The sequence below is a fragment of the Aotus nancymaae genome, unplaced genomic scaffold (assembly GCF_030222135.1).
Source record: "Aotus nancymaae isolate 86718 unplaced genomic scaffold, 86718_ANA_hifiasm-v0.15.2.pri h1tg000108l, whole genome shotgun sequence".
Lineage (NCBI taxonomy): Eukaryota > Metazoa > Chordata > Mammalia > Primates > Aotidae > Aotus > Aotus nancymaae.
The window spans coordinates 13,093,425-13,378,379 of record NW_026988523.1 but is presented as its reverse complement, the minus strand read 5'-3'; the positions used below and the strand labels follow the sequence as shown (position 1 = coordinate 13,378,379).

Genomic DNA, 284,955 nt, shown 5'->3' with positions numbered 1-284,955 from the left:
GCTACTTTTTTCTTTACTCATCCATAGAAAGCATTTGTATGTCAACAAGGACTTTGTTCCTTGTCTGTTTTCACTCAAGCTTACTCCTCCCTGAAAATAGTTGTTTGATGCAATTGGAAAAATCACCAGGTTGGTGTGAGACATTCACAGCAACAAAACTATGTTGGTAGAACAAAGCTTCCTGACTGCCAAGTGTCCACAGAAAAACAGAGGAATAAAAGAACCCAGCATTCACAGTTAGGATCACTTAAAAATAGATTCTCCATTCTCCTCCTTTCTTCCAAATATACACAAATCTTTGACCACAGTGAATCTAATTTATACACAGAATTCACTTCTACATAAACAATAATTAACAGTTGAGTGCTTATTTTGTATGAGGTATTCTTTAAGAGCATTAACTTATTTTTGCAACCCTGTTAGATCCGATTATCCCCATTTTACATTTGAAAAAAACTGAGGCACAGAGAGATGAAGTAACTTGTCCAGGGTCCCACAGCTAAGTGGCAGAGCCAAGAGAGAAAAATCCAAGCCAGCTGGGTGCGGTGGCTCACACCTGTAATCCCAGCACTTTGGGAGGCTGAGGCAGGAGGACTGCTTGAGGCTAGGAGTTCCAGATGAACCTAGCCAACACAGCTCACTTTGTATTTACTTTTTATAACAGAATAAAGGAAGACTTCAGGTAGCGTGGCTCCAGGGCCCATGCTCTACCACACAATACTGCTTCTACAACAATTCTGCAACAACAAAAAAGAGAATGATCTTTTCTAATTCCTACAGAGCTTTATCTTCCTATCAAGTATGCCAAGTTATATCTTTAAAAAGACACATGGTCTCAGGTTCATCTTAATGTGAAACTAAGGATCAACTTTAGTCTCATCCAAAACACATCAGCTCTCTTAAACACACCACGTTACCCCCTTTCAAACATAAAATACACTGAGATCGCTGTTCAAGCATCATACTTTATAGCAACAGGAAATGTTTGCAGAATTAAGGCCCTGGACACCTTCTTCAGTTTAAGCAGTCAGCACTTGATGGATCTTTCATAGCTTTAACAGAATTTAAGTAGCTACTTTCTCAAAGAAAAAGTCAATTTAACAAGACCCTACTTTGAGAATGTTAGTTCTGTAAATACATTATGCTGTTGACGGAGCATAAAGTAGAAAGTTCCTTATGCTTAAGGAACCGCTAATAGACTTGCAGAAGTATCAAGGCACCAGGCACTGGCCTATTCAGCTAAGACAGAAGTTCATATAATTCGGAGTTAAGGCCAAGGCACCATTCATGTTTCTTATGCTCGAAGGCTATGACCTTTAAAGCTTTGTCTCTTTCTTCAATCTCTCCCATCTTTGAAACACCCTATGTACTCATAAATTGTTAGAAACCAGTACCATAAAAAGTCCTGGCAACTGTACCGTATTTTAATAAACATTCCCTAATTGGTTTGCTTCTGAAATAGATTGCTGAATACCTTTCAAACACTGAATATGAAGAGACAAAAAGCTCTCTAATGGCAGTGATTTTAGTAAAATCAATGAATGATTTCGCTGTCATCACGTTTCTACCATGACCCAAACACTGATGTTACCTTTTGAGTAACAAAAACAAATCAGGAAGTTTTGCTAAATGAGAATTAAATTTGCCCAGCCCTCCCTTCCTTATCTAGTTTGATGCAATTTCCCTTTCACCTATACATTTCCTTCTAGATATGAGAAAAATTGAACATTTACATCCTGACACCCGTTGAGATGCAGAGGTGGACCTGACAATTTGGACAAGTCAGTCTCTTTCAGCTTCCTATGTCAGTTCCAACGGGCTTTTAAGGTATACTACTATCTTTTTTTCAATAACAAAGCGAAAAGATGATCCATTTAACAGGAAACTAAAAGTTTTGCTGAAAAACATTTTTGTGGATGAGCAGGGCTTCAAAAGTTGGTGCTTAAATTACTTAATAAAATGGACACCCACGTATTGGGTGACAGTCAAATTGGCCTAAACTGACCTTACAAAAGGCAGTTGTAGCGGCAGGTTTCAAGAACCTGGCAGGTCGCTGATATCAGTATCTAATAGCAGTCCTCTGATCTAGGAGAAAAAATTAAACGTGTCTCTCTTGATACTTAGTCGAGTCAGTAAACAATGTCCTCAGTCTGCGAATGACTGATACCAAGAACCACACCTTCAATTTTCTAGCACAGGCCCTGGTTTCCCTCCTCCCACTTCCCTCCCAACCCAGGCAGGTTATTACAGACAAGGAGGCAGTTACGTTGCTTCAAAATATTTAATACGTGTTAGACACGTAGAAGTTACATTTTTATACAAAAATCAATACAACGAAGGAGAAAATACTGTACAAAAACCTTATCAGCTCCCCCAACCTTTATACAACAAAGACTGGAGTCACCTTATCTACAAAACCATAAGGTCTTTTCACTTAGGGCTTCTGTCTGTAAACTTTCATTAAACACTTTTTAAAAGCACTGTGTAGTAGTTCTGACCTAGAGCTTTTAAAAATGTATCTTTTCTCTACAAACTCCGTATTTCCAAGCTTGAACTCTTCTGTGAAGTTCGTCAAGCTTTTTCTCCCCTGCGGTGAAGCGAAGGGCCGTTAATATTCCCCTTTCCTAGAGTAATCACAGGACATATGCGTTTCCTCATTGGGAAAGAAAAGTGGGGAGGGAGGGAAGGAATCCAAGTCGGTGCTCGTGGCTCAAATCCCTCTCTTAGGAAATCCTGTGCGGAAACGCCACTCCTGGCCCTGAAGCGGGTCTAGCTTTCCGGTGAGAGGTGGGTGTAAAGTCCCTCCCTCTCCGGAGAACGAATGGGGAACTCCCCGGCCCAAACCTTTTAGCCGCTTCCTTCTCCACGCTGTAGGCAGAGGAAAGTCCCTGTCTGCCCCCAGTCTCGTAAGCCCCGGGGAAGGAGTGGTGCATTCCAGAAGGACAAAATAGTCTCAATGCCACAAGACAAACTTACACACACTGACATACACAAACACAAAAGTTAACGATCGTCCTCTTCCAATGAGCCTCAAGCTCCCTGGTCTCCAGATAAGCCTCCAGAGTCCCGGGCCGGCAGGGCCCCCGCGCCCGGGGGCAGTTTGCGATGCCCGGCGGCGACCAGTCTGCCCAACGCGCTCAGCGCCTGCGGTCTCTGGGCGTCCTCGCAGCCGGGAGGGTCCCGGCTCTCACTTCGGGGACGCCCGCTGCTCAACCTCCTCCCCGCACGGAGGCAGGGGCTCAGAAGGCCACGATGGCTGTGCTCCAGGGATTCATGTCTCTCAGCACCGGCTTATCGCAGCAGATCTGCCCGGGCTCGGCGGCTTCCGGACCGCTCTCCCCTCCCTCCTCTTCCTCCCGGCCGCCCCCGGGGCTTTTCCGTAGGAGTCCCGAGAAGCTGGAACCGAAGATGCTGATGAGGTTAGCCACGTTCCCGGTCTCCATCTCCTCCGCGTCCTCGTCCTCTCCCCCGCTCGGCGGCTGCTCCAGGTTCCGGCGGGGCTTCTTGAGCGGGGTCGAGCTGGGCGCCGGGCAGCTCGCCGGGCCGCCGCCCACCCCCGCCGCGCCGCGCTTCCTGGGGCACACGGCGGGCGGCGCGGGAGGCTCGTCCTCGGCGGGTCGCGGCGCACAGCAGCAGGCAGAACGGGGGGTCGCGGCCGGTGTACCTGGCGGGTCCTTCCCACCTAGGGGGCAGCCGCAGGGGCGGCGAGCGGCACGAGACCCCAAGGGGAAGACAGCCCAGCCACCGGCGGGACCCTCGGCTTCTCCGGCCGCCGCCTGGCAAGGCCCCTCCACGCGGCTCCAGGCAGCTTCCGCCGCGTCCGCCTCTCCGCCCTGAGGAACATCCCCGACTCCGGTCACCGTGGCCGCCGGCACCGCGTCCCCTACCCGCGGCGCCTCTGAGACCGCGGAGAGCTCCGACTGTGGCTCGGTCTCCGGCCAGGAAGCACGGGCGGCGGGCGGGGGCGGCTCTCCCCAGCCGGCGGGTGGCCCGGCCGCCAGCTCCCCGGGCTGCTGCGGCGGCGGCGGCGCCAGGGTCCCCGCGGGACCCGCCAGGTAGAGGCCGGGGCACGGGTCACTCAGGTAGACTTGGCGGGCGCTGCGCAGCACCAGCGAGACCAGGAGGTTCTTATGCAGCTTGATGCCGCCGCGCTGGACCCGCGAGTTGTAGATTTTGCCCAGGGAGATGCTGACGATACGGTGAGCCTCCAGCTTGAACTCCATCCTGCCTCCCCTGCACACGGCCGCCGGCGCCGGGGTGACGGGGTGTCACGTTCGGAAGTTGGGAGGGAACGGGAAACACAAACAAGTCCGCCCCTGGACACACCCTCGATCGCCTAAGACTCCGAAGAGAAACGACTCCGGTGACGCGCGCGCTGCCCCGCTGACCTCTCCACTCCAGACAAACGCCCAGCTTCGGGTCCGGTCGCTGAACAGGGCAGCCCAGCCGCCCCGCGCCTTATATAGGCTCTGCGACCGCCAATCACGAAGGGCCGCCAGCTGTTCCGGGGCTGGCCGGCGCGCCCTCGTGCGCCGCGCACGACCAATCGGAGCCCGAGGAGGGGCGCCAGGGCCCGTTCGAACGTTAGTCCCGCGGAGCAGGCTCTTAAAGGGGGCGACGGCGTGCGGCCGCCGACCAGGGGCGGGGGAGGGCGGGTCGGGGGCTGTGCTAGTGGGCGCTACTGTTTGGAGTTACGGACTCTGGCTTGTGTGATGGCTTGCCAGAAACAAAGCGAACAAAATCTTCGAACTTTCATCCGAGCGTGGTGGTGGACTCTGCTCTGCCGTAAAGTCCTGATCCTTCCTTGATCGACTCCGCCCTCACCAGCCACGCAACGGTTTCCAGGCCAGCCACACCTGTAAGCCATCCCCCTCGACCCTAAGATAGAGACGGTGGCTATACGCGGCGTAGGACACTTATGGATAACAAACAGCATTACTGCAAGGTATTTGGCAGTTATTATTTTTGGATGAGCCGCTCCCCCTGATAGAGTCACATACACTCTTAGCAGCTGTCAGTTCTAACCCTAAAGAAAAGGGGAATTCTAAAAGTTTTTGGCTAGTTTTTTGGCTTATCAAGGAATTGTGTCTAGATACAAAGTTATTGGTTGTCGTCTAAAGCTGGCATTTTTCACTTTGTTCTCCAGATTCTGGAACAAAGCCAGTTATCAAACAGGTTAGGTGGAAGATGTTACAGGTTCTCCACAATGATTTTTTTTTTTTTTTTTCCATTACAAGGACTGACCAGTCTACCCTTGGAAAAATCGAGCAAGTTCTGAAAATACAAAGAGAGAAGTCCTGTGTTCCCATGATGTCATAATTTCATTTTGTGTCAAGGTAAAAATATAAGGCAAGGGAGTTCCAGAATTTTCTGGTCTGTCAAGAACTTAGTCCATCTACTGGTCCTTATAAGTGTATTAGGGCAGGATTGCCACAGGGTTGCTCAGAGTCCTGGACTGGAAGCATGGAGTCAGTTCCAGTTAGTTCCAGCAAACTCCACCACAGACCTGCCTGAGGACCTCAGGCCGCTTCAGTGTCTCCACTGCTGAAAGGGGGAAGTCACATACACATCTGCTTTATTATACAGAAGATAAATGACAACTCTCAGCCACAATCTGAATGAGATAACTAAGCACTGCTTTCTTGGAGTCCATGTGGAACCCTGGGCCTGATCCTGCCCCAGGGGTTGACCAAGCAATGAATTTATTTAGGAAAAATACCAGTGAAGGGTGGGCTTGATCATGACCAATTCATAATCTCCAGGGGATGTGATGTGCCCACAATTGATGGTAACTGAGGCAGTAGGCTCTGAGACCCCAGAGTTCCTTCCCTCTAGGAATTTTCAGCTCACTTAGAGAAAGAGATAAAATAATGTCACAAATAATTACAAAACCAAGTAGCATATATTGAGTAAAAATGCAAGAATTTTTCTCTTCTCTTTTTCTCTTTGCAAGTTATTGGCCACTATGAAGCAATGATTAAGAGCATAGACTGTGGAGGCAATCTTCCTGGGTTGGAATCCCAGCTTTGCCTTTCACTTGCTGTATGACTTCTGGAAAATTATTTCACTTCACCGTGCTGCCGTCTTTTTTATTAAAAAATAAAGATAATCAGCTGTGCCTAGTGGCTCACGCCTGTAATCCCAGCACTTTGGAAGGCTGAGGTGGGCAAATCACTTGAGGTCAGGAGTTTAAGACCAGCCTGGCCAATATGGTGAAACCCCGTCTCTGCTAAAAAAAAAAAAAAAAGTACAAAAATTAGCCGGGTGTGGTGGCAGGTGACCATAATTCCAGCTACTCAGGAGGCTGAGGCAGGAGAATTGCTTGAACCTGGGAGACGGAGGTTGCAGTGAGCCAAGATTGCACCACTGCACTTCTGCCTGGTGACAGAGCAAGACTGTCTAAAAAAAATAAATAAAATAAAAATAAAGATAATGATAATGCCTACCTCTTAGAGTTTTTGTGAGGATAGAACAAGGTAGCACATGCAAAGCTCAGAGCTCATAGAACAGCACCTGGCATATCGTAAGCTATCAATGTATGCTAGTTCTCAGAACGCACAGCTCCACGTACTGCCTCTGGGTGGGAGAAGAAAGGAATAAAGATGGGAGAAAGTTTCACCAAAAATGTTGTATCTGAAGAGGGTGCTGAAAGCCTCTGAGGTAGGATCCACAAGTTCCAAGCAGCAGGAGCAACAGAGTCCAGTGGAGGGAACATCTTATTTTGCAGGTGTTCTGGGCACCTGCCCAAAAGCAAGTGGGAAAGGCTAGAAACAGAGTCCGGGGCTGCATGATAGTGGGTGTAGGTGCCTCAGTGAGGAGACAGGACCACAGGGACCTCACTAAAGGTTGTTCACTAAGGGAACCACAGAATAGATTCCAGAACAGTTGGTGCATAGATGAGCACATATAAAGCTCTTGTGGGAATTTAGGCAAAGGGTTGTAAAGACTTGAACTAGTTGGAGGCAACAAGAATAAAGAAACTGGCAGGGCGGGGTGGCTCACACCTGTAATCCCAGCACTTTGGGAGGCCGAGGCAGGCAGATCACGAGGTCAGGCGTTCAAGACCAGCCTGGCCAGCATGGTGAAACCCTGTCTCTACTAAAAATACAAAAAATTAGGCGGGCATGGTGGCACGCACCAGTAGTCCCAGCTACTCGGGAGGCTGAAGCAGGAGAATTGCTAGAAACCAGCAGGTAGAGGATGCAGTGGGCCAAGATTGTGTCATTGCACTCCAGCCTGGCGAGACAGCGAGACTCCATCTCAAAAAAGAAAAGAAAAGAATGAAAAAACTGAGAGACAAATGAACTTTAGTGATGATCTGGGATGCCCCCACTCACCCACCCGGTCAGGTTATTGCTCGCGCCAGTCTCTTGCCTCCCATGAAGACTTTCTGACGTGCCTAGGCTGAGCTGTTCCATCATCCACCACTGTGCTCAGCACACTCCATCACTGTCCTCGTCACTTTCTCCTGTCATGCCCAGTGTCCCTCCCAGACTATGCCCTTGTTGAAGGCAGGAGCCCAGCTCATATTTGTAGTCAGGATATGGTGAAAATACATAAAAACTGGTGCAGCACAGGCACTAGCTATCAGAACAGGGTCCTGGAGGCCCTTACAATCCTAGGGGTTTGGAGGGCTTCTGCAAGAGGGGTTGCATGGCCAGTAAGGGCGCTACTCACAGGCCCAGGGGCAGAAGTTCTATCAACTGACATGGAAACATTTCAATATTTTAACAACTGGGGTGGCTGTACCAGTGCATACTGAGTGATTGTGCACTTGGATTAATAAATTCCTAATAATGATAATGTTTACCAAGCTCTGTGCTAGACATAGTACATGGATTATTTAGCAAATGTATAAGGTTCTGAAAGTATATATCATTATCTTCATTTACATTTAACCTGTTTAAAGCTCAAGTGTGGGGTCATGGGGCTAGGTTGCCTGGCTCCACTTTTCACTTGCTGTGTGACCTTTGGAAAGTCATCTCACCTCTAGGTGAAATGGGAAACCCGTATTCTAGTTTGTTTACATAGGCAAGTTATTTAACCTCTTTGTGCCACAATCTCCTGTGAAAAATGGGAATAATAAAAATAACTAAATTGCTTAGTACAGTTCCTAGCACCATATAAGCACTTATAAATCTTAGTTATTGTTGTTCTGGTTACTGTTATTATTCCAGTACCTAGCAGAGTACTGAACACATAGTAGGTACATTCTTAGTACTTGAACTTTTAATGCTTCTCCTGCTGTACCACATACTAGGTGCTTAATAAATATCTGATGACTTGAAGTTGCACATTATCACTATCATTATCAGGATTTTCTTTGATCCTGAGCCAACGAAATGGAAGCTTTAGAACTCATGTCTGGAGGGCCTGAGCTCTTATGATCAGGAAACTTCACCTCCACCTACCAAAAAAAGTGGGAAGACAGCATATTCTTCTAAGCTTTAGCAAGCAGGTAACTGAGTTAGAATTTGCCATCATCAATCTTTGAGATTTTGTTAGTTGAAAAAAGAAGTTAGCACGATCGGAAACATGAGGGTTACCAAAGAAAGAGGAAGCAACTGCTCCAGAGGAAAGGCCAGAGCACCTCCCACAGGGCTGTTCTGTCTTTTCACCCCTCTGCTGGGCACAGGCAGATTAGTACAAGGAGTGTTAGGCTCTGCTGTTCCCACAGCTGTCTGAGGCCACTCAGGCGCTATCTGGGCTCAGGCCTATGGATTCCTTTTAGCACTGGGCTGCTCTGCTCACTGCTGTTGACACTATTTACCCCTTGTTTGCATCACTAATTGAAGACTAAGTATTATTATCATATGATTAAAGAGCTTATCTTGCCTTAAATTGAATCTAGTCTGAATAAGAACAATGCAGGCCAGGCTCAAGTGGCTCACACCTATAATCCCAGCGCTTTGGGAGGTAGAGGTGGGCGGATGGATCACGAGGTCAAGAGATGGAGACCATCCTGGCCAACATGGTGAAACCCCGTTTCTACTAATTAGCTGGACATGGTGGTGTGTGCCTGCAATTGAGAGAGAGAGAGAGAGAGAGAGAGAGAGAGAGAGAGAGAGAGAGGAGGGAGAGGAGAGAGAGAGGAGAGAGAGAGAGAGAAAGGAAGGAAGGAAAGAAGGAAGGAGAAAAGAAAGAAAGAAAAGAAAGAGAAAGAAAAGAACAATGCAAACCCGCTATAAATTATGCACACAGTAGCTATGTGAGAAGTAACAATTAGTAAGAAGGGAGTAGGTGAAAGAAAAATAAGTTATCTGCACTGTCTCTACCTTTCAATATTAGGACATTTTCAATTGGTGGGGTTTAGGGAGCAGTGTCAAATTATTAGCACTTTTTGTAAGTGATACTTCTTTTTTTCTTCCGATAGCAGACAAATGCATGGTTTTTTTTTTTGTTTTTTTTTTTGAGATAGACTCTCACTCTGCTGCCCAGTCTGCAGTGCAGTGGTGCAGTCTTGGCTTACTGCAACTTCTGCCTCTCAGCCTCCCAAGTAGCTGGGATAACAGGTGTGTGCCACCACGCCTGGCTAATTTTTTTGGATTTTTAGTAGAGATGGGGTAACACCATGTTGGCCAGGCCGGTCTTGAACTCCTGACCTCAAGTGATCTGCCCTTCCTCAGCCTCCCAAAATGCTGGGATTACAGGCATGAGCCATTACACTGGCCACTAGAGAACCTTAAATTGTTTTTGTGATCAATTTTTTCAAATCCTGCCTCCTTTCAGACTCCTAAGGCAAACAAATTCTTCATTAAGGGTAGAGCAGTCAAACTCATTAAAATGAGCCTAGGATGCTATCAAGCTGCAGAATGAGAAAACACCACCATATAAAACCCTAGACCTGTGTGTTCACTACGTTGGCTACTAGCCACATGTGGCTGTTGAGCACATGAAGTGAGGAACACTGAGGAACTGCAATTTACGTTTTATGTAATTTTAATCCATTTAAATTTAAAAACTGAAGCAGAATACATATGTTTCCTGAAACCCAACCTTATTGTGTCGTGTTTTTGAATTTTGAAAATCCAGCATCTCGATTGATATGTACTGTAACTGTAAAATATACAGCAGGTTTCAAAGACATAGGATGAAAAAGAGAATATAAAATATCTCATTTGTGTCTTTATAATGGCTATATGTAGAAATTACATAATTTTGGACATATTGGGTTAATATAAAATATATTAACATTAATTTAACCTGTTTCTAAAATTTTACATATGTGGCTGGAGTTATATTTCTATTGGACAAGCCTGCCCTGGGGACAATAAGGGGAGAGGGAGGTGTAGACATATAAATATGCATGAGCATATTGTGGGCAATTAACAAATGTCCTTGATTGGAAAGAGGGAAAGGACAGAAAAGATAAATTTTAAAAGAAGTGAAACATAAAGCACTTAGATAGTTGTAGAGTTAAGGAGAAAATCAAAGAAAAATGCAAACAACAGAACTAATTGGCCAGAAGAAAGTTCTTTCTAAACAGACAGCCACAAAGTTAGAGGAGCACAGCTCTTATTTGAATGCTATGACATAGAAATTATCGCAATATTAGTTTTTAATTCAAAATATAAACATGAAAACTTAAATTTCAGAGGAGTATTTACTTGGATAACATGAGTCCCCTGGGTTGTTAGGGTGCATTTACTCCTTTCAATTCTAATGTCTTTCTAGAAGTTGCAGGACCATTTGTTTTTAATGTGCCATTTTCCTGCACAAAAACCCTCAATGGCTTCCCATGACCTTTATGGCAAAAATCCAATTCTCTGGCATGGTCTCCAGAGTACTGCACAATACATTGTCAAAGACAAACAACCAAGAATGGTGAACAGAGCTGCGGCTCATTGGGTGTCCTGGCAGCTCTTACCAGCTGTGCGTGGGCAAATTTGAAGGTGGTCCTTTTCTCATAAAACTGGGGGTTGGACTAAATCAGTGGTCCTCAAGCTGAGGCTGTACATTAGAATCACCTGGGGAGCTTTTATACCTCCAGACACCCAGGCCTCAACCAGATCACTTAAATCAGAGTCTCTGGGGTGAAACCTAGCACTGGAATTTTAAAAAGCTCCGTGGGTAATTATGACGTATATCCACACATTTGAGAACCAGTGTCCTGGCTGATTGATTTCAAATCAATTTAGATCCAAAATTCTATGAGTCTATGAATCTAGGCAAATCTTTCCAACCTTTCTACTATCCTGAACAACGTAAATGTCCTCTCTCTCAGCTAGACAGATCTAATCAAAAGTATATGTGTCAGCTGGGAGCGGTGGCGCACACCTGTAATCCTAGCACTTTGGGAGGCTGAGGCAGGTGGATCACCTGAGGTCAGGAGTTCTAGACCAGCCTGACTAACATGGTGAAAGCCCCTCTCTACTAAAAATACAAAAATTAGCTGGGTATGGTGGCACATTCCTGTAAGTCCAGCTACTCCTGAGGTGAATCGCTTGAACCTGAGAGGCAGAGGTTGCAGTGAGCCAAGATGGTGCCATTGCACTCTAGCCTGGGCAACAAGAGCGACACTCTGTCTCAAAAAAAAAAAAAGTATATATCTCATCTAGTTTCTTAACAAGAAATCATCTTCCTTCCCACCCAAATTCTGCACATCACTTCCTCCAGGAAGTCTTCTGTGCCCACTGATGCTTATTGTGTGCTCACTCACACACACTCTCATAATCCAACAGTTGTTTTTTACTGAAAACCACAGTCCCACTCACTATTTTGTGATATCCCTTATATATTTCTACATATATTGTTTACTCATATTATTTAACTTATGTGGATATAGTTCTCATTTCCCAATAGCATTATAAAGTGCTGTCTACCACTTGGGAGGCCAAGGTGGACAGATCACCTGAGGTCAGGAGTTTGAGACCGGCCTGGCCAACATGGTGAAACTCCATCTCTACTAAAAATACAAAAATTAGCCCGGTGTGGTGACACATGCCCGTAATCCCAGCTACTTGGGGGCTGAGGCACAAGAATTGCTTGAACCCGGGAGGTGGAGGTTGCAGTGAATCAAGATCGTATCACTGCACTCCAGCCTACTCTGTTCTGATTAAACATTTATTGTGGATTACTGATGCACTGAAAACCTTGCAGGGTATAAGCAGCTCATTTGGGGACCACCTATATATTTCTTTCAATCAATAAGAAAGTCTTGCCCTTCTTCCCCCTCCTATTCTAATTGCAGTAGCTAATGGAACATATTCTAATTCATCAGTCAAGTTCACTTTAGATCAACACAGCTGATCTAAATTCTAACGTGAATGTTCATTTAGTTCAAAAATCCTAAATCACTCACCCATCGTATGCTCATTTTGACTAAGCAAATTCTGAGTATTTATACAAACACATCCTCCAGTGCAAAAGAAAGTTTCAGATCTGCTGTCTAACCAGGAGCTAGTGTGTGGCGGATTAGACTTATGTTTAGAAGGCAGTCTGGGCTCTTTTGAGGAAAAATGTAAAATAGGCATTCCCACATATCCTTTCCTTTATCATTACCACTTACAGTTCTCAGAGTCCAACTCCTCTGTTAATAAGAGATCATTCCTTTTGGAGTTCCCTGAAAATGCTGAAAGATCAATTGTATTTTTTTAAAAATGTGACTGGGCATAGTGGCTCATGCCTGTAATCCCAGCACTTTGGGAGGCTAAGGTGGGTGGATCACTTGAGGTCAGGAGTTCCAGACCAGCCTAACTAACATGGTGAAACCCCATCTTTACTAAAAACACAAAATTAGCTGGGCATGGTGGCACATGCCTGTAATCCCAACTACTTGGCGAGGCTGAGGCAGGAGAATCCCTTGAACCTGGGAGGCAGAGGTTGCAGTGAACCAAGATCACACCACTGCATGCCAACTTGGGCAACAAGGGCAAAATTCTGTCTCCAAAAAAAAAAAAAGTAGTCAAGTAGGATTAACCATTAGTCATTGGTCTAGAAAGAAAACTGAAAACCAAGTAGTTATAAAATGATTGGTGGTGTTGCCTTTTTTTTTTTTGAGACAGAGTCTCACTCTGTCACCCAGGCTGGAGTGCAGTGGTGTGATCTTGGCTCACTGCAAACTCCACCTTCTGCGTTCAAGTGATTCTCCTGCCTCAGCCTCCAAAGTAGCTGGGACTACAGGCATGTGCCACCATGCCCAGCTAATATTTGTATTTTTAGTAGAGACGGGGTTTCACCATGTTGGCCAGGATGGTTTCCATCTCTTGACCTTGGCCCCTCAAAGTGCTGGGATTACAGGCATGAGCCACCGTGCCAGGCTTTTTTTTTTTTTCTTTAGACAGAGACTTGCTCTGTCGCCCAGGCTGAAATGCAGTGGTGTGATCTCCGCTCACTGCAACCTTTGCCTCCCAGGTTCAAGCAGTTCTCCTTCCTCAGCCTCCTGAGTAGCTGGGATTATGAGAGCACGCCACCACGCCCAGCTAATTTTTGTATTTTGTATTTTGTATGTTTCACCATGTTGGTCAGGCTGCTCTGGAACTCCTGACCTCATGATCCATCCATCTTGACCTCCCAAAGTGCTGGGATTATAGGTGTGAGCCACCCTGCCCGGATGGTGTTACCCTTTAAGAAGCATAAGATTTTGGCCTGTGTGGTGGCTCAGGCCTGTAATCCCAGCACTTTGGGAGGCCAAGGCAGGCAGATCACTTGAGCCCGGGAGTTTGAGATTAGCCTGGTCAACATGGTGAAACCCTGTCTCTACTAAAAATACAAAAATTAGCTGGGCATGGTGACGCATGCCTGTAATCCAGTTACTTCAGAGGTGGAATCATAAGAATTGATTGAACCCAGGAGGCAGAGGTTGTAATGAGCTCAGATCACGCCAGTACATTCCAGCCTGGGCGACCAAGCAAGACCCTTCTCAAAAAAGAAAAAAAGGAGCATCAAATTTAAGATTTGGGTTCCCAGTCTTTGCTCCCTCCCACTCATTTACTTCAGGGGCTGACCTAACTCTTGGAAAGTCTCAGAATCACATGGGGGCCTCTGAGGTCAGAGTCCTGAGTAGCTTTTTCTCAGTCTGGGACTTTTTCTGTTTGATTTTGAACTTGTCTGTGCTGTGATGGAGTGAGTGTGTGTCACGGCGAATGCTCCCATTGGTATGCCTGGCTAGAATTGTTTTCATGTGAGTCAGGGGGTGTTTTCGGGGCTTGGGGATCTGCTTAGTCAGTTTGGCTGCTGTGGATTTGGTCAGAGTGGACGGCGAAACCCCTGGTGTTTTGTTTCTGTTAGGAAGGGGCTTTTTTGGTTTGGTTGTTTTTGAGCTTATACATGATTTTTAAACTACTTTGATTGGTTCTTGGGCCAATATTATGTTTGTTTATGTCTTTCCATTGGGTAAAAGAATGAAGCTTGTTTTTTTTAAATTAGTTTGGGTGCCTGTGCCTGAGAAGGACAAGGAGTCCTCTCTGCCCCTCCCTTCTCACAGATGCAAGAGTGAAATAGAATGAAAGCAAGGGCACTGCGCTGCTTTCCCCCGCCCACCCCCGTGGAAGGGTTTGACAAACAATTAACAACCCTCCCAACTCAGCTGCTGTTTCCCAAAATAGCAGCTCCTCTGCTGCCACGGTAAACGGAGGCCTTCAGGGGAGGAAGACACAAAGGTGCCCTCTTTCTGAAACCTGAATGTCTGTGAGATCTTGAAGGCACAGGGGGAAGCCCAGGGGATTAAATTAGCAGGCAGCCCGGGCTCCACCTGTAAGGGAAATAGATAATGGGCTTTAAAGACAGGAAACAGCTTGTGCTCTAAAATAATAATTTTCAAAAGCAACACATGATGGAGCCTGAGAGAGTTTTCTTTCCCCCCACTTCGTAATTTTGAAACGAAGTTGTCCCTTAAGATGTGGCTCAGAGAATGAGTCAGGTCTTCGGTATTCCTGCAATTCTGCTCCGCCTCGCCCCCATATTTGGAAGGACTGTTACAGCCAGCCCTTCTATAAGCCTGATTCTCAGTTACAGAAATTGCCAGGTCTTGAAGAGATCTGATTAGGACCAAGGCTGCTGCACCCGCCTCTCCTTCATTCTCTGGTTCGTCCTTCCTCCTTGTTTCCTTCTCTCCTTTTTCTGCTCTCCTTGCCTGCCATTTTTACCTCTTCCTCTTCATTGTCTGCGAAAGACTCCCTCTCACACTGCCCCGTGTCAACTTGTGCTGCCAGCCCAGGCTCTGTGGGTCCTGAAACGTCTCCTGTCATGAGAGATGTGGATGGGAAGGCAAAGCACACGATGAGCGGAACGAGGGGAACGGATCGGCAGCTCGCCTCTGAGAAGGTCCAGAGCCTGAGGTGAGGGAGGACTGTGGAGAAAGGGAAGGACCAAACTGTGCCCTCAAAGGCTCAACAGATTATACATATCAAGTTGGAATCTAGATTCTGCTGTTTCTAAATTTCATTGCAAATATACCTATAGGGAATTAAAGCAACTATCAAAAAAAAGGAAAGAAAAGAAAAAAAGAAAGAAAGAGACCTGTTTTATGAATGAATCTACATCAGCCTCAGCTGCTTGAAACTACGATCTTGATTCCTTAGCATTGTGTGCATACCTCTACTCTAGCAATGACATTCTAGTTCCTACGTGAACCATACAACGGTGTCTTGATCGTACAGCTGTGTCCCTCTGGACTGGGACTTCCCTGGGGGCAGAGGGCAGGCCTTGCCCTGTGTGTATCTTCAGTGCCTAGCATAGTACTTGGTCCAGTGGAAGCACTGATGGAGAAAGGGCTCTTTAAAGTGTTGGGGTGAGCGGATGGATGAATGGATGGAGGGACAGCTAGTGGAGGAAGACATTTGGAATACTCATAATTCATCTCCTTTTCACCCAATAGCCAACAAAGGAAGTATAAAATCGGCAAGCTGTCTTCTGACAGGTAGGCAAAATAGAGAAATCCCGTTAACTTTGATGTTCCCTCCAGACTTGCTCCCCACATATCCTCTTCAGCACTTAGTGCAATAGACGGCAAGCACAGGGTTACACGCAGCGCATGTTTGTTGAACTAATGATTTAGAGGAGAAAACCAGCTATTGTCCCTGGAGAAGGAGGTTTCCAGGAAAGGGGATGGAGGAACTCTGTAGAGTGATGCACATATAAAACATTTCACGACATTGTCTTCCCCAGTCTCGACTCTGAAACATCTTAGAGAAGAAAAAAAACCTCATGAAGAGATAGCTATTTTTGGAGACCTTAGAAGGGCTCTTAAAATAAGGAGAGAGGAGTGAAAATATGTATGTGGTGTGATATTTCCAAAAGATCCTCTTTTAAAAGTGTCTGTGGCTGACTCAACTGTTTAATGTTTGGATCCAGAGATGCTTACATTCTTTTTACTTTGGCAAGATCTCTGCATGGTACAGGGATATTAATTAGGGAGGAAGGTCAGCACCAGAACAGTTGGCAAAATAGAAGCCCAGCGAGCATGGCTTCTGCTCTGACCCAGACTGGGGTGGGGGAAACGCTGTGTGAATCCATGAAGGAATGAGGTAATGCTAAGAAAATACAGGATTGTGCAGGTATATAACCAACATTTAGTATAATGACACAAGAACTCAATCTGGGATGTGTCACTCAGGTAGCTTTCAGGTTATTCATTTATCCAACCTGTCCGCTACACAAGTCAAGCCCAAGGGGAAAAAAAGGTATATAGAAGCTGAGATTTACATAAGCCAGGAGCTGTACCAAGTTCTGAATGCAGAAATTTGCCTGGGAGGTATTAGAAAGGACAGTTAATTGGTTGGCTTCTGAATGTGTTAATCCCGAGCAAAGCTGTGTTTGTACCTCATTAGCACATTAATTCTATGGACTATTCTCTGCAGTTCTGTATCACTTAATATCCTGAGCATTTCTGGAAGGTTTTGTTTTGTTTTTTACAAGATCAGGTTGTATTGCAAACTAAGAGTCTTGGCTCAAAAGCCCTTGTTTAGGAACATTTTAGATTAGGAGAAGATAAGGTTGTAAATTTGTGTCTGAATACTGAGCTTGGTTCCTTCGTTTCTGTTCAGAAAACCTGTGGCTGGTCTGGGAATTGTCATGGTTCCTCATCTCTCCTGGAAGCACACAATGAGTGGTGACCAGCGTTCCAACCCTGCCAGCTGTGCCGGAAATGGCATCCAGGGCCGCTGAAGGATGCCATGTCCTCACCTCCACACACCCATACCTTCTCTCTCCAAGGAGAAGGGGGTGCTCACAGTTCTCTTGTCTTTTTTCTTTTCTTTTTTTTTTTTTTGAGACAGTGTCTCACTTTGTTGCTCAGGTTGGCGTGCAGTGGTGCAATCATAGCTCACTGCAGCCTTGATCTCCCCAGCTTAAGCGATCCTCCTGCCTCAGCCTCCTGGGTAGCTGGGACACAGGAACGTGCTACCATACCTGGCTAATTAAAAAAAGAAGAGTAGGGGGAGGCCAGGCACAATGGTTCATGGCTGTAATCCCAGCACTTTGGGAGGCCAAGCCGGGCAGATTATGAGGTCAGGAGTTCAAGACCAGCCTGGCCAACATGGTGAAACCCTGTCTCTACTAAAAATACAAAAGTTTGCTGGGCATCGTGGTGGGCACCTGTAATCCCAGCTACTCAGGAGGCTGAGGCAGGAGAATCGCTCAAATCCGGGAGGCGGAGGTTGCAGTGAGCAGAGATGGCACCATTGCATTCCAGACTGGGCGACAAAGCGAGACTCTATCTCAAAAAAAAAAAGTGAAAATGATTCCTACCTTGAACCAGTTTTAATCTAATGAGCAAGAAAGACATGCAGACAGAAAATGGTAGAAAATGTTGCATGTGTAAAAAATAAGTGATATGGCTTGGATTTGTGTCCCTGACCAAATCTTACGTTGAATTGTGATCCCCAGTGTTGGAGGAGTGGCCTGGTGGGAGGCGACTGGATCATGGGGGAGGATTTTCCCCTTACTGTTCTCATGATAGTGAGTTCTCACACTCACAAGATCTGACTGTTTAATACGAGCGCAGTGGCGAATGCCTGTAATCCTAGCACTTCAGAAAGTTGAGGCAGGCAGATTGCTTGAAGTCAGGAGTTCAAGACCAGCCTGGCCACCATGGTGAAACCCCATCTCTACCAAAAATATAAAAATTAGCTGGCTGTGGCGGCACATGCCTGTAGTCCCAGCTACTCAGGAGGCTGAGGCATGAGAATCCCTCCAACCTGGGACACAGAGGTTGCAGTGAGCCGAAATGGCACCACTGCACTCCAGCCTGGCAACAGAGTGAGACTCCGTCTCAAAAAAAAAAAAAAAAGTCTGATGAGAATGTATGATTTGTAGGGGATGACTCCCCAGGCTCCTTAGATAGGAATTTGGGCAAAAAAAAAAAAAATCGTAGTTTAGTACTCGATAGGTTTGAGTGGATGGCACCTCATAGTTCTGGTCAGGCATTGATGGAGTGAGCCTTCTATGTGCAGACAGGACAGTGCCCTGGGAAGAGCACGCGCTCTCGGGTCCGAATCATGCCTCTGCCACTTATTAACTATGTGGCCTTGTCAAGAAATGCAATTTATCTGAACTTTAACAAAATAATAATAATAATACCTGCTGGCAAAGTCGTTATGAGCAATAGAAATAATACATGTGAAGTACCTATCCAGTGCACAGTAACCATTCAACACACGGCCAGAGATTAGTGTTGTAATCAAACTGGGTTTACGACCAAGGCACACTGAGTGGCCTGATGGGTTTATCCTGCTGCACGGCAAGCCGCTCATGCGTGGGCTGTGCTCAGTGTGGCTGTGATTATATGGGGCATGGGAAGTAGTCCCTGGAGAATACGTAGAGGAAGACATCCCAGATGCCATTTCCTGTGCAATATGCTTACACACACACACCTCTCCTTTAGTCCCCACGTTGACACTGGAAGGCAGGTATTGACTAGACCCAGTTTTTATAAAACTGAGGCTCAGAGAAGTTAAACAACTTAAGATCACCCTGATACTAAGGGAAGGACACAGAATTCACATTATGTCCTTAAAGGGTTTATAGTCCAGCCAGGGAGATAAGATGTGCAGAAACAGATAAATACCAACACAGAATAGCTAAGTGTCAGTTGAGTGGCAGAGCTGAAAAGCACTTAGGAGTTTAGTAAGGGAATTATTTTCCTGAGGATAGGCTATCAGGAAGACAAAAGGAAGCTAGAGGATTAGAAGTTCCTCTCTCTCACTGAACATCTCTAAGCTCCTTGCTGTCGCCATCGCAACTGCCTATGGGTCCCCTTAGCCCAGCCCAGCAGCTTCAGGGAAGGAGGCAGTACTGAGCCCCTCATCCTCCCCATCTCCTTTGTTTAATGGCTTATTTATATGCAGGACCTTGAAAGTTTTATTCAACCTGTGTCTTCAACATTACTATGAAAACTCATTGCAGAGTTGTCTTTCTTTTTCTTCTTTTTTTTGAGATGGAGTCTCACTCTGTCACCCAGGCTGGAGTGCAGTGGCGGAATCTCAGCTCACTGCAACCTCCGCCTTCCGGGTTCAAGCAATTCTGCCTCAGCCTCCCGAATAGCTGGGATTACAGGTGTGTGCTACCATGCCCGGCTAATTTTTGTATTTTTGGTAAAGACAGGGTTTCACCATATTGGCCAGGTTGGTCTTGAACTTCTATTTTTTTTTTTTTTTTTTTGTGGTGGAGTCCTGCTCTGTCGCCCAGGCTGGAGTATAGTGGTGCAATCTCAGCTTGCTACAACCTCTGCCTCCCAGGTGCAAGCGATTCTCCTGCCTCAACCTCCTGAGTAGCTGGGATTATAGGCACCCGCCACCATGCCCAGCTAATTTTTTTGTATTTTTAGTAGAGATGCAGTTTCACCATGTTGGCCAGGCTGGTCTCAAACTCCTGACCTCAGGTGATCCACCTGCCTTGGCCTCCCAAAGAGCTGAGATTACAGGTGTGAGCCACCACACCCCTGGCCAGAGTTGTATTTCTTCTGTTAGCAGAAAACCCAGGGACTGTTTTATAGAAATACATTCTAGATTACATTCTCTAAAATTATGTTCTGTGATGTGAGCTTGATTTGTCTATAAGCATATGTCTGGGCCATTTTTGTACTTGCTAATTTTCAGAACATCACTGGGCTCTGTTGCCTACAGAGTCTGGCTTGTAGGAGATATTACAGCAGTTCATTTCCTCAATATGCATACGTACTGAGTGCCTACTACGTGCCAGGCTCTAGAGTCTCAGGCCTCATGGCGCGTACATTTCATGAAGGCTGATTAACTAATGACGGCCATATGAATTTGACTTAATTATTAACATTTGTGGCAGATTCTTAATAAGAAATTGGGGTAAACAAACTCTGTGGCTTGAATGAAAATATGGTGTATGCAGTGCCACAAAGAGAAACTAATAATTCCTTGTGGCAGAGGGCAATCTTGGAAAATTTCATCATTAGGCCTAGAAACACGTCATCTTCTAAACTAATTTCAAGTCTGTGAAGCTACAGTAGTTTACAGATCTTTGAAATTTGATCTCAATTTCAGTTGCAAAGACCTAAATTGGACGAGAACAGCTTGTCTTTCTTCTTCAGGAATCCTCAGGGACCAGTGACCATTCAGTCTTTTAACAGTAAGGTGGAGGGCAGCCCATGTGCTCAGCCTTGGTGGGTTACATCTGGTTTGGCAACTTCCTGTTGTGTGTAACGCATAGACTGCATTCGTAGCTGTTTTGTAATAAGCAGTGTGTGTGTGTTGGGTATTTTAAAGTGTGTGAGAAGATTGTGTTTCAATGGATGGATGCCAAATGTTTGACTTTTTCCTATTCCTGCCCTTCAGATTCCCCCAGAATTGTCACCTTCTAGAGCATGGGTCTTCCCAGTGCGTTCCGGGAATTCTCTGTTCATGCCACCGTCGTGTTGCTCAGAAAACAACAGAGCTTTCAGTCAGTTCAGGTAACCTTAGAATCTGCGCTGATGCCTCGGAAAGGAAGAAAGGCAGCACGGCTCCAGCTTGGGCGGCAGTCTTTTCTCCCTCGGTCTCACCTCCTTTCCCATTTTGGTGGCTTCCCATTTCATCCCGTAGCCTCCGCTCAGAGGCTGTTTTCTCCCAGGTCGTTCCCACTCTCTGGCCCGTTTGTGTCCTCAGAGGTCTGGCCGCTGCCACTGCACCTGCCCCAGACCCGGTGTCACCTCGCCAGGGCTTCAGCCAGCCTGGCCTTCCAGCTGCCACCCAGCAGCTCAGCTCAGCGACTCAGAACCTTCTGGCCCAGACCTTCACACCCAACTCCTGTCCAGGGGCAAATGCAGAAGCCTCTGCTGGTGCAGCCAACACAGAGTAGGGGGAAGGAGGAAGGGGGACCCTTACCAGCTCAGGGCATTGGTAAGAGTGGGTGGAATTCGCATGTTAAGAACGTTCATTAACCAAATACCCAAATGGAGACAGAAAATTCGGACTAGTTACATTTCTGGAAGATTTTAGATATTTGGGCCCCCAAGATGGCTGAGAACTCATTTCTCAGCACCTCTTCTCATAGCTTTCAAGGAAAACAGTGCCTCCTGTAAGAACCTCTGAATTCTGAATTAGGTATGTGTTAGGTGGGGTGGGAGTATTGATGGAATGTTTCAGATCACTAATCTCACAGACATCGCAATGACAAGGTAAAGTTTATTAGATAAATAACTTTTTTTTTTTGAGATGGAGTCTTGCTCTGTCACCCAGGCTGGAGTGCAGTGGCGTGATCTCAGCTCACTGCAACCTCCACCTCCCGGGTTCAAGTGATTCTCCTGCCTCAGCCTCCTGAGTAGCTGGGATTACAGGCACATGCCACCATGCCCAGCCAATTTGTTTTTAGAATTTATTTTTAGTAGAGACGGGGTTTCACCGTGTTAGCCAGTATGGTCTCGATCTCCTGATCTTGTGGTCTGCCCGCCTCAGCCTCCCAAAGTGCTGGGATTACAGGCATGAGCCACCTCACCCGGCCTAGATAAAGAATGTGAATGCAGCTGAAACCTTTGAAGAATTCAGACCAGTCCTTGGAGCATTCATCCTGAGCACCTGGAATGTTACATAATCCTGAGTGGGATATTTCCCCTCTGTGACTTCAGCTGTAAGATGACACTGTTCTTTTGCACAAGTACATGAAGACTAGCTAATTAAAATACTGTACGAGTTCATTCAAGAGGTATTTACTGAGTTGCTACTATGTACAAGGCATCATGCAAACAGACTGTGCGACATTACATAAAATTTTAAAAATAGATTTCCATAAATAAACACTATGATAGGATTATGTAACATCTTTCAGGGAATTTTAACCATTTGGATATACTACACAGCGGTTCTGGTTCTACCAGTCTCAATGAATTGTCCTGGTTTTTTTCACCATCACTCTTCCCTTTCAATTCAATTCATTCATTCTGGTGTGCAGCCCTTTTCTATGTTTTCTATTTGTATGACCAGAGAGCCGCCATGTCAGCTTGTGCTCTACACAAGGATAGATAACCCACTGAGAAATAAACACGGCCAAAATCCACTCTGTGTTCTGCTGGCCAAGCCGGGTGACCTGGCCTGGGCTGGCGACCTCCCAGAGGAAGGTTCATTTTTCCAGTTTGCACATGTGCTATATGTGGGTTAGCTGAGGCCTGCTCACATCTTTGGTTGGTTCACAAACCAGAAACAGAACAAATGGCCAGAGATTAGTGTTATAATCACACTAGATTTACAACCAAGGCACGCTGAGTGGCACGATGGGTTTATCCTGCTGCACGGCAAGCTGCTCATGCGTGGGCTGTGCTCAGTGTTGTTTTTACTCAGCCATGCCGGCCGTGGGGAAGCAGGAGGGGAGCTGGCTGGAGAAGGCGGCCTCAGTGAGAGCCTTGGTGCATTCCCCTGGAGCCACAGTTTGGGGCTTCTCCCTTAGCAGGGGTCCTCACAGTCTGTTTTCAGAAATCTTATATCTAGGGAACCCCAAATCTTACATGCAGACCCCAGAGTTTTGAACTCATAGTTAACTACTAAAAGGCATCAGCCTCTCCCCTCTGGTTGAACTTGACCTTCTTACTAAGAACCAGCCAGGCAGACATCAGAAGCCTCAGGCTCCAGAGGAGAAGCTGGTGGGCGAATAGATCAGGAGCAATGGCTTTCACCATCAGGGATGAAAGCTGAAGGCCAAGAACGCTTGCTTGTCCTGTGGTGCAGGGGTTGGGATGGAGGTGTGAGTCTTATAAATGGAAGAGAACTAAGTGTTGCGATTTAAAGAAAGAACATCTGACCCCGCCCCCGCGTGCCCCCAAACCCTCCAAAATTCCACAGATTCCCTTGTCTTAACTCCTGTCACAGAAGTAAGCTAAGGTAGTCAGTCTCACTGTAATTGCGGTAAATTCAATGATCCTGGTTTTCTAACTGCTAGATAATCCACTGGAGCCATAGGAGCTTTGGTGGATTGAGGAAGCCCACAAAGGCTGGGTAGGGGTGTGTTAGGGGTTGAATTGTTTACCCCAGAAAAAATTCATGTTGCAGTCATAACCCCCAGTACCGCAGAATGTGGCCTTCTTTGGAAACAGGGTTGTTGCTGATGTAATTTGGGGAGGTGAGGTCTCCCTGCAGTAGGGTGGACTCCTAATCCAGTATGACTGATAGTCTCATGAAGAAAAAATTTGGACACAAAGCCATGCATGCAGGGAGAACACCAAATGAAGACTAGAGTGATGCAGCCAGAAGGCGAGGAACAACCAGAAGCTAGGAGGGAAGACTGCAACAGATCCCTCCCCAGTCCCTTTAGAGGGAGCATGGCTCTGCCACACTTCATTTTGCACATCTGGCCTCCAGAACTGTGAGACAATAAATTTCGATTGTTCCAAGCCACCCAGTTTTTGTGGTCCTTTTTTTTTTTTTTTTTTTTTTTTTTTGAGACAGAGTCTCATTCTGTCACCCAGGCTGGAGTGCAATGGAGCGATTTTGGCTCACTGCAACCTCCGCCTCCTGGGTTCAAGTGATTCTTCTGCAGTAGCCTCCAGAGTAGCTGGGATTACAGGTGTATGCCACCACATCCGGCTAATTTTTGTATTTTTAGTACAGATGGTGTTGTATTAGAGTGAGTAAAGAAAATTAACATTAAGATAAAAGTAGGCCAGATTGTAGGGTTTTTATTGTTGGTGGTCATGGAGGACTTATGTTTTTTTGGGGGTGGCCTGGGGAGTTTGTTACTATATTTTATGTAGTTTGGGTTATTTTGGGGTTATGTGTCCCGGTGTCTGGCCACCCCACCCCAAATGGTGGCTATTTTAGTTTATAGAGGGTATGAAGTTTCCTGGGGTTAATTTAACTTTGTACTGATTAGAAAACTTTGTTCTGAAATTTGTTGTCATGTACTGGAGGGGGTGCAGAGCCGGGAGTTTGATGATCCTATTTGTGCTGGTTTTTTTGGGGCCTTTTGGTGATTACCTGGGTTTTTTTGTTTTTATCATGTAGTCAATTTTGGTAAGTTTTGAATTTAAAGTTTGTTTGTTTTAGTATTGGTTTTAGTAATGTTTTTGTAGCTAAGTTTTGTAAAGAGGAGACGGCTAGGTTGATGGGCCTGTTTTTGGTTTGGGCCAGGGGAGCAGGTGGAAGTGGCCAGGGGAATGTGTATGGTTTTCCGGTGCTGTGTCACATAGGGCGGTAGTAAGTTTTGTAAAGATTTAATGCCGCTTGGGCGTGGTCCTTTTTTAGATATATTTTGGCATTTAGAGGCCTAGGGAACGTTGGGAAATGGCAGAATAGGTGAACCAAGAGGTTTACTGGGTGTGAATTTTGAATTCACTATGTTCTTAAGAGAGTGTAAAGCTTTTGTTAATCAGTCTTTATTACACCATGGCAGCCGACTTTTGAACGGTCAGGATGGTGTTAATATGCTGACCTGTGGTGAGCACTAGGGCAATGCCCATAATAGCACTGAATCTTTTTTTTTGACAAAAAAGACAATTACTTTTTTTTTTTTTACCTTAAATGGGCGAAGAGGGCTGGTAGTTTTTTATTTAAGGTTTGATTCCTTATGACAGAGAAAAAACTACACCTAAGTTGTTGGGGGCAGAATTTTCTCTTGGACATGAAAAAGAGAAAGAATGAGGCCTTAATGATAGAATAAGAAGAAGAAAAGGAAAGAGAACAGAGTTATTTTTAGGGGTGTAAACGTAATTAGAGGAGTTTTTTGAAGTTAACGGTTATTTAGCCAATGGAGAATATTATTTACTTTAAGAGTAATAGGTCTAAACCACTGTATATTAGCTAGTAACTGCTTTAGGAAACTAGAGACTTACAATAAAGACAGAACTACATGAGAGATAGATGGACACAGGGTGGGTGTCCCCCGAGGGAGACTAGTTTGATGCTTGGCCACGTTCCCGGAGGGATGTTTTAGAGTGTTTTGGCTAAGGTGTACTCATATAAACCCCGGGCCTGGTTACTGAAAGGGTGAATCACCGTTATGTCTTATGATGTCCCCATGGAACCATGGGTGAAGGCCCTCACAAGCCCCGTAGCCTGCTGGCCGTGGGACTATACATACACACTTTAACTTTCACACTTACACAAAGGTTATGGAACACAACTGAAAACTGAATTACCCGAGCCTCCAGTGACTTTTTATGGTAGGCTTGTCTATTTAGAGATTAACGACCACGTTTGGTCTCCTGACCTAGGCTTTTGATGGACCAGTCCCCCGATTTCCAGATCTGACTGACTTCCGGAGGTTCCTGAGATCCTGATGAATTTTTGGTGAATGTTGGCTGAGTAGTCGCCCTTCCGCCATGGGCCAAAACTTTGGGGCCCTGGAACGTTTTAGGGGGTGCCTCCCCTAGAGATTCCCGAGGCTGAAGCAGCCGCCCAGGTGAGACTCTGAGAGAGCTTTTGTCTGGTGATGGATGAAAAATCTCGCTCGGGCCTCCAAATGTTGTATTAGAGCGAGCAAAGAAAATTAACATCAAGATAAAAGTATGCCAAACTGCAGGGTTTTTATTGCCGGTGGCCACGGAGGACTTATGTCTCTCCAACCCGTGGCCCCACACTTAGTGGGAGCAAGGTATTTAAGCTGCAAAAGTACATCCTTGTTCCGGGAGTGTGGGGGCTATGCAAGCAAGCAGATTGTACAGAAGCCAAGGTCAGCGGTTTGTTGCAAGGGGCAATAGTGGAAAATTTTTTAACTTTACAAAATAACATTTTTGAGAATTACAATAACAGTTCTGAGAACTACATGATTTAGTGTTTTTATTCTAAGATGATGGTGCCTAAATCACTATAAGATGGCGGTACTTAGGCCCTGTCTTAACTCCTATCTCAGTGGGACTTCACCATATTGGCCAGGCTGGTCTTGAACTCCTGACTTTGTGATCCGCCCACCTCGGCCTCCCAAAGTCCTGGGATTACAGGAATGAACCACCATGCCTGGCCTTTGTGTTACTTTTAAATGACTGTCCTTGGAAACCAGTACAAAGTGGGATAGGGAGATGATAGAGAGCATGGCATTGTGGCATGTTGCATCTTTCCCAAAACAGCCACAACGATATCTCCCATCTACATGCTCTTCTTACAGTGTAACTCTGACAATCTTCCTGTTGAGTGTTGGAGTCTATATATCCTCTTTTTGAACCTGAGCAGGATTTTATGACTTCCTTGACCAATGAGAATATCATAAAAATGATACCTTGTGACTTCCTAAGTTACATTATAAAAATGCTATGCACTTTGGCTGTGATCTCTTGGGATACTCACTCTCAGGGAAGCTAGCTGCCATGTAAGCAGTGACTGCCCTGAGGCCACCATGTTGTGAGGAAGCCCAGCTAACCCATACAGAGAGATCACATGGAAAGTTTCTGAGACTACATGGAGGGGATGTAGGAGATGCCTGGCCACCACCCCTGGCTGCCCCATTTCTGTTGCAGCCACTACTTGCCTCCAACTCCATGAGAAGCCAGAACTGCCTACCCAAGCCCTACCCGAATTCCTGACCCATAGAAACTATGAAAGAAAACAAAATGGATATTGTTTTAAATCAATAGGTTTGGGGTTTTGTTACACAGTCTGTGGGGTTTGGGGCAACAAAACCCATAACACTCTTGTATGTTGTGGGTGTGGTCAGGAGCTTCAAGCACTGGACTCGAGTCTATGGGAGACAGAGGAGAACACGGCTCTTAGGGGAAGGAGAACTGGAAAAGAAGGATCTGCTATCATCGATCTGGTGTTGGAAAGTAGATGGCTCCATTTTGCTCTGAAAGGAAAGAGGTTTTTAGTCAGATTACAAGAATGTTTCCTCACAGCTTAAAAATAAAGTATGCAGTGTTCAGCAAAATCTGAGAAACAGGCATTGACAGTTTTAGCCTGCTTTGTCAACATTCTCTTAGTACTTGACAAACTTTAGCTCAAATTTGTAAACTCCATAAGATAAAAAGCAGGAATTCACAAACTCACAGTCTGTATAATTCTTGAAAGAGGGATGGCATTGTAAAAAAAAAAAAAAATTGTCTGTTTCACTAGCTATCATTTATTGAATTAGGATTCGCGCTGTACTTTATTTATAAAGAAAACATTAACGACCTATTAACCCTCTGAGTTGCTTTTCCAATAAAGTGGTTGGTTTTACTTTGATCTAATGACATGCTTTTGTACAGTTATCAACTGAATTGGGGTTGAGGTCTATGTTTTATGAAACATGTTTTAGGAAAACCAAGCTTCTGGTCCGCTTTGAGTCTAAAGCATGATTCAGGTCTCCTCAGTACTATCCTCTGATCAATCTGAGCAACTAGTGAAGCCAGAGGCAGGGCTCTATTGTAAGCTCTATGACAACAGGCATCATGTCTGTCTTCTTCATTGTTATATCCCAGCAACCAGTACAGTGCCTGGAGCACAGCAGGTTCTTCATGTACACTTAGTGAATGAATTTTATATATCTCCTACTTCTCCTCCCCTTTTCCTTACTCTAAGTCCCATTCTCTGAAGGTATCTACTCACACATTTCATGTTTTGAAAAATGAACTTAGAAGCAAAAGCACTTTCATTTGCTTGGGATGAAAGAATGGTGGTCAAAATGGAAAAACTGACGGAAGTCTTGAAACAAAGGACATTGTCTCAGAAGTCAACAGTAATTAATAATAAAAAGATGCTTTGGAAAAAGACAAATCAAGATCCCCATATCTTCTCTGACCCAACTTCTAGGGGGACAGTTTCCCTGGACAGATGTTGTACTATTTTGTTGATGTCAGGCATCACCTATGAAAGGAGACTGCTCCCCGACAAGCATCATCCATGCTATGTGTCCCCTACATGGTCAGAGGGTTGTCCCAGGTCCTTCTGTGATCCCACTGTGAGAGCCAAGCCATTTTTGAATGGAGCTCGAAGCAGCAGGTGCAGAAAATAAAACTCTGGAGAGACACAGCAGAGTCTGAAGCCCCCTGGACCCCTTCCATGTGCCTCTCACCTCGGGGCCTTCTCCTCCAGACTAGAACACCAACTCCAGCCAGCACAATGACGAGGACAATGGACCCAGAGACAGCTTTTATCATGAGAGGGATAGTTTCTGATTCTGAAAGCAAGCAAATGAGGAGAAATACACAAGTCCCCTTTCCCTTCTGTACTAACTTTCCGGGACTTTTGTCCCTGTGATCTTTAGGAAACCCAACACCATTTTCCTTATCGTCGCTTCTCACTCATCAATCTGACTACTAATGGAATATGTGCTTGTGTTTTCTTGTGTTTAACTTTTTTTTTTTTTGAGACAGGGTCTCACTCTGTCATCCAGGCAGAAGTGCAGTGGCGCCATTACAGCTCACTGTAGCCTCGAACTCCTGGGCTCAAGCAATCCACCACCTTAGCCTCCTGAGTAGCTGGGACTATAGGCACATCCAATCATGCCCAGCTAATTTTTGTATTTTTTGTAAAGAGATCTCAGTATGTTTCCCAGGCTCGTCTTGAAATCCTGGGCTCAAGGAGTCTACCCACCTCAGCCTCCCTAGTGCTGACATTACAGGCATGAGCCACTGCACTTGGCTTATGTTTAATTTTTTTTTTTTTTTAGATGGGAGTCTCACTCCCGTCATGCAGGCTGGTATGCAGTGGCACAATCTCTCCTCACTGCAACTTCCACCTCCCAGGTTCAAGTGATTCTCCTTCTTCCCAAGTAGCTGGAGCTAAGCTACCACGTCTGGCTAATTTTTTTTTGTATTTTTAGTAGAGACGGGGTTTCACCATATTGGACAGGCTGGTCTCAAACTCCTAACCTCAGATGATCTGCCCACCTCAGCCTCCCAAAGTGCTAGCATTACAGGTGTGAGCCACCACGGCCCAGCCTTTTTTTGCGGGGGATGGAGTCTCACTCTGTTGCCCAGGCTGTAGTACAGTGACATGATCCTGGCTCACTGCAATCTCTGCCTCCCAGGTTCAAGCAGTTCTTGTGCCTCAGCCTCCTGAGTAGCTGGGATTACAGGCATGCACCACCATGCCCAGCTAATTTTTTTGTATTTTAGTAGAGTCGGGGTTTCACCATGTTGGCCAGGATGGTCTCAAATTGCTGACCTCAAGTGATCCACCTGCCTCGGCCTCCCAAAGTTCTGGGATTATGGGCATGAGCCACCGTGCCTGGCCATGTTTAATTTTTAAATCTTTCATTTATAGTGTAGTAAATAGCAATAGATATAACCCACATCGACAAAAGCTCTTTGGGGGTCCTCAATAATTTTTTAATAGTATTAAGGAGTCCTGGTTCCAAAAAGGGTGAGAATGGCTTATTTAAAAGCCCCATTCTAAGGCACACTGGGTGAGGTAGTGATCTATCCTCCCCTCCCTGGCAGGGAGCATGGCTTCCTGTTCACCCCTCTCTCCAGGCTCTCTCCCCAGACACCCACGATCCCCGTCCTTACCCTGAGGGACCTGAAGAACCATGTGGACACCACAGTGCTCCACATGACAGGAGTAAAGGTCGCTGCTCTGAGGATCAAGCTCAACTGACGCCCACCTTTGATAGGTTCCATCCCCACTGGGAAGAATGTCTCCATAATCCATTTCTTGGACAATTTCTTCCCCGTTTTTCATCCATGTCATGTAAATTTCTGGGGGGTAAAAGCCATGAGCTTTGCAGAAGAGAGTTGTAACCCCTGGAAAAGTTTCTTTGCGATTTACTCTGATCAGTGGGGGCTCTAGGAAGAAGAAGCTAAAGTTAAAGACTTTATGTACTGGGCATGTAATATTAGAACCTGGCAACTGGCTTTCACAATTTTTCTTTATTGCAGAAAACTTCTAAAGCTAAGAATGGCCCAGAACTCAGGTTCATCAACAACAGACTTATTTATGCACACTTCCCACAATGGCAATGCTCTAGGTAGTGAAGAATGCAGAGTTCGGCCATGCTCCATCCTCTAAGGGAAGAAAGCCATCCAGCTTTGAATGTTTAAAAAGTGTGCTGGGTTGTTTACTATTAATCTTTGAAATACCTTTATGTGTCAAGGAAAACTGACCCACAAAACGTATAAGTGACTGTTCCCTATAAGTAAGTCAGCAAGGGATTGGAGATTAGAACTCTTTGTTTTCAGTGCACGTAAATAACACAGCCATCCCTTCTCAGTTTTGACTGTGAATTGCCTTGTGTACTCAGGCTGGCATTTTGATGACTACCATCAGGCACAAACATATGCAATAGATCATGACATGATTGTGCTTTCAAAGAAATTGATATCATAAAAGGGCTCCAACAGTGACACCAAAGAGGTATCCATGTATGACTCTGCTTCCTTGTGACGCCTCTGTTAATTTTCCATTCAGTCCTGTCCTTAATGTTTCTTGCTGAAACTGGGTCATGCGGCCATACCGAGACCAAACGCACTGTCTGGAGGGACTGCTTCCCGCTCATCTCTGACTTGCGTCCTGACCCCCACCTTATCACTGGCCAGCCCAATACGGAGAAGAGCCTTCACTCCAACAATGCTTTCCTTGTCTCTTTACCGAGACATGACATTCGGAAGTAGAAAAAGGCTTTCCAACATTAAAAGTAAAATAAATGCTACTAGGAGAGATTGTGCTTTTTGACAGGACCTGTAAGAAATTAATTTAAGATTCTTTTTTTTTTTTTTTTTGAGACAGAGTTTTGCTCTTGTTGCCCAGGCTGGAGTGCAATGGCACGATCTTGACTCACTGCAACCTCCGCCTCCTGGGTTCAAGTGATTCTCCTGCCTCAGCCTCCCAAGTAGCTGAGATTACAGGCATGCGCCACTGCGCCTGGCTAATTTTGTATTTTTAGTAGAGACAGGGTTTCACCATGTTGGTCAGGCTGGTCTCAAACTTTCAACCTCAGGTGATTCACCCGGCTCAGCCTCTCATAGTGCTGGGATTACAGGCTGAGCCACCATGCCTGACCCTGAGATCCTTTCATAGGAGAGTGTGTGTGTGTGTGTGTGTGTGTGTGTTTTAGGAGTGTGTTTTGACCAAAAGGTTGAGAATCCATTAGGACACTGAAGGTAGATAGAGGCCTGTAGAGAGGAATAGATAGACTCAAGTCAGACTTCCTATACTCTTTCCACACACATTGTATCTAGGAGTTTCCTGTAGCATGATACAGACATGATTCATTTTGAATAATAAGATCATACCTGAAAAGTTCTGTATGAACTAAAAGTTGATCAACTGAATCATATCTTTAAGGTACAGAGGAGCTCTTTGCTGAAAGGAATCTTATCATTAATACTTTTTTTTTTAAATAGGGTCTCACGGGGCGCAGTGGCTCACGCCTGTATTCCTAGCACTTTGGGAGGCCAAAGCAGACGAATCACGAGGTCAGGAGTTCAAGACCAGCCCAACCAACATGGTGAGACCCTGTCTCTACTAAAAATTAAAAAAAAAAAAAATTAGCCGGGCTTGGTAGTGCATGCCACTCAGGAGGCTGAGGCAGGATAACTGCTTGAACACGGGAGGCAGAGGTTGCAGCGAGCCAAGATCATGCCACTGCACTCCAGCTTGGCGACAGAGTGAGACTCTGTCTCAATAAATAAATAAATAAATAAATAGGCTCTCGCTCTGTCACCCAGGCTGATCATGATCATGGCTCACTGCAGCCTTGACCTTCCAGGCTCAAGAGATCCTCTCCCCTCAGCCTCCTGACTACAGGCATGTACCACCATGCTCAGCTAATTTTTTTTTAAATATAGACAGCGTCTCAGTCTCACAATGTTACCCAGGCCAGTCTTAAACTCCTGGCCTCAGGTAATCCTCCTGCCTCAGCCTCCCAAAGTGCTAAGATTACAGGCGTGAGCCACAGTGCCCAGCCTCATTAATCCTTTAGTAAAGCAGAGACCCCCCACTCTGTTTATCCTGGTAAATCCAGATTTTCACTCCTGCTGGTGGTATGTGAGCCCTTCATTAACTAAACAATTTGTAAGAATTGTTCCACCTCCTAAAGAATTTCCAAGCTTATCATTGAAGGAATGGAAGAATTTGCCTCAATGGATCCCCAAAAACAAGGTGCCCCACCTCTCTGTGTGCACATGTGGGCGTATACACACAGGCACACAAACACATGCACACACACACCAGGCCACTCAGAACAAGAACCCTCCTATGAACTCAGCCTTCCTGAAAAAACCATTTTTTAAAAGCACAGTGCTTTTCCTATTATGTCCAACCACCTCTGTTAAACATTTTCTTATTCTTTTTCTACTTTTTCTTCTTACTAAATTTTTTTTTCTGAGATTGAGTCTCACTCTGTCGCTAGGCTGGAATGCAGTGGCGTGATCTCCACTCTGTCAAGACAAGGGGGACTGCTAAATCTTGTCAAGATGTCGCTCAAAAGTAAGGAGGGAAAGTTTTCGGGGGACTCTAGCCATGAGATCACAGTAGGCCAAATAAATAGATGGCTTTAGGATAGGGTGGATGTAACCTAGATTGGAGGAGTTATGTACAGAAACAGTTGTTCAGGCAGTGCGGGAGTGAGGCCTTCTCTCTCTCTTTACCTGTTCTTTGTAGGGTGTCTTTCCCATACTCCAGGAATCTCTTTAGCCAGGCAATACATTCTTCTTCCAGCCAATTCTTTTGATATTGCAACTCATGCTGATTGGCCTCCCATGCCCGCTTGATGGTGTGAGCCACATTATCTACAGCCAGCCAGGACAGGGTGTCTTTATCGAAGATCATGAAATCCTGTCCGTCATATGCATACTGGAGAAATCCTGTGGTGCTGCCATCCTCCATCAGCTCACAGCCAATCATTCTCTGGTAAGTGTGAGACCCTGAAACACACATGCAAACCTAAAGGGGTTCACACAGGGACAGAGGTGGGCTCTCAGGTGCTGGGACGGAGCATGGCTGGAAGCATCCTCTGGTCTACAGACCTATAGTGGCATCAGAGTCCCCAGGAGGTCCCTCTTATGGAAGCCCACCTGACAGCAGGTATCTGTGAAGTACCTACTGCCTGTCAAAGGAGCATGGTAATTCCTGCCTCGGGGAGTTGTCCTGTAATGGGAATGATTGATAAACTTTGTGGCTATTCTGAGTGCAGTGGAGGAGGGAGAGAGATGCAGGAGCCAGAAATACCCCTGGGTAAGTTAATGTCGTTATGCACAAGCAAGCGAGTCACTAGGCCTGGCTACCAGGAAGTGAGACACGGAATGGGCAAATTTAGAATGGGAAAGGAGATGCATGTCAGAAGCCTGAGTGGAAATGGGATGCGGATACGGATACAGGGATGGGGAAGAGTGGGTGTGGCAAATGACAGAGCGCTCCTGGGGGAGACAGGGACAGTCCAGAAGATGCACAGGCAGATGGGAGGTCCAGAACTCCACCAACCCGATTCCCAGGCTTTGCCAAAAGCCACAGCAGGTGCAAGTCAGCATCGTGCATTGGAGGTCAGCCCGGGGGCCTCTGCGGGGCGGGGCAGAAGCGTCCATCTCTGCCGCATGCACACCTGAGTGATTGTAGTGCCTCTGCAGGCGATTCAGTTCCACCTTGAATGCCTGCTGCCAGCCCCTCAGCAGCTGAGTGTACCTCTCCCAGTGATCAGGCGCGAGGTTCTCTGCCATCCATGGGGCCCGCGGCTCCTTCTGCCGAGTGATGCTGTCGTATGTGGTGATAGGGTGTGAGTCCACATACCCAACCGAAATAAATTCAGGGACCCCATGGCCGGGATCTGAAACGCTCAGGCGAAAATATCTCAGAGAGTGCGTCCCTGGGAAGGAGGCAAAGAAGGAAGACATGTAGGGTCTCAGACGACGCAGATCCTTCAGCTGCATCCACTGAGCCCCACACGAGTGCTCCCTGCTCAGCTGCACCCGGGCCTCCAGGTCCCAGCTGCTGTTTTCTCTTACAGAACCACAGAACCGAAGAACCAAGGGCCTGGACAGGACTGTAGAGCTCCAGCCCAGCGACTTGGAGCCTTCTTGTTCAGGTTTGCAAATGCAGGGTGGAATTTTACAGGTAATCTCAACTCGTAGACAAACATAGAGTGCTGCTGTGGTTGGAGGGGGAAGAGGGAAGATCACTCATTGGGGACACTGGGGGAGCTGTCCCTGCGGGAGCCCTCGACAACTCTGAAGGCTTGAAAACCCTGATAACGCAGCCCTCTTCTTTTACCAAAGAAGCCTCTGGTGAAGAAATGAGGACCCCTCACTCTACCTCTCTGTGTGCACATGTGGGTGTATACACACAGGCACACAAACACATGCACACACACACTAGGTCACTCAGAACAAGAACCCTCCTATGAACTCAGGCTTCCGGAAAAAACAGTTTTTTAAAAGCACAGTGCTGTTCCTATTATGTCCAACCACCTTTGTTAAACATTTTCTTATTCTTTTTCTACTTTTTCTTCTTACTAAATTTTTTCTTCTGAGATGGAGTCTCCCTCTGTCGCTAGGCTGGAGTGCAGTGGGCTGATCTCAGCTCACTGCAACCTCCGCCTCCTGGGTTCAAGGGATTCTCCTGCCTCAGCCTCCTGAGTAGCTAGGACTACAGGCATGTGCCACCATGCCCAGCTAATTTTTGTATTTTTAGTAGAGCCAGGGTTTCACCATGTTGGCCAGGATGGTCTTGATCTCTTGACCTCATGATCTGCCCACCTCGCCCTCCCAAAGTGCTGGGATTATAGGCGTAAGTCACTGCGCCCAGCACTAAATATTGTTATAAGGATTGTAATAAGGGTTAAAAGTAAACCAAAATGAAACAAAACTGGCCCTCTCTGCTGCTCCCACACCAAACTTCTCTCACTTGTCCATGAAGCTTAGGGCCTGATGGAAACAGACAAAGTGGTTTCAAAAGGTAGCATGATGGGTGGTGTTATGGGATCCAAGCTGGTGTGGGCCCTCAGGAGAGACTTCCAGAGAAGGTGATGTCCTAGGGAGATATCAGTGACAGGCAGGAGGAGCAGAGTGGAGACCACATGTGTAAGCCGGAAGCATGACAAGGCAGGGCATGTGTGGGAACCAGATGACTGGGGATGGCTAGAGCACAGCGTCAAGCATCACAGGGAGAGGTGATGCCTGGGAGGCGGAGCCCAGGCTGAGAAGGCCATGCACCCCATGCCATGCCCAAAAGCTGGCAAATAGAAGGCATGCAGCTGCGATGGCTTTACTCGCCTATTCTGCCTGCCAGTGTCTGAACGTCCATGTCCAAGCCTTTTGTCCTATTATCTCCTGCCGTTCTGACCCATCTACATCTTTCCCAGTCCTCAAAGCCCATCTCCAAAATCATTCCCAGGACCATCCTGATATTTCATGGCCGGGTCGAGGTGACAGATGGAGGCCCACATACCAGAGATCCAGATATTTAAAAGGAATAAATCAACCTAACAAACTGTGAAATATGTTCTATCCCCCCACCTTGAGAGATGAATAGCCCTTTGTGTGGCTTCAAAGGCCAAGTTCAAATTAAAAGATCTCACACTGTGTGAAGTTCCGGGCCTGAATGTGGTGGCACAGAGAAAGCTGGTGTCTCCCTCCAGTCCCCGGCCCTCAGTCTGAGACTCCTCTTTTTCTTCCCGTTTCTTGCTCCATCCAGCACTGCCAAGGGCCTCCCACAATTAAACACCTCTATTTTTAAATTCAGGCTCCAGCCACAAACTGCCTCTTGTCCAAGCTTGTCCTGGGCTTAAGTGATCCTCCCATCTCTTGGCCACCCCTCGGGCCTAGCAGGGCCCACAAGGGCAGCCAGTCCACCCTTAGAAGGATGGGTCAAAGTGAGAGTTTGCTGTGTAAACCTCAGCAGCTTTGAGTCAGCTGGGTGGGGAACTCCAGGTTCCTGGGTGCCCGGAGTCTGCCCTGGAGTGGAGAAGCCCAGACACAGGGTGACCACCTCCCCTCAGCCTCACACACTCCCCGCTCTGTGGGGAGGGATGTGGGTAGTAGAGGGCCAGAGTGGGGCTCTCTGAATGTGGGGCCACATCCGGGGGCTTCTCCTGCCTGTGTCTAAGAGCTGAACTACACACCACCTCCCCACAGTCTTTCCAGATTGTCCAACCCACTGCTGCTGTCACCTTTCGGAACTCCCCTACACTCTGATTTTCTGACATGGTCCTTGCCACCACAGAGTACCTTGCAAGGGTGAATATCACTTAATGATATTCATTCCTTCCTTCTCATTTATAAGCATACAGTTAAGAAGAAAGATCAGACAAAAAAAATCACAAACTAGTTGGGTTAGCTTCTGTGCAAGCAAGTTTGTTTATATTTTTCTTTTCTCTAAAACTGCTTATGAAAGAACTCATAATGTGCAGATTACCTTTTAGAATTGACCACCCCAAGGCCAAGGTACCTTGCCTACTAGGGGAGACAGCAGGCCCTGAGAGGTGTCTCTCACAGCACAGTCCACCTGATTGTACTAGTTATTTGTGTGTGTGTGGTGTGTGTGTGTGTGTGTGTGTGTGAGAGAGAGAGACAGTGTTTTGCTCTGTTGCCCAAGCTGGAGTGCAGCGGCATGATCATAGCTCACTGTAGCCTTGAATTCCTGGGCTTAAGTGATCCTCCCACCTCAGCCTCCTGAGTAGCTGGGACTACAAGCTCATGCCACCACTTCCAGCTAACTTTTTTTTTATTTTAAATAGAGACAGGGTCTTGCTATGTTGCCCAGGCGGGTCTCAAACTCCTGGTCTAAGTTATCCTCCCACTTTGGCCTCCCAGAGCGCTGGGATTAGAGATGTGCACCACCACGCCCAGCAATTGATTGCACCTGTTCTGTAAAATCATTGTAAGCACTTCTTTCTCCTTGCTCCTGGAGCTGGGCTATAGGAGTTTGGCAGGGTTCAGAGTATGTGCCTGGCCCCATGGGCTCCTCCCTTACAGGCATTACCCTACATGTCGGCTGCAATACTGGACAGGGTGGAGGCTGGGCTCCTACAGGCTGGGGCAGCAGAAGGTCCCAATGCCCCTCTGCATTGCTTTGACCTTTTACTTCCCCCTTCCCTTCCTGTGGTGGGTGGGGGCTTGGGTTGGGAGGGAAGACAGTGGAAGCCTCTGGGGTGGTCACGAGAGCCTCTTCATAGAAGTGTTGGATCTTATGAAAACAAGAGCCAGAGACTGCATCAGAGCATGAGTTCTGTCATAAAACCGAGAGCTACCAGATTCTGCCTTCTCTTTCCCCTGGCTTACTACCTTCTACCTGCTTCTCAATCTTAAGGCACTTAAAAACGGGGACTTAACTTTTTTCCTTTGTATTTCCTGCAAAGCCTAGCACAGCGAGCTTGGCACATGGTAGGAGCTTGGTAAATATTTAGTGAATTAAATTGTTGGCGAAACACTTTATTTCTGTGGTTTGGAATAATAAAATATGCTGAAATGAATATGAATCTATGTAACCTGGATCTTATATATATATATATATATATATTTTTTTTTTTTTGAGACAGAGTCTCACTCTGTCACCCAGGTTGGAGTACAGTGGCATGATCTCAGGTCACTGCAATCTTTGCCTCCCAGGTTCAAGCAATTCTCCCTGCCCGAGCCTCCCAAGTAGATGGGATTACAGGCATCCATTACCACACTCAGCTGATTTTTGTATTTGGCTTAATATAGATGAGTTTTCACTACATTGGCCAGGCTGGTCTTGAACTCCTGACCTCAGTTTATCCACCCACCTTGGCCTCCCAAAGTGCTGGGATTACAGGCGTGAGCCACTGCGCTTGGCCTAAAAAATACTTTTGATTCAAGGGACGACTGGTGAATGGACAGTAGAGCTGCAATCTGGGGTCTGCAAAAGGGTGTGTGTGTGTGTGTGTGTGTGCAAACAGCAAACAGCTCTTAGGCCAGGTGCAATGGCTACTTGAAAGTTCTAAATTATGTTCCCTTTAACCTGTACTTTAACGTGTCGGGACATTCTTACAAAAGCCTGTGAAAATCACTGGACTGTAAAATAATTGATAAAGTGTTTTCACATATTAATCCATGGGGGCAATTCTTATCTATTTCCAATTCCTGTCTACTATGTACAAGGAATTGGAGGCCATGTTAGGAAGAGAAATTGCAAAATCAAATCTGCATTTTGATTTTGAAATAGTTCTATTTTTTCACATCTGGAAAGTTTTGTGGCTACTCTGGAGATATGCAACTATCTAAAGAAGGAGGCAAAAGGAGGAACAAGTTGTGAATATTAGTTCTCCCACTTTCTTAACATTCATTTGTATATCCAATGCCTCTTCTGTGCCAGCCACTCTTCTAGCCCTTAAGCTTGTACCAGACCAAATAGATAAAAATGTCTGCCCTCATGGATTCTACACTCTAGTCAGGGGAAGGGGAGAAGATAGACTATGAAATATAATTTTTTAAAAGTACAGTGGAGAAAAATAAAACTGCAAAGAGGAATGGGCAACACTATTTAAAATAGGAAGGCCTATTAAGGAAGGCCTCCCAGAAAGGTGAATTCTGAGCAAGTGTCTGCAAGGAGCTGGGGAGGCCGGCAGATGTCTGGGGTCAGCAGTCTGGGCAGGAAGGGCCATGCAAAGGTGCCCAGGAAAGAACATGCCTGGCACATTCCAGGAGCAGCAGAGAGGCTTGTGGCTGCAGCTGAGGGAGTGAGGGGAAAAGAAAGAGGTAGGAATCACTTCCATAGTTATTCATGGGGAAAAAAACCTCACGGAGAGCAGATTCCAGGCAGAGAATGCGGAGAGGAGAAAAAAGAAGGAAGAAAACAAGATGCTGTGTTGTTAAGCTGGGTTGGTGTAGAACAGCCCCTGGAATCTGGGTTTTCTATTTTTATGATCTCTGGGGTCTACATTCCTGGTAGATGCCAACAAGCAAAAAAACAAAAAACAAACAAACAAAAAGCAACAACAACAACAAAAAACCAGTATCAACAACTTGGGACATTAGTGCCCAATAGGAGGATTTATTCCAGGTAAGTATCACAAGCATCATCTCCAAGCATAATATTTACAACTCATGTAACTTTGCTTTCTTATAAAAATAAAACTTTCATAAGAATTTGCATTATCTGAAGTTTAAAGAGGTAGATAGAAATATGGTCTGTTGACAGTACTGTCCAAGTAAATATTGTGGTTTTTTTTTTTTTTTAAATCTCAATCTCATTCTGATTCCTGGTTTTGAAACGGTTATTCTCCACCAGCCAGGCTTGACTTCAAAGTCCAGGCCCCTAAAGGCTGGACTCTCTCTGCCAGTCACACCCATCCACCCCTGCTTCAGCCCAGCATGACTCTGCTCCAGGACATCTCATCCCTCTCCTTTTCATTTGCCATGGACCCAGTTACCCATCTGGTGCCTCCACAGGAATAAGTCATGTTTGCTCCTTAGCTGGGCTTTTAAAATGTTACCTCCGCTGTGGTGGCAAGTTGATTGACACATGTTCAGTCAATAACTCACAACGGATAAGATGAGGAAAAGTCCAGGTACTCTCTCTCTCTTAGTACATTAAACCTTGTGATAATTTATATCTTACCAGGATTTGTTGTAGAGATGATCAGATTTTGAATCTTTTGAAAAGACCAATATCTGACCATTTTTGACCTACAAAAATGACAATTTCATACCATTTCATCTAATCTTCCATTTCTCTTTTCTTGCCCTAATAATTTTGAAATTAAGTCTCTCTCCCTTTCCATGAACAGGTCATCAGCATCAACTCACTTATTAAGCTGAAATATACAATTTAGAATTTGGTCTTCTGTCTAAGTCAGCCAAGCTGCTTCTCAAAGAGCATTTCCTGCCCCATCTCATCAGCTTCTGACAGTGCTGGAGAGCCTGAACAACACAACCAAACAGCTCTTAGGCCAGGTACAATGGCTACTTGAAAGTTCTAAATTATGTTCCCTTTAACCTGTACTTTAACGTGTCGGGACATTCTTACAAAAGCCTGTGAAAATCACTGGATTGTAAAATAATTGATAAAGTGTTTTCACATATTAATCCATGGGGGCAATTCTTATCTATTTCCAATTCCTGTCTACTATGTACAAGGAATTGGAGGCCATGTTAGGAAGAGAAGAACAATCAGATACCAGCTTTCTTCCAGGAACTTACAGTATTATTGGGGAGCTAAAGCACATAACAACAAATAGGTGCAATGCCACCACACACGGCAACAAGCAGCGAGTGCCCCAGAAGAGTACCAACGGAGTGCTCCAGCCACTCGGAGAAGACAGACTGGCCCCATGAGAAGGGATCCGCTGGGAAATGTTCCAAGGAGAAGGTGGCGGATCAGATGGGCCTTCAATGAGGCATAAAGCAGCATCTTAATCATAGTCATCACAACTGCATTTATTTATTGAGCACCTACCTTGTGTTAGGTACCATTCTAAGCCCTTGATAAACACGGGTTTCACTTATTCGTCTAACAAACTTTTGAGGTAGGTCTTACAATTCCATTCCACAGATAGAAAATAGGTGCAGAGATATTAATTGCCCAAGATCATCTTCAGAATCCACAAGTGCAGAAACCAGGAATCACACTGTGATCTCTCTATGGGAAGCCCCTCTACCTTAGACTACCCAACCCTCCCTAGTGTAAGGGAAGTTTCCCAGGCCACGAAGTCTCAGGCTTCTAGCCCCTGGATTATCATTGCTCTCTCCCGCCCCCTTGTGTCAAGGATGACTCACTGCCTCTGAGTTCCCAGTCCCTGGGACCGCAGGCTCCAGATCTTCCTACATACAGGTGGCAGTGAGTCCTGATTGGATAACCAGCTCAACACAGTCCGATTATTTGTTGGCTCTCTCAAGTAGCGTAATGCCTTAATAAGGTCAAAATGATTATGATTCCTTGGAACGACTCTTTGGAATTTCGAGCATCGTGGGAATGAGGGGGAGAAGTAGGTGGCAATATTTTTAGTTAAGGGCGCCATCGTGTTCCTGGATGGTTCTATGTGCAGCAAGAACCGTTAGTCCCCTGTCCTAATGACTTGTCTAACTACAGGAACTTACTGAAAGCACAAAAGTGCTGAATGTGACAAGTTTGGCTTGTGAGCTACTTTTCTGAGGCTACCCTTTTGAAGGTTGCCAATGTCTCGCTTCATATAGGTTTATTCTTTTCTGAATGTCCAGTAAGCACAGTCCTAGCTGCTGGAAACACAGCAATGAACACACGAAAGTCCCAGGCCTCTCAGCTAATTTCTAGCCAGGAGATTGGCAGTAAATACACATATATAATACAAGGTCAGGTGGAGATAAAGCTTATGAAGAAAAGTAAAGCAGAGAAAAGACAGTGGAGAGGAGAAGGCCTGATCTTTCAAATAGAGGGACCAGAGCAGGTTGCATTTGAGCAGAGATGTGAATGGAGTAAGGAAGTGAGCCCTGTAGGACCATGTGGAGTTTTGGAAAATGAATGAATGAGCTCTGTTGTCTTTTTTTGTTGTTCACTCTTGGTGCTCAGGCTGGAGTGCAATGGCACAATCTCAGCTCACCACCTCCTCCACCTCCTCCCCTTCCTGGGTTCAAGCAATTCTCCTGCCTCAGCCTCTTGAATAGATGGGACTACAGACATGAACCACAATGCCTGGCTAATTTTATATTTTTAGTAGAGACAGGGTTTCTCCATGTTGGCCAGGCTGGTCTCAAACTCCAGACCTCAGGTGATCTACCCGCCTTGGCCTCCCAAAGCACTGGGATTACAGGCGTGAGCCATCGCACCTGGCCAAAAAAATGAATGAATGAGCTCTGGTGTCTTTTTTCCTTCAGTACACTCCCTATACAATGATAACTGTATGTCTCATGTTTCCTAGAAGAATCCCAATTTTATAAATTTTATTCTTTTAAAATGATCTTTTGAAGTTATAGCAAAATGTGACAATATGTATACTCTTGATAGATTTTCCCCAATAAATTAAAATTCAGACATCAGAAAAAACATACTTTGTCATTTGTGTTAATTTGAGCTCCCTAAACTAAGTGTTCAAAGAGTCATGTGTTTGATCTTTAACTTAGGCTACTTCCCTGTAGTTCTCAGCAATACTGTGGGGTAAGAAGATTGAGGTCAAGTGAGAATAGACAGCTATTTCAACTAGTCAAAAGAAAAATCTACAAATTAGTTGAATTTCTCAAATTTAGATAGATTCAACACCAATTAAGAGGAGGGCCTTGGCCGGGTGTGGCCTCCTTTGGGAGGCCAAGGCAGGAGGATCACGAGGTTGGAAGTTCAAGACCAGCCTGGCCAACATGGCAAAACCCTATTTCTACTAAAAATACAAAAATTAGCTGGGCATGGTGGCAGGCGCCTGTAATCGCAGCTACTGGGGAGGCTGAGGCAGGAGAATCACTTGAACCCGGGAGGCAGAGGTTGCAGTGAGCTGAGATTGTGCCATTGCACTCCAGTCTGGGCAACAAGAGCAAGACTCCACCTCAAGAAAAAAATGAAGAAGAAGAAGAAGGCCTTAGGGGAGTGAAACATTGTCTTGGAGAAATTTCTATGGCATGTACCTTGGCAACAGCTCCATGGAAACAGACTGAAGTCTAATAAAGTCTTTAGAAAACGCCCATATTTTCTCATGTTAACTCTTTGAACTCAAGGTCACTTCTAAGCAGATAATATGCACGTATGTTTTTTAACACTAGCCCAGTTGGCAGCTTAGGGAGCCTATCTATCATCAGGCCTCATCTGTGAAGGACTCCACCATTCATGAAGTAGATTGATATAGCAGATTGAGACAGCCATAAAAGTATGAGTGATATCAAGAGACTGACCTTGATTATGTCAAGATGAAGCACACAAACCACATATGCCTATGCATGAGAAATCTCATGCTGGCCCCCAGTCTGATGACACCTACCCATATCACCAATTCACAGTTTCACACAGACTGAGATGAAGAACAAGATGAGTTGTAAAAGCATGAAACACCTTTTTAACACAAATCCTGCAACTACAATAAGCCACAGTTTTGCATTTGTAATCATTATTACTGCCCGAGCTCTATATGGCTCCCAGTCAAATAACTGGGATTTCTTAGGGACATTACCTCCGAACATAAATTCACCCAGGAATTATTTACTAGTGCCTGTTGGGCACTAGGTAGTGCCAGAGAAATAAGAAAAAATGAAGACGTCTCTTTCTGTCTTTAAGGAGTGCCTCAAAGGGAAGATTTTTGTAAATGGAAAATTATAGAACTGTGAACAGGAGCTATGGGAGCACAAAGGAAGGAGGAATCAACTGCAGGCTATGGAGTCAATGAAAGCAACACACTGGAAGTGACATTGGAGTTACGTTGACATTTCCTGGAGTAATGACCCACAACACTGCAGAATCTCCTCTCTGTGTCTCCCCATCTATTAATGGTATATAGCAGCCATTCAGGGCTAGTACTAGGCATAAATATCAAGTACACCAAGTATTTTTTCATAATCTCATATCCTTTCCCTGCCAATGTCCCTCAAAGCCCAGGAATGTTCAGTTAGGGTCCTAGCAGGAAACAGCCTTCAGCCCAGATGGTCACTTGAGGAGACCTTAATGAGGACTCCTTGCAGAGATATGGTCAAGGTTAAGGCAACAAAGAAAAATGATGGGCACTGGCAGGCTAACAACTATGGGAAGCCATTATCACCCCTAGGGCTTAAGAGATAACAATAGCAAATAGTGTTACTGAAGCCCAATGGGAGCTAGAACCATGAAGAAGGGGTTATTCAGGAAAGACAACCTCACAGAAGCACACAGCTACTGCCAGAGACATTATAGAAAGACGGGAAGGCGCAAGAAAGACATTTCCCAGCCTCTCTTTCCTCCCTGCTCTCTGACCTCTCTCCCTTCAGTGTCTCCCATTGTGTGAACCCAAGCAGAAATCAGCTTGCAACAGAGTCTAGGTGATGCAGTCTAGCAGTCAGCCTCAAGGACACAAAACAGAACAGAGAAGGATGCAGTCTGAGGAGTCAAAAGAAGAACAACCAGCACCAAGTGACCTTCCCTTGCCTTTGTAACTTACTTGTTTTATTTCCTATCCCCCCAGTTATCAAAGTGACGAGTCTTGACACCCAGAGGCACAGTGACATTGTGAAACAGCCCTGGACAGAGGGCCAGAAGACCTGCAGTCTCCTTCAGGCTGCTCCTTATGTGAGCCTGGTCACTCTCTAGGCCTAGAGAAAAATCCAGGGCTCATCTTTAAATGGGGATATTTCCCTCACCTACCACAGTCAGTGAGATTGTCAAGGGGATAATATGTTTAAGGAATATTATTCCATATTATTGGAGAGTTCTTTGAGAATCACATGCAGGTAATATATGTTTTTTACTTCCAAAAATATCACACTTTACCTCCCTCCTCTGTTCCTCTTTCATCTTCTGCCTCTCACCCTCACCCCCAATCTTTCCCATAGACGATGAGACTTTCTGGATTAAATTTTCATGGAAGCAGAGACTATGTCTATTTGTTCACTGCCATATCCCCCAAAGTGCCTGGCACATAGTAGCCCATCAATCAATATTTGAACAATTAATACATGGATGATTTTTAAATTTTTATTTGTATAAATGTATGATGTAAACTGTAATTTTGTTATATGCATAGATTGTGTAGTGGTCAAGTTGGTGCTTTAAAGTATCTACCATCCAAGTAACATGCATTGTACCCATTAAGTAATTTCTCATCATCCACCCCTCTCACCCTTCTCAGTCTCCATTGTCACTCATTCCACTCTCCACTTGCATGGATGATTTGAAAGAGCTCCTTCCTCTCATATCTGTCAGTAATACCTACGGTGGCGGCCAAGCCTACATTCTAGACACACTACCAGTCCTCAGCCCAGAGAGCAGGTGCCTAGAGCAGAGAAGCCTGGCGGTTCTAGCCCATGGGCCCTTCCACCTATTAGAGACAACAGAAGGCATTTGCTTCCCCAGTGACATGAGCTCCTAAAACAATGAAAAACTCTTCCTTCTACTTGATTAATACTTCTCACAGCCAGTAAACAAGCCCAGAGCCATGGTTTTATCTTTCCTGGATCTTTTGTTACAGGTAGGGCTTGTGTTGAGTAGAGAAAACTAAATAAACCTGATGGATCTGCTCCACTGTTAGTGTCTGAAACTCTGACGACATCCTCATGAGACTCTGGAGGTTACAGAAGAGGAGAAACAAAAGTAAAAGAAAAAATATGAGCAGAAAAGAAGGGGGACCATACTCAGAGGGAAAGTGAGGAAGTTCCGGAGTCTAGTTTCTAGAATGGCTCCTGCTGCCTCAGAAGGTGGTGACATCAAAGTCCTACAAATATGAACTGGAAAACTGTTCAGGTAGTCCATTGCTCCTGGAGTCTTGATGTAATACATACACTTTTTTGCCCCTAGCTTCTATATTTTCCACCACAAGTTTTAGGAAGAAAAGCTGTTCCTTCTAGGCTGCCTTGACTTTGGAGTTAGGGGAGAAGAGAATGTGGGGTACTCACTGGCATCGCTCTGCTTCGCCATTAATACAATGATGAGAGGTAACAGGAACACCATCAGTTCCCCTGTAGTCCTTCTCTTTCTGTGTTCTTTTAACCAAAAACTGACAGGTCCCTTCCGTGAATCCCTTGGGTGATTTAGCAACTGAGTGACACACAGGGCCTTCTTCCAATAAGCACAGGGGAAAATATGCAGTGTCATCAGTTGCTAGGTTAAAAAAAAGACGAAGGCTCTGAGCACTCTTGGTAACTTTTAACCCTTTGCTGGTTTCAGACACTGTTTACTTCTTTTGGTGTATCTGTCTTCACCTTCTTCCCAACTTTTAAATATTTAAGGAGCACAGTCATGTTCAAGACACAGAGAAACAATGATTAATCATATCTGGTCAACCAGGGAGCTCAAGTTGCTGACTCTGTTCCCTGGAGCTTAGATTTTTGCTTAAGGGTCAATAAGAGTCACACAGTTCCCAGGGCTTAGAACTCCCTGCTCTGGCTCCCTGTGATGCTGTAGTCTCTGCTTCTGAGATAGCAGGTGTCACTTAGATTTTCCTGTAATCTACAGCTTAGGTCTGTCTTCCCTGCTATTCTAGCACCCAGCACAATAAGCTCAAAATGTTTATTGAATAAAGGAAGGCAAGAGAAAGGCCTAAGAGAAGATTCTGAGGAGCAGCCACTCAGCTTGCTCAATCAGCAATCCCCAGGATCAAGCTGTGCCTACACTGTCATCAGGAGCACATGACAAGCTGGAAAACAGCAGCTTAAGCTTGTCCAGGGAGCTGGGGAACAGGTCCAGACAGGAAAGAGGAAGTAGGCATGAAGCAGAGAGGTAAATGGAGGCAGGGCCATGAGGCGGTCAGGCTTGAGCTGGGTTCAGGGACCTGGGTTTGCCTCCCCACTACTTGACCATGGTAGAATCCCAAATTGCTTGGGATTTGACCATGGGTTTGCCTCCCCACTGTTTGACGATGCAAATCCCAAAGGCTTGATTTCTTCAATTTTAAAAGCAAATCCTATCATATACTTCACAGAGTTGTTGAAGGATCAGAAGAAGTTCTGATTAAGATGCACTTAGTAGGTAGTAGAACCTTACCTACTGGTTTCCTTGCATGGTAGGCTGAGAACTGTCTGCCCCAAAGATGTCCACATCCGACTCCCCAGAACCTGTGGATATGTTACCTTAAATGGCAAAAACAAAACAAAACCCTTGCCGGGCGCAGTGGCTCACGCCTGTAATCCCAGCACTTTGGAAGGCCCAGGTGAGTGGATCAGCTGAGGTCCAGAGTTCGAGAATAGCCTTGCCAACTTGGTGAAACTCTGTCTCTACTAAAAATACAAAAATTAGCCGGGTGTGGTGGCACGCACCTGTAGTCTCAGCTATTTGGGAGGCTGAGGCAGGAGAATTGCCTGAACCTGGAGGTTGCAGTAAGCTGAGATTGCACCACTGCACTCCAACCTAGGCAATAGACTCCACCTCAAAAAAAACAAAAGAAAACCCTTGGCAGATATGATTAAATTAAGGATCTTGAGACAAAGAGGTCATCCTGGATTATCTGCTGGGCCCAGTGTAATCAGAGGGGCTTTACTAGAGGGAGGCAAAAGGGTCAGAGGTGAGGAGATGTGACAGTGGAACAAAGGTCAGAGTGATGCCATTGCTGAAAGAAGGGCATGAGCCAAGGAACGCAGACAGCCTCTAGAACTAGAAAAGAGAAGGATAGATTCTCCCTAGAGCCTCCAGAAGGAACCTAACACTTTGATTTTAGCAGATAAGACATATTTTTGGACTTCTGTCCTCCAGCACTTTGAGAGAATAAATTTGTGTTGTTTGAGGCCACTAAGTTGCTGGTAATTTGTTATAGCAGCTGGAAACTAATAGGTCTACCATTACCCAGAATAAAATAAGAAGCCAAATAACGAAATTAACATTTGGCAATCTCTCAGCAGCCGCCGGCACCTTCTCTTCTCAGATCTTCGTATTTCTCTCTTCCTTTCCTTTCTGTTCCCTTTCTTTGTTTTTCCTTTTGTTATTCATTTAACAAATACAGGCACCTGGGTGCCTCTTTTGGAAAACTCCCCCAATATTCCCAGATGTCTCTCAGCACTGGAATTCCATGGCCATGTATTTGTTCCTTTGAATTTTTGTTAATATCTTGTTCCAAAAATGCATTCCATACCATAACCTGCTGTACTACCAGTAAAAAGTAGGTATGCCTACAATGTCTTTCTTTTTTTTTTTTTTGAGATGGAGTCTTGCTCTATCGCCCAGGCTGGAGTGCAGTGGCACCATCTCAGCTCACCACAACCTCCATCTCCCAGGTTCAAGCTATTCTCCTGCCTCGGCCTCCCGAGTAACTGGGATTACAGGCATGTGCCACCACACCTGGCTAATTTTTGTCTTTTTAATAGAGATGGGGTTTCACCATGTTGGCCAGGCTGGTCTCGAACTCCTGACCTCACGTGGTCTACCCGCCTCGGCCTCCCAAAGTGCTGGGATTACACCCAAAGTGCTGGGATTACAGACGTGAGGCACTACGCCCAGCTGTCATTACATACATTTAAACAACATTTCTAATGACCATCAAATGGATGTTCCAGAAATTCTCCATCACTCCTTAGTGCTAAATATGTAAATTGACTGGAATTCTTCCTTGTTTATTTTAAATAAGTGTGTTGACAATGGTAGAGGTGTTGGTAACAACCAAGAAGAGGAAATAAATCATGACCAGTGTGTTTTTATATGTATATGGATACTTTCCGTGGTTGTAGGTAGGAAACATAGACAGCCATAGCCAGATCAGTGGAACTTAAGCGAATGTTTCCTGGAATGACCAGGAACATGTACGTGCATATCGGGGTTTCTAAAAGGTGGGATAATGATGAAGAGTATGATACCTTACATCTATGCAACACTTCGCCCTTTCTTTTCTTTCTTTTTCTGGAGTGCAATGGCGAGATCTCGGCTCGCAGCAACCTCTACCTCTCAGGTTCAAGCAATTGTCCTGCCTCAGCCTCCTGAGTAGCTGGGTTTACAGGCATGCACCACCACACCTGGCTAATTTTGTATTTTTAGCAGAGACAGAGTTTCTCCTTGTTGGTCAGGCTGGTCTCAAACTCCCGACCTCAGGTGATCTGCCCACCTGAGCCTTCTAACGTGCTGGAATTACAGGCAGGAGCCACCATGCCTGGGCTTCTCCCTTTCTTTACCTTGTTTCAAGAAAGATTTAGGATGAACTCAACAAAGACAAAACAACCCAATCAAAAATGGGTTGAATAGACATTTCTCCCCACCCCAAAAAGATGATATACAAATGGCCAATAAGCACATAAAAAGGTGCTTAACAGCCAGGCCTGGTGGCTCATGCCTGTAATCCTTGCACTTTGGGAGGTCGTGGCAGGTGGATCATGAGGTCAGGAGTTCAAGACCAGCCTGACCAACATGGTGAAACCCCATCTCTACCAAAAATACAAAAATTAGGCATGGTGGTGTGTGCCTGTAGTCCCAGCTACTTGGGAGGCTGAGGCAGGAGATTTGCTTGAACCTGGGAGGCGGAGGTTGCAGTGAGCCAAGATCACACCACTGTATTCCAGCCTGGGCAACAGGGTGACTCCATCTCAAAAAAAAAAAAAAAAAAAAGGTGCTTAACATCATGAATTATTAAAAAAATGTGAATCTGAATCAAAATCATAATGAGATACCACTTCACACCCATTAGTACAACTACTGTAAGGGGGAAAAACAGACAATAACAAGTGTTGGCGAAGATGTGAAGAGACTGGAACACTTACGCCTTTTAGTAGGAATGTAAAATGGTGCAGTCACTATGAAAAACAATGTGACTGTTCTTCAAAAAAATGTAAAATAGAATTACCATATTATACAGCAGTTCCACTTCTGAATATATATCCAAAATAACTGAAAGCAGAGTCTCAGAGATATTTGTACACCTGTGTTCATAGCAGTATTCATTATAGCCAAAAGGTGAAAGAAAGCCAAGTGTCCACTGATGGATGAATGGACAAGCACAATGTGGTATATATACAATGGAATATTAGTCAGGCTTACTAAGGAAGGAAATTCTGCAATATGCAGAATGAATGAATGAACCTTGAAGATATCATGCTAACTGAAAGAAGCAAATCATAAAAAGATCCTGTACAATTTCACTTATATGAAGTACCTAGAGTAGTCAAATTTATAGAGACATACAGTAGAATGGCGGTTGCCAGAGATTGTTTGGGGAGAATGAGGAGTTGTTTAATGGGTATAAAGTTTTAGTTCTGCAAGATGAAAAGAGTTCTGGACATTAATTGCACAAGGCAAATATATTTAACACTACTAAATTGTACACTTAAACATGGTTAAGATGGTAAATTTTATGTTATGTGTATTTTACCACAATTAAATTATTTGTTTTTTGAGATGGAGTCTCACTCTGTCACCAGGCTGGAATGCAGTGGCACGATCTTGGCTCACTGCAACCTCTGCCTCCTGGGTTCAAGCGATTCTTCTGCCTTAGCCTCCTGAGTAGCTGGGACTACAGGTGTGTGCCACCACGCCCAGCTAATTTTTGTATTTTTAGTAGAGATGGGGGTTCACCATATTGGTCAGGATGGTCTCCATCTCTTGACCTTGTGATCTGCCCACCTTGGCCTCCCAAAGTGCTGGGATTACAGGCGTGAGCCACTGCTCCTGGCCTCACAATTAAAATTTTAAAAATAAAATTATTCCCATATATGATTCAGTTGTTCCTTACAACAACCTGGTGAGGGAGCAGGCTGAGTGTCATCATTTCATTTTAGAGTAGGGAAGATCCCCTTGCAGAGGTGTCATGGCATTCCCACAGCTTCTAGGGACAGTGGGTAGCTACCCACTGCAGTCCCTCTCAGGTCTATCCTGGCATTCCCAGCAATGAGATATGGTTTGCTCCTTTCTGATCCTCGGCTCATTTGGCTGCCTGTGCCTTATTCTCTGCGTTGCCATCTCTTTATTTCTGCAGAAGATGTACTGCAGGACCCAGTGTGCTCCCTTCCTCATGCACTGTCCTAACTTTGGAGACTCACTCAGGAACCAGAGGTTCTCCTGGCTGCCTGCTTGTAACTCTAGAGAAAGCTCAGAGTTGGCATGTCAACCTCCCCTAGAAAAATGAACAGAAGTTAAGAGTTTTGGTTTGAGAAGTTGTGACAAATGATACTCTCATGTAACACACATTCCATCAAGATACAGAGAATTTCTAATACCACAGAAAGTTTCCCTTCCCAGTCAAACTCTCTCCCGCAAGACAACCACTGTTTTGATTTTTCACTCCCTGAGAAATTTTAATTTTTCCTTTGGATGAGGGGGTGGGAAAGGGATAGGGGTATGGAAGAGATGGCTTTTTGCTGAGTATTCTTCCTAAGCTATTGTTTATGCCAGGACGTGGGTCCTATTAAATGAAAAAAAAAAAAAAAAAGAAGAAGAAAGAAATAACTTCCTTTGTTTCTCCTTGCATTTTAGCCACAGCTTCCCTTTCCTTGGGGGCAGTGGAGGCGAAGGTCTAGTTTGAGAAAGGGTGAAGGAGGGTGACGCACTAAAGAAAGGAACACCTACACACACACACACACACACACACACACACACGTTTTATATCTCAACACTCCACTATCTGCATTGTTGGTGCTTTTTCTAAACCCCCAATTATGGGAATTTCCCAAGTCTCTGTCCTCTAACCTCTATCACTACTTATAAGACTGTGACCTCTCTTTCCAATTAAGAAATTCATGGAATACATAATAAGAGGCCATGCCAGGCACTTAGGTGGTAATAACATTACTGTAGTATCCTGTCCCTCCAGGAGTTTATAGTTTGGTGGGGACAACGACATGCTAACAGCTAATTTACCTTCGTCCTAAATCAAATCCTCCTCTGTGTTCTCTTTCTTGATGACTGGAACTAAAACTACCCATGTGTAACTCCAGAATCCCAAAAGCCTTCCTCTTCTTTCATTAATTCCCCCATACCCTGAACCAATCAGTCACCAAGTCTACTAATTTTGCCTCTAAAGTGTGTCTCAAATGCATCACTCTTCTTCAACTTAGTTGTCAGGAGCCCAGCTCAGGATACCCTCACCCCACCTCTGGACCATGACCTCTCAGCCACTGAAGCATCTGTCTCAAAGGCCAATCTGACCCTGTCAATTCCCTCAGTCCCTATGGGGAACTGTCCATAGGAAGTGTCCACTATTCAGAACATCACAAACAAGGGCCCCGATAATCTGACCTTCCCCACTTCCAGGCTTAGCTCCTGCTGGCCCTATCCTGTTCCTTCCACTCCAGTAACTCCCTTTCTCCTGGCTGCTTCTAGTCATTGCTCAGGAATCCCCCACCCCAGCCGTGAAAACACACAAATATGCCACTTTCTCGTCGCTGTGTTTCTATGGCAACCTGTGCCCTTCTCTCACCGTGCATCTCTCCCACCAGCCTGACTCTCCCACCAGTCTGACAGTTCCTTGAAGGCAAGAACCAAGCCTTGTTCATGCCTGTGTCTTCAGTGCTTAGCACACAGTAGGAGCACAACATGTGTCAGGCACTGTTCTAAGCACTTTTCACACATCATCTCATGACACTCTATGAGGAAGCTGTTATTATGGTGTCTATTTCACAGTTGAGGATAGTGAGAGATTAAGTAGCTTGCCTGAGATGTAGCTGTCAGGAAGTAGCAGAACTGAGATTTAAACTTAAGCAATTGGGGTCCAAGTATGGCTCTTCAACACCTGCCCACCTGCCCTTCAATTTACACATGCTTGTTGAATGAATGAACGATGACCCGTTTTCACCTTCCTAAGTAAATTAATCAGTTCCCTCCCAATAGCTTCCTTTCCCTGCATCTGCCTTCCACCATTCGCTCTTTCAGGAATTTTGGATTTTACCTCTCTCTCCTCTCCCCTACCGAAACCCATTTAGCCTCTCATCATGTCTAGGTGTTTAATCTTATTTTCCTCTTGAAACATCTGTCAGATTCACTCCTTCCTCTCTGTTCTCAATTGCTGTCATCCTGGTCTGGCCCTCATCCCTTCAGGCCAGATGACCTTAGCAGCGTCCTACTGGTTTTCCTAACTTCAGCAACTCAGTCCTTTGGGATCTTAAGGTTTACATGCATTTTTTTTTTTTTTTTTTTTTTGAGAAGGAGTCTCACTCTGTTGCCCAGGTTGGAGTGCAGTGGCATGATCTCGACTCACTGCAACCTCTGCCTCCCAGATTCCAACAATTCTCCTGCCTCAGCCTCCCAAGTAGCTGGGATTACAGGCACATGCCACCACGCCCAGCTAATTTTTTGTATTTTTAGTAGAGATGGGTTTCACTGTGTTAGCCAGGATGGTTTCAATCTCCTGACCTCGTGATCCGCCTGCCTTGGCCTCTCAAAGCACTGGGATTACAAGCGTGGGCCACTGCACCCAGCTACATGCATTTTTATTTAACTATCACAACAATCCATGAACTAGCTATTATTATTTATGTTTCATAGATAAGGAACTGAATGATAGAGCCAAGGTTTGTGTTTCTCCAAGGACTGTGCCATCTCCAGAGACTGGTGACTTTGGGCAAGTCACCTAACCTCCCAGAGTCTCAGATTTCTCATTCATAAAATGAGGATGATAGCAGTAATTACAGCATTGTAAGAGCAACTGAGATAACATTTAACACCCTGCCTGACACACACACAGTAAGTGCCCAATGATTTCCAGCAATCAAAGTCCACAATCCCCATCCACAAACTCCACAGCATATCTAGCACGAGTTGGTTAATTGTTCTGGTCAAAATGTTTTCTGGAATTGTTCTTGAACCACAGTGAGACGAAGTTGTCATACCTGGCCACTTCTTTATTCCTTGAAGGTGCTCTCTCCTGGGAAACACCATATGCTGTATGAAAAATTACTTTACATGGTTAGTTGCAGAATATACAGCAACAGAAGGTACACCCCATCTGGTGGAAAGTGCACAGAATCTGCAGTTCTGCCCTGTCCAAGCTGTGTGACTACAGGAAGTCTTGAAGCCTCTCTGAACTTATTTTCTCATCTACAAAATGAGGAAAATGGATGGGTGTGGTAATCCCACCACTTTGGAAGGCAGAGGCAGGAGGATCATGTGAGCTCAGGAGTTCGAGGCCAGCCTAGGCAATATACTGAGGGCCACATCTCTAAAAAAAATTTAAAAATTGGCCAGGTGTGGTGGCACTCACCTGTAGTCCCAGCTACTCAGAAGGCTGAGGTTAGAGGATCACTTTAGCTCAGGAGGTCGAGGCTGCAGTGAGCTGTGATTTTGCCACTGCAATCCAGCCTGGGTGATAGAGAGTCTGCCCCCCAAAAAAATACCTTCCCCCAAAGTATACTGAAATGATGCATATACAACCTTTAGCACACTGTCCAACACATAGTAAGACCTAAAGGATCTGTGTAACATCATAATCAGATAGTATGCTTCACTGTAAGTCTAAGACCAGATAGAGATATAAATTGCATACTGTCAAAATCAACTATTAAAAGTAGAGGAAAGGTAAGAGGATTTTGCAAATCAGGTGCAACTACAGCTCATCCTGAAAAGCCGACTGCCTACCTCTTAGGGAAGAAGCCGCTCCTCACCCTCAAATGTGAGGGGAGGGCGGTAGAAGGCCTCCCACCTCCATGGCCTCAGGGCTCCGCCTCCAGGGCCGTGTGACGCATACCCAGGTCCCACCCACGAGGAGGCGGAGTAGGCCCCCGTCACGTGATGGGGGTGCGGAAGTCGTGCTTCAGGCGACGTTTGTGATTGGTCGCGGCCGAGGTTCTCGGGGGTGGGGTCAGGCCCTCCGACGCCCCGGGAGGAGCCGGGACGCGAGGCTGCTGCGGGGGCCGGCGCTAGAGTCCAGTATTCGGCCGGTGGTGCTGAGCGAGTGCTGGGCCCGCGGCGGTCCCGTGCACCTGGCCTGCGCAGGTGCCCGCGGCTCGGCGTTCCCCAGGCTAAGACTCGGGCAGCTGCGGGAACAGGCGGGGTGGGCGGAGGGAGGCCGGGAGGCACGGGTGCCCTGTGCGCGGAGGAGGTGGAGGCGGCCGGGGCCGGGACGCCATGTCCATGGAGGACCCCTTCTTTGTAGTGAAAGGGTGAGTGTCGGCCGAGGGTTCCACCGGAAGAAAACGTGGCGGCGCCGCCTGCCCGCACCTCCCCGGTCTTGTCGCAGTAGGGGCGGGGGGAGACAAGTTGAAGCTGGGGAGGGGACGGTGGAGACAGCTTAGCCTCGAGGGCCGTGACCAAGCGTCCAGAGACGTCCCCTCCATCCCTACCTGGACCGTAAGACCGCTGTCCCCAGCCAAGCTCCTGGTGGTAGTGGGGCCTTTTTGGCCTTTGCGCTGGTGTTCAACTTATTTGGGGGTCACTACTAAACAGGGCTCAGCAGCTCTGCAGGTGGTGAAAGAGACACGAGGGTCCTGGCCCACAGTGGCTCTCTAGCTGAGCATGGGACCTTGCTTCGAAGGAGCGAAAACAGCATCTGGGCAGGAAAAGGGAAATGGCCCTCCTGAGCTTTGTAGTTCGCCTTGACGGGAGTGAGCTCCATTGTCCATTGAGTTTGGAGCGCTGGCCCGCAGACTGGCTAGACCACAACAAGCCCAGAGGCGTCTGAGCACGTTTGCAGGGAGGGAGGCGGGAGCGGGGGCCAATCTGTGAGGCTGGGGAGAAGGGCACCGGAAGACAATTCAATGGGGGAGTTTTTACTGAGTAAAGTGAGGAGAGGAAAGCAGTCGTTCATACTCAGTGATGATTTGGAAGGAAAACAATGAAACGAGCCAAACCAAACTTTCCTCAGCTTTCTATTAGCAACCGGAATTTTCTCACAGTGCTAAAGGAAATGAGTGTTGCTTGTTAACTCCTTGATTTCATCCAGGCTGTTTGACAGGTTTCTCTCATTTCTTCTGCCTTTCAGAATAGAACTGCCTTCTGTTCCCTTCTAAGCTGCCCTAACTCCGTCTTTGATTGCTCGATTGTTTCTTTGGAGATAGAAACTTCAATTGCACTTTGTAATATCCACTTTGTAGCCATTAAACAAATGCAAGATCAATTCTGATGTAACTTTTAGTTTCTTATTAGAAACTTGTCAATTTTCTGTTTTAAATGTCAAACATGAAAAATCTGAAAACTGCAAAGTTCCCAGATCAGTACAGAGCATTCAGCTAGTTGCTGCTGTCTTCCTATTTCTGCAGTAGTACAAGCTGGCTATTGTTACATTCAAGTGTTCTAGAAAATTTAAATGGTACTTTAGGTGAAATACTTTATCGATGCAGTAAAATACACTTATACTACTTTTTTTGGGTAACATTCTTGGAGAGTATGTGTGTGTGTGTGTGTGTGTATATATATATATATATTTTTTCCACTTATAGTACTACTAAACATTTCCCTGAAAAGGTTTTTCTTCACCTGACTAATTTAGACGGGAAAATGCTGAGTTGTAGATTTACTGGTAATACGTGGCTCCCTACCTGGAAAATGTGATATTTATTATGAGGATTGAGTTGGGGGTTAATTTTTAAAATAGATGTGTGTTTTTCCTTTGAATGAAAGTTGTTGTTGCTGTTTTGAGACGGAGTTTTGCTCAGGCTGGAGTGCAATGGCACGATATCGGCTCACTGCAACCTCCGCCTCCCGGGTTCAAGCGATTCTCCAGCCTCAGCCTCCCTCACAGCCCCCACCCAACCCCAGTAGCGGGATTACAGGCATGCACCACCACGCCCGGCTAATTTTATATTTTTACTAGAGACGGAGTTTCTCCATGTTGGTCAGGTTGGTCTAAAACTCCTGTCCTCAGGTGATCCGCCAGCCTCGGCCTCCCAAAGTGCTGCGATTACTAATAAGCGTGAGCCACTGCGCCCGGCCCTGAATGAAAGTTCTTAATGCTTAGGTTGGCAAAGATTATCTGTGGCAGTGGAGATCAGAGATGATCAGAAATTTGTCAAAAACCGAAATTGTTCTGCCATCTTGGCATTTTTTTCTTGATAATATCCAATACAGTCTACTAATGCTTGCTCGCTGATTAAATATCACTACTTTATAGGAACATTGGCTTGGAGTTTTGATTGATTTTTACATCATTTTAGCTCCTGTCTTTAAGGTTCCTGAAGGAAAAGAAATTCTCAGGACCTTCTGCTGTGGAAAGGTAAAGTCACCTGTGAAGGTGTCTCCACATTTTTGGGGAGTCATGCACCTGTGTTTATTAAAAGTATCAAAAATGCATTGCACAGTATGGAAAAATTAAAGGTGCCTAAATTATGGCCCATAGCCTAGGAGCTTCTAGTCCAATCTGAGAAATTATCCCAAAATTAAGTAGAAATAACAGATGGCAAATGATTGAGTGTTGAAGTGAATGCTACAGATGATAAGTGCCCCAGGAGTTCAGTGAAAGGCAATTCCTTGGGAATTGTTAGGATTAGAAAAGCTTTTGGAGGCAGTAGTATATCTTGAATTAGGTTTTGTAGATAGGCAGAATTTAGATAATCAGGCCTGTCTCTCTTATCTGGATGCTTATCAAAGAGTCTTTTAGTTGGTCTTCCTGCTTCTGGTCTTACTTCCTCTTTCGGCTGTCCTTGGATCTATTGAATCAGTGCCGTCCAATAGAGGTATAATGCCAGTCACTTTACATTTTCTAGTAGCCACAGTCAAGTAAAAAGGAACAGATAAAATTAATTTCAATATAATCGCTAATACATTCAAAATATTCAACATGTGATTAATGTAAAGATTGATGAAATAATCTAAGGCTTCTAAATCTAATGCATATTTTACACTTACTGCACATTTGAATTTGGACATTAAATTTTCATCAGAAATAATTGATCTGTATTTAAAGTTCATTAAACTTACAGTTGAAAAATGAATTCACATACTTTTTTTTTTTTTGAGACAGTTTTATTCTGTTGCCCAAACTGGAGTGCAGTGGTGCAATCTCCGCTCACTGCAACCTGTCTCCCCGGTTCAAGCAATTCTTATGCCTCAGCCTCCTGAGTAGCTGGAACTGCAGGTGTGCGCCACCTCGCCTGACTAATTTTTGTATTTTTAGTAGAGATGGGGTTTTGCCATGATAGCCAGCCTGATCTTGAACTCCTGGCCTCAAGTGATCTGTTGCCTCAGCCTCCCAAAGTTCTGGAATTACAGGTATGAGCCACCGTGTCAGGACAATTCACATACTCTTAATTGTTCCAAACATACATGAAGGTTTTTTGGTAACTGAATTGCATATCAGTTATCAAGTTTACATTAATTAATTTCTGTCACACTAGCAACACTTCCAGTTGTATGTGGCTTCTGTATTGGACAGCGTAATGTAATCTTTCTAGAGCCCCCGGCAGGTGTACCGTACTTAATATTATTTAGTGACTGATGCTGGCCTGCAGAATAAAGTGCCAGCACTTCCTGACCTCCCTGATCTAGCCTCTACCCTCTCTTAGCCTTAGTGCTCCAGCAGTGCCAGACTCAATACAGTGACTGTGACTGCTATACTAGATGCTCTTACTCTACATGCACTCACTGCCTGATTAACCCACACAGCTTTCTGGAGTCAATGTGAGCATCTCTCTTGCCTCCAGGAAGTGCTTCCTTTGGCACCCATAATTATTGGATCTCTTCCTCTGTCTCTCTTTCATTATTAGACTATGAGCTCCAAGGGTTAGGACTGTTTTTTTTTTTTCTGTCTTTCCAGCCTACACCTTGAATATATAGTGTAAATGTTGAACACAAACTCTTTGTTGGTGGTGGTAATTTTGATAGAATGGTCCTTCATGGGTGGGACCACCACCAGCAAAAGGCCTAAGTTGGGCATCGTGTGTTAGCAGTGATCTAGAAGAGCAGCTCAGGTGGAGTAGGTAGTTCAGGGAAGTAGTAGTAACAGCTTACATTTAAAGGATGCATCTCCAGTGCCAGGCTTACTTAGCACTTTATATGAATTTTCACTCTATAAAAAGACAACCATATGATGAATACTAGCCACATTTTAGAGATGAGAAGCTGAGGAAGTATAGAGGGGTTAACTTACTTGCCCAGGGTCACACAGCTAATCAGTGGTGTACTCAGGATTCAAATTAGAACAACCTGATTTCACAGCTACTGTCAATACTTGCCAGTGCAGGTAAAATAGGGTCAAGTCATGTTGGGCTAAAGAGAATTTCATCTTGAGGCCATTAGAGATTTTTAAAGCAGGGAAATGACGAGGCCATTAGAGATTTTTAAAGCAGGGAAATGACATGAAATGAGGATTTTAGGAATATTGATTTGGTAGTAGTGTTGGATGTATCAGTGTGAGGAAAGATGAAAAAGGAAACCAGTTAGAAAGCTGTTGTAAATAAACATGCAGTGGTTAGTGGCTTCAGTGTTTGAGGCTCCGGTTGGGAGGTTTTAACATTGTCAATGTGCTGTTCAGAATAGAATCCCAGAACAGGGATTGCTCTTTTATCCTTATGAAGTGGGTACTATTATTATCATCATTTCACAATAAGGAAAATGAAACCTGGAGAGTAAAAAACTTCAAGTTTATAAGCTTGTAAGTGGAAAGGCCGGGATTTATATATTTATTACAAATACATATTATATATATAATATGAGCATTTTAAAAATTGAGATTATACTCTGTATATGGTTTTATGACTTTTTCTCTTTTTTTTTTTTGACACGGAGTGTCACTGTCTCCCAGGCTGGAGTGCAATGGCGTGATCTCCGCTCACTGCAGCCTCCTCCCAGGTTCAAGTGATCCTCTTGCCTCAGCTTCCTGAGTAGCTGGGACTACAGACGTGCATGTGGAGATGGGCTTTCACCGTGTTGGCCAGGCAGGTCTCAAATTTTTGACCTCAGGTGATCTGCCCACCTTGGCTTCCCAAAGTGTTCAGATTATAGATGTGAGCCACTGCACCTGTCTTATTTTATGACTTTTCCTCTGTATTTCTTTATATCCTTCAAACTTCTGGGTGGCAGCTTTTAATGATGGCATTGTATTTTGTCATATAGATGTCTATCCTGGAAGGTAAATTATATTACATTTATAATCATACTACAATTAATGTGATAAGCTTACGTGTCGTAGGTCTGTATTGCTGCTTCTGATTTTCATAGCCTGTATTCCTGGAGCATAATTGCTAATTCAAAGGACATGCACAACAAAGCGTTTGATGCATACTACCAAATTGTTCTCCAGAATGTTCTCCCCTGCCCCGCCGAGTGTTTCAGGGACCCATTTCCCTTGATTCCAGTACTGGGATTTTTATTTTAAAAAATCGTTACTAATCTACTGGGTGAAAATATATTTAAATCTTGTAGTCTTTGTATTCAGTAGGGACTTAATCAGTTTGTTGAGTGAGAACCCATATTAACTGTTTAGCTGTAGTTTTTTCCTCCCTTATTGACAAGCTTTTAGAATTAGGCTCCTTTTAGAATTTGCAACTTCTAATCAAACAGACCCCTAAGAAAACCATGTAACTGAGCATGTTGAGATAGAGTATAAGTGAGTCTCTCCTATGGATAAAAGGCACGAATGTCATAGCTCTTTGCTGTTTTGTTGCTTTGGAGGTTTTGTGCGTCTGATGAGGATAGTTTTATTTCCAGGTTGTTGGCTGTGGATCGGAGTTGAAATAATGACATAAGTAAGCAGATGATTGAGATCATACACGTTATGTTGTATTCTTTAACCTTCTTTGTCTGTATATTTAGCTTTATTAACACTAGATTATGAGCTCCTTGAGGGTATCACACATTCTATTCAGTGTTGAAAAACTGTTTATTGGTATAGTCACTGTGAAAAAAATAACCCTTGTTTGTCGAGTAATTTTGGCCCAGTAAAATTGAATGTAAATCAAATCTGAATACTTTCTAAAAGGCAGAATCCAGTGTTTTATTGTAAAAACAACTTTGTAAGCCTTTATTATAAATGTATTGAGTGCCTAATACTATTTAGCTCCTTAAATTGTCACCTAGTTCGGAGAACACTGTGCAGATATGTGAAAGATATATTGTGTGTAAGATTTTGCAGTAGAGTCTAGATGTTGTGGAGATTGAAAAAAGAAGAAAGACCCGTACTGGGAATGCTGGCCAATCTGGGCCCTAAAAGAAGTTATCTACTGAGGCGTAAGACTCTTCCAGGCTAGGGAAACAGCTCAGCAGAAGTCTAGAACCAGAATTGAGAAAGATAAAGACGGGAAGACGACCTGCCAACTGAAACGGAATTTGTTTTAGTGAGAAACTAGGCTTGATGTTAAAGTCAGCCAGTTAGGGTTAGGAGGAGGAGTGGGAGGGGGTTTGAATACCTGCCTGAGGAGTTTAAATTTAATCTGATTCCTAGCATAAATTCTAAATCAGGAGGCAGTTTTTAAACTAGCAGTTGCTCTTCACTTGCTTATAGTCAGCTTTTATGGGTTCAAACCCAGATCTTCTGATTCTGCAAAGAAAATAGATTTGTGTAGAAGCTTTGCAGAAATGCAGTTAAATAAGTCTTGGTAATAGAGTGTCTCATAATCAGGGTTGGAAGAACTTGAGGCAAGCAGCCAAGATGTCTGAGCTCCAAGGTCTCATTTGTTGAATGAGCACAAACTAGATTATCTTGAAAGTTCCTTCCAGATCTAAAAATTCAGTGATTGGATTTAAGTAGAGGTTGTGCAAGCTGAGAAGTAGGAGGAGGAGTCAAAAATGACACTTGTCTAGACAAGTGTTGAAACTTGGAGAATGGTGGCACTATGAGCTAAAATGAAGAAGTTAGAAAGGGAAGCAGCCTTTTCTTTTTTGTTTGTTTTGAATACGTTATGTTCTGTGGGGAGGATATGATTAGTTTGGTTTTAGGCAAATGGAATGGTCCTATAGGCAGCTGAAAATATAGGAATTAAGGCTAGCTGAGTGGTTAGGGTTGGAAGTGTAGTTGGGGGAGTCATCAGCTTAAGAGGGGTGCTTTGAACTTGTGAATGCTGATGAGCATGTAGAGGCCGCAAAAAGAGTGCTGAGAAACGTTGGGATCCAGTGGAGGAAGACAAGGAGAAAACTGGTAAAAAAAACTAGAACAGCGCAACGTCACAGAGACAAAGGAAGTGAGAGTTTTAAGAAAATAGACGTAATGGGCTGTAGTGTCAAGTGCACCAAAAATGAGGACAAGTTAAATTCACTCCTGACTTCGACCTGCAGTGTCATTGGTGGAATTGTGGAAGCAGCAGCAAGTTAGAGTCAAAGCTGTATATAATTGTAGGTAACTGAGTAAAGACTATGTTTCCTTCTCACAAGACTAATTACAAAAGATATCACAGTGTGGTTGAATTTGGAAATGGCAGTAAAGTCAAGTGAAGGGTGTGTGTTTCCTTTTAAATACAAACGATGTGAATGTGGAAGTCAAGCAATAAAAAGAGCTCCTCTCTTTCCCGAGAGATTAGTGGTGCTACCAGGTTTGTGGGGTATGGGGCAGGAACCAGTTGGAGGAGAGTGAGGAGTGGGAGCGTGATGTGGTTGCAGAGGCTTGCTCAACCTGAGTTTTTCACGTTTCTTTACTAGAATGGAAACTTTCTACCTTGACTAGCCTCTTTTATTTATATTGATGAAATGGGGATCCCTCAGTAAAGAGACTTGCAGAGTGAGTGCTATCCCAGATACAGGAGTTGTGGCAGATTGTATTTTTCCAACAACTGCTACGCCAATAAATGTTCTATCCTTTTTGCTTTTCTTAAACTGTGAAGCTGGCATTCTTTTATCAAACTAGAGTTTGTATTCCCTTCCTTTGAACCTGGGCAGACCTTTATAAACTGCTTTGACTAACAGATTGAAGCACAAGTACACTGCTTGACTCCTGAAGCTTAAGTCATAAAAGATAACCAGTATACCTTCCGTCTACATCTTTCATCTTGGGACACAAGTGTAGGCTACCCTGAGCTAACATATAAGAAGTCCAGTTACATTGAAGCTGCTCGGTTAGAGCATGCGTGAAGGGAGACTGCGGAGAGATAGAGAGATGTGATGCCTTTACAGCCCCAGCCTGTTTAATCTTCTCAGCTGAGGTCCTAGACCTTATGAAACAGGGACAAGTCAGCTCTGCTATGTCCAATTCCTAATCTACAGACTCCATGACATAATAAATGGTTGTTTTACACCACTAAATTTTGAGATCATTGTTAAACAACCACGATAACTGGAACAGATGCCAATTCAGAGTCTGCCAGCATGGCAAAGAAGAAAGGAGAAATCAAAAGGATGAAGGGGGAGGCCAAGGCAGGAGAATCACTTGAGGCCAGGAGTTTGAGATCAGCCTGGGCAACAGTGAGACCCTGTCTCTACAATAAATAAAAAAAATTAGCTGGGCATGGTAGTATGCACCTGTAGTATTAGTGACTTGGGAGGCTGAGATGGGAGAATCCTTTGAGCCCAGGAGTTCGAGATTACAGTGAGCTGTGATTGCACCACTACACTCCAGCCTGGGTGACAGAGTGAGACCCTGTCTCAACCACAACAACAAAAAGGATGATGGAGGTTGTGGCTACAAATATGCAATTTGTTGGTATAACTGAATGACAAATACTGGGAAACAAAGCTCCCTAATGGCTGAGATACTCTTTCTTCTCATTTTACTTGGCAAACTTGGTTAGATCCAAGTAAGAAAACTTTGTGATTTTTTTTGACATCTGGATGTATTGCTTGTAGCCCTAGAAATTAGTTTGGTGGTGTACCAGATTGGGAGGTTGTATGGAAGAGGCTCAACTGTCATTGACGGGATCAACGTTAGATTAACTTCAAAAATAAATGAGGTTGATTCTGCCAGCATCAACTTTTTATTCATGAAGAATGGAAGAATCGGCTGGGCGCGGTGGCTCACGCCTGTAATCTCAGCACTTTGGGAGGCCAAGGCGGGCAGATAACCTGAGGCTGAGAGTTCAAAACCAGCCTGACAAATGGAGAAACCCCATCTCTACTAAAAGTACAAAATTAGCCGGGCGTGGCAGTGCATGCCTGTAATCCCAGCTACTTGGGAGGCTGAGGCAGGAGAATCACTTGAACCTGGGAGGCGGAGGTTGCAGTGAGCTGAGATCGCACCATTACACACCAGCCTGGGCAACAAGAAGGAAACTCTATCTAAAAAAAAAATGGAAGAATCTGGATGCTTGGATGACTTTATTTTGTTTTTCCCAAAAGGTACGTTCTTCAAAGATGTGGGCAGTGTTTCCATTTTTGACAGCCACTTACTGGGAAAGCTATGGGCATTGTGTTGAATAGCTGTGAAGAACCAGCATTTTGGTGTCTGTAGGGAGTTTAGTCCATGAGAAGATGACAGGTCCCATGATTTGGATGGGCTGTTTTGTAGACAGCAAGGGGAAAAGCCACATCCCTAGTATTGCCAGCACTGGCTCTTGATATCTACGAAATGGTACCTGTATCAGACAAGACAAATTTGGAAAGCATGTGTGGTGGATAGCACAAGATTCGCTTGATGTGTGGAGATAGCTATCTTTCTCCTTTAAAAATTTGAAAAAGGCTTCTCTGGGTCAGCAGCTAAAACTGTAATTCCTAGGAAAGTCATTAGCAAGTTTTCAGTGAAGTGATGTGCTAGACACGATTCTCCAAGCTGTGGATGAGCAGATTGTTATTTACCAAGAAGTTTGCTAAGCTGAAGAACTCTGAAAATTCAAGGTATACCTGCCCCTTCATGGAAAGTTCTGGGTATCAGGCTTCAATTTTTCTCATTATATAGTTGGAAGACAAACCTGAAAATAGCTAAATCAGACATAAAGATAAAGGATAAAGAAGCACTACCTGTGATTGTCACCTTTCTGGACACAGACAAAAATGGATCTCTGTTGACTAAGCAGTCAGCAGCTGTAGCTGCTCACTCAGTGGGAAGTGCTCCTCAGAATGAAGTGTTCCTCACAGAGTGAAGTGCTCACATGGGCTAGCTGTGTAGAACAGACAACAATGGTGGGTGGGCATTTGTAGGTCATGCCTCACTAGCCAACTGATAGGGAAACACTCCTTTGCCTTTCCTGAGAAAGAAATGTGAAATCAAGTTAGATGGGCACTTCTCTTGTAAAAACCCTCACAGATCTCAAACAGGTGACGTTATATGCTACTGTTTTATGAATTGATTTACTTGGAATGCCAAGTAATCTTCAGTTTTTAGTTGCAAGGACTTAAAATGGTTCTAAATTGAGAGGGTTGTCTCCCTGGTTAGATTTGTACATTATTAGGTGTGTCTTGTGGCTCTTGAAGCTGTTTAGAAATGTCAAGTGCTTTAGAAAATTCTGGTTACCATTAATGGTTGGTTTCCAAATAAGACTTGTGACCAACATTATTTTTCTACTCCCTGTTCATGCCTTCTTTTTCAGGCTGGTGCTGAGCTGAAATGATATTGAAAGAACAGTTTGGAGGTTTTACGCTTAGACCCCTTTGCTTGCTATTAAGATGGGATTCCTTGATATACTGCAGATTCTGGCTTTCAGTATCTGAGCCATTGCTGGCAGTTTCCACCTTTGTGATTCCATAAAACATCCATCTTAAAAATGCAAAATAACACCTCCTTTACCTTTGTTATGTCTGTGTTACTAAAGGAAAACTAAACATGAATCCTCTTTTTAAAAATAAGAGCTTTAGAGTAGAATAAGCCAAGTCACTGGTCAGACCTGTGGGGTGCTGAGCATTCTTCTGCGATTGCTTTATAGCATTTTTCTAATTCCTGCCATTTTTTTCATTTCGTCCTCAGGACATGCTTTATTTCTTGGGTGCTTAAGGATTTCTTGGCTTCATAGTCAGTGCTACTAGAATCTACCCCTGCGCACTCCCGACTCCAGTCTGACTGTCAATGTCTTAAGACATTGTAGTTCTGAAAGTGTGGCCTGTAGATCACAAGGGATCCCCAAGATCCTTTCATAGAAGGATCTGTCAGCTCAAAACTCTTTTCCTGATAATATTCAGATAATTATCTGCCTTTTCCCCTGTGTTGACATTTGCACTGATGGTGCCAAAGCTGTGATGGATAAAACTCCTGGTGTCTTAGCAAAAATCAAAGCAGTGGTGCCATGCCGTATTTTCTGTGGTATTCCTGTTCACCTTGTACTAACAATAAAAAAAAAAAAGAAAAAAGAGACATATTTCCTTAAGAATATTCTTCATGAGGCCAGGTGCTGTGGCGCCTGTAATCCTAGCACTTAGGGAGGCTGAGGTGGGTGGATCACTTGAGGTTAGAAGTTTGAGACCAGCCTGGCCAACATGGTGAAACCCTGTTTCTACTAAAAATACAAAAATTAGCTGAGCATAGTGGCACACATCTGTAATTTCAGCTACTCAGGAGGCCAAGGCAGGAGAATCGTTTGAATCTGGGAGGCAGAGGTTGCAGTGAGCCGAGATCGTGCTACTGCACTCCAGCCTGGGTGACGGAGTGAGATTCTGTATCAAAAAAAAAAGAAAAAAAGCATTCTTCATGAAACAGTAAAAATTACTAATTTTATAAAATCTTGACCCTCAAGTATAATTTTCTTCATTTTTTAAAAGTTATAATTTACCTACAATAAAAAGCAACCTTTTTGGTATACACTTGTATGAAATTGACAGATTCATATAGTTGTGTAATCATCACTTCCACAAGTAGGATATAGCACAGACCCATCTCCCTAAAATGTTTCTCTGTATGCCTACTTCCCCCTTGCCCAGCACCTGGCAAACCCTGATCTGTTTTCTGTTTCTATAATTTTGCCTTTTCCAGAATGTTTTGTCAGTGAAATCATAGAGCACATGGCCTTCTGAATCTAGCTTTTTTTACTTAGCATAATACATTTGAGATTTGTCTATGTTGTTGAAGGTAGCTGTAGTTTGTTCCTTTTTATTGCTGAATAGTATTCTGTTATACATATATACTACAGTTTATCCACTCTTTAGTTGAAGGACATGTGGGTTGTTTACAATTTTTGGCTGTTATGAATAAAGCTACAATAAACATGTGCAGGCTGTGTGAACACAAGTTTTCACTTAGGAGTGGGACTTTTGGGTCATATGGTAAATATATGTTGAAGAAACAACCAAACTGTCTTCCATATGGCTGTACTATTGTGCCTTTCCACCAGTAAGTTATGAGAGTTCCAGGTACTCCACGACCTTTCCAGCACTTTGTATTGTCAGTTTTGTTTTCATTTTAATCCATTCTAAATATGTAGTAGTATCTCAATGAAGATTTAAGTTACATTTCATTAATGATATTAGGCATCTTTTCCTGTGCTATTTGTCAATGTATGTCTTTGGGGAAGTGACTGGTCAAATCTTTTGCCTTTTTATGTTTTTGAAACACAGTCTCACTCTGTTACCCAGGCTGGAGTGCAGTGGTGCAATCTCAGTTCACTGCAACCTCCCACTCTTGGGTTCAAGCGATTCTCCTGCTTCAGCCTCCCTAGTAGCTGGGATTACAGGCATGTGCTACCACACTTGGCTAATTTTGTATTTTTAGTAGAGACGGGGTTTCCTTCTTATTGGTCGGGCTGGTCTCGAACTTTTGACCTCAGGTGATCCCCGTGTCTCAGCCTCCCAAAGTGCTGGGATTATAGGCATGAACCACCACGCCTGGCCTGAAACTTTTTAAGCACCAACAAGATGCTTCAAAGAAATGTTCATTGGAGCATTTTGGATTTTGGATTTTCAGATTGCGGTGCTCAACTGGTAAGTATAATGCAAATATTCTAAATCTGAAAAAATCCCAAACATTTCTGGTCTCAAGCATTTTGGTTAATGGAATCACAGTTTGTACAAGATTAACCAATGGATTGTAATGTAAGGGAAACAAAGCTTCCTAATGACTGAGATACTCCTTCCCATTTTACGTGGTAAACCAAGAAAAAGAAAATTATTATTGTAAAATAAGAAAATCTAAAAAGTTCTTTAATACAGTCTTAGGATCCACATTGCAGCTAACCTTTAACAGCCAGTTGTCAACTTTTGGTATACTATCAAAAAAGAACACTCACAGTTGTCTGAAAAGACTATTAAAATTATCTTCCCTTTTCCAAGTATATATCTGTATGAGGCTGGATTCTCGTCATAGGCTTCTACCAAAATGTGTGTCCACAGACTGATGATAGAAGTGGATATGAGAATCCACATGTATTAAAGAGATTTGCAAAAATGTAAAACAATGTCATTCTTCTCACTACATTTTTTTTTGTTTTAGAATTTTTAAAATCATTGTTAGCATGTAGGCTCACATTTTAAAATTGGCAAATATTCTTTAAATGTCTGTTTGAATTCCTAATATAGTAAATGGCATTAGATATATAGTACACATCACTCTAAGCTCTTTGGGGTCTTCAATAATTTTGAAGAGTGCAAAGGAGTCTCCTGAGACCAAAAAAGTTGATAGGTTGCTACTTAGAATTTAATTCCAGCATCAAAATTGTGTACTGGTGATGGAGAACAAACCTAAACCCTAGCCCAGGGCTTCTTGGTTTGAGGCTGCTAGTTCTCAAAAAGGAATTCATATTTGCTTTACAGAATCGATGATTTTATATTCTTTAAAATGAGATGTCTTCACAGATACCTCTTTAACTCTGTCTTCTATTATCATAGACGTTACTCAGTACTTACAAATAAACCAATGCAATCAGACCTTCATCTTTGTGGGTTCCAAATCTGTGGATCCAGCCAACTCAGGATTGAAAATATTCAGGGAAAAAAAAGAATGATTGCATCTGTACTGAACATGTACAGACTTTTTTTTTCTTATTCCCTAAACAATACGGTATAACAGCAATTTACATAGCATTTAAATTACATTAGGTATTATAAATCTAGAGATGATTTAAAGTATGTAGGAGGATGTGCGTAGGTTATATGCAAATACTATGCCACTTTATATACGGACTTGAGCATCTGCAGATTTGGTATCCTGTGGCAGTCCTGGAACCAATCCTCCGAGGATACCAAAGGATGACTGACTTTGCATTAAGGAATGATACATAGCTCTTTCTCCACTAAATCGCCCAGATCTCATAAAGGGTAAAGAAAGTAGATTTGTACCTCACTTAATTCTTCCTTCCCCCTTTTATCTTAAATATGGTTTCTCATTAGCACTGAACGTCTAAAGACTGCCATGAAAGGAACAATGAGGTGACTTGCCTAAGCCATAAACTAGACTATGTGAACAGACGTTGGTCTATTTCTTATTGTCCATATAGCTTGCTGACTTACTCAGCCTAGCTGTATTCTCCCTTTAACATTCAGCCTCTTAGCTCTCATCAGCATGCCATAGACCTAAATATTGTAAGGTGCTTTTCTTCATTTTTGTTGGTGCTTTCTTTTTTCCGTACTTGAAACTTCAGAGGGTATAGGATGCGTGCGAATTCTGTCTTAAAGCCATAAACAACAAACACCCTGATCAGCTAGAACACGTTTTTGTGGTCTTTGTTCCAGAAGAAATCATAGAAGGATCAAAACAGTTCTTTTAGTTTGGGAGCAGTGGGATTATCAGCTTTGTACGTGAGAGACCATATGATTATAAAATGACTCCTTTTTGGCTTTTATATGTGGTAATACTAGATTATAACATTTAAATATTGGATATTGGCCCAGTGGTGGGGGTAAAAGTTCTTAAAATCTTGTGACTATATCTAATCTAAAAGCATGCTAAATCATAGCACTTAATGGCTTACTCTCCTTCTCTAAACAAGATAAACACTAACCTGGCAGGGTGCAGTGGCTTATGCCTGTAATCCTAGCACTTCGGGAGGCTGAAGCAGGTGGATCACCTGAGGTCAAGAGTTCAAGACCAGCTTGGCCAACATGACGAAATCCCCTCTCTACCGAAAATAGAAAAATTAGCCAGACGTGGTGGCGGGCACTTGTAATGCCAGCTGCTTGGGAGGCTAAGGCATGAGAGTCACTTGAACCCGGAGTGGTGGTGGTGGGGAGGTTGCAGTGAGCCAAGATCATGGAATTTCACTCCAACCTGGGCGAAAGAGCAAGACTCTATATCAAAAACAAAGCAAAACAAACAAAAAAACCCACGAATCTATTATATGGTATTGCTTAATTAAGGAAAGTAGGCATATTTAAAGTTAATAATGTTTGGAAATCTTCTGATGAGATTTTGGGTTTAAAAATTTCTTGGATTAAAATACTTAACCTATAATAAAACAGTAGCTATATAAGAGTAACCCTCCCTCCAGCATTCTCCTTTCTCCCACGCCAAGAAAAGAAAGGCTATATTAGGACTTTTTCATCTGAGTATAAATTATTAATACCATCACACCAAGTGGAAGCATGTGGGAATGCTCATTGCCCCTTGGTTAGTTTGTAGGATTGCTTCACTATACTTTTATGTATAGTCTGTTCAGAGAAAAAAATTAAATTTGTCCTTCCCTAACAAACTTGATATTGTGGCTGCTTAAATAATGGCTATTGTATTCCAGGCGTCAGCTGAGAACATAATACTCAGACTGTGTATCAAAGTTTTGAACTTTGATATTTGTCTGTGAAGAGCCATCTGTGGGAATGGTGGTTGCTGAGGATGGTGTATGATCATAAATGTTAACCTAAATCATGCAGTAACTTTTTCATGGAATGTTGTCTGTGATTTCTTTCCTTTCCCTCATCTTGATTACAGAGAGGTACAGAAAGCAGTCAACACTGCCCAGGGATTGTTTCAGAGATGGGCAGAGCTCCTCCAGGACCCCTCCACAGCAACAAGGGAAGAAATCGACTGGACCACCAACGAGCTGAGAAACAACCTCCGAAGCATAGAGTGGGATCTAGAAGACCTTGATGAAACCATCAATATCCTTTTCTGTGGTGTCTGTGCCATTTGGGGTAAATAAATAGACAAATGGACAAGTTTTTCTCCAGTTGCTTCCAGTATGTAGATGAAACATTTTCTTTTATAATCGGTTGATGTTGCTCTTACTTATACCATGACATGTTTAAAGTATTTGCCCCTGTAAGTTGAGGTAGAGTAGCTGAATTCTTGTATAGCGTGTGACAAATCCTGTACTGTAAACGTATATATAAAGGCAGCATAGTGTAATGATTACGACTAGACCCTGGAGTCAGATTGCTGGTGTCAAATCCTGGCTCCACCAATGTAAAACGAAAAAAAACAACCTTTTTTTTTCTCTAAGTCTGTGCCCTCCCACTCAACTTGGTGTGGTATTTCTGACACTGTTTACTTGGAAATAATATCAGGTCCACAAGTTAAGAGCTCAGTCCCACAAGACTGCCCCCACTTCAGATGCCATTTGCAAGCCCCAGATTGTGACCAGTGCTCCTAACTGACCAGATATTAATTGGGGTTCCCACAACCCCCTCCATAGATTGAATTAATTTAATTTGCAAGAACAGCCCACAGAACTCAGGGAAATAGTCTCCTTTGGTTTATCCATTTATTGTAAAAGATACTACAAAGGATACAGATGAATGACCAGATGGAAGAGATGCATGCAAGGTATGGGAAAAGAGGTGAAGCACTTCCAGGCTCTCTCCAGGTGCCTCCAGTAACCTCCACACCTTCAGCTATCGAAGCTTCCTGAACTGTCATTTTGGGTGTATGTGGAGGCTTCATTACATAGGCATAATTGATCACATTAATTGGTCCGTTGCTGATCAACTCAGCCTTTATCCCCTTTCCCGTGGGGTGGGCTTGAGCAGGGGGCTGAAAGTTTCTGTCTATTCACATAGTTGGTTCCTCTGGGGACCAGCCTCTCATCCTGAGGCTATCTAGGAACCCCCAGCCATCAGTCATGCCATTAACATACAAAACACAGTCATCACTCTGAAGATTCCAAGGGATTTAGGAGCTGTGTGCCAGAAATGAGGGGCAGAGACCAAATTTGTATTTATTATGTTACAGCATTGCAACCGGTTACCATCTGACTTGGGCTCATCACTTAACCTCCTGTGCTTCAGTTTTCTCTTTAGTGGAAAGTTAGGATAACAAGGGTATGTAGCTCATAGAATTATTGGGATTATATAGGTAAAGAGTTTAAATGGCGCCTGGCATACAGCTTCTGTAATAGTGTTAGCTGTCAGTATTATATAGAGATACATAGAGGCCAATGTTATACGTTGGTAACTAGAGATCAAAAGAAAATCTTTTTGTAGACTGTCTTCCTGTTTAAGAAGTGATGTTACAGTGCTGCTATCCATTGAAGAGGCATCTTGTACCATGAAACTGCATTTAGTAAAAGCAGATCTGTTGTGCTAATTCATTGTATTGATGAATTAGCAGTCCACTGTAAGTCCACTGATCTGACTGATGCACTAGAGAACTGTAGAAACTTCATTATATAGGCTTTTTTTCCAACTGGAAATCCAATTTAACCAAAACTTTAAGTGGAAAATATGCCTCTTGCATACTCTTGAGTTCTGTTTTGTTTTTTCCCTAAGTGAGATAAAACATCAAGGAAACCAGCTTTTGTCAGGATCACTCTATAGTTAGCACAGGTTCGTATGCAAGTTGATATGTGGAGTAAATAATTTCTGTTAATCATGATGTTCCTGGGTACTCTTAAAATTGTTAAAAGGCAAGTATGTTCTCTAAAATTAGTGGAAAATATGTGAGGGGGCAGGATCGAAAGCACAGTTACAGGGAGATAATTCTTCTCTTGAGACAGGAGGGAAGGAAAAAAGGTTAGGGGAGCTAGAGAAAATGTGAGATTAAAAAAACAAAGTTTTAATAGATACTCATCATTCATCCAGTAAATGTTTATTGAGTATACTATGTGCCAGACATTTTGTTGGTTACTGAGATTAGATTAGTAAACACTATACCATCCCTCACAGAACTTTGGGTGGATGGTAAATAATAACACAGATACCCGCAGACTATGCAAGGGAAGTAGAGAGAGCTATGCAAGTGTCTGACATGGCGTGTTGGACCATGCTAGTGGGTAAAGGAATGAGGGCAGCTTCTCTGAAGCCTAATCTCTAGATTAAGACATAGGGTTGGTATCTTGGCATAATGGGAAGTGGTTTGGAATGGCAGGAGAAAAAGATTTGCAAAAGTTGTCTTAGTAAAAGTGATCAGGAGTTAAAAAAGGATAAACACAAGTGTTAGCAAACAGGAAGAGCTCAGCTCTGCTGTGGTCAGATAGCCTCAAGGGTTTGTAGTGAAGCCTCAACAGGAGCTGTGCTTCCTAACCTGACCAGTCATCTCTGTCTTGAGGAAGAAGGATCCTCCTTCCTGTGGCTGTGAGCAGAGGATGTTTGAGAATGATTGGTGTCTGGTTGACTATGTTTTCAGAAAGTTTGAGCCAGATTTTATTTGTTTGCATGTGAGAGATTCAGTGATTTAACAGGATGTCGTCAGACTTTGATGATGAAATCGTTTTACCTTGACTTTTTGACCTACGCATAGTTGAAGCAAATCCTAGAAAATTTAACCTCGATGCAACTGAATTGAGTATAAGAAAAGCCTTCATTACAAGCACTCGGCAAGTCGTCAGGGTAAGGAATATGATCTTACTGTGTTGTCTGTATAAGAAATAGCCAGACTTCTTAGAACTCTTTTCCTTAATTGTAAACTAATAGGTCACCTCTCATATCACTTTTAAAATATGAATTAAATGCCAGTTTCCCCACAAATAATTTTGCTGATTGGCTGGGCATGGTGGCTAACACCTGGAATCCTAGCACTTTGGGAGACAGAGGTGGGGTGAATCACTTGAGCCCAGAAGTTTGAGACCAGACTGGGCAACATGACGAAACCCTGTCTCTACAAAAAATAGAAAAATTAGCTGGGCATGGAGGTGCATGCCTGTAGTTTCAACCACATAGGAGGCCGAGGTAGGAGGATCAGGTTGAGGCTGAGAGCTATGATCATATCACTGCACTCTCCAAAAAAAAAAAAAAAAAAAAAATTCATGACTGAAGAAAAAGAAATCTGTTTTTAGTCTTTCTTTTTTTGACACGAGGTCTCACTGTGTTGCCCAGGCTGAAGTTCAGTGGTTCAGTCTTGGCTGACTGCAGTCTTCACCTCCCAGGCTCAAGTGATTTTCATGCCTCAGCCTCCCAAGTAGCTAGGACTACAGGCGTGCACCCCCCACACCAGGCTAATTTTTCGTAGAGACAGGGTTTCAACATGTTGCTCAGGCTGGTCTTGAACTAGTAAACTCAAGCAGTTCAGCTGCCTTGGCCCCTCAAAGTGCTGGGATTACAGGCATGAGCCACTGTGCCCAGCCTGTCAGGCTTATTTCCAAGAGCAAAAATGAAACAGTAATTGTTGGTTTGGGGCAGGGTACTTTAATGGTGTCATCACTATTAAACCCTTGTCAATACCTCTAGTTTCTTCAAGCTAGTTATCTTTCTCTCTTTTTATTTCTTAGTGTACTCTATTTCTTGATGAACAAAACAATTACTATTGTAGAAACCATTTGGTTTTTTTGATTGATTGGTAATCACTTTGCATTGTTGAAGAGTGACTCTTACAGGGTTGGGATAGCAGCTTCTTCCACCATCTGAATTCCTTCTGGAACTCTTGCAACCCATGTTACTGACATTTCCATATGTAACTACTTGACAGCCATTCCAGCGTTATCCAGAGCAAAAAAGCGTCTGTCAGAGTGTAAAAAATTGATTCAAGTGAAATCTTTAGTCCTAAGTTATTTAGAATAATACCCATTATTAAAGAATCTAAGAAAAAACATTATTTAAGTACAATCTTGTGTCATTAAAATGTTCCGTATTTTGAAACTATATGGCTAAGCCATTTGATTAGCATAACTAGATGTAAGAGAACCAGCTGTCTTTAACATATGTACTAGAAAGCAGCTTCCTTGAATAAAAAGACTTGGGATCATACTAGTGCTAACATATGGCTTTTTAAGAGTCATCTTAGGCAGGAACCTTAGTATGTGTTTGCCAAAGCCTTTATATCATGTGGTTTCCTTTTGAAATTATTTCAAATGGTAGATTATCACTGAACTTTATGTATTATTGTTTCTTATTTTAATCATTAGTTGTCTTTCTCTATACATATACGTAAATTGTTTATAAATAAACCCACATTTCAATGAGGAAGAAACCTTTCTGGACCTCAGATGCCCCATCCACAGTGAGTGTTTTGATTAGACATTCTTAATTTCTAGTCAGTTCAAAATACCGTTCTGATGAGGAAGCCTTGTGGTTAGGTGACATATTTTTTGTAAGATAAATAAATCCCCAATTATTTTTTGTAAGTGTTTTTTTTGTAGTTGGTTTTTTGAAAGACGCCCCTATAGAAATTAATATTTAAGTGGGGCCTTGCAGTGAAGTATATGTCCTTAACCTTAATCATTATATTTATTCTTTCTGCAAGGTAGAGTTTTGAAGTTTGCAGCTTGAAATCCAAAGGTCCATGTATTGAAAATTAAGTTCATTGATATAATGGAAAGAAGAATCCAAAGTTTATTTTCTAATATCTGAAAAGCTTTTTAAAGTACATTCTTAGAGGTTGATATGGTTTAGCTGTTTCCCCACCCAAAACCTCATCTTGAATTGTAATCCCCATAATCCCCATGTGTCAAAGGAGAGACCAGGTGATGGTATTTGAATGAATCATGGGGGCATTTTCCCCCATGCTGTTCTCATGATAGTAAGTGAGTCTCATGAGATCTGATGATTCTATAAGGGGCTCTTCCCACTTTGCTCTGTCACTCTTTTCCCTGCCGCCTTGTGAAGAAGGTGACTTACTTCACCTTCTGCCATGATTGTAAGTTTCCTGAGACTTCCCTAGCCATGCCAAACTGTGAGTAAATTAAACCTCTTTCCCTTATAAATTACTCAGTCTCGGGTAGTTCTTTATAGCAATGTGAGAACAGACTAATAAGAGGTATTGTAAATCAAGTCAGTACTTCAAAATATTACTGTCCTTTTAGAGTTGAGATCTAAACCATACTCGACTATGTGATCCACCTGACTATTTTAGGGCTTTAAATCATTCTTGTTTAAATTTATGACCTGTTTGGGGGAAGCTGTTAGTATTTACCAGTGGTAGGCTAATAGTACCTAACTGAGCTTTTGCTGATCTGATTTTAATAAATTCTAGTTCAAAGTCCTATAGAAGATAAGGAAATAGCAATGGTGCTAACTTGATTAAAAATAAAAACAAAATACACCTGTGTAATTCCATATTACCACATTTAGCTAAACAGTGTATGTAGAGATTTCTGGGTTCTGGGTGGAGGAGCTTGACAGAGAGGGATCAGGGAGTTAGCAGATTTGGAAAATGAGATAAAACCAAGTTCAAATTAGGAATTTGTAAAATTTCTGTTAGCTCTTCTGTTACTATTATCAGTGGGCTTTCATTTAATGTTGCTCCAAAATTTTGACTGTCTTTCAAACATTGTATTCTACTTATGCTTTCTCTTTCATGGGCAGTGATACTCTATACATTTTGAGTTTTTTTTCTCTCTCTTTTTTTGCTTTAACCTGAAGATAGAAATCTCCTGTTTCTTCTTGATTAAAGTCCATTGGTTGTGCCTTTAGTAAGTCTTCCTTGTTTAGAGTCTTGTGTGTGTTTTTCCAAGCATCTTTTAAGTTTGTACAAATTCAATTTTACTGGCAGTTTTTAGCAAAGAAACCAAATATTCAAGTTTTTATGTAAATAGCTTTCATATTTTTGAGGTGGTCATTTTCACTCTTGTGGAATCACCTATACATCAAAGATTTCGTATGTGAAATTTTCCTGTTTTAGAAATACATCGTAGAAGTGACTTTGATTCTACTTTAGGATCAAAAGGTTTTGCAATGTATGGCAGAACAACAGTGAATAAGGGGTAAGGGAACCTGAGTTCTAGGCTAAGCTGTGACATTAATAAATCTTAACGATGGTAAGTCATTCAACCTCCGTGGATCTCAGTTTTATCAATGAAATAATCCTCACTAACATTCTCTGACTTTAACTTTAAAAGTTAGAATCAGAACTATTACTCTCTCCAGGAAAAAAACCCAACCTACTCCAATGTAAGAATTGTTTACAGTGAATTATAAGTCAAGATGGAAATGGCTTTGGTTAATTAAAAAGGTGAAGTATCCAGTGTGTGCACAGATGACCTCGAGATATAAGAGTTATGAGTGGGAAGCACTGGGATTTACGACGTCTCATTCATTCAGCTTGGAAGACAGTGTGAAATGGGAACAGGAGCATAAATAACAAAGACATTTGTTGTTCCTTTCACAGATTAACCATATTTTATTGGGACTCACTGATTGACCGCTGGTTCTAAACTTCATGTGTTAGAAAGAAGATGAGTAATTCTGTTTTTGGCATGATAGATTGTTATAAAATGTTTAAAACTATTTAGTAACATAGTTTAAGATCCCACATTCTAATATGAAGGTGTTCTGTTATGTGGTATCTGCTGACTTTTGACCTGCATGGATAAAGTGCCATCATAGAAGTGAAAGCCAACTGGGGCGCGGTGGCTCACGCCTGTAATCCCAGCACTTTGGGAGGCTGAGGTAGGCAGATCAGTTGAGGTCAGGAGTTTGAGACCAGCCTGGCCAACACGGTGAAACTCTGTCTCTACTAAAAATACAAAAATTTAGCTAGGAGTGGTGGTGGGCGCCTATAGTCCCAGCTACTTGGGAGGCTGAGGCCGGAGAATCATTTAAACCCAGAGATGGAGGTTGTAGTGAACCAAGACTGTGCCACTGTCCTCCAGCCTGGGAGACAGAGTGAGACTCTGTCTCGAAAAAAAAAAAAAAAAAAAGTGAAAGCCATAGCTCGTTACCTGCAGTGGTCACATAACTGAAAGCCATAGCTCCTTACCTGCGGTGCTGTCACATACAGGATTCCCACCACAGGGCTGTTGGAAGAATCTGCCTCATCAGGGCTAACACCCATGAAAGCACACACATAACCCACGTGGTTTTTATTAAGCATAAAACTTTAAAAACTGCAACTTTAAAATATATATTTTATATAATATTTTATATAATGTAAGCTCAAAGAAAGAGAAATTTTTCAAGAGGAAAAAGCAGAAAAAGGAACCTAAACTCAATATATAAAATATATGTATAATAATATATAAAATATATATTTTATATAATATTTCATATAATGTAAGCTCAAAGAAAATTAGAGAAATTTTTCAAGAGGAAAAAGCAGAAAAAGGAACCTAAACTCAAAATAATACACAGCACAAGACTTTGTATTTTCTTCATAATTTTCCTCCCAGTGCAGCGCAGTCATATTATTACATAGTTAGGATTATACCATTACACAATCATAGCATTTTATTTTCTTAAGTTAAAAATAACCTGTACTTGGTATTTATAAAATGCAAATAATTTTGATGTAAAAGAAAGGAGAAAAAGGCCCTGTCATTCTCCTTTGACTCCCTAGAAATAATCAGTGTGAACAGTTTTATTTTTGCAGCCATTTTATGGACACTGAAATACTTAAACTTTTAAAAAGCAGTGGCATGATCTATAATATTTTTCTATGAAAAATTACATTGTGGACATAGTCTTATAATGATACAGATAAATCTAGAGAAGTGCTGTTCAGTAGTAATAAAATGTGAACCTCCTGGTCATTTTTAATTTTCTAGTTGCCACATTAAAAGAGTAAAAATTAGGTGAGCTTCATCTATTTTATGGGACCTAATATATCCAAAAGGTGATCATTTAAACATGTAGTCAATATATAAAAGATAGTGAGAGATTTAAATTTTTAAACTGTTTTTGTAATAAATCCAGCATGTATTTTACACTCCAGCATATCTCAATTCACATGTGAAAGTTTCATTGGAAATACTTAGAGTTGAAAAAGTAGAATCACAAACACAATTTTTTCCAGACATACTTAATTTTTTCTAATAACTGAATATCAACCAGTTAAAATAAAATTCAGTTGCTCAGTTGCACTGACCACATGTTAGGTGCTCAGTAGCCAATGGGTCCTGTATTACCCAGGAGCAGATTATCCTTTTTAATAGTTACATACTTTTATTTGGTGATAGTTTTTATTGAGTGCTTACTATATTGTTGGCTACTGTTAATCATGCTTCATGTGTTACCTCTATTAATCCCTACAATGATCCTAAAATATATTATCCTAAATGTACAGAAGATCTAGAAACTTAGCACAGCTATGAAAAAGAATAGCTAAGTCTTAAACCTAGGTCTGTGACATGAAAGATTCTGCTCTTACCCTTTCTTCTAATATGGCTCTGTTATGATTTATTTAATCATTGACCTACCAGTAGATATTTTGGTTATTGTTATTATTGACAATTGCAAACCGTACTTCAGTGACCATCTTTGTGAGCATAACTTATGTATTTGTTTAAGTAGTAAAAAAAAATCAATGAGAATACATGTTTGAAATATTCATAGCCAGTCATGGTGGGTCATGCTTATAATTCCAGCAATTTGGGAGGCCAAGGCAGGAAGATCACTTGTGAATTCAAGAGTTCAAGACCAGCTTGGGCAATATAGTGAGACCCCCATCTCTACCAAAAATTAAAAAAAAAAAATAGGTGTGGTGGTGTATTCCTGTAGTCCCAGCTGCTTGGGAGGCTGAGGTGGGAGGATTGTTTGAGCCTGGGAGGTTGAGGCTGCAGTAGCTGTGGTGCCACCACTGTACTCTAGCCTGGCCATCAGAGTGAGATCCTATCTCAAAACAAAAAAATTGTTTTCAAAGTAACCTACAAAAAGATCTTAACAGTTTTATTTCTAATAGGGTGTTAGAATACACCTTCACTAAGTATTATCAGTCTTTTTCATCTTTCTTGGTATAATCGGAGAAAATATCTCTTAGCTACACTTCTTTGATTACCAGTGGGTTATTGCATCTGTTCATGTTTGGTCATTTGTGGGTTTTCTTGTGAATTGTCTGTCCACTGAACTCTCTTCATAAGCACAATGCCTAGTACATAATGCCTAGTATATAATACTGCATTGTGCGGATTGTGTTGCTGTTCCCTTATTTGGAGTTGCTGCTTATTTCTACTTTTTTTCATATTATAAATAATACTGCAGTGCACATCTTTGCGTGTCTTTTTTTGTATATATTTTATATTATTTCCTTAAAATAAATTCCTGTTAGTGGAATTACTGGATCAAGGCAGTGAATATTTTGAGACTCATAGTATAGAATGACAAATTTATTTTCAAAGTGCTGGTCTAGTTTACCATCCAGCCATTGTTTGGGACCAGTGGTATTTTAGAAAATATATTTGTTAAAGTATAACAGTACAGAAAAGTGTAATTAACCTAAATATATAGCTTAATAAGTTTATAAACTGAACACAGCCATCTAAACAACCCCCAGAAGCATTGCAGAGTGTTACCAGCACCCCCAGAAGCCTACCTGTGCTCCTTTTCAGCCAATACCTGTACCTTCCACTGCACTGACTTCTAACAGCAAAAATACATTGTACATGTAATGTTCAAAGGCTAACATGTCACTTTTCCGTACATGCATGTTGATATCTTTATTATACAAGTAATGTGTTCATTGTTTTAAAAAAAGACTATAATAAAATGCATTGACTATATTTTTATTTTATTTATTTATTTTGTAGAAATGGGTTTTCACTGTGTTGCCCAGGCTGGTCTCGAACTCCTGGCCTCAAGCAATCCACCTGCCTTGGCTTCCCTAAGTGCTGGGACTATAGTCCCAGCCATAGTGCCCAGCTGAGTATATTTTTAAAAGCATGTATTACCTCCCTAGTGGATGTTGCTCTGCATAGTTTGTAATATATATTAAATAAATCAGGCTGTTGGATTGACTATCAGAATGTCATCTTAAACTCGGATTGATAACCAGAAAGGGAATCCTGCAGTCCAGGAGATACTAGTATAATGGTCAGTCTCTCTTTGAGGCTTCTAGATTTCTGTTGTAAGAAAAGGAATGGGGGTAGGGGGTGCTTGTTAAAAATGTTCCATCAAGAGTCTGACTTCATAGGTCTCAGTGGGGCCTAGGGAACTACACTTAAAAATACTTGTAAAATTTTATTTATTGATACATAACGGTTGTGCATATTTTTAGGATACATGTGATATTTTGATACATATGTATAATGCGTAATGATCAAATCAAATGAAGGTAATTGGAATATCCATCATTTTAAACATTTTTCTTTATGCTGCAAACATTTGAATTATTCTCTTCTTGCTATTTGGAAATATACAATAGATTATTGTTGAACTTTAGTCAACCTACTGATCTATTGAACACTAGGTCTTATTTCTTCTAAGTGTATTTTTTACCCATTAATCAACCTCTCTTCATCCTTCTTTCCCCCTGCACTCTTCCTGGCCTCAGGTAACCAACCACCTATCTATTCTCTATCTTCATGAAATCCACCTTTTTAGCCCCCGCCTATGAGTGAGAACATGCAGTATTTGTCTTCCTGTGCCTGGCTTCTCTCACTGAGCATAGTGACATCCAGGGGAACTGCATCTTTAACAACGCTCACGTGACTGACTCGCGCACATCATCCTGATGTGAGCTCCAAGTGGGCAGGGACCTAGCTAGTATCATTCACTGCTGTATGCCTGGCCACATAGTAGACATCAGTGAGTGTTTGCTAAATGGGTAGATGAGTGGTTTGAAAGTTGAATCAGGTAGGTCTCACTCCCACTTGCTATAGTACTGGGATTGTAAAACTGGGGGCACTGTCTCATCTACTGTTTACTTGTCATGGGTCTTTAAAAAAGTTTTTAAAAGTCTTATACTTTAACGTCTGTGTAAATTATAAAGTACTTTGACAGCCTTTTAAAAGTTTTTTATTGAAGTCATCATGTATTCAGTTCAAATCATTCTCTAGTATGTTGGATTGTAGCTAAATAAGTAGAATGACTGATTTAATAAACTGTTTTGCTTCAGATAAAGTAATGGATCTATTCACTTTTCATTCCATACAAAATTATTTTTGACACCACTCTGGAAATTCACTTTGATGTTAGAGTTAGTCTATACCTTTCATGAATCCAACCCAGAAATAAAACCTGTTGTACCCCTATTTGAAAGTATTCTTTGGTGCTTAATAATAAATATAGTTTATACTAAAAGCACATGGTTTTTTACATATATTATAAAAAGATAAAAACCCTTGAACACATGCATTTGTGTTTGTACCCCAGAGATGTTCTTTACTAGTGATGTGACTTTGAGAAAGTATCATTGTCTTTTTGGACCTAGGTCTCCTCAGCCTTAAAATGGAAATAGTACCAGCTTCACAGTATCCTTGTGAAAATTCATTGATAATGTGTGTACATGTTTAGCATTATTTCTGACCTGTGGTAGGTACCTGGTAAATGTTAATGCTGTTCCTCTTTACTCCTGTTTAAATTAGTATCCAGGTTACTTGTTTTTAAGGGACCATCTTTCTTTTTGTTTTCTTTTCTTTATTTTTGAGATTGAAAATAAAGCCAAGAAATGCTGTCTTCTTGTTTTTAAAAGTAATAGTGTGTTTTGCTATTGTATGAAATGTTAACTATAATTTTGTTTAAGGATGTGTTTCATTTGTTTTCCTATCTTCTTTCTCATTAGGACATGAAAGATCAGATGTCAACTTCTTCTGTGCAGGCATTAGCTGAAAGAAAAAATAGACAGGTGAGAAAACATCAGAATATAATTATCAGTGAGAGAAAGTCTACAGTTAGATATTTGAAATTTAAAAGTGCTGACCATCCATGGATCACGTAATCAAGAGGAAGACCTCTGCATGCAGGCCCTAGTGTGACCGTGGGAGGTTTTGTGACAGTCCAGGCAGCCTGTCCCAGCACCCTGTCAGCATTTCCCTCCCCTCTCTCACCTTCTGATCCTTTCCTGTGGACTCCCATAGCACCTTTTGCCTACTCGTACTATAGCACTTATCACAGAGTACTTTTACTGTTTTCATGTGTTTATTCTGCACCTGTTGAGCACATTCTGTGTGCTAGGCTCTTCTAAGGGCTATAATTACTTACTTTCTCTCTGCTGGGCCCCAGGCCCCTTGAGAGTGAGGAGAGATCTGTGTCTTGGTTTTTAGTTATTTGTTTGTTTTTTTTTTCTTTTTTGAGCTCTCTGGTAGTTACTACATTGCCTACCCATGGAACACATTAGACATCTAAGGATTGACATTTGATGTAAAGACATTAGAGGAACCTTAAACTTGTGTGTTAAATTTCTCTTTAAGTCGTTTTTTTAAATTACATACTTTGGCATATTTATAGAAACTGCTTTGTAATTGTTAAAATATAGTCCTTTTAAAAAATGTAGAATGGTCCTCTAGAATTTGGACTTTAATTTAGATTGAAATTTGATTTAGACATTTTTGGTGGGATAGAATGTTTTTTGCCTGTTGCTAAACTGTTAGGTGATTTTTTGACAGAAGTAGTTTTTTAAAATTCTGTGGATATCCATTTTCCTTAGGAGTAAACAGTAAACAGTATCATGAAAAATGATAGTTTGTTTTAAACGAATTATCTTAACCTCATTTTATTCAGATTCCAGAAAGTTATGAATTGTCCATATAGTAGGCTCTTGAGAAATCTTGCTGTTTTTACTTAACTAGCAATCAGTACTTCATAACATAAATCCTTACTTTATACCTGTGGGTGTTTGTCAAGCCACTTAATTTTGAAAACAAATATTATGAAAGCTTGAAGAAGGGGGAGGGTTCTACAGGTATCACCTCACTTAATTTTTGTTTCCTTTTCTTGCATTCCATTTTTCAAGTCATTGTTGTGTTTTTGGCTTTTTAATCTTATTTGTCTCCTTTGCTTTCTTTTTGATCAGTACAGCTAGGAGAAGCCACTAGCTGGTCCATTCCATCTGGCTCCCTCTCTCGAAAGAAGCTAGTGAATGGCCTCAAGTTGGCTAGTTTTGGAATTCTCTTCTCATTTGCACTTGACCTTACAGGAAGTGGAAGTACCTGAAGTAGTTGTGACAGTGAAGTTGGTAACACCTATGCTGTCACCCTTAACTTGAATGTTTTATTCTCTAGATAGTATAGGCTATTACTCACATTAGTATGGGCTAATGTGAATAAAATGGGTATATATATTGCCTGTCCGAGTATGGCTTGGAATTAGGTTTTAGGCCATGAGTGAAATGTCATGTTGCAAATTTTTAAGGAACGGCAAGGCCAGGGCTTTCTAAGCCTCCAGCAGGCATGGGCCTTGCTGTGTCATGGCAGGCACCAGGTACTGTGCTGCTCCCTCCTCCAGCACCCCTGCTCTGGCACCCACACACAGGTCCATCTCCTAGTGCTTGGCTCCTCTCTCAATCTCTTTCCCATTATCACAGACCTCTGGTGTCAGACCAATGAACTTTAAGCTACTTTACAATAAAATATGGATGATTTGCCCTATCCTTAGCTCTGCCTAAGTGTAGACCATGGAAAATGTAGGCAAACTAGCCCTGTGACCTCAGGAGCACACAAGGCCCTGGTGATGTCCCAGTTCACTGTCCTTAGGCCAGTGATGCATTATAGCCTTTTTCTGACCCTAAAAAAATTGTCACTAGTTCCTCATGTCTTCCATAGAGGTCCTTAGAGTCTGAATCAGAATGAGCAGGATCTTTTCAGTGTTGACAGCCCTAAGACCAGGTCAGGGCAGAGCCACCCACAAAAACGCTTGGATCTGCTTTTCATCAGACACAGTCACCATGCAGCCTCTTGACTGGACTGAAGCTCTGGGCCACTGGAAGCTCTTGTAAGAAGAGCTTCTAATAACTGAGCTTCTTAGAAACTCTGCTAATAACCACCTCAGAACATAGCAAACTGCATCCTGAGCTACCCTGATCCTGGCCCCTGAAGTCTGGCCATTTGATGGCGTTCACCCCTTGCAGTCTGAGAAGAGGTCAGTGTCAGTATGAAGGAAGATCATGAGGCTGTTAGAAGGGTTTTCAGACAGAACCAAGTAAACAGCCAGGCTTTTAATAGTGCCAGAGATTTTTTTTTTAATTACTTGATAGGAAGTGGCAACTCTACAAGGAAAAAGAGTCTTAGTTGCTAGCGTCTTCTGGCTCTTGGTGCACGGCTGGTGTGAGCAGTTACTTTGACCCGTCAGAAAGGCTTGTGGAGATCTGGTCAGAACCAACTGTGGAGACTGAACTCTCACATTCCTGCCTAGCCTCTTCATGTGAGGAAGACATATCCAACCTTACCCATTTATGGCTGCAGACTTCCCTGAATTCATATTTCAGAAACCTGGCCCTGCTGTCTGGGAGCCGTGGTGGAAGACTCTGACTTTAGGGCAGCCCTTGCCTAGGTTGCCAAGGTCAGGGATTCCTTGTGGTCATACCTGCCTGGTGAAGCAACCCCAGTTGTCATCTGGAAAGCCTGAAAGACCCTGGATTCTATTCATGGGTTAAACTTAACAGACATTGATGGTTCTTAAGCCTTTTGTGTGTGAAGGGCTATGGCTTACCTGCTTGTCGTTCCAGGGAACTCTCCCCTTCCCCCCACCAAAAAACCCCAGAACTTCCCTGGGTCACACTTTTCTTAAAAAAAGTACTCTAGATCTTTGGAATCAGGTTGACTGGAACCTATGGGTTGCTGAAGTTCCACAGGTACCAGGAAGAGCTCTTTTACAAAAGATTGAGTGCTTTTCAGTTATAACACAGTATCTAGATGGGCGTTTGTTAATTTAGTAGGCATTTATTTGCACTTTAAGGGAACAAAGCCCATTGTGAGGCCTATTGGGAGAGCTTAAACACAGAGAGGGCCCTTCTGGAATTCCTTAAATTGTACCACACAGGCACCAGATTACACCACTACATAAAAGGCTGGCCCAGGGGAAAATAGATGATAAGAAATGTGGAAACTCTTTATATCACTCTTGATGCTTCACTTGTTCAGAGATAGTAACTGTTTGTTTCTTCTGACTCCTCCGTTTGTCCTTCTCACACAGGCACTGCTGGGAGACAGTGGCAGCCAGAACTGGAGCACTGGAACAACAGATAAATATGGGCGCCTGGACAGAGAGCTCCAGCGAGCCAATTCTCATTTCATTGAGGAGCAGCAGGCACAGCAGCAGGTACCCCGAGGGACCCAGGCTTAGGACGGGGCAGTGGGAAAAAATAAACCCACCTTAGTTCCTTTGCCAGCCACGGGGTCTCATGGCTTAATGACAAGCGGGGTAAGCCAGAGCTTGTCCTGTGGTTTATTGTGTTTAAATATTTAATGATTGCATGCATAAAGAGTTTCAAAATCTTCACAGCATGACCGCTTCAAGAGAACCAAGCTCAGCCAGGCATGGTGGTTTATACCTTTAGTCCCAGCTACTCAGGAGGCTGAGGCCAGAGGATCCTTTAGCCCAGGAGTTCAAGGCTACAGTGAGCTTTGATCATGCCTTTGCACTTTAGCCTGGGTGACAGAGCAAGACCCTGTCTCTAAAAGCAAAGAACCAAGTGGCCTGGTGCGGTGGCTGACACCTATAATCCCAGCACTTTGGGAGGCCAAGGCGGGCAGATTATGAGATCAGGAGATCAATACCATCCTGGCCAACATGGTGAAACCCTGTCTCTACTAAAATAAAAAAAAATTAGGCGTGGTGGTGCATGCCTGTAGTCCCAGCTACTTGGGAGGCTGAGGCAGGGGAATCGCTGGAACTTGGGAGGTGGAGGTTGCAGTGAGCCAACATCGCGCCACTCCACTCCAGCCTGGTGACAGCGAGACAACGTCTCAAAAAATTAAAAAAAAAAAAAAGAACCAAGCTCAATTCTCTTAGAAAAGCAGACCTTTGTTCATTTCAGCAAAGGCACTTTCAGAAAGATCTCATTTTTTTCATTGAAAATTATTCGTTGGTTTCATTATATATAAAGTTGACTGCTTTTGTGTACATTAAGGGTAGGAGGAAAATGAAGTTGACTGTGTCTGTTTTTGCCTCTGATGTGTAGAGCTGTATTAATAAAAGGAAACTAATGATAATGTGTCTGGGGATTTGAGGAGCATGTATCCATTGAAACTATTGATTATTAAATACAATGTTTTATGTATACAGATAGCTTATATGTTCTTTCGTTCTTTACCTTAGCATGTCTGCTTAACCAGTTGTTTACTTAAATTGCTATTAAACCCAGCCAAATTTTTTCCTATAGAAAATGAGAAGAATACAACACAACTAAAAGTAAATACTTGTCAGTCAGTAGTTGTCCTTAAGGTAACTTATTGCCATGGGGCGTCTTTAGTTTGTCCTTGAAGAGGGAGGAGAGACTGTGTGCCTAGTTTCCCCACATCCAGAGATTTGCCAGACTCTGTTGTATTTAAGCTGTGGCAGTCTGTTGTGGATTGAGACCTTGATCTTGGCAATGGGCTTCCTCCTCCCAAACATCCCCATGTCTCAGTGGTCATCTGCACGTGTGCTTTCAGCCATTGTCTGCTCCATTATTGGATGTCAGCCAACCGGACCAATCTCTCTTGGTGGTTTCAAGCCCCGCTGACTGTTCACAAGTTGGATCAGCAGGAGATATCAGTAGCTTGACAATCCAGTCCTTTGAGCAGTGTGTTCTCAGAGGCAACGGTCTGGTCCTTTGATTTCTGGGCTTTGCTTCTGAATGTGAATTGTCCCAAGTTGGCAAAGAAACTAGCAGCTGCTAGAGTGCTGGGCTTGGAACCAGGTAAGATGGATTTTAATTGCTTATTTCCCATTTCTCTGGCACCAGTTGATTGTGGAACAGCAGGATGAGCAGTTGGAGCTGGTCTCTGGCAGCATTGGGGTGCTGAAGAACATGTCCCAGCGCATCGGAGGGGAGCTGGAGGAACAGGCAGTGTGAGTATTGAGATGCCCCTCTTGCTGCAGTGAAACTGAGGGGCAAAACCATCCTACAAGACCCCTAAAAAGCCTGGCAGCTACATGGCTGGTAAAACCAAAAGCTAGTTTATTCGTAGCTGCATTTTTAATTCTCTTTTACAGACTCTCCTCCCCAAAAGAAGCAAATCCACTCTAAATTTTACTACAGGTTTTAGGCAAAGTTGTTATTTTTTTAAACACCTCCAAAAACAGACACAGATTTCTCTGAGCAGATACTCGAAGTATAGTTATGAATGGGAATGTGAAACAGAGAAGCCTCTGTAACCTGTGGCAATTTTTGTTTCAAAGAGGATAGGATGTGAGCTGACTTTATCATCCCATGACTCTCCCGCTACATTGAACAAACACTTTTTGCTTTGAATCTTAAATTATTGTAACTTTTTTTTTTAAGTTACAAAGTTCCAGTTAATGAAAAATCTTCCCTCTCAAAAAAATAAAAACAAAACATAACTTCAGTTTGTTTTTCCTTATGAACAATCCCTTTTGCACTCAGAAGTTTGATGGCAAAAAACGCATTCTTAAACACTGCCACAGGATACCTTTATCATTTTATAAATATTTTTCTAGAGAAAAATAATAAAACAGTTCACCAGGATACTTCAGAAACTTTCCTGTCTCAATATTATGTTTATTATTACACATCCATTCATTATAAATTCTTAGTGAGCACTTGTTCTATACCAGGCCTTCTGGAAGCCTAGGGATATAGAAGGGAGCAGAACAGACAGGACACCTCATCTCTGCCAAAGAGTTTGCCACTTGCTGGGTAGAATGGACATTGTGTAAGTGGTGGGGGTGTCATTAGGTGATGACAGTGGAGTGGGAGGGCCCCTGTGATGGGGCCAGTGCATGCCTGGAGAGCCCTAACTTAGCCCAAGGTCCCTGAGGAAGAGGGGTTTAACCTGAAGGATGTGTGGACACTAGCCAGGTGAGGTGAGAGTTGGTGTGAAATCAGGTAGTGTGGGGAGCGTAGACCAGGAGGAAGAAAGTGCACCTGTGAAGATAGAGAGCTCCAGCTACACGTGCATGGAGCAGAGAGGTTCCATGTGTCTCAAGGCAGAGAACAAACCAGGGGAGTCCTTGTCAGCATGGTAAGGAGGTAGGACTACTTATGCTCAGTATGATGAGAGACTGGTAGAGGTGAGGTTAGGAGTGATGGTGTGATCAGGTGTGATTTAGATGATACACTGTAGTGGGACCAGGTAGGGAGACCAGGGAGGAAGCTAGAGTAGCCAGATCTGTTTCATTTCTACCTAAAATGGGTCTTGACCCTAAAGTTCAGTTTGAGGATGGGAAGGGACTAATGGTCTGAGCTTCTCTGTTGATGAGGCAGCGTGGCTGGGCAGTGGGTAATAGAGCCTGAGGGACTTCCAGTTAAAAATGGCGAATTGGCACACCCCTACCTCCACTCCCTCTCCACAGCTCACTAGAGCAATAGTAAAGGGGTTTGTTTTCAAGGGCATGAAACTGCTGGGCATGGTGGTTTACACCTGTATTCCCAAGTGCTAGGGAAGGAGGCTGAGGTGGGAGGATTGCTTGAGCCCAGGAGTTAGAGGCTGCAGTGAGCTATGATGGCACCACTGTACTCCAGCCTGGGTGACAGAGGAGACCCTGTCTCTAATAAAATAGAAATAACAGATAATTGGGAAAAACATGGGATTTGGAGTTAGATCTGTGCTATCCAATATAATAGCTACTAGCCACATGTGGCTGTTGAGTAAGTGATATGTGGTCAGTCTGAGTTGAGATGTGCTCCGGGGTAAAATGCATACTGGACTTTGAAGACTTAGTATGGACAAATGTAAAATAGCTTATTAATAACTTTTTTTTTGAGACGGAGTCTCGCTCTGTCACCAGTCTGGAGTACAGTGGTGCAATCTTGGCTCACTGCAACCTCTGTCTCCTGGGTTCCAGTGATTCCCCTACCTCAGCCTCCTGAGTAACTGGGACTACAAGTGTGCACAACCACGCCCAGCTAATTTTGTATTTTAATAGAGACAGGGTTTCACCATGCTGGTCAGGATGATCTCAATCTCCCGACCTCATGATCTACCTGCCTTGGCCTCTCAAAGTGCTGAGATTATAGGTGTGAGCCACCGTGCCTGGCCTTACTAATAATTTTTTTTTATATTACATGTTGAAATGATGGTATTTTGGCTATATTAGGCTAAATACAGCAGAATATTAATTTCACCTGTTTCTTTTGAAATTTTTTAAAATGTGGCCACTAGAAAATGTAAAATGGCATACGTGACTCATATTTTTGCTAGATGTTACTGAGATAGATTTGGGCTAGCAACTTCATTGGTAAGTGTCCATGGACTGAAGGGCAGGTGATGTGCCTATTTTGTCTTCAGTAAGAAAAATCATACCCACCGCACAAAGGTAGCTCTTGCTTTTCAGTGTTTGGCGCTGCCTGGATAGACCTGCCAGCTGCAGGGCCATGATGCTGCCAGGATCTAAAATGAGATAAATATGTTTTAATTTGAAAATTTAGGTAAGGGACAAAGACTTGTTTATTTAGTTGTCAACAGGAGTTTATGTAATAGTTAATTTAATGAAGAGTTGGTTGCCCCAATCCTGCAAAGCTGTCAGGTGTCTGGTGTGGAGAGATCAAGACCTGCAGTTTCTAGCTGCCATTGATGCTGTCAGACTTAATACAGCCTTTTTAGTGAGACCCTTAGTACTAATTGGTATGTTACAGTCTAGCCTCAGAATAATCATTTACTAATCAGAAGTTGAAAAGTCTGGACTATTTAGTGATTTTCTAGGCACTCCTGAAAGAGTATTTTGGTGTTTTCTTTCCCAGCTGCACATTGGACAGCAAATAGTGTAAGCCTGCTGGAGTCAGTTCTCCTAGTGGGAAATACTGGTTTCTCTGTGAGGGCAGATGGGGAGACTCGTGTATGCGTGGGTGCACATACACACTCTCACACATACCCCATCAGGGATGTTAGTCCTGAGGTCTTCTGGGTTTATGATAAAGCATATAGCGCTTTATAGGAGATTATTTCATTAAAGTACATGTCTTAACTCATGTTGACATAAAGTGCTTTAGTATATTACCTGGTTCTCACAAGAGCCCTGTGAGGGAAGTTGAGCTGATAGGATTGCCCTGTTTTACAGGTGAGGAAACAGTCCCAAAGAGTTGTAGGGCACATTGTCCAAGGTAGCAATGTAAACAGGTGGCAAAGCCTGGTTTTCCGCCTCAGGTAGCATTGTTTCTACCACATTGCACTAGCACTGAGTTTGCGTTATTGTTTAGACAGGTCCACACTGCCTTGTCTGCATGCAGTTCTGAAATTTAGAAAACTCTTAAAAAAAACCTCAATGTGTTTCTTTAAATTTGCAGCAAGGTTATGTTACAGAAAAACCTCACCTGAACTGACTCCAACTGTGACTCCTCATAGTTTTCTCTGCAGAAATATTAAGTATCTGATTATGGGGACTGCCCCAGACCCTGCTGGTGGTATTGACTAATACAAAGCGTATTTTTAAATCTCGAGAATTCCAAAATCAAAATAGTATCTTGTCCCAAGGATTCTGGATAATAGACTAAGGTCCTGAATCCCAGTGTTGCCTATTTTGTTTGCTAAAATGTAGGCCTAGTCGTGTTAACCCAGTGCAAGTGCACTGCCAAGGCCTTGTGCTTACAGCAACCTTCTGTATCTGCTTCTCTCTAGTATGTTGGAAGATTTCTCTCACGACTTGGAGAGCACTCAGTCCCGGCTGGACAATGTGATGAAGAAACTTGCAAAAGTATCTCATATGACCAGTGGTATGTATGGTGCTTAAGCATTTGTACTTAATTCTAGAACTTTGTCTAGGGGCGTTGTCTCATAGTTATGCCCATGCAAATCCCTTTCTTTTTTTTTTTTTTTTTGAGACCGAGTCTCTGTCACCCAGGCTGGAGTGCAGTGGTGCCACCTTAGCTCGCTACAACCTCTCTTGCCTCCTGGATTCAAGTGATTCTCATGCCTCAGCCTCCCGAGTAGCTGGGATTACAGATGCATGCCACTACACCTGGCTAATTTTTGTATTTTTAGTAGGGACAGGGCTTCACCTTCTTGGCTAGGCTAGTCTTGAACTCCTGATCTCAGGTGATCCGCCCGCCTCAGCCTCCCAAAGTGCTGGGATTACAGGCATGAGCCATTGTGCCTGGCTGATCCTTTAGTTATGGCACATTTTTTTTATGATGCCTTAGAATGGAAGACTGGTATGTGCAGTCTTTTTCTTCTGCTTGTAGCCTTAACTTGGGAAAAGATCTCTGTGCCCCCCTACCGTGTTCAGCTTTTTTTTCCCCAGTAGCGTAACTTTCTTTGCAATTACAAAATCTTTCTTTATTTTATTGGTTTTTTAAGATTTCCTTGCCGAAATAGGGAACTTTTTTAAAACAACAGTTAAGCAAGTTACTGTTTCTCCTGAACATTCTTTCATTGATAGAAAAACAGCTACTACTTTAGAATAAGATGGCATGCATGGATCTACTTTAAATTGTTATATTTGAATCAATACTGAAATATTCCAGCAAATTTGCACCAGGATGAGGATGAAGAAACAATTTTCAGATTATTGTATAAGATATATTCCAGTGACTCTTTACATGGGAAATAATATATTTTAAATTTAAAAATCCAGTATCTCTTCTTTATCTGGTGAGGGCGGCTTGGTAGAAGGAGAAACTGAGATGCTCCTTGAGGTAATCCGAATGTTCTGGGCTGTAGAACACCTCCCTTGAATTAGAACATCCCCTATTGACACCTCATTCTTCTGCTGGTTTCTTGCTGTCAGGTACATGTTATAAGGTTTAATAGGGTAGCTCTTTGAGGCAAGATTTAAATACATATGCATGTTTACTTTTTTTTTTTTTTTTTTTTTTTTGAGGCGGAGTTTCGCTCGTTACCCAGGCTGGAGTGCAATGGCGCGATCACGGCTCACTGCAACCTCCGCCTCCTGGGTTCAGGCAATTCTCCTGCCTCAGCCTCCTGAGTAGCTGGGATTACAGGCACGCGCCACCATGCCCAGCTAATTTTTTGTATTAGTAGAGACGGGGTTTCACCATGTTGACCAGGACGGTCTCGATCTCTTGACCTCGTGATCCACCCGTCTCGGCCTCCCAAAGTGCTGGGATTACAGGCTTGAGCCACCGCACCCGGCCACATGTTTACTTTTTATAAGTTTGACTCATAGTCAGGTTATATAACAGTTCTCTGGGGCTCCGTTTCTTATCTATAAAAATAGGTTGAGTCCTACCTCTCCAGGTCATTGTAAAGATTAAATGAAATAACAGTAAAGAAAACTGTTTAACTGCATTTACCATGTATTTATTGGTACTTAGTAAATATTTTTAAGAAATTGTAAGGCAACAAAAATTGTAATGGCCCCAAGGGGTCTCTCTTCTTCTACCTTCTCCCCTCTATTTAAAAACAAAAAAGCGGGGCATGGGGGTTAATGAAGGGTTACATAGCAAGTTTAAACTCCAAGCCTCTCACTCATGTATGTATTAGTCACAAAGTTAAGTGGCTACTTCGGCACCAGTTTTGTTTGGGGAAGAGCAAGTGAACAAAGATGCACTGTCTTTATTTCCCAGCATTCTGGGTATGAATAATTTAGAAAAGTACTTGCATTGTGATAAGCAGCCCAGTGTATATAAATAGCACTGAAGTTTGCTTATGCTTTATTCTACTTTTTCCCAAAAGAAAAATTGGGGAAGCAGTGTTATAACTTTGGTTATATTTATGTAAGAAAAAGAGCCAGGAAACAGAGCATTTATCCTGAAGGGCGCTTCACTTTTGACAGGTTGCTTGTGTTTTCATTTTAATCTTTGCTTGCTACCCAAAGAAACACTCCCCAAGGACCTCCTCCTGCTTGGTGCTTTCTGCTTCAATTTGACAAACAAGCAATTTGTATTGGTCTCTGCTCTCCTCTATACTTTTTGCAAAAGTTCACTGCTTTGTAATCGAACCTGTACATAAAGGAAGCCTATGGAGGCACAGTGAAGTGTGATTAAGTCGTTACGAACACACAGGCTTCACGGTTCTTCGGAGGCAGAACGTCTCCGCTCCCCATGGCTGTCTGCTTCGTGGGGAGAAACCAACCAAGACTCTACATTTACTCTTTTGAGTGACCCAAGAGAGATACTAATTTTATTATTCTCCTACCCACAGAAGTATTTTTAGTAGATACTGAGATTTTTTTCCTTCTTACTTTCCAACATTCTCTTCATCTTTTTAGGGGAGGAAAATATTTTAAGAGAGAGGAAAAAAACTACCATTGGAGTTCTTTTGTTCCCTCTGACTTTTTGAGGCAGGTTCTGAGCTTGCAATGCTGCTTAGAACTTTCCACTTGGTCACAAAAGCCCCTGTGGTTAGTACCTGTGCCTTCTATGCATGGAGCCTCTGTGGGAAGTGCTGAGAAGTCTGTTGGGGTAACAGCTCCCTGGGGTTACCTATTGCCTAGTTCATGCTTCATAGAGGCAGCTTAGCCACTTTAGAGGAAAACAACTTTAAAAGAGGATCCTCGGGTTGTGCTGGCTTGTGTGGTACATGCTTCTCCTTGGTAAAAATTCTACGTAATACAGTTGTGGAAGAGAAAGTGATTGGAGGGTGGTAGGGGCGCGAGTAGAGGCTGATGGAAAGCCAAAAAGTGGGAATCTGATTCAGTGTTGGAAATCTGGTCCTGAGAATGGCGAGATGCCTGGGGGAAGGGAGTAGACATGAGTGTGTGAGGTTGAGGGAGGGGTTAGAGAAGGAAGCAGATACTTCTTCTGTTTTCATCCTGAAAGAATAGCAACTAATTTTAATGAAGTGGTTTGAAATTATTGTAAGCATTTTAATATTTTAAAAAATTAATAAACTTTTTAGAACAGTTTTAGGTTCCTAGCAAAATAGAGCAGGAAGTACAGAGTTCCCTTCCCCCACTCATAATCTCCCTGACTCTTGACATCCAGCATCACGTAGTACATTTGTTACAGTCAGCCTACAATAACATATTAATCATCTGCAAAGACTGTCGTTCACATTAGGATTCACTTGGTGTTGTACATCCTATGGGTTTGGACAAATGTATAAATGACATGTATCCATCATTGCAGCATCACACAGAGCAGTTTCACTGCCCTAAAAATCCTGTGTTCCACCTGTTCATCCCTCCCTTCCTCCAGCCTCCCCAGCTGCTGATCCCTTGACTATCTCCATAGTTTTGCTTTTCCAGCAGGCATATGGTTGGAATCATATAGCACAAATCCTTTTCAGATTGGCTTCTCTCACTTAGTAATGTGCATCTAAGTTTCCACTATGCTTTTTCATGGCTTGATAGCTATTTCTCTTTTAACACTGAATAATATTCTGTTGTCTGGATGTACCACAGTTTATCCATTTACCTACTGAAGGACATCTTGGTTGCTTCCAAGGTTTGAGAATGATGAATAAAGCTGCTACGAATACCCATGTGCAAATTAGTCGGGGGGGGGGGTAGGGGGGTGCGCACCTATAATCCCAGCTACTTAGAAGGGTAAAGCATGAGAATCACTTGAACCCAGAAGGCGGACGTTGCAGTGAGCTGAGATGTCAGCACTGTACTCCAGCCTGGGTGACAGAGGGAGACTCTGTCTCAAAAAAAACAAAAAAACTATGTGCAGGTTTTTATGTGGGCATTAGTTTTTAAGTTCATTTTGGTAAGTAACAAGGTATGTGATTGCTGAATGGTTATGCTAAGAGTATGTTTGGGTTTTGTAAGGAACACCAAACTGTCTTCCAAAGTGGCTGTACCATTTTGAATTTCCACTAGAAGTTCATATTGCTCCACATCCTTGCTAGCATGTGGTATTGTCACTATTGGGGGTTTTGACCACTCTAATAGGTGTGTATTGTTTCTTGTTTTAATTTGCGTTTCCCCAGTGACACCTAATGTTGAACATCTTTTCATATGCTCCCCTGCCATCTCTTTCATCTTTTTCTTTTTTCTTTCTTTGAGACAGAGTCTCACTCTGTCACCTAAGCTGCAGTGCAGCAGCACAATTTCAGCTCACTGCATCTGCCTTCCAGGCTCAAGTGATTCTTGTGCCTCAGCCTCCCAAGTATCTGGGATTCCAGGCCTGCCCTACCACGCCCAGCTAATTTTTGTGTTTTTAGTAGAGACAGAGTTTCACCATGTTGGCTAGGCTGGTCTTGAACTCCTGGGCTCAAGTGATCTGCCCACCTTGGCTTCCCAAAGTGTTGGGATTACAGGCATGAGCCACCACGCCCAGCCCCATCTCTTTTTTGGTGAGGTGTCTGTTCAGGTCTTTTGCCCATTTTAAAAATCAAGCTGTTTTCTTACTGGTGAGTTTTAAGAATTCTTTGTATAATACATTCTGGACAACAGTCCTTTATCAGATGAATCTTTTGGAAATATTCTACCGCAGTCTGTGGCTTGTCTTCTCATTCTTTTTGGCAGTGACTTCCACAGAGCATAGTTTTTAATTTTAATGACATCCCAATTTCAAGTATTTCTTTCATGGATATATAATGCCTTTGGTGTTGTATCTAAAAAGTCATTCCATACCCAAGGTCATCTAGGTTTTCTCCTGTGTTTTCTTCCAGGAGTTGGATCGTTTTGCATTTTACATTTAGGTCTATGGATACATTTTGAGTTCATTTTTGTTAAGCTGTAAAGTCTGCGTCCAGCTTCATTTTTTTGGCATGGATGTCCAGTTGTTTCAGCACCATTTGTTGAAAAGACTCTCTTTGCTCCGTTGTATTGCACTTGCTCCTTTGTGAAAGATCAGTTGACTATATTTCTGGACTATCTGTTCCATTGATCTGTTTGTCTATTTTACTGATACCACATTGTCTTGATTGATGTTATGGTAGGTCTTATAGTTGTTCCACATTTCTGGAATATTCTGTTTGAGACTTTTTTCAGTCTTTGTTTCTTTTTTCAGGTTTCTGTTGACAAATTGTCAAGCTCAGAATCCTTTCTTTAGCTGTGTTTAGCCCACTCATGAGCCCATCAAGGACATTCTTCATTTGTGTTACAGTGTTTTTGATCTCTCTTTTTTCTTTCCTAGAATTTCCATGTCTCTGCTTACATTATCCATGTAATGTAAGCATGTTGTCTACTTCTTCCTTTAAAGCCAGTAGCACATTAATAGTGGTTTTAAAAAATTCCTCATCTGATAATTCCAAGATTCCTGCCATAGCTGACTCTGGCTCTGATGCATATTCAGTTTCTTCACACTGTTGCTTTTCGCCTTTTAGTGTGCCTTGTAACTTTTTGTTGAAAAGTGGACATGATGTACTGGGTAAAAGGAACTGTGGTAAATAGACCTTTACCAAAGATGGGGTAGTGAGTTGGGGTGGCGGTGGCATTCTGTAGTCCTGTGATTAGGTCTTAGCGTCTGGTGAGTCTCTGCCCCTGCCCTGGGAACTTCACCAGTGCTTCCCAGATACTCTACTGTTAGATGGAACCGGACGGCTAGAGAAGACGAGTTGGATGTTTTCCTTCCCCCAGGTTAGTTAGACTCTGGTTAGTTTCTTCTAAGGGCAGACTTGTTTAGAGCAGAGTGCTCTGGAGTATTTCATAATGGTTCTTTTTCCCCTCCGCCTGCTGGAAGCATGAGGGGATTTTTCCCAATATTCGCTGAGAACCTGGTCAAGCTCTTGGAGGTAAAACCCACAGAAGTGTGGGGATCCCCTTTGACTTGATCTCCCTGGAATTTTTATTTTTATTATTATTTTTAATTTTAGACTTGTCCACACTGAGCCTTCAGCAACTCATCAATTACAGTTAAGGTTTTTCTACCAGGACGCTGGTTCCCATGGAGCTTGTTGCTTTGTGGGTTTCTGCTCTGATAAGCTGTGATTTCTCTGTGTGTACCTGTAGGTTTCTGCAGTTTTAGGGGCAGCAGTTTACCCTGTGACCTTGCTTCTCTAATGGATCTAAGAAGAGTTGTTGCTTTTTCAGTTTGTTCAGCTTTTTACTTTTTAGGACAGAGTGATGACTTCTAAGCTCCTTACATGCTTGGCTGGAAATGGAAAATTTAACCTTTTTTTTTTTTTTTTGAGACAGAGTCTCCCTCTGTTGCCAGGCTGAAGTGCAATGGCACGATCTCGGCTCACTGCAACTTCCGCCTTCCGTGTTATAGCGATTCTCCTGCCTCAGCCTCCCGAGTAGCTGGGACTACAGGCACATGCCACTATGCCCAGCTATTTTTTTTGTATTTTTAGTAGAGACTGGGTTTCACCTTGTTGGCCAGGATGGTCTCAATCTTCTGACCTCACGACCTGCCCACCTTGGCCTCCCAAAGTGCTGGGACTACAGGCATGAGCCACTGGGCCTGGCCTTAACATTTTTAAATAGATGAGAGAATGCCAGCTATACAAGTTTTCTTGACCATTGAGATAGTAGTTAAACAAGTTCAAAATATGACCTGCAGTAGGCCAACTCTGCCTCCCCTAGACCTTTGGAACAGTCCTACCTGAGAACAAGGAGTGATGGACCTGAGGTCTTCGTCCTGCTCACAGAGTTAACTAGATGAGTTTCTTTTAGCATGTCTGAGGTAGACCAAGGTGACCACCACTTAGAAGGTACTTGCTTTACTTATAATTTGGTGGTAGTCCTCTTGTCCAGTTCTAAGACTTTGATATCCATAATATTTTAAATAATTTAAAGTACATGTTTTGCCTTGCGGAGAGTTTAGGAGTTTATTTTCATAGATTTAGATCTTTTTTGCAATGTGATTCTCAATAGTTATAGTGTGCTAGGATCAGTGGGCTTTCAGAGAAACTTTAGTGAATCAGTATGTCTTTATATTTCTATTTAAATGGAACTCATTCCTAGTGGTTGAACTGCATTTTCATAGGCTAATGAATTCTGTTATCAGTTGGGCCCTATGTGGAAGATGCCAGGACTCATCAGTGGAAAGACTGCTCATTCTTTCTACATGTCCCCAAATTAAGGAAGCATCCTCTGTGCCATAGGTTTGGGCGCTGCACAGTGTGTGTATGACAGGGTTTGTGGTGTTAATTCTTGCAACAGCCCTGCGGGGCAGCTGTTGTAGAGTTGGGACCACAGGATTGTGAGCTGCAGCAGGGCTCCCCAGGGCCTGTCTAGGCTCTTCTCTCCCACAGGGCCTCCCTGCTCTCAGCCATTTGAATGGACTCTAGCCACTTTGTTTCCTGTGACTGCTGTTCCAAATTGTTGGTAGGGCAGAAAGTTTCAGAAAAGACATTCCGCTTTCATTTACAGAGGAGCTCCATAAGTGACTTTAACACGGTTACTAGTTAAGTAATCGTAGTTGACTAGGTGTGGTGTGAAATTAATCATGCTGTCTCACTGGAGCTTGCTTTTTCAGCTGTTTGTTTCCTGAAGTGACCAACGGTAGCTTTCATCTCCTTTCCCTCTTCCCATTGTGCTCATTCAGAAAAGAATGTGATTATTGTTTAATTAAATGACTTGACTTTTATGGGAGATTAAAGCAGGCAGGCTTTGATCTGTAACACCAGTACCAACACCTTTTTTGAGGATATGCTAATCACCAGCAGAGAGCTAAGATCCGCAGATTTTAATTAAAGACTTGAGACACAAAGCATGTAATTATTATGAGACATTTTCAGGGGACTGGCAGAGTTGTGACTGCATGTGAAGTGCAGGCCAAGAACAGAGCAGCATTAGAGTATCAGGCACCTAGGCAGGTGTAAGATCATGGCCCTGTCATTTGCACATTCTGCACCTTTTCTGCTTCAAAGGGTGCCATAAATTCCATGTAACTGTATCTTGGGGAATCTGGAGTCCCTGTGAGAGCTAATCCCCATGTCCTGCCTTCCAGATCGGCGCCAGTGGTGTGCCATAGCCATCCTCTTTGCAGTCCTGTTGGTTGTGCTGATCCTCTTCTTAGTGCTGTGACGGCGGGGCCTCTGGGTGCGAGTTCCTCCTGCATATGAACCAAGGGGAGGAGGAGAAGCTGAGCACGTGTGACATTGCCGTCTACTCACATTCCTATCCTGGAAACATACTGCTGCACTGACTTTTCTCCGTGTGACCCCACAATTGACACAGCTCCTCCATCCGAGCGCTGGAAGGGCCAGTGGGAAGAGGAAAGAGATGTCTGCACTCCTGGCTGTGGCTGGACAGCAGAAGCCCCATGCCGTCTGTCCTGTTCTGAGGAGAACTCGCTGCTGCCTTGCCTTCCAGGACCTCATTTGCTGAGGAGGGACTCACACACTCCACTGGTGTTTTGCTGTTGCTCATTCCATGCATTTGGCAGCTCTTTTCTTCTGCTCAGACCCTTCCCCCTGCTCAGACAGTGCGCCGCCGTCCCATCAAAAGAAACCTGTCAGGAATGCGAGCTTCTGGGTATGTTTCGTTTCCCATTGCTGTAGCATTTCTTAGTCCCTGAGAGCTGATGATTATTGAGGACAGAAGGCTCAAAAACAGTTTGCGACAGAAAATGCAATGTTTCATTTTTTCAGGGATAAATGCTAAGATAAAATTACTTTTCCGGGTGGATTTTTTTTTTTGTGGTAAGAATAACTAATGGAAAGTAATCACCCTGGGGTTTGGGGGCTACCAACAACTTGTGGCTTTAATTGACGGGAGCAATTGAAAAGAGCAAGCGCACTCTACGTTGGCACAGCTTAGGGAGGGGTTGACGATGTCACCAGAGGTCAGAACCTGATCCTTGCCAACTTGATGTTGCCGTACCAGGGCTTCTTCCCCAGAGGTGCCGCTTGCATTGTGAGGGTGATTCCTACATATGTTGTTGCTCAACAGCTCAGTAACACGCTTGAATGGATCTGGATACCTGATTGTCCTCATCACGGTTCTTTCACTCCTAGGGCACTCTACATTGCGGGTTGGGGTTGCCAGTGGTTAGTTCATTTATTACATTTATTCAGAAACCGTAATGACAAAAAGGGTTAGCTCTGGGCCAAACTTCTCTTACCCTGTGGGTAACGGTGAGGATGTGTAGGTGAACTTGGTTCCTTTTTCTCCCTACGATGACAACTTGATTTTATCATCCAGTCAAATAACTGAGCCAATCCAACTTCACATGATAGATGCTTTAATTGAGTTTAAATAGCTGGAACCGCTGAGACACTAAACTTTAAGCTTCTCGTGACTTTTTAAATGCCTGAAATGTGCACATGTATATAGGATATTTTTATAACTTCCCTGATGAATAATCTGATATTAAAGTAGTATTTGGACCCAGAGCCAGAACTCAGTGGTGGAGGCTGCTGGTTTCTCCTCACCACCTTCTTCTGCACTTGGCAAGAACAGTAACATCTGGGTAGAGTTCTAGCTTTGACTTCTCATTTCCTTATCTTTTTGGGTGCATTCCTCAGCACACTTTTTTTTAACCTTTTTGTTTTGTTTGTATTTCATGTGGTTTTATTTTGGGGTTTTGGTTTTCCACCCTTTTTTGTGATTTGCAGTGATGTGCTTGCCCAGCTAACTTTTGAATTGCACTTTTTAATAAATATTTGTAAAAATTTTTTGAAGAAGGGTATTTTATCTTATTTGAGATCATGGGTTGGTTCAGAAAATACGCCTGTGGATGAAAGCTAAAAGCAAATTTGTGAAACCAAAAGGGTGATTGACATCCATGTTTACACTCCGCTCTAATGTTTGATATATAAATAAGTTATTTTCAAATTAGGAAAAACAGTGACTATTACAAGGGCTTCAGATGTGTAGAGTACTAGGTTATTTATGTTTTATAAAGTTTTAATCTTCTATAAACTAAGAAAAGGGGTGGTCCTTAGATTTGCATTAAAATATAGAAATCTTTTAAAGTAAATGTGGACCTTGTCTAAGTACTGTAATCCACGTGCCACATTACAAGAAGCAAATCAGCATCTTAAGGAATTATAAAATTACCCTGTTTAAAAGCCATGCTGTTGTTCTGCTATTACCAGATTTACTGTGCCACACAAAAGGATCATGTGTGTCAGTAGGGCCTGTTTGGAACTAACCTAGTTGTTAATGAGTAAGATACTCCCATTAGTTCAGGGACCAAGTTTTATGACCTGAGGCTTAATGATGTTTGGATATATTTTAAATTGATGCTCTTACTTCGCTGATTTAAGGAATTTTCTAAATAATGGCCATTGTAGACCTGACTCAGACTGAAGCTAAATAGAGAACAATTTAGAAAGTCAACTAAAAATACAGGGCATTCTCCCCATAGGGCCACCATGCCCTTCTGCTCCTGGCTGACTTGATCTTGGGTCTGATGCACCCTGACTGGGCAGTCCCTGCAGAACCAGTGTTAATTTGAAGGGGCTCCACTCAGGCTCCAATTGTAGCAGCCAAAGAGAACAAGCCAGAGAACCTACGTGTATTTTTAAGGACAAATATTTCCTCTTCAGTGATCCTGATTTTCAGGGCTTTAGAGAGAAACAGGTGGTCTCTTCACCCTGTGTCCTAGAATGGGAGAAAGTAGACAGCAGTGATGACCCCTCACTACTTATAAACCCACCCATATAGCACTTGGGGCTTTTTTTCCCCTTTAGCCTTATGTACCTAGTACCATATTCCAGTTTTAAAGAACTGGCAGAATGTGATGGATAACAGAGAAAGCTCAATTTATGTTTATTGGAAGAACATTTTACTTAACTGATTTGGGGGTGGGGGCAGGTGGGAGGGTATGAGCTATTGAGTTTTGCCAGAGTGAAAATCCAACTGAAAAACTAAACTACCTTTAGTTTTTAGTTCTAATTTTTGGTCTTGCCTCTGTGCGGACTGTGAAGAATCACAATGCTCTGTATGCCCTGGACTGTGTGGCAAATGCAAGTTGCAGCGTGTGTGTTACATGAGGATCTTCCACAATTTCAGAATTCACGCCAGAGCTGAAGGGGAAACTTGGTAACTTGCCCATTATTCTCTGCTTTTAGCCAGCGTTAAACAGACTGATGGGTCTGGTAGCCAACAACTTGGCAACTTCCACTCCTTCTCACCTCGTGAGATTAAGGGCTGTGAAAAGAAACCTAGTCTAACTCCAACAGAAATCTGTCTCTGTTAAGTGTTTTACCTTCTGTAAGTAGAGACAGTAGAGCCAAGATTTTTCTTTTGGTAATTTCCCTGTGTATAAAGTGAGACCAGTTCCCTGTTACCTTTTTGGAGAATTCATAACATTTGATGATGAAAAAATGGAATGATAAATATAAATGACTTTTCAATTCTGTGGACTTTGTACCGTTTGGCTTCACCTTGTACTACAGGATGCATTTGTAAACAAAACAAAATGGGACTGTCTGGAAAGCTAAAGTTCTAAAATATGGAATGCACTGCCTCTAATTTTTCTTTGTCTTCCTCTCGCTGGCATTTTTTTCTCTCCCAGGTTTCTTAAGAATGATGTATTTTGAAAACATTATTCTTTTTGCTCATCAAAAATAAAAAGAAATAAAACCGAAGGGTTCCCAGAGCGAAGCCCCCACAGTCACTGTGCACCATCGCTGAGCAAGTCTGCCCCTGAGGCAGTGCCCCCGCCGCAGTGACAGGCCCTGCTTCTCCCAGGCCTTTGCTTCTGGATATGGGGATGTTTCGTTACTGGCTGGCCTGATAGAGAGTGGTGTTTCTTTTCTTTCTCTCCCTCTTTTTTGATTAAAAAACAAAACCAAATCAGAATTTATTGAAAGCTGGTACCTTTTAGTAGCTCCGATTAGAGCAACTCAGCTCAGAGATACTGTTACTCAGAACAACAATATTGTACAGAAGTCTCAGGAAAAGGCAAATAAAACATTCTGAAAAGAATTCAACTCTAAAAGGACTGAATTACTAGAATGATCATGTTCCAAAATAACACAAAATGCAGCAAAGAGCCACCTAAGCCTGAGGGTGAGAACTCTACTCCCTGGATTCTTGGATCACAGCCCATGACTCCTTGGGACACAGAAGCTGACTTCAACATGAGGATCTCACCACTAACAGTATGTAACCAGTCCACGCCTGGGGCAGAGGCTAAAAGCACGGAACGAAGCCGCCAGAATAGGGTACACATGAGCCCGTGAGAGCAGTGCTCTCTGCAGAGTCTATAGACCTGGCAGGGACCATGGATAGCTTAGAGGTACTTACTCTGCAGCTGGTCACATAAAACCCTAGACTGATCTAAGCCTTACAGTTCCCTTATCCAAATTCCCACTAACCAGTGAAAGAGAGGAGCAAGACTTGGAAGCTGCCTCCAAACCAATTTTTGGTCTATAGTAAACAAGGATAAACATAAAACACCATTCTACAGGCCAGCTTCAAAAGAACTAGTGGGCACAGAAGTTGAGAGATCCCAAAGCCCCATTTAGTACCCCCCACAGAAGGAGGGGGATGGGTGTGGGTGGTGAGATGGGCCTGTTCTGTGGGCACCCCTGTGACCTGTCCTGCTCTGCCATCTTGCCCTGCTTCCCCCGCCGCTTCCTAGATGTGCACTCTCATGGCCCAGAGCTCTCACTTTTCTGAGCCTCCCAGCCTCCGGCATACACGGAAGGGAAATGCCAGATCCCAAGGGTTCTCTAAGGAGGGGCAGGGGCAGTTTTTCTGAGAACATGGGGTCCTTCCATGCCACCTCAGTTGCAGGTGGGGCAGGGCAAAGAATGCTGAGTTACAGGAGGTAGAGAGCAGTCAAAGAGCAGGGAGGAGAATACAGCTGGGAAAATGACTAGAAGTTTCCATTGCATGGACTCAGCAGGCAATTTCCAGGGTCACCTTGGTCATGAGGCGTGAACAGCAACGTTTTAAAACTGATTGTGAGAACAGTGTGTGTCCCCCTCCCCAAATTCCCCAGAGGAATGCTCCTCCCTGCTCTAGAACTTCACATCAAAGAAACAATACCCCTAATGGGAAAAGTCTTTTCAGGACCCCAGAAGTGCCCATTGGAGGTCCATCAGGTCAAGTCTGGCTTCTCATTTGTGGGTCCACAGATTTGGGCAAAATGACTGGAGGGCTTGCCGTCCAAGGCCTCTAGATGCAGTTGTGCAAAATCAGTCCTACACAAATCACTGGCCAGCTGTAGTATGCTCATTCCACCACCCACTGGCAATGAGGATCTTTGTGCTGTCAGAGAGGGCTGCCATTCACTGACATGCCAGATATCTGCTCCCTGGCTGCTGGAGTGCACAGGCCAGGGGGTCTTGAAGACCCTCGTGTCAAGCCTGTGTCAGGCCTCAAGCTGGTTTCACCATAGATAACCCTTGTTGCCCTGCAGCTGGGGTAACTGTTACTGTGTCTTGACCTTTTTCTCTTCCTCTTCCTTGTCTGAACTGAGTTCCCTTCTTGGATAAAGGACAACTTTTGACTCTCACAGTCTGAAATTCTTATGTTTATTTTCTTCTTCCAGTATCAAGTCATCCACTTGCACAGGAGTCCACCTTATCTGTGGTTTCACTTTCTGAGGTTTCAGTTATCAGAATGGGTTGCACCAGAAAGCATTGAGGCTATACAAAGGCTTCAGCAAGGGAATCCCCATGTATATAAAGAAAGAACAGCACTTTGGGAGGCCGAGGCGGGTGGATCACGAGGTCAGGAGATCGAGACCATCCTGGTCAACATGGTGAAACCCCGTCTCTACTAAAAATACAAAAAATTAGCTGGGCACGGTGGCGCGTGCCTGTAATCCCAGCTACTCAGGAGGCTGAGGCAGGAGAATTGCCTGAACCCAGGAGGCGGAGGTTGCGGTGAGCCGAGATCGCGCCATTGCACTCCAGCCTGGGTAACAAGAGCGAAACTCCGTCTCAAAAAAAAAAAAAAAAAGAAAGAAACAGTTTATCTACTCAGTAGGATCTGCAGTTTCAAGCATCCGCTGTGGGTCTTACAATGTATCCCCACAAAAAGGCCGGGGTCGGGGAGCACTTCTGTATGCTTCAAAACACTACATGATGAAAACATGGTGTTATCTGTCAATCTGAAAACAAAATCGCCGTGAGTTCTGGGCACTGTGATCTTACCTGTGGACTGGCTGCCTGACTCGAGCATCATTGTATTGGACATGAAGGGACTCTCCTAAGATGGCCACTTCTCATTTGTCAGCCTGTGGCAGCTGAGTTTGAATTTGGTGGTGGCTGTCGCATGTTAGGGTAGCCACAGAGCTGCTCCCTCTCAGTCAGAGCAGTAAGCACAGTTTCACTCTTTCTTTTTTTTAATTTTTGAGGTGGGGTTTCAATGGAGTGCAATGGCACAATCTCAGCTCACCGCAACCTCTGCCTCCCAGGTTCAAGCGATTCTCCTGCCTGAGCCTCCCAAGCAGCTGGGATGACAGGCATGTGCCACCATGCCTGGCTAATTTTTTCGTATTTTTAGTAGAGATGGGATTTCTCCATGTTGGTCAGGCTGGTCTCAAAGTCCCGACCTCAGGTGATCCACCTGCTGTCGGCCTCCCAAAGTGCTGAGATTACAGGTATGAGCCACCGCGCCTGGCCTTCACTCATTTACACCTGTTGCCTCCACCTAAGCACTGTGGCTCCGGCTAGGAAGGGCAATAGTCGGGTGGCCAAGACCAAGTCGTTACGGAGCCAGAAGCTGACCTCCTTTCTTAAGAATTTCAACCATGAAGTGCAAATACTGTGGAAGCCAATTCAGTCAGGCAAAACATCTCCCAGAAGATTGATAAGCTGCATGACCAGGCCACTCAGTGGCTTCCTGAGGCACAGTGTGGCATGAACTGGTAACCCACAGACTGTACATTCATAGCTGTTTTGTGAGTAATAGGCAATGTGTGTGTGTTGGGTATTTTAAAGTGTGTGAGAAGATTGTGTTTCAGCAGCTGATGGATGCCAAATGTTTGACTTTTTCCTATTCCTGCCCTTCAGATTCCCCCAGAATTGTCACCTTCTAGAGCGTGGGTCTTCCCAGTGTGTTCCGGGAATTCTCTGTTCATGCCACCGTCATGTTGCTCAGAAAACAACAGAGCTTTCAGTCAGTTCAGGTAACCTTAGAATCTGCGCTGATGCCTCGGAAAGGAAGAAAGGCAGCACGGCTCCAGCTTGGGCGGCAGTCTTTTCTCCCTCGGTCTCACCTCCTTTCCCATTTTGGTGGCTTCCCATTTCATCCCCTAGCCTCCGCTCAGAGGCTGTTTTCTCCCAGGTCGTTCCCACTCTCTGGCCCGTTTGTGTCCTCAGAGGTCTGGCCGCTGCCATTGCACCTGCCCCAGACCCGGTGTCACCTCGCCAGGGCTTCAGCCAGCCTGGCCTTCCAGCTGCCACCCAGCAGCTCAGCTCAGCGACTCAGAACCTTCTGGCCCAGACCTTCACACCCAACTCCTGTCCAGGGGCAAATGCAGAAGCCTCTGCTGGTGCAGCCAACACGGAGTAGGGGGAAGGGGGAAGGGGGACCCTTACCAGCTCAGGGCATTGGTAAGAGTGGGTGGAATTCGCATGTTAAGAACGTTCGTTAACCAAATACCCAAATGGAGACAGAAAAGCAAATTCAGACTAGTTACACATTTCTGGAAAATTTCAGATATTTGGGTCCCCAAGATGGCTGAGAACTCATTTCTCAGCACCATGATAGGATTATATCAAACCCTTCAGATACTTTTATCTGTTTGGATATTCTACACAGGCATTCTGCTTCTACCATTTTGAATGAATTGGCCTATTCTTTTATACGATCACCCCGCCCTTCCAAATCATTCATTCTAGTGTGCAGGTCATGTCTATTTTCTAATGATAGGACCAGAGCCACCATGTCAGCCTGTGCCCTGCACAAGGAGTAGGGACCAAACGGGGACCAAAATCCACTCTGTTCTGCTGCCAAGCCAGGTGACCTGGCCTGGGCTGGCAACCTCCCAGAGGAAGGTTCGTTTTTCCAGTTTGCACATGTGCTATATGTGGGTTAGCTGAGGCCTGCTCACATCTTTGGTTGGTTCACAAACCAGAAACAGAACAAATGGCCAGAGATTAGTGTTGTAATCACACTAGATTTACAACCAAGGCACGCTGAGTGGCATGATGGGTTTATCCTGCTGCACGGCAAGCTGCTCATGCGTGGGCTGTGCTCAGTGTTGTTTTTACTCAGCCATGCCGGCCGTGGGGAAGCAGGAGGGGAGCTGGCTGGAGAAGGCGGCCTCAGTGAGAGCCTTGGTGCATTCCCCTGGAGCCACAGTTTGGGACTTCTCCCTGAGCAGGGGTCCTCACAGTCTGAGTGTTTTCAGAAATCTTAAGTCCTGAGGACCCCAATTTTTTTTTTTTTTTGAAGTACAGTCTCACTCTTTCGCCCAGGCTGGACTGCAGTGGCATGATCTCAACTCACTGCAACCTCCACCTCCCAGGCTCAAGTGATTCTTGTGCCGCAGCCTCCTCCCAAGTAGCTGGACTACAGGCACATGCCAGCACGCCGAGCTAATTTTTTGTATTTTTAGTAAAGATGGAGTTTTACCATGTTAGCCAGGCTGGTCTCGAACTCCTGACCTCAAGTGATCCGACTGCCTCGACCTCCCAAAGTGCTGGGATTACAAATGTGAGCCACTGTGCCCGGCTTGTGGGACCCCAGATATTATGTCCAGACCCCAGGCTCTGACTCATATTTAACTACTGAAGGGCATCAGCCTCTCTCCTCTGGTTGAACTTGACTTTCTTACTGAGAACCAGCCAGGCAGACATCAGAAGCCTCAGGCTCCAGAGGAGAAGTTGGTGGGCGAATAGATCAGGAGCAACGGCTTTCACCATCAGGGATGAAAGTCGAAGGCCAAGAACACTTGCTTGTCCTGTGGTGCAGGGGTTGGGATGGAGGTGTGAGTCTTATAAATGGAAGAGAACTAAGTGTTGCGATTTAAAGAAAGAACATCTGACCCCGCCCCCGCGTGCCCCCAAACCCTCCAAAATTCCACAGATTCCCTTGTCTTAACTCCTGTCACAGAAGTAAGCTAAGGTAGTCAGTCTCACTGTAATTGCGGTAAATTCAATGATCCTGGTTTTCTAACTGCTAGATAATCCACTGGAGCCATAGGAACTTTGGTGGATTGAGGGAGCCCACAAAGGCTGGGTAGGGGTGTGTTAGGGGTTGAATTGTTTACCCCAGAAAAAATTCATGTTGCAGTCATAACCCCCAGTACCGCAGAATGTGGCCTTCTTTGGAAATAGGGTTGTTGCTGATGTAATTTGGGAAGGTGAGGTCTCCCTGCAGTAGGGTGGACTCCTAATCCAGTGTGACCGATAGTCTCCTGAAAAGGGAGCAGAGCCCTCCAGTTGACACAGTGCTTTTATGCATATTTTTCCTATCAATTTCTGTGGGGTAGGCAGTATCACACCTGTGGATTTTACTCAAGATGATTGCTTTTTTAGCCTAGCATCTATTAGCCTCACTTTTTCTAATAACAGGAACCCCTTCTGCCAAACACACAACATATTTTGGAAAATTACCCCACCCTGTTCCAACATGTGCCTGTGTTGAGAGGTACCAGTCTTAATCCTCCTGCCCAGCCCTAGCCTAAACAAATGTGTTTGCTGGTTAGGCTCTCCCCATCAGCCCCCAGCTAATCTCATCCCTTCCCCTCCGTGCCCCAGGAGGCTATGTATGTCAGACTGCACTTCCAGAGCCCCTGGCCTCTGGTTGAGTTTGGCCACTGGGATGAGCATCCTCAAAAAAGACCAGAGAGCTAGAGGGGAGAGAGGGTGGGGCTTCACTCCCCAACCTACCTCACTGAAGTCCCACCAGCTGCTGTGGTCACAGCTCTCACAAGAAGCATCCTCTGCTGGGGTTGCAGCTCTTGCTGGACTGTGGTAACAATATTGTCTTTTACCCTTCAGCTCTGGTGGGGTAATGGCTTCCCTCTGTCACAAGTCTCTGAACACTCCACCATCCCTTACTGGTTTCCTCAGTCCTGATTATTCCTCTATAGATGATGCCTTTGTTGAATTTACTTAAACCATATTGAGTGTACCATTTAGTTCTTGCCAGGACTGTTAGCTGTGGCATGTCTTAGAGGCTAATTCTGATGGTCACAGTGATTAGGCCCAGGGGTGCCGCATGATGCAACACACATCAGAGTCCTCCTGTGACTTCCTTTTCCTTTTGGTAACCAGAACTGGGAGAGACACCCATTCTTACAGAGTGGTGAAGTGATGGAGGATATGAGCTTTGTGCTGGCAGTCACGTCCCTACCTCATGGATAAAGTCATTCACATCTTTGTTTTGATCTCTTGGGTCCCCACACTGCCCTGATTCTCACCTTTAAGATAGCATCCCACTTTGTGCTTGAGCTGGTTTACATAGGTTTCTGTTATCTGCAACCATTAAGAGTAGCTTTTTAACTAGTGAATGGGAGAGCCGAAGCTCAAACTCCAGTCATCTGCCTCCAAAGCCTATACTTTTAGCAGATACTCCATATTCGTAACTATGGCCAGATACCTCCCCTGCTGTCGGCCCCAGTGGGAAGATCCCTCCACTAAAGATTATTCCTGTGAGGAAAGGCACCTGTGTCTAGGTATTTCCCGTAGCGTGATACAGAGGTATTTCATTCTGAATAATGGCATCATACACAAAAAGTTCTGTATTAACTAAAAGTTGGAATGGTTAAATCCAGCTGACTAACAACTGTATTACCTCACATTATTTGCATAGAGATGGTCTTCCTTTTTTTTTTTTTTTCGAGACAGAGTCTCTCTCTGTTACCTAGACTGGAATGCAGTGGTGCAGTCTTGGCTCACTGCAACCTCCACTTCCTGGGTTCAAGCAATTCTCATGCTTCAACCTCCCAAGTAGCTGGGATTATAGGCATGTCCCCCAACGCTTGGCTAATTTTTGTATTTTTAGTAGAGATGGGGTTTTATCCTATTGGCCAGGCTGGTCTTGAACTCCTGGCCTCAAATGATCCACTCATCTCGGCTTCCCAAAGTGCTGGGGTTACAGGCGTGAGCCACCGAGCCTGGCCTAGATGGTCTTCCTTTAATGTCCAGCTGCCTGCACCAACTCCCAGCCTTAGAAAAATACGCTCATACTTAAAAATAGTGAGGTCTTATTCTTGTGGGGCTCACGTTGGTCTGTTGTATGTAAACAGGATGCCATTCTCACCTGTTTATTTGGCAGTTAATTAATGCTCACTGGGAAACGGTGCTCTCTGGTGTTGAATCCAGAAAACCAACAGAGTTGAGTAGAGTACAATGATCCTTCAGCCCTGAGCAGCATTGCTCTGAATCTCATGACTGAAGCCCATGCTTGGTAACCAGGGTGGGGATGAAACTCCAAAATAGCTGACTTCTGTAGTTATCGGAGTTAAAGACAGACTCAGAGGGACTTGGGATCACTTAGCTTAGTCCCCTTATTAGCCGTGAAAACAGTTACAGCTCACCCCAACATATATGGGAGCCATTTGGTGCAGTGCATTCTGGACTTGGCCATCAGGAGCTGCACTGTCTGGGACCACCCTAAGGTACTTACCTGGGGGCAGACTGATGCTAACTTGTCATACGTCCTCCTCACTGCTGCGACCTGATGTGTTTTTTTTGCCTTTTGGACAAACACCAAAACTCTGAAAGTTACAATGGCGCCTTGGTCAGGTTGCTGCAATCTAGATATATTTTGGAATTCTTTATTATATTAAAGTCTCTATTAATACAGACCGAGGGGAAGGGGAAGAGGAAGAAGGAATCAGCTTGGTTTTTCTCCGCCATAAATGAACATGTCAGTGCTGTTTTCCTCAGACATGCTTTTTGTGCAGAGCTGCCCTTCCCCGGGGCTGTGTGGGCGTTAACTGTGCTTAGACAGCGATTGTTCCAGCTGCCTGCTGGCCCTGCTGCCCGGGTTTCACATGAACATTTCATGCAGTGCACCTGGTTTGCCAATGGCAGCCAGACCTTTGTGCAAAGTTGTATTTTATCACTTTTTAAAAGGTTATGAGCTGTCAAGCCTGGAGGCCACTTGGTTATTCAGGGGCATATTTGGAATAAGACCACCCAGCTTCATTGTTTGCTGACCAAGGCCCTGTGCTCTGGCCTTTGTGGCAGCCCAGCACTCTGCTCCAGCCAAGCTTTCCGTCAGCCCTGGGGTGGGACCAAGTTCAGGGTTTTTTCCTGCTCTGCAGAAAGCAGATTTTAGCTGAGATCGTCCTACTGGTAGACAACTGTGACCCTGCAGGTAAGGTCTGTTCTGGGAGAAGCAGATGTCTTCATCCTCAGGAAAGTAGCATATCTGTGCCCTGTCATCTGTGTGGGGTGAGGAGAGGACAGCCAGGTGTCCCGCTAATACGGTTTTGGAATTGCTTTTAGGCTCCATGTGATTACTTCATAACTGACACAGGCTGGGCTCAGCTCTCAACAGACAGACTTCAGAGAATGCTGGGGTGAGGGGTGACCTAGAAGCCATCTAGGAAGGGCGAGAGAAGGCAAGCTGAAACCAATTATGAGTTCTGTTTCTCTAGCTGGAAATTCCTTTCACAGGCTCATTCGTAATCAGAAATTAGCGTAATTCAAAGACAGAATGTGTAATATGTGACAAAAGTCAGTAGGAGTAACCCATTATATTTTTTCCAAGGATAAATAACCTTATGGTGTTTTCATGTTAAATAACTAGAAGACACAAACCAAAGAAGTGGGATCAAGAATTAGAATTTCAAATGCCTGGGTGGTTTCCAGATGGTGCCTGAACCCTCGACATAATGAGAGGAGGGCCAGATCCCCGCTGCCAAGGCTTACAGCCCTCAGACACAGGTAGATTTTTGTTTCCTCTGTATGGCGGGTCTCCAGATGTGGTGTGGGACCAGCAGTCACACCTCTGCATGGAGAACTTGCTGGAAATGCAAGGCAAGGACAGCAGTGTTTTTCAGCTTCCCGGGGGTTCTGATGCTTGCTCTAGTTTGAGAACCACTGCTATACATGGACGTTAGGCTGCAGTAAAACAACAGCCCTTGAAAAATGATCCGTGGCTTCGATTGTCATCGTAATATGAAATAAAATCTGATGATACTATAAACTTAAAACCCGAACCGCCCCCCAAAATACTGTGTAAAACAAAAAACTGGCCATCCTCAAAAGTGATATTTTTATACCATGAAGTCTCAGTTTCTCTTGAGATCATATTACAACTGCATAAAGAATATTGTTCAGCTTTAAAGGAAAGTGGAGATGCCATGAGCCTTGTCCTGCGTGTTTTTTGTTTGTTAGATCATTTCTCAGTTTTGTTTTTAGTTCTTTCATACCTAAGCACAGCTTCCTCCTTCTCCTCCCACTCTCTCTAATAAAAGACATGTGCATCTGCCTGGGGCAGGAAAAGTTTGTGACTGCTGGAAGATCTGAATTATAAATTGTGCTTTCTCTGGCCGAGCAAGTTATATGAATTCTTAAACCCCCAAGTAGCCTATGGCTTGGCTGTGTCCCCATTCAAATCTCAACTTGAATTGTATCTCCTAGAATTCCCACATGTTATGGGAGGAACCCAGGGGGAGGTAATTGAATCACAGGGGCTGCTCTTTCCCGTGCTATTTTCGTGATAGTGAATAAGTCTCAAGAGATCTGATGGGTTTATTAGGGGTTTCCGCTTTTGCTTCCTTCTCGATTCTCTCTTGCTGCCGCCATGTAAGAAGTTGCTTTCACCCTCTGCCGTGATCCTCCCCAGCCACGTGGAACTGTAAGTCTAATTAAACCTCCTTTTCTTCCCAGTCTCGGGATGTCTTTGTCAGCAGGGTAAAAATGGACTAATACCATAAATTGGTAACAGTAGAGTGGGGTATTGCTGAAAAGACACCCAAAAATGTGGACGTGACTTTGGAACTGGGTAACAGGCAAGGTTGGGACAGTTTAGAGGGCTCAGTAGAAAATAGGAAAATGTGGGAAAGTTTGGAACTTCCTAGAGACTTGTGGAATGGCTTTGACCAAAAGCCTGATAGCGATATGTATGGACAATAAGGTCCAGGCTGAGGTGGTCCCACGTGGAGATGAGGAACTTGTTGGGAACTGGAGCAAAGGTAACTCTTGTTACGTTTTAGCAAAGAGACTGGCTGCATTTTGCCCCCGCCCTAGAGATCTGTGGAACTTTGACCTTGAGAGAAATGATTCTGGGTATCTGGCAGAAGAAATTTCTAAGGAGCAAAGTGTTCAAAAGGTGACTTGGGTGCTGTTAAAAGCATTCCATTTTAAAAGGGAAACAGAGCATAAAATTTAGAAAATTTGCAGCTTGATAATGCAGGGGAAAAGAAAAATTTATTTTCTGGGGAGAAATTCAAGCCAGCTGCAGAAATTTGTGTAAGTAGCAAGGAGCCTAATGTTAATCTCCAAGACTGTGAGGAAAATGTCTCCAGGCCATGTCAGAGAACTTCATGGCAGCCCCTCCCATCACAGGCCCTGAGGCCCAGGAGGAAAAAGTGGTTTTGCGGGCTGGGCCCAGGGTCCCCGTGCTGTGTGCAGTCTAGGGACTTGGTGTCCTGTGTCCCAGCTGCTCCAGCCATGACTAAAAGGGGCCAATGTACAGCTCGGGCTGTGGCTTCAGAGGGTGGAAGCCCCAAGCCTTGGCAGCGTCCACATGGTGTTGAGCCTGCAGGTATGCAGAAGTCAAGAATTGAGGTTTGGAAACCTCCACCTAGATTTCAGAAGATGTATGGAAATGCCTGGATGCCCAGGTAAAAGATCGCTGCAGGGGTGGGGCCCTCATGGAGAACCTTTGCTAGTGTAGTGAGGAAGGGAAATGTGGGGTCAGAGCCCCTACAGAGAGTCCCTACTGGGGCACCACCTAGTCGAGCTGTGAGAAGAGGGCCACTGTCCTTCAGACCCCAGAATGGTGGAGCCACTTACAGCTTGCACCGTGCACCTGGAAAAGCTGCAGACACTCAGTGCCAGCCCATGAAAGCAGCTGGGAGGGAGGCTGTATCCTGCAAAGCCACAGGGGTGGAGCTGCCCAAGACCATGGGAACCTACCTCTTGCATCAGCATGACCTGGAGTCAAAGGAGACTATTTTGGAGCTTTAAAATTTGGCTGCCCCACTGGATTTTGGACTTGCATGGGCCCTGCAATCCCTTTGTTTTGACCAATTTTTCCCATTTGGAATGGTTGTTTTACCTAATACCTGTACCCTCATTGTATCTAGGAAGTAACTAGTTTGCTTTTGATTTTACAGACTCATAGGTGAAAGGGAATTGCCTTGTCTCAGATAAGACTTTGGACTGTGGCCTTTTGGGTTAATGCATTGAAATAAGACTTTGGGGTTTTAAAATGTGAGGACGTGAGATTTGGACAGGCCAGGGGTGGAATGATATGCTTTGGCTGTGTTCCCATTCAAATCTCGAACTCCCAGAACTCCCATGTGTTATGGGAGGGACCCCGGGGGAGGTAATTGAATCATGGGGGCTGGTCTTGCCAGTGCTATTCTCATGATAGTGAATAAGTCTCACGAGATCTGATGGATTTCTCAGGGGTGTCCACTTATGCTTCCTCGTTTCTTTCTTGCTGCTGCCATGTAAGAAGTGCCTTTCGCCCTCCACCATGATCCCCCCAGCCATGTGGAACTGTAAGTCCAATTAAACCTCCATTTCTTCTCAGTCTTGGGTATGTCTTTTTCAGCAGTGTAAAAATGAACTAATACACAGGCCGGGCATGGTGGGTCACGCCCGTAATCCCAGCACTTTGGGAGGCTGAGGCAGGTGGATCACCTGAGGTCAAGAGTTTGAGACCAGCCTGATCAACATGGAGAAACCCTGTTTCTACTAAAAATACAAAGTTAGCTGGGCATAGTGGCGCGTGCCTGTAATCCCAGCTACTCGGGAAGTGAGGCAGGAGAATTGCTTGAACCCAGGAGGCAGAGGTTGCAGTGAGCCAAGATCAGGCCAATGCACTCCAGCCTGGGCAACAAGAGCAAAACTCCATCGCAAAAAAAAAAAAAAAGACTAATACATAACCATACTGTGTATGCAAAATATTACACAGCGCAGAGTTTCAACTGAGACAATGAGCTTGGGAGAACAGACAGACTAGAACAGAAAGGAATTGAGTCCTTCATTCCCTCCGTCACTGAAGTGCTGGCAAATAAGAATATTGGCCAAGGAACTGGTAGTTGAAAGAGCTTGCCCTAATTCCACGTGGGATAAGATGAGGAGGCTACATAGGGTCCTTAAGGGCAGAGAGATCGTGATCATTCCATTTGCCATCATCATCCTCACTGGTATTAACTTTTATCTGACAGGCACTGTTCTAAGGACTTTGTACTAACACATAGATACTAAAAATGAGAAGTTTCCTCATCTGTTACCTCAGATCTGCAGGTGAGGAAATTGGGACACAGTAGTCATTTTCCAAAGGTCACACAGGTAGTGAGAGGCAGAGCCGCTTACTGTTACCCCGTGCCTAGCACAGAAGGTGCCATATTAGTGCTTGCTAAGTCCTTAGCTTGATTTCTCCCAGACATAATAGCTAAGGAGAAAAGATGATGGCAACTAAACATACTGACGAACCTCGCCAGAGAAACGAGTGCTGAGAGAGTTAGGGTTATATGTATACTCTAATAAAAGCAGGTCACCTCCCCGCCCCAGGGAGAAACGTGGATTGTGTGGCTTTGGCAGAGGGAGACAGTTTGCATCTGCAAGGCTGAGGGGTCCAGTTCTTTGGGTGGACAGTGACTCTATTCTACTCATGGCTCTGCTGTGATTTGCCATCATTCCAAAGGTCCCAAAATGTTAAAAGGCAAGGCCTGAGGCAGAAATGAAACTCACAGGAAGGGAACGCCTGTCCATGCCACCGTAATAGGTCACTGTCCTAGAGGACACATTTCAAATCCGTAAATGATCCTTGGCGTCTCCAGGTGTCAGCTGTGTGGAAACAGGGCCCGCCTGCCCAGGCGCTGCCACACGGAGTATTAGCAGCGGCAGGTGCAGGCTGGATCTGAGCAAGCGTCGCCACAGATGTACCTCAGAGAGGGGGCGACAGGCTCCAGAATCCAGTGTGGGCACGCGCTCCCCAGTCCATCTTCTTTGGAGGGTGTTTTCTCCCCGCCTCCCTTCCCAGCTGGCTCACAAACCATCAGAGGCTTCCTCTGGGCACAGTAAGATTGGCTGGCTTTTGAAGAGGTCCGCCACTCTAAACTTGCTAAAACTTTTATCTAAACAGTAGCTAATAGTTTTAGCCAGTATTTGATGCAAATCTGACATGTGGGGTAGGTCTTTGACCAAGGCTGTAGCGATGCTGTGAGGAGCAGAACGTTTTCATTCCGTTCTCAACCCACTGAGGGAAATACTGTTGAGGCCAATTTTACACCTGAAAACTGGGGATGGAGCAATAAAGAAACCTGCCTAAGGCTACAACTAGTAAGTGGTAGAGACAGAATCGGACCCTAGGAGGCCAGGACCATACAAGTCCTCCGTGAAAAGAACAGGCACTGTCCTGACTTCAGTGGTGGGAGGCAGATATCTCACTAAGCCATCCCTCTAACCTGAGAAGTGGCAGCAGAAGGCTGAGGACGGGGCAGAGGGGTCAAAACAGCCATGCCAGTTAGTGGTGGATTGAAGCATTGAACTTGAAGTACCTGAGATAAAGCATGGATACCAGTTGCCTTGGACTTGACTGTTTCAAACCCCTCAAGCCCACTGTAGCGTTCAAGAGATCTACTGGCTTAGGGTCTCACACAGGTCCGCCTTGCTGATAAATGTTTTGGAGCGTTTGTGTATTTGGCTGGAAATATGCAAAAAGTAAATGAGCCAAACAGTTTATTATATAAACCCAGAAAAGCCTGGAGACTTAGTCTGGGGGGCCCAAGATGAGAATGAAAATTGTGGCCTCTAAATGCTGCCCCCATGACTGCCAGCACCCCTTGTTCCTGAGTTAACACCAGAGCTGGATGGAGGCTGGTGAGCTTGTGGTCTTGGGGACCATGGGCTCCTAGAGCTGGCTTTCCCGGGAGCCTTTCTGCTCCTCAGGTAGAGTGGGGCCTCCTGCCTTGGGGCTTCCATTGTAGCCCTTGGCACTCTGCTTTTTTTTCACAACTGAAGCTGAATCCATCCTGGGGATGTGGGTTTTCTAAGGGCAGGGCAGGCCTCTCCCCAGTGCCTGGCATCGGGCCAGAACCCTAAGGGCAGCTCCACACTGTGAGTAGGGGCCTGAGCCCAGACTGCAGAAGGACAAGACAAAGGCAGGCCCGGCAGGCAGCCTGGCATCCACAGGAGAGCTCCGGATGCCCTCCAGGACTGGCAGGGCAGCTGTTAAGCCCTGGCTCCATGGGCACATTGTCAGTGCCAGTCCCTGCAGCCCCCGCCCTCGGGATCCAGGACTCCAACCTGGCCAAACCCACAGCCAGAGAGTGCTGGGCAGAGCTTCCTGCCAAGGAAGGCTCTTGCCATTTCTAAGCAGGTGCTCTGGCTCCATAGGAAAGAGGGAAGCTTCTCTGTGGATATGTGGAGGCAGGGAGAGAGGGAAGGGCTGTTTATGCGGGTGGCAGCAGCACCTTTTGAGTAGCTCCAGAACTAGGCTGTGGACTGGGGTGGGAAATGGGTTGGGCAGATGGACTGGGGAAGTCCACTTCTTGCCAGGTAAGTTTGGTGGAGGATAAAGCAATTTTACCTGAAGAATCACAATAAAGAGCCCTTGGTACAAGATCCTGTGGGGTCTAAGGGGAGGAGCTGAAGTCAGCATGCAGTATTGGGAATGCTTCTAGAGACAGATCCATCTAATATTTTTGAAGGCTGCCATGGGGTCTGTGGGTGGACAGGGAAAGGGCATTACAGGCCAGGCATGAATAAGCACGAGAGAGTAAGGGGTACATGGATGGGTGGAGTTGGGGCTGGTGGGATCCAGGAGCCCACAACCAAAGCTCCTGCCAGTAACACCCACACGGGAATCCCATGCCCAGAGGCAGTCTGGAGGACTAAGTCCACAGTCACACCACTCCCTCCTGGGTCATGGGCCTCTTCTTGGCACCCCAGCAAAGAGTGAAAACAAACAGCTGCCCAGGGCACCTATCAAGGATGGAGACCTCTTCGCCCTACCCCAGGGGCCAGGTCATGGCCCTACGGTGTCTGCCTCCTGCAGAGCAGAGCCATGACCCATTTTAAATTACAACTCGGTACACACCCGCAGGAGAAGCATTTTTCAAAACCTAACCCACCCTTGGCTTGTGTAAGGCACTCTAATTTTTATTTTCTATCCTGTCCTTTTTTTTTTTTTTTTTAATGATGGTCTCAATCCCCGAAATTGCTTTTATAACTCATGAGTGAATTTTGCCTGCAGTTCGGGAACACTGCCCTGGAAAGGGGTGGGCCTGCCCTTCTCCAGCCCTACTTCCCAGAAGGAAAACCGAGATGAAGGCCCTGCATCCTGGTGAAGGTCAGTGGCGGGCAGGCCCAGCAGGGCCTCCAGAGCTGCTCGAGTGTGCCCTCTGCCCCGTAGGCTGTGCAGGCCAGGGAGCCGGGGCTCGAGGGGCTCCAAGCAAGGTGAGCTGCAGTGGGACCCAGGAGGGTGGAAGGATGCGGGCTGGAAGTCGCAGAGGGTCAGGTTCAAATCCTGCCTCCTCTATTGACTGGCTCTCAGACCTTGGATCTGTGAATTAACCTTTGAGCCTCGGACTCCTCGTGCATAAGCCAGGCATAATAGTCCCTCCCTCGCAGTGTTGCTGTATGGACTCTGGGTGATTTAATGACCCCCTACAGAGCTCTGGAACATTTGCGGTGCTGGCAGGGCAAGGCCAGGCAAGGCAAGGGACAGCAACCACGACCGGTCTCTTAAGTCCTGGTTAACGCTGGTTTCCAAAATTCCAGCCAGCCTGCGGTTTCTCCAGCACGCTTGAGAGCTGGGGACACGGCATGCACCAGGCACTCATTCCTTCACACCCCGCCCCCGCCCCCGCCCCACGGACGCGAGGGTCCCTAGCTCACCCCACTTCCTCCCCATCCCTCCGGCCAGCCCCAGCTCCAGCTCATCCTCCCAGTCTGGCTCGCGCGCTGCCTCCACAGCACCTTTCAGCAAGGCCGGGGACGATGCGGTTCTCCAGTCGGCTCCTGTCCCCCTCCCCAACCGCGTTCCTGAAGGACGGTGTGAGCCCAGCAGTGTGTGTGTGTGTGTGATTGTGCGCTGGGGGCGGGGATGTGCAAACCCCCGCGAGCCCTCCCTCTGTCCACTCATGCTGCAGGCCCCCGCGGCTCTAACAGCCGGTGCCCTGCTGGATACACCCTGCCTCGCGGATGCGGCCTTGGCAGGAAGGCCCCGGCGACCCTCAGGCAGGGCAACAAGCCCGCGCGCCTCTCACCTCCGCCCGAGCGAGGCCCCGCGGGAGGAAGAGGACAAGGGCCGAGCTGCCTGGCCCCGTGCCTCCTGCCGGCGTGACGGGAACACTCTGCAGGCCCGGGAAGGCGCGGCTGGCCCGGAGCCTGCGGGTGCAGAGTGAGCGGCCGCCCGCTGCATGCCCAGGCCGCAGGGACCGCCCGCCCCTCCGGGAAGACTTGCGAGCACCGGCGTCGCTATGAGGTTGCCTCGGGTGGCCTGAGGGCTGGGAGGGCGCGGGGCGGCTGCCGAGGGCACAGTCTCCTGCTTGTAGGGCACGCGACAGACCTCAGTCCTCACCGCCGCCCCCGCCCCGCCGCAAAATACCGGGTACCTCCGTGGCACCCCGCAGCGACAGAGGGGCGGGGGGTGGAGGGGGAGAGCCCGGGTGACTTCTGAAAGTGCCCCAAGCCCCAAGGAGATTGAGGTGCCTGAGGCAAAGATGGTGCCACTTTCTGCTCCGTGTAGTCCCAGCGTCAGGGCCTTCTGTGAACCGCGGGATGGACGTACGTTAGACACCAGAAAACCCACACTTCTGCAAGTGGCTGTTTCTTTTCTGTGCCAGAGCCACTTGGCCCTTGCTGTAGCTTCCTACTCGTTTTAGAAAGCCCTGCTTGGGCTCACCTGCCTGGTCTGCGCCCTTGCCGGCTACCCGGCCAACCACGAATCACGGCCCCAGGCTGTCCACAGGCTGCATCGGCTGTAGCTCCTCTTGCCGCACACCCGGCCTCCGGCGCTGTATTTTGTGTGTACCTCCCTCTAGGCTGGAGCCCCTTGAGGCTGCGGGTCTTTCTTAAATCCGGGAGCTCTTGCCTGGTGCTAGGCCTGGCTCCTGGTTAATAAGTTCTCAGCAAGAAGGTTCTGATGGGCCAGGCGCCGTGGCTCAGGCCTGTAATCCTAGCACTTTGGGAGGCCCGGGCAGGCAGATCACATGAGGTCAGGAGTTCGAGACCAGCCTGGCCAACATGGTGAAACCCCGTCTCTACTAAAAATTAGCCAGGCATGGTGGCGGGTGCCTGTAGTCCCAGCTACTCAGGAGGCTGGGGCAGGAGAATCACTTGAACCTGGGAGGTGGAGGAGGCAGAGGTTACAATGAGCCGAGATTGTAGCACTGCACCCCAGCCTGGGCAACAGAGCAAGACCCTGTCTCAAAAAAAAAAAGATTCCGATGGTCCAATGTGTGAGGCAGGGCTGCCCCAGGCCTTCAAGGTCAGCAGCTCCCCAGGCAGGCAGATGCAGGCAGATGGGGAAGGTCAGACAGGAGGCTGGAGGAACCAAAGCCCCCTCCCATCCACACAAGGCAGGGCCTACATATTGGGCTGCCCCAGGGAGGGGCTGGGATGCCAGCGCCTTTGCCTCCTTGGAATTAGGTCACCATCCAGAGGCCTCGTGCCCTTCCCCTAGCACCAAGCCTTTTCTGGTATGGGGAGGCAGCTGCAGTGGGAAAAGTGGGCCCCAAGTCAGAGGGGCAGGATTGGATGCCCTCACTGCTGCTGAACTCTGTTCCCCATCTATGTAAACCGAAGACAATGAGCAGGACACTGCTCACTGGCAGGGCTATTTGAACTAAGTATGTCACCAGCCTGGGGCTGATATGCCTGAGGCCTTTGCCCATCATCCTCCCAGCCCCAGTGCACCCCTTCCACCTCCTCCCAGCTGGGAAGGCAAGTTGTCCTGGCCATACAGAGAAAAACAGAGCTGTCTTTGGCCCCCAGGAGCTTTTCTCAACATGAAATGTCTCCATTTTTGTGATCTTAAGGCTAGGAATTTCGGTATAGGAGGACCCAGCATTTCCCCACACTTGTAGTTTCTTGCTGTGGGGTCATTTCTACACTGTGGGGTGTGCCGGTGCTCTCTCACAGCCTGAAGCCCCAAGCACTTGTTTCTCTAGCCCCTCTGCTCACCTGCCAGAGCCCCCGCATTCCTCCTTCACACCCATACCCCATTCCGTGAGCCATGGGGCTCAGGCCCTCCCTCTCCCCGCATGGGCATCATGAAGACAGGGTTCTACCTGGCTCCTGCTGCAAAGGCCCTGGGCAGGGGAACACACCTCATCCCCGCTCCCACCACCTTCTTCCTGGGCCAGAGGCCTGCTTCAGTGCCCTTGCCTGATGAAAGCCGCCCTGACACTCAGGTAAACCCGATTCTGCTGAAGGTTGGGTTTCTTGTTTCCAGGATTTGTTTTCCTAACCACAGCTGGCACCCTGGCAAGTTCGAAAACAGCTCTGGACTTCCTATTCTGCTCCTCAGTTGTGCCCAGCCAAGGCCCCTTGGCTCCTTCTCTCCTGATGACAAACCTTGCCCAGGGCTTCTCTTCCTCTAAAGATGGTCTGGAGGCTTCTGCATCTACCCTGCCATCACCCTAACCCGGGGCCTCCCAGCCTTTCCTCTGGCATGCCCACCACCAGTGCCCGTGCCCTCCCCCACTCCCCGGTCCTGCCCGTAGCTAGTGAAGGTCACATGAGTGTCCAGCCCAGAATTTAGCAACTCAGAGTAGGAGAAGCTTCAGCCTTGCTTTTTAATAAGTTAAGATGGACACATGGCCATTCACTCCCGAAGAGAAGCAGTCCAGGCAGTGCTGAGGCCCAGGCAGATGGCCCATTCCCGCTCTCCACAGCCACCCACCTGCCCACTGACAGCACTGCCAGGAGGTCTGGGCAGAAAATGTGCAGCTGTGTGATGGCCAGGCACCGCTGCAGCCCTGTCTCCAAGCTGGACAGGAGAACTAAGACAAGGCTGCACAGGCCCGGCTGCAGCAACTCCTGCCTCCATCTGGGCAGAGGCAGCAGGTGGGCAGCTTGGGGCTGGTCTGGCCGGTCCCACTGGCTGGATCCTGGCTACTACAGTAGCATGTCCTGAAATCGGTCATTTTTTTTGTTTTTTTTTTTTTCAACTTTATATAAAAAAAATTTCCTAGAAATGTTTAATATTCTGGCTACCAGATAACATCTCCCAGGTGTTCCCATACCCAGAAAGGGCATAAAACTGTCAGACCACACGTTCCGATTTTGGTTGGGCATATATGGTCAATGGCTGTAAGGCTGGTACTCCAGGACACTGCCCATTTCTGGAGAAAGGGCAAAGGCAGTGAATGGGAGTAGGGGGAGGAACATAGATGAAAAAGGGAAGGGTCAAGGCCAATATGGACGTGAGCTTTCTTTGGTTCCACAGCATTGGAGGCTGGGGTGCCTTTGATGGGGAGTGGGACCAGGAGGTGGGGCCAGCTCTCAGGCATCAACCAAAGGGTCCACTGACTCTCCCTCCTCCCCCTGCCAACACAGGTACAAGTCGACGTTGACACCTCCTTAGACGTGGAAGGAGACCCATTTTTTTTTTCCTCTAGTTCTGCATGAATGACCTTAAAACACATATGCAAACAGGCTCCTTGCCTCTCCCTAAGGCAGTCTGTCGCAGAAGCCCTGCCACAGCACAAGGGGTTAGATGCCAGCAGGATCCGTGTTTCCGGCACAGAGCAGCTCGGCAGCACGTTCCCGGCCAACCACCCTCAGTGGCTCAGGGCTTCCGAGGCGGTGGCAGTGAGGGCAGTGGCACTTCTGGGTCACCGTGGTACAGGTCTCTGCCTCAGGACACGGATTGACAAGCTCTCTGAGTGGGCCAGCAGCTCCTTGATGTGAGCCAAGCCCAGCCCTGCCACCTTGGCTCCGTTCACCTCCAGGATCTCATCGCCCACCCCCAGCAGCCCCGAGTACAGCTTGGCCGTGCTCATGTCAGCCATCTCCTGCACGTAGATCCCTGCAAAGGAAAATGGGAGAATTTCACATTGACACCCAAATTGAAGATATGCATCTCTGGAATGCTGATCATGTCAGTGAGGGGCTGCTTGTGTGGCACAGGGAAGAGGTGCTCATACAGGGTACTTCTGTGTGTGAACACACACACTCACACACACCCTCATTGTTCCACCTCACAACCACAACTGGCTTTAGGCACAGATACACTGCCCCTCTTCCATGTCTAACTCCATTCCGCTGTCTCCGCTTTTAACGTGGAAATGCTCATAGTGCAAATAATGTGTTAAGCTGCTGTTATTCATTTATACCTGACTGTGAGTGAGCTGATCTTTTTCTGAGATGAGCTTTTCTTATAGAATAGGGAGGAAAATATTTTTTAAGAATTAAGAACCGTACCTACTCGGTGCCTGGCACTGTGATCCAGTTGCTGTCCTCAGGTCGCCCAGGCCCAGCGTGAAGGCTGGGGTGGCGGGAAGGTATCATCAGAAGAGCAAAAGAGGCTGAGCTACATCCAAGCCTGGTGTGCTGCACTCCTGCCAAGGACTGACCCTGGCCTCAGTCTGACTCGGATACGGTTCCTCAGTTGGGATGGGGAAGCATCTGAGCAAAAAATTCTAGCCATGTATTTTAAAGCTCCAGTGGCCAGACCTCCAGTGGAGGCCTCTGCCTCTAAACTGCCTGTCGAGGAGGGGCCTGTCCTGCTCGCCTAACAGGAGAGGAGGCTATGGGAAGGCCTGTGAGGACAGACGTTTTGCCTTCCTGAGCTCCAGAGTGGGGAGAGACCTGTCCTCTCTTCCCCTCACACCTGTGTCTAGCTCATCAGCAAATAGTCAAATCAAGCAGAATCCAACCCCTCTCCCCTCTCCCATCTCCACAGCCATTCCCAGCCCAAGCACCACCACTCTTCTGCACATGCCCCCTCCTGCCCACCCCAAAGAGGCCCTGCCTGGGTCTAGGAGGTGCCAAGAGCCAGCCTTGGGGAACCAGCTTCTCTGCTTCTTTCCCAGGCTCCAGCTCTCAGGGAGCCCCATCAGTGGGGCAGGCCCTGGGGGGCTCGGGCTGGCTGGGTTAGCTCCCCTAGCCTCTCTGGGAAGCGTCCAGCTGAGGACGCCTCCCCTGGCCTCAACCACGGCTGGAAACATTTTCAAATTCCCCTCCAGCTGCTCCCACCTGGGAGAGAAAGTGAGGTGCCAGTTCTCCTAGTGCAGGCTGGAGCCCCTGATGCCCATGCTCTGTGCCGGGTGGACACACAGGCTGAGACACAAGCCAAGTGTGCTGGAAGACTGCAGGGCACGCACCTGGTGTGGCCGCCAGCACTGGCAGAATTCACCAGGCCGCTCAGTGCAGCCTTGGTACCCTCGCTGTTCCCAGCCCAGCTCGGCTCACTCTGCATTTCAAAAACATGAGGCCACTGCCCACACGTTACTGTCTCCACTTCCTTCTTGAATCAGGTTCTTAGCAGGGGCCCGAAAGGGCGCAGGTCTGTACCTCATTCTCTGGCTTGACACTGCTCACCGCATCCTGGACTAGTGGAAAGCCGTCTCAGGTCCCCCCAGCCCTGTAGGAGCTTTGGGCAGCCCAGCCTCTGGCCCTGACAGAAGTCAGGCATTTTAAAACCTGCCTCTGAAATGTGGGTTTGAAAAAGCACTGATACCTCCTCCTTCACTGAGGTGCCTGAAGGTTTGTGGCTCTGAATTTAGCAAATCTAATCTTTGTATACATTCCCCCTCCCTGGGCTGAGGTGTAGAATCCTTTGTTGCTTCTTGGCCGAGCTGAGCCTTTTCTGCTGGGCTGTCTCCCCGGACAGTACGTCTGCCATCCTGGCTGCACAGGGCGTTTTCCCTGAGCCCTGTCTTTTACCTCCTCTAGCTGGAGCTTTTACTGCTTGCCCTCCCTGTTTACAGGTTAGTGGCACAGGGAGAGGCAGGTAAGAAGGGGCCCTTGGGGTGAACCCAGAGAAGTGTCTGATGTGCAGCGGTTGTTGCAGGCGGGGAATAATGATAAACCCTGAAAGAATGCAGCCAGAGCCAGGCCAGGCACTGACGTCACTCCTGCCATTTTGGGGAGACTCGGGTAGATTTCACAACTGAAAGTCATGACATAAATATGACAGAGAGCCTGCTGTCGTAGGCATTTATTGTCTGCTGGAAATGGCCTTTGTTGAGGATGTGTGATCTTTATGTTGTATCCAATTAGAAGCAGAAGGCAAAGCCTGCTGTTCTCACAGGCTCATATAGAGTTGGATGTGAATGCCAGCAAGCTAATACGACAACAGCAGGAGCAGGGAGTGCCTGGGCAGGACAGGGAAAGCTGGCACCAACCCAGCGAGGGGGCCAGGGGCCCTGGGTCACTAGAGACCCCTGCCCATCAGACCTCCCTGACAGGTGACAAGGAGGGGCTCCCACTGCCTACGAGGGAGACAAAAGGGACTCTGGGGCGAGTTGGGGGCAGGGTGTAAGCCCTGTTGTGCACTCACATTGACAGGTGAATGCGGATCACCCTGGTCCCTGTCTGGGGTTCTCTTCCCCAAACAGACTTTTTCTTTCTGAAGGGAAGGAGAGAAAAATGCTAGGCCCTTTCTCCTGTGTGCCTTCTTGAATGCTCCTTATGACTCTTCTAGGTAGGTTTTGTCATCCTCATTTCACAGATTAGGGAACTGAGGCTCAGCGGGGCTATCGCCTGCTCAAGGTCACACAGCCAGCAGAGGTGCTGGTGCACAAACTCGCTGCGTCGTCCACCTCTGCCTCTACGCCGCCTGTCCAGGGTGCCTGTCCTGCTCGCCTAACAGGAGAGGAGGCTACGGGAAGGCCTGTGAGGACAGATGTTTTACCTTCCTGAGCTCCAGAGTGGGGAGAGACCTGTCATCTCTTCCCCTCACATGCATGTCCGGCTCATCGGCAAATAGTCAAATCAACCAGAATCCAGCTCCTCACCTCTCTCCCCATCTCCACAGCCATTCCCAGTTCAAGCACCACCATCTCTGTCCTGGACTGCTGAAATAGCTTTAACATGGGGCTCCCTGGCTCCACCTGTGTCCCACTGGGGTATATTCTCACCCTGCTAAAAGTGTACATCAGAGAGTCTCAGTGCTCTGCTCCAAGCCTCTAGTGGCTCCCATTTCACTTGGCAGAAAGCCAAAGCCCCTTACAGTGGTACAGCCTTGTCTTTCCAAGCTCTGCTCCTCCCAACCCCTCGCCCTCTCTGCACTGTCCAGCCTGACCTCCTTGCAGTCCTCACAGGCCAAGCCACCCCTCCACCAGGGCTTCGCACTTGCTGTTCCATCTGCCGGAATACTCTTCCCCCAGACACCCACGGGGCTCCTCCCTCACCCCATCCACGCCCCTGCTCAAGTATCGTCTTCTCAGAAAAGCCTCCCCACACTCCTGTCTGCACCAGCATCTGCCACACCTGCTTTATCTGTATGTTTCTCAGAACTTTATTTTCACCATCTGACATACGTAGCACATTACACATAACAAGAGTACACGTTTTATAGATATGGTCTAGCTGCTCACTGGATAGTATATTCATGAAGACAGGGATTTGGTCTGTTGCATTTACTGCTGTATCCCCCATATCTATAACACATAGTAGGTGCTCAGAATATATTTGCTGAAACAATGAATGATGAAACAGACATGAGAACTCATGCAGTCTGCAAATGTGGCAGCAGGCAGATTTTTTTCCAGGCTAAACAACATTGACCTGGGAGATCAAAGCATGGGACTCAACCCCCCATCAGCAGAGCCCAGCTGTAGCAGGCTTCTGCACGTGCCTTTCTGTATCTGTCTCTCCCTTTCTCTCTTTTTCCTTCCCCTCCCCTTCTTCCCCACCCCTGCATACTTGTCTTCCTTCCCTGCTCCTCTGGGGAGTCTTTCATGGGCCCTTGCCCTGAGATGCATTCTGGACCACAGACCTTGAGTGTGGGCCTTGGCAAGTCACATTGCCCTGAAAGACTCATGGATGGAGCTGAAGTGAGAACTGGCCAGAGTGCAGAATGATCTCCAGGACTCCTCCCTGCCCTTGCCTGGGTTGAATTGAGACCCAGAGCACACCCCAGCCAGAGGTCTGCAGCCAGGATTCATCTGAACAGAATCCTTGGGCACAGGCCTGAGGGAGGAACAGGGTGCAGAGACAGACAGGCAGTATGTGCCCAGACACACTCTGCAGCCGGAGGAAAGGAATCATTTCAACACAGCAGCCACATCAAAGGGACTGCTGAGAATGGCAGGCACAGACAGTTTCTCTCTGGCTCTTCTCTGCAAAGATGGCCTTCAAGATTCTAATTTCTTTCTTTTTTTTTTGTTTGAGACAGCGTTTTGCTCTTGTTGCCCAGGCTGGAGTGTAATGGTGTGATCTCGGCTCACCGCAACCTCCACCTCCTTCTTCCTCAGCTGCAGTTGCCCAGGGCAAAAGGCTCTGCAGGTGCAGGCTCCTGGGCAGCCCCAGACAAGTCAGAAAGAACCCCTCAGGGGAGAAGCCTAGTCCTGTGGTCAGAGGCTTTCTGAATTCCCAGAGCTCCAGGGCTCAGCCAAGGACCAGAAAAGCCTCTGACCACAGCCAGAAAGCCCTGCTGTGGTTTGCTAAGGCCACCCCCCACCGCGGGGCTGAGGAAGGGTAGAGGGCATACCTGAGTCCGGGCGCCCATTCCCAGAGGCTACGCAGAAGCCGAAAGTGCCCCCCAGGGAGCGCTGCAGCTCTAGCTGGCTGGTGCCATCTGGGAACACCTCCACCAGGCGGCCCACTGTGCGAGCCAGGCTGGGAGCACCCACATCCTCCACACTGAGGGCACGCCGTGGTGAGGCCCTGGCTGGCCTGTGAGGGAACCAGAGACACAGTGAGGGCGAAAAGCATGGGGCACTGCGTGCAGCTCTTCCCTAGCTTACAGATGACCGATACCTCGCAGACTTAATTAAGAATCTGGCATAGGAGGCTGGGGTTCCACTGACCTCAACCAGCAAAAAGAGCCTGCTAGGGCCAGAACTGGTGGGTTTCCACCGCTGTGCAAGGCCTGCTTGGAACTAGAAAGCCCACCCTCCCAAAGCAGTGGTTTCAAATTTGGGGGGATACAGAGACCTCTCTAAGAATCTGAGAAAAGGCATAATTTTATGTCACATTGCCAGGAGCTGACATACACCCTGAAGGGCATCCACGAAGCCCTAGGGAAGAGCAGCCCGCCCGCAGGGCCTCACCAGACAGGGTGGGCTTTATCCAAGCGGGTCATGGGTCACGGGCCTCTTTGGGGGTCTCTGTCTCTACGTGTTTATTTGGATCTTTAGCTGGGCTAAGAACACTCTCTAAACATTCTGATTTCAAAATGTTGTTGGACATCAGAGGGACAGTGGAATCAAACCAGCCAACTCCACCTGATCCAGTAACTCCAGGCCTTCTCAGAGCCCAGTGCACTGAGGGTCGGTGCAGGGCACTGAGGTGCTGAGACTCTGGGGGCAGTCTTGTCTCCACACATCAGATGTGCTGGAGGGAGGCCTTGCTTTTTCAAGGGACCCTGCTCAGAGCCATGACGCCGAGGCAGGGAGGAGTTAAGCTTTTGGCTCCACTGGCCACTCTCTAATGAGTTTGTCCTCCAAACCATGGGTGCCCACTCTTACCTGCCAGCTGCACTGTGGTCCCCTGGCCCCGCTACCAGGTAGAGGCTGGACCGGTCCCCCTTGCCGCTCAGCAGAGAATGGAGGTTCTGGAAAGAGGCAGCTTTCCGACGCTGGTGACAGGGTGACACCTGATGGGAAAGGGCCAATGTTGCAGGTGAGAAAAGCCACCAGGGTGGTGCTGACAGAGGACTTGGCCTCTACCATGAACCTGGGGCCCTGTAAGGAAGTGACAGCACAAGCTTTTATCATTACTTCCCGTAGTTCCATGGGAGCCATGACTTTACTCAAGGAGATGGGTCCACATTGGCCATCTGGGGAGTCAAGGGATTTTCTGTTTTGTTTTCTAGCTGAAATAACAACTGTAGTGCTATACTAATCACCTGATCGATTAAGAAAATCTAATGCACTCATTAAGGAAGAAATGAAAGTAAGTTTGTTATAGAGTAATACTACTTTAGAGTTAAAATTTGAAATATTGTTTTGTGATTCTTTATTATGTCTTTTATGATTGCTTTCATTAGAAAATGTAAATTGAATTTTGTACCTTAAAATATTGTGGATAAAAAGATAGACGAGATCCTTCAAGGCGTTCACAAAGTGATGGGGGCAGGGCTGAGCACAGGTGAGTTAAAAGGCTCCAGTGCACATTAAAAGGAGATAGTGTATGCTGGGCGCGGTGGCTCACACCTGTAATCCCAGCACTCTGGGAGGCTGAGGTCATTGGATCACCTGAGATCAGGAGTTCGAGACCAGCCTCACCAACATGGTAAAACCCCATCTCTACTGAAATTACAAAAATTAGCCAGGCGTGGTGGCAGGCGACTGTAATCCCAGTTACTTGGGAAGCTGAGGCAGGAGAGTGACTTGAGCCTGGAAGGCAGAGGTTGCAGTGAGCAGAGATCACATCGCTGCACTCCAGCCTGGGCGACAGAGCCAGACTCATCTCAAAAAAAAAAAAAAAAGCTGGGAGACAGAGCCAGACTCATCTCAAAAAAAAAAAAGAGAAAGACAGATGATGTGTAGTGTGGCAGAGAGGGACTCTGGCTCGGGGGGGTTTGGGACACTGAAGGCGCCGACACTTGAAGCAAGAGCTCTCCAGACGAGGAGAGAGGTAAGATTGTACCCAGCAGAGGAAAATGGTTTATCCAAGGCATGAAGAGATGTGAGAAAGCGCGGCCATTCTGCAGCATATGCATGGTCTGAGTGGCAGGCCGTAGAAGTCGTGGCCTAGAGCTATGGACCAGACCTGGAAGGTCCTGATGTGCCCTGTAAGGAGCTACTGAGTGATGCTAATACAAGTGACAAGATCAGAACTGTGTTCTAGAAAATGACCCGATGAGGAAGCAATTCTGAAGATTGGGGAGATAATCAGTGGGGCTTCCATTCAGCCTACATCCTCTTCCCTCCTGCAGTCTGAGAAATGATGGGGTCAGGGAGGCTGAGGCAGGGAAAAGCAGTCTTTGAAACAAATATCACCCACATTATTGGTCACATTTGGAATCCTTGCTGCTGTGGTCTGAATGTCTGTATCCCTCCGCAGAGTCACAGGTTGAAACCTAATCAGCAAGGGTGGGGCTTTTGAGGGTGATTAGGTCATGTGGGCAGAGTGCTCAGGAATGGGATTAGTGCCCTCACTACGTGAGGTTACAGTGAAAAGAGCCACCTATGAAGAAGCTGGGCCTCACCAGACACCAAATCTGCCAGAGACTTGATCTTGGACTTCCAGCCACCAGAGAACTGTGAGAAAGAAATCTCTGTTGTCTGAAAGCTACCAGCTTCGGAGATTTTGTTATACCAGCCTGAACAGAATAAGGAGTGCTCTAAAGAAGGCAGGCGTGGAATCAAGAAGCTTCAGAGGGGGCCTGACCTCGTACCTGAGTTTAAGAAGGCTTCCTGGGAGGTCATGTTGAACTCTGCCCTTAAGGATAGGCAGGAGTTTCCTAGGGAGAAGGGGGATAAGGAGAAGGAAGGAGAGCCTTCTAGATGCAGGCTCAAAGGCTCATGGGGAAGGGCCCCAGCTCACTAGAGAACATGGGAGCAGCCAGGGTAGGCAGGAGCCACGGCAGGGCAAAATAAAAGCAAACCCCCGGCTGGGCACGGTGTTTCACATCTGTAATCCCAGCACTTTGGGAGACCAAGGCAGGTGAATCACCTGAGGTCAGGAGTTTGAGACCAGCCCGGCCAACATGGTGAAACCCCATCTCTACCAAAAATACAAAATTAGCCAGGCCTGGTGGCTGGTGCCTATAATCCCAGCTACTCAGGAGGCTGAAGCAGGAGAATCACTGGAACCCAGGAGGCAGAGGTTACAGTGAGCCAAGATCGCCTGCTGCACTCCAGCCTGAGTGACAGGGCAAGACCTGTCTAAAAAAAAAAAAGATCTACCATTCAATCCTACAGTCCCACTGCTGAGTATCTACCAAAGGAAAAGAAGTCATTATAAAGAAAAAGTTTGGTTCCATATCTTTGCAATTGCAAATTGTGCTGCAGGGTGTGTGCACATGTATATAGCGGCATAATTTGCAATTGCAAAGATATGGAACCAACCTAAGTGCCCATCAACCAACAAGTGGATAAAGAAAATGTGGTATATATACGTCTGGGCACAGTGGCTCTTGCCTGTAATCCCAGCACTTTGGGAGGCCAAGGCAGGCGAATCACCTGAAGTCAGGAGTTTGAGACCAGCCTAGCCAACATAGTAAGACCCCCTCTCTACTAAAAATACAGAAATTAGCCGGGCGTGGTGGCATGCACCTGTAATCTCAGCTTCTCAGGAGTCTGAGGCAGGAAAATTGCTTGAACCTGGGAGGTCGAGGTTGCAGTGAGCAGAGATTGCACCACTGCACTCCAGCCTGGGCAACAGAGCGAGACTCCATCTTAACAAACAAACGAAAAAACAAAAAAAACTAAGCCTCCCAGCAAACACACTCTTGGCAGCACCACACACCAACAGCAAGTATTTTAACCTGAAGAATGTCACAAATACTGCGGGGGGAGACAGATCCTTCCTTTATCTTTTTTATTTTCTTGAAAATTTCTGTCTTTTTTCAATTTTTGAAAACGTCTCTCTGCTGCTCATCCTCCCTGCTCTGCCTCCTACTCCTTCTTGCCCAGTCTATTTCCTATCTCTGTCCACTCAGCTCAGATTGCCTATCAAGGGGCTGTTGAGGGAATCCATGTGGGAAGGGATCTGTGCCTGGGTTCAGAGTCACTCGGGCCATGGAGAAGGTTCCAGGCTCTCTATGACATTGACAGGGGTGGTGTTTCCCTTGGGGGGTTTACAGAGATAGAAGTCCTGATGACAATAAATCTGGATGCCACAGCTCAGATACGTTTTGGACAAATCTAACTTCATGAGAACAGTGAGTTCCTGGAGCACAAGTCACCACTGCTGATTCCCCCCAGCTTCAATCTCTGCCGCTGTTTCTTTGCCTTCTATTCATTCAACCCGCAAATATTTGTTGAGCACCGGCCACATGCCTCGAAGTGTGTTTGGTGGAAGACAGTCAATGGGACCTTCATTCAGTCCACATCCTCTTCCCGCCTGCAGCCTTGGAAATGAAAGGCGCCAGCGACCCAAACCACTCTCATCTGCTTCACTCTGCCCAGGGGAGCGGGGCAGAGAATTAGGAGAAACAGACTAGCTGGAACTCCCTGGAACAGAAGGGGTGTCCAGTGTGCTGGGAGGGAGAGCCTGAGCCAGCTGCCCTGCACTTCCTACCCACTCACTGCGGTATTCCCTCCAATAACTCACACTCCAGTGAGGGCCGAGAGACAAAACTCAACTCAACACGATGCCTCAAGTTCCGCAAAGGAGGGAGGCCCAGTTTGGCCTGAGGCAGGGTTGGAAGCGGCTCCCTGAGGGGTGCACAGAGGAGCAGGCGGTCCCAGGTGGGGAAGGTGGGAGAAAGAGCCCAGCTGACCGTTCAAAGTCAGACAGTGAGTGATCTGCCGACAGAACTGCAAGACGGTCAGCTGCAACCGCGGTCAAGCGTGTTAAAAGAACGAGGAGGGATGAAAGCAGACAGATCCCAGAAACCCTCTGGCCAAGCTGAGTGGTCTGCACTTTATCTTGAAGGTGATAAGGAACCAATGACAGATGTTCAGCAAGGGAGTGGCATGGCCAGATTTGCATAGCAGAAGGACCACTCTGGAAGCCACATGCAGGACCATGGCAGGGAGGCCAGTCAAGGGGCTGTTGAGGGATTCCACGTGGGAAGCGATCTGTGCCTGGGCTCAGAGTCACTCTGGCCATGGAGAAGGTTCCAGGACCACCAGGCTGTCAACTCTCCGGGACTTGGCTGAGGTGGCAAAGCTGAGGGAGAGGGTGGAGTCTAGAGTGAGCCCAGGCCTGGGCAGCTGGCAGAGAACAGCAGTGTGAGATGCTGCCCATCCACCCTGTGTCCAGGGAAACCCAAGTCTCATGGGTCAACTGTGGGGATGCCAGCAGCTTCTCTCTCTCTACCATGGGCTCCTTGGGAGGCATCCTCAGCTCCTCCTCCCTCCTTCCATGGAAACCTTTCATTCTGATGGTGGCTGCGATGCCTCTGGCTTCACTCCCTGGGCTGTGTCCCCTGGACTCACCGGGTTCAGGGATTGTAACGATGGGGCCCTGGAGTGTGACACCAGGTCAGGCGAGGCAGGCTGCAGCTGCTCCACGCTGTAGCTGCGGGACTTGCCCAGCTTGGGCCGGGAACCCTGGCTCAGGGCTGAGAAGAGCTTTTTCAGCCCCAAGGTGGAGGCGATGCTGCTCCTCCTTTTCTTGTTCTGGTCCAAAGGGGCAGCTGAGGGGGAGCCGGGTCCTGTGCCAGCTCCTGCTGATGCTCTGAAACACAAGGGTGGATGTGAGGAGCAGGGGAGGGCTGGGAGGGAGGTGAGGGGCGGCTGTGCCCTGGGGCCACCTCGAGGGCCACAGACGGGCCAGCACCAATGCTTCTGACACATTTGGGGCCAGGAACTGACAACCAGGCTGCAGAAAGAAAGGCACGTAGAAGCCTGGTGTGGTGGCTCCCGTCTGTGGTCCCAGCTACTCGAGAGACGGAGGCAGGAGGACCGCTTGAGCCTGGAGGTCAAGGCTGCAGTGAGCTGTGATTACACCACTGCACTCAGCCTGGGCAACAGATTGAGACCCTATTAAAAAAAAAAAAAAAAAGAAAGAAACAAAAAAAGGCCGAGTGGACTTCTGCCAGATGCTCTGCTTGGGTAGCTTTTGGTGAGATTAGCGCAGGCAAGCCCCCTCCCATAACACTCTGCTAAGTGCCCACACAATCATTCATTCAATTTTTTTTTTCTTTTTTGAGATGGAGTCTCACTCTGTTGCCCAGGCTGAGTGCAGTGGTGTAATCACAGCTCACTGCAGCCTTGACCTCCAGGCTCAAGCTATTCTCCTACCTCAGCCTCCTAAGTAGCTGGGATTACAGGTGCCTGCCACCATGCCCAGATAATTTTTGTATTTTAAATAGAGATAGGGTTTCACCAAGTTGGCTGGGCTAGTCTCAAACTCCTGACCTTAAGTGATCCACCCACCTTGTCCTCCCAAAGTGCTGGGATTACAGGTATGAGCCACCGTGCCCGGCCCATTCATTCAATATTTCTTGATGGCCTAGTATGTGGCAGCCTTTTCAAGGCCCTGGGGTGTGTGTATGCAAGACAAGCAAGGTGCTTACTCTCAGGAGCTTATGAACAGCAGACCAGGAAAACAAAGGAGACCTGTCCCATGTGGGTGAAGCAGAGGCTGACCAGACGTTTCTTTAAAATGGAGTGGTGGGGAAGGTCTCTCTGAGAAGAGGAGCTTTAAACTGAGAGCTGAGTGACAAGAAGGAGCCAGGGCTGCCATGGCTGGAGGTGAGTAGTCCCGGTGCGGGGAACAGCTGGTGCTGCAGCCCTGGGCAGGAAGAGCTCTGCGTGTTTCAGAACAGGAAGGGGCCAGGTCATGAGGCTTGGGTGTATGTGATGAGAAAGGGGGAAGAGGCAGGACGAGATGAGGTCAGACAGGCAGACAAGGTGGATTCCACAGAGCAAGGCCAGCCACAGCCAGGGTGTGAAGTCTATTCCAAATGCAGGGAAAAACCATTGCAGGGTTTTCAGTAGGAGAGTGACACCATTTAACCAAGGTTTTAAAAAGTGACCCTTGACTCTTGTGTGGGCGAGTGTGAAGGCGAAGAGCAGGTAGGGGCTACTGGAGTTGTACAGCAAACAGGCCACAGGTCCAGGCCAGCAGAAGTGGCGGTAGACGGGATTACGGAGCTGGCAAGGACTCGCAGAGGGCTACAGTGGAAGAGAAGGAAGAGGGAGCAGCCCCAGACTCCCAGATGTGGGCTTGAGCACTGTGCCGACAGATGGTGATGTGTTTGCTGGGAAGGGGCCATGCGGGAGGCAGTTGTTGAGCTTTTGGTTTGAGGGGCCTATCAGACCCCCCAGTGGAGATGTCCAGGAGAAACTGGGCGTGCAGCTCTGGAGTTCTAGAGAGCAGATGGGGCCAGAGATGGAGAGCTGGCTCCAGGTGCCTCTTCAGGCCTGGAGCTGCCTGTGGCCACCAGGCATAGTGTGTCACAGGGAAGAAAAGGCCCTGGCCAGAGCTCCGGGCTCGCCAAGGAGGTCCCCAGGGCCAGGACTCAGACCCCACTCCCCTACCAGTTGAAGGAGAAAAGGGAAATGTGACTGCTGGGCTCTGTTTCCTCAACATCTGGTAAATTTCAAGCACAGAGCAGAAGCAAGCCTCTCAGACAGGTAACACCATCCTGGGGTCTCCCCCAGGGTTAGGGCCCTGCTAGCTTTGCCCCAGGAACCGGCACAGCATCTGCAGCTAGAGGCCATTCAGTGGATGGTCCATGAATGAATGATCAGGTGCATCAGTCTAAATGGCTCTGGGAGAGGAGTGGTAGGGCTGCCAGGCTTGCTCATAGTCTAGGGATCCTCTGAGGACTAGGAGCAGTGCGGTGGGTCACGCCACCACTTCAGGGGGTCTCTGCCCCTCCCAGAGCCACCATTCCCACCCGCTTCTGCAGTCTGGGCTCTTTCTCCTGTCACTTACTTTGACGGCACATGTCCTCCAGATCCCGACTCCGTCCTCTGCAGGCTTCCCTCTGATTCCTGGCTGAACTCTGGGTCCTCTGAGAACAGGGAGAGGGTGATGCCTGTGGAGTTGATGGTGTCAACATCTGCTGAGCCGGGAAAGCCCTGGGATCCTCCTGAAACAAGCACAGCATCCCACCTGAATCAGGCTGGCTCATCCCACAGGTCCTGTGGGGGAAAGGGACATTTCCAACAACAGGGGGAGAGTTTGAGGAACTGGAGAGGCAGAGTCCCAGGAGAGCAATGGAGAGGCCCGGGAAGCAGTGAGGGAAGGTGGGGTGGCCTCTTAGATGACCAGGGCTGAGGACCCCTCATGAGCATCCTCTAGGCTGGAAACTATTCGAGGATAGGGACTGAGTCTTGTTGACTGCTGTAACCTCGTCACCCAGCACAACATCTGGTCCACAGTAAATAGTCACTGTGTGTTAAATGAAAGGGTTGACTGTGATAAGCTATGCCCCTTCCACATATCAAGGGACATAGTGGGAACAGGGGAAATTTTTGTATTCCTGGGACAAACCCCACAATGTTGTCAGTTATGATTTCTAAGAGCTTTAAAGTCGCCATCATTTCTGGAGGTCTTTTATGTGTTAGGCAAAGAATGGAATCCTCTCCAGAGGTGAGCTCACAGGATCCTAGGAGATGCCTCCGTCATTGTCCTCACTTTACCGAGGAGGAAGCTGGCAGGCTGCGGGATTGAGGGACTCACCCCGGGCCTCACTCGCTCTGCTCCAAGCTCCCAGGTGAAGGCCTAGGCTGCCCAGAGAGGTCAGCAGGTCTCAGAAAGGAAGCCCTGCAGGAAGTGGTTAGGGGCAAGCCCATGGCCTGCCTAGAGCCCACCACAGAAGGAACCTGCCACTCAGCACAGGGAGGGAGGGAGCCCAGAAACAGGCCGGTTTGTGTAAGCAAGGGAGGGAGAGGGACCGAGTCTGTGTGTCCCTGTGCAGCGGAGGGGACTTTGCATCCACATCTTCAGTAAGGTCTGTCATCTCTCTGCCCTCTCTCCCTCCACTCTGTTGCTAAGCCCCGGATCCCTCTTGAGCCATCCCAGCCCCAGGACTGTCAGAGCCATGGGCATGTTAAAGCAAAAATGTGTGGAGTGTGCCTGTTATCTCTGCCTAAAAGTGAGCAGCAGAGTTGGTCACCTGGGATCACAACACTGAGGATAAGGCCTGAGCTGCCAAGCTATGGGATTCTCCCACAGTGTGAGGACCCCTGCCAAGGCAAAGTGGTGAGACCCACACCCTTCAGCAGCCTTGCCTGCTGAAACCTACTGGCCTGCCAACAGGCCCAGGGGTCAGGGAGAGTCTGGTACCATAGAGCACACCGCCTAGCAGCCCTGTTTCCCTGGTCACCAGGTCCTCTGGACAGTGTGTCTGCCTGGCCACAGAATGCCTCAAGGGCAGGACTCCTGCTGATGTATTCACATATGCATCCCCCACAGTGCCTAGTACAGTGCCTGGCACGTAATAGGTGCTCAGCCAATACTGAAGGAATGAATGAGTGAATGAATGAAATGAAACAATGATGCTAAAGGGGCAGGGCCTCTGCCATGTCATTAGTGGGCACCTACTGCTTTAAGCAGATAGTAAATCCTGGAGCTGCTGCCTCTTCCTGCTCTGTTGGGAATAAATCCCTTAAAGCCCAGGCCTCTAGCAGCCTTGGAGCTTGGAGCTTCTGCCCACACCTCAGGGTTCCCAGTAGGAAGAGGAAGTCTCCACTGCCTTCCCCGTGGTTCGGCCTCTCCTGGGATGGAGTTGCTTAGTCTGCCTCCAGGTTGGTGGTGAATTCTCCATCTAGCCACCAGCACCATGACACCTCAGAGTGGCTGCAAGGGGCTGCCGGGGTAGTGTGTGACACTGCCATCTGACTATGAAGATAGAAGGGAATGACTCTGAAGGCCTGGGTGTCACAGGTCGGGTCTGGGCCTCTGCTATAGAACCACACCAGGCCTGGGCTGGGCAGGAACCAGCGGCAGCCCCTTACCATCTCTGCTGTTCTCCAGGGGCGGCTCCGGCTCCCGGCTGCGGGGGCCCCTCTCCACCCTACCCTCGTGGATGGCTCCCCCATAGGGCTCCTGCAGCCCCCGAGGTGCGCTGTTGTTGCAGTTGTTGGTGGACAGGGCCAGCAGTGGGTGCCTGACCTGAGGGCGGCTGGGCTGGGTCTGTGATGGGGACAGCTCACAGGTCCTGAGAACCGCACTTCTTGAAGGAGGCCGGGGGATACCCACAGGCTCTCCCTGGTCACTCGGCCTGCGCAGTCCAGCCAGGGCTGCCTTCCTGTGAGATGTGGGCGAGGTGGTTTTCCTTGAAGGGGGAGGGGTTGGCGCCCAGCCTTCAGGGCAAAAGGAAGCTGTTGGCTGCTGGGCTTGGTGCGGGGCAGAAGGCTCTGCAGGGCTCTGTTGCAGGGAGGGAGGAGAGACAATCTCCAGGGACTCGTGGCTTTCTGTAACCTGGTCCTGGCTGCCTGGCCCCGATGATTCAGGTGTCATGGGGGAGGTGGTGGCATAGGCTGTCCTGCATGGAGTCCGAGAATCCAAAGAGTGAGCCTGGTGACTTCCCAGCCCTGGTCCAGGCTGCCACTGGGGTCCCAGGGACACCCGCTTCAACTCCAGGCCGGGAGCCTTAGGGACAGCATCTTCTCTCAAAAATAGAGTCCCCCCAGCCGTGTGTCCTCTGTCCTCCTTCACCTCATTTCCCAGCTCCACATCATCAGCCCCAGGCAGGTGCTGCCGGGCCTGGAGGCCCCAAGGCAGCTCCGTGTCAGCCTTCTTGGGCCACCTGTGGCCTCGAGGCCTGGAGCCCCGCAGTCGCAGTCTTGGGCTGCTACCTCGGGTCTGCCCACACGCCTCGCCGGCCTGAGAGGTCCCCGCTTCTTCACTGTCGGTCCTGCAGCTGTCCGAGGTGTCCGTGCTGTCCAGGGCAGAGTGCACCCCTCCAGGGCTCACGGTGTCTCCGATGTGTGTTTCCCGGATCCATTCTGTGTGGAGCCCGGGCTCTGCAGGAAGGAGCCGGAGTTGGGAGCTCAGGCCACCCAGCAACCCCTCCATCCCACAGGCAGCCTGGGGCTCCTGGAGGGCCCCGGGGTCGGGGGGCACCTTCCCCTGGGTGGGCCACGGGTTGTTGATGCAGCTGCCGCAGGCCTGGCACCTCCTCTCGCTGCCCAGTGCGGGCGCCGCCAGGGGGCCCCTGCGGTCCAGGCTGCCCACAAGCCGTTGGAATGCCCCCTGCCCCGCGTCCCGGAGCCGGGGGGCCCCGTTGATGTAGTCGGCGAGGTCGGGCTTGGAGCGCAGGGGGCCCTGGTCCGCCGCCTGCAGCACAGAGCTCAGCACCTGGCGCTGGCGCTGCTGCAGCCGCTCCAGGTAGCGGCACTCGGCTTCGCGGGCGGACTCATCCTCAAAACGCACGTGCGACGGCGAGGGGCCCCGCCTCGGCCTCTGCCCCGGCCCGCCGCTGGACTCTCCGCTGGAGGAGTCGCTCGTGTGCCCGTTCTGGAGGCTGTCTCTGCAGGCAAGGGTCGTCCTGGGGTCCCGGGCTGGGCTTCTGTGGCCATCTCTGATGAACAGACAGAAGGAGAGACGTCAAGGGCAGAAACGTGGGGAGGCAGCGCATAGGCCCTACCCGCTCTGCGCTGAGCTAAGTCTCCCTCTGCGCTCAATGGCAACTGCAACCCACAAGGTTACTCCGCAGCGGGTTTCTGGGGACTCTCTGCAAACCAGAGTAGCTTGCAAGCCGATCCTGATCCTGAGACAGTCTAAACAGAACCAAGGCCACCTTCCCTGCTTTCGGCTTTCCTTCTGTTTCATGGCTCAGCCTGAGTTAAGATGAAACACTATTGGATGGGAAGATGCCAAAGTCCTCGTGTGTGTGTGTGTGTGTGTTGGGGGGGGCTCTGTCTGTGTGTGTGCATCTGTTAGGGAGAGGAAGTGAGCCTGACCACCATGTATTTTTGGTAGTGATTGTGGAAACATGTATTTGCTATGATGCTCTCACGGGAACAAGACATTTTAAGTCTCCACTTAAAGGAGAGGCTGTGTGAGAATTGAAGTCAGGGATTCTTTTGTTTTTCTTAGTGGCAGGATCTCACTGTGATGCCCAGGTTGGAGTACAGTGGCACCATCTCGGCTCACTACAGCCTCGATCTCTGGAGCTCAAGTGATCCTCCCACCTCAGCTTCTCAAGTAGCTGGGACCACAAGTGTGCATCACTATATCTGGTTTATTTTGGTTGTTTTTTGTACAGGTCTCACTATGTTGGCCAGGCTGGTCTCAAACTCCTGGGCACAAGTGATCCTCTCACCTCAGCCTCTCAAAGTTCTGGGATTACAAGTGTGGACCACTGAGCCCGGCCTGAAGTCAGGGTTTCTAAGCTCTTGCTCTGAAAGTTTCCGCTCAGGGTTCCACATCACTTTGCTTAGGCAAAATTCAGACGAGGCAACAGTAACATTTCTCCTTGGCACCTGAATCTTAACTGTTCCAACCCCCACTTCATGCCTGCCCCTCCCCAGCCCTCACACACAGTCTCATCCTGCTTTTACTGGGGATGGGACTGCTATGCTTGGGAGTCTGCCCATCTGTCATCCACTTTGGTTCTGGGAGACACTGTGGCAGGTGGTCAAGTCCCGTTCTGTTCCAGACAACACCTGCACACATCTCACACCAGGGCCCCCTGGAGCCAGGTAACCTGAGTTTCAGGCCACTATGCAAATGGACCCAGGCTCATGGGCCATTTTCTATCAGAGAGCATCCAAGTAAGGACCATAGTTCTCCCTTCCTTTTCCCAGCAGTGGCCTCCCCACCAATCCACTGCTAAGTGTTGGGATTCTGTTTCTTGTCTCTTTCATGTACCACTTTTTCACTCGCACAGGACCCCTGCAGTGGCCTCTTATCCAGCCTCTCCACTGCCTCCTGTCTGTAGGTCCAACTGCAGCACAGCCTTTATCACACTAACCCAGAAGAGGGCACAGGGTCAAGTGCATACACTTTGGAGGGAAAAATGCAGGCCCCGCACATTCCTTCCTGCTTCCTCTTACACTCCCAGGCCCTCAGGCCTCCAGGTCTCCCTCCCTGACTTCATGCAACCCTCCTGCCTCATTTCCTGGATTTTTCTTCTTAGCCTACCTGCATTTGACTTCTACGTATTAGATGCTGAATGCTCACAGGAATGCAAAAGGCAATGGGGGCTCCACACCTGCTTCTACCTCTGACTCCAGTCATTTCCCCCCATAAGCACTGCTCCAGGGTGAAATTTTTTAAAAAAAAGAACTCCTGCTGGCAAGGCATGGTGGCTCATGCCTGTGATCCTAGCACTTTGAAGGCCAAGGTGGGCGATTGTCTGAGCTCAGGAGTTTAAGACCAGCCTAGGCAATGCCATGAAACCCCGTCTCTACTAAAATAGAAAAAATTAGCCCAGTGTGGTGATGCGCGCCCGTAGTCCCAGCTCCTTGAGAGACTGAGGCATGAGAATAGCTTGAACCCAGGAGGCGGAGGTTGCAGGGAGCCGAGATCTCACCACTACACTCCAGCCTGGGCAACAGAGTGAGCCTCTGTCTCAAAAAAAAAAAAAAAAAAAAAAAAAAGAACTCCTGCTAAGCAAGTGGATCTGCCTGCTTTGAGATATCACAGGTCCTTGTTCATGTGGAGCTCATGGTCAGCTCTCCAGAAGCACGCTCCCTTCCCATAGCCCCCAAAAGGAAGGCTCCATCCAGATAAACAGCGTCACTCACCCCTCAGAAACAGGAGATTTCCTGCTGAGCAGATGCTTTACCCCACTGCACAGACAGGATGTCTTCCCAGCCCAGTCCAGCCGATGCAGGCAAAGGCCCACGGGGAGAGTCTGCACACAGCTTCACACAACAACCCCTCCACAGGCCCCAAAGTTAGTACCCTATCTGCAGGACATGGGCTGTGATTTCCAGGGAGGAAAGAAGCCTAGCTTTAAAGGCAGTGCAGTCCTAATCTAACAAGGGATCCCAGGTCCCATGAGCCACATCGGTGGCCTTAACTTTCACACATCGGATGGTGAATTGAGCCATCCTGGAATTCACTGCAGAGGCAGACATTGTTGTTCTAAAAAGAGAAATTAAGGAGTGCTTAATCACATAAGGTGCTTTCAACCCAATTATTCCAACCCAGAAGCCCCACCGGCAGTGTCAGCAACAGTGCGTAAAGGCAGGATGAGGATTTTGAAGACAAGTGCAGGGCAAATGAGGTAGCTGAGCAGTGAACAAATCCCACGCCCACCAAGTTCTCAATGGGAGGCTCCGCAGAGGCCCCAGCAGTCACCCCTCTAGGGGAGGATCCCGCCACAGTCCTGGAGACATACGGCTTCATGGGGACCCTTTTCCAGAGTCCCACTTTCCATAGCATTGCTGCCCTAACCACACACTCAATGTGATGTACACACGCTCTGCAGTCTCAGCACGGCCATTCCCTCTGACCCTGCACAGTAACACTTACAGTGTCACCCTGCCAACCCTGCCTCTTGCCAACGTGTCCTGCCCTCCTGCCTTCAGAAACACCAATCTAGGCGTGTCTAGCCCCAAAATGGCAAGATCTTGTGCTTCCAGGAGCTGCTCCATTTCTGTATTAATTTGTTTCCAGAAAAGTACAGCTGCTGCTACCTCTTCACCTCCTGGAATCCCTGTCTGCTCAGGCTTGCCCCAGCTGCCTCTAGCCAGACCTAGGATAAAGAAGGCCCTCTGAGACGGCTCTGCCTGCCCCTCCTCTTCCATCACCTTTCACCAAGTCGCTCTTTAGAAGTGATGCATCTGGGCCGGGGCTGGGGCCTCCTGCATCTAACTGAGGCCTGGGACCTGTGTGCCATTGCCGCGTTAACTCAGCATGGCCCTCCAGGGTGATTTGATGGAGCGTAACCTTTAGAAGCATCTGCAGCAAGCCATCTGGCGTTGATTTTTCAGCTAGACCCTCTGAGGATTCACCAGCGCTGCCAAGTCATAGTGATTCTTTTCTGGACACAGCAGCTGCTAAAGTGGGTCACCTTGCATTTCTATAGCATTTCTATGGCCTGGAGACAGCCTGCAAAAGGGAGCCTACTTTAAAGTTAGTGATTGGGGTTATTGTGAGCTGCTGGAGCGATCTGAGGAAGAAGTGTCCAAGAGGACCTTTACACAATGCAGACTGTTTTGCAGATAGTCTTGACTATTTTGAGGCTACCCGATCTAACCTAAATGCCTATACAAACTAGGACAGGAGAGTTGCTTGGAAGTCTAAGGTTTCTCACCATATATAAATGTGAAGAAGAATAGTTAGGATGCCCCGAAGAAGCCATATCCATTCCTAATGAGTGCCCTCCATCTAGAGAGAGAGGCAAAGCACAAAATGTGGAAATGCAAAGGTAGTCTGTTTGGCACCCCTTGCCAGGATTTAGGGTCCTCTGAGCCCCTCTCCTAAGGGTCACAATGACCTCCGTTCTTGAAGTCATCTCCGTTCTTGAAGGAGCTCCATGAAGCTCCTTAGCCTTTAATGAGCAGTTCAGCACCCTCCATCAAAGAGCACCAAAGGAACTGCATCTTGGTCCAGTTCCACCAAGATCCCCACTCCCTAAGAAGCCCTGCTCCCTCCAGTGCCACGTGGTGATTCAGACAGGCAGATGCAGCATGTCCACATGCTAGTGAAGCCACAGGCTTTGCTAGCTACAGAAGGGGGCCTGTCTGGGCCTGGTGAGACCTGGCATAGCCTGGCAGCCTCATCTCAGCCCAGGCGCAAGACTGGAAGACAGCTCTGTGTGGTGGTGAAGGCCATGTGTAAGTGGTTCTTCAAGGTGTACCATAGGCAGAATAGGCAGGGAGGTGGGGATGAAGTGTGTTGCTCAGGGGGCAGTCGTGTATGTGATGTGCCGGTCTGAACGTCCTTGACCTCATTGTTTTCTCACCTCTTCATTCCTGACAAGCTCTCCCTCACCATGGCTGTAGCATCGTGAAATCAAGGATGATGTCCAGATCTTCAGTTCTGATCTCTCCTCCTCTAAAGATCCTGTATCCAACTGCCTGGGGGGATTGCCAGTGGATGTTCTGAGAGCACCTCCCCCTCCAATGCCTGACCCTGCACTGAGCCCTCACTCCTTGGCTGAGGCCCCACCAAACACAGACACCGAGTTGGAACCCTGGGCGCGTGCCAGATGCCTCCCTTCTCATACTTCCCACACCCCTGCAACCAAACGAGGAGTAGTTAGAACTCACAGTCCTGCAGCACTCACTGCGTGGTGGGCGCTGTTCTAAACTTTATGCGTATTAGCTCACATCGCCCCACAGCAACCCTGTAAGACAAGCACTATTACAATTCTCATTTTGTGGGTGAGGAAACTGAGGCACAGAGACTTCCGCAGAGGCACCCAGCTGAGTGCCAGAACCAGAAGTCAAGCCCCCGTGGTCTGGCTCTAGGTGTGGCACTCCTCTGTTGCCTCACTAAGCCTGTTTGCTCCTGGTGCTTGGGGTCTCTGTGAAATCTCCACACCCTCCTCTTCTGTACCGCTCAGCGGGGCCACAGCAACAGCATCCTCACCACACCTGTCTCCCAGCCCCAGCACATCTCTGCAGCTAGAATGGCATCACTGAAGTGCGATCATGCTGCCCACCTGTCCAGGGTCCTCCAGCAGCTCCCAGATATTGCAGCAGACATCCAGTTGTCTAACTGTTCTGCAGGCCTGGAGGCCTCCATGACCTGGCCCTAGTGAGCCCTCCAGCCTTCACGCCAGGTGGCCCAGCACATCCTTACCCTCTAGCCTAGCTGAACTCCTGAGCACAATGCTTCTGCTCAGTTTCTGTCCCCAGGGCTCACCCTTGCCTCTCTCATCTACCCAGTGCATATCTACACTTCCTTAAGTTTCAGGTGAGAAGTCACCTCCTCTCAGGAGCCTCACCTGTCTTTTCCAGGTGGAGTTAACAGTTTCCAGCTCAGCACACACACTTTTCCTCTCTTACAACACAGTCCACGGAATTGAATATCTGTTTGCCTCTCTTTCTCCCTGGAGACTGTGACCTCTATCCCCTCAGGGATCCAGATCATGTTTCATTCATCTTTATATATCAGTGCCTGACTGTAGGCCCTCAGGAAAGGTGTGTTGACTGACTAAATGATCAAAGCAAGAGCCTTATATGGAAAACACACACACACACACACACACACACACACACACATACACACACACACGAGGAGTGAGCAGCAGCATTTGGCTAGATCCCATTTCTTCCCACTGCTGACCCTTCTCTGCTATGGCCCTCCCAGGCCAGCCTGGCCCAGGTCCCACTCACCGGCTGCCCTGAGCAATGGTGGGCACGATGTCATGGCTGGCACGGAGGGGCCGGGTCCTGGCCTTCATGCGGGCACTCTGCAGCAGATGCTTGGCTTCCTCATGCCTGGGGCTCAGCACAGGCTCCGGCTTGGGACCAAAGGACCTGTAGGGTGGCACACAGGCCAGGGTGGCGGGGGAGGGATTAGAAGAGAATAATGCGGATTAGGAGGGCTTTAGCAGTGTCAAGCACCGGCTCTGCCAGAAAAAGCCCTGCATGTGCAGCCTTCCTCCTCTAGCTCCCACGCACAGGGAACCCAGCCTGGGGGCCTGCAGCCTGGGGCTGAGAAATGGCCCTGCGTGGTTCTGGATGGGGGCTGGGTTGCTGGCCCAGCCTTGGATATCTTCTCAGGGACTGGAGACAGAGACCTCAAGAAGCTCTAGAAAGGAGAGTCTCCAGATTATTCTATTGTTCCTTCCCCAGGCAGACAGCAGGAGCTATCCAAGAGGAGGAGGGAGAAAGGGCCTAGGGTTGTTGGGCTGGGCCTGTGCCCAGACAGATGGTCTCTCCACGCATCACCTCTCTCTCCTTCTGTCTCTCTGCACCCACACACACAGCACCACACTAGCGCCCACTGCAGACACAAAGAATCAGGGCTCTGTCCAGCATAGATTGGGTCCTTTGGGGAAATGGCATTTTTATAAATCCTGGTGTTTTCTAGCCTTCGTCCCAATCCAAAACCATCAGGCACCAGCTCAGGGCTCGCGGGCTCAGGGCTGAGGGAAATTAAGCTGGACCCAAACCAAGTCAGCAAATGGCTCCATTTTCATAATAATAAGGGTCCTCCACCAGCCCCCCACCCCCTACCAGATGTTCTGCCTCCCTGGCCAGTCCAGAGTTGCAGAAAATGACAGCAGTCCTTTTTCAAAGCTGTCTCTCAGCTGGTGACATGCAGCCCGCGCTGGGTTACGGCTGTAACAGCAGCCCGCAGTCTCCCACTGACAAGCCGTTGTTCTCCACGGAGCTTGCTCTCCCCAGCCAAGCTGGCCGAGGGCAGGTGCTCTCTCCACGTGACAGATGAGGGTGTCCAGAGCAGACAGGAACGCTGGCACATTGTTCAAGGTCGAATGTCAATTGCAAGCAGAGCAGAGCACACCACAGCCAGCCCCACTGCCTCCAGCATCGTTCTGCACCCCCTGTCCTCTCCCGCCTTGGGTCCCAGGGCAGGCAGAAGATGTTTGTGGCTGGGGGCAGACACGCTCTTTGGGGTAACTCCATCATCCCCACTGGCTGCCCCTGTCCTTGCCATCACATATGCTGGGCTGTCCTGAACAGTGCAAGTACACAGGGCTCCGGCAGGTAGAGACTCAACACAGTCTTAATCTCAGAACTGCAGCCTCCCACCCCACCCTGTATTCCATGTGGAAAAGGGGGCCTGGTTCTGACCAGGGGAAGGAACCAGGCAGTTTCCTGGGTGACAGAGATGAGAGTGGGAATGGCACAGCTCTGAGGCCTTCAAGGAAGGCTTCCTGGGATGTCCTTGGACAAACTCTGGGCAGACTATGATTTCTTTTCTTGTTTCAGTCTTTTTCTTCTCCCCATTTGCATCCAACCCTGCTCTGGGGCCACTGGGGAGCAGGAGGAGACTGCTAGAAGAAAGGCACCATCTGTGCCTGTGAACCCTGGCAGGGCCCAGGCATGGCTTTGGAACAAGGAGGGCTTTACTGGAGGGATGTGAAAGCGAATTTCCAGGCCCGCTGCCCCATGAAGCCTTCTTTGGCAGGAGAGGCCTCCCTCTGCACAGCTTACCGAGCAGACAGCTCCTCCAAGGCGGCCGAGAGCAGCTGTGCTCCCTGGGGCTCCTGCTCCGACAGCAGAGATAATGAGGTTACCAGCCCGGAGAGGCGCCCCTGCAGCCGTGGGCTTCTGGCTGCCAGCCCGCACACTCGGAGCCTTCCGGTGACAGCTGTGGTTCCACGGCTGTCGGAGGGCATTTGTCTCAAGACCTGGTGGGCAGGCAGGAGGGCCCCAGGCAGCTGGCCAGATGCTGCCAGGATCAGCCTTGCCCCCAGGTTTTTAAGCCATTTTCCAGCTTTGCTGTTTCCTTTCTGCTCCCTCCTCTTGGAGCTGTTACTTTTTTTTTTTTTTTCCCTCATCAGCTGTCTTGCTTCAGTTCCTGGCAGACAAAGCTGGTTCTCCACTGATTAGAAAAGCATGGCTTTTTAGGCGCCTGGAGGCATCCATGCAGTACCACACTGAGCAGGGAGGAGTGGCAGTCACCTTCACAGACTGCAGCCAAGGTCAATGTGCACCCTGAGGAAACGAGGGCCTGGCCAGCCATGCAGAGGGAAGGTGGTCTTTCTCCAAGGCAGGGAGCAAGCAGGCGCCGGGGGTGGGTGCTGAGTCTGCCTAGTCTCACTGCCCACCTCCCATCCCACATCACACCGGTCCACCCAAGGCCCACCCAAGTCCTCCAAGCAGACAGGTTCAGACTCTCATCCGAGGAAGACTTCCCGGTCTAATCCGATGCTGGCCTCTGCTGAGAGCACACAGCCCTAGAGCCAGCCCCTTCCCATCACGGACTCTAAGCCACAACCCCAGTTCCCACAGTTGCTCTGGAAAATTCCTAGAAGGGTTGGGGTGGTCATTGCACAGCCAGGCAAAGGCAATTCCTACCTAAGAATAGACAGCTTTTTGCCACTCTCTTGAAAGCCTGCGTTTCTGGAGCTCATTAGCTCAGAGGGTGGAACATATGAATAAAGTGGCTGAGTGGTTTTCCTCCCTGGGCCTCAGTTTCCCCATCTGCAAGCAGCGGGGGCTGGAGAGGAGAGATGATTCACAGTGCTACCCTGCGACCCCGGATCTTTGGCCACATTGTCTGATATGACATAAGGTGGGGTATGAGATTTTCAGGTCCCTGCTGGGGGGAGTTCCCACCACAGATGTTTGGCTGTCACCGAGCGGCAGAGCCTACAAAGAGCTCATTGTTGGGGGAAGCTGGAGTTCCACTAATGTATACTGGCCCTTCCCTGGCCCCTCCAGCCACCTGTGTCCTCGACTGCTTCACAAGGACAAAGTGGTCCCCTCCACTATGGCACTCCCTTCTTGACCAGTTTCCTGGTGGAGGGACAGGCTTAACTATGGCTTTGCTTCCCAGCCAGGCGGGGCAGGAGAACCACCATTGCTCTCCTAGCCAAGGAGGTCAAGGGGACAGAGTGGCCTTCTTCTGCAGCCATCATAATCCCAGATTAAAATAATAAGCTCAGCGGGTCTGTGTTTAACCCTTTCAACTCAGTTACATGGATGGGGAAATAATTTGGAATGTAGCGTGATCTGGCACTTCCCAGATTCCAGGATGCAGCCAGTAGAGGGAGAGTATGTAGTGTACAGAACATAGAGAAACTTTTGTGCTTAGCATTTGTTCCATTTTTGCGTATCTGAAAGCTTTCTGATGACCACAGATAGAGCTCTCTGTTTGTTATTCTGTGTGCAATTTTCTGAATGAGGGGAAGTGAAAAAGGTGCACCTGGAACTGATTCTGGCTCATGTGCTCCACGAGGGCAGGGACCTTGTCTCAGACAATCATGCTTGGTTGCACAGATGCCTTCTTCCCAGGTCTGCGGGACACAGACAGGACACAGCCTAGAGTGGCGGGGAAGTGTGTGGCTTGGGGGCAGCCTGCCTGGGGTTCTAATCCCTGGACAGCCACTTCCTAGCTGTGTCACCCTGGCAGGTTCCTTAGGAATTCAGCTTCAGTTTCCCTATCTGCTAATAAGGGCTTATTTGTTAAATTAAGTGAGATTGACTCCCTTAAAAGAGATTAGCACAGAGCTGGGCACTTGGTGCTATTATTATTATTTTATCATTAGCAACACTGTTTTGTTAAATTACTCTTACCCCCTTACTAAGCAAAGGATGGAATCCCTGAACATGTACTAAAGTCACCTGCAAAGAGGTCACCTTGTTGTCTGCAAGGAGAAGGCATGTTTGGAAGTGACAAACACCATCTTGTAGCTGGAGGGGGCCTGGTGGTTCTGCTCTAGACTTTGAAAAGCCTTTGACAGGGCTCCACAGAAAAGGTGGCTTCCATAGGATAGAAAACAGGAGGCAGCCGTCTGCTTGATCGTGGAGGAAAGCTGATTCCCAGACAGTCAACAGGCCCTCCTGTCAATGGAGAAGGAGGAGTGGCAGTCCTCCAGAATGGCAGCTGGGAGAATCCACTTCCTTCAACATCTTCAAAAGGGTCTGCATGGAGGCCTGCAGTGCGTGCCTAAGACACTGACTTCTGAGGAGAGCAGAGCCACCCTGTCCCTGCCTTCCTGCAGATGAACAGATTCTCTGCTGAGCCCCTGCTTGTCCTTGCCACTGCCTCAGCTCCCATCTGGGAGGCTTTGGGCTGCCCCTTTGGTCAGAGCCTCCTGGCCTCAGGTGTGGGACCTGGGTGGCCACAGAGGAGGTGGGTGACTGAGATGCCCTCAGATGGGGAACCAGTGGCCTGTTCAACTCTGGCAGGTAGGGGAGAGGGCTTTCTTTTCTAGAATTTCAGACTAGCTCCTATCAGATGAATGGCCTTGGATAAATGGACTTTCTGGAGCTCCTTGATTGGTAAAGATTGGGACCATCATGAGATTTTCATATGTGGTGTGTACGTGGGTGTGGCAATGATGCAGCATGGGACAGGGTATCTGGAAGCTCCAGGTGGCACTGGGTTTGTGGTGGGGCTTCCTTCTCCACCCAGGGTCAGACACTGAGAGAGTGTTAAGAATCCGAAAACATTGTTGAGTGGTTAAAATTAATTTTTTCTTTTGCTTTAGTCTTGGTGGGGCTGGGAGTGGTAAGGGGACTTTCCTTTGTTCGTGTATATCAGTGGGGTGGGATGGGAGCCGAGGGGAGTGCTAAGGACAGGCAGGGGTTCAGCTGTTCTCGGTTACACCATGCCCTGGGGTGTCCTCAGGCACCTCTACAGCCCTGGGCGTGCTGGGGTGGTGCAGGAGCGTCTCTTCTCCCATACTCAGCCAGGACTCCCCATGCCCCCTTGCCAAGTTCTCACTCACGCTCTTCACTGTGTGCCTCTGCCAGACGCTTCTGACTGAGAGCCTATTCCCTGCACACACTTGCAGACACTGGGGCCCGGAGAGACAAAAGCAGCACAGTTCTTGCCCCAGGAGCTGAGGGAGGAGATACATCAGTGCCAGCGATGGCTGCAGCCAGTGCAGGGCACAGAGAGCAAAAATGGGCAGTTCCATGTGAAACGGCGCTGGATTGCACCCAGTGACCGGCTCGCAGGGGAGCTCTGTGATACTATGATCTAATAAATACGGATTTGATCCCTGCTCCTGGCGTGCCTGGCACGCAGCTCCTAAACCCTTGGACTCTCAGGAATGATCAGAGTGCCTTTTGTATGGTAATAAGAAGGCTGGTGGCCGAGGGTCCCTAGATAGCTTCAGGATGTGAGCTGATCACCAGAAAGACCAATGATTTTGAGGGTTGGAATTTTCAGCCCCACCCCCTAACCTCTGGCAGGGGAGAAGGGCTGAAGTTTGAGCTGACCCCCAGTGGCCAATGACATCATCAATCATGCCTACATAATGAGGCCTCCACAAACACCCAAAGGGCCGGCAGGGGAGCCTGGGGACAGCTGGGCTTGCGAAGGTTTCTGGGGGTGGTGCCCCATCTCCCGGACCTTGCCCCCTACCTCTCCTCACGTGGCTGTTCGTTTGTGTCTTTTGTAATATTCTTCATAAGAAATGGGTAAATGCAAGTCAAGCATTTCCCTGCGTTCTGTGAACCATCCTGTAAAAAGTAATCAAACCCAAGGAAGGAACAGTGGGAGCCCGATTTATAGCTGGTTGGTCTGAAGTGCGGGTCACAAGCTGGGACTTGCGACTGGCATCTGAAGTAAGCGTAGTCTTGTGGAACTGAGCCCTCAACCTGTGGGGCCCGATACTGTCTGCAGGTAGACAGTGTCAGAACTGGACGGAATCAGTGACAGTCAGCTGGGGTCCGCAGGAGAACTGCTTGGCATGTGGGGACAGCTCCACACGTTTTGGTGGCTTGAGGTGAAGTGCTCTGTGCCGGGCTGAGTGTGTGAAAGTAGGAAAAAACATTTTGATTTTTCCTATCTGTTTCCAAAAATGCTAATTAACATATTAAGCTTTAAAAGTCTGGGATTTTTCTCACAGCTGTGGGCCTGACCACTTGAACCACAGGCCAAGTCCCTGAAATTCTTTAGGGCTGCCTGTCTTTAACTTAAGAGTGTAGAAACTGTTTGAGGGGAGGGAGTTTTGATTGCTCCTTCTCCAGCAATACCAGCAGGGGCCTGAAGATCGGGACCGCCCTACCCTCCCCCGCTGCATGTGAAGTGATCTGGCGATCACTCACAGGGCTTTCCTGAAGGGTTTGTACACCAGGGACTGGGCTTCTGGATCCCCACATGGGCATGACCCCACCACAGGGATGAGGGGAAATAAAAAACCTAGGACGTCCCCTGAGCTTCCCTCGTCGCTACAGCACAAATAAACAAAACTGAGCCTTCTCTTCTCCCTTCTCCCCACAGTGACCGTAACTAAAGCCCCTGCAGACACACTCAGGACCTGGGGCCTCCCAGATCACACATACACAGAAGGTCCTGATATGCACCAGGATGGGCCTGGGCCACGCAGCAGCACTGCCTCCATGGAGACTGCGAGGAGGAGGCCGCTGGCCGCCCTGGCACAGGCTCATGAGCCTCCGAAGTTGATTTGGCGCAGGGTCTGGAGCCAGCATTGCCCTGATTGCTGTGCTCCTCATTGTCACACCCTTTCACTTGTGCTGGGTTATTGGGATCCTAAAGCAATCTGCGATCCCAGTATGTCTCTTAGAGGCTCATGGAAGGGAAAGGGCCAGAGCTGGTCCAGAGACAGCATGAGCGCGGCCCCTCCATTTCATTGTCCTCTCCCCTTCACTCTTATGAGTCCTTCCAGGCACAGATCCCCTTTGCCCTCTCTGAGGCCCAACCTCTCACCTCATCCTCTCCCCCAAAATCCAAATCCCATTTCCTGAATTGTCCTGATAGTGACCTAAGAGAAAAATAAGTGTATCCCATGGAGTCCATCACCTGCCCTTCTTTGCCCATAACTGAGAACAGAGCAGGCTGGGAGGGGAAGGAGACCTCCAGATACCTAGCCCAAGGGGTGGCCTGTGGGGCAGAGACAGGGCAGCTCATGGCAGTGCCGCACAATGGTGAGAGCACCACGCTTGAAGCCAGGCAGCCCTGACTGTGAATTCTGGCTCCAATACTTGGCAGCTAGAGGATCCTGGGCAAGTCACTTAACTCCCCCTAGAGAGGTCTCTCTGTCGGTGAAACAGGAACAATAAACAGTTTGTTATTAGGATAAGATGGGAATGCAGGAACAGCACTTAGCACAGCACCTGCCATGTAATAAGAGCACAAAAACGGCAGGTGCTGACATGGGCTTTTGCCTGCCACTAGGAGGCTCCAGTCCTCTGCAACTGAGCCTTCTCTTACCCCTCAGTAGAGTGGGGACAACCCTGGGGTTGGGGGCCAGGAGTCTCCTCCACATTTGACCCTTAGCCTTTAAGGTCCTGGGTCCTTGCCTCCCAGGCTGACTCCTGGTGACTGCCCCACACAAGCCAGGCCAGCCCCCAGCCTGCCTGCTGTGTTGAACTCTGCAGTCACCATCACGTCATGAGCTCCTCATCCTACTGCCCTGCAGAGCTATAACCATTATGGACACCATCAAATGCATGCTGGCTTAACTTGGTTGTCATGGTGATTTGATTGCAACACTTGACTGAATGTGAAGCAGGACCTCAAACCCTCAGAAGATCCAAGGGGCTCACGACCTCATGAGTGAGGTCCTGCCCTTTCCTCCTGCCAGAGCACATCCTGACTGATGTCCTGGGGCCCCCTTTGGGGTGGCCATCTAATGGTCAGCCACAGCCTCAGCATTCTCTGCCCAAAGTCCTAAGCCCCTTAGAACAGACAATAAGCCCCAGGACCCTGGCCTTGAGTGGCACTCCCCGGGCATAGAGCCGAGGAAAGCATGTCTTACTCCAGAGGTCTCTTGGAAAATTCACCGATACAGAAGTAACATCAATCACTCCATCCTGCTCTGGGGAGAGAGGGAGCCCTGCAGGGTTTTAGGGACCACTTTAATGTGTGCCCAGGGGAATTAGGAATAGAGCCAGGCAGGGAGCCCTATCTGAGGGGCTTCAAGACATGGCCCTTCAGCTTGGGTGTCTACTCAGCAGGGACCTCCCGGCAGAGCACCAAGTGAGGATACAGGGCACTCAGAATGACTCCCAATGTGTTTCCTCACAACACTCTGTGCCCTGATCTGAGATCTTCTCTCTCTCTCTACACACACACACACACACACACACACACATACACACACACACACACACTCTACAGTACACAGGTGCGCTCACCCTGCCTGAATTCTGAAATGCAGTCCATGGCTGCTGGGGGCCTGGGCAGCTCAAACAGCAGTCCAGAAACCCCAGTCCCGAGGATTCTACACAAATGCCGTTTCCTCACAGTATTAAGGGAAAGTCCCTCCTTGCCCATGGTTGAGGTTCTCCTCCTTGAAAATGAGTGGGTTTTATTCCTTAGTATCCAATGGGCTGTCAGGAGCTTTGGCTTCTCTTTTCAGCAGTGACCACTGAGCAGAATCCCCAGTGGCTGTGTCTCCCCACTGGGCCCTTCCCTCATCAAGGGAGGAAGTGTGGGGGGGCGCAGCTGCAGGGAAAGGCGGCACCTCCTCTGCAGCGGGGGCATCTGCCCAGCCTTTTCCTCCAGGGCTCCGCAAAGGAGGAGGGAAAAAGACAGAAGGCAAATTGAACAGGGGAGCAGAGCCGGCTGAGGCCCACGGGTCTCTGCAGTCATGCTCCTCAACACTGTAGCAGGGCCAGCAGGGGACCACAGGAGGGCCTGGAAACAGCTGCCATGGAGGTGGGGGGAGAGATTCCTGGCAGAAGGGGAGGCAACTGTGATTCCAAATCATAAATAGCAAGGGACGAAGGAGCCATATATCCCCCTCTCCACCTGACCCTCAGCCAAGCAGAAGCCTAGTCGCCTGAACCTGGGCTGCCCTCGCTTGGTTAAGGCAGGTGCAGGGCTGGGGGACTGCAGTGGACTCAGTGTTTGTGTCTCCCGGAGATTCCTATGTTGAAACCTAATCCCCAGTGTGAGGGTGTTAGGAGGTGGGGCTTTGGGAAGTGAGCAGGTCATGGGGCACAGCCCTCATAAATGGGATTAGTGCCCTTAGAAAAGAAGCCCCAGAGGGCTGCCTTGCCCCTTGCTCCACCTGAGGACACGGCAAGAAGGCACCATCTATGAATCAGCCAAAGGCAGCCCTCTCCAGACCTGAATCTGCTCGTGCCTTGATCCTGGACTTCACAGCCTCCGGAACTGTGAGCAATACATTTCTGTTGTTATAAGCCACCCAGCCTGTATACGGTTTTTGTTATAGCAGCCCAAGTAGACTAAGACAGAGGTCCGTCTACGTCTTTTGGAGGGTGGTCCTAACCGAGTAGGATTTGTGCAGGAGCTGTCTTATACCGGAGGAGCAATGGTGTGGACCTCTGCCCTCCACGGAAACCACAAGACCTCATGGAGGCTGACATTACCAGACAGCTAGGGAAATGAGAGCTCCATAACCTCTCAGCCTCGTGGACCAGGAGCCTGGCAAAGACCGAGGCTGGGTTCAACCACTGTGCAGGTGCCGGCTGCAGTTTAGGCCTGCAAATGGCCCCACTCCCACCTTGAGTGTACCCTTCTCACCCTGCCTGGCTCAGGACACTGCCCCACTTCCCCTGCTACACCTCAGTGGGTCCAGCTTCCCCAAAATATTTGTTGGAGGGGCTGGAACGAAGGCCGTGGGATAGCACGGTGAGGCTGGAGGTGAAATCCTTGACATGATCCCAGCACAACCCCTTGACTGGGAATGGAATTGGGGTAAGGCTTTGTACACTTTCCCCAGGGATTTTCACAACCATGATCTCACCTTGGCCTCACAATGGTCCTGTGAAGTGAACCAGACAGATGGCATTTCCCCAACTTTAAAGATAAAGAGGCCTGACCAGTCACGGTGGCTCACACCTGTAATCCCAGCACTTCGGGAGGCCGAGGCAGGTGGATCACAAGGTGAGGAGTTCAAGACCAGTCTGGCCAACATAGTGAAACCCAGTCTCTACTAAAAATACAAAAAATTAGCCGGGCATGGTGGCACACATCTGTAGTCCCAGCTACTCGGGAGGCTGAGGCAGGAGAAGCACTTGAATCTGGGAGGCAGAGGTTGTGGTGAGCCGAGATCACACCACTGTGCTCCAGCCTGGGCAACAGAGTAAGACTCCATCTCAAAAAAAAAGAGAAAGAGGCCTGGGCAAGGGAAATGGCTCCATGGACACGAAGCAGGTAGTTAGCAACGCACTTTGTTTTCTGGTGGTTTTGCTCAAGTAGCGGACAGGCACCACCCTGGGGGGTGGGGGTTACTGGCACTTTCTACAGGGTCTCAGGGATGATGATGCCCACTGGTCTGCTGGTACAGGAGTCTGCCATCTGCCTGACCTCTCATTTTGGGAGGTCTCCTACTGTCCTGATGCTGAGTAAATAGAGGGACTGTGGTGAGGAGGGAGGGAGAGAACATGTGGGGTCTGAGCTCTTACCTGTTCTGGCCGGAGTCCTGCAGGGAGATGGCCGAGTCCCAGTCCACATCCCCCATGGGTCGCTCTAGGATCCAGAGCAGAAGCAGAGATCAGAGCAGAGCCAGAAACAGGGCTCTCAGCTGCCGTTTAGTGAACACTGAGGAGAAGGGCGTCCCCTGAAGCAATTAACTCCCAGGATAAATCCAACACCTTGCCTGAAAATTGGAGGCCGAGCCTGTCATGATGACTGCTGTGGCCACAGCCACATGCTGAGAGGACCACGTGCATCGGCCCAGGCGTGGGGTAATGAATGAGCTTGTGAGATTTTGGGATAAGAAGGCAGGAAGGGAAAGAGGTTGTCCTCTCGGGCCTGGACATTTGTACATCCCATTGGTGCTACCGTCTGAGCTCAGCCCAGCAGCTAGAACACCCAGCCTCTTTTTAGGAAGGAGTTCCTGTCTACTTGCCCCACAAGAGGGCCTTCACTAGGGGTGATGGCATGTCACTAGAGGGAAAGGCAAAAAGCCACTCCAGAAAGGAATCCAAACCACAAGGAAGACATCATAGTGGCCTCTAACCCCAGGCACACAGGGTGGCCTCCCATTGGTCTGCAGGGTCATGGGGGTCTTCAGCAGACAGGCTGCCTGTGAGGTGGCAAAGAATCTATATCACCAAGAATAAGAGGCTATCCTGATGATTTTGGTGGCAGGCACCTGTCACGCTCTCGCTCCTTCCCTGTCCCACTCCCTCTGTGGGACCCCCTCCTCCTCTTTTCCTACCTCTGGACTCCCTCCTGCTCCCTCCACCACCTGGACCTACACAGTACGCTTCACCTGGTGCAGCTGTGTCCCAGGACGGAATCCAGGCGGGGGTTTCCACCTTGTGGGGGCTCTGCTCAGTAACGCTGAGCATCTCCTGCAGCAACAGGCGGTTTCTCTCCACCCGGTCAGACAGGGACAAGGCGCTGCTCCCAGCGCCCAGAACCTGCAGGTCTCCAGCTCTCCAGAGCTCCCCTAGCAGGGCTGTCCTGGGGGCAAAGTCCTCCTCGGAGGTCAGGGATGTGCTGTCCAGATCTCCCTCTGTGACCACGTCATCTGGAAAAGGGTAGGACCTTCCTGTCCTTGGGATGGGAATGTGGATGATTTTGTTACAAAGACCAGGACCCCCAGGTTGTCCAGGAGTAACTCCATGGATGGGGCTCTGTTGCAAAGAGCTGGGCCCCATCAGCGGACCTCTCTCATGGTCGGGCAGTGTCCATTCGGCCTCCGGAGGCCACGGGCTCCTCCTGTTGCAGTACTCACGCCCAGGGCCAGGCGGCCTGGGAGGCCTGGGGCCCCCATCCCTGGCGGGTTCCTCCTCACTGACACCGCTGTCCAGCTGTCCATCGGGCAGGTTCTGGGTACGAGGAGCCACCACAGCATCTGGCAGGAAAGACCCCTCTGACGGAGTCCTGGCTCCCCCTGCCTTGCCTCGTCTGCATTTGAGTTTCTTAGGGGATGACCACTCGTGGGAAGTGGGGCAGGGACTGACTCCCTGTTTGCCCCCTGTCATCTTCTCCTTCAAAGCCCTCACCTTGGATTCCAGCACAGAGGGGCCTTGGAGCTGTGTCCCCCATACCCTGGGAGGCTGGGGGGCCATCAGACTGGATGTTCTGTTTTCCTGAGGGCAAGGCCAGGGTCTTGGAGGGTGTCCATTATCCGGTTGTGGCTCAGGACCACTCCACTCCACAGCTGAGGTCCTCTCCATGGGCCTGGCTGCTCTACTCCCTGTCTTGGGCCCTCTGGAGGAGAAAACAGACAGAGCTCCTGAGACCCAGCACAGGACTAACCCCCACAACCTCTCGTGCCCCAGTGTCTTGGTGTTGAGTCCTGTCCAGAAGAGAGTAACTTGGAGACAGAGCAGAGGACGCCCTCTAGACCAGTGGTCCCCAACATTTTTGGCACCAGGGACTGGTTTCATGGAAAACAATTTCCATGGATGGGGTAGGGTGGGGTGGAATGGTTTTGGGATGAAACTGTTCCACTTCATATCATGAGGCATTAGATTCTCATAAGGAGCTTGCACCCTAGCTCCCTCACATGCGCAGTTCACAACAAAATTCGCGCTCCTGTGAAAATCGAATGACGCCACTGATCTGACAGGAGGCAGAGCTCAGGTAGTATTGCTCACTTGCTCACCCGCCACTCACCTCCTGCTGTGTGGCCTGGTTCCTAACAGGCTACAGACTGCTGTGGTCTGTGGACCGCTATTGGTTCACGGCCTGGGTGTTGGGGATCCCTGCCATAGATGATATGAAAACACTTCTTAAAAAACGCAAATCATTGAAGAGTACAAATAAGTGATTGCTGAATTTTTTCTTCCAAGTCTGAGCAGTGTTCTAGTTTCTCTATCCTTGTTTTACAGATGGGCAAAATGAAGCTTCAAAGGACAACTAATTCTATGCCAAACGTGGACCAGAGTGAAAACCAGGGTGATTTCCCAATCCCTGGCCTCTTGCTTTGCTGAAGGGTAGTTTCAGTGGAGGACACCCACATCTGCTAACTCTGCTAACAGGCAACATGCTCTTTCCTCTCCAAGGGGAGCAAATGAGGATGATGGACATCAGGAAGACACCAAGCAGGATCTGACCCTCCGGTAGAAGGTGCTGCACCCAACCTCACCCCTGACCCCTGATGAACAAGCCACAGGACCAGAGCACGGGGTTGTGCTCAAAGGGAGACCTTGACTAGTCACGAACACCAATCAGGCATCTGCTGTACGTCAGGCGGGACTGTAAGTGCTTTCAAACTCACTCCCTGCCAAGAATCCTGTTATAACTCTGACAGAATGGTATTATTGACCCAGCACAGTGGCTCACACCTGTAATCCCAGCACTTTGAGAGGCCGAGGCCGGTAGATCACTTGAGGTCAGGAGTTCAAGACCAGCCTGGCCAACATGGTGAAACCCCACCATTAAAAATACAAAAAATTAGCTGGGCATGGTGGCGGGCACCTGTAGTCCCAGCTACTTGGGAGGCAGAGGCAGGAGAATTACTTGAATCTGGGAGGCGGAGGTTACAGTGAGCTGAGATCCCCTCACCACACTCTAGCCTGGGCAACAGAGAGACTCCATCTCAAAACAAAACAAAATGGCTTTATTATGCTTCTACAGATGGAGAAACTGAGGTGTGGATTACAACACACAGGTGCTAAGGGGAGGGCCAGTTCGGAATCCAAAACTTCTCATTCCAAGCCCAGGCTTTTTCCAAAACATGCAGTGATCACTTAACCCCACTCCCCTTATTTCTTAGACGAGAATGTTCCATCCCCAGAGGCTGGGTGACTTGCCAGCATTGCACAGATCCTCAGCAACATGGCTGAGTTTACCCCTTCCCAAGGAATGAAGGTTAGCAGGGATTTGACTCAGGGTGTTGCATGCATACCTACATGCCACAGTGTCTTAATATTAATTCTACCTTCTGAAAAAATGCAACTTTAATATCATATATCTAGATGTGCCCCACTTGAAGTAAACTTCATGTATAAAAATCCATATGTACATAAACTACAAATTATGAGTTATCCACTTCATAACACTGACCAAGGAGTCACCATAAAATTCTCTTAAATGGCAAGTCCCTCTGTAGTCGTTTATTACAATTCAATTTATACACAAGCTTTCAAGAATGTACATATTTTATAAAGCAAAATACACATATAATGCGAAATGTCACATCAGTTTTAAGCCAGTAAAGTTTAAGGATTATCTTTAGGAAGACAGAAATAATTTGTTCTATGAGTTAATAGAGAATGCAGCAAGTTTCTCTTTGCACCTCCTTCTTCACCTCTCAAGTCCAATCCAGAAAACGGGATTAGAATGTAATATGAGTATTTTCTACTAAGTTAAAAGAACTTTTTGCTTTTGGGGGGGGCTGAAGCTGGAGGATGGCTTGAGCCCAGTAGGTCGAGGTTGCAGTGAGCCGTGATCGCACCACCGCACTCCAGCCTGAGCGACAGAGCGAGACTGGCTCCAAAAACTAAAAGTAAGAATTGTTAATGGATAAACTCCGGCACAGCATCCCAGAGACCTTAAAGAATGAGACCCTCCCACTGGGGTCCCATTGGCACGGGCTTTCGGGAAGATCGGTCAGCTCAGAGCCGCCTGGTTCTGTGGCCCAAGCACTGTGATGTATTTCCTCTAACTCAGAGAGGCCAAACGAAGATGGACGTAAAGGGCAGGCCTCCCCACGACCCTCCAGCTCCGAGCCCTAGGGAGGCCCGCTTCCCAGCGGCCGGGGCGACCCGGGGTCCCCGCTCCGCTGCCCCTCAGGTCCGCCGCCCCCGCCCGGCAGGCCCGGCGCCGCTTCCTCCATACTCACTGGGGGTTGCCGCCCGCAGGTTTGGCCGCCGCCGCCTCCGTCCCCTCCATCCCTCGGAGAGGCGAGGCCCACTCCAGCCCCTTCTCCCTCCCAGGCCCGCTGCTGGGTTCGGGGAGGGACTTCCAGTCCCGAATCCGGGCGGGAAGGAGTGAGGCCCGCAGGCCTCGCCCCTCGGGGCGCGGCCGACCAGGGGTCAGAGGCTGCGCCGAGGCTGGGCCACCTCCCAGCTCTGCGGGCAGCCCGGGGGTCCCGGGTGGGTCCGGCCCGCGCAGCGCCCCGCGGGCCGCACTCCCTCCCGGAGAGAGGAGGGGAAGCGGGGTCGGGCGGGGAGGAAGTGGCATCGGCTGTCCGTTCGCGGCTTTGCCGTGGAGGGGAGAACGGCCAAGCCCGCGCTTCCCGGGCCGCGGTGGGCAGAGGGAGCGGAGCGCGGAGAGGAGGGGCCGCGGAAGGGGCTGGAGGGGCTGGAGGAGCCGGGCCTGGGCCTCCCACTCGCCCGGAGCCCCGTGTAGCCGCCTCTCCGCGCCGCGGCCCAGGGAGCGAGTGGCCCCGGCCGTCAGGGGCGCGAGAGGGAAGCCCCGGGGCGGCCCCGAGCGTGGGGACGACGGGGCGGCCGCCGGCTCGCAGGGCGCTGGCGCCTTCCCCACGGGACAGCGAGCGCGAGAGCGGAGGCCGGGAGCGCGGGCGGGAGCTGGGGACGCACCCCGTTCTCACCGGCCCCGCGCGCCGCCGGTAACCCTACACCCGGGGCTCGCCTTTCGGGTGGAAGCCGGGGAATGCCTTTTGTGCGGACTTTTCCGGAGGAGCCGGCCGCCCTCTCTGTGGGGCCGTCCCCCGCCCGGAGGAGCCGCTTCCTCCGAGGTCAAGGTCGTTGGTTCTCGCTCTCCAGAGGCGCGAGGAAACGCGGAGGGGACGCGGTCCGCGCCTCCCGCCTGCCACGGTGCCGGCACTGCCCGCCGCCGCCTCGGTGGGGACCGGGTCTCGGGGTCCTGGGGTCTCCCTAGCCCACCTCGCCACTTTTCCCAGCGCGCGGTGGGGGTCGCAGCCAAGGGCATTCCCTGCAGCCGCGGCCGGAACCGACGGCGCTTGCTTTCCCCTTCCACCCGGAGGGGGTGACCGAGCCTCACCTATTTCCAAGCCTGTGTTTCCACAAAAGACGGGAAGCAATAAAAGTGGCCCCAGGAGATTCCGGAAATCTCTACAAAGAGAAAGTGGCCGTTCGCCTTTCCTTCAGCCGACAAGGCTTCACTGTCAAGCATGGGGTTCTGGTGAACCTCCAAATGACACGACCGGCACAGCAACAGTAAGGGCCGCGCCGTGTGCCCGGGCAGGGAGGAGGGAAGGAAGCTTTCTAGAGGGGCTGCCTCCTGAGGGAGGAGGGAGTTGCGCTGCACAAGGCGGGGGACGGGGCGTCTGGCAGGCGACAGGAGAGCGGAGCCTGGGGTGCCGCGAGTGGACTGGCCTCTTGCCAATCTGGGAACTTGAGAATTATCCAGGGCAAACCCTCTGTGCCACAGTACAGGCCCAAGGTTATGTCACAGGCGTTTGAACCAGAGCGACTCCATCTTGTGTGAGGGCGAGGAGAATGAGTCTGGGGCTTGCTGGGGTGCGTTCCCAGTAAGTTAGCTATTTCTAGCTTCTAGATGTTTACGGCTAAGGGAACAAATTAATAACGTTTACTAAACAGACCCAGACTTAGGAGGGTCCTGATATCCTGATATCTTGAGAACAGGCTCATTCCTAATTTTGCTTTTAAGTTAATAATATCAATTAATGCAAAATATAGTGATTAAGAAAATTAATCCTTTATCACAAACCCTGGTAGCAGAGCACATCTCCCCATGATCTTTTTTTCATCCTATATAAGTGAATATGAATATTGTACCTAGGGTAGACACGTTCCTCCTCTTACTTTCCAGAAATAACTGTACTTTCACCACTTTACTTTCTTTTTCTCTTCTTTTTTTTTTTTTTGAGACAGAGTCTCACTCTGTTGCCCAGGCTGGAGTACAGTGGCGAGATCTTGGATCATTGCAACCTCTGCCTCCCGGGTTCAAGTGATTCTCCTGCCTCAGCTCCTGAGAAGCTGAGATTATAGGTGTGTGCCACCACACCCAGCTAAGTTTTGTATTTGTAGTGGAGATAGGGTTTCACCATGTTCACCAGCCTGGTCTCAAACTCCTGACCTCGTGATCCACCCACCTCGACCTCCCAAAGTGCTGGTATTACAGCGTGAGCCACCATGCCCAGGCCACCACTTTACTCTCTTACTAAACTTGCTTTTGCTTTGCACTGTGGACTTAACTTAAATTTTTTTTTTTTTGAGACAAAGTCTTGCTGTGTTGCTCAGGCTGGAGTGTAGTGGGGCAATCAATTCTCCCACCTCAGCCTTTTGAGTAGCTGGGACTACAGACACGCACCACCACACCTGGATAATTTTTGTATTTTTAGTAGAGATGGGGTTTCACCATGTTGGCCAGGCTAGTCTCAAACTTCTGGCCTCAAGTGACCCACCTGTCTCGGCCTCCCAAAGTTCTGGGATTACAGGCATGAGCCACTGCACCTGGCCTTGCCCTGAATTCTTTCTTGTGAGAGATTCAACTCTTGGGGTCTGGCCAGAACCCCTCTCCTGTAGCAGTTACACAGCTCTTGTGACAGGTGGTCTCCAGGGTCCGGTTGGCCTCTGCCCTCCCCGAAACTCACCATGTTTCCAGAACAAGAAGTTCCTGGAACAAAGCATTGACTGCTTTTGCTTATAAGTACTGATCCCTTCACAGAGTGGTGCCTGCATTGTTTGCAGAGGGCTTACTGGGCACCAGGTGTTGGCTAAGGAGTTTAAATTCGTTATCTCATATTTCAGCCTTAAGAGGTGGGCACTGGCTATTGTCTTCTTTCTACAGACACTGAGTGTAAGTGAACTCCCCAGGATCCACAGCTGGGTAAGCGGCAGTCCAGTCTCTTAGAGTCCAGGCCCTCATGCGGATACACTGCACAGTGCTGTCACCAGCATCTGCCTGTTCAACAAGGAAAGATTTTGTTTAAAAAAAAAAAATCAAAAGATTTGTGAAAAAAATTATGAAATGCTGTGATACTGAAAATGTGCTGGCACAGCGGCTTGGCCCTTCCTGGCTTTCTTGTTCCTGCCCTCTAAGTTGAAAACCCCTCAAGACTCCTTCTCCTGCATGTGCAGTGTTAAGCCTGACAGCAGCAGCACTGTTACTATTATTGGGGAGTCTATGAGCTAAGGTACCCAACATAGCATCTTTTACATCCTTAAAACAACCATGCAAAATAGGTATAGTGTATCTCCACTTTGGTGATAACGAAATCGAGGTATAGAGAGGTTAAGCAGCTTACCCAAGACCACACAGCCAGTGTAGCTAGAATCTGAACCCAGCTCTGTCTGGCTCCAAGATTTTCTGCCTTGTTTCCTCTTTATAGAGGCCCCTCTGAATTCAGACTCCACGGCTTCTGCTTCCACCCTCCCCCAGAAGTTAATGATCTATAAGTCAAGTTTCTGAAAGTTCCAGCAAAGGCTTAATGTTTAAAGAAAACCTGCCTCCCCCCAATCTTTTGAGATGCAAATAATCTCTTTTATTTGGGTTAAAGGCTTTGTCTTTTTGTTTTTGTTTTTTCCAGGGGAGTCGGGTGTCACGTCTATACTGAGGCTTTAAAAGCTACCTGTCCTAAAGATAACCATGAGCAAATCCTTAGAATGCTGTTAAATTATGACATCTACGTGTCAGGGGTATTCTTGTTCATCTGGATTCCGGTCAGTGGAGCAGATATTTGTTGAGCTCCTATGATGTGTCAGAGACTGCAGAGACAAAATTTAGCACCCAGACCATACCCTTGAGAAATTTCTGGTCAAGTTGAGTTGGGGAGGGGCAGGTACATAAATTTTCTATATATGTGCTCCCATCCAGGTCAGCATAAGGTGGTGTAGATTGCTCACAGAAAAGGCTACATTGAGGGGTGTGTGTTGGGTGAGAAGAGGTACCACAGCTAACTGGGCCTTGGAGAATGAGCAGGAATTCACCAGACAGAGGGGGAGGGGTGAGAGGACATTTCAGGTGAAGAGATTAGCATAAATGCAGGCTCAGAGGTGTGAAACTGCCTGGTTTCAGTGTTACTAAGTATAAAATTTAACCCAGGAAAGGCAGGGGAAGGATTAGGCTGCAGAGCAGGGGAGGTTGGGTCCCAGTGAGCAGCTCAGACTCCACCCTGTGACTGGCAGCACCTCGGTGTGGTCTTGACCCCACCTTAGCCTTTGAGCCTGGCACATTTCTGGGCTGGAGAACAACCTTGTTTATTTCTTTATGCATCAGACACTTTCATTATCATCTTCTGAAGGGAGGTCCAGGAGGAAAACAAATATAATGTTTTCCTGATCACAAAGCCCCTTCCTCTGCTGACAACTAGGGAAATGGACCATTCCAAGGAGCCCCTTTGACTTACTCTGGGTGAAAACACAAGTTTCACCCCTCCTCCCAACTTTCCATGTTGGAAATATGGAGCTATGTGGGCTATGGAAACCAGATTTCACTCAGGATGAAAGGAAAAGTGACAGAGATGGTCCTTTCAGCTCACACCATTATAGCCAAGTGGGACAGGAGTGAGGTGGGGGCACCCTTCTGCCATCCCTTGACGGTCCAGCCTAAAGGAGCTTGTCCAAATGGAAACTTGCATTTCCTGGAGTCCTGGTGACTCCTATCTTGCTCACAGGAACATGGTCCAAGGAAGCAACTGATCTGAGCAGCAACTGCTGAGGACGCCATTCCCAGACCCAGGTCTGCTTTCATCACTTTCTCCAGCAGAGGAGCAAGGGCGCGTGTGGGGTCTACCATGAGCTGCTTCCTCTCTCCCCAAACCCTCCTGAGGCTCCCCTGTACTCCCCACCGTGCTGCTAGGAAGGATGATTCTGAGGCCCCACCTGTGCAGATTCTGATTCCTTTGGTTGGATCAAAGCCCAGAAACCTGTTTCCTCCCAAATTTCCCAGGTGATATTGATGACTGGTCAGTTTAGGGAAGCACAGGTCCTCGAGTTAAAACTCAAAAGCCTTTTCATGGCACATGGGTCCCTCCAGCCTCATCTCTCGTCCCAACCCCCAAGAGCCTGACCTTCTTCCTCACTATATTGAGTTGCTTCTAATTCCCTGGCTGGTGACACTGTCCTGTCTTCTCGCCTTTGCCCAGGTGTTCCTTCAGCCTGAAATACCTGCTTCACTCCACATGCACATATCCTGCTGTGGACTGAACTGTGGCCCCTCCAAATTCATATATGGATGCCGTCATCACCCCTGTGGGATAGTATTAGGAGGTGGGGACTTTGTGGGTTGATTAGGGGTTAGAGGAGGTCATGAGAGTGGGGCCCCCACGATGGGATTAGCATTCTGACGAGACCCCAGAGAGCTCTCTCAATACCCACCCTCCCCACCACGTGAGGACTTGATGAGAAGGCAGCTGTCTGTAAGCCAGGAGGGGAGTCCTCCCCAGTGTGCCCCCGAGCTGGGATGTGACCTCAGACATCCGCCTCCAGAACCATAGAAATAATTTCCTGTGTTTTAAGCCACCCAGTCTATGGTGTTTTGTTATGGCGGCCCAAGCAGACTGATGTCCCCATTCCAACTTGTCTGTCTCCTCCTAGACCTTCCACACTCAGCTCACATGTCACCTCCTCAGGGAAGCCTTCCCTCACCCCTCCACAGTCCTCCCCTGGTGGAGCACCTGCTTCTATCAGAGGACTTGTCCACAGTTGCACACATCTGAGCCCTGTGTCTCCCACTTCACAGAGACTTCTCGAGAGCAGCACCGTGTCTGATCCTTCCTGTGTGCCTGGCCCCTAACAGGTGCCCACCACACAAAAGGTATGGACGAAATGCCAGGTAATTAAGTAAAAGAAAAAATCCCTATCAGATAGTGATGCCCAAGAGAGAGGGGCCACAGCTTGCTAAGAGGATCAAGGTCATCTCCAAAGGATTTGGTTCGTCCACTCAGTATGGCCAGTCATGCCCCAGGCACTGTGAGAAAGTCAGCCACCAGCAGAGTTGGAGGCTGTGCCCAGGCTTCCTGACTGAGCTGCTTACATCCAATGCCCAGGCTTCCTCGCCCCTGCCCCTCTTCCCTCTTTTCTCTTCCCCAAAATGCCATCCATCACTGGCAGCAGTGTCAGCCTTACACTTCAATTCTGAGTGAGCCTGGAAATTTGGAAATAAAATGCCTATCAGAAGAAGTAATGGATGGAGGTGGGGAGAGGAGAAGGTAATGAGAGAAAAGTGTGCAGAAACAGGCTGGGAGAGAACACTAGAAGAGAGGCCGTCAGACAGAGGACAGTCGGGCACCTCCAGACTTCAGCCGCTGGTCTTCCCGTCACGCCTTTCTGCATGCTGCAGCACACATGGGCACACAGACACTCACACACACCAGCTCTGGGCGGCACAACACCCTGAATCTACAGATGCCCGAAGGAGAACAGACACGTGGCTCTTACCTGGTTGAGGTCAGCCTGCACTGCTCCCCAGGCTGGCAGGCAGGAAGCCCACTGGGATGGGACCAGGACCCTGTCTGGGGATTTTAACTGCAGACTTCACTGTCTCTGCTCACTCACCCTGCATCAACTCTGACTCTCTCAGGCATCTGTTCCCATGCCCAACCCCAGCTGCGGCTTTTCATTTCATAATCCTAATCACAGGGAAATGACTGGGATTAGGGAATTTTTTTCCCCCCTGAGACAAGTCTTGCTCTGTTGTCCAGAGCTGGAGTGCAATGGCGCGATCTAGGCTCATTGCAACCTCTGCCTCCCAGGTTCAAGCAATTCTCCTGCCTCAGTAGCTAGGATTGCAGGCACATGCCACTACACCTGGCTAATTTTTGGATTTTTAGTAGAGATGGGGTTTCACCATGTTGGCCAAGCTGGTCTCAAACTCCTGACCTCATGATCCACCCTCCTTGGCCTCCCAAAGTGCTGGGATTCTAGGCGTGAACCACCATGCCCGGCCGGGAAATATTTTAATACTTTCCCTCCTAGTCTACCATGCCTGCTCTGTAGGAGCCTTCATCAGTATGAGGGAGGACATCCGGCTTTAACCTGTCTGTCAACAGTCACTGTCAGCTTGGCCAAATCAATTTTCTCAGCTACAAATGAAAAGAGTCTCAGGGATAAAGATCTTGGAGGATGACCGAAACCTGAAATCATATTTGTGACCATTTTTGGTCTTGAGAATAACCAGAAAGTGTCCATGATATATTAATGATTGGCTTAATTCATATGAGAGACTATGAAAACATATATTAGCATGATTCTCACATCAGTAGTTCAATAAAAATTATGATTATTTCAATGGAAGCTAAAAGAAGTATTTGACAAAACTCAACACTCTACCTAGAAGCAGAAGCTTTCCTTAATATAATAAAAATATTATTTCTCAAAGCCAACATTTAACAGCCAACATATAGCATAGTGAAACTCCAGCATAGTCCCACCAAATTTAGGAATGAAACTGGAATGCTTTGCAGCACCATATTAATTTAACAATGGTCTATGATTCTGAAATGTATAATTATTAAAAGGGAGTAGCCCAAATCATTATACTTTATAGATGATATTATTGTTTATGATGAAAAACCCAAGTAAATTGTACTCAAATTGGGCACAAGATAAATGTCCAAATCTAATTTCCCAGACCAGGTGTGGTGGCTCATATCGTAATCCTGGCACTTTGGGGGGCCAAGGAGGGAGGATCACTTGAGGCCAGTAATTTAAGACCAGCCCGGTCAACATAGTGAGACCCTGTATCTACAAAATTAAAAAAAAATCTAATTTTCCTAAATACCAGCATTAATCGAAGACAGAACTGAAAGAACAAAAAAACTCAGCCGAAAAATAATAGCCCATTTAGAAAAAAATTTTACACTAAAGACATTTAAAAGCATGTTAATAGCAACATTGTTCATAATACAAAATAACTGAAAACAATTCAAATAGCCAGTGATGGTAGGAAGGATAATTGTGGTATATTTGTAAAATGGAATATTACATAGCAATGAAAATATAGCTACAAACCAGGCGTGGTGGCTCAGGCCTGTAATCCCAGCACTTTAGGAGGCCGAGGTGGGCAGATCACAAGGTCAGGAGTTTGAAACCAGTCTGGGCAACATGGTGAAAACCCATCTCTACTAAAAATACAAAAATTAGCTGGGCAGGGTGGTGGGCACCTGTAATCCCAGCTACTCGGGAGGCTGAGGCAGGAGAATCACTTGAAACAAGAAGGCGGAGGTGGCAATGAGCCGAGATCGTGCCACTGCATTCCAGCAGCCTGGGTAAAGGAGTTTAACTCTGTATCAAAAGAAGAAGGAAGGAAGGAGGAAGGGAGGGAGGAAGGGAGGGAGGGAGAGAGGATAGAAGGAAGGAAAATATAGCTACAGGGAAAATATCACTGATCGTCACTAACATGTTGAACAAGCAAAACAAGTCAAAAAGAAACACAAAATTAAAAGATGTATTATTTTGGGACACATACATTTGGGGTGAAACTGTAATAAAAAGCAAGAGATTTATTAACACAGACTCAGGGTAGTACCCTACTCAGGGTGGGAAGAGAAAGGGAGATAGAAATTGGGGAGAAGGACATGGAAGGGTCCAAAGGCAAAGGCAATGCCTTTCTATGTTGGGTGATGACTGTGTGGGTGTTCATGTTATTCTTCTTAGCATTGTGGGTGATATATATTGATAAATATGTGTACAAGATAAATATTTTGTTTGTATATATAACATATTATAATGTTTTAGAATGTGGAAATCATATGAAAAATCTTTACCATGAGTATTAGTCCATTCTCCCACTGCTAATAAAGACATACCTGAGACTGGGTCATTTATAAAGAAAAGAGGTTAAATTGACTCACAGTTTCACATGGCTGAGGAGGCCTCAGGAAACTTACAATCATGGCAGAAGGGGAAGCAAACACCTCCTTCTTCACATGGCAGGAGGAGAGAGAATGAGAGCTGAATGATGGTGTATGCCCCTCATAAAACCATTGGATCTTGTGAGAACTCGCACACTAGCATGAGAACAGCATGGGGGAACCACCCCCATGATTCAATTATCTCTGTCTGGTCCCACATTTTACACATGGGGATTATTACAATTCAAGGTGAGATTTGAGTGGGGACACAGCCAAACCATATCACCATGTATATGAAAGAAAATCTGGGTAAATGGAGAAATATTTATTCAGTGCTTCTGGATACTTATTAGATATTATGAAGGTGAAAGTTTCCCCCAAATTAATTAAAAAATTTAATGTAATTTCAGCCAAGATCCCATAAATAGGCCAGGTGTGGTGGCTCATGCATGTAATCCTAGCACTTTGGGAGGCAGAGGCAGGCAGATCACCTGAGGTCAGGAGTTCGAGACCAGCCTGGCCAACATGGTAACACCCCATCTCTACTAAAAATACAAAAATTAGCCTGGCGTGCTGGTGTGCACCTGTAATCCCAGCTACTTGGAAGTCTGAGGCAGGAGAATTGCTTAAACCCAGTGGGCAGAGGTTGCAGTGAGCCAAGATCATGCCACTGCATGCCTTGGTGACAGAGTAAGACTTCATCTCAAAAACAAAAAAAGAAAATCCCATAAATAGGCAAAAATATTTCTTAACAGTTTTGCAAAGGAAGAAATGTGGAAGGGGGCTTCTTCTATAAAATATAAAATTGTGTCATAAGGTCATAGTAATTAAAATAGGAACTAATGTAAAAATAAACAACCAGAGTGTCACATAACAGAAAGTATAAAAGCAGACCCTAACTTTTCTTCATCTGATAAAGGGTAGCTATTAAAAAGCCTGTAGCTAACATGATATTCAGTGGTGAAATACTGGACACTGATATGGTTTGTCTGTGTCTTCACCCAAATCTCATCTTGAATCGTAGCTCTCCTCATTCCCACATGTCGTGGGAGGGAGCTGGTGGGAGGTAATTGAATCATTGGGGTGGGTTTTTCCCATACTATTCTCATGCTAGTGAATGTCTCATGAGATCTAATGGTTTTATAAAGAGGAGTTCCCCTGTACATGTTCTCTCTTGTCTGCCACCATGTAAGACATACCTTTCACCTTCCACCATGGTTGTGAAGCCTCCCTAGCCACTTGGAACTGTGAGTTAATTAAATCTCTTTTTCTTTATAAATTACCCAGTCTCAGGTATGTCTTTATCAACAATATGAAAATGGACTAATACAGTCACTTTCCCCAAGTTCAGCAACAGGCAAAGGACGTTCAGTGTGCCACTTCTACACAGGATTGTCACAAAAGTCCTAACCAGTGCAATAAAGCTAGAAAAAGTGGGGGAAAGTATAAAAAAATGGAAGAAATGAAAGTGTTATCATTTGCAGACTGCATGATTTTGGATGCAGGAAAATCCAAAAGAATCTCTACACTCTCAAAATTAAGAAATAAATTGAGCAGGGATCTGGATACAAAGGCAATATATAAAAATAAGTCCGAAATGAAGATGCTGTCAGGGCCATGTTTCCTCTGAAGGCGCTAGAGATGGGTCTCTTCCAGGGCTCTATCCTAGCTGGCTTTGCTTGGTTTGTGGAAGTGTGAGTCCAGCCTTCACATGGCATTCTCACTGCAGTGTCTCTGTCCAATTGCTCTCATTTTATAAGGACATCAGTTGTATTGGACTAGGGACCCACCCTGCTCTATTCATCTTAGTTGATTGCATCTATAATGAGCCTATTTCCAATTGTCATTTTGAGACACTGAGGACTTTCAACATGAATTTTGAAGGGACACAATTCAACCCATAACAGGATTAAATGCATTCCAGTCAAAAATTATAATAGTTTTTTTTTTTTTTTTTTTTTTTTTGAGACAGGATCTCACTTTGTCACTCATGCTGGAGTGGACTGGTGCAATCATGGCTCACTTATATTCTGTATTTTTTGTAGACATAGGGCTTATGCCATGTTGCCCAAGGCTGGTCTCAAACTCCTGGGCTCAAGCACTCCTCCCACCTCAGCCTCCTAAGTGTTGGGATTACAGGTATGAGCCACTGCATCTGGCCAAGGGTTGTCTTCTGAACCCGAGACCTCCACACCATCTATCCTTGTGTGCTGAAGACTGGTACTCTGCCACCTTGAGGTGCCATCCCTGCTGAGCTCCAGCCTGGACTCCAACCATATTCATTCAACAGGTATTTATAAAGCTTCTACTATATGCTATGTAACTGAGTATCTCTACTTGTTTGGGCACTTTAATTTTGATGTTAGGAATGGAATGGGTCACCTTTCCCTTCTGTGAACCCTCTCCCAGTGACTGGTACCATCAACCACCCACACCAGCAACTTGAGTGATTCCCTCTCCCTCAGCCTCCACAGTGACGCCGCCCAAGTCCCAGCTCTTGGAGCCATCTCGTCTCCCTTCTCTACTGCTTCTACCTCAGTTCTGAGCCCAGGATCCTCCACCACAGAACAGAACCACTTCTTACTCGGCCCCCCTGCCTTCAGCGTGCCCTGCCCTCTTCTCTCACAGCTGGCCAAATAACCTTTCCAAAACCCAAAGGTTATCGTGCCTTCCTAGCTTGTAACCCTTGTGACCACTGAAATGTGGTTCACAGCTTTGGCTCAGGGCACTGAGAGCTTCTCAATCCACCTCCTCCCATGTTCTGTATACACCTCACACTTCCTTTCCATCCCCTACCCTGCTTGCAGTTCCATGAACACATGTGCAGCCCATACGTGGATGATTTCCTCCTTCCCCACCTGGGGGGCCCTTCAGATCACCCCCAGCCAGAGTGAAGTCCCTATTTCCGGTGTTCAAACAGCGCTCACTGTCTGCAGCTCCTGCCGGGTGGGTTTCTTTGTCTCTTCCATGATTCCATAAGCCCTTTTCATTGGTTACAGCTTTGAGCTTTTGGAATCAGGCCAATGCTGCTTACACCACTTAGCCTGATTCACAAGGCAATCCTAAGAGTTGATTTTATCATCCCTATTATATAGATGGGTAAACTGAGGCTTAGAGAGGCCAACTATTTTGCCCAAGGTCCCCCAGTTGTAAGTGGTGGTCCTAGGCTTCAAAGGCTGGTCACATGTCACGGAAGGCTGTCTGTAGCTAGACAGGGATCTTGTCAGTGGGGTGATGTGACCAACCAGCTTCTATCTGAAGAGAGCCTGTTTTGTTCATGTGGCCCATGTATCCATGTATTCTTTTGTTTTTTTCTCTGAGACAGGGTTTTGCTCTGTCTCAAAAGTGCAGTGGCATGATCTCAGCTCACTGCAACCTCTGCCTCCTGGGTTCAAGCGATTCTTCTGCCTCAGCCTCCCAAGTAGCTGGGATTACAGGCACACACAACTACTACCTGGCTAATTTTTGTATTTTTAGTAGAGAAGGGGTTTCACCATGTTGGCCAGGATGGTCTCAATCTCATGACCTCAAATGATCCACCCGCCTTGGCCTCCCAAAATGCTGGGATTACAGGCGAGAGCCACTGCACCTGGCCCCATGTATTCTTGTTTCACCTCTCCCTTCTTTGTTGGTGAGACCTGAAAATCAACCCATGTTTCCCTCCTTACCTTCAGGAACCAAAGGAATCTTAAGCTCATGTAAGCTGTGTCCCTCACCCCTTTTCCTTACCCTACAGTCTCCAAGAGGTCCCAGATTGGCGGGGGACTAATTTGGTTGAGGGTGTAGCTCAGGTGTGGGTATGAACATGATCAAGTGGGGTGAGGGTGATTAGCATGGTAGACATGCATTCTGCTTGCTGAAGCAACTCTCAGAGGAGGTTTCCACTCAGGACAAATGTGCTGCTGGGGTCTTTGGTTGTGGCACTCCTCCCCACACAGCGCCCTCCACGTCCACAGGGACAGGAGTTAAAACAGTGCCATCTGCCTCTGTCCTTACATTATGAAAGGCAGATACCAGGATGTGTGTTAGAACAGCACTAAATCGCCTCCCAACAACCCCCAAGTTGGAGTTCACAGAGGAAGAGCCAAGATCCGAGAAGGTCCAGGAATTCACCTCCAGTTACCAGACTGGAGAGCCACTCATCCCCCACCCGCTATGCAGACCTGGAAATCAAATTTCCAGTTCTGCTATAATTAGCAAGAGCCTTCCAGAGAGAGTCTCTCACATTGCTCCACCAGACCACTGCTCTCAGCTGGGTACCCCCAAAGAATGCTTTCCTTTCAAATCAGAGCCCGCTTGCTAATTAATGTTCAAAGGAAACAGAGCCAGTGCTGGAGGTGGTGACCGCCAGCAGGGAGGACAGCTGCTTGCTGCGACCTCCCACACTCTAGGGGCAGGTAGGAAGGAGGGAAGTCTGGCTCTGTCAACAGAGTTCTTAAGCTGGCCAACCCGTGCCACTCAGTGTTTAGGGTAAGGGGGTCTCCAAGTGGCAGGAGCTGCTTTGGGCGAGGGGAGAGGCAGTGCACCACAACTGAAGGGAGGCAGCGCGATGGCACTGGAGAGCCCCAACTCTGCTTTTTTCAATCTTTTCTTTGTCCTTCCTCTGGACTGGCTCGGGGAGGCCTCTCTGGAGATGGATCGCAGTCCTGTCTCTCTTGCTGTGGACAGCACCTTGAACACTGCCTCAAACAAGTGGGAGGTCAGCATGGGGCCCTGCCCACCCCTCGATTCTGGCTGTGGGTGCTGTGTGTCAAGCTCTGAAGAGTAGTCAGATCTTTTCTTCCTCTTGGGGACATTGTCCCCGCTGCAGTTGGGGGCAGACACCATGGAGCCTCACCAGCATCTGCAGGCCAGATGGCCTCCAACTGGCCCAGGCCGTGGTATATGAGCTTGCCTCCTCCTCCCAGAGGAGGCCCTGTCTGTGGTGTTGGGGCTGGGGGGCTGTGCTTGTGCCTGTGCAGAAGCTGCCTTCTGGGCTTTTCTGCTGCAGACTGGCTCCCTCATGGAAGCCCTGTGGCCCCAGGCTGAGCAGCTGTGTCTGTGGGGACTCTGCCTCTTCACTCCCTCCTGCCTCCACCAGCCTGGGGGATTCTGCTGAAGATACAAATAAACCTCAGATGCAGCCTCTCTTGGGCAGAATTCGTTCCATTTCCGTGGCCCACTGGAAAGTTTTTTCCTGGGTTAAATCAAGGTGTGTGGTGAGTGAGGGATGGAAGGAAACACCCAAGTCTGAACAGTCCAGGCTTAGACTCCATCGTCTGGCTTCAGCCCTAGCAGGGCCACATCCAGCTGTGGGACCAAGTGCTGGTCATTCCACCTCCATGGAATTCTGTATCCTCATCTGGACATGGCGGCTGAGACTAACATTTCCAAACCAAGTTCCTCTTGTTCATAGCTTTCCTGTGAAGAAGAGCACTCGGGTCCAATAAGTGTGGAGGTAATGTATGCCACCTCACCCTCCTGTCAGAGACTTGGGACCAAAGGCATTTTAAAGGCTCTGGGAAGGCCTGCAGTAAAAACAAAACAAAACCTCAACTCAACCAGTTTACCTTTGTTGAACCCTGTCTTTCTCATAAGTAAATGACCACAGAAGCCTTTTCCCTCAAAATAGCAATTAGCATCCCAGGAAACACACTTGGGGACAGCCTAGACTAGATCACCTCTAAGGCTCTGTCCACCACATTACTCCAAGCTCTGGCTGCGGGATGCTGAGGCGGCTGCTGGCCAGCGAATCCCAAGATCCTGCAGGGGAGGCCAGGCTGCGGCCAGAGAAGGCTCCCTCAGAGGCTGGTGGCGGCTGATTGCAGCTTTCTTATTTTTATTTTTCAGAAACAATAGTGCTATGAGGAGTTAGGGACCAAAAAAGGGGAGACTTTTAAAATCTGTTTCTTATCTGATTCTTTGTCAATTTAAGCTAACTCACGTCAAAACAGCTTGGTTTGCCCATCTGTGAAAAGCGAGAACCAGGGAGGTTTGGTGGGCACTCAAAGGTAATCCTCAGAAAGAAATCCCTTCCTGAGTTCCCTGGATACCTAATGGAAAGAAGGGCACAAACAATTTCCAATATTTAAAGAAGTCTAATGGAAATTATGTTTGCCATGAAAAATGTCTTTGCTTCTGGCTGGTGTTGTATCAACTCAGTATGATAACATTGGTTGTCATGGGGACAAGAATTATTATGCAATAAATATGTCTGGCTAATTGGACAAAATCTTTAAAAACATAGGATTCAAGGAAGTAATAAAAAGGTCGGTTGGTAATGAAATGGTAAGGAGCTATTGACTCAGGAAGTCAGGTGCAAAACCAGTTTAAAAGTGGCATGGTGGGGGTGAAGGGGCCGGAGGGAGGTTAGGGTCTGCTGAGGGAGCTGGTCTCCCAAGGAGCCCCTGGGGACACCTGGGGTTGTGTGCAGAGCAGGTGTTTAATTCATGAAGTGGCTGCAACATAGTGGTCCTTGTCAGAGCATATTAGGGAAGGGTGTCCTCGGGCTGAGATAGGGTGCTGGGTGCCACCTTTACTGTGCTAAGCAGAGCAGAGCCCTGGGGGCCATTGGGCTCAGGGATCCCCAAAATGGCTTCCACAGATTGCTTAGAAGCCTTCCCAAATGACACACACTGAGGGTTTTTCAAGCTCTTCAGAGCTCTGGTTTTATATCAGCCCACAACCCTCATTTAGCAGCCACATCTGAAAGGTTCATGGGTGTTCACTTTTCTCTCTGATATGCTGTTCACACAGAATTGCCTCTCCAGTCCATCTTTCTGTCCCTTAGACCTCTCAGCCAACACCCCACCCGCCTCCATTGTGGCAGCAGCCGTGGGAGCAGGGCCCAGGAGACTTGTCTGCCTTCTAGGAGAGCAGCGGTGACGATTATAGTTGCTAGATCCTTACAAACCACCAAAAAGGTAGCTAGACTCTTTCTTTTTCATTTTTTTCTTTCCCTACCTCCTTCTTCCCTCTCTTCCCCTCCCTTCCTGCCTCCCTTCCTCCCCTCCTCCCTTCCTTCCCTCCCCCCCTCCTTCCTTCCTTCCTCCTTTTTTTTTTCTTTTTGAGATGGAGTCTTGCTCTGTCACCCAGGTTGGAGCACAGTGGTGTGATCTCGGCTCACTGCAACCTCTGTCTCCCAGGTTCAGCCTCCTGAGTAGCTGGGACTACAGGCATGCACCACCACACCCAGCTAATTTTTGTATTTTTAGTAGAGACAGGGTTTCACCATGTTGGCCAAGCTGGTCTCGAACACCTGACCCCAGGTGATCTGCCTGCCTTGGCCTCCCGAAGTGTGGGATTACAGGCATGAGCCACTGCGCCTGGCCCCCAGTGGCTTTTCAACAAGGGTCAAGATCATTCCATGGGAAAGGAATCATTTAATAAATAATGCCAGAACTATAAGAAAAAGAAGAAAGTTTTGGGCCGAGCATAGTGGCTCACGCCTGTAATCCCAGCACTTTGGGAGGCCTGGGTATCTAACCTAGGGAAATAAAATCTTAGATTCAAGTTTGGGTATGGCATCTCACACCTGTAGTCCTAATACTTTGGGAGGTCTAGGTGGGAGAATCACTTAACCCCTGAGGTCAAGGCTGCAGTAAGCTGTGATCACACTACTGCGCTCCAGCCTAGGCAACACAGCAAGCCCCCATGTCAAAAAGAAAAGAAGACTTACATTCATACAAAAACCTATACATAGATGTTTAGAGCAGTCTGTTCATCATCACCCCAAATTGGAGACAACCCAATTAAACAGAGGAATTTAATAAGATATGGTACATCCATACCACAAACTACTACTCAGCAATGAAAAGGCGTGAACTACTGATACAACCAGCAACTTAGATGAATCTCAAGTACTTTGTGTTGGGCAAAAAAAGCCAGACCCAAAAGTTCACATCTACAGGAATCCATTCATCTGACACTTGGGCATAGCTAAAACTCTAGGGACAGAAAACAGACCAGTGGTTGCCAGGGGCCGGGTGCGGTGGGGGGAAGACCACAAAAGGGTAGCAAGAGGAAATTTTTTTGGAGGATGAAATTAGTTTGTGTACTGGTTGTGGTGGTGGTTAGACGACTCTCAGCTGTGCTAAAACGTATAGAATGGGGCCGGGCACGGTGGCTCACGCCTGTAAACCCAGCACTTTGGGAGGCTGAGGTGGGTGGATCACTGAGGTCAGGAATTCGAGATCAGCCTGACCAACATGGCAAAACCCTGTCTCTACCAAAAAATACAAAAATTAGCCAGGTGTGGTGGTGGGCACGTATAGTCCCAGCTGGGAGGCTAAGGTGGGAGAATTACTTGAACCTGGGAGATGGAGGTTGCAATGATCTGAGAAAGTGCCACTGCACTCCAGCTTGTTCAACAGAGCAAGACCCTGTCTCAAAAAACAAAAAAGAGTTATACAATGGCATATACATACCCAGAAGAGAATCCCAGCTCCACATAAATGACAACTTGTCACAGGTGATGACCCAGCTGGAAAACACTTGTTTCCTCTTCAGGGACTTCAGCCAAGAAAGCCCAGTGGTACCTAAGTTAACTACCATGGAGAAGAGGGTGTGGAGAGTGACTACTTAATGGATACAGAGTTTCCTTTCCTTGGGGGATGATGAAAATATTTTGCACCTAAAGAGAGGTGGCAGTTGCACAACACTGTAAATTTACTAAACATCACTAAATTGTTCATTTCAAATTAATTAATTTTATGTTTTGTGAATTTCACTTCCATTTATTAAAAATAGTTTCAGGTCCAGCACAATGGCTCATGCCTATAATCCCATTTTGGGAGGCCAAGCCAGGAGGATTGCTTGAGTCCAGGAGTGAACTCCTGGGTAACATAGGGAGACCCCCATCTCTACAAAAAATTAAAAAATTAGCCAGGCAGGGTGGTGTGTGCCTTGTAGTCACAGCTACTTGAGAGGCTGAGGTGGAGCAATTGAGCCTGGGAAATTGAGGCTGCAGTGAGCCGTGATTGAGCCATTGCACTGAAGCTTGGATGACAAAACAAGACCCTGTCTCCAAAAAAAATAAGTAAATAAAAAGGTTTGAACCCCCCACAAAAAGAGTATCCAGGGATAACTGTACCCTAAATCTACCCCCAAGAAATTCAGGCTGTAGAGAGGTTAAATAACTTACCCAAGGCCACACAGCCAGGATGCGGTTGACCCTGAAATCAACCTACCTCCAAAACTCCAGTTCTTTCTACTGGAGACAGGGGAGAAAATGGGTTAAATATCACCCATCCCTTTCTCTCCAGGGAATTCCTCAGAGATTTCTTTCCCCCTGAGCAGTGTGATTTTATTTACACAAAAACTCTTCCAGGGACATAAACAAGAAACTCAGGCCAGTATATTGTTGTACTCTTTTTCTCAAAATAACTACAATTCTGTGAAAGTGGAACTGTTGTAGAAAATCGAGACCGCACATCACTCCATGTGTTTGCACAGAAAGAAACAAACCTTCTGAGAAGTGCACTGAATCCAAACGCCTGATTTCACAGGGAAGGAAGGAAAAGCGGGGACATGAGATGTTGAAATGCAACCCCCCAGGGCAGCCGGGGCACTTTTCTGAATGACTTTGGGACGGGGTTAGGTGGGGAGGCAGGGGATGGACAAAATGAACACCTGCCAAAGCCCCAAAGCAGTTTCTCCAACCCAGAATGCCCAGACCTCCAGTGTTGGGGAGTTTCCCAACTGTCCTGGGATGAGGTTTTCTAGGGGGCCTGACCCCCATTCGAGGTTCACTGAAGCATACAGCACCCCTGCACTGGAGATTGCACCACTGCACTCCAGCCTGGGTCAGAGAATAAGACTCTGTCTCACGGCCTGTAATCCCAGCACTTTGGGAGGCTGAGGTGTGCAGATCACCTGAGGGTAGGAGTTCGAGACCAGCCTGGCCAACATGGTGAAACATTGTTTTCATTAAAAATACCAAAAAATTATCCAGGCGTGGTGGTGGATGCCTGTCATCCCAGCTACTCGGGAGACTGAGCCAGGAGAATTGCTTGAACGCGGGAGGCAGAGGTTGCAGTGAGCCGAGATTGCACAATTGTACTTGAGCCTAGACAACCAGACCAAGAATCTGTCTCAAAAAAATAAGAGAAGTCTTGATCTACAATCTTGGGACAGCTGTTCACATCAAGGATGCCATCTTCTTCTGGGGAGAAACTTCGCTGTTGTGAGGTTATGAACCCAAAGGATGTCAAGGACAGTCTGTCTCTGATGTTCTCAGAAGATCCAGTCTTCAGGTTCTGCATTGTGAATGGGTTGATTGTCCTCAGTCAGTGAGCCATTAAAAAGCTTTCTTTACCCGGCGAAAATACACTCTAGCATAATAATCTACTGTTATAATATCAGCCTTCTTGCATGGGAAAGCAACCAGAAAACATGCATTGAAAACGACAATTGCAAGGTGTAAATGGCCCATGAGGTAGCCAAATGCACCTGAACCCTTGATTGTCTTCCCAGGAACATGGATTTGACCAAACAAACATTGGTTATAAACTATTTTAGCAATTTAGAAGTCACCACACCAATCCATATTTAATTTGGATCATTTCTTCTTTTCCATAACTCATAATGGAACGCAGAAACTTTAATAGCAAATGCTTTAAGGACTCAGGAAGAACAAAGCGGCCATCCTGGTTGTCCATGAGTCCATGCTTAACTTCGGACTTCTGTGCTCTTGAAGACCGGTTGTTTCTCCAATTTAGGTGCATAGCACTGATAACTAATGAGTTATCATAGGTCAATTGACTTAGACCTTGGATTTCATTCAAATTGTGTATCTAGGATGGGCACACCCACAAAAGATTAGCTGGCCTTGGTGGGGTGCGCCTGTAATCCTAGCTATCTGGGAGGCTGAGGTGGGAGAATCACTTGAACCAGGGAGGAGGAGGTGGCAGTGAGTGGAGATCACTTCACTACACTCTAGCCTAGGCGACACAGTGAGACCCTGTTTCAAAAACAAAAACAAAAAACCAAATTGTATATCTAAACAAGTTTGGTATCGACTGGTTTATCGTGAAAATTTGGAAAAGTATTTTTTTTTGTATTCAATTATTTTTTTGTTCTACTTGGGTTAGCAGTTTTATTTATTTATTTATTGAGGTGGAGTCTCACGCTATCACCCAGGCTAGAGTGTAGTGGTGTGATCTTGGCTCACTGCAACTTCCGCCTCCCTGGTTCAAGAGATTCTCCTATCTCAGCCTCCGAGTAGCTGGGACTACAGGGGTGCCCCACCAGGTCTGGCTAATTTCAGTGTTTTTGGTAGAGATGGGGTTTCACCCTGTTTGCCAGGCTGGTTGCAAGCTCCTGACCTCAAGTGATCTGCTCACCTTGGCCTCCCAAAGTGCTGGGATTACAGGCATGAGCCACCGTGCCTGGCCCAGGTTAGCAGTTTTATACAAAAAAATTCAGTTATTTCTGTTGTTTATAATAACATAATAACCATAATTATGATTGATAGCATATGCAGACATATTAGAATTTTAGAAGTCCCATACAATTTTGAAACATGTATTAATGTCATTCAATAAAATATAACCTGAAGATAATGAGACATCATTATTAATTATTATTATTATTATTATTTTTGAGATGGGGTCTCACTCTGTCCCCCAGGCTGGAGTGCAGTGGTGCAGTCTCGGCTCATTGCAACCTCCGTCTCCAGGGTTCAAGCAATTCTCCCTGCCTCAGCCTCCTGAGTAGCTGGGATTACAGGCACTCATTTCCAGGCCTGGCTAATTTTTGAATTTTTAGTAGAGATGGGGTTTCACCATGTTGGCCAGACTAGTCTCGAACTCCTGACCTCAGGTGATCCACCTGCTTCGACCTCCCAAAGGAAACATTATTTTTTATTTTGACAATGCATCCCATATAACTAAATATGTCAAATAATTCCATTTACCTCTCTTTTGGTTGTTTCAGAAGTCCTCTATAGCATCCCAAAATTCAAAGAAAAGACAATTTTAAAGCTGAAATTTGATTTTGGAAGACCGACTAAGTATGTTAAAGGTTTACAAAAATTTACATTCCTGGCCAGGCATCATGACTCATGCCTGTAATCCCAGCACTTTGGGAGGCCAAGGCGGGTGGATCAGCTGAGGTCAGGAGTTCCAGACCAGCAGGCCAACATGGTGAAACCCCATTTCTACTAAAATTACACAAATTGGCCCAGCACAGTGGGTCACGCCTGTAATCCCAGCATTTTGGGAGGCTGCGGTGGGCAGAACACCTGAGGTTAGGAGCTTGAGACCAGCTGGCCAACATGGTGAAACCCCATTTTTACTAAAAATACAAAAATTGGCCGGGTGCGGTGGCTCATGCCTGTAATCCAGCATTTTGGGAGGCTGAGGCAAGTGGATCACTAGAAGTCAGGAGTTCAAGAGCAGCCTGACCAACATGGAGAAACTCCATCTCCACTAAAAATAAAAAAATTAGCCAGGCATGGTGGTGCATGCCTGTAATCCCAGCTACCCAAGAGGCTGAGGCAAGAGAATTGCTTCAACCCGGGAGGCAGAGGTTGCCATGAGCTGAGATCATGCCATTGCACTCCAGCATGGGAAACAAGAGTGACACTCATCTCGAAAAAAACAAAGCCAGGCACGGTGGCTCACACTCATAATCCCAGCACTTTGGGAGGCTGAGGCGGGTGGGTCACCTGAGGTCAGGAGTTCCAAACCAGCGTGACCAATATGGTGAAACCCTATCTCTACTAAATACAAAAAATTAGCCAGGCACAGTGGCGTACGCCTATAATCCCAGCTATTTGGGAAGCTGAGAAAGGAGAATCACTTGAACCAAGCAGGCCGAGTTGCAGTGAGCCGAGATTGCAACATTGCACTCCAGCCTGGGCAACAAGAGTGAAACTGCATCTCAAAACAGACAAAACCCAGAAAATTAGCCAGCTGTGGTGGTGGGCGCCTTCTCTGGAGGCTGAGGCAGGAGAATAGCTTGAATCTCTGAGGCGGAGGTTGCAGTGACCTGAGATCACGCCATAACACTCCAGCCTGGGTGATGGAGAGAGACTCTGTCTCAAAAACAAAAAATAAAATAAAAATAAAAAATAAAAAACTGGTGTGCTCCATTAACTCCTGCAGGCCAGAAAAGGTAGCCTAGGAATTCTAGATAAATGGAACAAATGATGACTTGCTAGAAATACATAGGAAACAAAATAACTATTCACAGAACCAAACAAAAGCCCTCCACTAGAAACAAACAAAAAAAATCATGGTTTTATATGTATGCACACAGAAGCAAACCCAGAGGAGAATAAACAGCAAACGAATGAAAATTAGAAAAAGACAAATAAATAGTTGACCAACCCTAAATTTTTCCTACTCAGTCTACCCTGAATGCTACTGTGTCAGCCAGGGCCGCAGAGAACCCACATAATGAACATTTTATTCCTAATACACAATTCCATGTCCTTAAGTCCACCAATATCACCATACATTCTGTGTAATCAGGAAATTTACCTGGGTGGGGTGGGGTGGGCTCACGTGTGTAATTCCAGCACTTTGGGAGGCCAGTGCCAGTGGATCACCTGAGGTAAGGAGCCTGAGACCAGCCTGGTCAACATGGCGAAACCCCATTCCTATCAAAAATGCAAAACTTAGCCTGGTGTGGTGGCACACTCCTGTAATCCCAGCTACTCAGGAGGCTGAGGCCGGAGAATCGCTTGAACCCGGGAGGGGGAGGTTGAAGTGAGCTGAGATTTTGCCACTGCAATCCAGTCTGGGAAATACAGTAAGACTCTGTCTCAAAAAAAAAGGAGGGAGGCCAGGTATGGTGACTCACACCTGTAATCCCAATACTTTGGGAGGCATAAATGGGTGGATCACCTGAGGTCAGGAGTTCAAGACCAGCCTAGCCAACATGGAGCTAGCCTCCTAGCACTTTGGGAGGCTGAGGCGGGTGGGTCACCTGAGGTCAGGAGTTCCAAACCAGCCTGGCCAATATGGTGAAACCCCGTCTCTACTAAAAATAAAAAAATTAGCTGACGTGGTGGTGCAAGCCCGTGGTCCCAGCTACTTGGGAGGCTGAGGCAGAAGAATTGCTTGAACCCTGGAGGTGGAGGTGGTAGTGAGCAGAGATAGTGCCACTGCACTCCAGCCTGGGCGACAGAAGGAGACACTGTCTCGAAAAACAAAAAAACCAAACAAAACAAAAAAAATTAGCCAGGTGTTGTGGTGCACGCCTGTGGTCTCAGCTTACTCAGGAGTCTGAGACAGGAGAATCGCTTGAACCCGGGAGGCGGAGGTTGCAGCGAGGCGAGATCGCCCCATTGCACTCCAGCTTGGGCAACAAGAGTGAAACTCCATCTGAATTAAAAAAAAAAAAAAATCTGACAGCAGAAGTATCCACCCCTTGAAGTTTCCATTAAATATTTTAATCAAAGTCATTTCCTCTCACCTAGAGACTATCAAGCCTCAGTTGATCATGTGACAAGAAATCCAGCCGGTTCCAGGTGAAAACATCATCCCTGGCCATCAAGATCAAGCAGCCACCCGCCTCCACTAGACAGAACAGGGTGACACTTCCATGATCCCTGATAGGTAACATGAAGGAGCTGCGGAAGAAAAGCCATCAGTCCCTACATGTCCTATAAAGATTTATGGCAGGCTGGCGAGGTGGCTCATGCCTGTAATCCCAGCACTTTGGGAGGCTTAGGTGGGAGGATTGCTGTAGCCCAGGAGTTTGAGACCAGCCTGGTTAACATTGGGACACCCTGTCTCTACCACACACACACACACACACACACACACACACACAGAAATTAAAAACGTAGCCAGCTGTGGTGATGCCTACCTGCTTGGGAGGCTGAGATGGGAGAATTGCTTGAGCCCAGGAATTTGAGACTCACTCAAATTGACCGCACCAGTGCACTCCAGCCTGAGTGACAAAGTCAGACACTTTCTCAAACAATAAAACAAATAAATAAATAAAGCAGGGGGTTAATAGTGAGACGTGGAGAGAAGGTGTGTTAGGCAGAGAGACCTCCGTAGGCAAAGTCCAAGAGACATGAAAGAGCCAGTGTGCAAGAGGAAATTCCTGAACACTAGGAGATGTCAGAGAGAGCTGGTGCAGGACTCCACCTGGTGGACAATCTGGGCATGAATATCCTACCAGGAAAATAAATAACATTTTCTTCTGGCTTCTATCAGGTGGAAGAAAACATTTTCTTCTTTTCCTTTCCTTTCTTTTTTTTTTTTTTTTTGAGACCGAGTTTTGCTCCTGTTGCCCAGTCTGAAGTGCAAGGGTGAGATCTCAGCTCACTGCAACCTCCGCCTCTGGGATTCAAGCAATTTTTCTGCCTTAGCCTCCCAAGTAGCTGGGATTACAGGCGTGCACCACCTCACCGGGCTTATTTTGTAATTTTTTTTTTTTTTTACTAGACACGGGGTTTCGCCATGTTGGTCAGGCTGGTCTTGAACTTCTGACCTGAAGTGATCCACCCACCTCAGCTTCCCAAAGTGCTGAGATTACAGGCACGAGTCACTGCACCTGGCCAGCATTTTCTTATAGTAAAGGAAGTGAAACTGTGGACTGGTTATTGAAAGAGAGAAGAAAGGTGGAGAGTGAATCTTGGTAGGAAAAAGAAAAAAAACAAAAGGAAACAAAAACTTTCAGCTGTTTGGCTTGTACTGGCGTTTACAATGTTTGCTGGTGTCTTGCTTAGATCAGTGACATGTGGCTAGGAGGAATCTGTGTCACTTTTTTTTTTTTTTTTGAGAGAAAGTGTCACTCTGTCACCCAGGCTGGAGTGCAGTGGCACGATCTTAACTCACCACAACCTCTGCCTCCCAGGTTCAAGCGATTTTTCTGCCTCAGGCTCCCTAGTAGCTGGGATTACAGGTGCGTGCCACCACACCTGGCTAATTTTTGTATTATTAGTAGAGATGGGGTTTCACCATGTTGGCCAGGCTGGTCTCAAACTCCTGACCTCAGGTGATCCGCAGGCCTCAGCGTCCCAAAGTGCTGGGATTACAGGTGTGAACCACCACACCCGGCCACCTGTGTCACTTTTTACCAGAAACTTTCAGAGTCAGCAAGTGGCTGGGCATCTCTTCTTTTTGCCACAGGACTCTTGATGTTTCTAATGCAGACGAATCTGTTAGGCTGCTGTGGATGTGTCGTGTGGGACAGAAATCAACCTTTGTTGTTGTAAGCTATTGAGAATGGGGGTTGCGCGGGGTGCAGTGGCTCATGCCTGTAATCCCAGCACTTTGGGAGGCGGAGGCTGGAGGATCATTTGAGGCCAGGAGTTCAAGACCAGCATAGCTAACACGGTGAAACTCTGCCTCTACTAAAATTACAAACATTAGCTGGGTGTGGTGAGGTGTGCCTGTAATCCCAGCTACTCAGGAGACTGAGGCAGGAAAATTGCTCTAGGGTGCCATCCTGCTCCTCCTCATCACCCGGGGCAGTGGGCGTGGCTTGTCCTTCGGCTGCTGCGGGCCTAGGCCGCCTGGGTCAGTGTGGCGGGCGACTGCACAGTTCCCGCCCCAGTGTGGTGCCGGGAGGTGCAGCCCCGTGGGCTAGTGTGGGTGCCGCCGGGAGGTTGGTGCAGCGCCCCCAGGAGGCTCGTGTGGGCGCCGCCTGGAGGTTGTTGTGGCGCCGCCTGGAGGTTGCTGTGGTGCTTGTTGGTGCCCAGCGCCCTGCCCGGGGCTTCCTGGCTGTGTCTTTGCTGCCCCCTCCCGGGGTGGCGGGGCTGGGGTTCCACTCAGCTGCATGGTCTCGCGAGGCGCCTTTGCTCCTCGAGGAAGTTAGCGGTGCAGCCGCCAAGGCCTCTGCTGCCCAGGTCGCCATATTCCCCGCGGTGGCCCGCCGGGCTCTCGCCTCAGGTGGCTCACCCCACTCCGGCCTCCACCGCCTCTCTTTTGCCGCGGCGGGAGGAGGCGGTGGAGCGACCTCCAGGCACTGGGCAGCCGCCGCTCCCCCAGCAGCCGGCGGGGAGGAGGAGAAAGACGCCAGGAAGCAAAAGGTCCCGCCAGCCGGAGGGTGGCCCCGGGGCTGCGCCCACTGGTTCCTGCCCACGAGCAACTGCCGGGACCCTCCCTGCCATGTTGCTCCCTGGAAAGCACTAAGGCTCTCCGGCCTGCAGGTAGGGAGACTTTTCCTCACTGTGAGTCTGCAAACTCGGGGCCAGGCATTTTCTGCATGTTCTTAAATAGGATGCTTCAGTCAAAGGTTGATAATAGAATCACTTTCTGATTATCGCCTGCTGATAATGAGAACATATGAACAGAAAATAAGAATATTTATGAATAGGTTCCAAACTTTGGAGGGATCAAGTAGGGAGGAAAAACAAATGCTTCCACCCACCCCTGTTCACAAAAGTGTGCTTTACCAAGTCGGTGTAAATTATAGATAACTTACAAAAAACACTTTCCTTAAATCTAGAAAACAAAACAAGGGCGGGGCGCAGTGGCTCACGCCTGTGATCCAGCACTATGGTAGTGCCAGGCGTGGGGAGGGTGGGTGGAATGGGGATCACCTGAGATCAGGAGCTTGTGACCAGCCTGGCAACAAGGTGAAACCCCATCTCTACTAAAAATAGAAAAATCAGCTGGGCGTGGTGGGGAATGCCTGCAGTCCCAGCTACTTGGAAGGCTGAGGCAGGAGCGTAGCTTGAACTCAGGAGGTGGAAGTTGCCGTGAGCCGAGATCGTGCTTCTGCACTCCAGCCTGGGCGACAGAGTGAGACTCCGTCCCCAAAAAAAAAAAAGTAACAAATCAACGATGTTTTAACTACAAGTTATAGTTGTAAAGACATTATATTAATTTTATGGATTTTTTGTTTTGCTTCATCTCACTTAGCAGTTTTTTGAACACAAGTTTCCTTATTAGAGTTCTAGAAATTGTTTTCTAGTTTATTGATTTTTATTTTTATTTTTGAGATAGTGTCTCACTTTGTCACCCAGGCTGGAGTGCAGTGACACAATTTTGGCTCACAGCAACCTCTGGCTCCCAGGTTCGAGCAATTGTCGTGCCTCGCCCTCCCTAGTAGCTGGGATTACAGGCATGCACCACCATGCCTGGCTAATTTTTGTATTTTCAGTAGAGACAGGGTTTCACTGTGTTGGCCAGGCTTGTCTCGAACTCCTGACCACAAGTGATCTGCCCGCCTTGGCCTCCCAAAGTGCTAGGATTACAGGCGTGAGCCACTGGACCCAGGCCTTTGATTTTTTCTTTAATTTATTTTTAATGTATTGAAGGGGTATATGTGTGAGTTTCTGACATGCCTATATCGCATAGTGGTGAAGCCTGGGTAGTTCATTGTTGTGAGTTATCAGAAACCTGTGTTCAAGAGGACTTGGTAGAGTTTTTTCCATGAAAAGCAAATTTGGGGGCTAGGCATGGTGACTTATGGCTGTAATCCCAGCACTTTGGGAGGCTGAGGTGGGTGGCGGATCACGAGGTCAGGAGTTGGAGACCAGCTTGGTCAACATGGTGAAACCCTGTCTTGACTGCCACCGATTAGCTGGGCGTGGTGGCCGGTGCCTGTAGTCCCAGCTAGTTGGGAGGCTGAGGCAGGAAAATCGCTTGAACCCAGGAGACAGAGGTTGCAGTGAGCAGAGATGGCACCATTGCATTCCAGCATAGGTGACAGAGTGATATTCCATCTTAAAAAAAAAAGAAAGAAAATTTGGATTTAGACTGTTGCTGATTACAAATATTTTTAGAGAAGAATTCAAAACAATAAATATGGATGATGGAATCAATAGTAATGATGAAAATCTGCTGAATGTTCCCAATTCCCAAGGAAATTTAGTTAGTAGTCAGCATATTAAGAGAGTAACCAGGATCCTGACTTGACAGCATCACATCAGGACCACCAGACTTTTGTAAATTTCATATAATCCTCTGAATACATAATAACTTTTTTTGTTTTTCTTTTCTGAGATGGAGTTTTGCTCTGTTGCCCAGGCTGGGGTGCAATGGCACCATTTCAACTTACTGCAACCTTCACCTCCTGGGTTCAAGAAATTCTCCTGTCTCAGCCTCCTGAGTAGCTGGGACAGCAGGCATGTGCCACCATGTCAGGCTAATTTTTATACCTTTTTTCTTTTTGTGATGGAGTTTCACTCTTGTTGCCCAGGCTGGAGTGCAATGGGCGTGATCTCAGACTACTGCCACCTCCACCTCTTGGGATCAAGTGATTCTCCCATTTCAACTTCCTGAGTAGCTGGGATTACAATTACAGGTGCCTGACACCACGCTCGGCTAATTTTTGTATTGTTAGTAGAGATGGCGTTTCACCATATTGGTCAGGCTGGTCTTGGCCTCCCTTGACCTCAGGTTATCCACCTGTCTCCGTCTCCCAACATGCTGGGATTACAGGCGTGAGTGACCATGCCCGGACATCAATAACATGTTTATACAAATATAACTTTAGCAGATATTTAGCATAACAATCAAAAGTACAAATCATAACAGATTCAATTTGCATAAATATATATAATTTTTGGAACATGTATATCAAAAACATACCCATAAATATAACTGAGATGAGATCTAATGTCACCTAATTTGACAGTGCCCTCCCACGCAGCATCACCACATTTGACAATGCCCACGCATACAATCTACCAACTAAATTGAATCATTTAATATCTTTACAAGGTGAGAGACACATTCTTTAGACTCCCTGAGGGACCCAGCTGAAAAATCCCAAAGTTAATTTAAAAGTTAATTTTAAGGCAAAAAGACTTGATTTAGGATTTTGATGCTGGAGAAACCCATCAAAGATGTCAAGTTTGAAAACACTTGATCGAAACAAAATCACAGGTCACTATTAGAAGAATATTTATTTAACCAGAGATTACAGGCATGAGCCACCATTCCCAGCCCAAATGACATGTTTTTAAAAGTCACATTGTCCTACAGTATCCATTTATCTTGCATATTTAGGAAATTGAGGTTTTTTTTCCTAAAACATTCTGACATATGGGAAATAGGATGCAAAATGTGCAGGAATGTTTTAGACACGGTTCGAGGTTTCCAAAATATTTTGTGCTGGGGAGGCTGCTTGCTACAAGCTCCCAAAGCTCTGGAAGGACATAGTATTCATCCTCCCTCAGCAGAGGCCGTGAGGTGAGAAGTCCTGGGGAGCACCTGAGCCTTGGGCTTTTAGCATAGAGTGTTCAGGTCTTTATAGTTTGAATCCACAGCACAGAGAGGTCACGGGTCTCTGACTTCCTGTGACCTTTGCCTTCCTTGCCCAAAGAAAATGTGACCCTCCAAAGCAAGAAACTTGAGGACATGGGTCACCCCAGCCCTAGCATCTGCCCCAGAACATGAGAAGGAAGGAACAATGGTCCTCCAGTGACATCACAGGGCTGGCACAGGCGGTCACTGCCCTGTGTGGATCACCCAGCTGTGTCGGGCAACCTGAATCCCATCTGTGGGAATGCGAGTAGGAAAATACAAAAGTCTTTACATGAGCCCTGAGAAGGCAGATGCAGCAGAAACCTCCAGACGGTCTGGGACCTGTGTTGGAGAGAGAGCATATTGGCGATCATGTGTACTTACACTCTACAGTCACCAGGTGGCACTATGACCTCATCTGTGGCTCTGAAAAGGAAAATTTGGAAGGAATTTTTTCACAGCTAATGTTTAACAAGCCCCTACTATGTGCCAAATCACTCACCCCTGGCAACAACCTAAGGAGCTAGGGGTTTTTATTATATATCTTTTATAGAGAAGGACACAGAGACATAAAGACATGAATTATCTTGCCCACATCACTCAGCTAATAAGTGGTGGAGGCCGAATAGGACCTAAACACTGTGGCTGTGGAGCCCACATGCATTGATTGAACAAGTGTTTTTTGAGCACCTGCCATGTACAAGGCCTTGTGTGATTAAATATGGTTATGAGTAATAATATAACAATGACAAATCACTGACACTTTTTAGAGGTAAGATTTTCTTTTTTGTAGGTTTCAGGCACAGAACCGTATATTCAATAATAGTGAAATTGATCCCACAAGTTATGACAGAAATGATAATACATTTAAATGAGTTGGATGTTTTAGAATCCTTTACAGAAACCGAGTGAGGAATGAAATTGTTCCCATTTCACACAGAAGGAAACTGAGGTGAAGAGGGGTAAAGTAATTTTGCATGGCATGAAGTAGAAATTCAAAGTACAGGAATTTGAACTTGGTTCTGACCTTTTCTGAGGTCCCCATGCTCTTGACCACTATAGACTCAAGCATCACCTTGTTTTTCCACTCAGTCAACAAACTGTTTTTTAAATGTAATTATCTAATAGGTTAGCACTCATCATGAGCTTCTGTTCCCATTCTGCAGGTGGTGAAGCCGTCTATTGTCCTTACCCCAAAGTTCCTGTCCCATGACCAAAGCCAGCTCACCAAGGAGCTGCAGCAGCACGTAAAGTCAGTGCCATCCCCCATGCGAGTACCTGAGGAAGGTGAGTGAGTGCAGACAGACAGGGCCTGGCGACCTTGAACAGTTCCCAGGCCCACGTCTCACAGGGGGCCCTGCTGTGGGGAGCGGAGGCAGTCACAGTACTGGCTTTTTCCTCCTTTTTGCTTCCATGCAAGTGGCTTAGGGATGGGGTAGAGTAGTTGACTGATTTGGATAAAAACCGCTGTCTTGGTCAGAAAGTCAGACAGAATCATCACTGAGGATGGGGCCAGGAAAGATAATGGACAGTGGGGGTCTGACCTGGTCACCAGACCCCTGGGTCCTGCCCACCAGCTTGGCACTCCCTAGCCATCACTCATGATGCTGCCAAACCCTCTGGATATTGTGGCCAAATCCCCCAGGAGAGAGGCTGATTAACTTTGTCTCTTGAAATGCATAGATTCTTTGGACATCCCTGGGAGCTCAATCGTGAGAGTCAACTTGGTTTTCTCCCCCTCATTAGGGTTCAGAATTAAAAGTACACCTTCACAGGCAGTAAGATAATATAGATAAGTGACACCATCACCCTGTTTCAGATGTTAACATGGCTAGGTGTGTTAGGGGTGATTTGAGACCACACAACCTTGTGCCACACAGTGGAATTCCCGGGCCAGAGGGAGACATTTGATTGCCATGTTATGATCTTCTCACTGAGTGTAAAGGCAGTCTTGTTTCACTTTGGATTCTTTCTTCTGTTGATATCTTCTAATGGCACTTTGAATTTCCAAGCATGTAATAATTTTTGGTTAGCTTTTAATCATTGACTTCTAGCACAATTCTGTGATCAGAAACCTGCTGTGTGATTGGATTTATCTGAAATATATTGAGATTTGCTTAATGAACAAAATAAGTTGGGTTAATTTTTGTAAATGTACCTTGCATGCTTAAAACCAGCGTAGCTCCAACATTTGTTCCCGAGATACAGAATGATGGACGGATGGCTCCATGGATGTGGTGGAGATGGTTTACTATTGGTACTTTCCGCACCCTTCTGAATTTTTGTTGCTTAGAATATGAATGGCTGAGAGGGCGCTGTGGAGCCTCCCACTCTGCTTGTGTGTGAGCTTCTTCCTGCCGTCCTGCCATCATTTGTTTCTTATGTTTCATATCCAAGACTGACCATAAGAAACCCTGGGAGCTCAGGAAGGAAGGAGCCGCCCAGAAGCAGGGACAGGGAACTGGTGGGGAAGGCCAGAAATCAGGTCTGTGAAGGTTCCAGAGAGGACCTGTCCTTGGGAGTGACATGGGGGGATGAGATGGGGGAGGGGCATTGGAGGGGCATTGTGCTCTGTGGAATGTCCACTGTGATGTACCATGTTCCAGGGCCGGGGATTGGTGGAGAGTTATTATAAAGCCCCAGGGTTGCTTAGACAGTGCCCAGACAGGAGAAGGTGTGGTGGAAACCAGAGCCCTGGTCTCCGTCTAATTGCTCCTGAGCCTCCCGCTTTCTTGCCCCACGTGTCCTGTTGCTTCCTGATAGACTTTCTCCCTGACTTGTAGCTGAACCTCCCACTGGCCCTTGAAGACTTAGTTTGAACCAGATCCTTTCCCAGACCCGCTCCTCCAGGTGCCCAACATCCTCCTTTACCCTCCCTCTCCTTCCTTCCCATCCCCTTCCCCAACTCAGATCCCACCCCATCCCCATCCCCTTCCCTCCCCCAGCCCTAAGCCACCCCACCTCTGTCCTGGCCACCTCACAGCACCCTGAGAGGACCAGGACATGCGGGTGCCGTGGCTGCTCTTTTGGACCCTCCTGTTTCCCAGCCATCAGTCCACCCATATGAGTAGACGCTGGACCCATGGGGTTTCTTTTTTGTTATTGGGCTGTCATGTGGCAAATTACACAGTGCAGGCCTGTAATTTCAGTGCTTTAGGGGGTTAAGTTGGGCAGATCACCTGAGTCCAGGAGTTTAAGACTAGCCTGGACATCAGAGGCAAACCCTATCTCTACAAAAGACTCCAAAGAAGATTAGTCGGATGCCCACTGCACTCTTGTCTCAAACAGAATAAACCAAAACAAACTGAAATGACATTTGAGTTTTGTGTCATCTGGTTTGATGACTTTTTAGGAACTTCTGAGTCATCTGTGTCTTCTGCTTTTGGGGGCTGCCTCTAGGGAGTCTGTGTCCAGTCAGCATGATGGGAGCTGAGAAGCCCATCAGATGGAGAGGAAAGGGCTGCACCTGCTGGGAGGTTTGCAATGTGGGAGTCATTAGGAGTGACATGACCAGGATGTGAATGAGGACTGTATTGTCCTTTGTTTTGTAAAACGTATATGGTGCACATCATCGATTGACCCAAAGGAGAAAGGGTCTTAAAGTCCTTATGTTATCCAAATATAAAGAAATGACAGGCCAGGTGTGGTGGCTAATGCCTGTAATTGGAAGGCCGAGGCCAGCGGATCATTTGAGGTCAGAAGTTCCAGACCAACCTGACCAACATGGTGAAACCCTGTCTCTACTAAAAATATACAAAATAGCCAGGCATGGTGGCAGGCACCTGTAATACCAGCTACTCAGGAGGCCGAGGCAAGAGAATGGCTTGAACTCAGGTGGCAGAGTTCGCAGTGAGCCAAGATGGCACCACTGCACTGTAGCTTGGGCAACTGAGCAGGACACTCTCAAAAAAAAATTTTTGTGTGTGTGTGTGATTTTTTTTTTTTTTTTTTGAGACAAAGTCTCCTTCTTGTCTCCCAGGCTGGAGGGCAATGGTACGATCTCGGCTCACTGCAACCTCCGCCTCCCTCATTGAAGCGATTCTTTTGCCTCAGCCTCCTGAGTAGCTGGGATTCCAGGTGCCTGCCACCACATCTGACTAATTTTTGTATTTTTGGTAGACATGAGGTTTCACCATGTTGGCCAGGCTGGTCTGGAACTCCTGACCTCAGGTGATCCGCTAGCCTCAGCGTCCCAAAGTGCTGGGATTACAGGCATGAGCCACTGTGCCCGGCCTTTTTGTGATTTTTTTTTAGATCGTCAGCTATTGTTAGTGTTAATGTATTTTATGTGTGGCCTAAGACAAGTTTCCTTCTTTTAATATTGTCCAGGGAAGCCAAAAAATTGGATATGCCTGCTTTATGTTAAAAAAAAAAAAAAAAAAAAAGACACTCTACATTTGGAATGCCTAAAAACACTAGCAGCCATGTAAAAAACATGAGACTGGTAACTTCCAGTGTTTTTTGAAGCAGTGGAATCCCCTGGTGATATCTGAGGGGTGTGGTTACCTCTTGGAGGAGTTTGATGGTGTCCAAAGATTATCATTTTTTTACTGAAATATTGTAAATGTCACTGACCTTTTCATGATTTCAACTATGATTATTCCAGGCAATCAGTTTTTCACCTGATTATTTGTATCCTGGGCATGACTTTCTTGGCGTTCTGTGGATGCTTATCACTATTGTGTTTCTGGGAGTTTCTATATTTGGCCTTTTCCTCCAAAAAATTAGCTTGTGTGAGAGTATACTAACTTCCTGTAGAGGTATATTTGTAATCACACATAAGAAGAAATTATTTCAAACAATTCATGGTTCTGGACTTTATTATGAATATTGGGTTTTACCAAAAACATCAGGAAATGATTTATTAGCATAAGAATTATAAAAATATCTGCCATTTACATTATGAAAATTAAATAGGTTGGTGTTTGTTTAATAGAATGTCAACAGAGCTTTAGGTCAAAAATAAGTTGTTTTTTTTTTAACCTTTGTGCTCTTTATCAGAAATGGAGTATGAAGTTTTGGCACTTAAATAGGAAATTCTGTCTAAATTTTTCTGCTTTATAATTCTATTGTATGGCTGGAAGGAAAGCTTTCACTTTCCTCTGTAAAGGTTCACTGCAGAAAGGAACTAACAACAGACAGCTTAACAGGAGAAGAAAAGCATAGAACAGGCATAAACATGGGAGCCAGCTGAAAAATGAGACTGCAAGAAGGGTCAGATGGTTGATGCTTAAAGAGTGCTGTCTTTTCAGGAGAGAGGGAGATAGATGGAGATGGAGGCAACTTAGAGGGGGAGTAAGTGATTTTTAGGGGGAATGAAAGAGCCCAAGGAACAAACAATTGGCCTGAGACAAAGTTCCTCTGAGATCATAGGGAAGAGGAGACAGACTGCAGGAAGGTGAAGGGCAGAGCTGCACTGCCTCTCATGAGGCAGAGAAAGCCCCAGAGAATCTTTTGGAACTACCCTTCAGAGAATCAATGAAGAGTGTGTCTGGGGAGGGTAACTTCGAATGATGTCACTCAAAGTGCATGTTCCTAGTTGCAGGTGGAGAGGGATCAGTATGTCCAAAGTCTGTAGTTAATAGGAATTTGGCTGCTAAGTTGTGTCATCATTTGAGCCTTTTTGTCCATTGAATAAATTGAGCTGTACATTTTCTCTTGCCATTCATGACAGTAAAAATGTGGTTGTCTGGGGGCTGACCCTCCTTGTGAACGATGATCCAAGAAAAAAACACTAATCCCACAATGCTGTTTTATATTCAAAGGAAGAGGAAGTATGTTTTATTTTTACAACCTAGATAATTACCCGCCATTTGGGACTGCCTTTCAAGATATGTAGAAAACAGGAAGTAGATGACTTGTGAAGATATCTAGGCAGATTTAACAGTCTCTCCATTTTTTTTTTTTTTTTTTTTTTGAAATGGAGTCTCACTCTCTGGCAAGTGGAAGGAGGAAAAAGAGGTGGTGAATGGGGGAACAGGGTGATGAGCAGGAGGGAGAGAAGATTTGCAAAAACACAGTTGGGAGAAAAGAAAGACAGGGAAAGAAGATGGTGGTTAAAACGATTTTGGGTAGATGGAGGTGGGTGGAAGAGAAGGTGGCAAGTGGGAGGAGAAAAAGGGGTGCAGAGAGGTAGGGGGAAGAGAGCAGCGGGCAGGAGGGAGAGAAGGTTTTGCGAAAAGATGAGGAGGAAAGTTTTTAAGTAGAAGGAGGGGGAAAAGAGGGTGGCAAGCAGGAGAAGGATAAAGGTGGCGAGCGGGAGTGGGGAAAGAGGGTTGGGAAAAAGATGATGGGGAAAACAGTTTGGGGTATCTGGAGGACAAAAAGGGTGGCAAGCAGGAGGAGAAGGGTTTGTGAAAAGAGGATGGGTAAATGTTTTTGGGTAGATTGAGAAGGGAAAGAGGGTGGCAAGGAGGGAGAGGGGAAAATACGGTGGGGAAAACAGTTTTGGGTATATGAAGGGGGAAAAGAGGTGGTGAGCAGCAGGAGTGGGGAGAAGGCTTTGAGAAAAGATGGGGGAAGTGTTTTTGTGTAGATGAAGGAGCAAAAGAGGGTGATGAGAGCAGGAGGGGGAAAAAGAAGATGGCCAGGGAAAGGGAGAAAAGACAATGGGGAAGAACAGTGAAGAAAAGTCTTTGGGTAGATGAATGGCAAAAACAGTAGTGACTGGGAGCATAGAGAAGGCTTTTTGAAATGACAGTGGGGAAAAATGGTGAAAAAGTTTTAGGGTAGATGGAGGAAGAAAAAGGGTGGCGAGAGGGAGCAGGCCAAAGGCTGTGGGAAAATAAGATGGGGAAATAACGGTGGGGAACAAAGGTTTTGGGTAAATCTTTTTCTGATTTTTAAATCAGATTATTTGTATTTTTGCTTTTGAGTAGTTTGAGTTCATTATATGTTTTGTGTATTAACCCCTTGCATCATGCATAGTTTGCAAATACTTCCATTTTCTGGATTGTTTCTTCAGGCTACTGATTGCTTCCTCTGCTTTGCAGAAGTGTTTACGTTTAATATAATTGCATTTGTCTATTTTTGCTTGTGTTGCTTGTGCTTTTGATGTCTATTTGAAAATCCCTTGTCCTAACTAATTTCATGAAGCATTTATCCTATTTTTTTCTTCTCTGATAGTTTTGTAGTTTCAGGTCCTACATTTAAATCTTTATTTTGAGTAGATTTTTGTATATGGTAAGATAACAGTCTAGATTTATCCTTGTACATGTGGGTGTTGTGTTTTTCTAGCACAGTTTATTGAAGAGGCTGTCCTTCCTGAAGGTGTCTTCTTGGTGCCTTTGTTAAAAATGAGTAGACAGTAAATGTGTGAATTTATTTCTGAGTTCTCTTTTCTGTTTCATTTGTCTTTGTCTGTCTGCCATTTGCCTATCTCTATCTATCTCTGTCTCTCCCTTGCCCCTTTTTTGCTGCCAGTTCCATGCCGTTTTGGTTACTATAGGTTTGTAGTATATTCTGAAATTAGGTAGTGTGATGCTTCCAGCTTTTTTCTTTTTATGCAAGATTTTTTTTGTCTGAGATATTTTGCATGTTTATGTAAATTTTAGGATTTTTTTTTCTATTTCTATGAAGAAGGTCTTTTGTAATTTAACGGGATTGTGCTCATTCTGTAGATCCCACTGGGTGATACAGATATTTTAACAATATTTTGCTAGTGCTTGGACCTGGGATATTTTTCCATTTACATATGTCTGCTTTAATAGCTTTTATCTATGTTTTATAGTTTTCATTGTGGAATCTTTCACCTTTTTGGTTAAGTTCATCTCTAGGTATCATTTTTTGGTGGAGGCAGTAGCTACTGTAATGAAGTAGCTTTCTTGATTTCTTTCTTAGGTGTTTCATTATTGGTGCATGAGTGTGCTACTCATTTTTATATATTGATATTGTGTCTTTCAACTTTGGTTTATTTATTATTTCTAGTAGGTTTTTTTTGTAGCATCTTTAGGGTTTTCTCTCTATATGTGTGTGATCATTTCACCTGCAAACAGAGACAATTTGACTTCCTTTTCTCCAATTTGGGTGCCTTTTATTGCATTCTCCTGTCTAATTGCTCTTCCAGTACTATGATGAATAAAAGTGGTAAAAGTAGCCACACTTGTTCCAGATCTTAGAGGAAGAGCTTTTTACTTTTCCCCATTGTTTATGATGTTAGCTGTGTTTTTGTCATATATGACCCTAACAATGGAGATGGTTCTAGTTATGGGTTTGGCATAGAGGCTGATTGCTGTGTTAACAAAAATTCCTATCCCTAGTTTGTTGGGTGTTTCTATGATGAAATGGTGTTGACTCTGTGGAAAGTACTTCCTGCATCTATGGAGATGAGTACCTGGGTTTCTTCATTCTGCTTATTTGATGTTTATTTGCAGGGATGGCTGTAGTATGCAAAACCAGCTTGATTTTCTGAGAATAGGATGTAGTGATTATGGTCTGTAATCCTTCAAATATGTCTTAGTATCAAATTAGGATTATTTTGTTGAGCATTATTAATTGTATAATTATGCTAGACATTGATCTATGCCTTAATGTTCTTCTGATTTCATTTCCTAGGGTAGTTTAGTATTAAACTGGGGATGGGACTGCCTACAATTTGGTTTTGTATTTAGAGTATTAAGGGTTAGAAGTTTGGAGGATAAAATTTAGCAGAAATGGGGCATACCTGAGGGATTGTGGGGAAGAGTAGCATGAGGTCAGGGTCAGTCAGTGTTTAGGGTTAGCGAGAGAGTGCCTGTAGCTTTCACCAACAGTAACCTTTATCAGTCCCTTTAATCTTGCAAACTAGGCAGGCAAAGATACTGCAATGTTTTAATTGGCACTTCCTTGAGTTCCTTGTTGAGGTCCAAACTCAGCAGGAGTACCTGGGAAGAAAGCAGGACACAGAAGTGAGAAGGTTGGAGTGCAGCTTTGTGACAGGGCATCAGCCAGTGGCAGAGCTACAGAGGTTCCCAACTTATTTCAAATTTTGATGAAAAATAACATGTTTTATACTGTTATCTCACAAAGAAACTGGACTTTTTCAAATTTATATGGCTAATTTTATATATTTTTGGTTATCATATCATGTAACTAAAAGTTTTTGGAAGTTTGCTTTGGAAGTTTGCAGAGGGCATGTCCTTGCTGGTGATTCTACTCCATGTAAGACTTTCTGTATACGTTTTCATTCTTGTTTGATTTTAAGATTCTTGTATCAATGCTGCTCCGTAGTTGAACAGATTAGAAAACCTGCGCTTCCTGCATGGAGGTGGTGGCTGAGGTGATCCATGTGTTATGAGGTGCCGAGGCTGTGAGAAGCAGGTGGGGCCTGAGGTTTCTCTGAAGCCAGGAGCATCTGCCATGAAGATGTTTGGCTTTGGGGGCAAGATGGACAAGTGGTGCTGCCGCTGCCTCCCCCACCACGGGAGGAGCAGTGAGGACGACCTGAGCTGTGAGGGGGAGCGCAGTGACAGCACCTTCCCCACCGCGGGAGGAGCAGTGAGGACGACTTGAGCTGTGAGGGGGAGCAGTGACAGCGCCTTCCCCACCACGGGAGGAGCAGTGAGGACGACCTGAGCTGTGAGGTGGGGCACAGTGACAGCGCCTTCCTGGAGCCTGGGTAGGATGACCCTGGGAAGATCCTGGCAAGCTCCACAGAGCTGCCTGGTGGTGGCGGGCACCGTCCCACAAGAGCGGCTCATCCTCACGCTCATGAACCCTGGCTTGGACAAGAGCGAGAGGAAGCAAAGGTAATGGGCCGGGCAAGGGCATGGGGCAGGGTGCGCCCTCCTGTCACCAGCCCGGGTACTTCACCTCAGCAGGCCCTGCAGCACCGGAGATGTGGAAGCCTTGGGGGAGTCAGGGCCCAGGCCTCTTCATGAGCCACAAAATGAAAATGACACTTTAGCTTGTTTCCATTGCACCCATAATTTCCCATAGTGCACTTTAGAGACAACTTTAAAAGGATTTAACTCATAAAATTAGTCTATATGATATTTTATTTTTGGCTTAAATACTTTTTAAAAGTAAGAATTTGTTTAAAAATGTGTTGTTTTAACCTCAGCCTTCTTTTTCCATAGTACTTTTTAGAAGTTCTAAAATGTATTCAAATGCCAGTCCTTGCCAGAGTTAGGAAAAGGCACAAGGCCAGAGCCAAGGCAGGGCTAGCTCAGGTCCAGGGGAGGGCCAGGGCCAGGGTCTGGGCCAGGGAGGGTCAGGTGTTAGGTAGCATTTTGCTTTGAGTCCTCCTTATTCCATTCCACTAAATATAAGGCTGGATGCATGATCTCAGTATACTACCAACTTCCCATCTGTTAAACAAATGTGTTGTGTAGAACTCCAAAGGTTATATTGATACATGAATAATGTTCTAAGCTCCATGAGGACAGAGAACCTGTTATCCAAATATGCAGCATCTCCTCCTGACTAAAGTGTGGAGTACAATTTTTGGCAGACTACTTTCACAATTGTTAATTCAAAAATTTACACAGAACACCTAAAATACGGCAGGTTCTTCTTTACTTTTTCTCTTAGGGGATATTTTTCAAGCATGGTATGTAAAGATAAACCCAATTATGGCAAGGTCTTGTACTGTTGGGGTTCACATTTTAGAACAGATACAAGACAGCCAACAAGAGCAGCCTCAGAACTGAGTGGGCAGTGATGCCCTTTCTTTAGCCTCAGCACTGGATGCACATTTTGCCCTGCTGCCAGCTGTGTGTTGGTCAACCTGCACTATCCAGTACTGTCCCCATGAATTGCATATCAATATGTATATCTCAAAATTAATTAATTAAAACAAAATACACTTAGAAAGAATCCCTCAGCCCAAGCAGCTTTATGTCACCTGCATCCGGGACTCATGTGCTCCATGCTCCCCTACTAAAGAGTTCATTCGTAGGACATCTCCACCATGGCACAAAGCTCTACTACAGAGCACTGGCTTTGACAATCTGTTTAACATTTCCTTAGGCCAGTTTTCATTACCTGTAAATGAAGATGAACTAACAATCTAGTTCTCTTCACAGTCTGCAACACCCCCTTCTGCAACACTGACCCCTCCATCCCACAAAACTGAGGAGTGCTCATATGACTAGTATTGCCCAAAGGATTGGGCAAAGTGACAGGTGTACTTTCTGAGCAGTAGATGTGACGTTGGCCTGTGCTTTGCCAAGTTCTATTGTCTCTCTGCTGTAACATCCACAGCGTTCTCATAGAAATTTCTCAGCCAGCCTGCATCCTGGGATGAAGTGAATCAGAACCACAGCCAATTCAACCAGAGATGGGAATGGTGAAAAGTAAGAAAGAAACATTTGTTGCTGTAAGCCACAGAGATTTCTGTCAATTTCTTACTGCAGCCAAGCCTAGCTAGTACCAACTGCTGTAGGAATCACACGTGATTGTGGGGAACTGCAGTGACGAAAATTACACGTAATTTGTTTAGATGCAATACAGTGGACATTTAGTAGCCTATGGAAATTGCAAACATTTTTATTGTATTCACTGTCAAATATTTAATTAAACCGTCACCATAATAAACATCAAAACAAAGATGAGAGAGGGTAGATAATTCTTCCAACTCTAGATATAGAAGTTACAAAACTGATTAGGAGCATAGGTTAATTCTTCTTGTGGAATTTTTACCACTTATTTACTTTAAGTGATAATCTTATAAGTAATTTTTTGTTCTTGTTTTTGATTTATTCAAACAGAAGAAAGCCACAAGAAAGATAACCCACATACATAGAGAATAGTAGAATGGCAAAAGCTAATTAATCTCAAACACAAACTCTTAAAGATAAATGCAAAATATTTGAATTACTCATTTCACTGTCCAAAAGGTAGGCGAATGTTTTTCTGAGTAAGGACCCAGAAGTGTATTAATCAATACCCGTGGTGTCCACTTTCTTGAGACCTTGTTCATGTTTGAATTTTTTTGTTGTTGTTCTTGTTACTTACTTACCCTACAGTTGTATTTCTTAAATATATTTTAAATTCATTCTCAGTCTTGTGATTTTTCCATGTGCTTTCTTCCTATGACCCCTCATCACCTCCCATGTCCTGCTGGGCTCTCCCACCCCTCCCCTCCTCATTTGCAATGGCCCCTCACAGTTCCTGCCCTTCTGGAAACTGCTGTGCTCGTTCCTGCTCTGAGCCCTGTTACCCTTTCTTGTACTAAAATGCCTCTCCTTCTATTTGTCTTTGTGAGCTCCACCTCCACTCTTCAAAGGCTCCAAAGCCCCAAGGAGTGGTGTCTTCTCAAAAGATTTCCTAAGAAACTGCAAGTAATGATAGTATCTAAAGCCACCCTTTCTGCTATGGCAATGTTATATTCAACCTCGTATTGACTCTTGGTAAGTTTTCAATTTAAGTTTATTAGGTGCTCACATGTTAAAATTCCAGAGACACAGAGCAGAATGGAGGCTGCCAGGAGCTAAAAACAGGAGGAGATGGGAACTTTCAGGTCCACAGGTGTGAAGTTCCAGTTATGCAAGAATATATTCTAAAGATGTGTTGTGCAACACATATCTAAATATTATTAATAAAATAAAAAAATAATTATATTACCAGGGTTTACTGGTAATATAATTTTATATTTGTTTCTGCTAAATAGACTAAGGTGTAAGGATTTCTAAACTGCAAATCCAACCAAAACCAAAATATTCCTTATTTATATAATTTTTACATCAGTAAGACTAATTTGATATTGTTAGTTTAATAAAATAGCTGTATCTTCTAAGTTATAGACAAAATTCTCATATTTTTGACTTTAAATATTTGACTTAGTTGAACATCTGACATATACAGAGTATTAATATTACTAACAAAAAGATAACAAAAATCAAAATATTTTTCATGTATCTTGATTTTCATAAATAATCTAAATAAACTGTTAAATAAATTATGTATATATACGATAAACACATTCTACACTTTTTGTATAATTTAAAATCTTAAAAATAAATAATAGATGTTCATTAAAAATCTGGGTTATTCAAAATTATAAATGTTTTAAAAATTATTTTGAAAATTTGTAAAATAGTTCTCATCTATAAAATATGAATATCTGAGAGATTATTTAAAATTTTTTACATCCAATGTTTTTAATAAAATTTATGGTTAATAAAAATTAAAAATTTGAATTAATATGTAATTCCATGTTTGTAAAGTAAGCCAAAAAAATATAAAATGTTTTAATTTTTAAAAATGTGAGTCATAAAATATATAGTTTATTAAAATAATTTTGCCAAATTCAGAGGTTATTTATGCATTAATTACAAAACAAATTGGAGAGATAAAAAGAATTATAAACACAGATACATTTTTGTAAAAAAAAAAAATTAAAACACCCTGGCACAGTGGCTCATGCCCGTAATCCCAGCATATTGGAATCACATGAGGCCAGGAGTTTGAGACCAGCCTAGTCATAATGGTGAATCCCTATCTGTACTATAAATACAAAAATTAGCCAGTGTAGTGGTGCATGTCTGTAATCCCAGTTATTCAGGAGGCTGATTCAGGATCATCACTGGAACCTGGGCGATGGAGGTTGCAGTGAGCTGGGTGACAGCCTGGGCAACAGAGCAAAACTCTGTCTTAAGAAAACAACAACAAACAACAAACAAATAAACAAACAAACCAGAAAACTTTAAAATGTAATTTTATATTGAAAAATCTTATGTAATTTTGTCTTAAGATAATTATTTTAAAAACACAAATTAAAATACCCAAACGTATATTAGTCTATATAAATTCTATGAAAATTTAAAAGTATTTAACAAAATTATGTATAATTAAATGGACTACAAACTTAAAAAATTATAACAGTATTTCTAAGAATTAAATTTTAATATTGAAAACACACTAATATAAAGCTAAAGATTGTAATCTTCTGTGTCAAAACAAAATTTTCTTAAAATATTAATTTAATAAAATTTTTAAAAGTTGATATTTAATTCTAACATCTATTTCTCCTTAAAATTTCTCAAAATTATATCTCAAAAGTTCAAATTTTGTTAACTTTTCTACGTAAAATTTACAGACTTTGATTTACTACCTTTTAAAAAGATGTAATTGTTTACTTCACTGAGATACTAACTTTTTCATTTAACTTTATTGACAACTGCTATAACGTTTTTCTCCACTTCAAATTCTACTCTTATGGCCTAATGATAAAATATTTGTTTTAAAAATATTGAAAAATATCATTCAATATAACTCATTTTAAACTCTTAACTCTTCTTAATATTTCTAAAGTGTAAACAAGATATTTTTTATGAGAGTTATATATGCCCAATATCAAAATACTAATTTTATTTTCCTACTTTAAAATATAACATGCATTTGTAACCCTAGATACACTCTTCCTATAGCTAATTAAATACATATATTCTTTTTATAAGGTTTAACTTCCAAGTTATATAAAATACTTCTCAATAAAATCAAAGCAAAACATTAAACTACATACAATTTTTATTTAGCCTTTTGAATAACTGACCTAGGCTGGGTGGGGTGGCTCACACTTGTAATCCCAGCACTTTGGGAGGATGAGGCAGGCAGATCATCTGAGGTCAAGAGTTCGATACCAGCCTGGCCAACATGCCAAAACCCCATCTCTACTAAAAATATAAAAATTAGCTGGGCATGGTGTCATGCATCTGCAATCCCAGCTACCCAGGAGGCTGAGGCAGGAGAATCACTAGAACCCAGAAGGTAGAGGATGCAGTGAGCCGAGATCATGCCACTGCTCTCCAGCCTGAACGGCAGAGCAACATTCCCTCTCAAAAAAACAAAAACAAAAAAACTGACATATAAAACAAACTTTTCACATTTTATCAAGTAAATTCTCACATTGTCTTTCTTAAATTTTAATTACTAAAAAAACTAATCCTAAAATGAGTTAAGATGTTAACATCCATGCAACTTTCTATTATACTTTTCAGTGCTGTTGTTAGATCCAGGGGGTTATCGGATCACTGCTGGCTTCTCAGGCTCAGGCTACAGTCTTCATAGGCACCTGACTAATCAGACAACCCAGGAAGAGGATGAGGCTGACCACCACTGTGAGGCAGACCAGGGTTGTGGGATCAGCTTTGTGTAACTCACAGTCACATAGATAGAGGAGAATGAGGCAAAAACCTCCCAGATGATCCGTGCTGCCTCCACTTCCCTTCCATTGGCCTGACCCACAGTTCAGAAGGGGCTTTCCTAACCCCTCCTTAAGAGCTTCCACCTTTTGAGACATAATAATTATTATTATCATAATTAATAAGTTACCATTTGCCTATGAGAATGGCCTGTTTTTGCATGTCCAGCCTGTCTTTGCATGTTCTCCCTATCTCTACCCATAGAAAATGTTCCATTGAGTAGCAATATATTTCTTGGGCATGTTTTGAAGCATGAAAGTTTGTACATGTCTGGTTTCCACCACTCACCTGATGGGATTTTAGTTTCCAAGTTAGAGATACATTCACAGGAGCACTCATAGCAATGACCTCATCCTCACATCCTCTGTTATCTTGATTTACCAGTAACGCTAGTGAGCAGCCCACACAAAGCTGGACACTGAATGTCTTCCTAAAGATACAAGACCTTGACCCTGAACTACAGGGTCACACATACACACATAGACCACTCACCCCCATCACCTCCAAGTGCACAGGGGCTTAGTGTGTTTGTGCTTCCCTGTGTGTAAAATAAAAGAAAAATATTTTCACACACAGGAGCATGGAGTAGGTGGGCATGCCTTGCTCCTGAGGCCCTGGGAGTGTCCCCGCCACCCTGCACAGAGGGACATGGTTTATATATAGGAGAGGAAGCTCTGGAGGAATCATTCCCTCTTGTCAGGGCACAGGAAGGTCAAGGACAGGAGAAGACTCCTGCTCTGAATGACTGTCATGGCCCCATACCTGGGAAATGCCGCCAGGATGGAATGAGGAGGGTGAAGATGGCAGGAGAGGCCAGTGGGATTGTCAGGGCCAAGTTCAGGCTCCATTGTGGGCAGGACTAGACCTTAGCTTAATCGCCAGTAAATAATGCTGGAATTGGTATTTTTTTTTTACAGAGATGGGTTTCTCTATGTTGCCCAGGGTTTCTCTATGTTCCTGGGCTCAGTGGATCCTCCTGCCCCAGCCTCCAGGAGCTCTGGGGTTGCCGGTATGAGCCACTGTGTCCGCCTGAAATTGATATTCTCCTGACGCATATATTTGCGCAAATGTGCCCCACAACTGTTTGTTGTCGTGTGACTTTGTCGTGCTGTTTGAGTGTTATACGTTCTGGTCAGATCATCAATCCTTGATGACTGACGATCAGTCATTTGTTTGGGCTTTGACAATTGACAAGACCTCCGCACTGAAACGTGGGATGGAAATTGTCTCATCCATGTTTTCTGTGAGACCTTTTGTGGTTTCAGTGTCTTGGATCCACGGTTGCTGGGAGCCCGGGAACTAGTGATGTGGCCCCGGGGAGGTCCTGGAGGGGCGCCCCAGGCTCCAGCCTCCGGGAAAAGGTCGCGTCCCTTCCAGAGCTCAGACAGGCAGGCGCGGCCCTGGAGTCTTAGGGGAGTTAGTCCCTTCCTGGCAGCTGTCACCAGCGGGGCACAGAGGTCCAGGGGCCGCATGTAAAAATGTTCCCAGTCCCCTTCATCGTGCCTGGCTGTGGTCGCCAAAAGCTCCGAGGCTGACGCCCCCGATGGGTGCTGGACGCCCTCCGCCCGCCCCGGACCGAGAACGTGATCCCAGGTGACTGGGAGTGGATGGGCGTGGTGCGCTCTCCAGCGGTCTGGGATCCAGATCCGCCCGCGGGCATTCTCGCTGGTTGTCGGGCGCCACCTGGTGGATTTTCCATGCACTTCCCCCGGAGTTCCATGGCGGGCATTTGCACCAGGTGTCAGGCGCCTCCTGGTGGACTTTCCATGTATTTTCCCCAGAGTGCCATCGTGGGTGTTCACGCTGGGTGTCGGGCGCCACCTGGTGGACATTTCCATGTACTTTCCCCGAGTTCCACCGGGGCTCCGTTCCCAGGACAGGGACACACACTATCGCTTCCACGCACAGTCTTGTCACTGCAAGGGGGCCAGAGTTTCTCTCTCCTGAAAATTTAGGAGCTCATAAAAGCCTACACCCTGAACCTCCTTCCAGTGAGACCTGTTAAAAGGTGAAGGCTTTTCAGGACGGAGAGGAAATGGGTGTCTCAGGCAAAATGGTCCTGGCGACCAGATATTTGGGGAGGAGACAGGTTCTGGGACCGCCCTCTGTACCTCTGAGGGACTTTCCATGGCGGCTCTGGCTGGGAAGAGGGCAGGGGAGGCAGGAGGCTGAGTGTGGGTCCTGGCAGACAGTGAACTGCAGGATGCACAGACAACCACGGGGCACAGAAGCTGTGCAGGACCCAAGCAGTCAGTTAGCATGCCAGACCTTCCTCACTGCTGAGACGCCAGCCGATGATGACGGAGCTGGTCTATCACTCATCACTCATTTCTTTCTTTTTTTTTTCCCCCCCGCTTTTGTTTGTTTGTTTTGTTTTGTTTTGGGGTTTTGTTTTTGTTTTTTTGGTTTTGTTTTGTTTTGAGACAGGATTTTGCTTTGCTGCCCAGGCTGGAGGGCAGCCTCGGCCCCCTGGGCTCAAGTGATCCTTCCACCTCAGCCTCTAAGTATTTGGGACTGTGTGATTAAGTTTAGGATGTTTTTGTATATACAGGGTCTCGCTATGTTGCCCAGCCTGCTCGGAAACTCCTGGGCTGAAGGAATCCTCCCATCTCGGCTTCTTAAAGCACTGGGATTATAGGTGCATGCTCCGCCTCTACACCCATTTCTTTCACAGTCCTTGGACCATGTGAGGTGGTCAAGGATGGCAGACCCAGGCCTCCTGGTTCTGGTTAGCACAGCAGGGTACTGCCCGGCTGGCTCACTGTCCCTGGAAGGAGGATGCAAGATGCAAGGTGCAGAGTGGTGGCCTGCTGGAGGGAGGTGGAGGGCCCGTGGGCAGGGACCCGTCTGTGTAGGCTAGCTGGCTGCGCCCCAGGGGTCTGGAAAGACCAGTGTGGTGGGAGACAGCTGTCCATTTGCGAGCTGGGAGGTCAGCTGCAGCCAGGAGCACCTGGGCCCGGGTTCCTCGCCAAGGCCTGCCAGATCTCCTGAAGTGCCCTCCCTGCTGAACACACACAGTCTCCTCTGCTCTCCCAAGCGAAATGGGGTCAGGTCAGGCTAGGACACAGATGGAAGAGCGCTTGGAAATGTGGGTCCTGTAGGTTTCCTCCTGTCCTTGGCAGCCAGAGTGCTCTCTCTCTTCCCGCAGTAGAACTCAGCACGGAGCTCTCCAGACACACAGAGCTCTCCAAGGACCTGCAGGCTGCCCCTCCACCCTGGCCCCGCAGGTCCTTCCCTCCCCAGATGGAGCTGGGGGCCAAGCCCCTGACCTGTGCAGTCGCACTTCCTTGGGACAATGAGCAGCTTCCAGAAAAAGTCCTCAGGTCCATACTGAAAGGGGAAAACGAATAAATACACACCACAGGGGCCAACCACGCTCCCAGCAGGGTTCAAGTGTGACAGCAGCAGAAAGGACACAGGAGACTTCGATGTCATGTCGTGGAGACCCTCCAGTGACTGCCAGGCCCTGGGCTGAGCCCTCCTTTTCTGCCCCAGCTCAAGGACAATTACTGTGCCAGCAGTGAGGTCGCCTTTGTCACACTCATCCCCGCTATTACCATAAAACAGTGAGGTCCCCTTTGCCACACTCATCCCCGCTATTACCGTGAAACACTGAGGTCCCCTTTGCCACACTCGTCCCCGCTATTACCGTGAAACACTGAGGTCCCCTTTGTCACACTCGTCCCCGCTATTACCGTGAAACACTGAGGTCCCCTTTGTCACACTCATCCCCGCTATTACCGTGAAACACTGAGGTCCCCTTTGTCACACTCGTCCCCGCTATTACCGTGAAACACTGAGGTCCCCTTTGCCACACTCATCCCTGCTATTACCGTGAAACACTGAGGTCCCCTTTGCCACACTCGTCCCCGCTATTACCGTGAAACACTGAGGTCCCCTTTGCCACACTCGTCCCCGCTATTACCGTGAAACACTGAGGTCCCCTTTGTCACACTCATCCCCGCTATTACCGTGAAACACTGAGGTCCCCTTTGCCACAGTCATCCCCGCTATTGCCATGAAACAGTGAGGTGCTTTCAAAAGCATGGCTGGTGTCACCCTAGAGAGAATATAAGGGAAAAACAATGGAAGATAACCCCAAATCTCTAAATGAAACACAAGACAGTGGCTAATCTGCCCTCGTCCATGGTCTGGTGAGACTCAAAGGGGAACAGCCTCAAGGGACTCCATGCACTTCATGTGATACCAGTCACTGGGCACTGCCTGCTTGTCATGGTCCGCCGCATATAGCCACCTCCTCTGGGGGTGCTGCCACTCCTCAGGCCCCCTCTCTGTCTCTGTCCTTCAGGAACTCTCCTTTCAGCTATTCTTGGGGGCTGGATTCGGGGCTGAGTGGATGGGTGCTTCACGTCTTCGGAGGTAGGTCAGCTTTGCTGGGCTGGTGCTGCTGGGCACCCTGGCGACTCAGGGTGTGTGGGGCAGGTTGGGTCTGGGGAGGCGGGCAGCAGTTAATGCTGCCGACATGTGAGCTCAAAAATGGACTAAAAAGTAAATCTTACTTAATGGGTATTTTATCTCAGTTAAGAAAACCGCTTTTCAGTACACCGGGAAACATTCTGAATGGCTTAGAAAGTGAAATTATAAGGCAAATGGAGCTCTGACTCATGACAAAACACGGATGAGTCCCAGAAACATGATTTGAAGTGAAAGAAGCCAGACATTAAAGGCCATGTACATTAAAGGCCATGTATCCTGGGTATTTCACCACCCCAGCCTGGGTGACAGAGCCAGACCCTGTCTCAAAAAAAAAAAAAAAAGTGAACATGAGAAGCATGTATTATTCTGCACGCTCCGTTTGGTGCAGGCACTGCTAACCTTTGTTAGAGGTCAGTGAAGACCACCACAGGAAGACTGGATAAAGCATGATTCACTCAGCATTTCCTCTAGTGAGGGGGTCAGCCACCACTTGTCTATGGGTGGGGACTCGAAGGCCGAGAGGACTGGGGAGGCTTCATGATGAAAAAAGGTGGCACGTCCTGATTCAAGGTGTGGCTGAGAAAGCTGGAGGGGACTGACTGGAAGGCAGCATCCTAGGTGGCTGGTTAGGGAAACAAATCCTGAAGCGGGATTTGAAGCGATGGAAGCTGTCAGTCCCTGATTAGCTCCTAACTGCCTGGGACCGATGGCTGCAGAGGTTGTGGTCCGGCTTTTCCCGCTGGTGGCTGCAGGTTGTGGGGCTCAGCCTCCAGGGCTGGAGCTGGCAATTCCCCCGTTCCTTGGTGGCTTTAGAAATTTCTGCAGACAGAAATCCCTCCTTTATCATTTTCAGTCAAGCAGGTACTTTTGGAGGACAAAGTTTAATGGTTTTATGAGAACAACTAACACCAGTAAAGGTTTTAATAATAACAACGACAATAATGATGATTATTGTACAAACATGGAGATTTTACCACCTCTCAACTCAGATCTCACAACAAATATAAATACCACAGCTCACCTGGTATGGCCAGCTGGCGAAACTTACAAGAGGCTATGAAAGTGGCTGCGATGCCCAGGTAAAGAGGCACATACTTGCAATTCCAGCACTTTGGGAGGGTGAGGCTGGTGGATCACTTGAGCCCGGGAGTTGAAGACCAGCCTGGGCAACATGGTGAGACCCAGTGTCCAGAAAAAATAAAATTATTATAATTATTCAGGCTTGGTGGCGTGTGCCTGTAATCCCAGTTAGGTAGAAGGATCGCCTGATCCTGGGAGAGGAGGTTGCAGTGAGCAGAGAGTGTGTCCCTCCTACCTCAAAAAACAACAACAAAAAAGACGTGGCAGCCAGGTGACGCCCAACAGCCATTCCTGACATCTCTGGGAGGGTTCCACTTAACCCAGTGGGGAAGGCATACCACCAGCTGCCAGGCATCCTCCTGGTCTCTCTGCGATGGCTTTTCCTGGCCTGGGCATTTTCCCCAACCACTCGTGCATGCAGAAACCATTCCTTGTCTCCAAAAGGAAGGACTTGGAAAATACTGGAGAGGCACCTCCCAGGGCCAGACCCTATGAGAGATGGTGACCGGGTACATTTGCCAGAGAGAGCACGGGAAGGTGGCCTCTGAGGGAGGCCCCTGTGGCTGCTCAGCTGGCTGGGCCACCACTGCAGGGCACCCAGGAGCACAGCGAGACTGCTGCAACCACAGTGCTGGTAGTGCCACTGCCCTGCAGGACCACACTGCACTGGCCACCCTGGCCACCCCGCTCCCCAGCTATGCCTTGGCAGTTCAGCAATGGCCTTCCGTGAGTGGACAGTTAGATGGGTAGTGGAGGGAAAGAGGAGGGTTTGGGAGAGATACAGTGGAAGGGGAATGCTTACGACTCAGTGATGAACTTTATGACGTGGGGTGACAGAATGGGACAACCTGGAAGGAGTTAAAGACTCTGGAAGAGATTTGGACCAGGTTACTTTGTGTCCAGGAGCTGATTAGTTTAGATGTAAAACTGGGGCCCAACCAAGTAGAGGAAGAAGCCCAAGGTCTTACCATTGGACTTTTTCCCTTCATTTCAGTCGTAGTCCCCTCATCAAAATATTACCGGTTGGCACTTCATTTCATCTAATATAATCATAGTTTTTGTGAAAACAAAAGGATTATGCCCCACTAATAAAATACAAATGATTTTAAAATCTTTTTATTACAGATTCACTTCTTTTGAAATGTATGTTAGGGATGTATATTTTATAAATATTTAATAACTCTACTATGTACATATAAATACAAAATAAAATAAAGCCTATTATATAAATACAGCTACCAATGAAGAGCAGAGCCTCTCAGCAGTGTCTCCTGGAATTTTTGAGAAGGTTCCCAGATGAAGTGTCGAGCGCCAGGTATACAGTGCAAGCACACATAGGGACTGCTATGGGTACAATTTTAAAGAGAATTTTGATCTGACACAAATTCACATATAAACTTTTTTTTTTTTTTTTTTTGAGACAGGGTCTCACTCTGTGGCCCAGACTGGGGTGCAGTGACACAACGTTGGCTAACGGCAACTTCTGCCTCCCAGGCTCAATCGGTTCTCCTGTCTCAGCCTCCTGAGTAGCTGGGATTACAGGTGTGCGCCACTAACACCCAGCTAATTTTTTATTATTATTCTTTTTTAGTACAGATGGAGTTTCGCCATGTTAGCAAGGCTGGTCTCGAACTCCTGACCTCAAATGATCCCTCTGCCTTGGCCTCCCAAAGTGCTGGAATTACAGGCATAAGCCGCCGCACCTAGCCGACATATAAATATTTTATAGGAATCCCCATGTGTGATTAGCCAGGAATCCCCACGTGGTATTAGCTAGTTAACAAGACAGTTTTGTGATGGTGTTATATCCCAGCGAGTTAAGGAATTCGCCACACTTTGAGATTGAATTATGAGTTTTTTATTATGCTGGCAACTGAGAGGTGGCTAACACCCAAAATTTTTTTGGCCCCAAAGAAAGAGTTCAGGGGTTTTTTATACCCTAGTTTGAAAAGGGAGGGGGGAACCCAGCTGAAGCAAAGTTTTCACAGAAGCAGAGTAAGCAAAAAGTTAAAAAGATAAACTAATACATGAGAAATAAAACAGTACCAGGTGCAAGGGCTAGAGATGTTATAAAAAGACTTATAGCGATGGGGGCTCTGGGCACTCGACAGCACCTGCGTTCCCAGGCGCCGCGGGAACTGCTTAACTCGGCCTCTTGCTGGCAGATGCACTCCGGGATGCGCCCGGTGTTATCCTGCCCCAGCTACACGGTACAGTTGCATACTTAATGAGGCGAGTAACTAAAACGAAGAAGCTAAGATGGAGTCTGTCCGGCTCGAGAAGCTAACATGAGGCCTGAACAGCTTTTAGCTAAGGAGAGAGTCGGTTTAAGCCAACAAAAAACAGGTTGTCACATTCCCCACTTGTGTTTTGGGGATTTAAATTATTGATTCCTTAGTTATAGCGAGAGGGTTATATTGAGTTTTAAGATACAGAAGCTTTGCGCTGTTTTATAAAGCTAATTAACTAATTGAATAAACAAGGCCCGAAAATTAAACACAACGAGAGGGGAGAAGAGGTTCTGTGAGTCCAGTTATTAAAGTAATTAGCCACGGACTTCAGTTAAACACGTTTGGTGCCATGGGATGTTATTTTTTCATTCCCATTGGTGTTTATTTAGACTTTTCCGAACCCTTTGAAGGGTGTTTATGACTTTAGACTTGTTAGCATAAAAACAGCAACTTCCCCCAAAGCAGCGCATAAAGCTTCTTTGGAGAGGAACAGCAAGGCTAGGCCGTGGCGGTTTTGAAGAACAGCTTTAGCTAAAGACTCAACCAGGGCATGTAGCGTGTTTACGGCCGATTGGAGATTCTTTAAGTTAGCATTTACTTGTTGAGTTAGGGACCCTAGTCCAGCTTCTCCTTGGATCAAAGCGGCTGTGCCGATCGCTGCTGACCCAGCCACATTGAGGCCAGCTGAAAGGGGCACTAGGAGTGGGGCACCCCGCGGACCTTTCGGTGGAATTTAGGTGGGGAATAAGGAGCTGTTTCTCTGGTTTGCCGTACACATAGACCTGGGGGAGGACAGGAACTAACCCGCACAGGAGAGGTTTAGGGTCAGTTTCACTGATACAGCGGGTGAGGCCTGAGGTGCGAGCCAACCACGTATCGCTGGGTGCCTGGTGGGAGACTGAAGGATTTAGGGAAGTCAGCAGAGTCTGGCTGCAGGTGGCCTGGAGACGGGAAGCAGGCAGGTGGTGCCTATTACTAACTAGGCAGGAGGCGTTTTCTGAGACGTTTTTAGTGTGAGTGAATGGGGACGGGCATGACAAGAAAGAGGGCCAGTGTTAAATTTGACCTTAACTTCCAATTTAACATAACGCGGAGGTTTTGCCTTCAGGCATAACCAACAATCTTGGGCCTGTTTAGGCTGAGTAACATTAAGAAGGCGATGCCCTCTCCCAGGATGGACATTAAGCTCAGCTGGAGGTGTTGATGCTGAGCCGGGGTTGGGGAGTTTGAACTGGCGATCGGATAGTTGGCCCAATAGGGCTAATTTTATTTGGGTGCAGGTGGAACATGGGGTCTCCTCAGTTAGGGGACCAATGGGTTTAAGAGGGCTTTAGGGGATTAGGACCTTCTTTTGAATGGTAAACGTAGTTTTGAGATTAAACCCTTTGATACAGAGATACAGTTCCCACGTGATACCGTAGTACCATTGAACTGAGTTAGGGTTACGGACGGTTGTAGCTATGGGATTACAGCCTTTCATAGTACATAGTTTAGGACAAGAGGTTTGAACTATGGAAAGAGTTGGGGACCGAGTTAGTCCCCCCGGGTAAGTAGCCAAGGTTACACATGACCAAGAAGGGCAGAAAAACTTGTAACTATTCCGGCAGGCAGGGTTAGGGTGGTTTTCAGGACCGAGGTAGAAATTTGCTCCTTGGAGTTCCTTTTTTGCACCCTTTGAGCATCTGCATTTACTTTCACTTCCGGCGTGTTTGAACCCTGCAGCAAGGTTAACAAATCCCGCTCCTGCCTACAGGGGCAAGCTTTGCTGGTTTTCAAGGGAACGGCTGGGCTTTGGGAACAAAACACATAAATTGATTGAAAAAGAAACTGTATTGCAGGTACTTTGTTTCCAGGTGATGCTTGCCAGTACTTGGCCTGTTGCAAAAGAAGTGAGGATAAAGGAATAAGAGCAGGCAGAGGGCTGAACGACCAGGAACAGACAAGAGAAGTGGACAAAAAGAACTAGTCTGATGGCTGCACCCGACTTAGGCGCAGTTTTAAGGGGCCTGACCCAGGCTTGGGGACCCATGTTTTTTGCTGTGTTCTGTTGGCCTTTTTGATGCGGGAGTGATGAATTTAAGCAGGAATGCCGTTCACTTTTAGGGCCGTGCTTAAGCAGGAACGAGATTTTTCTTCTGGAACTTTTTAACATACACCAGGTGACTAGGACGGAAGGGGTGGCAGGGTCCTGTTAGATGAGGAGCTGGATTAGTGGCTGGATAATATCTTGAACCTGTTGAGACATTGCAAGTGCTGTAACAAGTTAGCTTGGGATATTTCTGCTAACTGGGTAGCCCTGAGTTTAGGCAAAACAGGTGGGGCCCTTTTATACGTGATTTGAAAAGGCGAGAATCCTGCCTTGTAAGGGGTGCACCTAAGCCTAAGCAGGGCTAAGGGAAGGAGCCTTATTCAATTTTTACCGGTTTCCAGGATTAATTTTGTAAGAGTACTTTTTAAGGTACGATTTATGCGTTTTACCTGTTCAGAGCTTTGGGGCTGATAGGCACAATGCAGTTTTTGCTGAATATTTAACGCCTTGCTGACTGAGCTATGGACGAGGTGAAGGCCGGCCCATCAGTAGACACTATCGCAACAGGCAATTTATAACGAGGGATGATTTTGTTGAGTAAGAACTTAACTACGGTAGTGGCAGTGTTATTTTTGGTGGCAAAAGCCTCTGTTTATCCGGAAAAGGTGTTACTAACACCAAGAGGTATTTATACCCCGCCCGGTGTGGCTTTACTTCGGTTAAATTAACTTCCCACCTCTCTCCTGGGCTACGTTCTCTCTCGGAGACGATGGCCCAACCCAGGCTTCGGGCCTTGCCTGGCGTTCACCTGCACACAAGCCGGGCATCGGGACGCCACTTGGCTAGTTAAGTTCTGGAGGTGTGGAATTTTAAAACGGCTTTTTCAAAGTTGGGCTAACTTTGTTTCTTCCAAGTGGGTGGAAGAATGGAGGCGGCTGATTAAGGCCTCTCCGAGGGCGTGGGGCAGGAAGATTCTGGAGTTTGGGAGGATTCACTATTTATCCTGATTTTTACTGGCCTGCAGATTCGATGCCTGCTTTTTCTTTTTAGAGGAGTACGTTGGGTGGTTGGGTAAATCAGGCTGTGGGAGAGGGACGGCTGGACGTAGAGTTAGTGGGGTAACCCGGAGCGCAGTCCACCTCTTGGGGGTGAGTGAGGGACCAGCTGGCAGTGCCTGGGCCTGCAGTACGGTGGTCTTCGTGGTGACGGCCACAGCAGCTTTTTGTACCCCCTGCTTAAGGAAACTGCTACCGTTTGTAAACACGGGGGTGTTTGCCTCGTTTAAAAGAGTGTTCTGGAGATGGGGTTCACCTGTTTCTGTGGTTTTTGGCAATTCCTGGCAGTTATGGGTGGGGTGGTGAAGTCTGGATTAGGGAGTAGGGTAGCTGGATTTAAACACCTTGTGGGGGAGAAAGTTAACCGGGGCTGATTTAACAGCAGACTCTGATATTGCAGGATGCGGGCCTTAGACGTTTATTCACCAGCAGCGCCACGCGGCAGTGTTTTTACACTATGTGGTGCTGGAAGGGTTAAGTTTTGGCGCAGAGCGAGCTTATCGGCCTTATGAACTGGGCTCACAGACCGCTTGGCCACCCCGAGGACACAGGGTTTAGTTTTTTAGACAAATACGCCACTGGGCGTTGCCATGGCCCTGAGGTTTGAGTGAGCACACCTTCAGCAACTCCCTGATTTTTACGGACAAACAGGTGAAATGGTTCTGAGATATTTGGGAGGGCTAAAGCCGGGGCCTTTGTGAGTGCCTTTTTTAAGTTTTGGAAGGCCTGCTTTTTCATGTTAGTTTAAACTAAAAGCCATTTTTTTCCTGTAGCAGTGTACAGAGGCTTGGCAATTTCCACGAACCCAGATATTCACAGGCGGCAGTATTTTGCGGCCCCCAAGAATTCAGGTACCTGTTTTTTGGTGGTGGGGGTGGGGATTTGTAAGATGGCCCCCTTTTGAGCGTTGGTGAGTGCTTTTTTTTCTGGTTTAATTTACATTTTAGATAGGAGACTTTGGAAAGACAAAGCTGGCCCTTTTTGGCTGAGACCCGATACTTACACTTTTTGAAGAAGGTCAGGTAAGTTTTTAGTATGTTGCAGCTTTTGGCAGTCTTAGTAGCCAACAATAAATGATTTACGTACTGGAGTAGGGTACAGTTGGGATGGCTGGCTTGAAGTGCCACAAGGTTTTGCCGAAGGGCCTTTTTAAAAAGAGTTGGAGAATTTTTTAAATCCTGGGGCAACCGGATTTACGTTAATGGGGTTGTGTTGTTTGAACTAGGGTTTGTTTATTTGAGAGCAAAAATGGGTTGGCCCTTAGGAGCCAAAGGGATGGCAAAGGAAGCATTTTTGAAGTTTGAGATAGTGTACACGAGCAAGCTGAGCGGCGTGTAGGGGTTGGGGACAGCTGGATGGACTGTGACCGTCCATTTGTTAACTTTCCACAAGTTCTATACAGGCCGGTAATCATTTGTCCCGGGTTTTTGAGCTGGCAGAAATGGAGTGTTTTAAGCAGGCTGGCCAGGTGTAAGTATATTGGCTTGTAATAGCTGTTGAATGGGGCTGACTGTTTTTTGTTCAGCCCGCTGACTTAGAGGATATTGTTTGACCCGAACAGGCAAGGCATCAGCCAGAAGCTTTACAGCCACCGGTGGACAGTGTTTGCCAGTCCTGGGGGTTTGATTTTGCCTAAACCCGGGGAAAAAGAGCTTGTAGATTTGGTAGGAGAGGGTTAGTTCTGTTTTTTTGGGGGCGGGGTGAAGACAAGACTAAAAGATAATTTTTTGACACAGGAGCGATTGGCAGGAGCTGAGCAGGAGGGGGCTTTGTGGTTTTTAACTTGAGAGGAGTTTGTTGAGCTGAGAAGGAGATGGATGCCTGCAGCTTCTGGAGCAGGTTGTGCCTAAGAAGGGGGAAAGGGCACTTTGGAACTACTAGAAATGAATGGGTTACTTTTTTTTGACGTAAGTTTACTTTAGGTGAATGGGTGACAGGATATTTCTGAATAGCTTTAGTAGCTTCCTGTGCAGCCATTTTTTTTTTGTTGTTAGAAACACTGCCCAGGCCCTGAGCTCGGATGGGGGCGTCATCTTTAGACAGAATCCCCAAGGAACATTCAATTTTGGCGTGGACGCTCCAGCTGCCATCAACCACAACGTCACATCCCAGGTGAGGAGGCTGAATTCTGCTCCCTTACCTAGGGAGGCAGTTTTTAACAACCTTTAGTGAAGGTGCCCTGTGTGGAACATCTCAGGAGATGTCGGGGGAGAGACCCCGGGAAGCTAACAGCACAGCCCTTATTTTGGCAGTGTGTGTGCGATTAGTCAGGGTGCATTGACTATTGTAAACAAATGTTTGCCTCATTGTGAAAGGCCAGTGTTCATGTCTCAGCTCAGCGTGGCTCTGCTCCCTACAGTCTCTCAGGATCCAGGCCTCCCCAGCCTGTGGCTCTGCCCCAGATGGCGGATGGAGGAAGAGACAGTGGAGAATTATGCAGGAAATTTTTCTACTTATGGGCCAGACCCATAAGTAGAAAGGTCATTCCTGCCTGGGTTCTTATCACATGACCCCGCCTAGCTGCAAGGGAGGCTGGGAAATGTAGTTTTAGCTGTATGTCCAGGAAGAAAAGGAAATGCAGTTTGGTAACTATATAGCAGCCATTGTAGGTATATTTACTCATTCATAGCTGTTCATTTGTTCATCCATGGACATGTTCATGTCCACTAATTCAGCATGGATGGGTTGTGTCTCTGCTGTGTGCCAGGCTCTGTGATGTGCCTTGGGGGTGCAAGGGTGACTGTCCCCATCTTTGAGGAGTGTTAAATCTAGTGGGCTTTTAGTGTTAGATAAGTTCAAGTTCATTTCCCAGTTTCACTGTTAACTAGCTGTGTAACCTTGGGTGAATCACTGCACCTCACTGAACCTCAGTTTTGCCAGCTGGGAAATGGGATGGTAACACCAACCCAGCAAAGCAGTGTTGAGGATTTCATGAGACGGTCACTGTGAACCTAGTAGCACAGTACCTGGTTCACAGTCAAGTAGAAGGTGGCCTGACTGGGGGGTGCCATGAGCAGGCACCATGGCAGGGAACAGGGGGTCCCAGAGTGGTCTACCCGGTGGCCCCATCCAGGGCTTCACTTCCTAAGCATCCTTTTTCAGGAGTTGAGCCTAAGTAAGATTTAGGGCTGAGGAGTATTGAGGGAGGACAGAAGTTTCTGGCTTGAGCTCTGGGCCTGCTCTGGGATGCATTTGCCCAGCAGCATCTCCGGTGATTCTGCATCTCCCTCTCTGTTCCCTCTGACCCTTCTTCAACTCCCCGCAACAGGTCTCGGTCCAGCTGAACAGATCTGACTCCGACTTTGCGTTTTTCTTCCAACTCTGACATCCCCACAGGCCAACAGTTCTTCCATACTTCCGGGTCTGGACGTTGCTCCCTCAGGGATGACCTCGACTCGCCTGCCAAGGGTTGTCTGTGAGCAGCCAACCTGCTGGGAGATGGGCCGAAGGAAGGCAGGATGCGGGCCCGAGGGAGAGAGGCCGCACATGCAGCGTCGTGCTTAGCCAGACAGCCCCTGCAGAAACAAGAACAGATGGCAGGGGTTTCCAGTCCATCATTTGGAAGTGATTGTCCAGGTGAGAAGAGTTTTTAGCCGCCAGGAGGTGGGGATGCAGGATCACATTTCACTCTTGAAAATGGACAGAACCAGAATTTTCCTCCAAACTCTGCCCTGTATTGGGCTTGGGAGAAGCCGTGTAATGCTCCAAGAGGGCTTTATTGACCCAGGGTATTTTGCTCAGTGTGGAAGCAAAGAGGTGGACAAAGACATCCAGGTGGAAGCCCCCAGGGCCAGGGCCCTAGAGAGCACTGCCTGCCCCCCCGCCCCGTCCACCCGCCCCCCTCCCCACGATGTTTGTGGCATCGTTGAGCAGGGTGTGTGTGGTGTTTGCACAGGAATTAGGCAGTGGCTAATTCAGGACCTGGAGGTGTAAATAGGAAATCTCAACAGCGATGAGGCCCTCAGGAGATGTGGAGCAGACCCTTAATTTGATAGCAATAAAAAAATTGATTAGAGGTGGGGTCTCACTACGTTACCCAGGCCGGTTTTGAATTCTTGGCCTCAAGCTGTCTTCCTGCTTCAACCTTCCAAAGTGCTGAGATTACAGGCATGAGCCACTTTACCTAGCCTGAGAAATTTCAAGATAAATTTCTTTTGAGACAGGATCTCACTGTTTCCTGTGCTGGAGTGCAGTGGTGTAATCACGTCTTACTTCAGCGTTGACCGCCTGGGGTCAAGCCATCCTCCCACCTCAGTCTCCCGAGTAGCTGGGACCACAGGCATGTACCACAACACCCAGCTAGCTTTTGTATTTTTTCTTTTTTTGGCAGAGACGGGGTCTCGCTATGTTGCCCAGGCTGGTCTTGAACTCCTGGCCTCATGTGATGCTCCTCCCTCCATCTTCCAAGGTGCTGGGATTACGGGCATGAGCCACGGTGTCCAGCCCTGATAGCATTTTTTAAGCACAGGAATGCTGTGCGTTCCCTGTGTGTTGGGTTTTAGGAACTTGAATGGAGCTGAAGAATGGCTCTGAATGGAGGGATCTGCTTGTTCTCAGAGGCCCCAGCTTTCACGGGTTGATGTCCTGAAGTCAGGATGTATCTACACACGGACACAGGTCACCGTTTCACTAGCAACCTTTTTGCTTTTGCGGCATTCCCTAAAATCACAGCCCATCTGAGCGCTGCTGGCATCTTAGATTGGAGGAAGTGCTGTCACATGAACCATTTGTTCTAGGAGCTGACGTCCGTGGAGTGATTGCGTGGCAGGCTCTGTTCTAAACCCTCTTTGTGGATTATCCTGTGAACACCTCTTGATGTTGTGGGGGGTGTGGAGCACTGTGGTACCATTTTGTGGATGCGGCTCTGAGACTTAGAGAGGTGGCGTGACTTGCCCAAGATCATGGGGCTCACGAGTGGAAGATTTTGGATGGGAACCCAGGCATCTGGCTTCAGAGCTCATGTGAGTCCCCAAATCGTTGGGGAGTCGGGGTGGGTTCCCCTGGAAACTTGGATGCTGGGTCATGGGTTCAAACATTGACATTTTTATTTTTATTTTTATTTTTTGAGATGGAGTTTCGCTCTTATTGCCCAGACTGGAGTGCAATGGTGCAATCTCAGCTCACCACAACCTCTGCCTCCTGGGTTCAAGCGATTCTCCTGCCTCAGCCTCCTGAGCAGCTGGGATTACAGGCATGCGCCACCATGCCTGACTAATTTTTGTCTTTTTAGTAGAGACGGGGTTTCTCCACGTTGGTCAGGCTGGTCTCAAACCCCGACCTCAGGTGATCCGTCCACCTTGGTCTCCCAAAGTGCTGGGATTACAGGCATGAGCCACTGTGCTAGGCCTCCTCTGTCTTTTTCAGCTTAATAGCTTATTTCATATTGGCACTGGCTAATATTCTGTTGTCTGGATGTATCATATTTTATTTATCAGTTCACTATGGAGGCACCAGGCATTCTTTTAAAAGCTTTTCAGGCCGGGCATGGTGGCTCACGCCTGTAATCCCAGCACTTTGGGAGGCCGAGGCTGGCAGATCACCTGAGGTCAGGAGTTTGAGACCAGCCTCAGCAATATAGTGAAATCCCATCTCTACTAAAAATACAAAAAAAAAATTAGCTGGGCATCGTGGCAGGCTCCTGTAATCCCAACTACTCAGGAGGCCGAGGCAGGAGAATCGCTCGAACCTGGGAGGTGGAGGTTGAAGTGAACCAAGATCACACCACCAAACTCCAGCCAGGGTGACACAGCAAGACTCTGTCTTGGTTTGGGGGGGGGGGGGGGGCGGGGGAAAAAAAACTTTCCATGTGATTGTAATGCATAGGCTGGATTGAGAACCACAGGGCTAAACCTGCTTTGCCGATGAGGAGACTGAGGCCCAGATCAGGAAAGGGAGGGACTCGGGTCCCACGGAGCTGGTGGAGCCTTGGGCCCCTCTGCTCCCACTCCCCACTGCTACCCTCAGTACCCTTTTTGGGCCCAGCCACATGTTCACCCCAGCCTAACCGCTTGGGCACCCAGATGCCATCCCCTTTGAACCCAGAAGTTCTGGGTCCTCTGGTTCCTGGCAGGCACTCTACGGGGCCTCCTTTTCTGTGGAGGAGTTGCAAAGATGTCCTCTGCTTCCCCCACCAGCCTCCTTCAGGCACCAGCACAAGTTTTAGAGCTAGGCAGACTCAGGTGGCCTATGTGACCCTCTCAGAGCCTCAGTTTCCCCATTTCACAATAAGAACTCCCATTCCACATGTGGTGGAAAGGACAAGATGAGACTGTACTCCTGGGCCAGGAGCTGGGGCTGGGGTAGGCTAACTCCCCCTTCCTCCCTCTGTGTTTTTCTCTTCCTGATTGTGTGCTGTGTACCATGGTTGGTGAGTGCTCAGATGGAGTGGCTCAGGAGGGCTTCCTGGAGGAGGAGGCAGCCCTCCCCCACACCCAGGATCCCACAGGCCCTTCCTGTCCTTCCCTTGCCTCCCTGCAGGTGCAGGCAGCTGCCGGGCACTACAGAGTGTACAGCCTCAATGGGTCCCTATCTGTGCAAATGTCCAGCCGGGAGATGGTTCTGCTGGAGGTCGATGCCAGCCAGGATACTCGGAGAAGCAGCCGGGGCTGGGGTGTGAGTGTCCCTCTCCACCAGGCTGTCCTCAGCACCGCCAGGGCTGTTCGGCTGCAGCTGTCTGGAAAGATCACCCCAGCAAGGTAACGGTCCCCAGGTGGCCTGCGACGAGGTGGGGAGACCACAGAGGGCAAAAGGCACGTGTCCTGGGACATGGGAAATCCTCACTCAGAGGCCCCTCTCTGTCCCTCTGAGACCACACCCATGTCACCCCCTTCAGTGCCACTGAGGGCGTGAAAAGCGGGTGGCATTCAGTTTTCCACTTTCACCCTGTATTTGTTTTTTGTGTTGTTACGAGAGCATTCATTGTAGATGGCTCAAAGGATGATGTATAAAGGGCAGGGCACCATGGGTCACACCCCAGGGCTTTGGGAGGCTGAGGCAGGAGGATTGTTTGAGTTCAGGAGTTCAAGAGCAGCTTATGCAACATAGCAAGACTCCATCTCTATGAAAAAAAAAAAAAATTAGCTAGATGTGGCAGGGTGCACCTGTAGTCCCAGCTACTCATGAGGCTGAGGTGGGAGGATTGCTTGAGCTCAGGAGTTCAAGCCTGGACAACATCGTGAGACCCCATCTGTACAAAAAAATGTTTTTAAAATAGCCAGATGTGGTGGCATGCACCTGTAATCCCAGCTACTTGGGAGGCTGAGGTAAGAGGATTGCCTGAACTTCGGTGTTGGAGGCTGCGGTGAGCTATGATTGCACCATTGCCTTCCAGCCTGGGCAACAGAGTGGAACAAGCTTGTTTCTAAAATAGTTATAATGTAAAAAGGAATGAAACAAAATCACTAGTGACCCCAAGGAATGCGCGTCTCCATCTGGTCTTGCGTCTGAGTAGATATTTACATACTAATGTGTCAAGTATGGTGGCATGCTCAGGAGCCTGGGGTCCGGGGTTGACCATTTGGGTTCAAGTCCCGGCTCTGCCACTGCTGCCTCTGGGACCACTCTCCCTTCCGTGCCTCAGTTTCTGCACCTGCTTCCTAGGGTAGATGAACTGAGCGCTGCATGTGAGTTCCAAGCCAGGGCCAGTGGGCATGCTCAGTGGCTACCATCTTTGCTGCGGGTGTCATAGGCAATGCCAAACTGTTCTCCGCTACTGTCCTCTCAGTGCTCAGACACGACACTTCTGTGACCAGGGGCGGGGGGTCTTTTTCCCCATCAAGCAGTTCTCTGGTGGACACTAACTGGTTGTCCTACAAATTAACTCAGTTCTGACCCTGTATACCTGGAGGTGGCATTAGACCCCTCAGGTTATGTGTGCAAGACTTCCCACAGTTGTAGACACCATTCACTTCAGCCTCACTTGTAGCTGGATCTACAGGCTCACCACCACACCTGGTGAAATTTTTGTACTTTTTTGTAGGAACAGAATCTTGCTATGTTATCCAGGCTGGTCTTGAACTCCTGGCCTGAAGCAGTTTTCCTGCCTTAGCCTCCCAACGTGCCAGGACTACAGGCATGAGCCACCTTTTATACATTATTATACATTATTACTTGTAGATTATTATAACTCTTCATGTTATCTATCATGAATGCTCCCATCACAATGGAAGAACCTAGGTTCGACTGCCCATTGTGCTTGGTGAGCACTTGAGAGCTGGAGGGGCTCAGGAGGGCTTCCTGGAGGAGGGGATCCTCCCCCACTCTCAGGTTCCTATAGACCCTTCCTGTCCACCCTCTGCTTCTGAGCTCTCTCCTGCCTCCTGACCAACTGGCTATAACTTGGAGGTCCCTATGACCTCCTCCCATCTTGTGTCTGTTCATTTGCAAAAGTGGCTCACAGAACTCAGGGAAACCTTTTATTTATATTTACTCATTGCTTATAGAGGCTGTGATTGGAGAACGGCCAGATGGAAGAGACGTATAGGGCAAGGTATGGGGGAAGGGGTGCTGGGCTTCCCTGCCCTCTCTGGGCTCACCATCCTCGTGTGTTCAGCCCAGAAACTCTCTGTGAGCCCTATGGTTCAGGGATTTCTGTGGTGGCTTCATCATGCAGGCATGACTGCCTATTAACTCAATCTCCAGCCCCTCTCCCCTTCTCGGAGGATGAAAGTTCCAAGCTCTAATCATGGCTTGGTCTTTCTGTTGACCAGTCCTATCCAGGAATCCACTAAGAGTCACCTCATTAGAACCAAAGATGCTCCTATCAACAAAAGGGACTTCCTACTTCCAAGGGATTAGGAGCTCTGTGTCAAGGATTGGGGCAGAGATTAAGTGTATGTTTCCTATTACATCACTATATTATGCTGCTATTTTGAGTACTGTACATTCTGGTACAAATTGTGCCTCCATTAAATATTTCCTCTGCAATTTGGGCACAGTGGCTCATGCCTGTAATCCCAGCACTTTGAGAGGCTGAGGGCATGAATGGCTGAGTGCATGCATGAATGGTCACATCTGTGGCTGGTCACTTCATTTTCCAGCCAGCCACCGTGTTTTGCTAGATGCCCTCCTAGCCCTTGGCCCGGGCCAACTTTCCTTACGGAGCACGTGCTGTGTGCTGGGGTCCTCTGCAGCATTTATGCATGACTTTGGAGTTCCCCAAACTTCACTACAACTGCACAGTTTTTCAGGGAACTTCGTTCTTTGTTTCTTTATTATTTATTTATTGAGACAGAGTCACTTTGTCACCCAGGCTGGAGTGCAGTGGCATGATCTCGGCTCACCGTAACCTCTGCCTCCCAGGTTCAAGTGATTCTCCCACCCCAGCGTCCTGAGTAGCTGGGATTATAGGCGTGTACCACCATGCCCAGCTAATTTTTTTTTTTTTTTAAGAGATGGGGTTTCACCATCTTACCAGCTGGTTTCAAACTCCTGACCTCAAATGATCCACCCACCTCGGCCTCCCAAAGTGTTGGGATTACAGGTGTGAGCCACCATGCCCTGCCTCAGTTTTTATTTTTAAAATTTCTTTTTGAGACAGGGTCTTGCTCTGTCACTCAGGCTGGAGTGTAGTGACGTGATCACAGCAAGTGATCCTTCCGCCTCAGCCTCTGGAGTAGCTGGGACCACAGGTGGCACCTCCACACCTGGCTTCATTCAGGGAGCATCTTAGTTTTCTCCCCAAGTTTTGAGTCATTTCAACCCATATAAAAGTTACTGTGGGACAGAACACTGACCAATTGTTACTATCTTTCCGTATTCCTCATCTATGTTACGTCAATTTGTATCATCATACACACATTTTTTCTGTATCGTTAGGAATTAACACAGATATTTCTGAAGATGTCACCTTTTTATTCTGAAATACTTCACCTCTTTCCTGTAACAAGGATATTTTCTGATTTAACACAATAATTACCACATTCAGGAAACTGAACATTGAAGTAATACCTTTATTTAATGTATAGCCCATATAAGATTTCCCAGCTTTCCCAATAACATTCTTTCAAAAATCTGTTTTGTTTTGTTTTAAATCCAGGATGCAGGCCCAGATCTCACAGCGTGCACAGTTGCCATGTCTTTTTAATTTTCTTAATCCAGAACAGAGGTCTACAAAATTTTACTGTAAAGTAAAATGTAGGGGTTGCAGACCCCATGATTGCTGTTATAGCCACTCAGAATTGTCATTGTAACACAAAAGCAGCTATACACGATATGTCAGTGAATAGGCATGGCTGTGTTACAATAAAACTTTATTTACAAAATCAGGTTGTGGGCCACATTTGACCCAAAAGCCAACTCCTGATCTAGAACATTCTCCTTCCACACCCTACCTTTCCTTACCCAATGTTTTATTATTTATTTTTTTACTTTTTTTGGGACAGAGTTTCTCTCTGTCACCCAGGTTGGAGTGCAGTGATGTAATCTCAGCTCACTGCAACCTCCACGCCCTGGGTTCAAGCAGTTCTCCTGCCTCAGCCTCCTGAGTAGCTGGGATTACAGGCATGTACTACCATGCCTGGCTAATTTTTGCATTTTTAGTAGAGATGGGATTTTGCCATGTTGGTCAGGCTTGGTCGCAAACTCCTGACCTCAAGTGATCCACCCACCTTGGCCTCCCAAAGTGCTGGGATTACAGGCATGAGCCACTGTGCCCAGCCCCTCAAAATTTTATTATACAGTTTTTTAGACACTAAAAAATGGAAGTAATTTTATAGCAAACACTCATATACCTAGATTTTCCTATTCACATTTTATTTCACATAATCACATAGCTCTCCAACCATTGTATTTTTGGATACATTTCAAAGTAAGTTGCAGATATCAATATAATTTCCCCTAAACATTTTATTATCATTAACCACCTTAAAAAAAAAATGCCAACCAGATGCAGTGACTCACACTTGTAATCCCAATAGTTTGGGAGGCTGAGATGGGAGAATTGTTTGACTTCAGGAGTTCAAGACCAGCCCGGGCAACCTAGGGAGATCTCGTCTCTACAAAAAATTAAAAAATCAGCCAGGCATGGCCGTGTGTACCTGTAGTCTCAGGTACCCAGGAGGCTGAGGTATGGGAGAATTGCTTGAGCCTAGGAGGTTGAGGCTGCAGGGAGCTGTGTTCACACCACTGCACACTCCAGCCTGGATGACAGAGCAGACCCTGTCCCTGTCTCAAAAACAAAAACAAAACAAAACAAAAAAAAAACTGCCTTGACAGTTTTGAAGTGTTCAGGAGGTTATTTTGCAAAACATTCTTCTAATGTGGATTTGTCAGATTGTTTGCTGAAGATTCAGGTGGAACATTTTTGACAGGGGTATCGCTAACATAATGACGCATCTCTGGTGAGCTCATTAAAAGTACCAGCCAGGTGTGGTGGCTCGAGCCTGTAATCCCAGCATTTTGGGAGGCTGAAGTGGGCAGATCACCTGAGGTCAGGAGTTTGAGACCAGCCTGGCCAACATGGTGAAACCCCCATCTCTACTAAAAATACAAAAATTATCTGGGCATGGTGGCACAGGTCTGTAATCTTAGCTACTCGGGCGGCTGAGGCAGGAGAGTCACTTGAACCCAGGAGGTGGAGGTCGCAGTGAGCTGAGATCGTGCCGCTGCACTCCAGCCTGGGTGACAGAGCGAGACTCTGTCTCAAAAAAAAAAAAAAAAAAAAAAAAGTACCAGTTCTTCCCAGAGACTCCGTTTTTGTAGGTTTTAAGTGGGAGCCCAGAATCTATATTTTTCATAAGTTTCCCCCAGTGATTATGCTGCTCAGCCAACCTGGAAGTTAGTACATTATTTCATACAATTTTCACAGCAACCCATAATAAAACAGGGGCCCTTATCCCTGTGTTTTGAATTAGAAGGCTGAGGCTCAGGTGGGTAAGGAACTAGCTGGAGATGGAGATCGCTCACCTCTCCGTGGTGGATCCACACTTGGAGTTCTGTGTGTTTGACGCCGACACTTGCCCAAGCATTGTCCTTTCTGCTAGACTGCCCCCTGCTGTCTGCAACAGTACTGCAACTAGAATTCTTGCCTGCTGGCCCCAGGCTGGTGGATGTTTTCAAGTCAGTGTCATAGCAGGGAGGGTCTGAGAAGACAGTTGCCATGGCCACATTTGATGGCCTAAACTGAGGCTCCAAACCCTTGCTTCATCAAAGTCTCTCTAGCCTAGGAAGCTGTGGGTCTCTTGGGCCTGGGGCTTTGGGAGGCAGAGCTCATGGCTTAGAGGCAGCATCTGCTTAAATGTTCCATCAGAGCCCTGATGAGGAGATCTATCCTGTGTTATTTTTTCCTTACCCAGTTACACTACTCCAAGGGTGAGGTTCAGAGCACGTTTGCCCTGGGCGTGGAGGAGCGTCGTTTTCACATCAGCACCCGGCTGGTAGCTGCTACGGCCAGTCTCCCCAACTTCATGAAGCTGGAACAGACTTTCCTACAGGTGTGTGGAGGACAGCCCAGGCCCAGGGCATGCTGGGGTGGGAGCGGGGGATTCTGGGACAGCCCTTTGAGAAAACAGAAATTGTCCTAATGTCCTGGTTCCTGGGAGGAAGGGCATGCAAGGCTGCGAAATGGACAAAATTTGCTGGAGTCGATTCTCAGCTGGTGTCTATATCCATCCCTTCTTCCTTTTGCATGATTTATTGAGCATCTACTAGGTGCCAGGCACTATTTTAGAAGCTGGGGTGTGACCTAAAATGGAAGTGATCAATCCTTCCTTTCATCAAATGTGTACTCTAGTGGGGGAGGTTAACTACCCCAAATCACACAAACATGCCAGAGAGTAGTATGATATGGAGAAGACGCACTGAAGTGACGGAGAGTGAACAGCGAGCGTATTTAGATCAGGTGGCCAGGGAAGGCTCCACTGAGGAGCTGGCACTTAAGCTAGCCACGGATAATAAGCGCCAGCCATTTGAAAATCTAGGGGAAGGCCAGGCATTGTGGCTCACGCCTGTAATCCCAGCACTTTGGAAGACCAAGGTGGGTAGATCACAAGGTCAGGAGATCAAGACCAGCCTGGCCAACATAGTGAAAGCCCATCTCTACTAAATACAAAAAATTAGCCAGGCATGGTGGCACGTGCCTATAGTCCCAGCTACTCAGTAGGCTGAGGGAGGAGAATCGCTTGAGCCTGGGAGGCAGAAGTTGCGGTGAGCAGAGGTCACGCCACTGCACTCCAGCCGGACAACACAGCAAGACTGTCTTAAAAAGAAAAAAAAAAAGCAAACTTCTGACCCCACCCCAGCAGTACCCCTGCAGTGCTCTTAAGTGACCCTCGGACGATGGTGCCTACCAGCAGGGACAGCGACCCACTCTGAGCCTTTGCATAGGCTGTTCCATCTGTCTGGAATGCTCTTCCCTGACTCCTCCCCAAGCTTGCTTCTCTGCATTCCTTTCTCCCTTGAATGTCTCTTGTGACCATCCTTGTCCCATCATTTTCTGTCCTGTGACTATCTCCTTGCAAACCTGGAAGCCCCATAAGGGCAAGGATCGGGTCTTGGCTCTCTTTGTACGCAGGCGCTCAGCACTGGCTTGGGAGCATAATACGTGCTCAGTAAATGATTGAGAAATCTCAATACCAACTGTGTGGCTCCTACAAGCTCCTCTCCATGATCTAGCCCTGGGCTGAGTGTACTATTTGTATTATCTTGCAGAGGCTGACACTTTCTTGCCTCCATTGTATAGGAAAGTGAGGCTCAGAGAGGTTGAGAAACTTGCCCAGAGCCACATAGCTTGGCCATGGAGTTGAGAGGTGGCTGTTCTGTGCTGTCTCCATTTGGCCACAGTCCCCTCACCCACTCCCCTCCTTTATGTTATCAACTCATCCTTAGGAAGCATTTGGCTTTTTGATTCCCTGACATATGTCACCATGCAGGAAACTATAAATGATCCACAAATACTCCCTTTCTCCTCCTCTGCAAGCTTCTCTCCTTTCCCATCCCAGGCAGAAGCGTGTGTCTGGTTCCCCTGTGATGCCATCATTCTTTTCCAGCTCAGTGCCCTTCCCAGGGAGCTGGTCCCGCAGACCACATACGAGTGAGCTCATGGGACCCGTGTCCTGTGCCAGGTGGTGCAGTGGGATGGCCAGGAGTTGGCCCTCACTGGGAGCCTCTCCGGGCCTCTCCCCAGGCCCTTCAGAAACCTCAGCCTGCAGGGTGTGTGTGTGAGGGATGCAGGCAGCAGTGACCCAGTCACTCAAGAAATCATCCCTGGCCGGGCACAGTGGCTCATGCCTGTAATCCCAGCACTTTGGGAGGTCGAGGCAGGCAGATCACTTGAGGTCAGGAGTTGGAGACCCGCCTAGCCAACATGGCAAAACCCCATCTCTACTAAAAATACAAAAAATGAGCCAGGCATGGTAGTGCACACCTGCAATCTCAGCTACTCGGGAGGCTGAGGCAGGAGAATTGCTTGAGCCCAGGAGGCAGAGGTTGCAGTGAGCCAAGATGATACCATTGTACTCCAGCCTGGGCAACAGAGTGAGACTCCATCTCGGAGAAAGAAAAAAAAGTAAAGAGGACATGAGATCGAGAGTGACTGGGCAGGTGGGTGGGGGAGCTAGTGGTGGGAAGAAGCCTGGTGCTTTGGGGAGGGCCGGAAGGGGAATAAGACAGGGGCAGAGTGATTGGCAGGGGCGGATTACAGGGAGATGAGGTCAGATGGGCAGGGACAGATCCTGCTGGCCCTGGAGGCCGCAGTGAGGCATGCGATTGCTTTCTGCTTTTGGAGATGCTGAGTCTGGGTGTTGGGGATGAGGCGGCTTTTTTATCCAGATACTTTCAGTCTCCAGCCTGGGAATGGCTCTGGGCTCTTCCATAGATGGGGAGCAGGGCAATCTCTCCACCCCCGATCCTAATTCCTCTACAGAGATATTGGGGGCAGGGTACCAGCTTCTCCATCCTCCCTAGCCTCTCACTTCCCAACAGACATGGGGTATGGGGGTGCCGTTAGGCTCTCCTCTCCCCCACCTCTCCCCCGTACCCCCACAACTGCCCTCCCATCTCAATGCAGGTGCAGCTCACCTGGAACAGAGGACAGCCTGTGACCCTGCAGCTCGCCTGGGCCGACAGGTTCTCAGCACACAGCACCTCCTGGGACGGCTGCCTGGCCACCGCCCCGGGGCAGGTATGCGGGGAGTGGCCGCTGTGCCCAGTGTGGGGCTCCCCTTTGCTCCAGGCTTCTCGGCTGGGCCCCCCAGGTCATGTTCCCTATTCTCTTCCCTATCAGCTCCAGGAAACCTGGGGCCTGGACACCCTCTGGGCGTGCAGGGCCGTAACACAGACCCCGGACATGTTCATTGAACAGCTTGACCTGTCCTGGGGCCAGCAGCGCATGAGGCAGAACTTGACATACAAGGTGAGGCCTGGGGAGCAGCATCCAGGCAGGGAACCCCCGGGCAGCTCCACCTGCTGCAGGAGCACCCCGCTCTGGGACCGTGTGGTCTTGGGTTCCAGTGCTTGTGAGATCCTGGGCAACTCATTTCTCGCTGTGCGCCTTGGTTCTCTCATCTGTGAAATGGGCACAATACTCCCTACCTAGGATGTGGTGAGGGCTCTGGAAGACAAGAAAAGCATGTATTTCCAGCATGAGATGCTGGAAACAGATGGGGAAGGAGGTGGGGTGCTAGGAGGCTTCTGAGGAGGGGGCGGAGGGAAATCGAGAGCTCAGGTTCCTAGAGGCGTCGGGGACCGGGTCTCCTCCAGCATCACTGCCTGATGGGCTCCTCATGGGGCCCAGCACTGTTCTGCAGAGCCTGGGGCAGGAACCAGGCCATGGAGAACTGGGGAGAGCTGGCCCTGGAAGTCCCCTTCCTCCTCTGGGCCTCCCACCTGGGTTTCTGGGGCTCTTAGGTCCAGCACCCTAAATGCTCACAGCAGAAATCCTGCCCTGGGAAGGGTGCGGTGGCTCACACCTGTAATCCCAAAACTTTGGGAGGCTAAGGCGGGGGAATTGCCTGAAGTCAGGAGTTCGAGACCAGCCTGGCCAACATGGCAAAACCCTGTCTCTACTACGAATATAAAAAAATTAGCTGGGCATGGTGATATGCACCTGTAGTTCCAGCTATGTGGAAGGCTGAGGTGGGAGAATCACATGAACTTGGGAGGTGAGGTTGCAGTGAGCCGAGATCATGCCACTGCACTCCAGACTGGGCTACAGAGCAAGACTCTGTCTCAAAAAAAAAAAATAAATAAATCCTGCCCCAGAGTGTAAGGGGGTGCTGTGACTGATGACGGCTCTGATGGTGGAATCCTGGCACATTCTCTTGCTCAGTGAGGGTCTCCACCTGCAGCTGACCATGGGTATTCTCTCACGTGGTAAGCCCCTGACACATGGGCCCTGTCATTCCAGAGGCATCGGCCATCTCAGCCAGACAAGATCATCGTGGAGGCCACGCTGGAGCACGTCCTCGGGGCCTCTTGTGCCCGGCAGAGCTTCCAGGGAGAAGTACAGACTGACTACGCACACTTGCTGCGGCACTCCCTCCACCTGGGGCTCTGTGACCTGTCCAGGGTGAGTCTGCCCTGGGGAAAGGGGTAGCTGGAGGACCAGGGACCCATGGCGAGGGGGCAGCAGGGAGGGTGGTGCCCACAGAATGCAGGGGTGTGAGCAAGGCAGCCAGACACCAGCATGGTGGCTCTGCCATTTGCCTGCTGGGTGACTGGGCAGGGCGCATCTCCTCTCTGAGCCTCCAGTGTTTCATCTGAGGAATGGAAGCAGCAGCAGGTCCCAGGATGTAGGGTGATGGTGAGAGTTAAGAGAGATGTGATGCAGGAATGCTCAGCCGTGGTGCCTGGCACAGAAGTTAGGGTTGCTGTTGTCATGACTGCTTCAGAAGAGAGGTGTTGGGGCCCCTTTTCCTCAACCCCTTTCCCCTCTGGGGTTGGTATCTGGTTGATTGGTTCTTCTATCCACCCACCCATCTATCCATTCATTCACCCATCCTTCCTTCCTCCTTCCCATCTTCCATCCATCCCCCAATTTCTGCCCTCCCACCCTCACTCCCTCGCATCCCTCCATCCCTCCACCATCCATCCATCCATCCATCCATCGATCCTGCAACCATTATCCATCCATCCATCCATCCATCGATCCTGCAACCATTATCCATCCATCCATCCACCCACCCACCCCAGGGATGCACACTTTTCTGTAAAGGGACAGATAGTAAATGTTTTAGGCTTTATGAACCATCCAGCCTCTGTTGCAACTACCAACTCTACCACTGTCTCGTGAAAGTGGCTATGGATGATATGTAAGTGAATGCATATGGCTGTATTCCGGTAAAAGTATTTACAAGAGTGGGCAGTGAGCCAGATTCGGCCCTGAGCCACAGTTTCCTGCACCTTATCGATTCCTCTGTTCATTGAGAAAACGTGTATGTTTCACCTATGCCAGGCCGTGCTCTAGGTGCAGGGACTGGGTAGTGAAAGAGACAGCCTGGGTGCCGGCCTCCTGGGTGGTGCATTCCAGCGGGACCAGGAAGATACAGCAAACTAGAGCTGCTTGGGCTGTGGTCAGGGCGTGGTAAATGCTGTGTAGGGAGGAAGCAGGGAGAGGGGCAGGGTGTTGGAAAAGGGGCCCTGCAGAGGGAAGGGGCCTGAGGCAGGACTTTGCCTTGGGGAACACGGGGCAGCCCTTATGGAGGGAGCAAGGGAGGTGAGGTTGGGAAGATGAAGCAGGCCACAGGCCATGCCAGAGCCCGGCTTCTCTTCTAATTGCAGGGGACAATGTCTGAGTGTGTGTGTGTGTGTGTTTTTTTTTTTTTTTTTAAACCTGAGACAAAGTGTCTTGCTCTGTTGCCCAGGCTGGAGAGCAGTGGCACCATCTCAGCTCACTGCAACCTCTGCCTCCTGGGTTCAAGTGATTCTCCTGAGTCAGCCTCCTAAGTAGCTGGGATTATAGGTGAGCACCACCATGCCCGGTTAAGTTTTGTATTTTTAGTAGAGATGGGGTTTCACCATGTTGGTCAGGCTGGTCTTGCACTCCTGACCTCGTGATCTACCTGCCTCGGCCTCCCAAAGTGCTAGGATTACAGGCATGAGCCACTGTGCCTGGCCTAGATGGATATTTTTTAAAAATTTAAAATCGATTTGTTATGAGACTGGCTCATTTTTGTATTTTTGGTAGTGACAGGGTTTTGCCATGTTGCCTAGGCTGGTCTCAAACTCCTGGGCTCAAGTGATCTGCTCACCTTGGCCTTCTAAAGTGCTGGGATTACAGGAGTGAGCCACTGCGCCCGGCCCTGAGTATTTTCATAGGCGCTTTCTGTCGTGGGGCACTGGGAGTCTTGGGGAGGGATGTGGCGTGGGGAGCCTGGTGTCCTGGAGATAGGGCATGGTTATTGTGCCTTCCCTTGGTTTCCTACAGGTCTGACCGCAGCCTCCCCAGCCAGCCCCTTCCTGAGCCTGGTGCCGGCAGGGGACAGAGACCGGGGCAGGGCCTGGGCCGGGCTCCACTCGGGCCTCTGCCGTCCTCCTACAACAGGGAGGAGAAAGTGAGGCTGTCCGTGTCCCGGGCCCCAAGCTGTCTCCAGGCCTCTGTGGCCCATCAGGAGGGTGAGTAGTGGCTGGGTCCCAGCTCAGCTTGCTGGGTCACGGCTCCCGTTGGCTCAAGAAAGGAGAGGGGCTGGGCATGAAGATGTCAGAAGTCAGGGCTGGGCACAGGGGCTCACACCTGTAATCCCCGCACTTAGGGAGGCCAAGACAGGAGGATCACTTGAGCTCAGGAGTTCGAGACCAGCCTGGGCAACATAGTGAGACCCTGTCTCTACTTAAAAAAAAGCCTGGTGGAGTGATGCACTCCTGTGTCCCAGCAGCTGGGAGCAAGCTGTGATGGTGCCACTGCACTCCTGCCTCGGTGACTGTGAGATCCTGTCTCAAAAAAAAGGCTCAGGAAACCCTGTCGGGACTGCATGGCATCCCTCACTGATGGCTGTGTTGGGTGAGGCTGCTGGGAAGGGTACAGAAGAGGGGGCTTCAGGTGGCTCAGCACGTTGATTGAGGTGGTGCAGCTCCAGGTTCTCAAGTCCTAGGGCTTTGAGGCTTGGCCTGGGGCAGTGGGGAGCTACAGAAAGCGGTGAAGGAGGAGTGGGCAGCTGGAGACATCATGGGCGCACCAGCAGGTCCCCTTCTGGCTCCAGGGGGCAGAGAAGAGAGTGTGGTGCTGTGGGCGTGTGCCCACGGGCAGACAGCAGAGGCGGAGGTCCGGTTCCAGGATGGCAGGCAGCCCTTCCAGTCCCTGGGATGCCTGACCCTGCAGGCTGCCAACAACAGCCTCCTGCTGCTGCGCAGGGCTGCCAGGGCGCCTGCTGGGCCATGTGGAGGTGAATGGGCCTGGGCTGAGACCACAGCGCCAGGAGCCCCTAGACCTTAAGGTCCATCTGTGCCCAGAAACCAGAGCAGACAGCCAGCCCCAGGGTGAGGCCCGCACCTGCTGCTGCCACCGAGACCGTTTGTCTATTTCATTCCTGCGCGGCCCCGAGGGAATCCAAGCCTCTTCTCCGTCCTCACAGTCCGGGACTGCAGCAGCTGCCTCGCAGGTGCAAGTCCGGCTATAAGAGAAGGTTCCAGCACCTGGTGGGTAGCACAGGGGGTTGGGTGGAGAGCTCCCTCTCTGGACTGGCTTGTAGCTCCCACTCGCCAGGTATCCCACCCTGGGCAGGAGGGTCTGGGGCTCTCTCTGCCCTGGACCTCACCCTGATTCTGCCTCGGTTTCCCTGCCCAGGTACAGCTGGCAGGCACCCTGGATGGCGTGGCAGGCATCCTCCTGCGGCTGTCCCAGGCAGGGCGGAGGCCATGCAGGTGAGTGGTCGGGCGGTTGCCACCTTGTGGGGCCAGAGCCAGGCGAGGCAGGCACTGACCCAGCACCTGCCTCTTTACCTGGACCAGCTGCAGGTGGGGCTGGAGCAGCTGCAGAAGGAGCTGGAATGTGAGTGTGGGAGGGAGGGCTCAACCCTGCACCAAAATCCACGCCCAGTCTGGGGCCCTAAGCCCTCATCTTGGCCTTTGGCACTGTCAATCAGAATGGTGGCCTTGCTTCCCGCGGGCCTGCAGCCCAGCTGTGTTTAGACCCCAGCCTTACTTCTTACAGACCTACAGCCTTGGGTTGTTTTGTAACATTTTGTTTTTGAGATGGAGTCTCACTCTCTTGCCCAAGCTGGAGCGCTGTGGCATGAATTTGGCTTGCTGCAACCTCTGCCTCCCGGGTTCAAGCGATTCCCGTCTCAGCCTCCCGAGTAGCTGCGACTACAGGTGAGCGCCAACATGCCAAACTAATTTTTCTATTTTTAGTAGAGATGGAGTTTCACCATGTTGGCCAGGATGGGCTTGATTTCTTGACCTCGTGACCCACCCACCTTGGCCTCCCAAAGTGCTGGGATTACAGGTGTGAGCCACCACGCCCGGCCCAACCTTCTTTTTTTCGTGGTCTGCTGTCTTTCTTACAGGGTCTCCACGCTAACATCCCTGGTGCCTGCTGCCTAGGTCTCTTCCGCCTGCTTTCTTTTTAGCATACAGCCTTGTTTCTGTGAAGCTCACTGCCACAGGGTCTCGTTCTGGTTCCATGATGAGCTCTCTGTGGCCACGTGGCGGTTAAACGCTCACAGCTGCTGCCCCAACCGCCCTCCTGGCAGGACTAGGAACTTCTGGCCTCTCCACCATCCGGGGTAATGCCCAGCACAGCACAGAGCCCCCAAGACCCTGCCCAGCACCAGGGTGGGCGTCCCTCTGACTGGCTGTTGAATGTCACCTCCGCATCCTCTCTGCTGTGCCAGGGTCCCTTTTGGGCAGTGAACTGGGAGGAGTGCTGCAGGACTCGGCACACTGTGCTGTTAGCGGCTGTGACTGACTACAGCAGGAGGAGGCAGGAGTGTCGGCGCAGGGAAGGGGGCCGGGGCGGAGTCCAGGGGAACCAGGGCCAGCACCCAGTGTCCTCTCCCAGTCCGGATGCCCTTGGCTGCCCCAGCAGTATGTCACCCAGCGTGTTTAGTGGGGGCTGCCACATTGGCAGGTGCTGCTTGGCGTGGCCCACACTGTCAGACTCCTAGGAGGCAAGCCAGGGGTCCAGCATAAACCACGTTTTACAAACAGTTCAGATGCAGAGAGCCTCGTATCACTTCTAGGAGTGGACAGCCTATGGGTAGGCCATGCAGAGGCAGCTCAGGCCTGATGGGACAACTCGCCTGCAATCTCCAGTGCCTGCTGCTCTATTCCTTTTCCCCCACTCCCCCCATCTTAATCCCAAGAACAGGCCCTGTCTCCTCGAGGCCTCTGAGCGTCCAGAAGCCTCATGGTGGGTGGTGGCTGCCCGTTGCCGGGCCCCTGGCCACACTGAAGGACGCCTCCCTGGAGGTGACGCTATGGCCCCTGGAGGAGATGTGGTGGGAGTGGGCAGAGGAGGCCACGTGGCATCTGCAGGCCTGGGTGCCCAGGATGCCAGGCAATGGGGGTCCCAGGCCCATCAGGGCAGCTCTAGGGGCTGTGAAAGGGGCCCTGGAGCTGGTGAGTGAGAACAAGGATGGGGCGTGGCTGGCAGTTGAGGACAACCGAGACAGCTCTCACTGTCCCCTTCCTCTCCAGGTGGCCCACCAGATGCTGTCCTGGGCTGAGGCCACATTCCCATGGGCACTGAAGAGGCTCCGCAAACCCCTGCTGGACCTGTACAGCCTCGCAGCCAGGTAACGCAGGGTTGGGAGTAGCACGTCTGGCGTTCCGGCCACATCAGGTGCAGTGCTTCCACACGCTCTGACCCACTGACGCCTCTGACCGCCCTGCACAGAGGCTTCTTCACTCCCCATTTCACAGGAGCGGAAGCTGGGGTTTCTTCCTCACTCCATAGAGGCCTCGTGAGCACGGCCCCAGTGCAGGCAGGATTTTAGGAGCTGCAGAGGAGCGCAGTGGGCGAGGCCGACCCCTGCCTTCAGGAAGCTGTTTTACTTAGACATGAAGCACAAGAAATCGTCTACAGCAGGGTGTGCACCACTCCCTGCAGAGAGCCTGAGAGTCACCTCTTAAGCAGGCCATTCCGCTCTGTCACATTTTCTTGGTTTTGTGTTTTTTTTTTTTTTTTTTTTTGAGATGGAGTCTCGCTCTGTCCCCAGGCTGGAGTGCAGTGGCATGGTCTTGCCTCGCTGCAACCTCCACCTCCTGAGTTCAAGCGATTCTCCTGCCTCGGCCCTCCGAGTAGCTGGGACTACAGGCACGCGCACTACCGCACCTGGCTAATTTTTTGCATTTTTAGTAGAGACAGGGTTTTGCTACTCCAGGCTGGTCTCAAACTCCTACCTTAGGCGATGCACCCCTTTGGCCTTCCAAAGTGTTGGGATTACAGATGCGAGCCGCCACACCCAGCCTGTTTTGTAATCTTTTAAACACACAAAAGCCCTTCTTTCTTGCAGGCCATGCAGAAGCCGGCTGCAGGCTGGGTGTGGCACACTGCACATCATTTCCCACCACTGAGCCATACCTTAGGTGGGCGGGGGGCCGTATGGTGTGGCCATGGCAGGCTTTGAGGAGAGGGTACAGTTCGAGCAAGAGCCATGGGGCCAGCGTGGGAAGAGAGCTCCAGGTGGGGGCACCACTGCACAGAGTTCTGGGAGAGGGATGTGCCTGGCCTGTTTGTTTTTGAGATGGAGTTTGGTTCTCTGTCACCCAGGCTGGAGTGCAGTGGTGTGATCTCAGCTCACTGCAACCTCTGCCTCTTAAATTCAGGTGATTCTCCTGCCTCAGCCTCCCAAGTAGCTGGGATTACAGGCATGTGCCACCATACCCAGCTAATTTTTGTATTTTTAGTAGAGACAGGGTTTCGCCATATTAGCCAGGCTGGTCTCAGACTCTTGAGCTCCAGAGATTCGGCCTTTGAAAGTGCTGGGATTATGGGCATGAGCCACTGTACCTGGCCTGTTTGAATATCAAGCTGGTGGGGCTGAAGCAGAACATGAGTGAGGGAGAGTGGATGCAATCGGAAGGGACTGGGCGGTCCCAAGGCTGGGGGATGGGGGTGAGGGCTCTGGCTTCTGCTCTGACCTAGGAAGGACATGATCATCCTTTCACTTCAAAGGCCCCTTTGTTCCCTGTGTTGAGAACACAGGGGTGGTGGATAGAAGTGGGACACCCAGTCTAGAGCAGGGGCCTGGGGACCCAGTATCCTTTTCCCTCCCAAGCACGAGGCCCACCAGGAACCGGGCTCCAGGCAGGGGTCAGCCCCCTTCTTCCACACTGCTGGCCTTGCAGAGTGTCTGGACTCCAGCTCTGCCTCTAACTAGGATTCCTCTGCATCGGCTCTATGTGCCTCAGTTTCCCCAGCTGTAGAATAGGGACTAAACCCTCATCGTGGGGAAAAGGCTCCATGTAATACAAGTTCCTACTCCTGCCTTCTTGCAGTCAGAATGTAGGCTGAGGAAGGGAAGCGCTCCCCAGGCCGGGCTTTGGCTCGGCTGAAGAATCACCTTCCTGGTTATTAGCCTACCTGGTGAGTGGGATCTGGCAGAGGTGCCAAAAACTGGATTCAACTGGCAGGGACGGCGTTGAGGGTGCTTCCTGCCCCCAGCTGCAGGGCCTCTGGGCTCCCAGAAGGTAAGTGAGGCCACCTGCCCCTGCACCCCCTCCACCTGCCCATCAACAGTGTGCAATGTTCCTCTTCCCACTCCACCCCCACGTGAACCGAGATCTCCCTGATCATTCAGATCTCACAGGCTTGACCCTACTCTACATACTGAGAAAGTTCCAGCCCTTCCCTCAACTGCAGAAATTTCCTAGACATGTTGGTTGGGCATAGTGGCTCACACCTGTAATCCCAGCCCTTTGGGAGGTCGAGGTGGGCAGATCACTTGAGGGCGGGAGTTCGAGACCAGCCTGGCCAACATGGTGAAACCCTGACTCTACTAAAAATAAAAAAATTAGCTGGGCATGGCAGTGAGTGCCTCCAGCTATTCTAGAGGCTGAGACAGGAGAATCACTTAAACCCAAGAGGCAGAGGTCGCAGTGAGTCGAGACTGTACCACTATACTCCAGCCTGAGCAACATTCTGTCTCAAAAAACAAAACAATTTCCTAGACCTTCCAGCTCCTGTCCTCAGCATCCCCACACACAGGCCCCATGCTGCCCAAGACCCAGGGGGCAGAGCAGGCATGACATCAGACACCCGTGTCCTCAAAATGGGGCAGCTTGTTTCTGCCTGGCCTCACCCTCCACCTCCGCTGTCATGCCGGCCTCTGTCCTCTTCCACCTCATTATGGGATTTCCTAGAACAAGGACAGCCCCTCCCCGAGAGGCACCCCCATGCTCTCCACAGCCGAGCTCTTCCTGCGGACCTGTGAGCTCCCCATCTGCAGCCAAAGGAAGCAGGCCTCGGCCAGGCGCAGCAACTTGTCCTGTGCATTCCCTCTAGGAACTACTCAGTGGTGGTGACGCTGCTGCTGCCTGGGGGGGACGAGCCCCTGGATGTGGCCTGGGTGACCAGCTACCTGGTGGAGGAGAAGCTGTCGTGGCCGCTCTGAGAGCTGTTTGGGGCCAACGTGCTGGCCGAGTTCTACCGGCTCGAATGCCACCTGCCGCAGGGTCCCTGGGAGTGTGAGTCCTGCCCCGGGCTGTGCCGCCCTCGTCCCTGGGAGCCCCCTGCCCTGTGGGCACAGCAGCAGGGTCATGCAGGGGCAGGCACTGTGGGGGCACAGGGAAGCCTGCAGAGGCTCGTGGCATCACAGTGCCAGGCCCAGAGCTTACTGGACTTCCCAAGGTCCTCTGGGACTAGGGCTGAGGCTGCACATCCTGCTTTTGTCCAGAATACAAGGCCTGGCCCAGCCGAGGAGTATGGTGGGCAGTTTAGGGCTTCAGGCCAGCTCCCTCCCTGTGGGCTCTGCTGGAGCAGCAGGCAGACCTCCCATTACAGCTGGAAGGGCACTAATTGAGTTCAGACTCGCCGGTCAAGGGCGACCTGCGGCCAAGGGCGGTGCTGGGATGACCGACTCTGGGCTCCTGGGGAGCTTGCGTGTGGCTCAGGCGAGTCTGCTAACCTCTGTGCACTCGGATTCCTCCACTGTGAAATGCAGGTAACCACGTGGCTCGCTCACATGGGTAAGGTGCATGTACAGTTCTTAATGCACAAGGCAGCCCCTCATGTCCGTCGGGGAGCCACGGTACCCAGGCTTGGCAAGGAGCGGTTTACCCATGTGGGACTCACACGGAGGCCTAGGGCTCCCTAGCAGCATAGGTGCTGTCATGTCTAAGCAGCACGCGGATGTTGTAGAAAACAGCTTGGTCTTCAAGTTCTGTGTGTGTGACCACGGGCTTCTCTGTGCCCCTCAGTTCTGACAGCTGACCACGAGGCTGGCAGTGCCTCCCTCGGGGTGCTGGCCCTGGCCATCAGGTGCCTGGCTGTGCACCATGAATGGTGCTTTCCCGCCATGGGCAGGAGCACCCCCAAGGCACAGCTCAGGGGCCACACTGGCTGGACTGGTTAGACCTGCTCCTTCACAGGCCATCTCTTCCCGACCCTGAAGAGGCAGGTCTGCAGGACGCCGCTGTCATGTTTGAGAGAGCCGTCGTCCATCCACTTAAACAGTCAGTTTTTCCCCCGCAGTAGCTTCCTTGAGATTAAATGGATGACTTGTATGATATGTGATTTTTTTTTTTTTTTTTTTTTTGAGACTAGGTCTCACTCTGTTGTCATGGTTGGAGTGCAGTGGTGTAATCTCAGCTCACTGCACCCTTGACCTCCTGGGTTCAAGTGATCCTCCTGCCTTAGCCCCACAAAGCGCTGGGATGGCTTAGCGCCACTGTGCCCGGCTGATGTGTGACTTTTAAGTGCATGATTCAGGGACTTCTGGTTTATTCACAGAGTTGTGCATGCCTCACCACAATTGATTTTAAAACGTTTTTATCATCCTAAAATGAAACCCTGCAGCTGCCAGTCTGCCTGCTGTGTCCATGGCTGTGCCTGCTCTGGACATCTGATGTAAGCAGAAGCATAGAGTATGTGGCCTCTGAGCCAGGCTTCGTTACTTAGCACAGCGTTTTTGCAGCGGGTCTCAGGTCTCCATTCCTCGTTAGGGCTGAATTGGCCGTAGCCCTTCAGCTCATGTCATCCTGAAGCTGGTGGGGGATCGCTGGGCTTCTGGCTGCTGCACCAGGGGAGGGGGACTCCTGGCTAAGCCAGGGCTCTAGGCGTGGGGTGCCCACTGCGGGGGGTGGAGCTGGCCCCACTCACCCTGCCTTTGGGGCTGCTTCTCCCCAGACCATGCCCTGGTGGCCAGGGCCCAGCACGTGTTGACCTTCAATCGCCAGGTATGAGACCTCAGCGCCCAGTGCGGCAGCGTCCTGCTGGCCCAAGACTTGGCTCACAACACATTCTCCCTGATGCTGAGTCGGACAGGCTCGGGGCTCACGGCCCTGACCATGGAGCTGAATCATATGACCCTCATCTTCTACCCAGCCTGCAGGTGAGGAGGAGAGGCCCGAGCTTCCCCCCGGAGACCTGTGCCTGTGGCAGGGCACCTGGGGGGACGGTACTTTCAAGCTTGTCCCCTGGCTGTGGGTCAGCCCTCCTGCCCAGCCACTCTGGCCCACAGGCTGTACAACTCCTCCCTGCTGGGGGAGAGCTGTCCAGACCTCCAGCTGCCTCCTGCCCTGACAAGGAGGTACGTCTCCAGGATTGAGTGAGGACGGGGTCTCCGTCTGCTGTGACGTGCCCACCGGCCTCTGCAGCCTGACTCTGGGCCTCTGGCATCACGGTGAGTCTGGGCCCCGGCGGGGTTGGCCCCACTGCCAAGAGCCTCTTTGGAATACACCATTCTCAGCTTCCAGTGTGGCAGGTCCCTGGGCTGTAGGCGGTGACCGTCGTTGAGATGATGGCACCGAGGCCCAGGGCTTTCTGCCCCCATCCCTGGGATACACGACTCCAGGGTGGAGTTGGCCCTCTGCCAAGGAACACAAAGGAAGGGCCTAGATTCCGACCACTCAAGCTGAGGACATGGGGACAGGATCGGGGGACACACGCTGTCCTCAGTCCCCGTGCTTCCTCTCCCTCCCTCCTCTGATGAGGGTTTAGAGCCAGGGCCCTGGGCTCTGGGAGTCCGGGGTGGAGGTGGCGGGATTCTACCACTACTTGGTGTGCCTCGGGTCCCCTGGGGGAGGATCACGGGCTCTCAAAACCTCCTCAGCTTCCCTCCTCCCACAGGCATATCTGCCATCCTTCTGGGCACCAACGACAATGAAGCAGGCAAAGAGCTGATGTTGCCGGACGGCTCTGTGGCCTGCAGCCTGGAGGAGCTCAGCCTGGCCTGGCAGGTGAGCGGGTGCACTGCCCTTCCTCCCTCGGGCTGAGGCTCCCGAGGGCTGCTCACTGCAGAGTCCCAGAAGAGGCAGGTGGCCTGCTGGCTCTGCAGAGGACTTTGCAGGCCCAGGGCTTGGAGGAGTCTCCTGCTGAGGCTGCTCTATGTGGGGGAGCCACATGGTCCAGCGGGAGGCCTGAGTTGTGTCTGTCCTGCCAGGTGCATGGTGACTACAGGACCACCAAGAAGACTCAGTCAGCCTGCCCAGGACAGAGCCCCGCCTGCCGGGCCTTCTTCCAGGACCCCCGCTCCAGCTTGGGGAACTGCTTCTGGGTGGTGAGTGTGAGCCTGGCCCCTGGGGCACAGAAAGCCCTTTCCCCTTTCTCTCTCTCTCTCTCTCGCTGTGCTTTTACAGCCTGTAGAACTGTGAGTCAATTATCTCTCATTTATGAACTGCCCAGGATGGAGTGTAGTGGCACTATCTTGCCTCACTGCAACTTCTATCTCCCAGGTTCAAGCAATATTCTTGCCTCAGCCTCCCCAAAATACAGGCATATATTTTTGGAGAGATGGGGTTTTGCTGTGTTGGCCAGGCTGGTCGTGAATTCCTGACCTCAGGTGATCTGCCTGCCTTGGCCTCCCAAAGTGCTGGGATAACAGCTGTGAGCCACCGCTCCCAGCCTCATTTGAATGTCCACCACTGTTCAGAGAAAATGCTCAGCCCCTGTTTTCCCTCTGCTCTCATACCGCAACAATCATCATCAACACAGAAGATGACTTCTGTGAGCAAATGTAGGGGGTTTGTCCCCACTACCAGGGTGGACCTCTAATTCAGTTCTAACACTAGCTACCTTGAGCCAGCATCAGAGCCCGCACGGTGAGAGATTCTTCGGCCAGTGCTGCATGTGACTGCCACAGCCCAACCCCCACTAAAAGGGTCAACAGCAGAAGAGAAAATTAATCAGTTGGAAAATATGACAAAGGGAGGATGAAATCAGAGGATCCAACATGTCTCAAATTCCAGGCCAGGTGAGGTGGCTCATCCCTGTAATCCCAGCACTTTGGGAGGCCAAGATGAATGGATCACCTGAGGTCAGGAGTTCAAGACCAGCCTGGCCAACATGGTGAAACCCCATCTCTACTAAAAATTCAGAAATTAGCCGGGCGTGGTGGTGTGTGCCTGTAATCCCAGCTACTCAGGAGGCTGAGGCAAGAGAAATGCTTGAACCCAGGAGGTGGAGCTTGCAGTGAGTTGAGATCTTGCCACTGCACTCCAGCCTGGCGACAGAGTGAGAGTCTGTCTCAAAAAAAATTTCCAGAATGAAAACAGAGACAGGACCCAGGACCCTTTAGAGTCAGGAGGCACAATCCCCAATACAATAAATCCATCCATACCTAGTCCCATCAAAATAAAATTGAACAACAGGTCCTAAAAGCTACTGAGGAGGGTGGAAAGAAGGAAGAACATGTTGACAATTGCTTTCCCACCAGCAGCAACAGAAGACAGTGGCGTAAGAGAAAGTAAGCCTGAGGTTAGAGATGATCCCCAGCTCAACTATTACTGAATGAAATAACCTCTCAGCACTGATCTGTCTAGAGATCTCTTTACTGAAATGGACACTTACTCAAGGGACGCATCCACGTGTTCATTTACGTAGTGTCTGTGTCTGCTTTCCTGCTACAGCGGCAGAGTATCTGCAAGGGAGACCACATTTCTGCTCTCTGAAAGTCTCGATTAGGAAGATGGAAAGATAAGCTACAGATTGGGAAAAACGTTTACAAACCACCTATCAGACCAAGGATGCATCCCCAGAGACTCATCTCTAGAATATACAAAGAACTCAAAGCTCGAAAGTAGGCCAGGTGCAGTGGCTCACGCTTGTATTCCTAGCACGTTGGGAGGCTGAGGTGAGATGGCTTGAACCTGGGAAGTCAAGGCTGCAGTGACCCATGATCACACTCCTGGCTGCATGACAGAGTGAGACCTCGCCTCACAGAACAAAACCTCCAAAGTAACAAATGGGAAACAAACGCCTGAACACTGTTTTCACTCCCAGTCATAGAGAAACAAGGTAGTGCCACACACCTGAGCTCCGGCGAGTTCCGGCACAGCTCGGCGAGTTCCAGGGACCGCGGCATAAAGCATTAGTTGAACATCGAAATGGCCAGGTTGTGATTTCAGCATCCACTGATGAGTGCACTAGAAAAAGCACTGTTCTGGTGCCGAAACGGTGGTGGCTGTTGAGAATAAAGAGAGGCTTAGAGGCAGGAATCAAGGTCACGGTCTACCAACCGGATCTGCTCGGGAAGCAGCATTGGACTCATGAAGTGCCAAGACAGGAGGTGGCGTGGCTCCACGGGGAGCTCGGAGAATCTGGAATCAAGCAGAAGCACTCGTTATTCTGACTGTGTAAATACAAAACTATCAGCTACTACAGCCATCAACAGAACATCTGGGGGGACAGGCAACGCAGAAGATTTATAGCCACAGGGTAACAATGGAGTATTATCTGCAGTTAAGGTCCTCTGTCTTCCTCTTAGGGTTTTTTTGTTTTTGTTTTTTTGAGACGGAGTCTTGCTCTGTCACCCAGGCTGGACTGCAGTGGCACAATCTTGGCTCACTACAACCTCCACCTCCCGGGTTCCAGCAATTCTCCTGAATAGCTGGGATTACAGGCATGTGTCACCGTGCCCAGCTAATTGTTTTGTGTTTTTAGTGGAGACAGCGTTTCACCATGTTGGCCAGGATGGTCTCAAACGTCATCCCTCATGATCTGCCTGCCTTGGCCTCTCAAAGTGCTGGGATTACAGGTGTGAGCCACCGTGTCCAGCCAGGTTTATTTATTTTTTAAAATCAAGGGCTAAATTGTTCCCCTCTCTTGGACACCAGTGAAGTATTTACGAAAAGCAGTCACCAATTACGGTTAAATTTTGACGGACAAATTAAAAGGTGGTTATGTTACAAAATAAAGGCATCTTATGAACTCTCAAGAAGAGGAAGGAATTAAGACACTTTTTGTTATCTTTTTGAGACAGGGTCTTGCTCTGTCCTCCAGGCTGGAGTACGGTGGTGCAGCCTCCCAAGTAGCTGGGAGTACAGGCGTCCACCACCACGTTTTTGTATTTCTAGTAGAGATGGGGTGTTTCACTATGTTGGTCAGGCTGGTCTCAAACTCCTGACCTCATGTGATCCTCCCACCTCACACCTGACCAGAGAAATTAAGACATTCTCAGATAAACAAAAGCTGAGAGGTCATTACATTGGGACCTGCCCTGCAAGAAATGCTAAAGGCTGTCCTTCAAGTCAAAACAAAAGGATGCTAGGTGGACATTTGAAGCCACATATAAAGACCTGTATTATTGGAATTTTGATTCATATCTCTGATTATTTTATTGGATTTTAAAGAGATGTATAACCATATGTCTATGTTAAATATATAATTTATTTTAAAAACATTAGGCATGGTGGCGTGCACCTGTAGTCTCAGCTACGGAGGATTGCTTGAGTCCACGGGCTTGAGGTCATGATGAGCTATGACAGTGCTACTGCACTCCAGCCTGGGTGACACAGTGAGACCCTGTCTCTAAAAAATAAATATACTTTGTGACATCAACAACATAGGAGGGGGCAGAGCTGTCAAGGAGTAGAGGATCTGTATGTGATTGAACTTACTAGTTTAAAATCAATTGCTATAACTTCAGGATGTTTTATGTAATTCTCATGGTAATTACAAAGAAAATATAGAATGTACACAAAAGGAAACGAGAGGGGATTCTAAGTGTGTCACACAAAGCAATCAATTAAACACAAAGGAAGGCAGAAGGAAGGAAATAAAACCATAAGCCATGCAGAAAACAATGCACAGAGCGGCACTGGGAGGCCCAGTAAATGGTGCTGGGGTCCTCCTAGAGCAGCTGCTCACTGAGTCCTTGGCTGTGGGCCTTATGGCACAGTAACCCACCAGGCTAGTGAGTTTCGTCAGATGATAATCTTTAAAAATGCAAATGAATTCCACAATTGAAAGACTGTAAGAGACTTACACATAGGTTGAAAGAGAAAGGATGAAAAAAGATACTCCATGCAAATGGTAACAAAAAAAGAGGAGGAGGAGCTAGACTAATATCAGACTAAATAGACTTAAGGTCAAGAGCTGTTATAAGAGACAATAACAGTCAATTCACCAAAAAGAGTAAGAGTTATACATGTGCATGCAGTGCACCTCAGTGCTCCTAAATAGATGAAGCAAACACCGACAGAATGAAAGGAGAAACACAGTTCTATGATAACAGTGGTGACTTCATCTCACTTTATTTTTGCTTTTTAGACAGAATCTGCCTCCGTTGCCCGGGCTGGAGTGCAGTGGCATGATACGGGTCACCGCAACCTCCTATGTTCAAGTGATTCCTGTGCCTCAGCCTCAGAGTAGCTGGGAGTACAGGCGTATGCCACCATGCCTGGCTATTTTTAGTAGAGACAGGGCTTCACCATGTTGGCCAGGCTGGTCTCGAACTCCTGACCTCAAGTGATCCACCTGCCTTGGCCTCACAAAGCGCTAGAATTACAGGCATGAGCCACCGTGCCCGGCGCAATAACTCACTTTCAATAATGGATACAACACCCAGACAGAAGATCAAGAAGGAAACAGAGGGCTTGAGCAATACTATAGATGAATTGGACCTACCAGACATACACAGATGACTTCACCCAGCAGCAGAATACACATTCTTCAAAGTACATGTGGAATGTTCTCTGGGGAAGATTATATATTAGGCCTGAAAGCAAGATTTAATACATTTTAAATGACTGAAATTATAATAGCAGAAGGACAACTAGAATATCCACAAATCTATGGGAACTAAACAACATAATACAAAACTACAGATCAAAGAAAAATAAGGAAAATTACAAAGTATTTTGAGACAAAAACAACTTATCAAATCTTATGGGATGCAGCAAAAGCAGTACCATGAGGGAAATTTACAGCTGTACACGCTTACATTAAAGAAAGCGGGGCGGTGGCTCACACCTGTAATCCCAGCACTTTAGGAGGCTGAGGCAGGCAGATAACCTGATGTCAGGAGTTCAAGACCAGCCTGACTAACATGGCAAAACCCCATCTCTACTAAAAACATAAAAATTAGGTGTGGTGGCAAGCGCCTGCAATCCCAGCTGCTTGGGAGGCTGAGGCAGGAGAATCACTTGAACCCATGCGGCGGAGGTTGCAGTGAACTAAGAGGGCACCACTGCACTCCAGCCTGGGTGACACAGCTAGACTCCATTTTCCCCAACTCCCATGCACACAAAAAAAGCAGCAACCAGGCGTAGTGACACTGTTCTATAATCCCAGCTACTTGGAAGGCTGAGGCCAGGAGATTGCTTGAGCTCAGGAGTTTGTGACTAGCTCAGGCAACCAAAATCCTAACTTTGTACCTTAAATTATTAGAAAAAGAAGAACAGCCTAAACCCAAAGCTAGGAGAAGGAAGAAAGTAAAGGTTAGAACAGAAATAAATGAAATAGAAGATAGAAAAACAGACCTATAACTACCAAGGAGATTGAATCAGTGACCAAAAACTTAACAAGAAAGAAAAGTACAAGAACAGATGGCTTCATGGGTGACTTGTACCAAACACATACAGAGTCAATACCAGTCCTGCTCATATTCTTCCAAAATACCAAGGAAAGAATACCTCCAAACTCATTCTGCGAGGCCAGCATTACTGATACCAAAGGCAGACAAAGCAGCAGAAGAAAACACACCACTATCCCTGACCAATACAGATGCAAAGTTCTCAGAAAAATACTAATAAGGAGAATTCCACAGCATCACAGAAGGATTATTCGACTGGTTAAGTGAGAGGTATTCCTGGAATGCAAAGGTGGTTACCATATAAACATCAGTGTAAGATATCCCATTAACAGAACAAAGAAAACCATGCCTATTTGTTTCAATTGGTACAGAAAAAGCATTTAACGAAGTTTAGTACCCTGTCATGATTAAAAGCATACTGACTAGAAATAGAAATAATCTCCATGTAATAAAGGTCATAGGAACAGCCCCAAGCTAACATCATTCTCGATGATGAAACACAAAGTTTTGCAAGATGAGGAATAAAACAGTGATGCCTGCCTTCATGATACTGGAAATCCTAGCCAGAGCTATTCAAGGAAAAAGAAAAGGCGTCTAAATTGGAAAGGAAGAAATAAAATTATCTCTGCTAACAAATGACATGATCTTTGTAGAAAATCCTGAAGACTGCATGAAAAAAAAACTGTTAGAACTAGTAATTTGTCAAAGTTTCAGGATTACAAAATCAGCACACAAAAGTCAGCTGCATTTCTACACACTAACAGTCAACAATCCAAGAAGGAAATTAAGACAATTCCTGCTGGCTTGGTTGTGGGTACCTATAGTCCCAGCTACTTGGGAGGCTGAGGCAGGAGGATAGCTTGAGTCTGGGAGGTCAATGCTGTCGGTTTTTATAATGACTATGTCTGTGAATAGCCACTGTACTCCAGCCTGGGCAACATAGTGACACACTATCTTTAAAAAAGAGAGAAAGAAAAAAGTCAGTTTACATTAGCATCAAAGAGAATAAAATAGGAATAAACTTAACCAGGAGGCAAAGACTTTGGCAGGATTTAGAGTTCCAGGGACCGGTTGTGTAACAAATGTAAAGTAATCTCATATTTATAGATTACAAGGCTTAGTTTTGTTAAGATGTCAATATGACTCAAAGTGATCTACAGGTATAGTATAATTGATCTCACAATCTCAGTGACATTTTTTCTTCAATTATAGAAAAATCCATCCTTATAAATTGCGTAAAGTTTATATGCAATTTCAAGGGATCCCAAATGGCCAAAGCAATCTTGAAAAAGAAGAACAAAGTTGGAAGTCTTTTACTTCCCAATTTCAAAATGTATTATTAAAAGCTACAGTGGTCAAAAGTGTGGTATGGCAGTAAAGACAGACAGAGAGGCCAGTGGAATGGAATACAGAGTGCAGAAGGAAACCCTTACACACACGGTCACGTGAGTTCAATAAGGATGCCAAGACTATTCAATCAGGGAAGGGACAGTCATTCAACAAATGGTGTGGGAAAACTAGATACCCACAGGCAAAAGAATGAAGTTAAACCCTTACCTTATAGTGAATCAAAGACCTAACTGTAAGCTCTAAAACTATGCAACTCTTGCTTTCTTCGGACAGAGTCTCGCTCTGTCACCTAGGCTGGAGTGCAGTGGTGCGATCTTGGCTCACTGCAACCTCCAGCTTCCGGGTTCAAGCAATTTTCTGCCTCAGCCTGCCAAGTAGCTGGGATTACAGGCACCCACCACCATGCCCACCTAATTTGTGTATTTTTAGTAAAGACGGGGTTTTACCATCTTGGTGAGTCTGGTCTTGAACTCCTGACCTCGTGATTCACCTGCTTTGGCCTCCCAAAGTGCTGGGATTATAGGCATGAGCCACCCTTCCCAGCTGACAACTCTTAAAACATAGAAGGAGAGCTTCCTTTGGCAATGATTTCTTGGATATGACACCAAAGGCCCAAACAACAAAAGGAAAAGTAGACAAATTGGATCTCATGGAAGGATGCTATTAACAGAGTGAAAAGGTAACCCGCAGAATGACGGGACAGATGTGCAAATTCCATGTGACAGAGTTCCCATCTAGAATAAAGCACTCTCACAATGCAACGACAAAACCCAACTACTGCAGTTCAGAAATGCGCAAAGGACGTGAATAGACAGTCCTCCAAATAAGAGAAGCAAATAGCCAATCAGCACATAAAAACATGCTCACCGTCACTAATTATTAGGGAAACAAACCGAACCCATGTGGAGAGGCTGGGCGCGGTGGCTCAGCCTGCGGTCCCAGCACTCTGAAAGACTGAGTGGGCAGATCACTTGAGGTCAGGAGTTTGGAACCAGCCTGGACAACGTGGTGACACCATGTCTCTACTAAAAATACAAAAATTAGCTGGGTGTGGTGGTGCACGCCTGCAGTCCCAGATGCTCGGGAGGCTGATGCAGGAGAATTGCTTGAACCCAGGAGGCAGAAGTTGCAGTGAGCCAAGATCACACCACTGCACTCTAGCCTGGGTGACAGCAAGACTCCACCTCAAAAAAAGAAAAAGAAGAAAACCTACATGGAGAGGCCACCTCAGGCTCATTAGGATGGCTGTAATCAATACGGAAAATAACAAGCGTTAGCGAGGATGCTGAGCGGTTGGAGCCCTTGTGTACTCTTACTGGGAGTTTAAAATGGAGCTGCAGCTATGGAAAACGGTATGGCAATCCATCAAAAAGTTAAAAATAGGCCAGGTCCAGTGGCTCACACTTACAATCCCAGCACTTTGAGAGGCTGGGGCAGGCCAATCATTCGAGGCCAGGACTTCGAGACCAGTCTGGCCAACATTGTGAAACCCCATCTCTACTAAAAATACAAAAATTAGCCAGGTGTGGCAGTGCAGACCTGTAATCCCAGCCACTTGGGAGGCTGAAGGATAAGAATCACTTGAACCCAGGAGGCAGAGGTTGCAGTGAGCCAAGATTGTACCACTGTACTCCAGCCTGGGTGACAGAGCAAGACCCTGTCTCAAAACGAAGAATTACCATATAATCCAGCATTTCCACTTCTGGGTATGTACCCTCTAAAATTCAAAGGGCCTTACACATTTATACACTGATGTTCATAGCAGCGTTGTTGAGAGCAAATTCTGACATGTGTGAGAAATGATACTGTTTGCTGAGAAATCCTGAGAGCGGCGGCAAGGGAAACCTAGTTACCCGCCCCCAAAGCAGAAAACTGCTCAAAGCATTATAAAACAGTAACCAATAGAAATATGTCTCACACCGGATGAATTAGTTCTTTGAACACAGGATACGCGACCCTTTCCTTTGTTCCCTCACAAAGAGCACTTTCTAATTTGTCTTTAACCTACAGTAAACACACAGTAGCTGCCTGGTTACCTTACCTTTAACCAGTGAAAGAACACAGCGCATCTGCTTGTAAAACTTGTCACTGGAAAGTCAAGAAGGAATACGTAGGTCAGTCTGCTCTGGACTCTCAGCTGGAGATGCTGCGAGACCCCTGGAGCTCCACTCTGAACCCACCTTTTGCTCTCTCTCTCTCTCTCTTTCTCTCTGGCTGTTTCTTAATTCCTTCAGCGCCGCCTGGGTTGGGGTCTCCATGGCTGAGCTGGTCTCGGCACAGCGTTATTCACAGCAGCCGAAAGATAGCAGCAATGCAGGTGCCCACCGACAGATAAACAAATGTGGTCTCTCCATACACTCAAACGTTACTCAGCCTTAAAAAGGAAGGAAATTCCGACACACGCTAGCACATGGATAAACCTTGAGAACGTCACGCAAAGTGAAATAAGCCAGTCACAGAAAGAGAAATACTGTATGATTCCACTTATGTGAAGGACCTGGAGTGCTCAGATTCAGAGAGCCAGAAAGTGGAGTGTTGGCAGCCGGGAGCTGGGACAGAGTTTCAGTTTGGCAGGATTTAGTGAGTTCCAGAGTTTGGCTGCACAAAAATATTAATGTACTTCCACTGAAGTGTGTCCTTCAAAATGGTTATGGTCAATTTTATATGTGTTTTACGACATTTCAAATTTTTGTTGGGAATGTGTATTTACTGAGCATCTCCGTGCTGGGCATGATGATACCATTATGAACACCGTAGTTATAAAAAACACTCTTAGGGAGGTAAAATTCTAAGTGTAAAAACCAGCACAGACAGACCCACAGGGCTCAGATAGCAGGCTTATTAGCCAGAGATTATAGATTTCAGCAGGGAACCAGAAATTATTAAAATTACTAATCACTAAATTTGTAGTTTAGTAATTAATTTAGCCAATCAGCTCATTTACTAATTACTGAAAAATAAATATCTGGAAAAGAACCAGAATGTAGTAGACAGAGATGGCAGAAAAGGCCACCTAAAGCCCATCTTTCAGACAGTGCTCTTAGCAGATGAGAGATAGAAGGCACTTCCTGGCCAGGCGTGGTGACGCATGCCTGTAGTCTCAGCTACCCAGGAGGCTAAGGCAGGGGAATCACTTGAACCCAGGAGGCAGAGGTTGCAGTGAGCCATTATCACGCCACTGCACTGCAGCCTGGGCAACAGAGCAAGACTCCATCTCAAAAAAATAAATAGCAGGACACGGTGGCTAACGCCTATAATCCCAGCACTTTGGGAGGCTGAGGAGGGTGGATCACTTGAGGTCAACAGTTGGAGACTAACCTGGCCATACCCCGTCTCTACTAAAAATACAAAAATTAGCTGGATGTGGTGGCAGGCATCTGTAATCTCAGCTACTCAGGAGGCTGAGGCAGGAGAACTGCTTGATCCCAGGAGGCAGAGGTTGCAGTGAACCACTGCACTCCAGCCTGGGTGACAGAGCAAGACTATCTCAAAAAAATTAAATAAAACCCAACTTTTAAACAGTTCTCCCAGCAGATGAGGGCTAGAAGAGCGCTTCCTTACCCTGTAGCTCTGAGTGTCCAGTCTGTGCCTTTGACCACCACATTTGATGAGGCACAGTAGAGCAGCCTCCACTGCATGCTGCACTGAAGATCCCACCCACACAGTCAGAGTTCCCTTTAGCCTGCACTTTGGGTTGGATGCATCCTGAGCTACCGAAGCATCGTGTGCTAAGGTTCCACCCTCCCCTGGGCTGGGAACTATGTCTCGGTCTTCTGTCTCCAGGGTGCTGGTGGCAGAGCCTGACATGGAGAGAGCACTCCATAGATGCTTGTTCAATTTCCTAGGAACTCAACAGGCTGGGCTTAACCCCACTGCCCACAAAGGCCTGGCAAGTGCAGGGACTCATCAATCCGTGGCTGCTGCTCTTACAGAAAGGGGAGAGGGAGTGGATGGAGAGTTGTCCTTTTAATAAGGAGGGCCAGGGGCTGTAATAGGGGCCCCAGCATAACTTATCTCAGGAAACAGCAGGGTCCCCTCTTCTCTGGGGCCCATAGCCTGGCCTTACTTCTCTTCTCTCTTCTTTACAGTTTGAGACTTCATCTAAGCCGGCACTAGGCTGCCAAAGACTTTGAACTCCTTCACCTTCTACTATAATTCCAGCTCCTTGATGAGGGCAAGATTCTTGGCTGGGACAGAATGACCAGCATGGAATGCCGGGAAACTCAGAACCGCACGTGCTGCAAATGCAGGGAAGAAGAGCTATTTGCCATTGTGCTCAAAATACTTCTGAGGACTTGAAACTCTCCCACTGGTCTGGGTAATTCTCCTATTTCCTCCACACCTCCACTGTAAACCAGGAGACAGCACGGCCAGTGAGTCCCAGCCCTGCAGAGAGAGCTCTACCTGGCTCCTGTTCATGCCCAAGGTTTTTATTCACTTATTCAACAGCCATGCAGGAAGCCACCGCTTCAGAACGCTGACTGTGCAGAGGGGAACAGGAAGCCAGGTTCTCAGCTGACTGGTCCTGGCTTTCCCTGCCTGCTCCAGGGGTCTCCTGAGGCAGGAGGTTATTTGAGGGGAACTGATGGCTCTTCAGAAGCCCGGTAGAGAGCAGCTCTCTTTGGGGTAGACACACTGGGACTGAAAGCTTTGGAGGGCCTGTTTTTTTGGAAGCACCTGTGAACTTGGGCCCCCAGGCTACAGCATTCAGTTTTTTACTTTCTTTTTGAACATAACCTTTTCCTTTTGTGCTATAGCTGGCCTGGAGCCAGAACCTGAGTAACGCCATTTTATATAACAAAGCTGTGTCTCCAAAAATCAGTTGTAATAACTGCCCCATTCTCCTTCCAATAGCTGCTGACTTGGGTTCTGTAAATAAGACTGCTAGTCTGCTCTGGATAATGTCCACCAGGTAAAGTTGTTTACATTTCTCATCAGTAACTGACAGAATTGCTGGCCTTTGCTTATCAGGATACGCAGCCCAAGCTAATTTCATCTTGGCCCCTGTGAACTAAGATCTGTAAATTCCACCGCTACCCAAACAATGTGTAAACTAACGTTTATCTTGACTTTTGTAAATCATTTATGTAGCAATTAGAGTGACAATAAGCCCCTGAGCCCTTGGAATGTCCGGAGGCCCCCACCCCGTCCCTGCCCAGGAAGAGATTTATGGAATCCACCAGCCCTCGGAATGTCTGAAGCCCGTTGATCCCCCTCCCTGTTCGTCCCCCCACTCCCAAGGTGGTTTTTTGGGTATAAAAAGACTTTGCACCCTCCCTTCGGGGCCACGGGTTAGAGAGACATGAGTCCTCCGCGGTCGTCGGCAATAAAGACCCTGCAATTTGGCATACTTTTGTCTTGGTGAATTATTTTAATCTCGCATCCCAATACTACATTATTCTGGAGGCCCCAGCGAGATATTCTCTCATCACTAGACAAAAGCAATCTCAGACTCTCGCCCGGGTGGCCGCTTCCACCTTGGGGGCCTCTAGGGGAGGCGCCCCCTGAGCTATCTCAGGGCCCCAGAGCGCCACTGAGGAGGCAAAGCGACTGCACGGCCGACATTCACCCAAAATTCCTCAGGGTCCTAAAAACCTCCGGAGGTAAGTTTGGTCTGGGAACTAGTTCAAAGGAAGGGCCTGAGTCGGGGGACTGACGAGTCATTGCAACTCTGACCTGCCAAGCCTCACCGAGACGTCGCTTGAGGCTTCTGGTGGCTGGCACAGTGGGTGTCAGCCTTTGTGTGGCTGGTGCAGGGGGTATCAGCCTTTTGGTAGCTGGCACAGTGGGTGTCAGCCTTTGTGTGGCTGGTGCAGGGGGTATCAGCCTTTTGGTATCTGGCACAGTGGGTGTCAGCCTTTGGGTGGCTGGTGCAGTGGGTATCAGCCTTCTGGTAGCTGATATAGTGGGTATCAGCATTCGATTGTTTTCCATAACCTCTGTGTGAGTGAGAAAGTGAGTGTGTATATATGTAGTCCCACGGCTGAAAAGCTACGGGGCTTGTGTGGGCCTTCACCCGCGGTTCCACGGGGGCGTCATATGGCATAATGGTGATTCACCTCAGAGCTGTCCTACCCGGACTTCCATCCTGAGGTGACCAGGCCTGGGGGTTATACAGGTACATCTTTCGCTAAGACGCCCCTGAAACATTCCTCCGGGAACGTGGCCGGGCAGGCATCTGACTGGTCTCCCATCTGGGGGGCACCCACCCTTTGTCTGTTGCTCTTGTATGTGGTCTTGTCCTGTCTGTAAGTTTGTCAGTTTTATTAGACTCCTGCTAGCAGACATACACTGGTTCAGGCCATCTTCCCTTGAGGTAGAGGATGTCTTACAGTAGTTAATGGACCTCTGGATGCAGGGAACTTTTATTGATTACACCCCAGCAGAAATTACTCTTTTTCCTTCTTTCTCATCTTTTTCTTCTATCACTGAGGCCTCACTCTTTCTTCTTTCACCATGTGGCAAATAGTCCTAGCTCTAGTTGTCTTTATTCTCTTCCTTGTTATAATCATTGTGGCCTGTAAATTCTCCCAGCCACTCACCCTGGGAAAAGAATACCTGTGCCCGTGCTGGGTCTGATTCCATGTCAGGGAGGCAGTTGTGCCCTAGACAGCTCGGAAGTAGTTTCTTTGGGGTCGTAGGAAACAAAGCCCTAAATCAGAGTCTATGAGTGTTCTTCCTCAGGCTAGGGGGGAAAAACTGCTAACTGCCTATTCTGCCAGAAAAGTGTCCAATGTTGTTATGGGCAGCGCCCAACGGTGCATCACAGAGAGAGAGGAGAGAGTAGAGGAGAGGAGAAAAGAGACAGACAGGAGAGAGAGAGAGAGAGGAGAGGAGAAAAGAGGAGAGAGAGAGAGGAGAGAGTAGAGGAGAGGAGAAAAGAGACAGACAGGAGAGAGAGAGAGAGGAGAGGAGAAAAGAGGAGAGAGAGAGAGGAGAGAGTAGAGGAGAAAAGAGATGGAGAGAGAGAGGGAGAGAGAGAGAGGAGAGGAGAAAGAGGAGAGAGGAGAGGAGAGGAGAAAAGAGACAGAGAGGAGAGAGAGAGGGAGAGAGAGAGAGTAGAGGAGAGGAGAAAAGAGAGAGGAGAGAGAGGAGAGAGGATAGGAGAAGAGAAAAGAGACAGAGAGGAGAGAGAGGGAGAGAGAGAGAGGAGAGGAGAAAAGAGACAGAGAGGAGAGAGAGAGGGAGAGAGAGAGAGAGGAGAAGAGAGGAGAAAAGAGACAGAGAGGAGAGAGAGAGAGAGGGAGAGAGAGAGAGAGGAGAGGAGAAAAGAGACAGAGGAGAGAGAGAGGGAGAGAGAGAGAAGAGGAGAGGAGAAAAGAGACAGAGAGAAGAGAGAGAGGGAGAGAGAGAGGAGAGGAGAGGAGAAAAGAGACAGAGAGGAAAGAGAGAGGGAGAGAGAGAGAGAGAGGAGACAGTAGAGGAGAGGAGAAAAGAGACAGGAGAGAGAGAGGGAGAGAGAGAGAAGAGAAAAGAGAGAGGAGAAAGAGGGAGAGAGAGAGGAGAAAAGAGAGGAGAGAGGGAGAGAGAGGAGAGGAGAAAAGAGAGAGAGGAGAGAGAGAGGGAGAGAGAGAGAGGAGAGAGTAGAGGAGAGGAGAAAGACAGAGAGGAGAGAGAGAGGGAGAGAGAGAGAAGAGAAAAGAGAGGAGAGAGAGGGAGAGAGAGAGAAGAGGAGAGGAGAAAAGAGAGGAGAGAGGGAGAGAGAGGAGAGGAGAAAAGAGAGAGGAAAGAGAGAGGGAGAGAGAGAGAGGAGAGAGTAGAGGAGAGGAGAAAAGAGACAGAGGAGAGAGAGAGGGAGAGAGAGAGAAGAGAAAAGAGAGAGGAGAGAGAGAGGGAGAGAGAGAGGAGAGGAGAAAAGAGACAGGAGAGAGAGTAGAGGAGAGGAGAAAAGAGACAGAGAGGAAAGAGAAAGGGAGAGAGAGAGAGGAGAGAGGAGAGGAGAAAAGAGACAGAGGAGAGAGGAGAGGAGAGGAGAAGAGAGGAGAAAAGAGACAGAGGAGAGAGAGAGAGGAGAGAGGAGAGGAGAGAGAGAGGGAGAGAGAAAAGAGAGAGGAGAGAGAGGGAGAGAGAGAGGAGAGGAGAAAAGAGAGAGGAGAGACAGAGGGAGAGAGAGAAGAGGAGAAAAGAGAGGAGAGAGAGAAGGAGAGAGAGAGGAGAGGAGAAAACAGAGGAGAGGGAGAGAGAGAGAGGAGAGGAGAGGAGAAAAGAGACAGAGGAGAGAGAGAGAGGAGAGGAGAGGAGAAGAGAGGAGAAAAGAGACAGAGGAGAGAGAGAGAGGAGAGGAGAGAGAGAGGGAGAGAGAGAAAAGAGAGAGGAGAGAAAGGGAGAGAGAGAGGAGAGGAGAAAAGAGAGAGGAGAGACAGAGGGAGAGAGAGAAGAGGAGAAAAGAGAGGAGAGAGAGAAGGAGAGAGAGAGGAGAGGAGAAAACAGAGGAGAGGGAGAGAGAGAGAGAGGAGAGGAGAAAAGAGACAGAGGAGAGAGAGAGAGGAGAGGAGAAAGACAGAGGAGAGAGAGAGGGAGAGAGAGAGAGGAGAGGAGAAAAGAGACAGGAGAGAGAGAGGGAGAGAGAGAGGAGAAGAGAAAAGAGACAGAGAGGAGAGAGGGGGAGAGAGAGAAGAGGGGAAAAGAGAGGGGAGAGAGAGGGAGAGAGAGAGGAGAGGAGAAAAGAGACAGAGAGGAGAGAGAGAGTAGAGGAGAGGAGAAAAGAGACAGAGAGAAGAGAAAGAGGGAGAGAGAGAGAGGAGAGGAGAAAAGAGAGGAGAGAGAGAGGGAGAGAGAGAGAGGAGAGGAGAAAAGAGACAGAGAGGAGAGAGAGAGGGAGAGAGAGAGAAGAGGAGAAAAGAGAGGAGAGAGAGAGGGAGAGAGAGAGGAGAGGAGAAAAGAGACAGGAGAGAGAGAGGGAGAGAGAGAGGAGAAGAGAAAAGAGACAGAGAGGAGAGAGAGAGGGAGAGAGAGAGAGTAGAGGAGAGGAGAAAAGAGAGAGAGGAGAGAGAGAGGGAGAGAGTGAGAGAGGAGAGGAGAAAAGAGACAGAGAGGAGAGAGAGAGGGAGAGAGAGAAGAGGGGAAAAGAGAGGGGAGAGAGAGGGAGAGAGAGAGGAGAGGAGAAAAGAGACAGAGAGGAGAGAGAGAGTAGAGGAGAGGAGAAAAGAGACAGAGAGAAGAGAAAGAGGGAGAGAGAGAGGAGAGGAGAAAAGAGAGGAGAGAGAGAGGGAGAGAGAGAGAGGAGAGGAGAAAAGAGACAGAGAGGAGAGAGAGAGGGAGAGCGAGAGAAGAGGAGAAAAGAGAGGAGAGAGAGAGGGAGAGAGAGAGGAGAGGAGAAAAGAGACAGGAGAGAGAGAGGAGAAAAGAGACAGAGAGGAGAGAGAGAGGGAGAGAGAGAGGAGAGGAGAAAAGAGACAGGAGAGGGAGAGAGAGAGAGGAGAGAGTAGAGGAGAGGAGAAAAGAGACAGAGAGGAGAGAGAGAGGGAGAGAGAGGAGAGAGGAGAGGAGAAAAGAGACAGAGGAGAGAGAGAGGGAGAGAGGGGAGAGGAGAAGAGAAAAGAGATAGAGAGGATAGAGAGAGGGAGAGAGAGAGAGAGAGGAGAGAGTAGAGGAGAGGAGAAAAGAGGGAGAGGAGAGAGAGGGGGAGAGAGAGAGAGGAGAGGAGAAGAGAAAAGAGACAGAGAGAAGGGAGAGAGAGAGAGGAGAGAGTAGAGGAGAGGAGAAAAGAGACAGAGGAGAGAGAGAGGGAGAGAGAGAAGAGAGGAGAGGAGAAAAGAGGCAGAGAGGAGAGAGAGGGAGAGAGAGAGAAGAGGAGAAAAGAGAGGAGAGAGAGGGAGAGAGAGAGGAGAGAGAGTAGAGGAGAGGAGAAAAGAGACAGGAGAGAGAGAGGAGAGAGGAGAGGAGAAAAAAGACAGGAGAGAGAGAGGGAGAGAGGAGAGGAGATAAGAGACAGAGGAGAGACAGAGGGGAGAGAGAGAGAGGAGAAGAGAAAAGAGAGAGGAGAGAGAGGAGAGAGGAGAGGAGAAAAGAGACAGAGAGGAGAGAGAGAGAGGGAGAGAGAGGAGAGGAGAGGAGAAAAGAGACAGAGGAGAGAGGGAGAGAGAGAGGAGAGAGTAGAGGAGAGGAGAAAAGAGACAGAGGAGAGAGAGAGAGGGAGAGAGAGAGGAGAGGAGAAAAGAGACAGAGGAGAGAGAGAGAGAGAGAGGAGAGGAGAGGAGAGGAGAAAAGAGACAGGAGAGAGAGAGGAGAGGAGAAAAGAGACAGGAGAGAGAGAGAGGGAGAGAGAGGAGAGGAGAGGAGAAAAGAGAGAGGAGAAAGAGAGCGGGAGAGAGAGAGAGGAGAGGAGAAGAGAAAAGAGACAGGAGAGAGAGAGGGAGAGAGAGAGAGGAGAGGAGAAAAGAGAGAGGAGAAAAGAGAGAGGAGAAAAGAGAGAGGAGAGAGAGAGGGAGAGAGAGGGAGAGAGAGGGAGAGGAGAGGAGAAGAGAAAAGAGACAGGAGAGAGAGAGGGAGAGAGAGAGGAGAGGAGAGGAGAAAAGAGAGAGGAGAGAGAGAGGGAGAGAGAGAGGGAGAGGGAGAGAGAGGGGGAGAGAGAGAGAGGAGAGGAGAAGAGAAAAGAGACAGAGAGAAGGGAGAGAGAGAGAGGAGAGAGTAGAGGAGCGGAGAAAAGAGACAGAGGAGAGAGAGAAGGAGAGAGAGAGAGAGGAGAGAATAGAGGAGAGGAGAAAAGGGACAGAGAGGAGAGAGAGAGGGAGAAAGAGAGAGAGAGAAGAGAGGGAAGGGGAAAGGAAACAGAGGGGAGAGGAGAGAGACAGAGAGGAGGGAAAAGAGGGATTTAATGTTTTTAGGGTCCCTGTGTCAAGGTGACCAAAAAGCCATAGGGGCGGGAATCTCGCAGCTGGCCTAGGGGCTGCATGCTCCATTTTAAACTGACACAAAAAGCATTTTTTTCTTTCTCTCCTGTCAGCCGGGAGCCCCACCTGGGTGTGAGGCAGGCCACACCGCCTCAGGGTGCAGCATTTGCATCCCGAATCTGGCTTTAAAAAGCTTTCTAACCCTTTATAATGCAAGTGACTTGTTAGCGCAGTTAAAATTGGCTCTCTGCAACAGAACTTTTCCATTTGAGTTGGCTTAAAACAAAGAAACGAACAAAAAAAAATAGCTAATATGGGTTCCAGGACCCCGAGAGAGAAAAGAAAGAGGAAAAAAAAAAAAAAAACTGGGCTCGTCACAGTCCCGACCATGCTCCCCCTCCGGTGCATGATGGCAAATTTTAAAACAGGGTTCTCTGGCCAGTATGGGGTTAAACTAACCCTACAAAGGCTTCGGACTCTCTGTGAATTGGAGTGGCCAGCCTTTGGGGTAGGCTGGCCAGATACGGGGACATACAACCCCAAGATAACTCAGGCTGTCTGGGGCATTGTGACAGGGTCCCCGGGCCACCCCAATCAATTTCCATACATTAATCAATGGCTAGAATTAACCCAACACCCTCCTCCTTGGCTTAAAAAAATGTACAAAATGGGCCGGACTTCAGGTTACGTTAGCAGGCCCAAAAATGAGCCCCTCGGCACCGGCTATTCTTCCAGCCCCTGCTGAAGACCAAGAGATGCCCTTACGGATGGGGTCCTGACACCCCTCTCCGGACAGTACTAATGATCGGCCCTTGTCTCCTCTCCACACTTAAAGCGGGGCCCCACACCCGCCAAAGCTGCTGCCCCTCCCGGAAGCACCTCCTGCAGATGGCAGCAGCCGGGGCAGCGCCTTCTTTGTTCATATCCCTTTTTCCTCTAGTGATCTGTATAACTGGAAAGTGACAGAAATCAAAGAAAGGGCCAAACACTAAGTGCTGGCACAAGCTTTATTAAAAGTAAGGGAAAAGTTGCCAGGCTGCACCCAAAATTGGCGTGCAGCACCCGTGGTGAGGCAAAGGGAATTTTTATAGCCTGCAAGCCAGCAGATGCCTCCAGTGTGAGAGGCTATGCAGGGAGGGAGGTGCTGGGGAACTGCTAAGATGGTGAGAGGGGGAGGGTTAGAAACCTGCTGAGATAAAATGTTCCCTGAGAGGCGGTCGTACTAGGAGGCTGGGGAACTTAAGGCGGTGGCAGGGTTTACAATAGAGTGAGTTCCATCAGAAGGCTCAACATCCCCTACTCTCTAAGAAGCCGCAGGCTTTGACACGGCTCTTAGAATCTGTACTCTGAACTCATCGTCCCACTTAAGATGACTGCCAACAATTATTACTAATTCTGTTCACCACAGAAGAAAGAAATAAAATTAAACAAGAAGCCCATAAAGCAATACTTGGAAGGGGAAAGGGTCAGTAGAAGACAGCCAGGAGCAAATTAATGAAATCTTCCCTTCCACCAGGCCCGAATGGGACCCAAACACCTCAGCAGGCCTGCAGGCTTTGAACATTTTTCACCGGTACTTATCAGAGGGGGTTAGGGGGACAGCCCGGAAACCTACCAATCTCCCCAGGGTAGGGAATGTGACCCAAGCTCCACAGGAGTCCCCAGCCGCTTTCCTAGAGCGCCTACAAGATGCCTACTGTACCTACACCCCCATAGACCCTGAGGCCCCGGAGAATCAGCCGACCATCAACCTGGCTTTCATTTCCCAATCTGCCCCAGACATAAAAAAAAAAATTGCAAAAATTAGAGGGGTCCCAGGGAATAAATTTAACTCAGTTGTTGGAAATTGCCCAAAAAGTCTTTAACAATAGAGACACCTTAGAGGCTAAGCAAGATAAGAGAGTTACCAAGGCAGTGATAGCAGCACTCCCGGAGACCCGAGTTATCTCACGAGGACCAGGAGACCAGCGGAGAGGCCTCGGGGAACAAAGGCCCAGATTAAGGCACAACCAACGTGCACTCTGCCGACGAGAGGGACACTGAAAAACGAACGTACTTGATCCAGTAGCCTCTGGATGGCCAGTGTGCCGGAGAGCAGTGGCAGCCACAGTCCTATTAGTCAAAGCTGACTTTGGGGCAGGGGTTAAACTTAGTGGCACCCCACACGGTGGAGTCACTACTCCGTGTAGCTCCAGGAAAATAGATGTCAAATGCCCGCGCAGTCCAATACCAAGCCTTACTTTTGGACCAGCCCCACATAAAATTTTCAAAAAACCACAGTTTAAACCCCGCCACATTGCTACCTGACAGCGAGCCAGAGGAGCCCATACATAACTGCCAACAGACAACAGATGTCCTCCACACTGCGTGGCCGGATCTCACCGATGTCCCCCTGCAGAACCCAGAGGAGGTACCGTATACAGATGGCAGCAGTTTCATGGTCGACGGAGTCAGGTAAGCCGGGGCAGCTGTGGTCACCCTAGACCGGGTTATTTGGGCTCAGGCTCTTCCACATGGAACCTCAGCTCAAAAGGCAAAACTCATAGCTCTAATAAAGGCCTTGAGCTGGGCGGAGGGAAAAACTGTCAACATATATACTGATAGCCGGTATGCCTTTGTATAGCCCATGTACATGAAGGCATTTATAAAGAAAGAGGGTTGTTTACCTCAAAAGGAAAAATTATCAAAAACAGAGAAGAAATCCTCGCTCTACTAAAAGCTGTATGGAAGCCCAAAGCAGTGGCAGTAATACACTGCACAGGACATCAGAAAGGAGATGCACCAGAGGCAAGGGGAAATAGGGCAGCGGACCTACAAGCCAGACAGGCAGCCTTGGGACCGGTAAAACCTCTAACTCCTCTCGTGACCCTGCCGGCCCCAACCCTGCCCTCTACCCCTATATACTCACCTAATGAGGAAAATTGTGCTAAAGAACAGGGGGGACAACAAGATTCCACAGGATGGTGGATTCTACCGGACTCAAAGATTGTGCTCCCTGAGGCTCTAGGACGGACTCTAGTTAAGGACACACACCAGGCCACTCACTTAGGGCAAACAAAACTGAGCTGCTGAGGGCCAAATACTACATTCCACATTTATCCGAGATTGTTAGGGAAACTACTATTCATTGTGATGTATGTGTCCGGGTAAATCCAGGAGGCAGTAGGTCTAGTCAGGCAGGGATAAGGCTTAGGGGAGCTAGCCCAGGGGAATACTGGGAGGTAGATTTTACTGAAATAAAGCCCCCAGCGTGAGGCTACAAATACCTCCTTGTGTTCACAGACACCTTCTCGGAATGGGTCGAGGCTTTTCCCACTAGGTCAGAAACTGCACTAGTAGTAACAAAAAGATTGTTACAGGACCTGGTTCCTCGATTTGGCTTGCCCCTAACACTGGGATCAGATAATGGCCCTGTATTTCCAGCACAGGTTTCTCAGGGCCTGGCCAAGGCCCTGGGCATATCCTGGAAACTACACTGTGCCTATCGCCCCCAGAGTTCAGGGCAGGTTAAAAGGATAAACCAGACCATAAAGGAAACTTTAACAAAATTTATTCTAGAGACCGGTGAGAACTGGGTCAACCTGCTTCCTTTTGTTCTTCTCCATACCTGATGTACTCCCTATAAAAAAGGCTTCACTCCTTTTAAAATTATGTTTAGGAGGCCCCCTCCCTTACTCCCCAAGCTTGCGGACGCCATACATGCTGAAGTCCATAACCATACACTCCTTAAGTCCCTGCAGGCACTCCAGTCTGTTCAGTCCCAGGTGCACACGCTCATCAGGGAGACTCAGCCTACCCCAGCGGACATCACTGACCAGCCAGTACACCCCTTCCAGCCTGGGGATGAAGTCCTGGTAAAGAAATTCACCACCTCCGGCCTAACTCCTCAGAAAGGACCCTACACCGTAATCCTGGTCACCCCCACGGCAGTCAAGGTAGACAGACTGACTGCCTGAATTCACCACTCACACGTCAAAACTGCCCCCCCCCCCCGTGCAAGATGGGAAGCGGCGCTCCATTCTCAACAGACCCCCTAAAGCTAAAACTTTCACGCTCTTCGCGGTTATCGTCCTTGTCCCCTTAATTACCAGTGGGTCCTTACCGAGGGCTCCACTAGAAAATATGTTAGTTCCTCCTCAAATTTATCCAGGAAAAAAATAAATTCGGTAAAGTTAATGGTCCTAAGATCCAACTATGGGCCCTTGTGTCAAGAAGAGGAAACCTATTAAAGATTTAATACGTGTTAAAAGAACAGGGGGGAATGTGCTATAGCTGGCCTGGAACCAGAACCTGAGCAATGCCATTGTATATAACAAAGCTGTGTCTCCAAAAATGAGTTGTAATAACTGCCCCATTCTCCTTCCAATAGCTGCTGACTTGGGTTCTGTAAATAAGACTGCTAGTCTGCTCTGGATAATGTCCACCAGGTAAAGTTGTTTACATTTCTCATCAGTAACTGACAGAATTGCTGGCCTTTGCTTATCAGGATACGCGGCCCAAGCTAATTTCATCTTGGCCCCTGTGAACTAAGATCTGTAAATTCCACCGCTACCCAAACAATGTGCAAACTAACGTTTATCTTGACTTTTGTAAATCATTTATGTAGCAATTAGAGTGACAATAAGCCCCTGAGCCCTCAGAATGTCTGGAGGCCCCCACCCTGGTCCCTGACCAGGAGGGGATTTACGGAATCCACCAGCCCTCGGAATGTCTGAAGCCCGTTGATCCCCCTCCCCATTCGTCCCCCCACTCCCAAGGTGGTTTTTTGGGTATAAAAAGACTTTGCACCCTCCCTTCGGGGCCGCGGGTTAGAGAGACGTAAGTCCACCGCGGTTGTCGGCAATAAAGACCCTGCAATTTGGCATACTTTTGTCTTGGTGAATTATTTTAATCTCGCATCCCAATACTACACTTTGAGTTTTCAACTGAAAAATAAAGCTGGCAGAATCCAAGAACGTGTCTCTGGATTGCTGGGGCTGATCATACACTCAGGAGATGCAGAGACGTGGGCAGCTACAGAATCTTCTCACCGATAGGGGGTGCCCTCGAGCCCTCTTTGGGCTGAGTCTTTAGTGGGAGATTGTAGGGTCGATTCCAGAGCAAAGGGCCAGGTGCCAGCCACGGGGACTGAAGCAAGCTGAAGGCCAGATGCCAGACTTGGCTGTCCCTGACCTCCCCACCCGTGAATCCCTGGTGCACAGCAGGTGCTAGATGAAGTTTAGAAGAAAGAACTCCAGGGTAAATGAGAATGAGAAGTTTGGTCCTCCACATTCCCATGCTAGAGGGAAGAAAAGGGAGGGTGGCTGGGATCTGAGTGTTTGCTATGGTTACAGCCTAAAGACCCCGGAGTCCAGGCACTGCTCCAAGTGGCTTGAAAGACGTTTGATCTCAAGTCTTACAATAGTCCAGTGAGGAATGGATGATCCTTAATGAGGGAAGAAACAAAGGCTCAGAGAGTTGAGGGGATTCCCTCAAGGTCCTATAACCTACAAATGCCCAGGACGGTGCTGATGCGGGCCTGTCTGCCTCCCAGTGCTGCCCAAGCTCAGTCACCCCCCAGCACTTATGCCACATATTCTACCAGTTACTTTATGAAAGGAAGTCAAGTGAACTTCAGCCATATCCCAAGCCATAATAGGTAGCTGCTGTTCAAAGCACCCTGTAAATCAGGTCACGTTACAGGTGCTGTGCTAGGCTTGTTTTGGGGAACTCAGCCTAGGAATATGAGCGTAGAGACAACTCACAAAGCGAAGCAAATCCCTGGCACGCAGGGGCCTGAGCAGTTCGGCCAGATGCAACTAGAGTGTGCGGCCCCCTGACCTGCTGGTTTCCCAATATGCTTAATAGATCCATGATGTCAGGTCCAGAAGGAAATGCGAAGCCTTCCCTTCCTGCCTCCCACACTCTGTGGGTCAAGTATTTACCAAAAACACAGCAGTGGACTGGACACCAGCAGAGATACAAAGAGGGAAAAACAGTTCTCCCTCCTCAAGGCAGGTTGGACAACATCAATATTTTGCAGTTGGGGGATGTGGGTGGAGTGTGTGTGCGTGCCCAGAATTTAAAGACAAACAGATGGGAGAGGGAATGATTCCAGCAGAAAGACCAGTAAATATTCACGTCTACAATGTACACTGAACTGCTGCCTAGACAGCATAGCAAGGCTCGGTCTCTACAAAAAATTTAAAAATTAGCGGGGCGTGGTGGCATGTGCCTGTAGTGTCAGCCACCCAGGAGGCTGAGGCAGAAGGATGACTTGAGCCCAGGAGTTTAAAATTACAATAAACCGTGATCACATCACTGCACTCCAGCCTGGGCATCAGAGCAAGGCCCTATCTCTAAAACAAAACAAGATAAGATGTTTACATAAAAATCAATGTATGAAAATCCAAAATAAAATATTAGCAAATGAACCCCACTGGGGCTTTAAAAAAGTTACCTAGGTCACCGATTATGTGACGTTGCCGGCCGAAGCAGTTCCACTGGCGAGTGTGTACACGGCGAGCCAGTCCCAGCACCACCCGCTTAGCTCCCTTAGCGCCCACGACAGTGGCCCAGGCGCCGCCTGAATGTGGACTCCGCTGGCCAAGATACCAACCTGAATTGTCCTAACAAAGGTCTGCTCTCTGACTCCATGACCGATGTCCCTGTCGACACAGGTGCGGCTGCCCGGACTCCTGCTGTTGGGGGTGAGGGTCTGACAGAGGCTGAGGAGGAACTCAGGGCTGAGCTGACCAAGGTGGAAGAGGAAATTGTCACTCTACACCAGGTCCTGGCAGCCAGGGAGACGCACTGCGGAGAGCTCAAGAAGAGGCTGGGCCTCTCCACCCTGGGGGGGTTGAAAGGGAACTTGTCCAGGAGCTGCCATGATGTGCAAGTCTCTAACGCCTACAAGCAGACTCGGGAAACTCTCTCACAGGCAGGACAGGCGGCTTCAGCTGCCCTGTCCACAGTGGGCTCTGCCATCAGCAGGAAGCTTGGAGACTGAGGAACTCTGCAACCTTCGAGTTGTTTGAGGACCAAGTTGGGACCATAAAGTTTAAGGCTGTGGGCCGGGTGCGGTGGCTCACTCCTGTAATCCGAGCACTTTGGGAGGCCACGGCATGTGGATCACCTGAGGTCAGGAGTTTGAGACCAGCCTGACCAATATGGTGAAACCCCATCTCTAAAAAAAAAAGTCTAAGGTTGTGGGTGACAGAATGGCAGTGACAACCTCCCTTCCTCAGTGGGGAGTGGCAACAAGCCCCTGTCGGATCCCACACTTTTTTAAGCCCAAGGTTGCTTCGCCCACCGCAGAGCACATGCAGAACACGCTCAGCATCACAGTCGCAGCTCTGCACAGCGGAGCAGCCAGCCAGGCAGATGAGCAGAGCCGGCTTGGACGACAGTCCTGCCCATCCGCACGGAGATGCTGCTGCTGCGTTCGCAGGAATTAGAGAGCACAGTCTTGTACACAGATGTTTTACACTAAAGTTTGTAGATGAAGCAGATCACTGTGCTGTCCTTCCTAGGGGTGCAGGAAGGGAAGGGGACAGGGCGGAGGATTTGAGAGGATTGAGCCAAAGCCCAGGCTCCCTTTGGGAATCTTGTTAGCCCATTCAGAATGTTGAAGGACTGAAGAGTCCTAAGCATAAAAGAAATGGCATTTTCTGACCTCTTCCTCCTCCTCCCTCCCTGACTCACAGAAGGAATGCAATCAACCAGCAAGTCCTACCTGTTCCACAATTTTTTAACCCCAAAGTGCTGAACAAGAAAACGGTCCATTTTCTGAGACCCACAGGAAAGGAAACTGATCAGCAGCAGCTGCCTAATTGTTCCACTAATCTACCTTTAACGGACACAAATTCATTATTTTTTAAATGCAGTGGACTTTCCAAAAATTAAAATTAGGCAAAGCAGACAAGAAAGTTAACCAAGTGAGACTTGCACAATGTGAAAAGGATGGCTCAAAATCACAACATCTTTTCATTTCCTTTATGTTAATATGTTAAATCATAATTATCATAGATGTTGAAAAGCATCTGACACAATTCACTACAAAATTTATCAAAGAACCTTATCAAATTAGAAAGAGGGATACCTCCTTAAATTACACACACACTAAAGGAAATTACACCCCGACACACACCCATCAAGCCAAAGCCCAGCATCATTTGTAAGGGATGGAAGCAATAGAAGCTTCCAACAACCTTCACAACAAAAGAATTCCCTCCGTTACCGCTATTATTTTGGAGGCCCTAGCTGATGGAACTACGCAAGGAGGAAAGTAAGACATTAAAGAAAAAGGAGGTGAAATAATTATCTTTACTCTGAAAAATGAGGCAGACGGATTTTCCTAAGGAGTTAGATACAAAAGTAACATACTAAACAGCCTTCCTTTTTCTTAATTTTTAAACTATAGAGATGGGGCCGGGCACAGCTCATACCTGTAATCCCAGCACTTTGGGAGACCAAGGCAGGTGGATTGCTTGAGGCCAGGAGTTCAATACCAGCCTGGCCAAACATGGCAAAATGCTGACTCTACTAATATTACAAAAATTAGCCAGGTGTGGTGAAACACACCTGTCATACCAGGTACTTGGGAGGCTGAGGCACGAGAATTGCTTGAACCTGGGAGGTGGAGGTTGCAGTGAGCCGGAACGACACTATTGCACTCCAGCCTGGGTGACAAAGCAAGACGCTGTCTCAAAAAAAAAAAATAGAGATGGGTTCTTACTATGCTGCCCAGGCTGGTCCGAAACTCCTGGGCTCAAGCAATCCTTCTGCCTCAGTCTCCCAAAGTGCTAGGATTACAGGCCTGAGCCACCAAGCCTGGCCTCTGACAGTCTTTCTATGTACAAACAAGCACTTAGAAAAGAAAACATCCCATTTGCAACAGCACACCCGCCCCCCCAAAAAAAACTCTCAGAAATAAGTGTGCTAAAATATGCACACACAATCCATATGAAGAAATCTTTCAATGAAACACTTTGAATGCCAAGAAAGCCACGCTGCACATGCTATTGAGAAAGGTTCAACATTAAGAAGATGTCACGGCCAGATGTGGTGGCTCACACCTGCAATCCTAGCACTTTGGAAGGCCGAGGTGGGTGGATCATGAGGTCAGGAGTTTGAGACCAGCCTGAGCAGCATGGCAAAACCCTTTCTCTACTAAAAATACAAAAAAAAAATAGTGGCAGGCATCTGTAGTCCCAGCTACTTGAGAGGCTGAGACAGGAGAATTGCTTGAACCCGGCAGGCAGAGGTTGCAGTGAGCCGAGACTGTGCCACTGCATTCCAGCCTGGGTGACAGAGCAAGACTCCATCTCAAAAAACAAACAAAAAAAAGATGTCACTATCAATATCAAGTGGAGGTGTGTGGCAGTGGAGTCTTCACACATGCTGGGGGAACGTAAGATGGCATGGCCACTCCAAAAGACAGTTTGGCAGCTTCTCGAAAGGTAAATATAAATTTCCCTTATGGAGCCGGCTGCAGTGGCTCAGGCCTGTAATCCCAGCATTTTGGGAGGTCAAGGTGGGTAGATCACCTGAAGTCAGGAGTTTGAAACCAAACTTGGCCAACATGGTGAAACCCCGTCTCTACTAAACATACAAAAAAAAAAAAAAATAGACCAATGTGGTGGCAGGTGCCTGTAATCCTAGCTACATGGGAGGCTGAGGCAGGAGAATTGCTTGAAACTGGAAGTTGGAGGTTGCAGTGAGCTGAGATCATGCCACTGCACTCCAGCCTGGGTGACAGAGTGAGAGTCTTGTCTCAAAAAACAACAAAAAAATTAGTTAGGTGTGGTGGCGCATGCCTGTAATCCTAGCTACTCGGGTGGCTGAGGCAGAAGAATCCCTTGAACCCAGGAAGTGTGGGCTGCAGTGAGTCAAGATCATGCCACTGCGCTCCAGCTTGGGCAACTGAGTGAGACTGTCTCCAAACAAACAAAAGGAAGTCACTGTGCGTAGCCCACACCGATGGAGGAGGCATGCTAACCCTTTATTACCGAGTCTGGCAACGCTGCCTGTCACACCAGCGCACTCCAAGTACTCCACAGCTCCATGAGCCTGCTGCCCGCATTAGACATCAAGGAACAGCAAGTACCCACACATCAGTCACACAGCTACCACTGGACTAGTGTTTACTTAATAGTTTTCTGTGAAAGGGCTCACTTTTTTTTTTTTTTTTTTTTTTTGAGATGGAATCTCGTCTGTCCTCCAGGCAGGAGTGCAATGGAGTGATCTCAGCTCACTGCAACCTCTGCCTCCTGGGTTCAAGCGACTCTCCCACCTCAGTCTCCTGAGTAGGTGCACACCACCACACTTGGCTAATTTTTGTATTTTTAGGAGAGATGGGGTTTCACCATAATGGCCAGGCTGGTCTCAAAATCCTGACCTCAGGCTATCTGCCCGCTTTGGCCTCCCAAAGTGCTGGGATTAGAGGTGTGAGTCACAGAGCTTTTTAAAAAGGAACTCGATATCACTACCTTGCAACGGCCCAGTCTCAAGGATGGCCCTGGACGTCCAAGGGGTAGAGCAGCTCTATTCCTCCACTTGGGCTTTTTCCAGCCTTCCTTTCTTCTCCTCAGAAGCCTGGGGCAGGCGGGGACCCCTTGGTCCTGGTCCTCTGGGCTCCGTGGTCCCCACTCGAGGGAGACTTCGCCAGTTCACAACCAGCGTCATGGGCAGCTCTGACCCCTCCCGTGCCCCAGGTGTCTCTAGGCCGGAAAGCTGTATATCCGTGGCTGCCAAACCTGGTTGATAATGAGACTCACCGGAGAGCTTTCTAAAAGCTTAGCTTTTCTTGAGCCCCCAGCACGAGGATCCTAATTAAAGATATGGGTAGGGACCAGGTTGAAAACAGCCCAGGTGGAGCTGATAATTAGCTACATGCCGGAGTCCTACACGCAGGACAACCAGGCTTAGCTGCGCTCTGGGAAGATTTTCACCTGCAAGTAATGCACAGCTGTCCGATGGAAGAGCCCAGGCCAGGCCCTGACTCCGACACTCTTTCTTTTTTCTTGAGATGGAGTCTCACTCTGTGGCTCAAGCTGGACTGCAGGGTCACGATCTCAGCTCACTGCAACCTCCGCCTCCTGGGTTCAAGCAATTCTCCTGCTTCAGCCTCCTGAGTAGCTGGAACCACAGGCATGTACCACCACACATGGCTAATTTTTGTATTTTTACTAGAGACGGGGTTTTGCCATGTTGGGCAGGCTGGTCATGAACTCCTGGCTTCAGAAAATCTGCCGACCTTGGCCACCCAAAGTGCTGGGATGACAGGTGTGAGCCACCGCGCCTGGCCTGACTCATTTTCTAAAATGAGCAGTATCTGCGGAAGGAAAGTGTCTAGCTCAGCCTTCTCCCAAGCTCACGGGACATGGAATTAGGTGCCTACAGACCCTTTGGAGAAACTCCTTTCCCTGTCCTGTGTGACTGGGAGGAAAGGAGGCTTAGTGGTCTGGTATTTCTGGATGTGTTTCTTCCTTATCTTTCCTGTCCATATCACATCTCAGGTCCCCTGGCTCAGGGACAGAACTAGATTGTACCCCTCTAAGTGACCACTCACTACACTTTCGGGCCAGGTAACTGGTTTAGTGAGTTCCAGGTTCACAGAGGGAGAGGAACTGCTCAGGATGGGTCATCCCCAGAGCCTCCCCCATGTCAGATTGAGGTGATTTAGGTGATGAGATTTAGAGCAGATTTTGGACTCCTGAGTTGATGTTATAATGGGATGAGGCCTTGGGGCAGGGTGGATGTACTTTGTATTAGGGATGAACACAAATCTTCGGGGTCTAGAGGGCTGACTAGGTAGACAGGCTGTCCCTCCCCACACAACGATGTCCCTGCCCTAATCCCGAGAACCTCTGAATGTGTCACCTTATGTAGCAAAAGGGACTTTGCAGGTGGAATTAGCAAGGGACTTGAGATGGGGAGATTGGCCTGGATACCCAGGTGAGCCCAATCTAACCACACACGTTCTTAAAAGCACAGGACTTTGTCGGGCTTAAACAGGAACGATAAGGAGGAATGGGAGGTCCGAGAAGTCACCACCTGCACAGGGAGCAACCACGTGTCTCGTTCACCTCATGTATCCCCGGAGCCTGGAACCCAGCAGGTGCTTGGCCACAGAAAGGCCGATAAAGTGAACTTTTGTGTTTTCTTTTTGTCTTTGAGATGGAGTTTTGCTCTTGTCACCCAGGCTGGAGTGCAATGGTGCAGTCTTGGCTCACTGCAACCTCTGCCTCCCAGGTTCAAGTGATTCTCCTGTCTCGGCCTCTTGAGTAGCACGTGCCATCACGTCTGGATATTTTTGTATTTTTAGTAGAAACGGGGTTTCACTATGTTAGCTAGGCTGGTCTCGAACTCCTGACCTCAGTGATCCACCCACCTCAGCCTCCCAAAGTGCTGGGATTACAGGCGTGAGCCACTAAAGTGAACTTTTAAGCACTGGATTCCAGCTAACAGCCATGTTGGGTGAATTATTTAACCTCTCCGACCCTACGTCATACCGTTTCTATGGATATCAGAAGTAAAGGCAGTGAGATAACCCACCCAAGGTCATCCAACACATGAACAGTGGGGCTGGGCCCACTGCCAGCCCCTCAGAACCCATCTGGTTGCCAAATCCAGCACCCCCCACCCCAACCTCGGCCTGGCCATAATTGGCAGAACTCCTGGGTAAACAGGGGTGAAGCTTCTCTTGGCCCCGTTTCGTTCCTTTGCTTCGTTCTGTGCCTTTGTTTTCTGGCGACTGGTTGTCATCCCATTTCCTGAGCACAGACCAGCAGGGGGTGCCAGTGCCCGTGCAGAGACCTTCAGCTCCCAGAGCTGCCCTGGGGATGAGCTGCCTTAGGGAAGGGCCTGGTCCTGGCCACCCACAACAACAGAGTGTCCTTAATGACGAGGGGCACCTACTGGTTCATAACCTGGCTCCACGGCTGGACGAGCCCCGGACAAAGGACTTCATCTCCACGGCTGCAGTTTTCACAGCTGTGAAAGGGGACGGGGAAACGGACCTCCCAGGGGTACTGGGACAGGAAAATGAAGCAACTCACAAGACAGCTTCTAGCACAGTCCCTGGCACTTAATTCTTAGTTGAACTTCCGTTCTTTTTTTGTTTTGTTTTGTTTTTTTGAGACAGAGTCTTGCTCTTTAGCACAGGCTGGAGTGCAGTGGCTCAGTCTCAGCTCATTGCAACCTCCGTCTCCCAGGTTCAAGTGATTCTCCTGCATCAGCCTCCCAAGTAGCTGGTATTACAGGCACACGCCACCACACCCAGCTAATTTTTGTATTTTTTAGTAGAGACGGGGTTTCACCATATTGGCCAGGCTGGTCTTGAAATCCTGACCTCATGAGCCACCCACCTTGGCCTCCCAAAGTGCTAAGATTACAGGTGTGAGCCACTGCACCCAGCCAAGAGTTTGATTTTTATAAGATTGAGCCAGGTCCTGTTGTAAGAACTTTGTAGGAAGTATCCCATGTACCCCACAGACCCTGAAAAAACTCTGTTCTACACAGGTGAGGAAACCGAGGCTTAAGGAAGCTAGGCGGCTTGACCATAAACTCTCAGCAGCCTCTATGAGGCTTTGGCCTGCACATCTAATATGGTTTGCCTGTGTCCCCACCCCAATCTCATCTTGAATTGTACTTCCCATAATCCCCACATGTCATGGGAAGGACCCCATGGGAGGTCATTGAATCACGGGGGTGGATACCTCCATGCTGTTCTCGGGATGGTGAGTTCTGAGATTTGATGGTTCTATAGGGGCTTCTCCCCGTTGCTCAGCACTTCTCCTTCCTGCTGCCATGTAAAGAAGGACATGCTTGCTTCCCCTTCTGCCATGATTGTAGGTTTCCTGAGGCCTCCCCAGAGCTGAAGAACTGTGAGTCAATTAAACCTCTTTCCTTTATAAATTACCCAGTCTTGGGAAGTTCTTTATAACAGCGTGAGAACAGACTAATACGACACCTCAACCCTGACCTATAAAGTAACCAGGCTCCTGGGCCGAGAACGGAGCAGGAACATCATCAAGTGCCTGCTCACCAGCGAGACCTCTTCTATTCAGGGAGCCTTTCTTGAGTCCCACCACTGGAATTAACCTCTTCCTTCCAGACCAGTTTGCTGGTGCCCCTAATTCAGTTTCCCAACCTCAGTTCTACTGACGTTTGGGGCTGGATAATCTGTCGTGGGGGCTGTCCTGTGCACCGTAGGATGTGGGCAGTATCCCTGCTCTCCACCCACAAGACACCGTGGCACTTCCTCAAGTTGCAACAACCAAAATATGTCTTCAAACATTGCCACTGTCCCCTAGGGTGCTAAATCACCTCTGTGGAGAACCACTGTCCTAAGCTACAGTACTCTCTGGTAAATAGTTGAGTCTGTGTCTATCTTACCAGTAAAGCCTGGGGTCTCAAACTAAGTTGTCAGCAGCAGACAGACAGGTAACCCTGGTGTAGCAGGGACAAACTGGCCTTCTGATGTCCCGGCAAAAGTGGTCCATCACACTCAGCCAATGGGGGTCATGCACTGATGCTAGATCTGATTTTTCAAGAGATTTTCTTTGTTTTTGTTTTAGACGGAGTCTCACTCTGTCACCCAGGCTGGAGTGCAATGGCACGATCTCAGCTCACTGCAACTTCTGCCTCCCAGGTTTAAATGATTCTCCTGCCTCAGGCTTCCAAGTAGCTGGGACTACAGGTGCCCGCCACCACACCTGGGGAACTTTTCATATTTTTAGTAGAAATGGGGTTTGCACCATGTTGGCCAGGCTGGTCTCAAAATCCTGACTTCAGGTGATCTGCCCTCCTCAGCCTCCCAAAGTGCTGGGATTAGAGGTGTGAGTCACTGCGCCCAGCTCAAAACATTTCCATGTATAATCTCCATGTTTAAAAAAAAATGCTGGCAATGAATTCAATTGTAAAATAAAGGAACAAACAGAAACCATGTACCCCTGAAAGTCATCGGTGGAATGACTCTCACCCATGGGCTGCCAATCTGTAAACTCTCTCTAGAATGTGAGCTCTGCTCCAGGCACCAAGGCAGTCTGCATGTTCACTAATTTGCAGCTCCTTAAATCTCCTACAAAATACCCAAGGGGCTATGGTGTTTCACCAGCTTCAGGAGGTGCAAAATGGGCATCTTAAATTACAGTCATGAGCAGACAACTGGGGTCTGGTGACACATGTTGGGTGAGCCTCCCTTCCAGGGAGGATTATCCCCCATCCCCCACACCACAATCCATCACCCTCATGCTCAGCCTTGAAGCAACCCCCTGTGCCAGGCTCCCCGAGCCCCAGCTTCCCAGTGAGATCAAAGATCCGGGGAAGGGGGTTTCCTGCCACCTGCACCAGTGAGGACAAAGGTAATATGAGAGGAACTGTAGGCCCTGGCTTTACTCTCAACCTGTCCGTTCACCAGTTCCCAGGCCGATCAGGCCAAAATACTTCTGGTTTCCAGAAACGAAGACCCCTACTGCCCTAAGAAAACTGGTTGTTTTGGGCTGGGCGCAGTGGCTCACACCTGTAATCCCAGCACTTTGGGAGGCCAAGGTGGGCAGATCATCTGAGGTCAGGAGTTCGAGACCAGCCTGGCCAACATGGTGAAAACCCATCTCTACTAAAAATACAAAGATTAGCTGGGCATGGTGGCATGTGCCTGTAATTTCAACTACTTGGGAGGCTGAGGAAGGAGAATTGCCTGAATCCAGAAGGCGGAGGTTGCAGTGAGCCGAATCACACCATTGCACTCCAGCCTGGGCAACAAGAGCAAAACTCGGTCTCAAAAAAAGAAAATTAACAAACAAAAAGGCCGGGCGCAGTGGCTTACACCTGTAATCCCAGCACTTTGGGAGGCCGAGGTGGGTGGATCGCAAGGTCAGGCATTCGAGACCAGCCTGGACAACATAGTGAAACCTCATCTCTACTAAAAATACAAAAAATTAGTCAGGTATGGTGGTGGGGAACCTGTAATCCCAGGTACTCGGGAGGCTTAGGCAGAAGAATCGCTTGGAGGTTGCAGTGAGCCAAGATCGCCCTCCAGCTCGGGACACAGTGTGAGACTCCATCTCAAAAAAGAAAAGCGGTTGTTCTGGAAGGTATCCATAGAGTGACGTCTTTGTAACAGCAAAGGCTGTTATTAGCTGAGCCCTTACTATGTGCCAAGCACCGTGCCAGGCACTTCATGTGCAGAGACTGTTATTCCTCATGACAACCCTCAGGAGGAGATACTTTTCTTAAGCCCAATTTAGAGATGAAGACATTGAGGCTTGGACAGATGATGTGACCTGCCCTAGACCACATAGCTAGGAGGAGGCAGAGCCAGGAACCAATCCGCACCCTGGGAACCCTTACAAAGTGTTCCTCTCAGGTGTCTGTCAGTAACCAGGATGGCGGTTCTGAACATAAGGTCTTACCCACTATCGTGCATTGGCACCAGGGAAGACTTCCCTGGGGATTTTTTTTTTGAAATACAGGTTTTATGAAAACACACAGACACACTTTTTTTTTTTTTGAGATGAAGTGTCACTCTGTGGCCCAGGCTGGAGTGCAGTGGCGTTATCTTGGCTCACTGCAACCTCCGCCTTCCAGGTTAAGCGATTCTCCTCCCTCAGCCTCCTGAGTAGCTGGGATTACAGGCATGCACCACCACACCCAACTAATTTTTGTTTTAGTAGAGCCAGGGTTTCACTCTGTTGGCCAGGCTGGTCTTGAACTCCTGACCTCAGCCTCCGAAAGTGCTGGAATTACAGGCGTGAGCCACCGCGCCCAGCCTCAGACACACATTTTGAACTGTAGTTAATGAAATGCCTGCCAAAGTATGCAAAGGGGCAGCGGATGGAATTTCTGCAACTTACTCTGAAATGCAACAAAAAATAAATAAGGTGGATGGATGGGTGGATAGAGGGAAGGACAGGTGGCTCAAGCTGAGAGAAGGGACTAGAGTCAACTGTTCATTGTGGAATCCGCATGGTGTTCATTACACAGTTCTTTCAATAACACAACGTCTGGGACAGCTGTAGGTTCCAGGGCCGCAGCACAGCCTTCCTGCACTGGAGTGTCCAGGGGTGGCACCCTAGAATGATTCTGGGGCCCAGCTCTCTCCCGCTCAGTGACAAGCAAACTTCCTCTTCCCTCACTCACAGAGTATCACCAGGTCACTGTGAAAGCTGATGCTTCTTGGTCTCTGGTGCCCTTTTTTCTCCACTTCATGCAGGCCCAGGGCTGGCATCAGGGGAGCGCGGGTAGCGTAGGGTGAAGTCACACCCCAGTGCCTGATGACTGACACTCCCGCGCCATGTGCACCGATGGTGATGTCTGCAGTCCATGGCACACTGCCATGGTGTGAACAGAATGTTTGTGCCCTCTCCCGCCAAATTCATATGTTCCACTATATATGGTTAACTATCATTTATTGAATATTCTCAAAAAACTAGAAGAGGCCAGGTGTGGTGGCTCGCGCCTTAATCCCAGCACTTTGGGAGGCTGAGGTGGGCAGGTAGCTGACCTCAGGAGTTTGAGATCAACCTAGGCAACATGGAGAAATCCTGTCTCTACAAAAAAAATGTGTATATATACACACACACAAAAATTAGATAGGTACAGTGGTGTGTGCCTATAGTCCCAGCTACTTGGGAGGTTGAGACGGGAGGATCACTTGAGCTCAGGAGGTGGATGTTTCAGTGAGCCGAGATTGCACCATCACACCCCAGCCTGGGTGACAGAGTGAGACCCCATCTCAAAAAAACAAAAACAAAAAACTTTATGAGATGATTTTCAATGTTTATAACACAAAGAATTGATAAATGTTTGAAATGGATATGCTAATTATCCTGATTTGATCATTACATGTTGTATGCTCGTATTGAAATATCACTTTATATCCCCCACATGTGTACAATTATTACATGTCAACTAAAAATAAAAGGGAAAAAATGTAAAAAGAAAATTTTAAAAAGGAAAGAAAAAGAAACTAAATTCCCAATGTGAAAGTGTTAGGAGATGTGTCTTTTGGGAGGTGGTTAGGTCGCATGAATAAGGGTGGAGCCCTCCCTCATGGAAGGGATTAGTGTCCTTATAATAAGGGTCCCGAGAGCTCTTTTGCCTTTCCGCCTTGCGAGGACTCAGTGAGGCAGAATTTGAGTCCTCACCAGACACTGAATCTCCCAGTGCCTCAATCTTGGACTTCCCAGCCCAGGAGATGGAGGCTGCAGTGAGCCGTGACTGCACCACTGCACTCCAGCGTAGGCAACAGAGTGATACCCCATCTCAAAAAAAAAATTATGAGCAATACATATCTGTTGTTTGTAAGTTACCTAGTCTACAGTATTTTTTTGAGACGGAGTTTTGCTCTTGTTACCCAGGCTGGAGTGCAATGGCGCGATCTCGGCTCACGGCAACCTCCGCCTCCTGGTTTCAGGCAATTCTCCTGCCTCAGCCTCCTGAGTAGCTGGGATTACAGGCACGCACCACCGTGCCCAGCTAATTTTTTTATATTTTTAGTAGAGACGGGGTTTCACCATGTTGACCAGGATGGTCTCGACCTCTTGACCTCGTGATCCACCCGCCTCGGCCTCCCAAAGTGCTGGGATTACAGGTGTGAGCCACCGCGCCTGGCCCTAGTCTACAGTATTTTAACACACTTATGATATATCATGATAACAGACTGATATACATTTCCAGCTCTCTGGAGGAGTCTTTAAGTACAACTTCCATCTTGGATATAATAATAACAGTAATTGCTTCCACTCCTTCTACAGGCCAAGCACACTGCCAGCTGCTATGACTTAATCCAGCTCATTTCATCCACAAACCCCTGCCAGAGACCTACTTCTGCCCTCCCTTTATAGGAGGAAAAAAAAACCTGAGGCTCAAAAAGGCACTAAGTCTACAATAATCAAACCTGTGTGGTACTGACATATAGAGATCCAGAGGGTAGAATGAGCATCCAGAAATAAACCCATACGTCTATTTCCAATGGCCTTTCCTTCCTTCCTTCCTTCCCTCCCTCCCTCCCTCTGTCCCTCCCTCCATCCCTCCCTCCCATGTGTCCTTCCTTTTTAGTATTGTCTTTGATTGGCACTTTAGCTATGTCTTCAGCATACCATTCCAGTGCTCATTCAGGCTGGCAGCTTATAGGTGATACCTTATGTGCTACCATTAATGAATCCTGTGATCATGGGCTCTCTCCCATTCCTTTGCTGTGAAGTTGGTCTTCTGGTCTAAGGTGACATCACTCTCTAAGCCTTTGGATGGTGGTGCTGGTTGAGACTCTATGGTTAGAACAGGAAACCCATACCCTCCATATGTGCCTATTCCTGTGAGAACAAACTACTGGGCCTTCCAGGATGGAAAAACCCCATCATGCCAACTTGCCACCAAGTGACAGGTTGGTTTTCTTGAGGAATGGTGCCATATTGGGGACTCAGTGTTGGTCTCTGTTGCAGGTAAGTTGGACCTCGGAGCAGCAGGAGACAAATTCCCTTGATGAAGAGAAAGTCCATGCTCTTGACGCACGCAAGGAGAGCCTCCATCTCTGCTACTTTGTTCATGTTGCCACCGTGCCAACCATAGCGTGGGCTGAATCACCTGACTACTTGGCTGTTTCTTTGTCGGTGGTGAATGCTCTTTGGTGGGTGTTAACATGTGATACAAAGATTTGCCCCCTTCCTGAAGTCTGTCTATGCGCCTCGGCCCCAGCCTCCTTATCCCTGATCTGTTGTTCTGCCATCTGGGCCAGGCCATTTGCCCCTATATACTCTAAGCCTAGGTCACTTCTCTTTCCCACACTAAGTGGGTGACCGGGTGCACTACTCAAAGCTCTCATCACTGGGAAGCTTTTCCTTTACTACTGTCGTTCAAGGCTACCCATGTGAGGCTACAGTGTAGCTACCATCTGATTTAAGGTTGCACCCATATGTGGAGCTGACCCATCTATGAAATAAGCTCAGGCTTTCCCGTCCTCTTTCAACTGGTCTTAGAAGATCCCTCATAAAGCCATAGGTGTGCTCTGAGGGGGGAGCTCTGGTACAATGGGAGCAGTTGACAGGGGGTCTGGGTTTTCTGCTCATGCAGCCTGCTTGTGTCCCCTGACCCTGCTTGTGCTCATTTCTGGAGGCACCACATCCATCTTACACTGGATTGTTGCTGGGGGCAACTGACTTATTGGGCTTGATAGGACACAGTACTTTTTGACAGTTTTAGCCACACTGTCCATGGTGAACATGGTCAGACACTCTCTTCTAGCAGGGTAAGAGTTGTTTTTCAAAGGTATGTAATTCTCCACTGAAGACGGCAGGGTCTTATTCTAGAGTCTCGGCGGCTTGCATTCTGATTCTCACTGGAGCTTGCCACAAACTCTACACAGTATCTTTTCCCAGCACTGAAACTTCCATAGGGTCTGTCAGATCATACAGCCTCCTAAGCCACAGGATTGCTTGATAGCCTGGGCTGGTTGCAGAGCCCTTTCCTGCTCTGGGACCAACTCAAAGATGGCAGTCTGTCATGTCACTCGATGTGAGTTGTAGTAGTATCCCCAGGTCCAGAATATGCTGACTCAAGAACTTGAGGCTTCCAGGCACTATGCTTTCTTCTTCCTTAGGAGGTACAACATGCAATAATTGGTCTTTTACTTTGGAGATGTCTACTGTTACTGGACTTGATTACTGAACTCCTGAAAATATTATAGATGCGGCAGGCTCCTGAATCTTCCCAGGGTTATCTCCAACCCTCAGGGGTACACAGACCTCACCAAGGTCTGCATTGCGCTAGCCACCTCTTGCTCATCCAGCCCAATCGACATGGTGGCATTGTTGTAATGAATCCATGTGATGTTCTGTGGATGTCCAGCTGGCCCAGACTTCTTTGGACTTAGCATGGCCTTGGAGCAAAACTGTTAATGTGCACTGTCATTTCCATAAAAACGTGGACTGTTTCTGATTCTGTTTGATTGGCAGAGAAGAGAATGCCTGCACTAAATCAACAGCTCTATACCATGTACTTAAGGCAGTACTGATCGGGTCTAATGAAGACCCATCCGGCAGCATGCAATCGGGATTATACTTGATTGAGCTTGTGATGGTCTACGATGACCCTCCTTAACCCATCCAGTTTCTTCAGGGGCCCGAGTGGTCAATTAAACAAGAGTGGAGAGGAGACACAGGATGTGGCAATAGCCTCTATTCCTCTGTCTTTCCACGATATGGTCTCCCTCCCTCCTTCCCTTTCCTTCCTCCATTGCCTCCCATGGAAATTCTGGAATTTTAACTGTGCTCAACATGGGCCATTGCTTTTTCCAGCTTTCTAGGAGCTATGCTAGCAGCAAGTTTGCACCAACTCCTGGGATACTTACGCTAGGGAGTTAAATTCTGTACTCCCTAGGGTCTTAGAAAAACCCTTTCAAGTCAAAAATTGTCCTGTCTTCTACCTTACGTTCTGGTCCTCTTCTTACAGCACTCTTGGAGTCTCCTCCAGCTCCCGTCAGTCCATGCCGACTACATCCTACAGTTCAGTATAGTCCCTGTTCTCCCTTAGGAGCCCAGCATGTCCCCAGCTGAGTCATGGAGGACTCTGAAAGGTGCACTCATTGTCCTGCACAAGAAGGGCCTGTGTCATGTCTTCCATCATGTATTGGGAATGGAGAATGCTAGCAAGAATTGGGGGAGACATATGAATAGGCTGAGAATGTTTTGAGGGGTTCAGAAACTAAAAATCATTGGGGTGGGGCGGGGAACCCAAGCAGATCTTGCCATCCCATGTGTTAGGTTTTCCCATTCGGGTCCTTGACCTTACCTATCAGACCTGCCTTAGTTGGGTGTTTAACTGTCTGAAATTCTGCCACTCTACTAAGTCCTGAGCTTAGTCCTCACTTTCCCTTCCCTTCCACTGCAGATGAGAGATTCTCTGTATGCAACTAGTGGCCCTCGGGCTTCCACATCTGGCTGCCAGTTGCCTGGTACTTGCTCCCTGATGTTCATTATCCTTCTTCAGGCATCAGTGGCACTCAGCAATAGCCATCCACCCTCACTACCCCACAGTTACTGTCTCCTCCCTACACCTCAAATGCCTGACACACTACAAGTGCTTGCCTTACTTCAGTACACCATCCTCATCACTGGTGAAAGTTTTAACAAGTGAAAGGAAGGGGAGGGGAGGGAAGATAAGCGCTTAGGGAAAGAGGGTGGCTGCTTCAAGGGGAGGACTCCTGTGAAAAGCAGTCAATAGGGAGCTGATTGTTGTTATTGTTTAATTTTTTTTTTTAATGTTAAGATTTGTCTTCATAAAGGGGCAGAGGACAAACTCCCAAAAAGCCAGTCAGTAGGACCCAGAGTTTTAGAGAAACCTATGGTTATATATACGCATTTGTGGGAGGGAGGGGGGACGTTCTTTGATTTTCTTTAAATGGCTATATTCAGACTTGAGCAGGCATAATTTTAGAAAGAAGCAGTCATTCACAAGGCACTTCCTAGTTTTGTCTGCCAAGCAGAATAAAAAATTCCCCCTTCTTTTTTCAAGGGAGAGAAAATGTGGGCTACAGCGCTAGATTTGGGTCCTCATCCAGGTTCAGTAATTGTTGGGTGTCCAGAGCCAGTCACTTTTGTCCACTACACACGGAACTGGCACCATAGGACATTCACTAATGTGAGATGTGCCCCCCTGCAGCAGCCAGGAAGGGTCAGCTGTGATTATGTCCCTGGGAGAAAACAAAGTCCACAGAATGCGGAAGCACCAGCTATTGTAGTATTGGTGAGGGCAGCCTTCGAATCAGGTTTCCACACAACCTGACTTCACACAAGGATCAAAGTGAGGAGCCCGCCAAGTCCACCAGTGATCAAGCACCAGTAAAAGGCATAGCCTAGGCAGCAGCTGATCAAAGAAAGCCAAATACCTCCCAAATGAACTCAGCAGCTCACCTACTAATAGACTCCTGATGTCACCTTTCACTTTAACAAATATTCCTTAGGCCCCAACTATTTACTAGGCATTTAAAACATTTTAGTAAATATGATTTTGGATGACCTCCTGCTGGCAGTAGAGTGCCTCTGGAGGAAGAATGTCTCCTCGCCTCTGAATGGTGTTTCTATTAGGGTTGCAGGCTGGGTAAGACTAGGGCATTGCCACAGAAGAAAACCAGGCTATGTCTTCATACCTGACAGCAGCCGCACATCCAGCTCAGCAAGTCTTTTGACCGTGGCTGCCTAGGGAGGGGCCAAAATTTCCTAAGTATCTATGAAAGTGCAGAAAAAAAGTTTAAATGCAATTGATAATACTTGGAGAACTAATATTTCTAAATGATCTCGTATATTTCTTTGCTGAAGGGAAACAAAAGCCCTGATTAACTAAATTTTAAAAATTGTATTGGTCCATCTAGTCAGAAGACAGGCTTTGAGTAACCACAAATAAGCAAATTTGTTTACTTCAACCACACAACATAAAACACTGTGAAATTTATAATACATGATAATTTGAAATTTAGTAAAATGGCAGAGGGTTTGGGAATTAATATTACTAATATGCTTCTCCTTGGTTCTCTTCTGCTACCTGCCTGTTTTCTTGAGTGACTTGGTTTTCTCCTTAGCCTAGAAACTGACCATAAGGAAGCAGAGTAGCATAGTACATCTATTGCCAAAAATCATACACTGACTTTGATTATTCACGTAGGTAGAATGGAAGCCATAGGTGTGCTCCAGGTAGAGCAAGGCAGAATACTTTTACTATCATTCCCATTCAGCTATGCAGTTAATATAAAATTTATTTAAATTAAGGGGAAATTTTCATTTTATAAAGGTAAACATTGGTTGAACTTTGGTGCTGTGTGTTAGTCACAAAGTAAGTGAATAAGATGGATTATGAGGACGGTTTTTGGCAATAGAAGATTCTGAAGAAACAACTCTTGACAGATCTGATACTTTTAATTTTTTTTTTTTTTTTTTTTTTTGAGACGGAGTTTCGCTCTTGATACCCAGGCTGGAGCGCAATGGCGCGATCTCGGCTCACCGCAATCTCCGCCTCCTGGGTTCAGGCAATTCTCCTGCCTCAGCCTCCTGAGTAGCTGGGATTACAGGCACGCGCCACCATGCCCAGCTAATTTTTGTATTTTTTAGTAGAGACGGGGTTTCAGCATGTTGACCAGGATGGTCTCGATCTCTTGACCTCGTGATCCACCCGCCTCGGCCTCCCAAAGTGCTGGGATTACAGGCTTGAGCCACCGCGCCCGGCTTACTTTTAATTTTTTTAAAGAAAAAAACAGAATTGGAGGTTTTAGTATCTGTGTGGGAAGGGGTAAGAGTCATCTCAAACTTGAGATAGCAAATTCAGCTTACCCTGAGGCAGTGACACCTAGTAAGAGGACAGTCTGGCTTTTCTGGCAGTGGTTTCAGATAAGTATGTAGTTTAGAAATAACTGCATCACCTTTTCCTTCTTGTCTCCATAAAACTAAGGATAATAAAGTCAACTTCAACTAAAACTAAGCATTAAAGTAATGCCTAGCATATGATAGGATTAGCACAGACTTAATAAACACATACTAATTTTTAAGAATACAAGAACTCCACAATTCTTCTAAGGGAAATGGTGGGACACTAGAAAAAGAAGTGAATCAGAAAGTGTAAGCCAGGCATGGTGGTGCATGCCTGTACTCCCAGCTATTTGGGATGATTTGTGCCCAGGAGTTCGAGGCCAGCCTGGGCAACATAGAAAAAGACCCCATCTCTTAA

General features: G+C 47.5%; 5 protein-coding genes and 1 pseudogene across 18 annotated transcripts; 3 read left to right on the top strand and 3 right to left on the bottom strand.

Annotated features, from left to right (window-relative positions):
- Positions 1-2,267: 2,267 nt before the first annotated feature.
- On the bottom strand, positions 2,268-4,420 carry IER5 (immediate early response 5). Its single transcript, XM_021668078.2, has one exon. The coding sequence runs from the start codon at positions 4,221-4,223 to the stop codon at positions 3,240-3,242; it is 984 nt and encodes a 327-aa protein (XP_021523753.2). The 5' UTR covers positions 4,224-4,420; the 3' UTR covers positions 2,268-3,239.
- A 21,458-nt stretch (positions 4,421-25,878) lies between these two features.
- Positions 25,879-45,953, bottom strand: LOC105711632 (major histocompatibility complex class I-related gene protein). 8 transcript variants are annotated; one of them, XM_064370826.1, is made up of 6 exons: positions 45,710-45,935; positions 33,903-34,083; positions 32,873-33,148; positions 29,795-30,070; positions 28,357-28,461; positions 27,021-27,150 (listed from the first exon to the last, which is right to left on the bottom strand). In XM_064370826.1, the coding sequence occupies exons 2-6, from the start codon at positions 34,033-34,035 to the stop codon at positions 27,110-27,112; spliced, it is 831 nt and encodes a 276-aa protein (XP_064226896.1). In that variant the 5' UTR covers positions 34,036-34,083; positions 45,710-45,935; the 3' UTR covers positions 27,021-27,109. The 8 variants fall into 8 exon arrangements, with proteins under 8 accessions (XP_064226895.1, XP_064226896.1, XP_064226897.1 ...); XM_064370825.1 differs by lacking the exon at positions 33,903-34,083 and having other exon boundaries at positions 25,879-27,150; positions 29,890-30,070; positions 45,710-45,940; XM_064370827.1 differs by lacking the exon at positions 33,903-34,083 and having other exon boundaries at positions 29,795-29,983; positions 45,710-45,947.
- An 8,776-nt stretch (positions 45,954-54,729) lies between these two features.
- Positions 54,730-103,161, top strand: STX6 (syntaxin 6). Of its 2 annotated transcripts, none has more exons than XM_021668035.2 (8): positions 54,730-54,817; positions 70,291-70,460; positions 73,030-73,124; positions 82,162-82,224; positions 85,509-85,634; positions 87,262-87,368; positions 91,094-91,188; positions 99,220-103,161. In XM_021668035.2, exons 1-8 carry the CDS (start codon positions 54,783-54,785, stop codon positions 99,294-99,296), a joined length of 768 nt encoding a protein of 255 aa, XP_021523710.1. In that variant the 5' UTR covers positions 54,730-54,782; the 3' UTR covers positions 99,297-103,161. The 2 variants fall into 2 exon arrangements, with proteins under 2 accessions (XP_021523710.1, XP_064226570.1); XM_064370500.1 differs by lacking the exon at positions 54,730-54,817 and adding an exon at positions 57,769-57,860.
- An 18,878-nt stretch (positions 103,162-122,039) lies between these two features.
- Positions 122,040-166,895, bottom strand: KIAA1614 (KIAA1614 ortholog). Of its 3 annotated transcripts, XM_064370494.1 has the most exons (10): positions 160,239-160,613; positions 156,714-157,660; positions 155,902-155,965; positions 145,252-145,395; positions 137,968-139,535; positions 135,941-136,097; positions 133,492-133,732; positions 128,908-129,035; positions 127,929-128,113; positions 122,040-123,299 (listed from the first exon to the last, which is right to left on the bottom strand). In XM_064370494.1, exons 1-10 carry the CDS (start codon positions 160,577-160,579, stop codon positions 123,106-123,108), a joined length of 3,969 nt encoding a protein of 1,322 aa, XP_064226564.1. In that variant the 5' UTR covers positions 160,580-160,613; the 3' UTR covers positions 122,040-123,105. The 3 variants fall into 3 exon arrangements, with proteins under 3 accessions (XP_064226564.1, XP_012299842.2, XP_012299841.2); XM_012444419.3 differs by lacking the exon at positions 160,239-160,613 and adding an exon at positions 166,726-166,895 and having other exon boundaries at positions 123,207-128,113; XM_012444418.3 differs by lacking the exon at positions 160,239-160,613 and adding an exon at positions 161,363-161,509 and having other exon boundaries at positions 123,207-128,113.
- Positions 154,463-254,757, top strand: LOC105711631 (uncharacterized). Of its 4 annotated transcripts, none has more exons than XM_064370499.1 (20): positions 154,463-154,647; positions 158,284-158,652; positions 171,185-171,429; positions 190,444-190,564; positions 218,568-218,807; positions 221,709-221,926; positions 227,525-227,662; positions 230,236-230,349; positions 230,452-230,580; positions 231,574-231,735; positions 233,593-233,780; positions 233,918-235,475; positions 236,802-236,899; positions 238,605-238,796; positions 239,611-239,792; positions 241,057-241,173; positions 241,453-241,657; positions 241,787-242,504; positions 242,708-242,824; positions 253,516-254,757. In XM_064370499.1, the coding sequence occupies exons 5-11, from the start codon at positions 218,690-218,692 to the stop codon at positions 233,596-233,598; spliced, it is 885 nt and encodes a 294-aa protein (XP_064226569.1). In that variant the 5' UTR covers positions 154,463-154,647; positions 158,284-158,652; positions 171,185-171,429; positions 190,444-190,564; positions 218,568-218,689; the 3' UTR covers positions 233,599-233,780; positions 233,918-235,475; positions 236,802-236,899; positions 238,605-238,796; positions 239,611-239,792; positions 241,057-241,173; positions 241,453-241,657; positions 241,787-242,504; positions 242,708-242,824; positions 253,516-254,757. The 4 variants fall into 4 exon arrangements, with proteins under 4 accessions (XP_064226569.1, XP_064226566.1, XP_064226567.1 ...); XM_064370496.1 differs by lacking the exon at positions 241,057-241,173 and adding an exon at positions 233,030-233,127 and having other exon boundaries at positions 154,464-154,647; XM_064370497.1 differs by lacking the exons at positions 154,463-154,647; positions 158,284-158,652; positions 171,185-171,429 and adding exons at positions 186,097-186,231; positions 233,030-233,127.
- Positions 254,758-265,688: 10,931 nt separating this feature from the next.
- LOC105711563 (tumor protein D54-like) lies at positions 265,689-267,529 on the top strand (annotated as a pseudogene).
- The last annotated feature ends 17,426 nt before the right edge of the window (positions 267,530-284,955 follow it).

Excerpts from the sequence above, each read along its gene's own strand:
- IER5 (XM_021668078.2), bottom strand. The coding sequence starts at position 4,223 with ATGGAGTTCAAGCTGGAGGCTCACCGTATCGTCAGCATCTCCCTGGGC.
- LOC105711632 (XM_064370824.1), bottom strand. The coding sequence starts at position 45,908 with ATGACACTGCATATTTTCCCCTGTGCTTATTGGAAGAAGGCCCTGTGT. Across the intron at positions 33,149-45,709 it reads GGCGAAGCAGAGCGATGCCA|GGTCTCACACTTACCAGAGA; the intron begins GTGAGTACCCCA and ends TGTGTGTTTCAG. Across the intron at positions 27,151-28,356 it reads CTGGAGGAGAAGGCCCCGAG|AGCAAAATGGAGCCATCTAC; the intron begins GTGAGAGGCACA and ends CTTTCCTTTCAG.
- STX6 (XM_064370500.1), top strand. The coding sequence starts at position 57,784 with ATGATAGCCAGCCTGATCTTGAACTCCTGGCCTCAAGTGATCTGTTGC. Across the intron at positions 70,461-73,029 it reads AGACCTTGATGAAACCATCA|GCATAGTTGAAGCAAATCCT; the intron begins ATATCCTTTTCT and ends TTTTTGACCTAC. Across the intron at positions 73,125-82,161 it reads GCACTCGGCAAGTCGTCAGG|GACATGAAAGATCAGATGTC; the intron begins GTAAGGAATATG and ends CTTTCTCATTAG.
- KIAA1614 (XM_064370494.1), bottom strand. The coding sequence starts at position 160,579 with ATGCCACTTCCTCCCCGCCCGACCCCGCTTCCCCTCCTCTCTCCGGGA. Across the intron at positions 136,098-137,967 it reads CCTGGAGAACAGCAGAGATG|GAGGATCCCAGGGCTTTCCC; the intron begins GTAAGGGGCTGC and ends TGCTTGTTTCAG. Across the intron at positions 128,114-128,907 it reads GACCACAGTGCAGCTGGCAG|GCCAGCCAGGGCCTCACCAC; the intron begins GTAAGAGTGGGC and ends GTTCCCTCACAG.
- LOC105711631 (XM_064370496.1), top strand. The coding sequence starts at position 218,690 with ATGCGGGCCCGAGGGAGAGAGGCCGCACATGCAGCGTCGTGCTTAGCC. Across the intron at positions 218,808-221,708 it reads ATTTGGAAGTGATTGTCCAG|GTGCAGGCAGCTGCCGGGCA; the intron begins GTGAGAAGAGTT and ends GCCTCCCTGCAG. Across the intron at positions 227,663-230,235 it reads TGGAACAGACTTTCCTACAG|GTGCAGCTCACCTGGAACAG; the intron begins GTGTGTGGAGGA and ends ATCTCAATGCAG.